The 280,922-nt window shown below is 35.9% G+C and overlaps 28 protein-coding genes, 4 non-coding genes and 1 pseudogene across 56 annotated transcripts in view; 11 read left to right on the forward strand and 22 right to left on the reverse strand.

The window, feature by feature from the left end:
- Positions 1-12,951: 12,951 nt before the first annotated feature.
- Positions 12,952-22,284, reverse strand: LOC147541999 (topoisomerase II-associated protein). Its single transcript, XM_086633047.1, has 5 exons — positions 21,204-22,284; positions 20,656-20,801; positions 19,943-19,999; positions 17,070-17,142; positions 12,952-15,981 (listed from the first exon to the last, which is right to left on the reverse strand). Exons 1-5 carry the CDS (start codon positions 21,277-21,279, stop codon positions 13,895-13,897), a joined length of 2,439 nt encoding a protein of 812 aa, XP_086489173.1. The 5' UTR covers positions 21,280-22,284; the 3' UTR covers positions 12,952-13,894.
- A 1,921-nt stretch (positions 22,285-24,205) lies between these two features.
- On the reverse strand, positions 24,206-24,673 carry LOC147542000 (non-specific lipid-transfer protein C, cotyledon-specific isoform-like). Its single transcript, XM_086632622.1, has 2 exons — positions 24,327-24,673; positions 24,206-24,224 (listed from the first exon to the last, which is right to left on the reverse strand). Exons 1-2 carry the CDS (start codon positions 24,671-24,673, stop codon positions 24,206-24,208), a joined length of 366 nt encoding a protein of 121 aa, XP_086488748.1.
- Positions 24,674-26,112: 1,439 nt separating this feature from the next.
- On the reverse strand, positions 26,113-32,504 carry LOC147542001 (U-box domain-containing protein 4-like). Its single transcript, XM_086633043.1, has 5 exons — positions 32,012-32,504; positions 30,376-30,656; positions 29,546-29,662; positions 27,132-29,195; positions 26,113-26,622 (listed from the first exon to the last, which is right to left on the reverse strand). Exons 2-5 carry the CDS (start codon positions 30,649-30,651, stop codon positions 26,563-26,565), a joined length of 2,517 nt encoding a protein of 838 aa, XP_086489169.1. The 5' UTR covers positions 30,652-30,656; positions 32,012-32,504; the 3' UTR covers positions 26,113-26,562.
- Positions 32,505-36,964: 4,460 nt separating this feature from the next.
- Positions 36,965-37,672, forward strand: LOC147542002 (SAUR-like auxin-responsive protein family). The gene has a single exon (XM_086637238.1). The coding sequence runs from the start codon at positions 37,037-37,039 to the stop codon at positions 37,466-37,468; it is 432 nt and encodes a 143-aa protein (XP_086493364.1). The 5' UTR covers positions 36,965-37,036; the 3' UTR covers positions 37,469-37,672.
- An 11,189-nt stretch (positions 37,673-48,861) lies between these two features.
- On the reverse strand, positions 48,862-52,261 carry LOC147542003 (putative WRKY transcription factor 14). The gene is made up of 3 exons (XM_086633052.1): positions 51,229-52,261; positions 50,124-50,264; positions 48,862-49,710 (listed from the first exon to the last, which is right to left on the reverse strand). Exons 1-3 carry the CDS (start codon positions 51,888-51,890, stop codon positions 49,122-49,124), a joined length of 1,392 nt encoding a protein of 463 aa, XP_086489178.1. The 5' UTR covers positions 51,891-52,261; the 3' UTR covers positions 48,862-49,121.
- A 6,502-nt stretch (positions 52,262-58,763) lies between these two features.
- Positions 58,764-66,046, reverse strand: LOC147542004 (uncharacterized). The gene is made up of 14 exons (XM_086673288.1): positions 65,900-66,046; positions 65,087-65,410; positions 64,566-64,740; positions 64,115-64,198; positions 63,663-63,904; positions 62,894-63,128; positions 62,360-62,439; positions 62,202-62,286; positions 61,725-61,856; positions 61,519-61,632; positions 60,364-60,411; positions 59,635-59,719; positions 59,454-59,510; positions 58,764-59,368 (listed from the first exon to the last, which is right to left on the reverse strand). The coding sequence occupies exons 2-14, from the start codon at positions 65,305-65,307 to the stop codon at positions 59,226-59,228; spliced, it is 1,701 nt and encodes a 566-aa protein (XP_086529414.1). The 5' UTR covers positions 65,308-65,410; positions 65,900-66,046; the 3' UTR covers positions 58,764-59,225.
- Positions 66,047-74,850: 8,804 nt separating this feature from the next.
- LOC147542005 (reticulon-like protein B8) lies at positions 74,851-78,592 on the reverse strand. Of its 4 annotated transcripts, none has more exons than XM_086633066.1 (6): positions 78,373-78,592; positions 76,875-77,064; positions 76,294-76,474; positions 76,033-76,174; positions 75,239-75,308; positions 74,851-75,122 (listed from the first exon to the last, which is right to left on the reverse strand). In XM_086633066.1, the coding sequence occupies exons 2-6, from the start codon at positions 77,056-77,058 to the stop codon at positions 74,953-74,955; spliced, it is 747 nt and encodes a 248-aa protein (XP_086489192.1). In that variant the 5' UTR covers positions 77,059-77,064; positions 78,373-78,592; the 3' UTR covers positions 74,851-74,952. The 4 variants fall into 4 exon arrangements, with proteins under 4 accessions (XP_086489192.1, XP_086489193.1, XP_086489190.1 ...); XM_086633067.1 differs by having other exon boundaries at positions 78,369-78,476; XM_086633064.1 differs by having other exon boundaries at positions 76,875-78,021; positions 78,060-78,458.
- A 6,332-nt stretch (positions 78,593-84,924) lies between these two features.
- LOC147542006 (Protein kinase superfamily protein) lies at positions 84,925-89,300 on the forward strand. Its single transcript, XM_086672766.1, has 7 exons — positions 84,925-85,275; positions 86,497-86,636; positions 86,730-86,845; positions 86,964-87,174; positions 87,254-87,491; positions 87,633-87,783; positions 88,704-89,300. The coding sequence occupies exons 2-7, from the start codon at positions 86,564-86,566 to the stop codon at positions 89,076-89,078; spliced, it is 1,164 nt and encodes a 387-aa protein (XP_086528892.1). The 5' UTR covers positions 84,925-85,275; positions 86,497-86,563; the 3' UTR covers positions 89,079-89,300.
- Positions 89,301-93,636: 4,336 nt separating this feature from the next.
- LOC147542007 (uncharacterized) lies at positions 93,637-95,718 on the reverse strand. The gene has a single exon (XM_086637004.1). It carries the CDS (start codon positions 95,395-95,397, stop codon positions 94,009-94,011), a length of 1,389 nt encoding a protein of 462 aa, XP_086493130.1. The 5' UTR covers positions 95,398-95,718; the 3' UTR covers positions 93,637-94,008.
- Positions 95,719-112,677: 16,959 nt separating this feature from the next.
- LOC147542008 (SNARE-associated protein-like protein) lies at positions 112,678-118,222 on the reverse strand. The gene is made up of 4 exons (XM_086672768.1): positions 117,530-118,222; positions 116,708-116,872; positions 115,422-115,475; positions 112,678-113,049 (listed from the first exon to the last, which is right to left on the reverse strand). Exons 1-3 carry the CDS (start codon positions 117,855-117,857, stop codon positions 115,441-115,443), a joined length of 528 nt encoding a protein of 175 aa, XP_086528894.1. The 5' UTR covers positions 117,858-118,222; the 3' UTR covers positions 112,678-113,049; positions 115,422-115,440.
- A 355-nt stretch (positions 118,223-118,577) lies between these two features.
- Positions 118,578-126,640, reverse strand: LOC147542009 (subtilisin-like protease SBT2.2). The gene is made up of 10 exons (XM_086672767.1): positions 125,688-126,640; positions 124,781-124,934; positions 123,669-124,066; positions 123,416-123,511; positions 122,964-123,036; positions 121,256-121,538; positions 120,457-120,788; positions 120,054-120,324; positions 119,280-119,561; positions 118,578-119,166 (listed from the first exon to the last, which is right to left on the reverse strand). The coding sequence occupies exons 1-10, from the start codon at positions 125,936-125,938 to the stop codon at positions 118,742-118,744; spliced, it is 2,565 nt and encodes an 854-aa protein (XP_086528893.1). The 5' UTR covers positions 125,939-126,640; the 3' UTR covers positions 118,578-118,741.
- A 3,659-nt stretch (positions 126,641-130,299) lies between these two features.
- Positions 130,300-144,946, forward strand: HIT1 (Membrane trafficking VPS53 family protein). 5 transcript variants are annotated; one of them, XR_015239611.1, is made up of 26 exons: positions 130,300-130,625; positions 130,864-130,956; positions 131,221-131,315; positions 134,029-134,085; positions 134,217-134,367; positions 134,659-134,729; positions 135,410-135,534; positions 135,987-136,147; positions 136,249-136,390; positions 137,760-137,823; positions 138,103-138,288; positions 138,371-138,415; positions 138,862-138,966; positions 139,072-139,131; positions 140,039-140,116; positions 140,238-140,345; positions 140,462-140,527; positions 140,790-140,867; positions 140,946-141,079; positions 141,182-141,275; positions 142,561-142,638; positions 143,016-143,078; positions 143,523-143,591; positions 143,678-143,773; positions 144,425-144,857; positions 144,899-144,946. XR_015239611.1 is itself a non-coding variant. In XM_086672770.1 (25 exons), exons 2-25 carry the CDS (start codon positions 130,908-130,910, stop codon positions 144,731-144,733), a joined length of 2,484 nt encoding a protein of 827 aa, XP_086528896.1. In that variant the 5' UTR covers positions 130,300-130,625; positions 130,864-130,907; the 3' UTR covers positions 144,734-144,946. The 5 variants fall into 5 exon arrangements, 3 of the variants coding, with proteins under 3 accessions (XP_086528896.1, XP_086528897.1, XP_086528898.1); XR_015239612.1 differs by having other exon boundaries at positions 138,374-138,415; XM_086672770.1 differs by having other exon boundaries at positions 144,425-144,946.
- Positions 144,947-147,760: 2,814 nt separating this feature from the next.
- On the reverse strand, positions 147,761-155,327 carry RECA1 (recA DNA recombination family protein). The gene is made up of 13 exons (XM_086672773.1): positions 154,861-155,327; positions 154,162-154,253; positions 153,827-153,902; positions 153,206-153,268; positions 152,975-153,104; positions 151,759-151,844; positions 151,554-151,679; positions 151,253-151,357; positions 151,057-151,113; positions 150,114-150,176; positions 149,952-150,028; positions 148,921-148,993; positions 147,761-148,251 (listed from the first exon to the last, which is right to left on the reverse strand). The coding sequence occupies exons 1-13, from the start codon at positions 155,062-155,064 to the stop codon at positions 148,144-148,146; spliced, it is 1,260 nt and encodes a 419-aa protein (XP_086528899.1). The 5' UTR covers positions 155,065-155,327; the 3' UTR covers positions 147,761-148,143.
- Positions 155,328-156,167: 840 nt separating this feature from the next.
- LSD1 (LSD1 zinc finger family protein) lies at positions 156,168-164,030 on the reverse strand. 2 transcript variants are annotated; one of them, XM_086672780.1, is made up of 8 exons: positions 163,868-164,030; positions 161,488-161,839; positions 159,717-159,838; positions 157,947-158,060; positions 157,186-157,298; positions 156,735-156,809; positions 156,531-156,602; positions 156,168-156,412 (listed from the first exon to the last, which is right to left on the reverse strand). In XM_086672780.1, exons 3-8 carry the CDS (start codon positions 159,826-159,828, stop codon positions 156,368-156,370), a joined length of 531 nt encoding a protein of 176 aa, XP_086528906.1. In that variant the 5' UTR covers positions 159,829-159,838; positions 161,488-161,839; positions 163,868-164,030; the 3' UTR covers positions 156,168-156,367. The 2 variants fall into 2 exon arrangements, with proteins under 2 accessions (XP_086528906.1, XP_086528907.1); XM_086672781.1 differs by lacking the exon at positions 163,868-164,030 and adding an exon at positions 162,271-162,295 and having other exon boundaries at positions 161,488-161,829.
- Positions 162,691-163,560, forward strand: LOC147542013 (heterogeneous nuclear ribonucleoprotein 1-like; annotated as a pseudogene). Its single transcript, XR_015223104.1, has 2 exons — positions 162,691-163,050; positions 163,178-163,560. The product of XR_015223104.1 is annotated as a heterogeneous nuclear ribonucleoprotein 1-like (transcript).
- Positions 164,031-165,535: 1,505 nt separating the features above from the next.
- LOC147542014 (Endoplasmic reticulum vesicle transporter protein) lies at positions 165,536-171,592 on the forward strand. Of its 4 annotated transcripts, none has more exons than XM_086672776.1 (12): positions 165,536-165,896; positions 166,334-166,429; positions 167,138-167,220; positions 167,353-167,428; positions 167,561-167,628; positions 168,505-168,586; positions 169,289-169,410; positions 169,484-169,567; positions 170,317-170,463; positions 170,680-170,788; positions 170,909-171,028; positions 171,224-171,592. In XM_086672776.1, exons 2-12 carry the CDS (start codon positions 166,342-166,344, stop codon positions 171,295-171,297), a joined length of 1,053 nt encoding a protein of 350 aa, XP_086528902.1. In that variant the 5' UTR covers positions 165,536-165,896; positions 166,334-166,341; the 3' UTR covers positions 171,298-171,592. The 4 variants fall into 4 exon arrangements, with proteins under 4 accessions (XP_086528902.1, XP_086528903.1, XP_086528904.1 ...); XM_086672777.1 differs by having other exon boundaries at positions 165,556-165,896; positions 166,327-166,429; XM_086672778.1 differs by having other exon boundaries at positions 165,639-165,875.
- Positions 171,593-172,163: 571 nt separating this feature from the next.
- RFNR2 (root FNR 2) lies at positions 172,164-175,587 on the reverse strand. 2 transcript variants are annotated; one of them, XM_086672774.1, is made up of 5 exons: positions 175,268-175,587; positions 175,098-175,157; positions 173,815-174,147; positions 173,498-173,717; positions 172,164-172,844 (listed from the first exon to the last, which is right to left on the reverse strand). In XM_086672774.1, the coding sequence occupies exons 1-5, from the start codon at positions 175,289-175,291 to the stop codon at positions 172,345-172,347; spliced, it is 1,137 nt and encodes a 378-aa protein (XP_086528900.1). In that variant the 5' UTR covers positions 175,292-175,587; the 3' UTR covers positions 172,164-172,344. The 2 variants fall into 2 exon arrangements, with proteins under 2 accessions (XP_086528900.1, XP_086528901.1); XM_086672775.1 differs by having other exon boundaries at positions 173,815-174,410; positions 174,577-175,157; positions 175,268-175,361.
- Positions 175,588-178,011: 2,424 nt separating this feature from the next.
- Positions 178,012-182,877, forward strand: LOC147542016 (ADP-ribosylation factor GTPase-activating protein AGD12-like). Of its 2 annotated transcripts, none has more exons than XM_086672783.1 (9): positions 178,012-178,263; positions 178,598-178,667; positions 179,674-179,758; positions 179,906-179,981; positions 180,439-180,602; positions 181,139-181,283; positions 181,412-181,528; positions 182,052-182,147; positions 182,477-182,877. In XM_086672783.1, the coding sequence occupies exons 2-9, from the start codon at positions 178,640-178,642 to the stop codon at positions 182,756-182,758; spliced, it is 993 nt and encodes a 330-aa protein (XP_086528909.1). In that variant the 5' UTR covers positions 178,012-178,263; positions 178,598-178,639; the 3' UTR covers positions 182,759-182,877. The 2 variants fall into 2 exon arrangements, with proteins under 2 accessions (XP_086528909.1, XP_086528910.1); XM_086672784.1 differs by having other exon boundaries at positions 178,174-178,263; positions 178,561-178,667.
- A 1,137-nt stretch (positions 182,878-184,014) lies between these two features.
- Positions 184,015-184,127, reverse strand: LOC147542017 (small nucleolar RNA Z152/R70/R12). The gene has a single exon (XR_015224429.1). It is a non-coding gene; the product is annotated as a small nucleolar RNA Z152/R70/R12 (small nucleolar RNA).
- A 109-nt stretch (positions 184,128-184,236) lies between these two features.
- On the reverse strand, positions 184,237-184,322 carry LOC147542018 (small nucleolar RNA R11/Z151). The gene has a single exon (XR_015224441.1). It is a non-coding gene; the product is annotated as a small nucleolar RNA R11/Z151 (small nucleolar RNA).
- A 4,388-nt stretch (positions 184,323-188,710) lies between these two features.
- On the forward strand, positions 188,711-195,063 carry LOC147542019 (Chaperone DnaJ-domain superfamily protein). Of its 4 annotated transcripts, none has more exons than XM_086672788.1 (10): positions 188,714-189,221; positions 189,323-190,116; positions 191,271-191,400; positions 192,038-192,531; positions 192,897-192,977; positions 193,086-193,184; positions 193,563-193,676; positions 193,773-193,856; positions 194,067-194,138; positions 194,430-195,063. In XM_086672788.1, the coding sequence occupies exons 2-10, from the start codon at positions 189,793-189,795 to the stop codon at positions 194,694-194,696; spliced, it is 1,665 nt and encodes a 554-aa protein (XP_086528914.1). In that variant the 5' UTR covers positions 188,714-189,221; positions 189,323-189,792; the 3' UTR covers positions 194,697-195,063. The 4 variants fall into 4 exon arrangements, with proteins under 4 accessions (XP_086528911.1, XP_086528912.1, XP_086528914.1 ...); XM_086672787.1 differs by having other exon boundaries at positions 188,960-189,221; positions 193,560-193,676; XM_086672785.1 differs by having other exon boundaries at positions 188,711-190,116; positions 193,560-193,676.
- Positions 195,064-196,878: 1,815 nt separating this feature from the next.
- On the reverse strand, positions 196,879-200,434 carry LOC147542020 (F-box only protein 13-like). Its single transcript, XM_086672789.1, has 3 exons — positions 200,180-200,434; positions 198,968-199,025; positions 196,879-198,126 (listed from the first exon to the last, which is right to left on the reverse strand). Exon 3 carries the CDS (start codon positions 198,124-198,126, stop codon positions 196,954-196,956), a length of 1,173 nt encoding a protein of 390 aa, XP_086528915.1. The 5' UTR covers positions 198,968-199,025; positions 200,180-200,434; the 3' UTR covers positions 196,879-196,953.
- TRNAF-GAA (transfer RNA phenylalanine (anticodon GAA)) lies at positions 200,376-200,448 on the reverse strand. The gene has a single exon. It is a non-coding gene; the product is annotated as a tRNA-Phe (tRNA).
- Positions 200,449-204,060: 3,612 nt separating this feature from the next.
- Positions 204,061-204,133, forward strand: TRNAF-GAA (transfer RNA phenylalanine (anticodon GAA)). Its single transcript has one exon. It is a non-coding gene; the product is annotated as a tRNA-Phe (tRNA).
- A 2,099-nt stretch (positions 204,134-206,232) lies between these two features.
- On the forward strand, positions 206,233-212,232 carry LOC147542023 (myosin heavy chain-like protein). The gene is made up of 6 exons (XM_086672790.1): positions 206,233-206,569; positions 206,754-209,221; positions 210,212-210,338; positions 210,652-210,753; positions 210,949-211,028; positions 211,664-212,232. The coding sequence occupies exons 2-5, from the start codon at positions 206,877-206,879 to the stop codon at positions 211,009-211,011; spliced, it is 2,637 nt and encodes an 878-aa protein (XP_086528916.1). The 5' UTR covers positions 206,233-206,569; positions 206,754-206,876; the 3' UTR covers positions 211,012-211,028; positions 211,664-212,232.
- Positions 212,233-212,649: 417 nt separating this feature from the next.
- On the reverse strand, positions 212,650-223,851 carry LOC147542024 (Actin-like ATPase superfamily protein). The gene is made up of 7 exons (XM_086672792.1): positions 223,406-223,851; positions 216,282-216,429; positions 215,281-215,472; positions 214,800-214,928; positions 214,251-214,420; positions 213,438-213,568; positions 212,650-213,090 (listed from the first exon to the last, which is right to left on the reverse strand). Exons 1-7 carry the CDS (start codon positions 223,620-223,622, stop codon positions 213,013-213,015), a joined length of 1,065 nt encoding a protein of 354 aa, XP_086528918.1. The 5' UTR covers positions 223,623-223,851; the 3' UTR covers positions 212,650-213,012.
- Positions 223,852-224,967: 1,116 nt separating this feature from the next.
- Positions 224,968-231,613, reverse strand: LOC147542025 (histone-binding protein MSI1-like). Of its 2 annotated transcripts, none has more exons than XR_015239615.1 (6): positions 230,301-231,018; positions 228,219-228,545; positions 227,852-228,001; positions 227,033-227,157; positions 226,148-226,917; positions 224,968-225,607 (listed from the first exon to the last, which is right to left on the reverse strand). XR_015239615.1 is itself a non-coding variant. In XM_086672793.1 (6 exons), the coding sequence occupies exons 1-6, from the start codon at positions 230,643-230,645 to the stop codon at positions 225,144-225,146; spliced, it is 1,266 nt and encodes a 421-aa protein (XP_086528919.1). In that variant the 5' UTR covers positions 230,646-231,613; the 3' UTR covers positions 224,968-225,143. The 2 variants fall into 2 exon arrangements, 1 of the variants encoding a protein (XP_086528919.1); XM_086672793.1 differs by having other exon boundaries at positions 224,968-225,366; positions 226,822-226,917; positions 230,301-231,613.
- Positions 231,614-233,097: 1,484 nt separating this feature from the next.
- On the reverse strand, positions 233,098-234,087 carry LOC147542026 (uncharacterized). The gene has a single exon (XM_086632624.1). It carries the CDS (start codon positions 234,085-234,087, stop codon positions 233,098-233,100), a length of 990 nt encoding a protein of 329 aa, XP_086488750.1.
- Positions 234,088-235,372: 1,285 nt separating this feature from the next.
- LOC147542027 (GDP-L-galactose phosphorylase 1-like) lies at positions 235,373-240,288 on the forward strand. Of its 4 annotated transcripts, none has more exons than XM_086672794.1 (8): positions 235,373-235,830; positions 236,202-236,720; positions 236,966-237,084; positions 237,164-237,223; positions 237,344-237,580; positions 237,952-238,131; positions 238,527-238,781; positions 239,879-240,288. In XM_086672794.1, exons 2-8 carry the CDS (start codon positions 236,627-236,629, stop codon positions 240,071-240,073), a joined length of 1,140 nt encoding a protein of 379 aa, XP_086528920.1. In that variant the 5' UTR covers positions 235,373-235,830; positions 236,202-236,626; the 3' UTR covers positions 240,074-240,288. The 4 variants fall into 4 exon arrangements, 2 of the variants coding, with proteins under 2 accessions (XP_086528920.1, XP_086528921.1); XR_015239616.1 differs by having other exon boundaries at positions 235,731-235,830; positions 238,527-238,981; positions 239,248-240,288; XM_086672795.1 differs by having other exon boundaries at positions 235,792-235,926.
- A 1,568-nt stretch (positions 240,289-241,856) lies between these two features.
- Positions 241,857-251,847, forward strand: LOC147542028 (GTP binding protein). Its single transcript, XM_086672796.1, has 12 exons — positions 241,857-242,284; positions 242,823-242,990; positions 244,665-244,788; positions 246,131-246,222; positions 246,418-246,516; positions 246,675-246,788; positions 247,140-247,204; positions 248,595-248,711; positions 249,354-249,429; positions 249,930-250,022; positions 251,041-251,091; positions 251,515-251,847. The coding sequence occupies exons 1-12, from the start codon at positions 242,198-242,200 to the stop codon at positions 251,611-251,613; spliced, it is 1,185 nt and encodes a 394-aa protein (XP_086528922.1). The 5' UTR covers positions 241,857-242,197; the 3' UTR covers positions 251,614-251,847.
- Positions 251,848-253,116: 1,269 nt separating this feature from the next.
- Positions 253,117-255,984, reverse strand: LOC147542029 (kxDL motif protein). 3 transcript variants are annotated; one of them, XR_015239619.1, is made up of 4 exons: positions 255,824-255,984; positions 254,967-255,119; positions 253,385-253,543; positions 253,117-253,313 (listed from the first exon to the last, which is right to left on the reverse strand). XR_015239619.1 is itself a non-coding variant. In XM_086672797.1 (3 exons), exons 1-3 carry the CDS (start codon positions 255,940-255,942, stop codon positions 253,441-253,443), a joined length of 375 nt encoding a protein of 124 aa, XP_086528923.1. In that variant the 5' UTR covers positions 255,943-255,977; the 3' UTR covers positions 253,117-253,440. The 3 variants fall into 3 exon arrangements, 1 of the variants encoding a protein (XP_086528923.1); XR_015239620.1 differs by having other exon boundaries at positions 253,364-253,543; positions 255,824-255,978; XM_086672797.1 differs by having other exon boundaries at positions 253,117-253,543; positions 255,824-255,977.
- Positions 255,985-263,134: 7,150 nt separating this feature from the next.
- On the reverse strand, positions 263,135-264,766 carry LOC147542030 (uncharacterized). The gene has a single exon (XM_086632629.1). The coding sequence runs from the start codon at positions 264,764-264,766 to the stop codon at positions 263,135-263,137; it is 1,632 nt and encodes a 543-aa protein (XP_086488755.1).
- Positions 264,767-274,525: 9,759 nt separating this feature from the next.
- The window catches only part of LOC147542031 (homeobox-leucine zipper protein HOX32-like), a 7,524-nt gene continuing 1,127 nt past the window's right edge, over positions 274,526-280,922 (reverse strand). For both annotated transcript variants that reach the window (XM_086672799.1, XM_086672798.1), the window contains 17 exons: positions 279,924-280,083; positions 279,326-279,438; positions 279,129-279,219; positions 278,935-279,030; positions 278,738-278,851; positions 278,568-278,651; positions 278,329-278,484; positions 278,140-278,214; positions 277,875-277,981; positions 277,421-277,613; positions 277,124-277,312; positions 276,758-276,838; positions 276,470-276,604; positions 276,062-276,387; positions 275,736-275,847; positions 275,359-275,508; positions 274,526-274,847 (listed from right to left, as the gene is read on the reverse strand). In XM_086672799.1, coding sequence (XP_086528925.1) covers positions 274,701-274,847; positions 275,359-275,508; positions 275,736-275,847; positions 276,062-276,387; positions 276,470-276,604; positions 276,758-276,838; positions 277,124-277,312; positions 277,421-277,613; positions 277,875-277,981; positions 278,140-278,214; positions 278,329-278,484; positions 278,568-278,651; positions 278,738-278,851; positions 278,935-279,030; positions 279,129-279,219; positions 279,326-279,438; positions 279,924-280,083 — 2,329 coding nt within the window. In that variant the 3' untranslated portion in view covers positions 274,526-274,700. The remainder of the gene's footprint in view (positions 274,848-275,358; positions 275,509-275,735; positions 275,848-276,061; positions 276,388-276,469; positions 276,605-276,757; positions 276,839-277,123; positions 277,313-277,420; positions 277,614-277,874; positions 277,982-278,139; positions 278,215-278,328; positions 278,485-278,567; positions 278,652-278,737; positions 278,852-278,934; positions 279,031-279,128; positions 279,220-279,325; positions 279,439-279,923; positions 280,084-280,922) is intronic.

The raw sequence follows: 280,922 nt of genomic DNA on the forward strand, positions 1-280,922 counted from the left end.
TCTCTTAAAACAGAATACGACAAAACATGCATATGATGGATCCTCTAAGAACATATGTTTTAAGAATTGTAGCCGGCCTTTTGAGTTTGATATTTACTAAGATAAGCCCTTGGGACTAATTGAGAAGGATCCCCATCAATAACATCAAATACCACCCTTAAATTTAAATGTACCAACACAACTTCACTAGGACTAATTGATTTGGATCCCTTTCAACAAAAAAAAAATTGATTTGGATCCCATTTCAACAAAAAAAAAATATTTGATTTGGATCCCCATAAATAACCTAAAGTACCACCCCTAAATATGACATGCCCACCCAGTCTGAGTAAAAAATGATTTGGAAAAAACAGAACACTAGAAATCAATAAACAAATAACAAATATGAACCTACATAAGAAAAAAATAGTATTGATCTGACCAGATTTAATTTTTAAAGAAGTAATAAATGGGGGGCTAAAGCAACCCTACAACAATAATATATATATATATATGTATATAATCAAAGAGAGAATTAAACCTGCTTGGGTAGGTAGAGTTCTCCAATTATAATGTCCATGCTTGTCAATAAAACTTTTGAGCTTTAGATCTTCTTCAGGAGTCCACTGTCCTTTATTCAATTCAACAGTCTTATCACAACATCCTCTTTTTTTAACCATTCTTGATGACTAACAATGGTGGATGGCTATTTTTTGAAATTGAGAAAAGGTTGTAGTAGTACTAGTGCCCCCTCCTCAATGAGCTTGCCTTCTGTTTATTATTGGCCATCTTAATATAGAACCCCCCTCTCTCACTTTGTCTCTCTCTTTCTCTCTCCTCACTCTCTCTTTCTCTCTCCTATCTTTCTTTATAGAAAAGTAACTTTTTCCAAAAATGCCAAGGAAATCAAATCATTACTAGGAGTTACTGAGAGTAATAGAGTAATGGTTTTTGTCTTATAATGAACCCATCATATTTATGGTATTTTATGACTTGCCAAATTTCATAAGTCTGTCTTCAGGTACATATCTTCTTCAACAAAAAAAAGAGAAAAAAAGGTACATGGAGATCTTACTAGCTACATTCACTTTTCATTCAACATGTGTTCATTTTTATTAGTTATTATCAACAAAAAAAACAAGCATCAAGTTAATAATCCAATATTTAAACAAAAAAAAGATTAATAATCCAATAACAACAATTTTAAATGGGTCCTTCTAATCAATATATCATCAATATGGACACATTGCCTCTAGGACCCTATTCAAAAATGGAATTAGAGTCAAGTCCGTAGTCAATACTTAATTTGATTTCATCCATAAGGTGAATTCTGAAACAGATCAACTAGGAGCAACGTAAAGTCTACAATAGAAAAAGATAAACTGTTGTTTTATACTTTTAATAAAGAATATACCAGAGACGCCGTAGTACGAATGAGGGTTTAATAGTTTAATAATCCACAAAGAGTTAATAATGAAAGTTCATATGTTTTTCACGTATACTTTGAAGTCATGTTCCACTCACTCTTACGTTTCCAAATTATTTTGAGGACAGGACAAGCACAAGTACTAGGTGATACAAGTTGATGCAGGGGCACCCGGCGTGGAGGCTGTTTCCATGACCAAACCGGGTCATAGGCCATCCGGCCATGAAGAGTAGTTTTTAAGAAGTCCCAATTTTAGTATGATTCTTAAGGAATTTAGGTTTAGGAATTTATGTTATTTTAGTATTTCCAATAATTGGAAAGGTCAGTCTAGCTATTTAGGAAGTTGCAGTCTTTTAATTATTTAGGAAAGTCTAATTCAAGTCTATCTAGGAAAGTCCAAAATCCTATAAAAGGATGTCTAGTTTGTCCATTATTCTCAGATTGAAGAAAAACCCCTTTGAAGTTTTAATAAAGTTGAGTATTTTAGAGTTATTTCGTCTTTATTTTATCGTTCTTATTTAGTTTATTCATCTTCTTTAATTCCGCTGCGTTTCCACATCACAAGTACTAGGTGATGAGTTTGGAACATAAACCAATTTTGACTAATTTTACCATAGAAAAGTAACGACATCAAATTACCATTAACGTTAGTTAACTCTTTGTAAAAATGTGAGAAGCCCCTAAATACTATCTTTCATAACTTTTGGTTCCAAACACTAGTGGTTGAACTTTTGATGTCACATACACTTATTTTCAATTTCAAATCCCTAATACTATTGATCATTAAAAAGTGGGGGCGAGACAATGACACATTCCCCCATTGAAGCCCTCAAAAAGCTAAACCGGCGGCTCGGTTTGGCGAAAAAGGCCCTTCACTCGCCAAACCTTGGGCCGGCTCAGCTGCAACAACTTTCTCTCATCAATCATATCCTTCAAAACCAAAGGAGAAATCCATATTCAGGGAAGGCTGACTTGACAACAACTAGGGGCTTTCGCGACACTTTGATTAGTTCAATTAACCCAGCCTCAAGGACAGAAAGGTAGGAGGGTAGGGATTGTTTTTCCTTGATGAACCAAAAGAGGCCTAAGCATTTTAAAAACCCATATCATTCATGGGTAAGCGTCTATTTCTCTTCTCTGACCACCACCATTTCCCTCTCTGTCTCTCTATCTCTCAAGGAAGAGAAGAATTTTCTTCGTCAGAAGGAAAGAGTTTAAAGTGAAATCTAAAGCTCTCTTTCTCCAAACTCTCTCACTTTCGCTCTCTCTTCTAATTTTTTTCGCGAAGGAAAAGGTTCCCTTTGTCTTCAACAAAGAAGAAAGGTTAGTTGAAACCTTCAAACCTCTATAAAGGTTTCCCCGAAGGAAAAGGCTCTCTTTGTCTTGGGCAAAGCAAAAGGGTTTCAGTTGAACCTTAAAACTCTCCATGAGGATTAAAGCAAAATGGACCCATGTTCTGTGAGAACAATGAGAGAGAGAGTTCATCTAAGATTTTTCTACCCAAAACTTGAATTATCTTGATAAAAAACTTATTCTCTATTTCATTGTCCTAACAAGTATAAGTTACTTAGAGTATTGGTAGATATTATTTTGTAACATTAAAATATTCTATTATTTATGAGTTGGTTTCTAGATCAATTTGTATGTTAATGAACCGATGAATACATACAATTAAATTTTGTGATCATAGTTTCTATAGTCCGTAGGTTCGAGCATAAAGTTTATGTATTTGTGTGATGAAAGTTTATGTGAATATCTTTTACAAGTGTAAATAAATTATTTTATTTTTATTTTAAATATTTCTCACAAAATTGTAAAACCTATGCTAATAGCATCTAAACTTAAAAGTTGGTGGTTGGGCATCTCACGTTTTTTTACCAACATTTATGGTTAGACGCCGTTTCTTTTTGGATATTTCAGATAGCCCATGTCCCAAACTAAAAATAACATCTTTATCATGACCTAGTACTTATGTTAAGATAACTATTTTTTTACAAAAAAAAAAAAAACCGGTGAAAAACTTAAACATTCTATAATGATTCTCATTAGAACCCTGAGAAAATAACTTTCTCTAATGATTCTCATTGGAGCAATGGAATTTCTACAAAACACTTGTACTTTGCTTTTGACAGGATATTGTGGAAATACAAAAATTTCTGAAGTACAAAATTTTCCTTTCGAAAAGTTTTTAACACGGAAGTCTAATTTTGTTCTCTAGAAAAAAATTTCATCTAGTACAAAGGTGAAAGATTTCACCAAAACCCTCACCAAAGATTACAGACCCCTCACTGAGGGGTACAAACCCGCAATTGAGGTTTTGTAACCCTCTAATCAAGAGTTTTTTAGTTCGTGGGGCCGCGAGATTTTTACCCAAAAGATTCCCACCCAATCTTAGATGCCCCAGAAACTCTCGATGACGCCTCAAGGACCCACTAAAAGGAATGAGGCGAGAGAGCCAAACAAATACCGTGAAGGACCAAAGCGACCATGAAGATTGATGGCATCCTAACCACACCTGTGTCCAAGACTCCAAGCAGCCCTAAGCCACTATGGCTGTTAGCCAGCTCACTCTTTGGCAGACAGAACCTGACTGACCCTTTGATTGCCGGGTAGGAGTAAACTGGCTTGCCACCTAAACTCGAGCTTGCTCCAGGCAGACATAAGGCCCAAACCAATTCATACCACTAAAAACTGATCAAAGCAGCAGATACACATGAACCACTGTTTTTTCAACTAATGGTGTGTTTGGTTGCAGGATTCCTCAGAGCCGTGGCTAGGAATTTGAGGGCCCCGGGCGAAGTTTGATTACGCCCTTTGATATGATAAAAAAAAATTACAAGTAAAAATTGAACCACACGCCAATTAAAGGCTTCTAATGAGCACGATTAACTTAAAATGATAAAACAAAATCTTTGTACAACGTATAGTTCAGAGTCTAAGCGATTTTTTTAATATGATATCTTTTGTATCATGATTTTCTCATAAGTATTTATGTATTGTTAGAATAAAAAAAACACTTAGATATCTTTTTCTTAAAAACACGCCTAAAGAAGAAAGATATGCACCCAAACAACAAAACAGTCTAAAGAAAAAGTGTGACGGAGCATAAATAAGAATTGATTTAACAATAATTCTCTCAACCTCACAATTTTAAGGAAAAGAAAAAAAAACGAGTGATGGGTTTCAAACTCGTGTCTCAGCTGTGGAAATCCACTAACATGACCACTAGAGCTGATGGAGCTTCAAATTTACGTGTTTAGCGTTATTTATATATAATCTAAGTGCGACCTCCATAAGAAGTGGGCCTCTTTGGGGGTGGGGGCCCAGGGCGGACGCCCTGCCCGCCCGCCCCCAAACACGGCTCTGCCTATGCCCTATGCCCATACCCCCTATGTACACTTGGTTAATGTACATGATTATATATTTTGTGAATAATGGTGATTTCATTGAAAAATGATGACGATGAGGGGTCCGGGAGACTAAAAAAGAAATTATCGCTAAAAGTTTGTCAATTAACAACCAAATCCAGAAAACTGAGTAGCCTTCTTTCAATCTAATGGAGAACTTCAGTAGAAATTTAATCCTTTAATGAAAACTAGTAACTGCTCGGGGAGATATTACTTCTCACTAAAGATCATGTCGTTCCTCTCCAACCAAAGTCATAAGGTCCCACAAGATAGCAAATGGAGAAAAATTAGTCAAAAATGATCTTCGGATTCTATTATTAACTATGTTGGCAACAACAATCATCTCTTCGACAGAAACACAAGAACTAAAATTTTGTGAGAAATGTTAGGAAAAATAACCTAATTAACTTGTTCATGAATATGAAGATAAAATGATATGAATGTAAAAGCAGAGACACCAAGATTATTTAACGTGACAAAAAACCCCTCCAAGATAGAAGATAAAAAACCACGGGACCTAGTCCAGAAATCTTCCACTATAATTGAATAATGGGTACAAAATTCTTCACCAAACCTATGGTGGATAAACCAATTATTGAAGATGTGTGGAAACACTCTTGGATAACAACTCTTCCCTAAACAAATAGTGGATTAACTAATTCATCACCAAACCTATGGTGGATAAACCAAACAAAGAAATAGAAATTTCCTACTCAGGATTTGAACAAATCCTAGATTGCCAAAGGTTAAAGAAGATAACCACAAACTAAATTGCTTCACAAGATTAATAATCTTCTTTTCTTCAAACCAATATTCTTTTCTTTCAATCTCTCTTGAAAGAACCACTTCAAAAATCTCTCTTTCTCTGACCTTTCTTTGTTCTCATCTCTCTTATACCTCTCTCTAATCTGAGAGGATATGATTCGAAAGGATTCCCTACTAACTCTCCCAATTGGGAGGACACTTTCTGACTTGAAAGCATGAATAATTTCTTCCCTTTCATTCCCGATTTATAATGATAAATAAGGAGGTATTCTAATACGATTCCTTTTTAAGCTAGAAATAGAAAATTTTATTTCTCCCTAAATAAGGAGTAAGGGAAATCCTATTCTAATTAGAAATCCTTTTTATATAAGGAGGGACCCCAACAAGAAGTTACTACAAAGATTGGACCAAATTATCTTTGCGTATGGGCATTCTAGAAACAAATGTAAGATTTTTCTTCCAACATACAAAATATACATATGTTTATTAAAATCATACCTCTTTTGAGAGAGAGTTTGTTTTAGGAACCGCTTGATGCCAAATAACCCAAAGAAAAATTTGTTGCTTTAAATATTTATACAACGAGTTAGAAGAGAAGAGATCATTGTTCGACACAGTTCATACTCTTTTGCTAGGCAAATTGGAAAGTTAAGTGTCGAAAGCATTAAAGGCGAAGAAGAAGATCCGAAGCTCAAATGGCTTGAGGGGATTCACTCCTATTTTTTTATCTGTTTGGCCTCCATCCTCCACCCCACATATTGGTAATTGAGGAGTAAAACCCAAAGAAATTGTAGACAAGGGTCAATCTGTAAATCACGTTATATCTCAAAGGCAAAACCTAAAAATCTTTCACTCCTAATTTTTTATTTGTTTGGCCTTCATCCTTCACCCCACATATTGGTAATTGAGGAGTGAAAACCAAAGAAATTGCAGACATGGGTCAATCTGTAAATCACGTTATATCTCAAAGGCAAAACCTATATATCTTTCATATAATTTTATTTTCCAACTATACGCGGTCAAAATGGCACTTCATTTTCCCCTAATAACATGACAATACAAAAATATTAGATTTGAATCAGACCCATAAACGTACATAAATATATCAAAACATCACGTTCTCTTAAAACAGAATACGACAAAACATGCATATGATGGATCCTCTAAGAACATATGTTTTAAGAATTGTAGCCGGCCTTTTGAGTTTGATGTTTACTAAGATAAGCCCTTGGGACTAATTGAGAAGGATCCCCATCAATAACATCAAATACCACCCTTAAATTTAAATGTACCAACACAACTTCACTAGGACTAATTGATTTGGATCCCTTTCAACAAAAAAAAAATTGATTTGGATCCCATTTCAACAAAAAAAAAATATTTGATTTGGATCCCCATAAATAACCTAAAGTACCACCCCTAAATATGACATGCCCACCCAGTCTGAGTAAAAAATGATTTGGAAAAAACAGAACACTAGAAATCAATAAACAAATAACAAATATGAACCTACATAAGAAAAAAATAGTATTGATCTGACCAGATTTAATTTTTAAAGAAGTAATAAATGGGGGGCTAAAGCAACCCTACAACAATAATATATATATATATGTATATAATCAAAGAGAGAATTAAACCTGCTTGGGTAGGTAGAGTTCTCCAATTATAATGTCCATGCTTGTCAATAAAACTTTTGAGCTTTAGATCTTCTTCAGGAGTCCACTGTCCTTTATTCAATTCAACAGTCTTATCACAACATCCTCTTTTTTTAACCATTCTTGATGACTAACAATGGTGGATGGCTATTTTTTGAAATTGAGAAAAGGTTGTAGTAGTACTAGTGCCCCCTCCTCAATGAGCTTGCCTTCTGTTTATTATTGGCCATCTTAATATAGAACCCCCCTCTCTCACTTTGTCTCTCTCTTTCTCTCTCCTCACTCTCTCTTTCTCTCTCCTATCTTTCTTTATAGAAAAGTAACTTTTTCCAAAAATGCCAAGGAAATCAAATCATTACTAGGAGTTACTGAGAGTAATAGAGTAATGGTTTTTGTCTTATAATGAACCCATCATATTTATGGTATTTTATGACTTGCCAAATTTCATAAGTCTGTCTTCAGGTACATATCTTCTTCAACAAAAAAAAGAGAAAAAAAGGTACATGGAGATCTTACTAGCTACATTCACTTTTCATTCAACATGTGTTCATTTTTATTAGTTATTATCAACAAAAAAAACAAGCATCAAGTTAATAATCCAATATTTAAACAAAAAAAAGATTAATAATCCAATAACAACAATTTTAAATGGGTCCTTCTAATCAATATATCATCAATATGGACACATTGCCTCTAGGACCCTATTCAAAAATGGAATTAGAGTCAAGTCCGTAGTCAATACTTAATTTGATTTCATCCATAAGGTGAATTCTGAAACAGATCAACTAGGAGCAACGTAAAGTCTACAATAGAAAAAGATAAACTGTTGTTTTATACTTTTAATAAAGAATATACCAGAGACGCCGTAGTACGAATGAGGGTTTAATAGTTTAATAATCCACAAAGAGTTAATAATGAAAGTTCATATGTTTTTCACGTATACTTTGAAGTCATGTTCCACTCACTCTTACGTTTCCAAATTATTTTGAGGACAGGACAAGCACAAGTACTAGGTGATACAAGTTGATGCAGGGGCACCCGGCGTGGAGGCTGTTTCCATGACCAAACCGGGTCATAGGCCATCCGGCCATGAAGAGTAGTTTTTAAGAAGTCCCAATTTTAGTATGATTCTTAAGGAATTTAGGTTTAGGAATTTATGTTATTTTAGTATTTCCAATAATTGGAAAGGTCAGTCTAGCTATTTAGGAAGTTGCAGTCTTTTAATTATTTAGGAAAGTCTAATTCAAGTCTATCTAGGAAAGTCCAAAATCCTATAAAAGGATGTCTAGTTTGTCCATTATTCTCAGATTGAAGAAAAACCCCTTTGAAGTTTTAATAAAGTTGAGTATTTTAGAGTTATTTCGTCTTTATTTTATCGTTCTTATTTAGTTTATTCATCTTCTTTAATTCCGCTGCGTTTCCACATCACAAGTACTAGGTGATGAGTTTGGAACATAAACCAATTTTGACTAATTTTACCATAGAAAAGTAACGACATCAAATTACCATTAACGTTAGTTAACTCTTTGTAAAAATGTGAGAAGCCCCTAAATACTATCTTTCATAACTTTTGGTTCCAAACACTAGTGGTTGAACTTTTGATGTCACATACACTTATTTTCAATTTCAAATCCCTAATACTATTGATCATTAAAAAGTGGGGGCTAGACAATGACACATTCCCCCATTGAAGCCCTCAAAAAGCTAAACCGGCGGCTCGGTTTGGCGAAAAAGGCCCTTCACTCGCCAAACCTTGGGCCGGCTCAGCTGCAACAACTTTCTCTCATCAATCATATCCTTCAAAACCAAAGGAGAAATCCATATTCAGGGAAGGCTGACTTGACAACAACTAGGGGCTTTCGCGACACTTTGATTAGTTCAATTAACCCAGCCTCAAGGACAGAAAGGTAGGAGGGTAGGGATTGTTTTTCCTTGATGAACCAAAAGAGGCCTAAGCATTTTAAAAACCCATATCATTCATGGGTAAGCGTCTATTTCTCTTCTCTGACCACCACCATTTCCCTCTCTGTCTCTCTATCTCTCAAGGAAGAGAAGAATTTTCTTCGTCAGAAGGAAAGAGTTTAAAGTGAAATCTAAAGCTCTCTTTCTCCAAACTCTCTCACTTTCGCTCTCTCTTCTAATTTTTTTCGCGAAGGAAAAGGTTCCCTTTGTCTTCAACAAAGAAGAAAGGTTAGTTGAAACCTTCAAACCTCTATAAAGGTTTCCCCGAAGGAAAAGGCTCTCTTTGTCTTGGGCAAAGCAAAAGGGTTTCAGTTGAACCTTAAAACTCTCCATGAGGATTAAAGCAAAATGGACCCATGTTCTGTGAGAACAATGAGAGAGAGAGTTCATCTAAGATTTTTCTACCCAAAACTTGAATTATCTTGATAAAAAACTTATTCTCTATTTCATTGTCCTAACAAGTATAAGTTACTTAGAGTATTGGTAGATATTATTTTGTAACATTAAAATATTCTATTATTTATGAGTTGGTTTCTAGATCAATTTGTATGTTAATGAACCGATGAATACATACAATTAAATTTTGTGATCATAGTTTCTATAGTCCGTAGGTTCGAGCATAAAGTTTATGTATTTGTGTGATGAAAGTTTATGTGAATATCTTTTACAAGTGTAAATAAATTATTTTATTTTTATTTTAAATATTTCTCACAAAATTGTAAAACCTATGCTAATAGCATCTAAACTTAAAAGTTGGTGGTTGGGCATCTCACGTTTTTTTACCAACATTTATGGTTAGACGCCGTTTCTTTTTGGATATTTCAGATAGCCCATGTCCCAAACTAAAAATAACATCTTTATCATGACCTAGTACTTATGTTAAGATAACTATTTTTTTACAAAAAAAAAAAAAACCGGTGAAAAACTTAAACATTCTATAATGATTCTCATTAGAACCCTGAGAAAATAACTTTCTCTAATGATTCTCATTGGAGCAATGGAATTTCTACAAAACACTTGTACTTTGCTTTTGACAGGATATTGTGGAAATACAAAAATTTCTGAAGTACAAAATTTTCCTTTCGAAAAGTTTTTAACACGGAAGTCTAATTTTGTTCTCTAGAAAAAAATTTCATCTAGTACAAAGGTGAAAGATTTCACCAAAACCCTCACCAAAGATTACAGACCCCTCACTGAGGGGTACAAACCCGCAATTGAGGTTTTGTAACCCTCTAATCAAGAGTTTTTTAGTTCGTGGGGCCGCGAGATTTTTACCCAAAAGATTCCCACCCAATCTTAGATGCCCCAGAAACTCTCGATGACGCCTCAAGGACCCACTAAAAGGAATGAGGCGAGAGAGCCAAACAAATACCGTGAAGGACCAAAGCGACCATGAAGATTGATGGCATCCTAACCACACCTGTGTCCAAGACTCCAAGCAGCCCTAAGCCACTATGGCTGTTAGCCAGCTCACTCTTTGGCAGACAGAACCTGACTGACCCTTTGATTGCCGGGTAGGAGTAAACTGGCTTGCCACCTAAACTCGAGCTTGCTCCAGGCAGACATAAGGCCCAAACCAATTCATACCACTAAAAACTGATCAAAGCAGCAGATACACATGAACCACTGTTTTTTCAACTAATGGTGTGTTTGGTTGCAGGATTCCTCAGAGCCGTGGCTAGGAATTTGAGGGCCCCGGGCGAAGTTTGATTACGCCCTTTGATATGATAAAAAAAAATTACAAGTAAAAATTGAACCACACGCCAATTAAAGGCTTCTAATGAGCACGATTAACTTAAAATGATAAAACAAAATCTTTGTACAACGTATAGTTCAGAGTCTAAGCGATTTTTTTAATATGATATCTTTTGTATCATGATTTTCTCATAAGTATTTATGTATTGTTAGAATAAAAAAAACACTTAGATATCTTTTTCTTAAAAACACGCCTAAAGAAGAAAGATATGCACCCAAACAACAAAACAGTCTAAAGAAAAAGTGTGACGGAGCATAAATAAGAATTGATTTAACAATAATTCTCTCAACCTCACAATTTTAAGGAAAAGAAAAAAAAACGAGTGATGGGTTTCAAACTCGTGTCTCAGCTGTGGAAATCCACTAACATGACCACTAGAGCTGATGGAGCTTCAAATTTACGTGTTTAGCGTTATTTATATATAATCTAAGTGCGACCTCCATAAGAAGTGGGCCTCTTTGGGGGTGGGGGCCCAGGGCGGACGCCCTGCCCGCCCGCCCCCAAACACGGCTCTGGGATTCCTAAGTAGGATTCCTATCAAAAGTGGGATTTGGTAGGAATCATGAATCCTTGGTCTGTTTGGCTACCAAGAATCCTAGGACTCTTGAATCCTAAGGATTCCTAATTCCAAAATTTGTATTGGACCAAAATCTCACCCTACCCCCTAGGATTTGCTAGGATTTTGGATTAATAAACCTAAATTTCAAACTTAAAATCAACAAAAATTTATTTCTCTTCTAAAAAATCATTATTTTTTCAAAAATCATTATTTTGTTTCAAAAATCATTATTTTTTGGGTAATTTCCCTAATGGCCCCCAACTTTGTGACCAGCTTCCCGCCTGGCCCCCTACTTTACAAGAAATACCCATATGACCCCCTTCCGTTATAACACCGTTACTCTCTCTCTTCCATTTCTTTTCTCTCTCCTCCAGCATGTTTTCTCTCTCTGCCACCTCGTTAAACCAGCCACATCATCATCTTCACCTCTCGTGAAGAAACAGACTAATTTCAGCCATTTCAACCGACTGGTCATCACGAGAGGTGAAGACGATGATGTGGCTGGTTTAACGAGGTGGCAGAGAGAGAAAACATGCTGGAGGAGAGAGAAAAGAAATGGAAGAGAGAGAGTAACGGTGTTATAACGGAAGGGGGTCATATGGGTATTTCTTGTAAAGTAGGGGGCCAGGCGGGAAGCTGGTCACAAAGTTGGGGGCCATTAGGGAAATAACCTTTATTTTTTTCAAAAATTATTATTTTACAAATCATTATGTTTTTTAAAAATAAATATTTTTTTAAAAATCATTATTTTTTCCAAATATCATTATTTTTTTTCAAAAATCAATATTCTTTTTAAAAATCATTATTTTTTCAAATATCATTATCATTATTTTTTGTCAAAAATCATTATTTTGTAGAAGGAATAACTATTTTTGAAGAATAATGTTTTTTGAAAAATATAATGATTTTTGAAAAAAAATAATGATTTTTGAAAAAAATAATGATTTTTGAAAAAAAAATAATGATTTTTGAAAAAAAATAATAATTTTTGAAAAAAAATAATGATTTTGAAAAAAATAATGATTTTTGCAAAAAAAAAATAATAATTTTTGAAAAAATAATGATTTTGAAAAAAATAATAATTTTCGCAAAAATAATTATTTTGAATAAAATAATTATTTTGTAGAAAGAAATATCTATTTTTGAAATTTTCGTGAAAACAATAGGTTTCATGAAATTTCAGTTACCTAGAGACAATATTTGAATGAGATTTGTTTTTGGGATATTATTCATGAATTTGAAGGATATTATTTTAATTAAAATCTTATTTTATAAGAATCCGAATATAATAGACAAACAAACCAAAGGATTTTAAATGAAGGAATCAAGAATCTTAGAATTTTTATTGGTTACCAAACAAACCAAAAGAAACCATTTGGATTCATGAATCCACGGATTCATGAGTCCTGCAACCAAACACACCATAAGTTTGAAACAACAAATAAACTGAAAAATACTTCGATCATTAAGAAAACAACCAGTTATTGACCGAGTACAAGAAGCATGTCCTTGCAACAAGAACCACATACGACATTGGTGCTCTCATAGCAAATACATGAACAAATTATCTATCAACCAACCGAAGTACATGAATTAAAACAAAGAAAATTCATAGTTTAAAATGTCACTGATAAACAAAAGTTCATTAACAATTATAAAGAAACCCTTTTGTACTCACTAGAATTAAGCATCCAAGGAGCACTGCCATCATAGAATTGTTCTCCTAAAAGTTATAAACCACCCTCTCTCTCTAAGAAATCCCATTACTAACCAAACACCCATCAACCTATTATGTCCCACAAAAGTAATATCAGGACTTGATTTTGACACTATTTATTACCTTATCACCACCATAAAGTAAGCACAGTTGTTTTCTCTCTCTACCATTGCCACCCAAATTTACAGACAAAATCCCTTTCTCCACCTTGAAAAAATAAGCTGAAAGGTAAAGAGAAAAAAGGGAACAAATGGAAGAAGGGCTCTGGGTATAACAGAAACTGTACATATTCTACTCTTTTCCCTCAGGCCACCCCCACCAAACTTCTGGAGTATCTAAAACTCCACCAGAAACATTGCAGTCATGGAATTCTAGAAACAGTTTCGCCAATACTACTGTCACAGGCATGACTACAGACACTATTTTACCAAGAAGAAGAAGAAATTGACAACATAATAAACCAACTAAAAAGAAAAACAAGTCCTCTAACTTAAAACTAAAAGTGATAAAACCTTCGGAGCAATAAAAGTTTCTCCTGCAGTAGGTTGCTTACCATTTCTCTTTGAAGCAAGAATAAAGAGAGGGAATTGATGGATGCTAGTGAGTACTGAAGATATGCTCTCTTTTTTTTTTTCAGTTTCTTGCTTCCTTATCTGTTTGTGTGTGTCTTAACCCATGACCGATTCAGAACTTAGATGATCTCCACTTCCACTCCCGTGGTTGTTAAATCCAGTTACGGGCATGGACCGCTGAGCAAAATCTAGCAGTAGTTTACGCTGCTGATCATTCGTGTGGGGAAGACTTGCACGGAGCAGATCTGTTGGCATCTCGTTGCTAATAGCTTTTGCTGCTTCTGCCCCAATAATACCGCTGTTTGGTTGGGCCTGCATTAGCAAAGACTGCACGATACTATCAAACTTACTAGTACAATATTTTGTGAGAAGGCCGAAGAATGCATCAAAAGACGCCTGCCATAAAGTCCGATTAGTCACACTGTAGTTGCTTGAGGCATGAGGATCGGTCAGGAGTTCAGTTGCCCTATCGAGAATTGACTTCAAGATTATAGTTGCTCCATCTCCAGAAGCGCTTCCCAGTGGTCGAAGTGGAGGCTGCTCTGAGGAACAAACAACAGCAGCAAGACAGGCACTAAGCGAGCCAAGGTCCATGCTAAAAACGCATCCAGAAACGACCTTTGCAAGCTTGCTTGTGGTCTCGGAGGCTCCCACATCAGTGGGAAGACCTCCAAATAAGAACCGAAGATGACGAAATATGGCCATACATACTATTCTTGTAAGGTCACTTCCAGGGAAGAGGAGTTGAAGGTACTTAGAGAGGAGCTTTCGACCCTTCGGAAGGGATACAAGGCGTAAGAATACGAGGTCATCTTTTGGGACAAGTCCAACTGTTTGATCATCTTTTCCAAGTGGGTCAACTAGCTGGAGCGAGGCAGCAAGACCTTCTAGAAGGGCCTGACGCCTACGCCTCAACTGAGTCCAGCCATCTTGTGATTGATTGAACTGTAGAAACCTGTCGATATCTTCTACATCCAGAAGAAGACAAAGACCATCCTCAATCGTGATTCTAGCTGCAAGCATCGGCTCTTGTTCAAGGGGCTTCTCAGAAATATTGTGGTCCACATTGCCATCAGTAGCTGCTGAGGGAGGATCAACTTCAAGAAGAGGACGAGGTCTTCTTATAGACGAGAAAGGAACTCTTCCAAGTGCATCAACCTGAAGATATGCATGTGGTTCGTTATTGGAACGTGACCGAGAAGACATGTCCCTCAAGTTAGTTGGGCAAAAGTGATGCTTCAACCTCAACCCAGACGACTTCTTCGCTAGACAAGCTTGATGATAATAATCATCAACATATGGGTCATTACTATGGGTTGCAGCATGCTGCATTCTCAGAATACTTTCAATCTCATCAGCACTCATATGCTTGGATCTGAACTGTGGCCATCCATTGTCGCTCCGATGGCTTATATCTGAGCCATGTTGAGGAAAGCGTACGTTCTGTCTGCCACGCTGTGATGACCTTGGCCTTTGATCTCTCATTTCATTCACCCCAAGCATTACTTGTGGGGAAGAAGAATGGGTATTAAGTAACTGCAATTGCATAGCTTGAATATGAGCCAATGACGGTTGCATAGAATGATGCATTCTCTGTTGTTGCTGCTGATGTGCCATAAGCTGTTGGGAGATCAACCCACCATTTGTATGAGGTAACTGCTGTATCATATTGTTCAAGAGACTGGAATGATCCCTGGGTAATAGGTTGGCCTGGTTGACTCCCCAGTTATTCTGAGCTCTCCCGAGTGGTAGACCTGGAGGAGTTAAGTGAGCCATATTTCCACCGTATTGCAATCCATGAGGTAATCCAGACAAATGGTGTTGTTGATTAGGAAAATGTGATAGGTTTGGCGCGGAAAAAGGCATCTGAGATCCTCCAGCAAGAGATGACATGTTCAAGTGGCTGGAATGATGATTTGGTGAACCTTGTTGCGACCGACCACCTGGTGGAGGGAAAGAAGTGAAAGCTGATTTTGGCACCATAATTGGTTCACTAGTGAAGTGCTGTTGTTGCTGTAATGGCTGTTCAGGGTAAGAAGAGGCTCTATATAAGGGTTTCGAATCAGGAAAGCGGGTAGTAGGCTGGGACGACCATTTCTTGGCTTCCTGACCACCTTCAAGTTCAAACCCATGTTGATCAAACCAATAATCTGCCTCTTGTGCCCATTCTGCAGCTGATGAACCTGAAACTTACTTCTGTTAGACATTGATTTTAAACTATAAACACATCGAAATGGATGAAAGATTGGTGGCTGAAATAAGAAGCCACATCACTAAAACAATGACAAACCACAAATTAAATAACAAAGTAAGCAACTAAGCAGAATGTATCACAAATTGTACGGCTAAGTAGTCCATTGCAAGCTATAACAACATACAGGTTCCTCACAAACTACTTTGACGTGACCGAGAAATCTTTTGAGATTGTCAATTACGAGTTTACGACCATCCTTATTCCTTACAGTCACTATCTGACCGCTGAAGTTCACAAGGAAGGTTTAATCTGCTATCTAAATTGACGACCAGAACACGGACTGAAACAATCAACCACATCCCAGACAAACATAGAAACCTTTGTGTTAGTGGTGTTACCGCAAAAGAAGATCAAAACATAGAAATTCGATCTCTCTACGAATCCAACAATTAACTAAGGTCACTAAATAATGCAGTGGCTAATTAAGGTTGTATAAGAACTCAGAAGACTTATTTTAAGTATAAGAATCACAGCCCAAAAGATCCTATCCTCGGCATGTACATGACCATGGTGATGACAGGCCCTACCGAAACTTATGTCAACTTCCACTAAAACGGAACAACAACTAATGATATAATTCAAATTATTTAATTGCAGAATTTGCAGTTACCGTTGGTCGGCGAACACACAGTTTCCATTTATGCACAGTTGCATCTGGAAACAATGATAGCTGCTAATATATATGTACCTACGTGACGAATATTATATGCATTCAACTTCCTTTGAAGCAAAACCTTGATTGCCAAATATAAAATTATTATATTACATTTACATTAACATGACACGCTCTGCTGAAGCAAGATATTCGAACAATGTCCTAGCATAATTAGTTGACACTAGTCCATATTAAGCTGGAGAGGGAAGTTAATAACCCCAACAACATGCAAAACAACGTACTCATTTTGCCGCCATAAAGATGTGTGTCGGGTCATTATGGATGTCATGAAATAAAGAATCTTGACGAAGTCCAAAAAGGAAACACGCTTCACCATCATCCATATAAAAGATTTTACTTACTTTCGCGAGAAAAAGATCCCCTATCACCAATAACTCCCGCTAATCTCCCTGGTTCACTGACAGTTCTGTTTAACTGAACACACGGAAAATAAATTATGAGACAACATATAAAAACCATCGTAAAGATATGTTCAGGAAGGTATAAATTTATCAGGAAGAAACAAAAGCGATCAAAGTACAGGTAAGAAACACAATTGCACAAGCAAGCAAAAAACGGGCATGTTCACCTAATGGCAACAAAAAGAGTATTTATCATCAGCCAACTAGACAAATATGTGGGCACAATTCGCACGCGGCACGACCACTGAAGCATAGAAAATAACGAAGTACCAGTCGAAGGATTAGTTCAGAATTCATTTCAAAATGACTGAAATTTCCATCAATCAGGCAACCAACAAAAGAAGTACACCTATAGATTTAACAGTTTGTATCCACATGCCATTTGGGACTCGAGCTCACTTACTAATTACCTTATGATGATCAAAATGATCTTTCAAAGGTCAAGAAACTTTGAGATAACGGAAACCGAAGAACTAATACAATTTCTACTATAAATTATAATCGAAATTTCATTTGGTTTAAGCCATGATAGCAGGAGTTCCTGAATTCAACTCTAAACCTATACTCATCGTAATGGATAAACCTCCTAAATGATCTAATTTTTGCTAATTAGAATCATTTTAAAGTAAGACTAGAATTTAACAATTTCCATTTTTATCAAGAGTAAGATGTCGTCTTGCACAAGTTAAGAAAGTCAATTAGCACTTTAGCATGGAACTATTTTCAATGTGAATTCTAATGAAGCCACGGTGTTGAGCTATACACGGAACAGGCATACGCTATATCTTTCATTACTGACACAAAAGTAGATGGTTTCTCAATAATCCGATCCGCAAAAAGTAACCGCATCTTTGCACATGTGTCACACACAAGAAGTTTATATGGCAGAGTATTCACAATGGTTTATTTTTGCCAATCAACTACATGTTTTTCATTTAACTGTTTTGTTGTGCAGTTTAATTGCACTACAAGAGATACTTTTCCAAAATAAGTTACAAGTAGTATAAATTAATTGTTTAAGCCTAATATACCGCTAACATTCCGACTTCTGAATCTTATAAACAATCTAGGACTTCTATAAAAATCAATACCAGACAAAGTAGGGAGTAAGACAAGCTAATACGTTATGTAACAGCTTGAAACCTTATCATAGTCAACAAGTACGAAGATAGAAGGAAGATACAGTGGCAAAGTAACAACTAACAACAGTAATAGTCCCTAAAACTTCTCGCTTTAGTAAGTACAATTATTAATATTGAGTAAATATATCAAGATATAGTCTATTAGACGTAGATTTTTTTATTGGCCATCGGTTGTAGGTCATAGAGAATCTGTAATAACTAATAAGAAAGTTGTTACAGCTGCCGATTTATTTCCGATCTAGATTGGCGAAACAAAATAAGTATTTCTTTATGAGTGCGAATGAAGGTTTTGGGAGGTTGAATCTGTCAATGACGCTTTTGCAGTCCCGGGGAGGGGGGACAATTATAATATATATGATATACCAAGATTCAAACTAATCAAATATGACGACATATTGGTAGGGCCTCACTTCTGCTGCTCCTTTTTCTTTTAATAAATGTTAAACATTCTACGGCTAGTAGAGATTTCCACTCCCTACTTGTTACAGATCAACGCTGACCTGCAACAATTAAAGGAACATGCTCGTAGTAGGGTAAGGACTAAGGATGTAGACTACTTCAATTGTTACAACATGTTCATTAGAAAAATTTATCCTCCGTCAAGACACCCTAGTGTAAACGCCTTAAACCCCTCCAAGAATGACTAGTAAACGGTAAAAACGCCAGCAAACTAATAGCATGAAGAAATTCTAGGCTACTCCACATTAATAACTTCGATAGAATTTAGGCTCAAAGTTTGGGTGCTCAAGGAGCTTTCCTAAAAAAAGATGGAATTCTTAATCAAGATCTTTGACTATTTAAACAAGATTCCATAACGGACATAGATGGGAAGCGTATAACACCATTGCTTAAATGATTGATTGCTTCTCTCTCTATAATGAACAACTAGCATGACAAACAAGACATCCAGAAAGAAGGAAAATAATTTAATAGAGGAAGTCTGGAGCACTTTTTTTTTTAAAATAGAGGAATCCAGAACACTTCGTGGTCTCAATGTGTTCATATGGATGGAACGGGTGACCCATTATTTCGATGAAGAATGTCTTCAAAAAGAAGATTACCAGAACCTATGAGACTTATCAGAATTTGCCATCTATTCAATTGTTCCTTTCCTTAACAACAAGAAAAAAAAAACATTTTTGGACTCTTTGACAGCACGGATACTGTTCAACTCTTGGACAACATGAAACACCAAAACCACTGGCGTCCAAAATAGTGATTAATGTTAGACACATTCCACAATTCCTCGCGATGTATAAGTGAAATGAAAACCTCATGCGCTCCATCACAGTTGATCCATCACAGTTTGTAAGAAATAATTTTTAGGAAATGTTATATCAACACCAATTCGCATAATAGAAAAGGTTGACATATCCAGACTGAGAAGCTCAGAATAGAACCAAACTAGTTTGACTAGACAAATTTTATTAATCAATAAAAATGTATTGTTTAAGCTTCTTGTAACAAAAATGAAGCTTTACAAGGAAAATTGAAGGGCATACCAATTAATTCTCGTACTAATCCTAAATGATCTTACTTGCATTTTTAAGTTATTTATAAATATCTACAGCTACATTAATCTGAAAACAAATCATGTAGAAGAACAAGGAAAATTAAACTGCCAATATTACATTGCCCACTCCCTGCATGTTCACATTTAAGAAAACTGACCTTTGAAAAAGTACTTGCAAGATCATCAATATCTGATACAGATCCTAAATGTTCACCCTGCAAAAGAAAAATAGAGGTTATTATTTGGATTAAACTATTGAAAGAGTCTTAGTAGACGAAAATATTATGGTAGACTCGTAAGAGTCTCACGACAGTTGTGTACCCCACAACTACAACTTTACTTTTATAAGCTTTCGGTAATCACTATTCCCTAGACCAATGAACAATAATATTGAAGTTAGAGCACATGAAACTGGAGAAGAATGTAGGACGATGAACCAAAACAATGCATGGGACCTTAAAAGCAGATTGTATATTCATTCCTTCAGTCTACGTATGTATAACACCTATGAAACGTCGATCTCCTCCATAAAAACACAACACGATGTGAGGTGGCAGGGGTCGGCCTTCCAAATTATACAGTGCATACTGATTTTGATGATAAAACACCGCCGTCAAAAAGACACTGTTACAAAGGCAACGTGTCGAACATAGAATAAAGTTCTCTTGAGAGCATTTGCATCTCGTAGAGTTGCAATACTCATTAGATCAACACACATGAAGCGATAGTTGTGTAATGAAGTTTTCCATAATATATCCAAGAAAATACTGAAAAATGAGAATCTCTATTGAAGGTTGACGACAAATATCTGCCTTTGATTTACAGAAGCACATAACTAAACTGAGTTCAAGAACAGTATATTCCAATTCACCTCTTCTCTATCAGATATTCGATATTCAGGATCATCAAAACCTACTAATAGTGCATCACCATCATCCTCTTCTAAGCCTCCCAATTCAACTTCCTCCAAAACCTCCTTACCAAAGAATGAATATTGTGATGCATCAAAGAGAGCTCCTGATTAAGAGAAAACATTAAAAAAAAAAAATAATAAATCAATCACAAATCCTAAATCAGATAAACAGATAACATGAAACAATATTAATCACTCATCCAAAACAGATATCATTACAGAACATGCAAAACAGATATCATTACAGTTTCCATTTCTATTGCATGAAAAATAGAATTGAAGAACTACTTCCAATTTTACAAACAATAATCAGGATATTTTCACCAAAGTCAAACTCAAGACCTACTCTTCCACAAGCCCTAACTCGATCGAACAGTGAAAATTAAAAAAACCCTAGAAAGAAATCAATTCGAATAGAACACAAGTAAATTCACGTATATCCGAACCAGATCTACGAAGTTATTATAAACACAAAGATCTAGTTAAGAAGAAGAAGAAGAAATCACCTGAGGAACTCTCTGCGAAATTGTTTGGATTAAGAGTTTCATGAATACCACCACCCTCTTTACCAAATCCTTCCATGTTTCTGTTCCTAAAACTAAGAATAATATAACCCTAATTCCCAAGGGGGAAAAAAAAGTAGGAAATCGAAATCCTAGGAAAAGAAGAACATCTAAGATAAGAAAGAAAGAAGAAAAGGAGGAGAAACCCTTGAAATTAAATTTCTAGGGGTTTCCCCAAAAGAAGAAAAATGGAAGAGAGATCTGAGATAACGAATGAGATAGTAGGAGGAGAAAAATTCATGAAAGAAGAGTTTATTCCCCCAGACCCAGAGTAGAGATATGCTAAAATAGAAAATAAGGGTTTTTCTTTTTGGCCCCGGAAAGTGAAGTCAATCAAGTAAGAGAAAGGTCCCAGATATAAAAACAAATAAACCGTTTCAAACCAATGTTCATAAAACGGTGTGATATAGCGGTTCGTGTAATTTGTCCTAATCAAAAAAGCGGACAGTACCTTTAACAACCCAGAAGGCTGGTCCAAACCATCCCACAATACGTTATCAACACGATTCATTTTACTGTGATATGGTCTTGTGTGTGTGTTGTAAAGCAATCTCACATCGGTAGTGAGAGGGAGTGCGGTGCTCCCCTTAAGAGGTTATGCACACTTACCTAGTGAGGCATTGTAGAACCGTGAAGTCCAGATGTGCCAAAGCGAACAGTGTCACTAGTAGCTCAGAAGACTGGTCCGCACCATTCAATAATATATCACGATTTTCTGTTTTTTTTTTTTTGCAAATAACAAGATTCCATTAACTTCAAAGCTCGTAACTAAGACTATTCACGATACAAGGGCAGCTCAATCTCGAGTCATACCCACGTAACTTTATTAATACTAGCAAAAGTAGCTAATTCATGAGTTGCTTCATTACAATCACGAGTACAAAACAAAAAACAAACTGAGTTGACCTCTCGAATGAGTGAAATGGTGTCTGATATGATATTGCAGATACGTCATGGTACTTCTCCTTCTGAATTTCAGAGATATCTCACTAGTTCCCGCGAGTCAATAACGTCTCGAAGTCCCATTGATATTGTTATTTTCATCCTCAACAAGAAGGCTTGAACTTCACTCTCTCTTGGTGATCAGAGTGTGTGATAATACTTTTTCCACTTCCCTCATGAATCGACCATTGGTGTCTCTTCTGGAAAAAAAACATCATGAAAATATTACAGTTTTACAACTAAACAACTATGTTATTTGTGTGTTTTGACACTTGGGTTGATGCCCTATATAAGTTTTTTTTTTTGATGAAGAATGCCCTATATAAGTTAGTTAGGGTTTGTGTTTGGTTAATAAAAAAAATGTCATTTAGAGTTAATAAAAAAAAATTGACGGACGATATTTTGTTTTCTTAAAGTAAGGGATGATGTTACGTGGACACAATTAACTTTTCACAAATCCTTCACATTTTTTATTTAATACACGCTATCGGCTCAATTAGTATACACACGTGTTAAAATAACCGGTAAACCAATCACCGTTACTACTGGTCATAATTACATTAACAAAAATCATTTTAATTGTGAAGTAAGTAACTAACAACCTCATAACTCAATAAAGAAACTTTTACTCTCCAAATCCACGAAAAGAGTTAAGTTAATGATTGAAACCAAATATCAAGTACAAATTTAGCATTATTTATATAAGTTAGTAAGTTTTAGAAGTCAGAAAACTATATATAGACAAAAAAAAGATGAAGGAGACTGGAAACAAAAACCATTTAAAATTTATGATAAAAATCGTAAATGTACAATCTCAATATTTAATGTATATTAAGAGAAACGATCTTTTATGACATATGTAATTCTATGGTAGTTGTCTAGGTTAAAAAATGGTAATAAAATTGAACAACATCCCAAAGATCATCTTGGCTAATGTGAAACATGGCATTTAATCATATTCAATTTTTTGTTTTTTTGGTAAAATTGCCTATTGAATGAAGTTTTAGTGAAATTTTGCTCCATAAATCTCTTCTTAGCACATAAATGGTTTAATAGATAATACTAATATAATTTTTTTTCTAATTTCAAAATTATTTAGTCATCAAGATCTCCAATGAGCAAGTGCAAGGGCAGTGATTCAAATTCAATATTGTAATTGAGATGGTGATCTTATATATATGACTTACAAGGGAGGGTACTAGGATATCCACAATTTTCATGTGGTGGAGGGTCACATTACTAAACACTATAACCATCCACACATTATGTTTACAAATTTTTTTCCTCAAGTTCAACCAAGAACTTCTTGATTTTATGTATTTTTCTTTTTATTGATTTTATGTGTTTGGTAAATTAGTAATGACACTTTCTTTCATCTAACAAGTTCCATGGAGCATGTGTAAGCCATATATGTATATATACAGGAACTAGTGAAGCAATGCTGATACTACGCCGGCCAAAATCCGACCAGATCTCAGTCGGATTTTGGCGGGCACAATGTCATTAATCTTTAAGGAAATATTATACCGGTGTGGTCGTTTGCAAAAAAGAAAATCATGTTATCTCTAACTTTTATAATAAAATAGTGAAGGAATCATTGACAAATTAAAAAAAGAAAAACAAGAAAATGAGCAATTCAAGTTATCTTTCCATTAGAAATCACTAGAAAAGATATTACACTTGAAATCCAAAATAACAAGAGCTTTCTAGTCCCCAACTAACAAGAGCTTCTAACTCAGGTCCTAAAACCTGCTTGAATTTATTTAACATCTCTAAGACCTACTGCATTAATTCCAAACATACAAGACTACTAATACTACTACCCTCCTGATTAATTATTCCAGCTCCAGATTTTTGTGCTTCAACGGATCCTGCAACACAAAATACACCAAGGGTTTTATAGTGAGAGAAGATAGTGAGAGGAAGAGGGTAGGCAAGAAGGAGGGTGGAGCGAGGTAACCGGTAATGAAAATGCTATAAGAACATAGAATTTTTACTTAATTTTAGGTATGCTGATTCATCCTGTACAAGAATGGTCGATATCGTAGTCAAACTTTCAAAAAACTTAATTTTTTTTGTGAAAGTAAGTCGGCATATCAAAGATTAAGGTAGAGAGAGACTTACGTGGCGCAGTTGGTGTTCAAAGAAACAGGGAACCCAACTTTGATTTGGCAAGAAGCAGGAATTTGAGTCAAGAACTTATCTTGAACACCAGCAAATGACTTAACAGCAGTCTTCAAACAATTACAAATAGCCTTCTTATCATCAACAGTTTTAACACTTTGAGCAAGCTCTTGGAGACCTTTACAACAAGCGGGTGCCGGCTTAGGAGCCTTTCCAGAGGCGAACATTACACACGAAGCTGCCTTCATGTCGACTTCAGGACATGTGATTGCAGCTTCAGTGAGAAAGAAACTAACACAGAGACTCAAAAGGATGATACCAGCAGCTAAAGAGGAGAAGTTCTTCATTTGTGAAGTGTTTGGAGAGAAAGAAGGAAAGAGTCAAGTAATTGGTTGATGTAGTAGTAGTTGTAGTAGTGATTATTAGGGGATTCAGGGTTTTATTTATATAGAGATATTGAGGAGGAAGTAGATGAATCTTGGGTATAGGGAAATGAATGAAAATTATTGATTATCTCAATGTTATCTATTAGGGATTACTATCTGAAGAAATGAAGAAGATGCAGAGTTTTGGCAGGTTTAATTTTCTTGGGAGGAAGAATGTACCTTATCTAATCTCCCCAACATGATAATAGTTCCATGTAAAATTCATTGTTTGAATTATGATAAAAACTGTTCTATGATGTCCATTATAACAAAAAAAAACAATAGTGTTTTCCTATAGCAGCAAATATCGGTATCAATGAAATATTTAGTCTCTTATTATCCGTGCGGCTAAAATTACAAGACATTTAGGTATTTTCTGAACGGGGCCTCGATACTGGCACACGATTGTAGTTAACTAGAGGGCAATGGACTGAGTTAAAAAAGAGAGATCTAAAATTAGAAACTTCACCGCAATTGTTCTAACTTGTTAGGTAGACAATTCGTAGTTGACATTCCCCTTCAAAGATGGACTTTTTGTTTCCTAAAACCTCAATTTATCGAGAAAAGATGAGACGACTAAGAGAACCAAGAGGAGAGAAACAATAGGAAAAATAAATGCGAAGGTGGGAAAATTGATAGAATTCTTAGTTAGAAAGGCCAAAAAGACGTACGGGACAATCTAGAAACATCATTCTCTCGACTGAGCCAAACTTTATATAAGAGGCATATAACTCAGACAGAAAGAAAGATGTTTTGGAAAAATATTCCGGAGAAGAAAGTTTTGGATGTAAACAAATATTTTTGTGTCCTCCAAACATTACCCACTCTTGATGTTTTTCTTTCTTCTTCCTCCATCTTCTTTTCCACCCTCATCAACTCCGGCAACCATTAAACCAGTGACAATGACTCCCTCATTTCTCTCTTCACCCCCCTCTCTCTTTGCTCTTCTCTCTCTTCTCTACTTCGTTACTTCTTTCTCTATCTCTCTTCTCTCTTTCTGTTTTCTCTTCAATAGCTCCGGCGCAAGGAGGCCCCTTCGCCTGGATCTGGAATCTAGACCCAGACGACCTTTGGAGAATTCAACTGCAAGTCCGCAACCCTCTCTAAAAAAATTTGACGGGATTATCCTTATGAAAACAAGTCAGATAATTTAGAACTTCCCCCAAAAACTTGAGAAAATGTGCTCCAAACTCAATTAATTGAAAAGTTCAACCTACCATTACTTAAGCTTACTCTACAATGACTTTAATCAAACCTAGATAAGGTTCCTAGAAACACTTTCAACAACAAAAAAAAAAGGTTCCTAGAAACAGGAATTGAAATTAGATGATAAAAACAGAGAGCCAAGGTAGCAAAACATATTTACAAACAGATAGTAGATACATAAATGAAAACTTTGAAAAAAAAAGATACCAAGTATACAAAAGTACCCTTTCAACAAAAAAAAAGTACACAAAAGTACAGTAAACCTACCAAAGACTAGCAGAATAATTTATGAAAACAAAAACAAAAAGTCACTCCTCTCTCTCTCTCTCTGCAATACTAGATGAAAGATCGCAATATCCGCAGTAGTCCCAAGTTTATAAAGTTTATATATTTGCAATCTTTTCAAGGGTGTGTATACTATAATGTTATGAAGGACCTTGAGTGTACCAATCTCCGAATATCAAAGTTTTATACAAAATGAGTAAACATCTCACAAAAAATTCTCACAGGAATAATCATTTCCGACATCAGAAACCCACACAATGTTTGTAAAATTTACCTCATAAAGTTCCATTATCATCAAGAACCGATTTGTTTGTTCAAGATCATCCCCTCCCAGCATTACCATGTCGCTGATTTCTGAAGTAGCTAAGAAGCGCCTGGGCCTGAAATTATTCAGGAAAGATCAAAACTTTAGGCACCCGAACTCATAGAATTATGATTCATCGAAGTAAGAAACCTACGCATATCAATCTGCTCATATATTCATATATAATTACATACATATATACGTAGGGCTTAGGATTTTAGAGTTCTTGGGTCCACATGAAATTGGAAACGGAAGTGAAGTGCGCTCCTGTGAGGGTGCTATCATGCAGAATATCAGGAGACGTTAAACACCAATGTGTTCCACAAAAAAAGGGCGGAATAGGAAAAGAAAGGAAGTTCACATCTTGTTGGATGATAAATGCGAAAACTATATGTAGAAACAGAATCCAACCCATCTAAATAATCCTTCTTCATAAACTATACTTCTTTTACTATCCAAGTCTTATATCTAGATTTAACGGTTCAGACCACCATCCATAAAGACATTTCATGCACCTCCCTTACAGTGATGTGTGCATTAGTCTACCAATTTAATGTGTCTATGTCAAAGTTGTAAATAGTGTACCTTTTCTTTTGCTCGAGGTGTGCCTGACTGAGATAAAGCAACCAATGGTGGGACAGCTCCTTCTTGAAGGACCATACTACAGAATCTATTGCTATTCGTGCAAAGTTGTAGCAAAGCAGCAGCTGCGTTCTCCTTCCCTCTAGCAGAGCCAAGTTCAACAACCTCAACCAGAACAGGAATTCCTCCTTCTTGACCGATTGCACTTCTTCCCTCAGGTAGTGTTGCAAGGTTAGACAAAACAGCTACCGCCTTATCAACCATCCCAGCTGCTGGGTCCATTAAATCCACAAGATACCTCACAGCACCAGCCTGCACAATCCGGGCCTTGTTTTCATGAAATATAGACAAATTAAACAAAGCGGTTGCCGCATCTTTCTTTCCTCGAGGGGTCCCATGTCCTAGTAGCTCCACCAATGGCCTGATTGCCCCCGACTGTCCGATTTTGATCTTGTTTTCTTCAATAACCGAAAGGCTAAAAAGAGTAGCAGCTGCGTTTTCCTTTGCCTCTGCGCTTCCTGTCTCAAGAACATGAATGAGAGGGTCAATAGCATCAGCATTTGCTATTGCATATTTGTTGTTATCATTAATTGATAAGTTGAGAAGTGCTGTGACAGCATTTTCTTGGATCTTTGAGTCAGTCGAGTGAAGTAGACCAACTAACAAGCTTATAGCTCCAAAGTTCGCAATAACGACCCGATTATCCATGTTGTGCTTGGCAAGAAGGCGAAGTTCTGCAGTGGCTTCTCTTTGCAAATCAACAGAAGGACTCTTCAAGTCTTCAACCAGCCTTTGAACTTGAGTCTCAATGCCTGAAAGATCAGTTCTTGTGTCTATAGTAGAGAGAGAAGAAGTCATCCTAGTGGAAAACCTTTCAGTTGGCCGGCGCCAGATTGTTTGGCTTCTAGACCGTGCCTCAAATCGAGTTTGGAACTCAGATTCTGCACGTGTGGTCGAGGAAACTGGAGCTAGAGGTTGAGAAGTAACTCCACCTAAGGCATCAGTGCTATATTGGGAGGCCCTTGAGACCTCATTTGGTACTTGTGTTCCTTCAGAATAACCTGCATTGGATATTGTACTGGAGACTGAAGCACTTCTACTGTGGCCCTGAAACTGTTCATCAGCCCCATTACCATCAGAAAGTTCTGAACTTGATGGAACAGAGCCTTGACCACCAGAACCCATACTTCTATCTTCTGTATTAGCCTCTCTATCCCCAGAACTCTCTAACAATATTCTACCAGCATCTAACCCGAAACAATTTTCGAGTCCAGTACCCAAGTTACCTGCTGACGCTGAACGAGGATGTGAAGGTGAAGCTCCTTCTCTTACAGGTCCACTGGCTGAAAATAAACCCCGAAGTGGTGAACTCATAGACCTGGTTGACTCAGGTGATCTCGGGTGGTTGATTCTACTTGAAGCATGGCCCAGGTGTGAAGGTATATGTGAGTCTCGCGCACCAGATTCTTTACGGGCGAGAAGAACAGCAGGCTGATTTAAGCTTACAGACCTAACTGGGTCAGGAATTTTCACATTGTTTGAGTCGCACCAGTTCGCAATCAATGCCTTCACAGTGTAATTAGGAATTAGATTCATGTGGGCTAATGCCTGACGGGTTTTAGGGCAAACTAAGAGACCAAGATCTAGCCACTTCCTGATGAATGCACGCTCATAAGTTTGTCCAGATGCCACTATCACTGGATCAGTCATCAACTCAAGGGAGAGAGGACAGCAAAAGTCGGCAGGTATAGGGACTCCATTGGTGCTCTGAGACTGTTTAATATTAACAAGGAGATTGTGCATGTGGGTGACTAGAGAAATCATGTGGTCAATATACTCAACCTCTTCGTCCGTTCCAACTTGCTCTTCTTGCAACTGCACCTTCACCTTATCAAGAGCGACAGCTTCTATTAGCAGTTCCTGATTTGATTTCAAGCTCAGGGAATCCGCAATTTTAACCAGCTTCTCAGAGCTGGGAGAGGCATTCTCTAGTAACTCTCTTACAGCATCTCTAATAATAGTTGATGTTTGCTCATACCCGACTCCTTGAATTTTTTGCATGCATAACTGCAGTAGATCATGAAAAAGGCTTTATCAAAACTTTATGTAAAATAATGCATCTTACAGAAGCTCTTCACACTGTCAAATCATCAATGGGTGTTATCAGCTTAATCAATTTTCAAGATTTTTAGGCGCCATATACCAAAAAGTATATCAATGGGACGATACACAAAAAATTTCACTCTTTAGCATCAGCTAATAAAAGGAGCTTGTAGAATATATATATGTGTATATATATATATATATATATCTGATTTTAACAATAATCAACCAAACTGAAGGGGAGGTAAACGGTTAAAAGAAGTTCACCACGTGTACATATCTGATGTGAATAATTATCAACCAAATCGAAGTACCTCAATTGATGTTGATGTCAGATCAGCAGACAGATGTTGATGAGAAGAGTTCAGTCTCTGGAGAATCTCTACGGAAGAAGCACGAATCCTCGGTATTAGTGACTCAGTTTGCATAACCTGGTCAGAATGTCAAAGTGTCAACTTTTTCAGAAGAAAGCTGCCTGCAGTAGGCGTACACGTATAGAAACCTATCTCTTAAACATCTCATTAAAACAAAAGGCATTGAAGAATGATAATTTGGTAACAACCATTTCATGGTTCTCATGTGGTATTTTTAATAAGGGAAACCTTGATTTCCTCTAAAGTTGGACAATGAATCTCCGTTGGAATGAGACAACTAAATTAGCTCACATACTGAACAACAATAGTAAGTCCCAGTGGATTAACATTGCTTAACTTTTTCAAGGATAGGTACATTAGAGTATTAGACAGCTAAAATTAATTTTTGTCCAATTAAGGATCTGAAATCCACAACAGTGAAAGCTACTTGACTAATATAAGAGTTCCCTTCTATCTTATCAGACAAATAAGAATATTGAATCAAACCAGCTCATGTGCAAAAGGCTTGCACAGAGTGACCAATACCAAACGGATCAAAATGAGAGACAATTGCTAATTACACCAAACCTGTCCCTGAAAAAGTTCAAGATAGTGAAGTAATTGCTCATTACTTAACACTTTATAACTACAAAACTATTTTCATATACCACATCCGTACTTTTTCTTAAAAAAACGTTTAGACACGCAAGTTCTCTAATAAATCAAGTAGCCAAAAATGCATCTTCTAGAGATTAGAATTTAACGCTGCAAATGTAAATGATGTAACATACAAAATAAACTTTACTCGACAATGAATGCCAGCTGTCAAAGAGAGCTCGGGTTTCATCAATAAGCTCATCCAGCTCTTTCAATGCCTTGATAAGTTGTTCATCTGAAGATATCTGTGAATCAACAACTAAGTCAAGTATCTTCCTCAACAACTTTAGTATCTCATTTATCTTTTCATAATATTTCTGAACAAGTTCAGATTTTATATCATCACTCGAAGACAAATGGTTGAACCGGGAAAGATTGTTGAGAAAATCCTTTAATAGTGATAATTCCATCACACCTGTTTCAAGAAAAACGATTTACATCAGAGAGATCTTGGTAAACGCCAAAAGTATTTCTTACATACAGCCACGGAATGTACGGCAACCCCCTATTTGGAAAATTCAGAGACATATAACAGAATACAAAATATTAAATTGGTCTTCTTTTAAGGAATCCAGGATTGAGGCAAACTTAACTTCCAAAAATTTTGGCATATTCTTCAAGAAGAAAGTTAATGCAAGATCTTATCTACAAAGTATTAACGTGTTCAGAACCTTAACGTGAAGCCGATTTCGGCGCACCATAATAACTAACGTTTACCACATAACACCACCAGCATTTATTGGAAACTTTGCACCTTCATGATTACAACCATGAAGCCAATTTTATTTGGTTTCTAGGTTTAACTTATTATTCATTTGGCATGTGCTTCTACAAATAGAAAGAAAGAGTTTCATTTGGTTGGGGTACAATTTAGAGTTCCCATGTGCTACTATCTTGATATGTTCTCAATGCGAGAATAGAATTGTTGATGAAGTGAATTAGTGGTTTAATTTTGCTTCTACCTAGATCCTACTGCCCTTACCAAAACAAGTTGAAGCTGGCTGAAGGATAGTCAATTGTAACTTTTTCTGGGTTTCCTATAGCCATTTGATGTATGCAAATAAAAAACGCCTACAATCAATTAGTTCAAACTCAAAAGAAAGAAACAAAAGTTGAATAAACATGTGCCCCGTCTCTCTTCTTCTCCCATACCTAATCTATATTCTTGCTTTAAAACGCAACATCTTTGGAGAATAATAACCACCCAAAACTTCTTATAATTCCAATTTAGACTAAGATCTCTACTTGGTTGTACGCACATACAAGGTTAAACATACCTTTCCTATTTCATCATGACCAGGAGCAAATACCTAGTAACGTATAAACGGAAAAAGCAATATTTGAACCTTTTCCAAATATTTCAGTTTCGCCACCTCTATATACATCATGAACTACAAAAATTGAATTTTTGTATAAATTGAAACCTCCCCAAAGCAATCCCAAGATCAGATTTTGGTTCTAAGACAATTCGACAGTGTTATCAACCTACCACAATTGGTAATAACATATCATTGATAAAACAATGTGTTAAATGCGATGTGCTAAGTCTTATTATTGGGCAAAATTAGGGCATATATTGATTACAAATTCATGGAAATTGCCAGATTAATTAGAAAGGAAAGCTCTTAATCAAAATAAACCCAAATGGCAATAGAATTTTGACCTAGTCGATATACATGTTTACATAAACGATGAACAAAAATCAAACATGAATTAATCAAGACACAATATTGAATAGAAAACAATCATGGTAGATCGGAACGAACGTACCGTCTTCAAAATAGAAAACCCTTTTCTCTCTCTACTTTCAGATGTCAAGACCAATCTTTGTCACAATTAAGCTCCCGCAAATAACCAAATTAGTCCATTTGAAACAATAAACAAAAAAAAAAAAAAAGTGAAACCCTAGAAGGGAACATTCCAGAAGATCGTCGAACCCATCGGGAAATTCACAAGAATCTTGAAATCATAGAATCATTTCAGGGGCAAAACACTTCCGTTCTCTTTCTCTCTCTAAGACACCTAAGAACCGATAATCAAAATAGAATAACTCGGAGGTGATTCCGGGAAGAAAGTTGAAATGAATTATGAAAGGAAAAGAAATGGATTCTCGAATACGAACACGAAGAAAGGATCCCTCTTCTCTTCTCTTTCTCTCTCTTCGGAATTCAATTTGGGTCGATGAATTGGCATTGTCGTACTCGCGTATAACTTAACTGTATAGAGCTCGCCGATAGGCCGAAAAACAATTGGGTTATTTCTCTTATAGCTAGCCCCCTACTTTTAAAGCAATACCCAGATAACCCCCTTTGTGAAAGCTTCCGTCATTGACCATCCATTGACTGTTTTCTTTTCTTGTGTTTTCTAAAATACCCTTGTCTAGCTTATTTTATTTCTCCAAATTTACTGTCTCTCTCTCTCTCACTCATTCATATTCTCCCTATCACTTTCTTCTTTCTTTCTCAACCTTAATTATTGATTTTCTGAGACTGTGTGTGTGATTTTGAGAAACAGGTATTGATATATATTATCTTTGTGCTAAAGAAATATCATGGAGGCAAAGACAATTAGATTTCAATGCTCAATTTCTCTGAGTTATGACATTTCATCTAATAAGCCTTCTTCTTTTCCTTGTTCTTCTAGTAAAAACAATAAATAAGTTGAGAATTCTTATCTCTTTTAGAAATCTTCAATTCCTCATTATCAACTAGATTTTAAATCAGGTCCAATAGAAACTTTCGTGTTGCTCTATTTTAAAGGGAACAAATCTCTGGTAGACCTAAAGATGAAGGTCGTAGTCTCCAATTTCAATCTCCTAATCGACCTCTATTAGCTCATAAACTTCCTCCAGGTAGGGTTTTATAAATTAAATAACTCTCCGGAGAAAGAAATCAACCTAAGGTAACTAGCCCTAATCTTGGTCTTGTGATATTTTATCGTCAATTTTTTCTTGTTTTGTGACGGTAATGGTACTAAATTGGAGTGTTTCAAGGAGGGGATGAAGGAAACAAAAGGTTCTGATTTAGAAGAAGATGGGGATAATGAGTTCATGGATTTACCTGATACATTATCAAAAACCAAATCTTTTTTATTTAATTGTAGTATTAGTGGTTTGAGTGGAGTGGATGGTCTGAATGGTAAATCTTCTCAGACGTTACGTTCATGCCCGGTCATCAAACTTGGGATTTCATGATGAGTCGATTCTTGCGTGTTGGCGTGTTGCTAAATGCCAAGCAATGGCTTTTGATCACCTCACTGTGCTCCGAGGAGGCAATCTTCAGAACATGTCTTTCGTGAACCTCCAAAACGAGCAACGAGAATGATGGATGTCGAGAGAACTTTTATACTTCAGTATACTCCTTATGTTGACCCTGAATACAATGACGTTCCGGGGGATGAAGATAGTGGAAATGAAGACGATGATTTAGAGTATATACCAACAAAAGCTTGTGGCATATTTCATAAATTTTGCTTATGGAATTCCTTTGGCCTTTCTAAATCCAGTTTTAGGAATGAAAACTTAGAGTCGAGCTCTCACGTATTCTATTTGTAAGTCTAAACAAAGACAATTTGGGCACATCCTGGAACAAATTTTTGGACCTCCCTTTATGGAAGTCCATTGGAAGAAGAAGGGTGAAAAGGAAAAGGATGATGTAGAAGAAATAGAACAAGTATAAACAAAATAGGGTTACTTAGACATTGACCCCAGCTATTTAGCAAAATTAGGACCACACCCCTAAAATGAAAATATATATCACGTTGACCCCGATTTTCGATTTTTCAGTTAAATATTGGTTTCGTGGTTCACGTGCCAACCACGTGTGTCACTTATGACAAAAATACTCTTCACGAAATATTTAGGTTTACTTAGATATGCACCCCAGTTGTTTCGTAATTTTAAGTCTACATCCGCAAAACAAGAATATGTATGGCGTTAACTTCCCTCTTTGATTTTTCCATCAAATATCAGTAAAGTGGGTGCGGTCAACCACATCCATGAGTTTTATAATCTTTTGTATATTATAAGTAACGAGTCTAAAACTGACTAAAGACTAGACTTAGGATATAATCTTAGATAGAGTCTCCGCCCACCATTATATATGTAATATAAATAATATATAATAATATATATAAAACATAATACATATAATATTTATACTAAATTGAGCTCCATTAGTCTAGTTTGGTTTGTACTGTTCCTAAAAAATAATCAAAAACCAATTGCCCAAAATAAGTGATGAATGAGTATACATAAAAATAATATATATCTATGGAGACGGACAATGAGATTATAGTGAAGAACTTCCATGCAATAAAACTCGTAAAGGTCAATTTTGAGTTATAAATTATAAAATATGAAATTTTTGTAAAATTTTAAGCTTAATAATTATCAATACAATATTGATTGTTTGCTTAAGGACAATGTATCTTAAATTTCCTGAACATAAATTCTGGATGCACCCCTGTAAGGACAATGGTAGATGTTTGTTTTGTATCTTCCATTAATCAATACTAACTTTAACAAAAACTGCATGGGTAGTTAGAGGTAACACATGCCCAAGTGGTGTCACAGCACAAGATTAATAATTTTAGGGTTTGATTGAGCCAGTTTAGGTCCCTCATGCATTATTAAGTCCCCATGGCCGGATTTGATCATGAGGATAGCCCCCTATGTGACAAACAAACATGACCTACCTTGCACGTGAAAACCATTATAACCACATCTTATGAAGGGGAAAGAGATTTAGTCAAACTACCATCACTTTGAAGCCCTAGACTCAGTACTATACTCTCTTCTCTGATAGATTTCATTGAGCCAACCTTTGTGGATCCTTGGGTTTTTCCATAAGTCTATTAAAGCCAATAATCTCTTAAAATTGTTCCCATAAAGGATATACGTATATGGTGATAGTCCCAAGCCTGAGAAATTTTCGGAGCCTAGACTATTAAGTATGTGCTCAAACTTAGTAAATATCGGTTTTTTAGATGGTCTTATTGAACTTTCGTTCGGAACAAAATTCCGTACTGGTTGGATTTGGTCGTTTAGAGGCAGTTGTCAAAATCAATGACATAGCAATAAATGTGATATTCATGTTTGTTTTAAAGGTCCCTCCCTAATAGTATGAGATTCTATAAATCTAACTGGCTTCCATACACATAACCTACCAACTTGGTTGGTGAAATATCTTTTTCTATGGCCTGCATAAACTTGCATAAATTAATAAAACCAAGTTGGTGATTACATAATAGGGTTATTATCTGGTTGGCCTCCTAGTTTTTATGTCTTCACATTTTATCTCCATTTTCTTCGTCTTTCTTTCTCTCTGTAAGAGGACCTTCTCGAACCAAAATCGGTTAATTGATATATGTCCTTCAAAAACTGTCATCATCCATCAATGGAGAACAAACCACCATTAGTGGAGTCTTTCTTAATTTTTTTTTTAAAAGAAACATACATAGAGAATATTCATTAATGAAGGTCCTACTAGAGAGAGAAAGAGAGAAAATGAAGGTTTATTAATATTTTTATAACATTAAATTTGAAAAAAAATTGAAGACCTTCGTTAATGGAGGTCTACGTAAAGAGAGAAATAAAGAAGAAAATGGAGATAAAATGTGAAGATAAAGACAAAAGAACCCAATAAACATAAATAAGGAAAGTCGAAAGAAAGTAATTTAAGAAAGAGAAAATCTGACTTTTTAGTCAATAAATTGAAAATTACAAAAGAGATCATCTTAGTGTTTTTGATAAATTAGGAGGTCACACAGAAAGCTGCTTATAAAACTAGGGGACCAAATGGTAGTAACCGTAAACAATATGAGTTAATTAATTCCATTTTGGCCCCTTAAAGATAACTAAATTGGTGATTTGGTCGTCTTTAGGGGGCATTTGGTGAGTTGGTCATCTTTAGAGAGCCAAATTAGAAATAGCCCTAAGATATCACCAAAGGATACTGTGATATCTTAAGGGTTCCCACAATGTAATTTAGCTTTTTATAAAATCCAACATGCTTCCAATATTTTTTTTTTGTTGAAGGAACATGCTTCCAATATAACGTAATCTTTTGGAACTTCTGTTGTAGGAATTTGCGTAAAAGCCAATGCTCTTGCTGACAAATTAACAAAAACCACTAGAAAGACTCTCCAGCCGAAAATGGACCAATGCTACTAGATCCTGTAAATAGCATTTGTGTAACTTACTGATTATCAATGTTCTTGCAATAAAAAGAATCATTTCTTCTTCGCGACTGGTATTTAAAGAGGTATGAAGAGCAATTCACAGAGTTGAATATTTAGAGATCAAACTAGTTGTACAATAAGCACAACGAAAGTTAGGAATACAACCAACACCCCTTGGTTGGAGTGGTAAGAGGTTTAGATTTCCCCTTCGGAGTCGGGATTCGAGGCACGCTGACAATTTAAAGAATAAAACAAAAAGAAAGTTACGAGTACAGTGAACTATTTATTGTGTGTGCCCATTGTTAAACTGGGTGTGCCCCTAACACTTCCACCATAGTATACTTCACAAAAGAGAATTTTATCTTGAGCATTGGTGTAGAGGTGGGCCCAAAAATTCACAAGAAAAAAGGGATAGGGTACCCACTTCCATCACCACCCAGTTAGGTTTACATGTCTGTCATTTGATTACATATTAAGGAATTAATATAAAACAATTCTTATGATACTTACAACTCATCTAAACTATCTCCAAATTCTCTAAATCTTTCTCTCTCTCTAAATCTTTCTCTCATTTTGTTTCTCTCTCTCTCTCTCTCTCTAAAATTACATCTTCTTATGGGTGTTATGCATGAGTTAATTAGAATGAAGAAAATTAATTCAGTACTTAAGAAATGTAAGAGTTTATCAATGCAGTTGGGTAGATCTTCATCTTATAGTAGTTTAAGATCATCAAAATCTAACAGAGAAGTTGAATTCTGGGTAGATGATGATTATCAAGATCAAGATTATAAGATTGTGTTTGTGGGTAGTTCAAGAAGGAAGTATATGATTAGTTCAAAGTATTTAAATCATCCATTATTGAATACCCTCATTGATAAATCATCTTCATCATCATCATTAGATCATAAAATTAGTAGAGAAGATGATCATAAATGTATTTATGTGAAATGTGAAGTTGTTCTTTTTGATCATCTTTTATGGATGATTGAAAATGCTGATCCAATATCTGAATCCTTTGAAGAATTAGCTGAGCTTTATGCCTTCTAATTCTCTCACTCTCTCTAGAGAACATTATCTCTCTACTATTGGATCATTTAGCAAATAATTACTCATTTCTCTGTATGTTTTTTCATTGGCAAATGATTGGTTAACCCATTGTATGAGTGTGGAAAAATTCCAATGAATTGGTTGAGTTGTATAAACAAAGTTTAATTGTATAAATAATAAGGAGATCATTTTCTTTTTTAATTATTATTGAATTTTTTTATAGAATTTTTAAATATATCATTTTATGGAATAAGCCATTTTAGAGGTTTGCTTACCTTAAGTACTAAGACAAACCCTTTAAAAAAAAAGTGCGGAGACAAACGGGGTGGGTGGGTGTTATAATCACTTAGGTCATGTTTGACACGCGAGAATGGAATGTGATTCCTGAGAATCGCATTCCTTTAGGCCAGCGCTTTGGGGTAAACTAAAAAGTTTCCGGGGTTTGAAATTTTAAAGGGAATATGCAAAATTTTGAAAAGTTTCCGGGGCAACATATTTTATGGGGAATATGGTTCAAAATAAAAAAACTCTCCACCTCACCTCCCTCCACCTCACCTCACCTCCCTCCACCTCACCTCTCTCTCTCTCCACCTCATCTTCTCTCTCCCTACCATTCTCTCTTTCTCTTCCCGATTAGGTCGCCGACCGGAAAAGTGGAATATTCTGAAGAATTCTTTTAGAGGAGTTGATAAAGTGGTGAAGGTTCGTCTTCAAATTTTTCGTGGTGAATTTAAAAGGTTGAGTATGAATGATGGAGAACCTGTCTCCGATTATGTTTCAAGAGTATTGTCTAATGTTAACGAAATGAAAAGGTGTGGTGAAAAATGTGACGATGTTCGGGTGATGGAGAAGATTTTGCGGTCTTTGACACCTAAATTTGATAATGTGGTTATAGTCGTTGAAGAATCAAAAGACTTGGAATCCATGACGGTAGATGAATTGATGGGAACATTGCAAATCCATGAACAAAGGATGAATAGAAATGTTGCAACCTCTTCAAATTGTTCGGTTGATCAAGTACTTCAAACAAAACTCACTTTAGAAGAAAAACAATATACACCCCAAAAAGAAAGAGGCTATGAGAGTTATGGGAGAGGTTATGATAATCGTAGAAGAGGCTTTGGAAGCCAAAAAGGAAGAAATTTTTGTTGGTAGAGGAAGAACAAATGAACCAAGAGGAAGAGGTAGAGGAAACTTTACTAGACCTTATAATAGCCAAGATGGAGATAAAAGGGATATTGAATGCTATGATAGAGGTTATGATAATCGTAGAAGAGGCTTTGGAAGCCAAAGAGGAAGAAATTTTTTTAATAGAGGAAGAACAATTGAACCAAGAGGAAGAGGTAGATGAAACTTTACTAGACCTTATAATAGCCAAGGTAGAGACAAAAGAGATATTGAATGCTATAATTGTCACAAGCTTGGGCATTATAGTAATGAATGTTGGCATAAAAATAAAGTTAAGGAAGAATCAAACCTTGTTGAAGATGAAGTAGAAGTTAATGTTGATCCTACATTGTTATTTTCTTATGATGGTCTTGATGAATCACAAACAAACACTTGGTATTTCGACACCGGTGCAAGTAATCATATTTGTGGGAAAAGGGAATTGTTTGTTGAAGTGAATGAAAGTGTGAAAGGGTGTGTAAAGTTCGGTGACTCCTCAAAGATACCGATGCTAGGGAAAAATAATATGCTCATTCAACTAAAAAATGGAAAACATAACTATATTTCCGATGTTTATTATGTTCCCGCAATGAAAAATGACATTTTGAGTTTGGGACAACTTTTAGAAAAAGGCTATGATATAAGATTGAAGGATCTTCATCTCACATTAAGAGATAGAAGTGGAACTCTAATTGCTAAGGTAAAGATGACAAAGAATAGATTATTTCCCTTATACATTCAACATGGTGATGCAAAATGCTTACACTCTCTTGTGAAAGATGAATCTTGGTTGTGGCACTTGAGACTTGGGCATCTAAACTTTGATGGGATGAAAACCTTGGCAAGCAAGAATATGGTAAGGGGTTTACCATGTATTGATCACCCCAAATAAAGTGTGTGAAGGGTGTATCTTTGGCAAGCATCATCGAACAAGTTTTTTTAAAGAAGGAAGGTGGAGAGCATCTAATACATTGGAGCTAGTGCATACCGATGTTTGTGCTCTATTAAAGCCAATGACAAATAGAGGTAACAATTACTTTCTCATTTTTATTGATGATTTTAGTAGAAAAACATGGGTTTATTTCTTAAAAAATAAATCCGAAGTATTTGAAGTATTCAAAGAGTTTAAGAACATGGTTGAGAAACAAAGTGGTTTTATGATAAAGAAACTAAGGTCCGATAGAGGTGGAGAATATACCTCAAGAGCATTTGATATGTTTTGTAGAGAACATGGGATTGTTCATGAACTTACTTCGTCATACACACCACAACTAAATGAAGTTGCCGAAACATATTAAACATGGCAAGAAGCATGTTAATAGAAAAAAGTTTGCCTAGAGAATTTTAGGGTGAAGCCGTTGCATGTGTCGTATACTTGTTAAATAGATGTCTCACTAAAAGTGTCTATATGAAGACCCCCCAAGAGGCATGGGGTTATTACAAGCCTAGTGTATCTCATTTAAAGATATTTGGATGTATTGCTTATGCAAAGATACCGGAAGCAAGAAGAAACTTGATGGCGAAGGTGAGAAATGTATCTTTCTTGGGTATAATGAGCAAACGAAATGTTACAAGTTGTTTAATCCAATTGTCAATAAAGTTCTCTTTAGTAGATAATAAAGTTCTCTTTAGTAGATATGTGGTATTTGAAGAAGATTTGGCATGGGAATGGAAAGGAAAAGAAGTTATTCAAGTTGAACTTAGACTTGAAAGGGAAGAAGAAGAAGATGCACCACCAAGAGAATTTCAAAGAGACCCACAAACACCATCATCCTCATCATCGGAGGAAAGTTCTAATGAAGGGCCAATGAAAACTAGAAGTTTGAGAGAGATTTATGAAGTCGTGGATAATGAAGAAGAATTGAACTTGTGTTGTTTTCTCATGGATTGTGATCCTATTAGTTATGAAGAGGCCATCCAAGAAAAAAATTGGAAAATGCAATGAATGAAGAAATTAATGCAATTGAAAAAAATGATACTTGAGAATTGACAAGTTTACTAAAGGGATATAAACCTATTGGTGTAAAGTGGGTGTATAAGACAAAGAAGAATGCAAGTGGAGAACTCCAAAGATATAAAGCAAGACTTGTAGCTAAAGGTTACAAGTAAATAGCCGGCATTGATTATAGTGAGGTATTTGCTCCCGTTGCTCGTATAGAAACAATCAGATAGTTAATCTCTATAGCGTCTCAATATGCATGGAAGATTTATACCCTTGATGTCAAGTCGGCATTTTTGAATGGTATCCTAGAGGAAGAGATATATGTTGAACAACCTTTGGGGTATGTTAGAAAGGGAAAAGAAGATAAAGTTTATAAGTTGAAGAAGGCCCTTTATGGGTTAAAACAAGCTCCACGTGCATGGAATGCAAGAATTGATAAGTATTTTCAAGAAAATGGGTTTGAAAAGTGTCCTCATGAGCACACTTTATATATGAAAATGAAAGAAGATGGAGGTATGTTATTTGTTTGTTTCTATGTTGATGATTTAATATTCACCGGTAATGATTCAAGACTATTTGAAGAGTTTAAGAAGAGAATGGTTAAGGAATTTGATATGACCGATATTGGGTTGATGAGTCATTTCCTTAGTATTGAAGTGAAGCAAATGGAAAATGGAATATTTATTTCTCAAAGTGGATATGCTAAGGAAGTACTTAAAAGATTTAAAATGGAGTCGTGTAATCCAGTAAACGCCCCTCTTGAAAGTGGAGTAGAATTGAGAAAATGCACAAGAAGTAGTGATGTGGATCCTACATATTTCAAAAGTTTGATTAGAAATCTACATTATCTTACATGTACAAGACCGGATATTCTCTACATTATCTTACATGGAAACACCGATGAATCTCATCTTAATGTCGCAAAGAGTCTCCTTCGATATATTAAAGGTACGCTCAATGATGGTTTATTTTTCTCTTGTGCACAAGATTTTAAGCTTATTAGTTATTCCGATAGTGATTGGGGTAGAGACTTAGATGAAAGAAAGAGTACATCGGGATTTATATTTTTATGGGTTATACGGCATTTACTTGGTCTTCCAAGAAAACAACCTATTATGACTTTATCTACTTGTGAAGCGGAATATGTAGCCGCTAGCTCTATGGTTTGTCATGCCATTTGGTTAAGAAATATGTTGAAGCATCTTCAATGTCCTCAAATCGGCCCAACCGAAGTAGTTCTTGACAACAAATCGGCTATTGCTTTAGCCAAAAATCCCGTTTGTCATGAAAGAAGTAAGCACATCGATACACGCTATCATTTTATTCGTGAACATGTTAAAGAAGGTGATATTGAAGTGATGTATTGCAAGTCTCAAGATCAAATAGCGGATATATTTACAAAGCCTTTGAAGCATAATGTCTTTGAAAGATTGAAGTGGATGTTAGGTATGAGAAGCTATGAAAATTTGGTTTAAGGGGGAATGTTGAAAAATGGGCTCTAAACTAAATTTTGGTTTGGGCCAATATGAAGTGTGAGGAAGTTTGAGCTTGAGTGGTGTTATCAAAATAGAAGGGGCAAAGAAGGAAAATGGCTCCTTGAAATTAATTAAAAGAAGTAGTAGAGTTCCTTATGTCTACAACTTGAGTAAGCTTACATAGAGAAAGAACTAGGGCTTTCTTTGGAGAAGATCCTTTCTGAAGAAATTTGAAGTGATTAATTGGTATGTATCTATGACTATTATCTAATATATTTAAATATCTTTTTCTTTGTTAATGAAAGGAACAACAACAATATTTGTGTTTATGATGATTGAAGATTTGTGATTAAATGATAGTTGGTTTGAGTATATAGTGTTAGATCCTTTATGTTATAGTTGTTATTTTTCTTAAATCTCCAACAGATGAAGGAACAAATATAAATCATGATGTCTGCAAGAAAAGCAATGGAGATGAGTTAAAACAGACAGGAGCTTGGGCTACTCTTAACCGAACTACTAACACCATTATTATTGTCGTCGTCGTCGTCTTCGTGTCGTCGTCGTCGTCTTCGTCGTCGTCATCTTCGTCTCGTGTCGTCGTCGTCATGTCGTCTTCTTCGCCGTCGTGTCGTCGTCGTCGTCGTGTTGTCGTCGTCGTGTTGTCGTGTCCTCGTCGTCGTGTCGTCGTCGTCGTGTCGTCCTCGTCGCGTCACCCTCGTCGTGTCACCCTCGTCGTGTCGTCGCGGTTGTCGTTGTCCTCGGTCGTCGTCGTCGTCGTCGTCGTGTCGTCGTCGTGAAAGAAATTAACTTTCTTACCCATTAGAAAAATTGGATTTTCTTACTCTAGCTTTCCGGCGTAATAAACAGACCCTTGATGATTTGTGATTTTCTTCTTGAGAAATTGACTGATTTGATTGTCATTATAAGTTAGAGTAATTTTTTTTACCTATAGAGATTTACTTTGATTATTATTGGTAGAGTCATTTGCTTCTTTAGGAATTGAACGATGGTATTTATAGGTTAGCTTGATTTTTAACTTAGAGAGATGTTAAAAAAAAACAAAAAGACAAAAACCAATTGACTAATTTTTCAAACATTGATGATTCTTCCATGTTTGATTTCCTTCTTTACCAATTGACTGATTTCCTTTACAGGAAAATGACTAAGAACAAGGCAGAAACCAAAAAGAAACCACAAGTGTCGTGGACATGCTTTAGTTGTGGATATGATTTTCCAACTCAGGAGGCATTAGGGAAGCACATAATTGTTCACAAGATCCTTCCGGGAAGAAGACGGGGTTTCATCAATATTCTGTTTATAAAACTTATATTACAAAACAAATTATAGGTGTATATCTACTTAGTGGAGAGGATGTGTGTAAGTGGAGAAGATGTGTGTATCAATTTAGGAACATGAATTAATCTTTATTCTACTTACGTTTTTTCATGGTCCTCTTCCTGCATTGCTCTATGAGTTGTTCTAGAGATATTGGACTACACAATTCATATCTGGAAGTTGCAATACAGTTTGTATGTACCCTTGGCAATGAATGAATATGTGCATGACTGATTCTCCATTTTGCTTGCACCTAATACATCTGTTTGGGATTTGCAAACAGTGTCTCAGTAGATTGTCTAATGTTAGTAGCTTGCCTATGATCGCTGCCCAGATAACAAACTCACACAAGGAGGTGTCTTGACAGACCAAAGACTAAGGTTGTCTCTCACTGCTTGACTGATATAGTGTATAATTTTTTTTTCAGTGCTTGTCGTAAGGGGTTTAAGAGCAAGTAAGCAATGCTGAGAAGGTAACTTTTTGAAGGTCACAAGTGACGGAAACAAAACTTTTATTTTCATGACAACTGAGGTTGTGTCGTCGTCGTCGCGGTCGTCGTCGGTCGTCGTTGTCGTCGTCGCGGTCGTCGTCGTTGTCGCGGTCGTCGTCGTCGTCGCGGTCGTCGTCGTCTTTGTCGTCGTCGCCGTGTCGTCGTCGTGTCGTCGTGAAAGAAATTAACTTTCTTACCTATTAGAAAAATTAGGTTTTCTTACTCAAGCTTTCCGGCGTAATAAACAGACCTTTGATGATTTGTGATTTTCTTCTTGAAGAATTGACTGATTTGATTGTCATTATAAGTTAGAGTAATTTTTTTTACCTACAGAGATTTACTTTGATTATTCTTGGTAGAGTCATTTTCTTCTTTAGGAATTGAACGATGGTATTTATAGGTTAGCTTGATTTTTAACCTAGAGAGATGTTAAAAATAAACCAAAAAGGCAGAAACCAATTGACTAATTTTTCAAACATTGATGATTCTTCTATGTTTGATTTCCTTAATTACCAATTGATTAATTTCCTTTACAGGAAAATGACTAAGAACAAGGCAGAAACCAAAAAGAAACCACAAGGGTCGTGGACATGTTTTAGTTGTGGATATGATTTTCCAACTCAGGAGGCATTAGGGAAGCACATAATTGTTCACAAGATCCTTCCGGGAAGAAGACGGGGTTTCATCTTGGTAAAAAAAGTTTCCCAAAATATGGAAGCCATTTGAGGACACTTGGAGACATTTCAGTAAAGAAGATAATAGAATAAATTTTATTATCAAATTAGATTGATAATAATATAATAAATGATATATAAGAATAAAATATTTATTATAGTAATATTTATAATATTTATAATATTATTATAAATATTATAAATATAATTATAATTATTATATTTATAATATTATTATAAATATTATTATAAATATTATAGTAATATTAATATTTATAATATTATATTTATAATATTATATTTATAATATTATATTTATTATAAATATAATAAATGTTTATTATATTATTATAAATATTTATAATAATAATTATAATATAATAATATTATAATATTATATTTATAATATTATATTTATTATAAATAATGTAATAATATAATAATAATTATAATATAATTATTATTATATTATTACATTATTATAATGTTATCTTATTATTATATTACGGTATTTTTGTATAATTATTATATTATTGCTATACTAGGGTATATCTCGTGCCCTAAGGCACGGACACATGTATCAATCAAATGTTACGAAATTTATTGTTATATTTTATTGAGAGAGAGAGATTTTTATTAGTTATTATTTTTTTGTTTCTTTTCTCTTAAATTAGTTATTATTTTATTGAGAGAGAGAGAGATTTTAATTTCTTTTTTATTAGTTATTATTTTTTATTTAATATTAGTTATTAGTTTTTTTGGTATTATTAGTTTCTTTTCTCTTAAATTAGTTATTATTTTATTGAGAGAGAGAGAAAGATTTTAATTTCTTTTTTTAGCCGTTGAAATTTATTTTGTTTCTTTTTTTTCTTAAATTAGTTATTTTATTTCTAAGAATGAAAGGATTATTGTTTTTTAAATAGGTAACTTTATTTCTACGAAGGACTATATTTTAAAATTTGAGAAGGGCTTCTAAACAATATGTATAATTAAAAAAGGATGTGTCACAGTCATCGTTTTCCCTTAAGTTAGTATCCCGTGCCCTAGGGCACAGACACTTGTATCAATCAAATGTTACGAAATTTATTTTATATTTTATTGAGAGAGAAAGATTTTTTATTAGTTATTATCTTTTTGTTTCTTTTCTCTTAAATTAGTTATTATTTTATTAAGAGAGAGAGAGAGAGAGAGAGATTTTAATTTCGTTTTTTAACTCTTGAAATTTATTTTGTCTTTTTTCTTAAATTAGTTATTTTATTTCTAAGAAGGAAAAGATTATTGTTTTTAAATAGGTAACTTTATTTCTACGAAGGACTATATTTTAAATTTTGAGAAGGGCTTCTAGACAATATTTTAAAAAAGGATGTGTCACAGTCATCGTTTTCCCTTAAGTTAGTATCCCGTGCCCTAGGGCACAGACACTTGTATCAATCAAATGTTACGAAATTTATTTTATATTTTATTGAGAGAGAAAGATATTTTATTAGTTATTATCTTTTTGTTTCTTTTCTCTTAAATTAGTTATTATTTTATTGAGAGAGAGAGAGAGAGAGAGATTTTAATTTCTTTCTTTAACCCTTGAAATTTATTTTGTTTCTTTTTTTCTTAAATTAGTTATTTTATTTCTAAGAAGGAAAGGATTATTGTTTTTTAAATAGGTAACTTTTATTCTACGAAGGACTATATTTTAAATATTGAGAAGGGCTTCTAGACAATATGCATAATTAAATAAGGATGTTTGTCCCAGTCATCGTTTTCCCTTCTGTTTTATATAATAGATTATTATAATATTATCTTATTATTATATTATTATATTATTGTATTATTATTATATTATATAATTATATTATACTATACTATATTATTGTTATACTAATATTATATTAATATATTATTATACTATATTAAATAAATATTTACCAATTGTCTATTAATGTCCACAAATATCTACGGATGTCTATGAAAATCGAAAAATATATATTTGGAATATTAATTAAATTTTTTTATTTCACGTGATTAGAGAGTAATAATATTAAAATAATAAACATCAACTAAATGGCTATAAACTACAGATATTCACGGATGTCTACGAAAGTCGAAAAATATATTTTCAAAATAGTAGTACAAATATATTGTTTCATATGATTAGACAATAACGATAATATTAAAATAATAAATATCCACCAGTTGTCTATCAATGTTCTCAGATATCCACAGATGTCCACAAAAGTGGAAAAATATATTCTGAAATATGAGTACAAATATATTATTTCATATGATTAGACAATAATGATAATATTAAAATAATAAATGTCTACCAATTTTCCTTCAATGATGAGATGATAATAATAATAATAATAATAATAATAATAATAATAATAATAATAATAAATGTTGAAATGTCTCCAAGACATTTTGTCCATGAACCAAATGTCTTGAAATGTCTCAAAGACATTTTGTCTATGAATCAAATGTCTTAAAATGTCCATAAGACATTTTGTCTACGGACAAATACCCCGAAATGTCCTAAAATGTCTTGAAATGTCTAAGGAACATTTGTCTCGGAGTGTCCCCTAATGTCCTGATCCACTACCACCCCCTAAAGCAATCGAAACCATATTTTATTCATAAGTGATTCAATCACAAGTTTACATGGATGATAATTGTTATTTCTTTCAGAACTACATGAGAGTTACGTACCTTCAAATGTAAAGTGTCTCATGAAAGGAAAGAAATTGACTAGACACAGACACGAAGATCCTATAGATCGAAAGTTAAAGATCCTAAAGGTCAACAAAAGGAGATCATGAAGATCATAGAATTAAAGACCCTAAATGTCAACAAAATGTAAATCATAATAAATAAAATTGACAATTAGAAGTAGTACTATGATGAAACAAGTATTAATAGCAATCCAATGAAGAGATAACTTCAAAAACTTGAAATTCATTTTTAGAGTGAGAAACTCTCATCAAATGCGTCTTTGAATCTTCTTTAAAACCGTCTTGATGTCGTAACGAAACCACCCAATGATTGAATTGTTGTTAATGGAGTCTTCATCTTCTTCTCTGTCTACTTCAGATTTTCTTATTATAGATCCATAAGATAATGCAAACTAAGAAAGAGGAAGATCCGAAGGAGGAATCCTCGTCTGGAAAACAACAAGATCTAGTTTTCTCTCTCTGAAAAAAATGGTTATTTCTCTCTCTAGTTATCTACAAGTTAGGATATTCGATAACGGATTGGTTTACCGCTTAATGAGTCTGGTAGACCCAACTTCTGTCTTAGGGTTTAGTTTTTTTCTTTGAAATGGAGCACGTTCCCCAGGCCCAGCCCAAAGATTCTCTGAGTAAGAACTGTTTTCAACTTAGTCAATACACGGCATTGACACATCTTCAAGATGTGATAAGCACGATAACTGCTGAAGTTAAACTATAAATGAAATAGGCCTAAAGCCCAACTACATATATAATAAAGAAGCCTAAACCCCAACAAACTTATTTATAGTTTTAAACCCAACTTCAATAACTATGGATTCCTCCTTCTGTCCAAACTTGGGACCTCTAGGTTTAGTTGGAACTCTAAGAAGGGGTGATCTATGGTGTTTTATCATCCATGTCTGATAACACCGGAAATCACTAATCTGTAATTTCTAAATGCATGTAATTGATGAGAGAGAAGAAAACCAAAAAAGAAGCCAACATAAAACTGTGCAACCCTAAATTAATGTACTATTCACATGCATTATCTCCATCTTCTTCAAAGAAGGAAGGTGGGTCTCTCTATTAGACAAGTCGAGCAATTTCTTTCTTTTCTTTCTCTCTTGTCATCTTTCAATTGATATATCTTCTCACAAAAAAAGCAAAACTAAAGCAATTGTGTTCCAGTTTGTCTTTTTAGAATAAAATTCACATCATCTAACATGGTTGAATTATTTTCCCCACTTTGAGTGATTTATAATCGAGAAAGTAGTGTTCATATATTTGATCAACTCAATAACTTCTTTCTTTTCTAGTGCTGGATTTTTAGGTCATGTCTTAAGATATGTACTTGCTCTTAAACAACTATTCAAACCTTCTGTTCCTTAGCTTTCTGTCCCATCCCACTCATATCCAAAGAATGTGGGTCTCATGGGTCTGTTTCCAATCAACCTAAATTTACCATTCACTCACCTTTTTCCTACTAGAAATTTTCTTTCCATCTCTTACTCAGAGTTTGACAGAAAACGTAACGTAACATCTTTGTGATCACATACTTTCATCAAATAATCTTTAAGAATCTCAATAACAATTAGGGTCTAATATAGATTGTGCCAACGATCCATGCATTGGGACTTTGAGTCAAACCTTAAGTGATTGTAGCACTTCTGTTTTCTTACAGTAAGCATGAGTACATTTCATTAAAAAAAAATAGTGCAAAAACAATAAGCGAAGGGTAAAACTTGTTCATATCTAATTAGTTCAAACTTGGGTTAAAAGGGTTTATCACCAGACCATGAACCAACATGCACCTCAAACAACCAAGCAAAAGTTGTATTTAATGGGTCTGTAATTATTTCAAGGTCTTGTTATAAACCCCTCCTAGCAGATTCTTCATCAAAAGAGTTGTTTCCGGTCCAATCGAATAGACTAAATGGATCCAAACCCTTTTGTTCTCTTTTCCCATCTGATTTTCCTTCATTGAATCCTTGTGAGAATAATAGGTTTAGTGGGTCAGCCTCCAATTCTCCTAAACCAGCGAAGAAATCGTAGGGATGATTCGAGAGTTCCATGTCGGGCAAAGATTGATAACTAGTCTCATGATGATCAAAACCATGACCAAAATCTCCATCACTCATGTCTATAGACTTCTCAGTGGTTTCTCCTATTTCCTCTTTGATAGATGAACTCACTACTGACCCACTGGGCATAATGACTGATGAAGAATTATCTTTATTGGTGTTTTCTTTATGTTCTTCTTTGAAGTTTGTAAGTTTTTGGACCATGTTCTTCGTCGGTTGAGATCTCGTTGAGCCCGCAAGTGCGTTTCGTTGTGTCGGCCATGGATGGTTATGTTCAGAGGTGTAGGTTATGACTAACATGTTTGGATCAGTTCTACTCCTCTCTACTTGTTTCCTAGCTGAACAACCTTTAGAGCTACTGCATCTGTAGTAACCCCTGTATATATAATTCAAAACTGATTAAAGAAAACACATATCATACTAACCCTAACTTACATTGGAAAGCATTAACTTTTTCTTCTAAAATGTATACATAAATTTGTCGTCTATTCGTACAAAGGATATGTTAGCCTTAACTGTTAAGTCAGTGGACATCCAACTGAAAACCAATTGTCTGCAACTTCTGGATAACACGTGGAACATGTGTGATAGTTGGGGCCTACCACATGTAGGTCTAGCCCACCACTCACAAGACTTTGTGTAGTTCATGTGGTACTATGTTATGATCTATTTTTCCTTCATATGCAAGCACCCTTCAAATTTATTTCTTGATTCATGCATGATGAGGGAAAGAACCAAAATATCAAAACCTAAAAGGATAGAAGAACTAGATTGATTGGAGTCACTTACCTAGGGTAAGGAGAACCTTTAATGGGTTTTTGACCATATTTTCTCCATGCCCATAGATCAGAAGGAACAACTTCTCCACTAGGCCTGCTATTTGCAGCTGCTGGTGCTGGAATACAAACCACCTTCTTTGCTTGAGTTTTTCTGCATACCAAATACAAATTAAGTTGGTTTCCATTCTTTCCTACTTAATAAACCAACAAATGTAAGAACTCAATAATACTAAGAATCATCATAATTATCACAATGAATCTCAATTAGTTAAATTTAGTACTATTTCATACCTAGAGACCAAACTATTACTTTTTCGTATTATGAATCGAGAACGAACAAAGAAACGACATGGAAAAAATCATATCCCCATAAAGAGAAAATAATTAAAGAAAAACTATTTTTGTTAGTATTACACTAATAACAAAGCAATTATAAGTCTAATTCGAAAATTTTATTTTTCTTTTTCAAGTAAATTATGATTTGATATCATCAATCTATAATTCAAATGAATTTACTATATTCAAGAAGTAAGTGATGAAAAAAGTAAGATAACTACATGAAAGCTAAGTCCATGATTTCAAGGGGTTTCTTTGATATACTCATTGAGGAGCTTAAATCAAGAAAGATTAATTATATCCAACAATATTGATGGTCATGAAGTAGTATCCCCATATTAAATGAAATAATGAAAAGAGCTTCCCAAAATCTTTCACTTGATATAAACTATGACTACATACATCTATCACCTTAATTAACTTCAATTCTAATATGATTCTCACATGGAGATTTTGGAAAACCAAGCTTCATAAATAGATAAAGAAACATAAAAATTGTTATTAATTTATTGATTCCCATGAGATCCATTAATTTGGTACTTTTGTATTGCTAAAAACTAGACCTCCTCTTCAAAACCCAAGAACCAAATCATTTTCATTTTTTTTTCTTTGGATTGAATGAATCAAAACTCAAAACTATCGAAAACAAAAAAAAAGTCAATCATATACTAAAATAAAGTAAAAAAATATCTCAAAATATTGATATAGTTCACTTTAATATTGGATCTACAAGAATTCTAGTTTTGATCATGAAGATTAATACTATTATCATCTCTTACCGACGTTTGATGCCAGGATTCCGTGGCGATGATATCTGTACCGAGTTATTATCGATCGAACAACAAGTACTAGGGTTAATTCCCTTAATCATATCATTAATAACTATCGAATTCGGAGGTGAAGAAGTCCCTTTCGGCGAAGCAAGGGAAACCGGTGATGGCAAGTCACAAGGTGATGCAGGCAAAGACATCTTTGAATTAGGTGAAATCTGAAGCATCCTTGAGAAAATATTAGAATTATTCTTATTCTTCATTTCTGCATCTAAAATCCTTTGAGCAAGAAGATTACTACATGAAACATGACTTGATTCATTTTCATGAACAATAACAGGAGACATATTACTCTTAGAGTTTTTAGGGTTTGAGATAGAGGAGGTATCAAAGAAAGTGGAATTTGAACCAGAAGGTAGCACAGAAAGTTGATCATGATGAAGTAAAGGATCTGGTATAGTCGAAAAAGGATCGCCGAAGTTATCAATTTGAATTTGTTCACCAATTATTCCAACTGAAGGAAATTTAATGAGTTCATCAACTGAAGAAGAAAATTTCCAATCAGATATTTTGTTGATATTTTCATTACTAGAACTACTAATTCCTCCTCCATTACTAGCTCTAATTATATCTTCTAATAAATCACCAGCTGCTTGATCATGATTCTCCATCTCTGCTTAGAAATAAGAAAATTCACAATAATATTTAAGCTACCCACAATCTAAAAAATGAAGAAATATATATATCTAAGATCTTGTTTGAATCATTTTCTTTTTTTTTTTTGGTACCCAAGAAAGAACTAAAAATATGAAATTTATTATGGGTTCTAGGGTTTGATTTTGGTAGAAATGAATTCTTGGGGAAAACCCATTGGGTGATTGCTGAAACTGATGATGATCTTCCCTCAAGACTCAAGAGAGAGAGAGAGGGAGAGTTGAAGAGAGAGAGAGAGAGAGAAAGAAAGAGGTAGGTTTTGATGAAGTCTAAGAGAGAGAAGAGAGAAGATTTACTTTTTTGTTAAATTTAATAATCAGAATATAATGATCTCTTTGGACGCTGACTTTTCATATAAAACAGCTATTCTTCACACGCAACCAGAGAGAGAAGAGATATTGATTAATAACCTAGCTAGGTGTTAAATCATCAACTGGTTTATGGGTTTATAAATGGTCAAATCCCTTCAACTAATCAAATTTTAGTAATTGTTTAATTGATTTCTAGTCTTATTTCATACCACCTTTTCAGACATTTAGAATCAAGGTTCAAATCAGTAAGTTGTCTTTCTCTCACGGGGGAATTAATAAGAAGAAGCCTTTCCAAAAGTTTATTTTTAAAAATGCTTATCTAGTAGTATGAAATGAATTTGGAAATCAAAAGAAAGAAGTTGGTCCAAATATATACTAAATAGTCTAGTGACTAACATATCATAAATGTCGTAGAAATCAAAAAAAATGAGTGTGAGTTTTAATTCCATTGTTGAATTCAGACTACTTTCTTTCTCTTGATGAAATAAGATGAGTGTAAGTCACTGAATTTCGATTCACATGACCAACTTTACCACAATATTTTCAGTTTTTTTTTTTGACAATATTTTCAGTTGTCCCACCAATATTATTGATATATTTTGAGTTAATTACTAGGGATATCATGATAGAATGGCACATAAATTTACAATTGCCAAGTTTAGAAAGCATTGTGAAGTTGATAGTTAGAGAATTTATACATTTATATTTTCAATTTCTACTTTGCACAATGGTGATGGGATGTAATAGTCATTATTCTATTTTCAATAGTAGATGAGGGACAGAAAATGGCAAAGATAAGGGAATTAAGTAATTTGATTATAGTTAAGGAGGAGGTTATTTTTAGATAACTAAATAAACTAATAATCTTATAACTGAAAGGATGTTCTCCTTTTAAAAAGATTTTCCATGAAATTTGACTTTTCCTATAATTTCTTCCAAAGGCTATTTTGTTGAGCAAATATTCCATTTTGTACAACAAAAGGCACCTCTAAAAATAAAAAAAAAACAAAAGTCACTCTTTTAGAGAAATAAGAAAGATATTTTTTTAGAGTATAAATTTTTAGCTAATTCTTTTTCTTTTATTTTCCCCAAGCCTCCCATTATTATTTATAATCCACGCTGATAAGAGTCGCTTGCGAACTGCAATCGACCTTTAATATTTTTCTAGATATTTCTCTCTCCTTTATTTTCCCATGACCACCAAAACCACCACTTTTCTCATCTCTGCCTCTTTCTAATATCAATGTTCCGACGACGGGAAGGGTTTTCAAGCGAAACCTTCATAACCCTAAACCCTCGAGGATGGTCACATCCAGATCTTTCTCTTTCCTCTATCCTCCTTGGACCACCACCTCTGACCACCAACACCACCACTTGTGTCCTCTTTTCTCTCTCAGCTTAATCTTTCTCAATCTCTATCTCTAATCTTCTGTTTCGGCAAAGTTTCAGGCAAAACCCTCGTAGAGCTCACGTGGATTTATGGTAAAACCCTACAACCTTGGAGGAGGATTTCCAATGAAACCCTCCTCGAGGGGGTTTCGGTCAATCTGAGAGACTGTCCATACACGAGCCACTCGATGTTTTGGGGTTGGTCTCGCGATCGACCGACCACAATATTTTTATGGTCGATCTCGTGGTTGATCGACCACGAAACTCTCGTATGAAAACCTGGAGGTGGGTTTCACTTGAAACCCTCCTCGAGGATTTTATGGTTTCAGACGAAACCATTCCCTTTCGTCAAAACAGTGCAAATTGAAAGAGAGGCGGAGGTAGTTAAAGTTGTAAGGAAAGAGAGGGGAAGTTAAAGTTTTAAAGAAGGAAATAGAAAGAAAATATGATTTAGCAGAGATAAGGTCAGAGATTATGGAAATAGAGAGAAAGACGTAGAGAGCGAAATGAGAGATTTGGTCGTGGTGATGTGTTCTTTCGATTCAATTGTTCCTCCTTGTCGTTGTTGACTTGATGGGAGTACACGCGAAGACACTCTAACGCTCAAGTTAGTTTGGTGTTGCAGGTTAACGGGAAACCAAAGGTTATGGACCAAATCCATTTTTACGACAGACAGTGTCGTTTATATAGGTTTGCATGGCGGTGGTAAATCACCATCTTAATTGAGGTCGTGCAAAGTCGTTAATGGAACCTTTTTTTATCATGATTGCGAGATCGTATCCTCTCGATATGTGAAGCGGATATTTGGCCATTTCTCTTAGGAGCGTGCAGCTATCTCTAAGTGCAGAGCTTACTTCTGCGGATCTCTCGTTCCAAAGTTGAAATTGCACCATATTGGTTTTTCAGTGAAGACAAAGTTCGAAGTTCTCAGGAAACTCGTTTCGGCCTTCCATTCTAAGGTTCATGACGTAAAACTCTTCCGGGTTCACTCCACTGTTGGTTCTGTTGAGGTCTCTCTCGTGCGTATTCATGGTTTGGGCACATGCCTCCTAAGTCAATCGATTAACTTCTTGACTGGTCAAGACTGACTAGTATGTGACTTAACACAAGTCACACCCATTCCTTAGCGAATACGGAGTACTTGCTGAGGAGTAGAAGCACTCGACACTTTTACCTATCATGGTTAGTTTTAGACGAAATTCATATTGTCAATAACTCTAATTTAAAGAGGTAAGTCATACCTTTGGTTGGGAGAGAGGCATTGCTCTGCAAATTTTTCTTATATTCACCTTAGGGGCAGAGCATTTGTGGTGCGCTATAGGGCATATGATTTTTAGTCAGTTTTGAAATTCAGTGCTTTGACTGCGAAAACACCCTACTGACTTGAATTTGAGTTTTTTACAGGTTTTGTTCTTCAAATTATCACAAGGAAAAGTTCATTATTTTCTTCGATGATTTTTCATTATCAGAGTACAATTTTAACCACTTTGAGACATTATTAATAATAACATGAGGTTGTCAGATCTGAAGGAAAGGGTGGTTGTGGAAGAAAAGATGAAGAAGATCGAAGGTTAATTTATTTTTTCCAAGTGAAGGTCGCTTACAATTGGTCGAGCGATGGTCTGTTGGCAATCGATACCGATGATGAAGATAGTAATAAAAAAACGTTACCGAAAAAGATACTTAAGATTTAAAGGGAAAATAAAAAAAGAAGTTGTTTAAGTTGTCTAGTAAAAATATTATTTTGTGGCTCTTTTGGAATTGGAATGTTGGAAAAATATAGATGTCAAAATTTTCACATAGTTATAAAATTGGGGGCTAGTTGAAACTAATTCTACAACCATGTGCACATACCTAGTCTTTATTTAAAATATATATGTTAGCAAGTTTATTTGAGCATAAAATTCATATCACATCAATTAAATTTCAAGTGCTATATTAGGGTTTTGTTTTGTTTGGTTTGGTGTAACAACTTGGGCAGTGATCTGTACATGTAAGTTTTGTTATTGAATTTAAGAATCATTTGATTGGTTTCTGACAACACTCATCCCATGTTCATGCATGAACAACCAATCAACTCAATCACAGAAACACTGGGATTCTCTCTCTGATGAGCAATACTTAAACCATAATGACTTTGCCTCCAAAACCCCTAACTTCCAAAGGTATCAGAAGCCTCTTTCCATGTGAAATGAATAATGCACAATTAATTTTTAATTTTTATAATTTTATTTTTAATTCACTAGATCATGATCCATAGATATATTACAGTAATGCTAGTTGGTTACTACCTACCCTTAACCATTGCCTACTTGATTTTATAATGACTTTATTAACTATATTGATCAGTATTTAAGCCTGATAACTAGAAAGACTAGTTTGAAAACTAAAGTTGTAGATTGGGTTGGTAAAAAGACGAGAAAAAAATATATGTTATGTTATTTAAAGAAATTGGGCAAAGCCCTCTCGTCGGTCCAATTTTCTGTTAAATAATATCAATCAATTCTATGTTTTATGTCTGGACGTCTGAGGTACGATTTGCGCTGACTTTCAGGATGTGAATTTGCATAAATTCACACATATGTTGTATATGTGTTGTCCGGACTGTACATACTCGCATTTGTTCCGTTTGCACAAGAATGCAAGTCTAAAAAGATATGTCATGTGGTTTTTTAATTGGTTCTTTCGCTTAATTTTCCGTTTTTCTTATTTGTATAAGTATTATTAAAATAAGAAACTTTAGAATATTAATTATTTTAGGAGAAGAAAAACTATTTTTTCTACTTACTAACAAACTATGAATGGAAGTATAAACTCCTATTATCATGGGCCGGATGACTTGATACTAATATTCACTAATTGCTAATGGAGTTTTTATATATATCTTGTATATAAAACCCTAAATGGGAGAAAAACAGGAAGGGTTCATTGGGAACAAAAATAATCCTAAATTTAATGTAGTTTATAAATATTAAATTCAACAATTTTATCTTATTGGGAAGTCAAAACCCAAGATATCTTTCTTTGGCCAACTTGATTTGTGATTAAATGTTGTGTTAATTTTGATAAAAATTAAAAAAGCCTAGGATTCCGTAGCATGTGACCCTTTTCCATGTGATCTGCATGCCTTTACTTCTAAATCTATAATACATTTTTATTTATAGAAATATGTGTAAAATTATATTTTGAAGAAACTTCAAAACACTCATTTTCTTTTTTCTTCCTTCAAATTGGGGTTATTTGCAGATCCAATGGCTTTTTTATGTATGCTCAAATTCAACCCACAACAAAAGTCACCCATGTCTTCTTCACTACTCTCTTTATTTTATTTTTTCTAATGAGTAAGGATTTGTAAATATTATTAAGAACTTAATTGTTGTGAAAACAAGACCAATTGCATTAGAGAAGAGAGAAAAACATAGACTAAAAAACTAAAATTCCCACTTCTATGATTATAATAAAATATTTCATAAATTGTTGTATTTATTCCATAGAGTTAGAACCAGTTTTACAAGAGGCAAGCAAAAAGGTGGGCTCGGATTTCCTCTGCCCCTGAATTGTCTACTTTGACCTTAAAACAAAGTAGGGAGGTTTGCAACAGTCAGCTCGACACCTTGAGCTCGTCTCTGCCTTGAGACAAGCGGAAAGGTGGATTCGAGTCAGCTCTACCCCAGAGCCCTGCTCTGACCTGAGAGGCAAAGTAGTGTGGTCAGTAGAAATCAGCTTGACACCTAAAGTTCGGGTCTACCCAAGAGAACGATAGGTGTGCGGAAAGCCAGACAATTCAAAAGATTTCTTTTTCATGCACGAACCGTTATTGTCAAAAGCATTGATCATTTCATAAGATACGCTCATGGTCGATGATTATTCTCCTAACAACCATCATCAAATAGGTGTCTTACCACCTCATCATCTCAGTCGGTGTTTTACCTCCACCAAAACATTTATAAGCATAATAGCTTTTCGAATCAAGGGGACGCAACTTTTTCTCACTAGATTACTTCCTTAACTTGCAATACTAAACTTACTTAAGCATCGTGTCTTTGCAGGCACCCACACTCCCCCTCTCCGGTCTCGAGCCATCAATGATTACAAGTTGGTTTTTTGGGACGTCCATGAACCAAAATCTGAGATGGCCACTTTGGCGTTAGAGGAAATGGATGTCACTTCAACATCCCCATTCCGACATTTCACGAATTTGACCCTTACATTCCATCCGACCACTTAAATTCAACATCATCACGTCTAGAGATGAAAATGTAGTTGTGAGAATCGCTCATTTGGAGGAAGAAAATAAACAAGACGTAGATGCTTTGTTTCTAATGCAATCCATCTTCTGAAATTACAAGAATAATTGGATCAGATGAAAAAACAGAGAGAAACTAAAGCAAAAAATGGAACCTCTTCAAACTCTTGAAAGAAATTTGTTTTCTATGCATGTTTGTCCCTTCATGGCTAAAGAGAAAGATTTAGAGGGCATAGGGAAACTCCTACAGAAGAGGGCAGAAAAACAAAGAAGAGGCCAGAGGAAAAACATACAGCACAGAAAAGTTACCGAAAAAACAAAGAAGGTCGTAGAACTCCACCACTTGGTTTCATGGATTTAGAACATGAATATGAGAAACGGTCATTAGGCTCTCTAATGGTGCAGCAGTTAGCAGCATAAATAGAAAGGTAGCAGAGTCGGAGACTCCAAAGATGGGTAAGCTAACTGCCCGCCCTTCAGCTAAGAAATAACAAGTTTCACTTCGAGACGTGCATTTCATTGAGTACATATTGACATTGTTACTCCTGGTGTTTTTCCCCTAACATTGGAGTAAAATAGTTTGTAATATTAGAATCCTTGTCTATCAAATAAAAAGATCTATAAAAGAGTTTGAGATATTCTAGCTTCCTCTATAATAGTATCAAGAAACCCTTGGCCTCCTTGCTTATCAAACTAATAACTAATTATCCAAAAAGACATTAGATGGAAAATTATACATTTTGACAAAACAAAAAGATAGTTCTACAAGGTAGAGAACGGTTGTTCAACAAAAAAAAAGGTAGAGAACGGTTACCGTTACATTTTTTTAGCGGAATTCAACAATATTATATGGGATCATATAAATAAAGAAAATCAAACAGACCTTGGTAGATAACCGAAATCTTCTAGCCTTTTCAACTTACAAATCCATGTCAAATACAACACAAAAAAAGAAATCTTCTGTTTTAGGGTTTAATCCTCCCTCTATTCAATTTTACACTTATTTTTATCAGCCCTTCACTCCTACAAATTAGAATATCAAATAAAAGTTAACCTCTTTGAGAAAGCAATTACCCTATAATGACAAGTACTTGAACAAATTTACATGGCCAAGATCAAACTTCAGTATATCATCACTTCCCTTGTTTTCTCACTCCCTTTCATCTATATATATGTCTATACTAGAAAGGGATGGATATATATATATATATATGTAGTATCTCCGGTTAGAACCTCAGAAGAACGCTAGAAATATTTTTAAAAAAGACTTACTTTTTTTTTTTCTTTTGGTTAATATAACTAGGGTTTTTCCCGCTATGCACAGTTGTTTGAGAAGCTTGTTTGTTCTATCTCGGTCGAGGCTTCTGCTGATACATTGGAGGTCTACTAGAGTTACGTGAAGGTTCTGGTTTCTCGAAAGCGTCAATTTGAGTAGGTGCTGGATCGGTAGAGTTTGATTGTGGCTCCTCATCAGGTGCATCATCAGTTTCTGTTAAATCATATGTAGAAAGGTCGGTTGTTCAAAAATGAGAACATAATATACTGAGGGAGTTTTAAGTGCTTCAATTGCATACCAAATAATGTCTTAATTGAAGGTCTTTTCGGCTTAGTACTCTTTTTCTTCAATTCCGCTGCATTCCAAGTAAAGAAAATATAGTTACGTTGTGTATGATAATGCTCAAACTACTAAACACAATCGAAAATGTTCAATAGGCTCTGTAATTCCATCGTTCCTATAGAGAGGGAGAGAGATACCTATGCCAGGCACATGATGCTCATTCACAATTTCAAAGTTTTTGTACGTATACCCAACAAAATTCAAATCTTTCGATGAAAGCATCTGCACAAAATGGGTAACTAAAAGTTAGGCGCAAAACACTTAAGCGTACATTGAGTAAAGAACGTCGAGTTTACTCAAGCGTTGAGGCAATAAAGATGGGAGAAGCCTGCTCTCAATATATAATTCCCTGAGTGGTTTTGTAGAAAAAAAATATAGTACTCTAATGTCTAAACTCGGATATGATGCTTGTGGACACAAAATTATGGAGACTAGACAGACAAGTCACCAAGCTTTGGGCACCTCAAATTGGTCAAGCGAAGCTTTAGATTGGACCTAGTAATAACTCATCTTCTCGAAAGCTTCAGCTTATAGCTGAATCGAATATTTTTTCTGGGTTCATATCCTTATACCTGCACCACCCATTTCCATGTTGTGTAGCTAACTGACAAGACCATGACACAATTCAGGTAGACTTGGCTGTAAAAATATGCAAGGACTCACAGTCCACGAACTACCAAGTTCAACCCTAGTTTCCTTTTACATATCCATTTTAGGTACCAGTTTTCCAAGACTTCTCAAAATCACTGTTATACAAGTCCTCGTTGTCACAACTAAAACCCTAGTCCACAACCTTGAGTTTTAATAATTTTGTTGCATGAGCAAAAATTTAAACATACAAATAGCGGGATATTCCTTATACTTACTTTTCTCCATGGACCTGCTTTTGATGTAGTCTGTGTTGTGGAACCCAACTGCATTAAGAAGCCCAAAAAACAAACAAAAAAGTAATCACTCCAAAAGGCCCAAGAAGTTGAACCATACAGTATGCACTATTAATAGTAATATAAACAAGAACCACAGAAAACATACTTCAAACGAAAACTTGAGGGTTTAGTTGTGTTAGTAGGCACATCACTGCTATGTTATCTCAGACACTAGGCTATGCAGACAATGGGCCAGCACCTCAGGCTTGGTCGACTAAATGACGCTTCAGTCATCACAAGCAATACGTAAACGTCTATCTTGTCTATGGATATTTTTTGTTTTCCCAAATTCACATAATGATTATATGTTGTGTACAAAAAAATTTGTTAGAAGTTGGAAAACGACAAATCTAAGCATATAAGGCATGTCACCAAGTCCTCATTATAATCCAAGTGTAAAAATAAAAGATAACGGCTTCCTCAAATGCCAGAACAAGAATGTAAGACAGTAAGAGGTTGTTACAGGAATATATCATAAGCAATTTATTATATTAGTTCAGAAATTAGTAGCACCTTGTTATCCCCATTAAAATATTCAAAATAAACTAAAAATGGTACAGCAATTTTTCATTCTCTCGACAATCTTGACTAAAATGAACATATTGATTTCCAGCAATATTTACATGTTTTCAAGCTTTTATAGAATTCTGGCGGCTACCAACAAATTAGTATGTTCTTTGCTTTTTTTTTGGAACTTCGAATAAATCTTTATTAAAAAAAAAAGAATTCACGAGAGCATTTGGGCAGCTATGTTAAAAATCATCATAACTTTCCAGTTGTGGTCATCGTCATAATGGTGAGGAATGCTGAACTTCGTTTAGGTACTACTGTACTACTGTGGTCATAAAAAACCGAATAGTTCGGTTATTTCAATGGAAACTCATTTCAAAATTTAATACCAGGGTGTATCCAACATCTTATACTGGTGGCGGTATTAATACCCGTACAGTGTCCATGGTACAGAGGTGGACATCAAAAAGAGGGTTATCTCATGAGAATAATATAATTCCCGATACATAATAATCTGAGTTTGTCACATATACGATAGGTTCAATGTATCCGGTATGGGTGAGAATGGAAAAATGCACCACATACCTCCTCGAAGTTCTCAAAATTCTGAGTATCTAACTCATCATTGACCTCTGGTATAAAAGCAGCCTCCATTTGATATAATCTGTCCCATTGAGTGCCTTTGAACCATGGATGGGCCTAAGACAGAAATCAGGGTCAACCTATGAGTTTGTTGAACTCATATAACTTGATAAATGTAAACATGAAGTAAGAATCAGAGATTGACTCACTTTTATTTCATGCGCTCCTTTAGTTCCAAGCCTTTGTTCTACATTACACAGCAGTTTCCTTATGAGATCCTTGGCCTCAGGAGACAACTTTGCTTCTTCAGGGAATTTCAAATGAGTCCTCCAGTTCACAATCTCCGTGAAAGAAAAACTTATAGTTAGTCGATTATATCGCTGAATCTGATTTTTATGATTACTTTTCTTTCCGTCTGTTATAAAAAGTTCAATTCCAAGTAACACTATGAATTTCTATACTGCCATCAGTAAATATTAGTTGTTTATTAGCATGTATATACAACATCTCAGCTGTTTATCTGAATGGTATGATTTCACCGAAGGAAACATTTCAATATACTTTCTTTTTTATGTGTAATCTGAACATAAAAGTGAATTAAATGTTATACCCAATTTTTCATAACATTTAAGAACCTTGAATTCCTCATGAGAGCCACATCCCGAAAAAGAAATATAGACATGTACCTTTCTGCATGTCAAGATTGCCTCTTCAGAATAGAAAGGTGGATAGCCCACAAGCATCTCATACATAATTGCTCCAAGTGACCACCTGTAAGAAACAAATCAGGAAAGAAGAAATAATAGCGACACCAAAAGAGAGTTATATAAAGAAAATAACTGACCAGTCACACTCCATTCCATATCCTTTCTTCAATAGAACTTCAGGAGCAATGTAATCAGGGGTACCAACAGTGGAGTAGGCCTGAGTTTGCAAGGAAAGATCTAATGTAACCAATACTTTCCAATTAAAGCAACAAGCTAACAAAGCAAGCAGCAAGATTCCTAGATACTAATATTTTGGTGTAATACTCCAATTAAAGCAAAAAAAGATAACAATGGCCTGCTTTTGGCTGCCAAAGAGCAAAGACCACCTTAACATTTGGAAACAGTACTAATATGTACTTGTTTTGTAGCAATCAAGCAAAGATCATCTTGTGACCCAATACTGCGAAATTCTCTACAAAAACCAGGCAATTTAACTCAACAGAAACTGCTAGATTCTACGAAAGCATATATTATCCAGCAATACACCATTTATTCGTCGAGTAAGGGTTATACAGACAATCAAAATTCTTAACTCCAACTACTTCATTCAAGAAGACGATCTGGCTCCATGCAAATTGGTATAAGAGAAGTATGCATAACAGGAAACTTACCAACATACGCCTGTTCTTTTGCCAATGTAGTAGTTGCTCCTGTTGGGTACGCCTTGGTGCATTATGTGAATTTAGATGTTTATCACTTTCCGCTGGACGTTTGACTACTGGATCAGCAATGTCGGTCACACTAAGTTGAGGAAAACTACTACAGTCTAAGGGTTTACACAATCCAAAATCTGAAAGCTTCATATGGCCTTGACGATCGAGCAATAAATTATCCGGCTTAATATCCCTGGGAAACAGAAATGATGTTAAGTTTCTACTCCCAATAACGAAATAAAACAAAGAATAAAAGAAGGAACTGCTTCCGCATGACAGTAGTGGTCTGTTAGTATCATATGGTACACGTAACAGAAGTCTGAAACATTCAATTTGCTGAAGATGGATATCATGTGGAGGAAAGTTGCCAGAAAAAAATATTCTAACAATCTCATATTATGACCTAACACAAGATGGAAGGGAGAACTTTATTCTGAAGTCTGAACTGTTTAGTCACCTAATTATTTACGACCAGGGATGGAAAAAAAAGCTGTGAACATTCTTATTTCTTTCTTTTTCTGATCTCCTATTTTCTTAGGTTTTGAATCTTGCGATCTAGAAATTCAATTAGTATCAAAAAGCACCCATATATGCTGAAAATCGTTGCCTTGAATTTCATTGTGGCTCACGTGTACCATTGCTTCATAAATTGTCAATACTCGATATGAACCAGATAATTTACCTCCAACTTACTGTAAACAGAGATGGTAAGCAGATAAGCAATAACCTGTGGATATAATTGTGCTTGTGAATAGATTCAATGGCGAGGACTGTCTGCCCTACATAAAATCTAGCCTCATCCTCGGTCAAGGTGTCTTTGCGCATAAGTAACGTCATCATGTCTCCACCAGGAAGATATTCCATTACCAGATACAGATATTCTGCATCTTGGAAGGAGCAGTACAGCTTCACAATGCAATTACTATCCACCTCGGCAAGGAGATTCCTTTCAGCTTTGACATGTTCAACCTAAAAAGGAAAACATAAATGAGAAAGCATGAATTTTTCAAGAAACAGGTAAGTTTGGATTCACAAACAGATCAAAGCGAATTACAGCAACAATAAAACATAGTATCTCATCAAGGATTGTTTGCTTCTAACTTGAAGCTAACCTTTCCAGAAATTCCTTATCTCTTGCCTGCCCTTAAAAAGGTAACAAAGAAGACTAGTTTGGCATACCTGTCCTCTCCGAAGCATCTCTGACTTCTTTAGTTTTTTCATAGCATAGACTTGCCCGGTGGACTTCTCTCTACAGATCCTCACCTGAAAAGTTACAACATCAAAATGTTATTGATCCATTATAAACTGATGAACATAATTGAGATTTGATATAATATGCGCATATGCTGAGTAAGTCCGCAGAGGAACTTCGCAAAACCGAAAGATACATTTTTAAACGCCAAGAGAAACTAAGACATATAATAAATTAAATGCCACTTCCTAAAACAAAGAAGAAATGAAATATATCACTAATTAGTAAGTAGTACCTACTTAGACATGTAACTAACACATATACCTTACCAAAGCTTGAATGAAATATATTTTTATTACTCCTACTTGAAGTCCAAATGAGAAACCAATTATTTAATTGAACAAAATGAAATGAAAAGAATAACCAAAGGACACGGACCTCCCCAAATGCACCGCGTCCTATAATAGTGAGGAGATCAAAATCGTCAACCCCCATCTTATGTCTTTGAAGTCGCATATACTCTGTTTCTTTCTTCTCTAAATATTTCAGGAGATTGTACTGATCTTCTTCGGAAACTTCGCCATCAGCAAGCTTCCTTTCCAATACCCAACGCCTGAAATAACGCAGCATGTAAGTAAAACGCAGTAACCATACGTTTTCAGTCAGCTGTAACAGCAATTCAGTAAATATAGCGTGAAATGCATTACTAATGAGTTGTAGTATCTAGTAGTTACTTTCCATATAATATTGTGTGGACCTATAAAAGTTTGCAGAAAAAAAAAATTGTGCCACAAAGTAGTAGTAGTGCACCACTATATTTCACTTTTGGACCTAATATGTAATTTCAATATCACCAAATAACAAACTTTAACAAGGTCAAAAGAACTCGAGAACTAAAAGCTATTGACTATAGTGGAAGAAATCACTCTTAAAAGAAGTTCATAGAATAAACAATATACCTCTCCTTTCTGTCTTGCAAACATTTCATTTGAGCCTTGTAATGATTCTCAATATACTGCTTCGCAGCAGCTACCTTCTGTTTCGTGGCAACGGAAGGCGCTTCGTCAACAGGAGGCTTCTGCGAGTCCTTCCCAGTTTCCGTTTCAGTCTTTTTTGCTTCCCCATGTTTTAATTTATCTGATCTAGGTTGAAACTTTTGAAACCAACTCCTTGCAGCCATTTTCAATTTCACAAACTAACCTCACTCAATTGACAAATTCTTCTCCTTGAGTTCACAACTCCGGAAATTGACAAATTTCACAACTTAGCATCATATCTCAATACTGCAATAGAAAAAAAAATGTAAAGTAGTGAGCATATCTTAAAGCTCTTTTTCATATCTAGATCAACCCAATAAAAGTCCAAGTAAAAATAAATAAATTCCTTCAATTTTCATAAAAGTTTTCATCTCATTTTTATAGTAAAATTTGTTTGTTCTCTTCTAGATCTAATTACTCCATAATTCTTCAACTTTTTAAAAGAATTATTAGTAAACTTAGGTTTCCATTAAGACCTGGATTCAGTTCTTGACCAAAACTGAACATTAAAGAGGCAAGAAAAGACTCAATAATTTCTTGCCTTATCAAATAAATTCTTCAAAAATTACAAGTGAATCAACAAAAACAACACCGAAATATTCTCAAAAATTAAACCTAAAGTACTTAAAAGGTCAAATAAGCTACTAAGAAAAACTAGATAAGCACTAGTTGTAGTTGATTCCTGAACTGAAAAATACTTCAGAAAAATCCAGATTGGAAGAAAAATAAACTTACCTCGTTATAAAGATCGAAAATTCGCATCAATGAAACCCTAATTCTTAATTTTCTAAAAGGACTCTTCAGGACTTCCTCCTTGACTCTCTCTCTCTCTCTCTCTCTCAGAAACGCTTTCAACCTACCTTCGTCTAACACAACATTAACTTTATAAAATTGCAATATCACTTAATTAATTCTTTGAAATTACACTTACCTCCTTCGTCTATTAAGTTGTTCCAAAACAATCCTCATCTTTTGTGAAGGTAGCCTCTATATTAAAAGCTATGTTTTTTCTTCTTTCTTTTCTTTTTTTTTTAAGGCCGCGACTTTGAGAAATAAAGAAAAATCTCTAATGCATAAATTGAGAAGACTTAACCTAAATTCCTTCGTCGAAATCCCCTTCACTTTCGAATAGGAAGTTCAAGTTTAAATTTTATGTTAGATCTAGTCTCAGTTTTTGGAGTAACAAAGAGTTGAAGAGAAAAGGAAATAGGAAGTTAACATGGGTACAAGTCCTTTGAGCTTGAAAAATCATCTCCGTCTTCACGAAGCAATGAAAACATCTTCAAGTGGTGTTGGGGATCCCCTATCTCTTTTAGGGTTACCAAGTCTAATGGTTTCTTCAAATTCACAGCCCTAGTAGTTTTTTATGTTGGGTTGGGAAAATTAAATGACTTAACGGAAATATGACATCAAGAAGAAAATATCGTATTCGAACAACAACTTCAATCCACGGCCTCATCAAATCTCTAAATTCTCCACTAATTGCTATGTTAGTATAATAAGTTTACGACCTTTAGGGTCGTCTCATCTGCGATCTTTAGGATCTTTTAATTCTGTGACCTTCAGAGTCTTTTCATTTTGTTTTTGGAATAATATACTCCTTTACCTTCATGTTGCCCTATACTTTTGTAAGTTCATGTTGTAATTTAATTTAGTAAATCCATGTTAGTACTTAAAAGAGTCAAATCTCTCTTAACCATGTAATGTATTGGATGCTTCAACAAAAAAAAATATGTAATGTATTGGATTAATTTCCATCATTTGAATGAAATTCTGGTTTATCAAAAAAAAAAAAACTTGACCTAAGAACATATTCATTTTAGGTCTAAAAATTAACTTTGTTACCTTTAGCCCCCCATTCTTTATCTCCTCATTTCTTTTCTCTCTCCTTCTATATACCCTCTCTCTTTTGTCGCTTTTTCTTTCTCGTTACCTCTCTCTCTATCTCTTTTCTTCTGCTTTCTAACTCTCTTTATCTCTCTATCTCTGTCTACGTCTATCCCTCTCTTTGATTCCAAAGTGAATTTCTTCAAATCTCCTTTCTCTGATGATCCAGGACGGTGAAAAGAGAGAGACAGTGAGATATAGCGAGAGAAACATAAAATATGATGGAACGAAAAAAAACAGGAAGAGAGAGAGAGATGACGATAGAAGGATAGAAAGAAAAGAAATGAGGAGATGAAGATTAGGGGCATAAGATAGCAAAATCAGTTTTTGGACCCAAAATAAATATACACCCTAAGTCAAATCTTGTTGAGCAAAGTCTTTTCTCAGAAGTTTTTATTTATGTCCCAAAGTCGCGACCTCGTTTAAAATTGAAATCCAAGAGTGATTACATTCATTACTGGTGTGGATACACCATTAAAGGTTCATATAAGATACATCATGATTTCAATTGGTCTTCTAACTGTCATCATTAAAAACACCTTAGGTTCTAAAAGTCGTACGAAGACCCGTAACAATACCATGTGGGGAGTCTAAAGCTTATCTATTCCTACATTTACTTTATTGATACCCTATTACCACAAGTTAATAAAGGATAGATTCCTAATTCAACTATGAATCGATGTGTGACCTTTGAGTTTCCGAAGTAGATGTACATTTATTTTGTCACAGTCATCAAACATCTGTTTTGTCTCGGTTAATAAAACAAGTTATATTTTGTTATATAGATGTGTTTAACTATCGTAGTGATGAACTTCTGATGTAAGATTGCATACTTCAGTAGAAGTTTTAACGATTTGAAAATGTTACAGTGATTCATCCGGTAGTTAGTATTATGGCATTAAAATGCATCAAAATTTAGATGTATGGCATATATATTTGATAAGTATTTGAAATGTTTCATTTATTAGGATGTGTTTTAAGAAAAATTAGGTATCTTACAATATGTGAAAGTTGAAAAAAATAGTATTACTAACCGTTTTTATTCCGTCAACATAAGATAGGTATTCAATAGGGAGCTTTTTCGACATTTTTTCCAAACAAAGTTGTATGTAATAATATTTTTACTGTATGACTTCATAAAACATTATGTGATTTTATCGGTATAAGTATTCTCTACGCCTCTAATGGCGACGACTACTACACCGTTGATAAATTTATTTATCGTCGAATTTTCCATTTTTGTGACAGTTTTAAATTGCCGGTAAAAGTCTCACATTTTGTAATGGGAAACGCATAGTGTGGTCATTTATATTGTCCTACATCAATTTTGGTAGCATGATTAGTTCAAGGCTCGTGTACTAAATTCGGCATCTAGACATTGAATTAGTACACTGGGACAAGTATTTGTACTTCTTTAAAGAAAGAGAATGTGTACGTCCACTATAGAGGGTTAACTTGAAATAGATACAACTCAAATCAATCAAGCCTTTCATATTATCACATTAAACATTATAAGAATTATTTTAATTTTTTACACTAAAATTATTACTAATCCACAAAAATGTGGACTAATGCTTATTTAATTCTCTCGTTGGTCTAAAGGCCCATTAGGTAACCGAAACGGATTTTATAACCATAACCAAATTGCACTTGTTTTAAGTAGTACACGGTACTTCAAATTTCTTTAATCTTTTTCACTTCGAATCACTAATTAATGCAAGCCTTGTCTTAGAATTATTGTTTTTGTAAACTTAAATCTTACTCAACATACACCTAACTTGCTATGTCCCATTTCATCAAAAAAAAACTTGCTATGTCCCATTTACCCTACCGAACCCTTTTTTTTTAGAGTCCTACCAAACCCCTTGAACCCTATAAGAGTTTTTTTTTTTTTTTTTGTTGAAAGCGAAATCAAAGCACAGGAAACCAATTACAACTTCAGATCCCACATCATTTTCTCCCTCGACTTCCATTCACGACTGACCTTGTGTTTCCTTCCCCACTTCGCCAAAGCGTCCGCCAGAGTATTTGTTTTCCTCGGGCAGTTTGAACCCTATAAGAGTTGAACCCAACAATCTACCTTCTTCATGAGTCTGGTCTAATAGGTTGATTTGAAGTAGATTAGTTTTATGCCTTACTTGTTACCAAGTTAATCTAAATTTTGTTTTAGTTAGATTTCACAAATTTTTGGTCTAAGGTTCAGAAAAATGAATTTTAAACTTAAAATTAGAAATTATGTAAGAAAAGCCCAACATTTGGGCCTAAATACGAAAAAAAAACCACTCGGGAATAATAATGTAAAAAAATCGAATTTTTAAATTGTTGTAACACTTTTGTAACTGTTGACAACACTTTTGAAACTGTTGGCAACATAGATAATTATGTTCTTTTTTTTTGTTGAAAGATATAATTATGTTCTTAACAAGACAACTCTATTTTTCTATAATCTCATTTTTACCATTCTATGTTGACAACATATACAATAACGTCATGACTTGTTATAAAATGTTGACAACATATAATTGTCGTGACTTGTTATAAAATGTTTACGACATATATCATTATGCTCTTAAGAACGTATATAATTGTCGTGACTTGTTATAAAATGTTTACGACATATATCATTATGCTCTTAAAGAATGTATATAATTGTCGTGACTTGTTATAAAATGTTTGCGACATATATCATTATATTCTTAACAACGTATATAATTGTCATTTCTTGTTATAAAATGTAAGTGTCGGTCAATGTTTTTGTCAAATGAAAAGAAGAGGCAAAATATTTTTGGAAAACAATTTCTGAACAAAAACAAATTTGTTCGCATATCTACAAAATTGTTGAGAGCAAACTGTGATTTGTTCAGAAATTTTCAAAAATGTTTTGGTAAAATTGTATTTTGACAAAATGGGTTTTTCTTACAATATTATTCAGATTTTGGTCTAATTTCTTTTTATTCCCAAATTTTGGGTTTTATAATTATCCTCTCTTAAAATTAACACAAAATCTATCAAAAACTCAAAATTTCACAATTTTTTATATTTAGCAAACAAATCATTTTTGTATGACAATGTATTGTGTGTTTGAGATTCACCAAACAAATCAATTCGACATCAATTTGACATTGTTATCTTACTGCAATAAATAAAACATAAATTATAACACCATGTTTTTTACTGTTTTACTTCATGCAACTTCTTTAGTGTTGAGTAAAAAACAAATTTGTTCTTACAAATATCTACACATTCTCTGAATAATTAACACATAGACACATAGTGATGCAGTTGTGTATTAACACAAGAAAAAAAAAATCAAAGATTCAAAAAGTAGGCTTATCGCCCACAACTCTAGACGTCCACCCCTTACCAAACAATAATTAATTAACTTGGTTCAAATTCAACTTAGTAAGCTATTTGGTACTTGTAGACGAGGTTCTTTCAATTTTTATCGCCTATGACACCGCAGTTAAAAATACTTTTATTTAAATGATTTTTATTTCAAGTTATTAAAATCAATGTGCATTTTCCATGCCAGAACAGAGGTATGTTGGTCTGCATTATAGTCTACAGTACAATCAGTTCTCTTTTAATAATAGGTTTTAGTAGCTATATTTTTTCTTTTCTAATTTATAATAATCAATTGAGCTAATTAATCTATCTATTACAATAACTCGTATAAAAAAGCTTCTAAGCATCTTAGTTATGGCCTTGTGCGCACTATGTATTACCTTGTCTATCGCTAGATAAAATTTAATGGTGTCTTAAACAAACCAAGCACCAGCACGTCCCAATTTGTAAATACTGTTTTGGTTTTATCATAAAAAAAAAACTTTTCCTATCCATTTGTAATTATTGTTTTGGGAGTCAAACTTTAAGGGTCCGTTCGATACACAGGAAACACAGACTGGAAAAGTCGATTTCCACGGAAAAATCGATTTTTCACTGTTTGATTTGCCAAAAATGACGGAAATATCGATTTTCGTAGTAAAATTAGGTGGGAAAAAGATTCAAAAAATTTACCACTCAAAAGTTGAGAAAACCCAATTCTCACCCACTCCTAGAGTCGTTCTCTCTCCTCCCATAACTTCTATCTTCTTTACTCCAACTTCCCAATTTCAACCTTTAGACAAAAAAGATACAGGGAAGATATTTAATCAAAATTAAAGAAGAGATAGAATTGAATTACTAATTAGCAAAGAGAACGAATTTTTTTCACCCTTTTTGGGCGTTATCTTTCTTTCTCTATCACTTCCATTAGCCAGTTTGTTTTGGGTGTTATATTCCTAAAGTTTGGCACGATAATTTTTATTCTCCTTAAATGTCTTACAAGAAAAGCTCCCCTTTTCCAGATCTGTGAATTTCTTCAATTTTGTTTCATCTCTAATGGGATAGGGTAATTGGTAGTAGTACACATTAGATTTACGATTTGAAGAGAAAAGGGGAGTAGGTTTTAAAGAGAAAGAATGGAGATTGTGATGGAAAAAAAAATCAAGAAATTTTAGAGAGAGAGAATCTAGGGATTTTGGATAGAGAAGGCAAATAAGTTTAGAGAAAAGTAACCTAAGGTATGGAGATTGAAGCAGTGATAACTTCATTAAAAACCAGTAGTTTATCGAAGAAGAAGAAGAAGAAAAAGAAGAAGAAGGATTAGGGCTTTAAAATTACTATTGGCGCTAAGGTCTATTGCAGCCAGCGCCCTTTTATGTGTAAAAAAAAGGTGTCGATAGTACTATCATTGGGTGCTTTTAGTTTCCCCTCTTTTATTTTCTCGAGGCCTACAAAACATGAGACAAAAATGGTTTTCTCACCATATATTTTTATACGTATCAAACAGACCCTGAGTTACAATTTTAAACATTGCCATTGAGGTTCAGGTCACCTTGACCTTGACCAATAAGAACCAAAACTTAGTGGCATTATGGTCATTTTTCGTACAACTTAGGTTGACCAGTATGCAAGACCTACCCAGGTCCCAGGATTTAAGCTTTTCCAATCCATTAGCCATCCGGTATCAAATCGTTTTCAGATGCTGGTAGTTGTGATTTAAGACTGACACGTGTTAGAAAATAATGGGTCCCATATTCTTATGTCCGATGCTTATAAAGCGTGAAAGCACGACTAAAGCGACGTAGGGCCACAGAGAGAAAAAAAAAGTGTCACAAAAAGGAAATGCGCTCAACGCGTTATTAAAAAATGACTATTCTTGCCTCTCCACGTGGATGTTAAATGGATTGTGATAACTCAAACTTCTTTTCTTTTTTAAATTAAGTGGGGGGACATTTCATTGACAATGGCAGTGACTTACATCGATTCTCTTTATCATTTTGATGACATTTCTATTAACATGTATAATATACTTCATGAATTCTCACTGACAATTTTCATTGACATTGTATAGATTTTGATGAATTTCATGTCTATGAAAGTGTAATATATTGTGATAAATAAATCAAAAATCAATATGATTTATTATATATATATCATATATCATATCATATAAAATATATTACTATAATATCATTTCTTATTTTTTTGACATGGACTCTAAAAATCATTACATCAACATGGTGTAGACACATCATGAATAAATACTTTGTTGTATCAATTATAAATTAAAGTAGTCACTAAAATGTCAATAAAAGTTCTTTATTTTTTTTTTGATAAATTTGATTCTCGTTTCACACTACAATCCAAAAAAGTCATTGAAAGTCTAAGTTACCAAAGTCTATGGATTTGCGAATGCAACTAACATTCGCGGATTTTGAAATGTCTATTATTGAATGGCACTGAAAATTGCGAATTTTAAAGTGTCTGTGATTGAATGCCACTAACAATCGGAGACTTTGAAATGTCCGTCCAAAGTAATCGGTTGACTACTCAACTCCCCCCTCTAAGGCTCTAACTGTGAATAGGATATTAGGATCTAGGCCCGCCTGGGACCCATTAGCTAAATCATTGGAGATATTTAGCTGCAAAAAAAGTTTTGCTTTTGACTATAAGGATCCGATTAGAGGGAGGGTCCATATGCGTCCCATAATTTTGTCATAGGCCGCTTCTTTCTTAGCACCCTATGTGGGCCTTGACTGGTCTACGATTTGGGTTATCGAAGCGTAATTAGGACCAGTCTGAGAGTCTGAGTTTCCTCGAACTATCATGTCTGAGCGGCGTATATAGATTGGTGTCTATGCCAAAAAGAAATTAGGAAGGGGGGAGCTTATATACCCTCCCTGACCTAATTATATTGCGTCATGGACAGCAATTACCCTTTTGAATGTACAACACTTCGGAGAGAGATTGTTTTTGTAAAGATTGAAAGTAAATAAATGAAAATTAAGAATAAAAATAATACAAATATATTAAAGTTCTATTTTATTTTCATGTTCTTCTACTTTAGATCTCATAAACTCTACTTCGAACTTTTTCTATAATAAACAACCACCCCCAATAAACATTACTAAAATGTTATGTACTCTTAAACTCTTATCATTTCTTCTTATCTAATGCATTTAATCATTAATGATTTCGACGATTCTGATTATTAAATAATTGAGCAACTGGGATATTCTTTGATCATTACAAGACAACCACTTGATTACAAACATCAACAGTTTTCATTCCCCATCTCATGGATAAAAAAAAATTCGCTCCGCTCAACCCAAACCCCATTTAGGCGTATTTTCGTGATAGGTATATAAAACAAGACGATCATACAATATTTGGTCAAATACCTAGAGACAAACCGGTCGTCTAGGGCATAAGGGGTATGATGACTTTTTTTTTTATGAGCAGGGTATGATGACTTGAAGTCATCCACACCTTATAAAGAGATGTTATCAAAGTCAATGGTGCATCCTACATTCAATTTTGGTGAGTGAATTACAGGCAACTGAAGGCTAGCATATTCAAGAGTTACAATTTACTGAAACCCTCCAGAAATTTTTCTATCCCTATTCTTCATTCATAATGAAAATTATCGCGTCACTGTTCATCGTATAGTAAGTCTTACAAACTGAACAATATTTAATATCATGTGTTTTGGGCGATTATTTACTTTTTTTTTTTATTTGTCGTTCGTCATAAGGGTTACCTCCGCCTGTACACCTTTTTAGGTGGAGCAACACTTCGAATTGAAAGAGCATAAGAAACTAATAGATTTAGAGAAAGAACGCCCAAGGAGATCCAGAGCAGGACATGTAATTGATTTTAGAATACTGGACACACTAGTCCATCCTCTTGTCCACCAAGGCCAAAGGCCAAAAAAATATAACTCCGGGAGGTCCTAAACCCTTTAGGACCTACCTTTAGATTTGAGTCCAGTCTCGTTTAAGTTGGATCACAATCAAAGGGTTCTTCGATTGGAGGACCGGCCGAAGAGTCACTCGGGCCACTTTGCTGACCTATCTTGAGAACAATGACATACATCGAGCCCATCTTGTTCGTTGGACCAAAGAATCGGTTGGGCTTTTGAAGGTATTTCCTCCTTATGGTAAGTTTCTCAGGGAAAACTTGTATACTTTGTTTGGGGTTGCGTCCACCACTCCCTGGCGAAGTGTTGGACACTACCTCTTCAGCTCATGAAGTTGTGGGATCAAATCTTGGCAGAAACTATAATTCAAGTTTGCCAAAACGGATAAAATGCTGTCACCACTACGATATTTACGGAGTTTTGGGGTCTGTTATTTCTGTGGTTCCACAGAAATCTCTCTCAAGTAATCCACAAATCTGTGGCGTACTTTTTGGCTGCTAATCATAAGAGAGAAAAACCCAACCATTTCGATAATTCAAAATTAAGGCTTCACATGTACAGGAATATATAGGTTTCATTTTCACCATCAAAATGAGTTGACAACATCAACAGATATCCGATTCAAATGCTTAGGAGAATTATTATGTCTATAGACTTTTCACTCACTTTTCTTTCTCTGTAACTTTCCTTTAGGAATTCTGCTTAGAACACTCGAATCCAGCTTACCGAATTGATGCTGAAGTTGCCCGAGAAGATTGTAAACGAAACTGTCAATTTGATCGTCATATCTCTCATAAATCACTGGAAAAGTATGCGCAGCCACGAATCCTTCATACCAAAAAAAATCTCTTTTTTAAATACCATTGGTCCAAATGCATACAGAAATTGAAGAGAAAAACGAATTAGATAACATATCGAACTATATATATTTGTTCATTACTTACCGATGTATATGACGGTTAAAAAGTTGACCCAGCTCCCAATCACAGCAGCAGCCCACAAGCTTAACACAACCTGATAAAAAAATTTCTTACTCTTTTAGAAGAACATTTACCATTTTCTCACTGGGATTCCCATATCACCTCATGGTGAAAAGTCTCGAAGTCGGTCCACAAGAGTGAAAAGAGTTGAAATTCTATATTAAATATCGCCTCAAGAGAAAAGGAACCGTGGAATCCAATCAGGAAATATGAAGTTATCTCGTGTTACAGATCAATTCAGCTAGTGATCACAAGCTGGAGAATCACTTGAAGGTTGACCATCTCAATAATATTAACCTACCCATAACTAGTATTTTGTGTTTCACTTAATATTAAATTGGGTTGGCCTTTATTTGCATTAGTAAATACGACTAACTATGTGAAGAATCCATGTGCAGTTCCTTCAATGGATATATTATGAGAACTTGGATGTGCATCTTGGGCGTACTTGAACATGACAACATTAGGACCATAAAATACAGTTCTGAGTTTTATGTCACGTGTGTGTAGTGATACTATATTTGATCCGTTAGTGAAAAGGGAATGACCTAATAACTAAGATAAGAAAATAGGTGTACAGTCATATCCAACAGTTCAGATACCAATACTTGGTTTCCATGTTTCGATGGTGGTTACTAGAGTCAAGCATTCAGAATCTCGAATTATATGGTTTTGGCCTATGAAATAAAAGAAAAGTAGATCAAGCATTATATTACCTACTCCGACAAGTAGATCAAGAAGCAAGTTGGCATACATACCACAAGAAATTGCTTTAAGTTTCCTCCAGATGCAACATCCTGAAGAAACCTCAAGAAATGGTTAACTTCAACACTAATTGTGTCTGCTAATTTTTCAAAGAACTCGTGCGGGATGACAAGCCGAGGTACTTTAGATGGGGACCTGTTGTAGGGAACACCGGAACAAATACCAGTATAAGCAGTGATAAATATATTTGTATAGAAATCCAATTAAAAGAATTAATAGAGATAAACATAAGAGTCACGATTTTTAGTAATTGCCTGTTCATTAAGCCAGATGCATTTGACCAAACAAACTGAGCCAGCATGCCAAGAGCTAAGGCCGTGCAGACAAGCGTCATAAGATGATAATTAAGCCATTCAAACAACACCCAGATGGCTGTTGCACTAGTTAAGACACTTGCAGAGATCTTCTTGTTCCTCCATAACAACACATCAGCAGCTACATACTCAAAGAACCAGAAGGTATGTAACCACTAATCCAGAGTAAAATAATAACATCACGATTATGACTCTTGCTTAATATAATACTCACTAAGTTTTATAGTAAATATTCACATGCCCAATTATGCATTGGTAGTGTTTATTCAAGTGCTAGCATATAAATCAGTTCATAGTCTCGATATGGCAAAATATGGTTCCAAGATTTGTAGTTATAGACGTCGTTGCAAATATTCAGCCAATTTTTACCAAATTCATTTGGACTAACTACAGATCAGTTATAAGCTTAATTTGAGAAGAGAAACACTAGAGGATAAATTCAACAGATCATAGTTCACGAAATATTCACATGACACCCAGCGGAGTCTGTCATGTGATTTTTTTTACAAAGAGGAGCTCACATTTTCCACCGCCCAATAGTCCATGTACTGGTTTCTGGCGTCCAAAGAGCCTATTAAATTGGCATGAGACTGAACTTGATTTCTCTTCTTCGAAGAAAGATACTGATTTATGCTTTGGAACACTATCTGCAAGTGTTTCCATAATGTTGCTCAAAAGATTCTCGGCTGTAATACGCTCCGACATATTTTCCTGCATTTTAAGAACCAAATGACTCACTCTCAGATACATAACCTATTACTCAAGTTAACATAACAAAATATTCATGAAACAGATCGAAGGAAAGCAGAAATTCGGTATGAGATGATGCATCTGCAGGTGTTCTTATAATAAAAAAAATTACAAGAGAAGGAAAAAAAGAATCAAAACGAAAAACATATAAAACGTATTCCTAGCCATAGGACGGTCAACAATGAAGACCCCGTAGTGCTAATCTTTTTAGGTTCTAAAAACATGCCCCTCAATCATAAGGCTGCTTATCGTGAAATATATCACATTCAGTCCTCCAAATGTTTCATTCAGTCAATGGTTTATTATCATGCTCAGAAATGTAATTATGGACGGTTCACACGGTACCATTGAAGTGCCGTATCTTACAATTAGGTATTTGAAGCATCAATTAGAAGCTAAATTGGCAAGTCAATGAACAGAGTCATTTCATCTATCAACCAGCTTAAATCAATAAATTAAAACACAGTTATTCAAATATCCTCAATCTTCTTCTTTTTTTATCTATTAAGTAAGTTTCTTCACCATTGAAACACAACACATCAATCTATTAGGGCATTTCTTTCAGAAATTGAACAATATTGGGTAATGCATCCATCAAACAACCCATGCAAAAAAATCAACCAGAAAAATATCAAGCAGATCAAAAGACTCAAATGAATAGCCGATTAGACTGAAAATTGGAAATATTGGTTTAAGCCGTCAAGTTTTAGCCTAAAATTAGGCATCAAAATGAAAACAAACCCAGATAAAATCCACCTAAAATTAGCTGAATAAAAACTCATGTGCAGATATCAAATATTGGTCTTCCTCAAGTCAAAAAGTAACAACAGAACTTCATAAACCCTAAAATAAAAACATGTTTGACCCTTAAAAAAGGTGGGGATGAAACATCAAGGTCGTTTCGTTGAATAAGATGAACTATCTCATCGAAGTAAAAAAAAAGGCAAATAGAATACAAAAGTAAATTACTAAAACCCTATTTGGATACTAATTTTGTAACAAAATCAAAATCAACCCAATTAAAATCCCAATTAAATAAACAAAATTTGAGGATTTCTTACTTTACAAATATTCTCTTTGGTTGCATGAAAATTAAGAGAAGGGAAGTAGATTGAAGAGGAAAATAAATTAGTACTAGATTTCATTAGTAATCAAATCAAATCCAACAAAAATGAGATTAAAAGAAAGAAATAAAAAAAATCTTGATTGAAGCTTCAAGATGAGAGAGAGAAAGAGAAAATAAGGGAGTGAAAAAACGATAATACCAACCAGTTGAGAGCTTGAGAGAGTTGAGAGAGGTGGGGGGAATCAGATTCTTGGAGCTGGAAAAAGAAAGTTTAGAGAGAGAAAGAGAGGGGGAAAGAGGGGGTGGGTCGAGTTGCGTGAAATTCTGTTGTTGTGTTTTAGAGAAAGTGACAGAATGCCTGCGCAGACGGATGACGACGCCTAACAATTTATTTTTCTCCTCATCCAATTGTCTAACTTTTTTTCCACCTCCAACGTGTATAAGTAAACTTTTTTATCCACGTGCTTTTAGTGTGGGGTTATTTCTCAAATGTTATGGTGGCTCACAAATTTTCTTTTTAACCTCTAAGGGCATTAGTTCAACAAAAAAGAAAACATCTAAGGGCATTCAACCTCTAATTTACTTTAAAATATCCACATGATTCTTTTGAAGTTTTCATCTATCTCACTGTTTTTTCTTTCTCATTCTTCAAATTTCACCTATTGACAAACTTTCCATCTCCACTCTAATAACTCATTTTTTCTTATTATGGATTCAAAGATTGAATTTTTAGCTTTTTAAAGAGGAAGAAGATTGGTAAAAATTGTTCCAACTACTACAATTAAATTTTATCTTTGTGTAGGGTCAGACCAGAATAAAAACACAAGTAGGAAATAATACATCCTTAGTCAAGTGCCTTAGAGGTCAAACTCTCATTTTCTTGCATTATTGACAAGCTCAAGCGCTTTCATATACTCATCAAATACATAGAGGGCACCGGAAGTTTTACTTCCACATTTTTCTTTTCATTGTTACTCCTTCCATGACATTACTAAAACCCTAATCTATCATTTCCACTTTAGTGATGTTTCCCTGCGAACAGGAAACACGGTAAAAGTTCTTGGAAACATAATTTTTTATTCAAAGATGTATTCTCACTAGTGAGCATCCAACAAACTTCACATGATACTTCAACTCCAAATCGACTACAAATAGGAACTGACGCATTCATGGACTGCCCAGTTATCTGTATTTTACGAGAAATTACTCCAACTTTTTTAATTTTCATTTCTTCAGTTCTTTGTTTGAGATGATGATTACTAGTTAGATGCTTAAGCTTGTATCTGGTTGCGACTCTGACCTAACTCGAATAACATCAAAAGATGTTTTAAAATAACTAGCCAAGTGTTTGGGATTTTGTAGTATTTGAGGAATGAGATATGCGAGAAAAGTGAGGAATTAGAAAACGGATTCAAAAAAAAAACGTAGAGAGGAAAAAGAGGATGCATGAATTAGATGGTTGTGATTTATAAAGAAGAAAGAGAAGCAATTGAAAAAGAAAACGATAAACATATTCTTAATGTATTTAAGACTCCAACAAGAAACTCTGAAAGTAAGAGGGGTTGCAAACTATTGGCTCGAAGGCGCATGCTCAAAAGGTTGTACGAATTAGAGTCATATTTTGTGTTTGGTTGTATTTTATAAAACATTATAGTTTTTCGAGTTCAGTAAATCATATTTATGTGAAATTCAAATGACCTTATCCGACTCCATAATAAAGTTTTATATAATGGGGACGCAAAAGAGCCATAAAAAATTGCCATCATTTCTTCTCCATTAACAATTTTTGACACTCTCTTTGGTAGTGGTTGGACCCTCCCGCTTGAGCCTATGAAGTCGTGGGATCGATTTTCAACGGAAGCAGTTTGTTATCAAGATTTATCCCATGTAATTTAGACAACAAATAATGTAAATAACGAAATAAATTTGTCGGTTTTATGTCTCTTTCATGTTGTCGGACTTTAGACCTCTTTCATTAATGGTTTAAATTAGACTGTTATCGTGTTCATCACATATGCATGATGTATCTATGCCTTGTAACGACTAACGTAGATCTCGGTCGATTACTAAACATAAAAAAACAATTTTTAACCAAAATCTCTTACTGATATTAACACGCAGCCTATATAAAAAATGTGTTATTCGGAGTTAAGTTATAAGTTATTTATTTCTTCTACATATTAATGTTTTTTTTTGTTGAAAGTTCTGCGTATCAATGTTGAACTTTCCTCAGTGTCATAATTTCCAAATATTCAACTAACATGTACCCTTGGTACACATGATTAAAACACCACATTCTAATAAATACTACATACACCGATTGAGTTATTAGTTTCTTTCAATCTTAATACGTAAATGTTCAACTCATTTAATTGAGCGTTGTTACTTGACCACTTCAAGCATACACTATCCATGGTTGATTATCGAGGTTAATTTTGCTACTGGAAGATCATTTGATTTTAGAAGAGGATATTGTTTTACTGATTTTAGACTAATATACTCGGATAATATAATTTACTTTTGACATGTATCAATTTTAATGTACTTGCACTCAGGTAAAAAGTACTCAACGCGTCTGTGCAGTGTTACTATAGACCAATGATGTTTGTAACCCCAATTTGCTGTAGATGTGAAGTGTCAATTTATGCATCTTTAGAACAACATTTAAAAATTGAAAGACAAAATCATACTCGACATAAAATGAATATGATGCAGGGGCACCCGGCGTGGAGGCTTTTTCCATGACTAAACCGGACCATGGGCCATCCGGCCATGGAGAGTAGCTTTAGGAAGTCCCAATTTTAGTATGATTATTAGAGAATTTAGGTTTAGGAAATTATGTTATTTTAGTATTTCCAATAATTGGAAAGGTCCAGATTTGGGTCTAGTTATTTAGGAAGTTGCAGTATTTTATTTATTTAGGAAAGTCTAATTCAAGTCTATCTAGGAAAGTCCAGAATCCTATAAAAGGATATCTTGTTTGTCCATTATTCCGATGTTGAAGAGAAAACTCAATCAAATTTAATCGAGTTTACAGTTATTTAATCGTTATTTAATCGTTATTCGGATTAGTTTATTTTATTCTTAAATTCCGCTGCGTTCTACATCAGAATATTATCTGAAATTATTAGTTTTTATCTCCAAATTGTGCTTTTAGTAAATTAAATCCAAATGGTAGAGCTCTAACCTAACAATTCCACACATAATGCTAAAAGTTTTCATACCTAATAGGAATGTTTAAGATCTGAAAAAAAAAAAATAATAATAATCTATTTGAGATGCTCAGAGCATCTCCAATGGGACACTCAATCTCTAACACTTAGAGTGCCACATAGATTTTTTGGAGTTTTTGTTAAAAAATCATCTCCAATGGAACACTTTATTAGACACTCTAATATGAGGTGGACACATTTATTATAAAGTGTCTAGAGAGAGAAACTCTAAAATGAGAGTGTCTACTTGAGACTCTCTAAATGTTACTTTTAATTTTCAACCAATAGAAAATCTTGTTTTTCAACTACTTTTTATCTATTGAATTGAAGAAGGACATGTGTATTAAGTATAGACACTTTAGAGATGTCCATTGGAGACCAACAACAATTAGAGTATCTCTATATTGACATTTAGGAAAGGAAAGAGAATCTCTATTAGCCCTTGACAACTAGGATTTTTAGAGTGTTTGTAAGAGTGTCCCATTGGAGATGCTCTAAAACTTTCTGATTCAATCTAAGCTTTACATGGGAGAAAGTTTATTAAAAAAAAAAATTCTAAAACTCATAGGTCACACTCAAAATATTTAAGACTGGAGGTTAGTGTAGAATGAAAATCTTAAGTGAGATTGGAACATAAACTAGTAGAAATATTCTGAGGTGTTGCATTGAATAGGTTCGAAGTTGTGTCCGTGCTCCTGCTAGTAAAAGTTGATCGAATCATCTTTGTTCTTGTGCTCACAATAATGTCAAAATATATGGTCAAACAATTGATTGTTTTGTTTGACTATTTGAAAAAAAGAAAAGAAAATGTTTGAAAATTGAAGACTAAAAAAACTCACAAAATCCGTGCGAACACCTCATAATCCGTACAATAATCAAATATGAAAGAGACTCCCTCAAATGGGAGGCTTTGTTGAAATCAAAAGGAATGCTAAAATGTTATGTAAATTCAAGAATTTATAGAAAAGAGATAAAATGTTCAAGACGTGTAAAGTGGTTGTGTGAACAGTAATAAGTTGAGTTTACGAAAAACTTTCAATGAATATTTTACATATGACTAAAATACTCTTAAATAAATCTAATTTGACAAATCTGACTTATTTTATCAAGTTGAACAAATGTCCTCGAGTTGAAAATCTTGCTCTCTTAAAGGTCATTAACTCCATGAATCATAAAATGACCATCTTCACATAAACTACCAATACAATTGAGAGCATGAATAACTAATGGGCAATTGAAATAAAGATTTTGATTGTTATAGTTTACCACAAATTTGAATGGCAAGCCCACATCAAGTTGATACAAGGCTAAAAAGTTATCCACGCCTGAAGCATAACTGCGATATAAAGGACATTGTCGATAAAGAAGCAATAATAGGTGAAATTCATGTTGATGGTTGTCTGACTTATTTCGTATTAATATGACAAACCAAATTTGCATATATGACTTGTCTGAATCTGAATGATCTGACTCAAATCAACAATATTTTTTCTGAAATGTTGCAATCAACTATTTAGATGAATCAAATGTACAAACATTATGAAATTGCACTGTAGACAATTAAATGCTCAAATAAGGTTTATCATTTGTTGTAGAAATAACAAGAGTTAATTCTTATTTGGCCCCCTACTTTGTGACCAGCTTCTTTTATGGCCCTTTATTTTCTATAAATTCAAATATGGTCCATTTTTTTATGTAAATGTCTTAACTACCCTTCCTATAAATATATTTTTCAAAATAAAATTAAAAAGAAAACATAAATTCCACATCACTTCCCTCTCCACCACTTATCTCTCTCCACGTCAACTCTCTCGCCAACTCACCACTCTCTTCTCCGACGAAGGTCGCTGACCAGAAATTTTCCGGCCGGTGACCTTCAAAAAAAAAAAAAGAATTATGTCATCTCTTTCTACAAGTCAGCTATCTCTTCTCCGACAAAGGTCACCGGCCGAAAAATTTTCCGACCGCCAACCTCCAAACTTAAAAAAAAAATAACCGATCTGGTCTCTTCTTCAACAGATCGGAACTCCGATGAAGGGAAACCCCTTCGCCGGAGTGGTTAGAGAGAGATGAGAGAATTTTTTTCTTTTTAAAAGTTTGGAGGTTGCCGGTTGGAAAAATTTTCGACTGGCGACCTTTGTCGGAGAAGAGATAGGTGACTTGGAGAGAGAGATGACATAAATTTTTTCTTTCTTTTTTAAGGTCACCGGTCAGAAATTTTCCGGCCTGCGACCTTCGTCGGAGAAGAGAGTGGTGAGTTGGAGAAAGAGAGAGAGAGAGGTGAGTTGGAGAGAGAGAGAGAGATAGAGAGAGAGGTGAGTTGGAGAGAGAGAGAGAGAGGTGAGTTGAAGAGAGAGGTGACGTGGAGAGAGAGAGAGAGAGAGAGAGGTGACGTGGAGAGAGATAAGTGGTGGAGAAAGAAGTGAGATGGAATTTATGTTCTTTTTTATTTTATTTTGAAAAAAATATTTAGAGGAGGGTAGTTAGGACATTTACATCAAAAAAGGAGGTCATATTTGAATTTACAGAAAATAGGGGGTCGTAAAGGAAGTTGGTCACAAAGTAGGGGCCAAATAGGAATTAACTCAAATAATAAACAAAAAAAAAAGATTAAAAGAAAACGGTTATTTCCCAAATAGCCCCCCAACTTTATGGTCGGTTTCCTGCCTAGCCTCATAATTTATAAAAAAATATCCAGATGGCCCCATTTTTTTGTTACTGTTATAACTCCGTTTACCAGTCATCATTTCTCTCTCCTCCATCTCATCACCTCATTTTCTCGCCACCTCATCGTCTTCACCGACGTAGGTCGTCGGCCAGAAAATTGGTCGGCCGACGACCTTCAAACATTAAAAAAAAAATCTCTCCTCTTTCTCTCTCTCTTAAATTTTTTTTTTTCTCTCTCTCTAAATGCTCTGGCGAAGGGAAACCCTTCGTCGGAGTTGTCTGTTCGAACAGATCTGTTCGGTCTGTTCCAAGAACAGGCCTACTCCGGCGAAGGGTTTCCCTTCGCCGGAGTATTTAGAGAGAGAGGAGAGAGAAAGGGTGAGAGATTTTTTTTTTAATGTTTGAAGGTCGCCGGTCGAAAATTGGTCAGGCGGCGACCTACGCCGGTGAAGACGATGAGGTGGCAGAGAGAGGTGATGAGATGGAGGAGAGAGAAATGACGACTGGTTAACGAAGTTATAACGCTAACTCAAAAGAGGGGCTATCTAGGTATTTTTTTAATAAAGTAGGGGACTAGGCAGGAAACCGATCATAAAGTTGGGAGCTATTTAGAAAATAACCCTAAAAAAATTTTAGACAAAATGACAAAAAGTATGCTCAACCCACCTCTTACAACTCGTACATAAACTGTCCATGAGAGAAAAAAAAATTCGTCTCTCGCATGTTCAGTCACGTGAAGAGAAAAATCTTTATTTATGTCACAGGTGGTTCAGGTGGGAGCCCTAGGAGACAAGTCGTCTAGCCTGATAACCTGATTGGATATATTAATTTTTTTTTTTGTTGTTGTTGAAATGGATATATTAATCCTTAATAACGCGGGCAGTTATTCAACAACAAAAAATAAAAAAATTAACGCGGGGAGTCCTCTCTATAATCTTAAATTAAAATTACCCGTCCAGTCTGGCGTCCTCTCTCTCTCTCTCTATTCGTCCTGTAGACTTTGTGGACTTTAGAGAGAGAGAGAAGACAACCATAGTCAAAGACTGCTCTCTCTCTCTCTCTACTTTCTGTAATCCATAAAATGTTGACGTACCCAGAGAAAGGTCTTTGATTTTTATCCAGCAACCCCCCGTCAGAGACGGTAACCAAACTTCATCAAACAACACTACTCTCATTCATTCTCTCAAAAAAAAAACTCCCCTTTCCTTCTTCAACTTTTCTCATCAGGTAAACTCTCAATTCTCTCTCTCTCTCTCTAATACTCTTATAATCACTCTACTTTAGCTTGAATTATGAAGTTTTGTGAGTGGGTTATGTTTGAATTTAGGTTATAATTAGTATGATACTTAAACCTCAATTACCTTCTTTACTTTTTTGGGGTTTTGTTCTTGAATTGGTTCTAGTTATGAAAAATGGTAGAGCATATGGAATAACAAAGACAGCTAATTAGAGTTGTTTCTTTATTCATCTACTTAAAAGAAGATAGGGTTTTCATGTGATTCTTGTCTTTTTAGAATAGATTTTATTCAGGTGCTTTAATTATCCCAAGTTTCTATCATTTTCAAACTAAATCTTAACCCCAAAATCAAAGGATAATTGTTCCCTTTTATAAAATCATAGAGACACTCTTTCAATGAAAATCCCCAAATTGAGAATTGATCCTAAGTTCCAAGGTTCAACACTTGGTTTGGTTTCAAGTACAAATTAAGCAAAACCCATTATGGGGATCTCAAAAATTGAGTAGTATAATTATAATCCTTTTCATAAGAATAAAATAAATTTGCTTAAGAGACAAAGGGTTTTGACTTTTATTTGGTGTCTCGAAGTTGAAGTTCTATCTATCTGTTAGTTCATTGGAAGTGATGAAGAAGAGCATATTGACACTTCCCTTTCTGTAGAATCACTTTCTTGGTTCAAATATTCATAATCCCATGTGTTCTTTTTCATTTTTATTGGTTAAATCACAATTGAAATGAAAGAGATAGGTCTAAAATTCAGTCAATATTGAAGTACAGAACATCAACGAAAAGAACTTTGTTTGTAGAATGTCGGCTGCGGTACCCTTTCCTTCTATATTGCTGATGAAATTAGGAGTTTATCTGTTGGACTTTTTTCTCCTACAAATAGTTCTAGATTCCTAAAGAACTTCAAAACGAGTAAGTATTAGTTAGTTTGGAGTTGATAAGATAGATTGTTGGATTATTAAATGAGTGATTTTAACCAAATTTGCATTATCTGAATTGGTTGCTATTAGTCCTTCCCGGAAGAGATACAATTCAAAACGACGTGTCTTAATGAGTAAATAATAGGATTCCATCTCCTAAGTTTACTTTTTCTTAGTTTGTTAAGGAAGGTATATCCATTGTGTTTGCAGCAGTAACTGTAGTTTTCCGAAGCAGCTAAAAGATTTATTTCTCCGTCATCTGAATATGATTTTATTTTGGGCAGGGTTTTCGTGTGATTTGGTTGAGGTTGCTATCAAAATCAAATAGCTGGTCAGTGATAATCAAAGATAATGAGTTGTTTCTCTTTTTTACACGGAAAGAGCTCAAGCAATAAATCTAGACGAACCGCCGAAGTTGAGGAAGGTAAACATACAAAGTCATTGATATATGAAATGAAATATCTTTTTTTTTTTTTTTACGTTTTACATTTTCCTAACTATATTTTGTTCAATACAGAGCTCTCAAGTGCCTATAATGTTCGTATTTACACACTCAAAGATTTGAAGCATGCAACTGATGATTTCAGCCCAGCTAATAAGATTGGGGAAGGAGGGTTTGGTTCTGTTTACAAGGTAAAATTCATTATGAATCACAGATCTCTTTAAATTAGAACTATCAATATCTAACTTAAAGTAATGGTATATGAATAATTTAGTACTCAAACTCTTCAAACTGCTTGTGGGTGAGCAGGGACGACTTAGAGGTGGTGTAATTGCTGCCCTAAAAGTACTATCAGAAACGTCACGACAAGGAGTGACAGAGTTCTTAACGGAGATTAATGTGATTTCAATGGTAGAACATGAAAACTTGGTTAAACTATACGGTTGTTGTGTGGAGGGGAACAGTAGAATTTTGGTTTACGGGTATCTTGAGAATAACAGCCTCTCGCAAAATCTTCTAGGTAAGAAGTTCGCTGATTTTACTTTTTATTTGGAAAATCCATTCAATCATCTTATACTGGTCTATTCTTTCTTATTTAGGTTCAGGCCACAGTAATATCCGGTTTAGTTGGAAAGCACGAACTAATATCTGCATAGGCATTGCTCGTGGGCTCGCTTTCCTCCATGAGGAAGTAAGTCCTCATATAATTCATAGAGATATCAAAGCAAGTAATATACTTCTCGATAAAGATCTCAACCCGAAAATAGCAGATTTTGGTCTGGCAAAGCTTCTCCCGCCTAATGAGACTCATGTCAGTACACGTGTTGCAGGAACTATGTAAGTTCAAGAGTTCCAATTCTTGTTCGAATCTCGTACATATTTGCACCTCAGCGATATTTGACTTTGGCTCCTTGACCTCTGAATATATTTTGACAAATGAATACTGATACAATTTTGAAATGTATTTTGTATTTTTAGAGGTTATTTGGCACCGGAATACGCAATAAGAGGACAGTTGACACGGAAAGCAGATATCTACAGTTTTGGTGTTCTCCTATTGGAAATAGTTAGTGGCAGATGCAACAGAAATACAAAATTACCTATTGGAGAACAAGATCTCCTTGAAAGGGTAAGTTTTCTTGTCCACACAGGTGTATTTATGGTTCTTCTGCATATAGTCCCCGGCAAGGACTGTTATCTCAATTCCGTAGAATTTTGTATCATTCGAAAAAGCTGTTACATTCTGGCTGATACTCTTTCGAAAATGATACATGCACACAGTACAATGTCTTATACTAATACTCTTTATGTTACTGCCTATATACTACAGAATATTTGAGTCATTCAACTGTAGAATTGGCATGTGAAATTACACAATAAGTTGGTAAATGCGACCCTGTCTGAGCACCTGTGCCCATATTCACATAAAGGGCCCTGCCCGATGAGGAACACGACCATTGACGCAAATGCCGTCCAACGTAGACCGTCCGACACGACATATTGTGGTGTCTATTGTTTTTTTAATTGCGTTACTGTTTAAGAAATAAAATAGTGAATAAAGCTTGCCAACACGGCATGACATCGCACCGTAAAATTCCACTCAGAGCAACCATTTCATGCCCACGAAAATGGTGGTTTTGACAATGGATGACACTGCTATTTGGTGCCTCTTGTGGGTGACGCGGCGTACTATCGTATCAGTGTGACTCATAATAACCTGGAGACACCTATTAGACTCAAGAGAACGGCGACGCGTGTTTGAGAATAAACCCACGTGAACCAAGGTTTACCTGGGAACTAAGTGACTATGATCTTAGGATTAACCATATGTTATTATGTAAGTGTGAAAGCTGAACCATTTGAAAAAAAAATCACGTCTTCATGTGACCTTTGTTTATGTGCTGGTTTGAACAAAAACGTAGTATTTGAGAGGAAAGAGCAAAACTTGTAAACGGAATTCTATCCAAATTGTCTTACTCTGTTTTACATTAGCCCGGTCAGAAAGCATTTCCTGAATCCGCCACTGATACTGACTTTATCTTATTGCAGGCCTGGGCATTATATGAGCGGAAAGAACTTCTTTCGCTTGTAGATTCTACCATGGGTGGAGATTTTGATGCAGAAGAAGCTTCCAGGTACATGAAAATTGCTTTACACTGCACCCAAGATTCACCAAAGCTCAGACCATACATGTCGAAAGTATTGAAGATGCTAACAGGCGAAATTGCTACAAATGATGATATCAATAAGCCTGGTCTAATCTCTGATTTCATGGAACTTAAAGTACGAAGCAACAACAAACCGGATACAAAAAATACTTCTTACACAATATCTTCGGGTTCAGACAAGAACTATCATTCGTCTTCGTCCGGTAATACAACTAATGCTACCATGACCTTCACTGCAGTTTCCGACCGGGATTAATTGCTTTCATCTTGGGTAGCAGTTTCTTACTCTTATTCTTTTCTTCTTCCACGGTTGGTGAGAATCCTTGTTTCTGTAAATTTTGTGTATCTATCTGTTTTCTTTGTTTGGTTTGGTTGATTATTTCTGAAAACTTCGTAGAAATTTTAAAAAGGTCGTGGCAAGAAAATTGTTTATGATAGAAACTGAGAGAAAGATATTCAGGTTAATTTTGTTCTGCCAGTTTTGTACCAACATAATTTAGTACCAACCAAGGAATGAAATTTCGGTTTCGGTGAAAATTTCGGTCGGCTCAAAAGTGGAAACGTTTCGTAGAAATGTTTCGGTCAGTGTGGAAATCTTACAAATCTACAGAAATGATAGAAATATGATGCAATTATGTATAACAAGATTATTAAACCATAATGAAGCATAAAAATGATGTTTAACATTATCTATTAGTTTGAGGGAGTATTAACGATTCCACAGTTACTTCCGGGAGTAAATTGAATAATTTTTTGGCTATAACACCCAAAAGATAACATTCTTACTGATAATAGTTAAGAAACTATGTTAGTTTGAGAAGGTATCGTCAATTATACAGTTATATTAGAGGTGTTACTAAGATAAAATCAATATAGGCTGTTAAGTCAAGGCGTAAATCATTCAAATAGATTTAAAAACCATATAAAACATAACATAAAAATCAAGAGAGATCTAAGAGAAATGAAGATGAAAAAGACGAAAAAATGGATATATTTCTAGTATTAGTTTCTCCGTTTTTTTCTGCTAGATTTCTACTATGTCGGTCGAAATTTCCATCATGTCGGTGGAAATTTCGATATTTCCAACAACTTCGGTGGAAATTTCGATCATGTCGGTGGAAACTATGCAGGAAATAGTTGTAAGTGTTATTTCGTGCACCTAATCTCATTTTAGGAAACGTTTCGCGAAATTTCGGTGAAATTTCGGGAAGTTTCATTCCTTGGTACCAACACTGTCTTCTTTGCATTCATATTTATCGGTTCGGGCATGGTAAATGCAAGTACTGCATATCATTTTCATCGAAATCCATTGTCTAGAGTCAAGTTTGCATATAATCAATGGGAGTGGCTATAGAATTATTAAGCTCAACTTCCATATAGCTTAATGTAAATATGCTAAAGCATAGGAAGTTGGAGTCCTGACACCCATTCCTTTTGACATTGGACACCAACATGCCATACATTTAGATGGAATTTGATACCCCATGAATGCAATGTGAAATAACATCGTGAATTGAATTAGACCCTTAAGGACGGCCATTCTACGAGGTCTGAAAGTCAATATGTTCTTACTTTTACTTCGGTACAGTTTCGATTACATGGGATAAATTTTGATGATAAATTGTTCCCACCAAGATTCGATTTGATCCTAAGACTTCATGAGCTTAAAGTAATTGTCATTCAAAGTACTGGTATTGGGGTGTGAATTGAAGCACTCACTAGGTTTTGTGTCAAGGTCATTACTTTTTCACTAAGAGAATATTAGAAAAAAAAAAACTAATTTTGCAAAAGGGTCACAACCATTTTTCCATGTTAAGTGTTAGAATCATTGACAGTTTAATTTAACCACCAACAAAATGATGAGTTTTTTCATGATGTTCCTTCACATATATAAACATTAAAAGATGGATTCATTTAAAGGCTATAAAACCTAACCCTAAAACTTTGAGACAATCCATGGAAAGGCAATGACCATAGACACATTGCTCTTGTTTTAAGCAATGCTAAGAATGTCATAGAGACCTTTAATAGTGGACCACTATCACCTTCCAACACCACCACCAAGGCAACAACCTCAACTCTTTCTCTCTCTCTCTCTCTATATCAAATTCACTTGAATCACTTCTCTTTCTCTCTATGATATTCACTTTCTCTCTCTCTCTCTAAAAAGTCTGAGCAAAACCCAACTCATAAACTGCCATAAAAGAACAGATAACCCTACCCATGTGAGAATGTGACCGACCCAACACCAAATAGACAACTAAGTTTTAAAAATGAAAAAACAGAAACGGAACACCAACAGCTATCTATCCACATTGGAAAACAGAATCAAAAGTAACTTTTTTCTATTTCTATTAGATTAAGACATAAAAGAGAAAGAGAAACCCTAGAGTCATATAGAGAGGTCCAAAACTTCAAATGTTGTTTTATATGAACTCAAATTAATTCCATTCTGGCCCCATGATGTAATCATCTTACCCATTTTGATCCTTTAGATTGTCTAATGTGTTATTTTGGCCCCCCTTAACTAGTGGTTCATATTCTTTGTGAGATGAAGGAGAAGGACCTCTTTGTACGCTTCCCATATTTGGAAACGCTATGCATCCCGTTCTCAGAAGATCTCTTCTACTATTCGAAGTGGACGAACCCTTCGCTCAGTTGCAAGGCGTTTTTACACGTCCGACATCTAGGAAGGGTTCTCTCCTTTGCAGAAGAATAGATCTAGGAAGGGTTCTCTCCTTTGCAGAAGAATAGATCTAGGAAGGGTTCTAATGAAAATTGAAGCTAAAGGAGGCCAAAATAGTAAGAGGGCTAGACGGGCATTTGGTCACATCTAGAGGGCCAACATGGAATTAGTCCTTATATGAATGACTCAATTGACACTATTTGATCACCCTAACCCAAGATTCTCCATCCCACCCCACTACCCTTATTTTCATTTTTAAATTTCATTCTAACCCAAAGTTTGTCTCCCACTCTTATCTGATGTTCATCATCATCATTCAGAATCCCTTAAAGCATCTCTGACTAAAATAAAAAGAAATGAAGATTGAAACCACTTTATTTAACTAACTCTATCTCAATAAGGTTAGTGAGGTTTATGATTGGAAAATTAAGAACATTGGGTGGGGCTTTTTTCTTCCCCCCAATTTTATATAAAAAGAGCAAAAGACAGACATAGAAAAGAAAAAGGGCAGTGGGGAGCTGCTAAACTGAACCCAAAGAAAGAGACTGAGAGAGGTTTTGGGTGGAGAAATGAGGTTGAAGGAGGGGGGAGTGGGGTGTATACAGACTTAAAAACTACTGAAGATTCCGAGGGCATAGCACGTTATATCACTGCCATTCTTCTCAGTCTGCATGTTTCTTTCTCTCTCCTCTCTCTTCTGTCTCACTCAGTCCAAAATCCCACACATTTTTATCTATTAAAAAAATTGTTCTCTCTCTCTCTCTATCTAGAGTATCTCTTCCCCCTAAATATTTCACAGTTGGGTCTTCTGTGTGTATAATGAGATCCATTGAAATCAAATTCAGACCTGTCAAATTTAAAAACTGAGTGAGTGAATGAGGGTACTTGTGATTTCATTAATATATGTATATACAGGTTTTGTATCCGTTGGATAACATTTTGAACCCCAAAGTTAACTGATCTGATTGACAGGAAAGCTGAATCCATCTGGCCAGATTAGTTGCTGGATGGACAGGGTATCAAGTTGACAACAGGACATAAAATGTAAGAGATTCATGTGGGGAGGGAGCTCGGAAGAGTGATAAAATGTGGGGAAGGAAATATTTCCAATTAATGTGGAACTCAAGTGATACTCATATGTTAGAAATCGTGACAAACATCTTAAAGAGTTTGATGGTGTTTATGGGAAGGAAAGATTCAAAGCTTGGTTTCAAAGTGTATTTATCGAAGGAGCTATTGAAGTAAGACAGCATAGTCTTCAGCGACCCCGTTTTTCTTCCCATTCCCCTCTCAAATTCAAATACTTACAACTTCTAAAAGCATTTTGTATCATATACTACTTCATTTAAATGATATACACACAAGAGAGTTCTTTAGAGACCCGCACAATTGTAAAACAGTGTAAAGTAAGGAGCGAATTGGTAGAATATTGGGAGCATTTGACAAAACACATACAATTGTTGTTCAATTTCTTATAGTTTTTAAACAATCAGATGGCATCCCTGGTACCCACACCGCATACACGAGGTCTCAAGCTCGATTTCTATAGAAGTGAAAATCCATGTCATGTGATGATGAAATGAGTCTTTAAGTTAGGCATCCACAATGAGGGAGTGCCCTAAACAAAGAGTTAGACCTTTTTTTGAGTTGCAAGTGCAAAGAATGGGACTTGCATCTCCAAACAGAGTTTGAAACTAAAAACTTGAACGTGGTCATGTCCCTAAACCCTAAACCTCATCAATCATTATCACTATACCTTCCCTATCTCTCTACCAATCATCCTCTGTTTTTTCTAGTGACTAAAAAAAGATAATTGATTAGGGGCTTATACCGCCAGGTGGGAGCCCTATGGGGAGGGCTCTTTTCCCTCAACCCTAAAACAACAAACAAACTGGCCCCCAAGGCCCCCACTTCCCTTTTACAGAAATTGAGAAAGAAAAAAGAAAAACACAATCAATTGATCATATGGAGGGGGGGTAGTTCTCATGGAGACAGACACTCATTCTTGTGATAAAGTAGAGAAAGTAGATAGAGAGATGGAAAGAACTGATTAGAATCCATAAGATTAAATTTGACTAATCAAATAAGAGAATAATAAAATCATGAATTGAAATAGAGAAATACTATAGAATTGAACTCCCAATTTCATTAAAACCCCAAGATTAAAATGTTATCATCCGTTGATTAAAACTTACAATCTCCTCATTCTCAAAACCCTAATGGATTAATTGATCCCAATGAAGACAAAAAAAAACACAAATTAGAACTGATTAACCTGCAAGAACAAAAAACCCCCCAAATCCCCTACAAGCCCTACTTGGATCTAATAGATTAGGGAAGAACAAAAAAAAAGATCCCAACTATATACAAATCTTAACCTAGAACTAAGATCAGAAAACAACAATAGCAAAAAGATAAAAGAAAGATCAACCAACTGGAATTTAAAATTTAAAAAAAAAAGGGGGTTAATAGTTTGAAGCTTTACCAGTAAGAATCTCTGTTAATTAATCCGATCAGTACGGTTTCTGTTGGTGGTGGTGGTGGTGGTGGTGGTGTGATTGTGGGTTCTAATGGCAGAAGATCCATCTCTTTTTGGTGGATTTGAAAATAGTTGACCAAATCCAAAAACAGAACCAGATTTTGAAGATCCTCTAAGTGAACAAACTGGAACATTCAAAACAGGAGTAACCCTAACAACATTAGCTGAGTAAGATCTTTCAACTCCTCTGTGTTTTAATCTTGGTCCACCATTAAAAGTGCTTGGACTACTAGAACTTCTTTCTAAGCTTTGAAACACAATTTTACCAGAAGAATTCATTCTTGGACTGTCTATTGTTAATCCTATGGCTGGAATTGGATTTGATTCAGGAACTCTGTGCATTGAACTACGTCCAACTCTACCATTTTCATTTGATCCTCCTCCTTGTCTTGATTTTGCTAATCTTGCTCTTGGTGGATTTCTGTTTAGATTAATTTGACTCATTAATTTTGGATCTGAATCTAATGAAAATCTTGATTGTTCTTCTAGATTAGGAACTGATAATGATGATGATGACGAAGATGAAGATGATGATATTGAAGAAGATGATGAAAGAGATGAAGAACCAGATGATGAGTTTGGAACGACGATCTCTGAATCTGAATCTTTAAGCAAAGGAAGATTCAGAGATGAATCAACCAAAGAAGAAGATGATGATTTAGGATGTCTGAATCTGAATCTTTCAGTAAGAGAACTTGAGTTGAGATTTTTTGAACTAGTAGAAGAAGAATTCTTCTGATGAAGATCGTTGTTTCTAGAGTTTTGAAGTTTCTTCAAACCTAAAAGTTCTTTCCATCTACTAGAACATCTAGGAGCTTTAGGAGAAAATAAATAAAGTTCAGCGTCAGAGATATAACCTCTCCGGTAAGCTTTTGCAGTTTCCGGCGGAGACTGGATCTCATCATTCGGCGTCGTTGATGTAATAATCTCCGTCGTCGTCATCGTTGTTACCGATGTTTCTAAAGTTGTACGGACATTACTGAGTTGAAGAGTAACTAGCTTTCCATCTGAGAAAAGTTCATCAGCTGGAAGCATTTTAACTGGATCTTCTTCCAATCTAAACTCAAAATCACCAAAACCAAATTCCTTTCCAGAAACTTGATCAGATTGATCATTTTCATTCTTCTCTTGTTTTTCACTAACATTTAAAGTTTTTTTGTTAACAACAGATGAAGAAACAGGAGGATTTGACAAGGAAGAAGAAGATGATGATTCTTCTTCCACAAAATCACGACTAAATGAAATTCTAGGGCTAAACCAACCGTAAGAAGGACAAGATGATGTAGTTGATGAACAATCAAGAAATGTTTCTGGTAACATACCGACATTGTTAACACAAGCAGAAGCCATGAGAGAAGATTATGATCAGAAGAAGTAATTAATATTTATCTTTTGATCAGATTTTACTGATGAAAGGAAGATATTGAAGAGACGGAAGTAACAGGTGAAGTTGATGAGAAAACCCTAGAAATGTTTCGTCAAAATCACATCTCCATAAAAGAAAAGAAGATGAAGAAATGAAGATCTCTTTTTCTTCTTGAAGAAAGAGCGCGAGAGATTCCCTCCGCTTTGGTTTTAGGGTTTTTTTGTAAATGCTTTGTCTGTGTGAAAAAAGTGTAAAAATATTTAGATTTTGCTTTCAATTTGGTCATCTCTTTACCTACTTAACCAAATAAACACTGTATTTGCTATGTTATGAACAGCATAAGTTTTGCTGTACCAACCTCTAGAAACGAGACACCTGGCGTTTCTCTTGGCACATGAAATGACCACGTTGCTCGCTTGGGTTCGTTAACAAAATGGCTCTCACCGGTTTTTGGTTGACTACCCGTCCAAAGACAAACAAAAAATCACGTTCCTATGGTAGGGTGGAGTTAATGTGGTGTGGGAGAGGGAGGTATCTCACTCAAAATCTGTTATTGCAGTGGTTGGACACTAATTCCGCAATCTGAAAGTATCAAATTAAATCTCTTAGGATTACAAATTAAGAATTTGATGAAATCAGACATTTATATGTTTATTCCATTCGTGAATCTTGATATATCTTTGTATTATATCTTTGTGATATATCAATGTCTGGTAATGACTTGTATGACAAACATATCTGATTCGAACTCTAAAAGTATTAAAGAATGATGATTACCCAGTCCTCTCACCCAACCCACTTGATTAGATGGACTGTCTTGGAGCAACACAATGAAAAATGCTTACCCGAGCATATATATGGTTCGTCTATTTGGCCTAGTTGATTAGAGTCATTATATAAGGTTATAAATAACGAGATTGATAATCCTTCGACTCTGCATACTCAGACAATTGAAGTATCAAATCCTCTTGTACTGCATGACAGATAATCGAATAAGATTGTCCTCTGGTAACAGATCTCCTCTCAACTCTCTCTACAAAGAACTTCAACAACAAACAATGGTGGGCCAAAGTATAATTCTCGCCCATGTATGAGATGATAATAGTAAGGTTTATCCCAACAACTGCTATCTTTGTAATTTGAATTGTGAATCTTCTTCTTCTTAGGCCAGTGTTTTGGGGAAATAAGTAAAGTTTTCGAGATAATAGGTTTTGGGTGGAAACAATTTTTTTTTCCTCCAAACACTACCCACTTCTTATGTTGCCTTTAATTTTCTTCTTCCACCATCTTCACCAACATCAACTCCGACAACCATTATTTCCGGCGACAACAACTCCGGTCATTCATCTCTCTCTCTTTCTTCATCTCTCTCTTTTATCTTCTCTCTCTTTCCTCTCTCTTCTCTCTTTTTCCTCTCATTTTTTTTCTTAAAATTCCGGCGAAGGGGAGTTCCCTTCGCCGGAACTCTCGTCTAGAAAACCAGACGAGTTGTCTAGTTCTACCAGACGAAGCTCCCCTGGATCTGGAGTCCAGATCTAGACGAAGGGTTCCGGCGAAGGGACCATTCCCTTTGCCGGAACTTAGAGAGAGAGAGGGAGAGGAAATGCAGATAAGGGAAAGAGGAAAAAGAGAGGAGAGAGAGACCGTCGGGCGGCCGCCAGTGGTCGGAGAGAAAGTTGGTCGGAGAAGAGAGAGTTTAGAGATAAGGTGCGTTTGGATCGTATTTTTTGGTTTTCCACCGTCTTCCCCGAAATTTTTTTTGCTTTCCCCAAAGTGGTGGCCTCTTCTTATCTTGTTCTTTTTTTCTTACTTTTCCCTTAAGAACTTAAGTATGAGATTCGATTCTGCTAATTAGCTTCTCTCCAATAATGTTTGTACCATTGCTCAGCTTCTTACTGAATGGAAAGTTAAGAAGACTATTGATAAAAACATTTTCATTCATCTGAGCACCCCCAACCATCATCTGGACAATCTGACTAGGGAGAAATCACAAAGTTTTAGAGAAAGAAGATGGCAGTGAACAGTCCGTGGAGCATACCATATTAAAGGTGCAAAGCTTGATTTGTATTCGGGCCTCAAATCGAAAATGGATAAGCAATACATATTTTAGTCACTTTGTTAGAGATTGGAAGGCCATTATCACGTTACAAGCCTTATTTTTTATTATTACTAGGTTTTCGTCGCGTCCGACAGATCCCTCTTAGCTAATGCCGTAACATTTTGAAATTCTTTCATGAAAATTAGTAAGTTCAATTATATTAGTAATCTTCATACATCAAATTCCAAATTAATAGAGCAAGTTGCAAAGAAGAGGATACCCGGAGCGAGAAATAAAACCATATTTAGTGGAGAAAAATATGTGTGGACGTGACGGTGACTGATTTATGTAGTTTAGGGATACTGTAACCTACTTTCTCCTCACTAGTTACTCTTCCTCCCACCATCTCCCATAATTGTTGGGAATGTAGTAGTAAATGCCAACAATAACCTTGCAGTTAATTTATTAGAAGCTGACTTATCTGATAATATCTAATACAAATGAGGGTATAAAAATCTAATGGTAGTTTCAAGAAGTTAGAACTTAATTATTGACACTAATACTCTTTTGTTTTGATTCGAAATACAAAAAGAGGATATTATATCGACCGTCAGATGCGATCTCTATCAAACTCTCAACGAAAATGAACAATCAGACTTATACCTCACGTAACCGATTGAGTTGTTTTAATATATAGGATTAATGAATCTACTTTGCCTTTTATACAAGAGAAAATATTATCCTCTAGCTACAAGGTCTTGTTTTTATTTTTAGATTTAGGTTAATTGACATTACGTTTTAGTCAAGTTACCCTAACCCCTCCCCCCTCTCAACAAAAATAAAATAAAATACCCTAACCCCAATGGCCGCGAAGTATTTTGAGGGTAAATGAGAGTAATTCTTAGTTGACTGCTTATAAATACTCATCTAATGTTACATCTGTAAGGGTTATAGAAATGATAAATACTTATGTTTTCTTCTATCGAAATAACTATTCTAAATTACTAGGCACTCCATTAGCCATTTATCCATTGTGAGCACTAACCGAATCTTAGAATCTTGTGACATTGCCCAAATTTATGCAAAGAGTACATTTTGCATGCATTTATACATTTTTCACACTCAAGAACGAACTTACTACTCTCTAGACAACTTATAGTCCTACCAATTGTGCAAAAAAAATGAAAAAATAGATGTTGAGTTCCATAGCCATATGACCTTCAAAACAGAATCGGTCCAAAGATGAGATTTTTTTTTTGTAAGATTTGATACATGTGTTAATAAGATGCAATGAATCCGGACCACATGGAAATATGGATGCATACATCCAATAACCATAAGTCCAAAAGGGCATTTCCTGATTATCTCATCAGGTTTGGCTTTTCCTTTGTCTATAGTTTTAGATGTCGTTACTCTGTCCTTAGAAAGCAACCTAAAAATAATATATGGTGAGAGACGCGGAAAGTTCAATTCTTTTTGTAGCAGTGAGGTATTTGGTACTCTCAACAAAAAAAAAAAAAAAGGTATTTGTCAATTTATGCCTTCTTTTTTGTTGCATATGTCAATTTATGTTGGTGAATGATGAAATTGGGTCATAGTGAACTTCGGCCAAACACAAGGTGGAACCTAATCTAACGCCTCGCATGTCTAGTAAATCAAGAATGTTAAATTTATGTCATCTCCACTCATAACGAACTAGTTTTGAATTTGATGACCCCAAACTTAATATGATTTCAGACCTAAGTTCATATATGATAGGCAGGGACTGATCAAAAACCAAACCATAGCCCCACTTAGCTGTAAGGGTGGGAATCGGTCTGGACAAGCGGGAAACATATAACTCAACCGGTTCGGACGAAACGGGAACAAGTCTTAAGTGTCTACTCGGACATCTGAACAAAGACGTGCAGACATTTCGGATTTTTCTCCAACAAAGTGCCAGTCCGTGACTGTTTTGACGGTCGGGCAAACCGGAAATCGATCGGTCGGGTGGCGGTCACTAATGGACAAATAAAGAATTTTTGTTTTGAAATAAAAACTGTTTAGTAGCTAAATACAACTTTTTTTTTACTCCCACTCCACAATTCCAAAAAGTAAATGAATACAAAATTAAAAGATAATCATTGAGATTTCTCATGGATTAGGATCGGTTCTATTCTTCTTCTCATGGAATACGATCGGTGTATTGTGGATTATAGGGTTACTGATGAGATATTTAAATTTTGGAGGAGAGAGAGAACAGAGAAGTAGAGAGGCGAATACAAGATTAAGAAAAGTCATTTTAAGATTATATGTTCTTACTCTCGAAATCTAACGGTTGTAATTAACCCTACAAATCTAAAGGCTTAAAGTCAAATCATATAGGCGGGCGAGTATAACGGGTATGATAAACAGACGAGTGTGAACGGATTCGGTTGGACGATCTATATAAGCGGACGTACTCGGTCGGATCACCGGATAAAGACTTATGCCCGTGTCCGTCCGCTTAAACTCTTTTTGTCGGGCGGGTAGAGACCGATTCAGGCATCGGACGGTAGTGGGCGGTTTTAATTTTCCGGACAAAAATCCCACCGCTACTTGGTTGGCTGCAAATGCCTTAAGAATTGCTCAGTCGGTGTATTAAATAAATAATTTGCAAGTCAAAACACTTGTGAGCATGAGGGACGTAAGTTTGAATCACATCACTTTGTTAATCGATGAAATTAATTAATTTTGTCTCATGAATCAATTCTAAAATAAATAAAAATTTATGTAAACACGAAAGATTTTCATATTTCGATTATATTTTCTTGATCTGGGGAAAAAGGTTAAAAGGCAAAATTTCTTTTCTTTTTTTTCTAGTTTTTTGAAAAGACAATTGAAATATAACAAGAAGTTATATTATATTTTACTTCATTAGAGTTATTGCACTTTTAAGGACAAAACAAGTTGTAGTTTTAGGGTAACCCTCGCCAGATCCGGCGAGGGTTACACCTCTCCTCCCTCTATTCCTCTCTCTCTTTGTTCCTCTTCTATCTTCTCTAGTTATCATACCCCTCTCTTTTACTCCGATTTTCAGTACACCATTTAAATCCCTTTCCCCCTCTCTCTTGATTTACTGTAAATCTGTTTGCGGTGGACTATTAGATCATGCAAGATCTAAGAGTGGTTGTTTCATTCACGAAGATCTAGTACCCTTTGTTTACCGTTGGCACCAGATCATCAATTACAACAACAAAACCCTTAAAAAATGGATTCAGTTAAGTTTCAATTTCGGTCAAATTCATCCTCCAAATCAAAACTCATCTCGGACTTCTTCTATAAATTGGTTCTCGAAATTTAACTTCTTCAAAGACGAGATTTTCGATTGTTATTGATGGTGGAAGTACTGGAACTCGAATTCACGTAAGTGAATTCTCGATTAATAATGTCGGGAAATTAGTTTTTCAATTTGGGAAGGAAGAAATCAAAAGTGGTGGTCATCCATGACGTGGTGTGGTGGTAATGTGATTTCTATGGTGGTGTGATGGCGAAGATTTTCCGGTGACGGAAGTGGTTTTCTGGCGGTAGCGGCGATTTTCCGGTGTCGGCGGCGGTTTTCCGGTGACGGCGACGGTTTTTCGGCAAGAAGGCGGTGGTTCTTGTATTTATTTTACTGTAATATTTTGTCGACCTTTAGGGTCTTTTCATTCACGATCTTTAGGATCTTTTGTCGGCCTTTAGGGTCTTTTGTTTTGAGTCAGTGTCTAGTCCCATTTCTTTCTCTTCATGAGGCACTTTGCATTTAAAGGTATGTAACTCTCATGAAGTTTTCAGAGGAGAGAAATAAATGATGTATCATCCATGTAAACAATGTGATTTTATCACTTATTAATGGAAATGGTTCCCTTGGCTTCAAAAAAAAAAAAAAAAAAGGTGTGAGTTAAATTATGTTTTAAAATTTAAATATGATTTATTATCCACCCTCATTGATTGCTAGTACTCGTTCCGTCCTGGTCACAAACCTTTTCTATTTTCTGCCCGTTAAGGTGAGAACTCAATTGACTATAAGCCGAGTTGTTCTCCATTCTTACCTTATTATTACGCTTATCACTAAAATTAATCTTTTTCATAGACAAATTATTATTATAATAAAAATTAAGATATTTTTATTATATCTGTAAAATATTCTTTCTTGCTTTGTCGTTTTCCAAACAGAGAAGAAAATTTGTCTCCATCCTCACCCGTGGATTTGACAGCCCTGACGTTGACCCGAGACTGTCGTTCAAGCACGTGACTTAAATGCTCCTCCCACTTCTCTTCCCCACCCTCGCCCCAACGGCCCCAACTTATGTGGGTCCCACATTTCTTTCTGCTACATAAATTCATCTGGACGGTACATTTTTCATTTCACAATCTACGGTCCATAACTTCTTTGTATCATTTCAACAAAAAAAAAAAAAAACTTCTTTGTATCGTTATCTCAACTTGACACATCGTCATCTACTTCGAACATATTAAATGAAGTTTGTTCTCATCTATTACTCGCCAAAGAATACACCTCTGGACAACAGTTGGTAGCCAAAGTGGTTCCAAGGTGTTGACATAAACTCCAGAAATCCCTAGAGGTCTTAGGTTCGAATCCCAGAGAAGGTGGAATCTTTGGTTATTTGATTTGGGATTATTAGGGTGTAAATAATGTAGTTGGGCTTTAGGCCATTGTCATGTTGGGCTATAGGCCCGGTTCTTGTGTTCAGTTTGAGTGGGCAGTTATTGAGCGTATCACATCTTTGATGTATCAATGCCAAATGTAACGACATACGTAGATCGTAGTCGACTTCCAAAAAAAAAAAAAAAAAAGAATACACCTCTGACACTTATCTCCAATAATTGAGATTACATTTCATAAATTTATTTCTAAAAGTTGAGATTCTACTACCAAAACTTATCTTCAGTGACTAAGATTAAAATTCTCAAATTTACCTCTAATGATTGAGATTGTAGAATAATTCGTGCATGCCAGACACGTTATACCCTCGTATACTTATAAACTATAACTATTTATGTAAACTTTTTGTGTGTTTGCTGAAGTTTTCAAAACCATATATATATTTGATATAGACTGAATAACCACTATACGGTATCGCCACATCACGAACACATTACATTGTGAATTAAATAATTTCAATAACTACCATCTAAAATACATCTTGGGTCTTAAGGGTCTTTATACATCATCTCAATGACATCTTTCCTAATGGCCATATAAAATCTCTTGAGGTCATCTTATGGGGCATGAAAGCGCATGCGGAGTAGGTGTCCAACTACTAAATCAAGTGGTGGTAAAGAAAAATCAATATCTTTTTGTAACATTTTTTTCACTTGACAAAGAAACTCCAAACAAAAGATTAAGTACTAAAAAAGATTTTTTAATTAAATTATACACTTTTTAAGCGCAATGTAATCGATTTTCTTTTAGATACAATCTTACTTTGTAGTAGAACATTTTAAAGTCGTGAGCCAGGAATTCCATATGAATCAATCACAATCCATATCATTATTATTATTATTATTATTATTATTATTATTATCACTCTAAATTGAATTTACAAAGTCTTCTTTTTGAAGATTACAAAATTTTGAAGGTCTAGGTAAAGAGGCGAAGGAAAGATAAAAAGAAAATCAAAGAGAAGAAAGAAAGAGAAATAAAAAGAAAGTGAAGGAGAAAAAAGGGGGAGAGGGAAAGCGCAAGAGAGATGAAAAAAAGAAAGACAAGGAGTCGGAGATAAGATGTGATTGTTGACCAGAAATAATGGTAATGGCGGGAAGTTGTGGTAGTGAAGGCGTTGTGAAGATGAAATTAGAGAGGAACACACAACCCAAGTAAAATTTTTCACTGAAAATAAAAGATGCCTCCAAGTAAAGCTTCCTTGACTAAGTCTTTACTCATCGACTAATTAGAGAGCAACAACATTATATGGTTGGGTCCAACACCCTTTGGTGTAACGGTTGGACACCCCTCTTAAGATCATGAGGTCGTGGGATCGAGTCTCGGTGGAAGCAGTTGCCATCAAGATTTATCCTATGCAATTTAAGCTATGAATAATGTAATTATTTGTCGGGCTTTAGGCCTCTTAGTTGTCGGACTTTAGGCCTCTTCGTTGTCGGGCTTTAGGCCTCTTCATTCTCAGTTTATTTTAGGCGGTTATCGTACTCGTTACATCTCCATGATACATCAATGTCTTGTAACGACTAACTTAGACCGTAGTCGAATTCTCAAAAAAAAAAACATTATATGGTTGGGTGAGTTGCCTGACATTTGGGGTGGGTGGGGTTGTGGTAGTGGACATTGGTTGACATGACTGTGTCCTTGGTAGATGAAATTTGAAATATCCCTAAATATATATGTTTTTCGTTTAAGGCATTTCAAACTATTCGAAATCGCTATGTCATTCGATTGACATATTTTTAATGTCTCTTAATCTCTATGTCATTCGTTTGAGACATTTCAAATGTTTTTCAATGTTTATTTTATCCGTTTGGAACATGAAATCATGAACATCCCAATATATTTTAATTTTACTAGTCAATTGTTTGTCAATATTCATAATTATATTCAGATATTCACGAAAGTTTTAAAATGTAGTATATTTTTTAAATATGAGTACAAATATATATGTTATACATTTACTGGATATGTTGACAGGAGTCTAGACTGTTTACTTATGGATGTCCACCCATCTCTCCAACACTCAATCACTAGCCCCTCATAATACCATGACTTTGTCATTCTCTGTTAGATGGCATTTTCGTAGATATGAAAGAAAAATAAGGTAATTGAATAAGTGGACAAGTATGAAAGGACGTAATAACTGTACGATCAGAGGACGACACAGGCCGGCATGTGTTGACAAAATGTGGCCAGACATATGTTACGACAAAATGACGCGGTCCCTACATTTTACCCTAGGGAGCGTCTTCTATGGGTAGTTCAACAAAAAAAAAAAAAAAAAAAAAGCGTCATCTATGGGTGCCCCATAAATTTCACTTTCTCTTGGTGCCCCGTACAAATTCGCGTGGCCTCCCTCTCTGTGTTTTTTTTTTCGTGGTTTATTGCCCGAAATTGTGCATTAGCCTCTAATTTTGTCTTCTTCTCTTCTTACGTTTACTTGTCTTTATTGTGTTGTTGGTGGTGAAGAAACCTTTGCAGTGATTTCCATTTATCTTCCAAGGCAAAATTATGCAATTTTTTTTATTGATCCTTTCAATGTGTTCGTTGTAGTGATTTATATGATGACAATGTTCATTTTGAGATGTTATTTTGGTGTTTATAGTCATTTTTTGCTATTAACAGACTGGATCAGGGAAATTCCTGTAAGGATTCGAACTCGTTCCAGACTGTTTGCTTATGGAGGAGTCAGTCTGTTTGTAAACAGGGACGGATCTACATGCAGGCCAAAGAGGGCCATGGCCTCCCTTGACTTGTTGCAAATTGATTTAGAAATGTTGATTGTCCTCTGGTTTATCACATATATAACGTTCAAGTCAAACTCATGACACACATGTAGCGTGGTTTGAGATGTTAGAGGTGGGAGTTGTGGACGTGAGAGACTCGAGTTCGAGCACTGGCATCATACTGACTCGTACGAAGTGCATGCCATCCACTAGGATTTGTCAGCCAGAATTCTGTCGGAGAGGACAGTCCGTGTTGGTTAATGATAGTTCAGTTTCGCTCTGGTTCGTGATCCGATCGCTACCGAGATGTATGATCAGAGTTGTTTGCCTTTGATTCTCACAGTGATTTCTCTTAATTCTCTTTTCTTTATCATCCTATGTTATATTCGAGTCATAGTTGGACATCTGTATCCTACCAGGAATGAAAGGGTTCATAGATTTCAAAGTTGAATGATGGGTGATGAAATTGAAACTAACACGGTTCCAAGCGAGTAACCAGTTGCCACACCACCATTAGACCTTCTCGTTATAGAGAAACACAAGGCCGAAGTTAGCCATAAAATGCATGATAAGAACGTCTCGATAAAAGGACCAGGAATCGCCTATTTTTGTAGATTTATGGGATCGTGGAACTTTTAGGATTTTCTGGAGTTTATGTCAACACCTTGGAACCACTTGGACTACCAACCGTTTTCCAAGTTAGTTGGATTTATAAAGTTACAAATGATATTTACAAAACCATTACAACAGCTGTACACCAAGCTTCTGTATGGATCGATTGGTGGCTCCATCAGATGAAGCTTTTTACTTGAAAGATAGGCATGAAATCAATTGGGTCCGATGAATCTTATGATCTCAACCTTGTAGATTTTAATGTTTTGCAAAGGCCTTTTCCAAATCTCTTACCATAGACATAAAAGGTGGACTATAACTCTAATGGTCAAGTAAGAAATTGATGTAGACACTGTTTAGATTGTGTGAGTTTTCCAAAAATAATTCATTAGATGAGGTCCCATACTAAGGGGGATATGATTTGATGTCCTTGTTTATTAGAAAGCAAGAATTTTGAAGACTTCACCCTCCTTTTTCTTGATCTCTGTTTTCTCACATTAAACTTTGAATGATATGGAGGACCCTATTGTACTTTGGGAGATTAATTAAGGTTACCATGACCAATGACCAATCCACTAAGACATGTTGACTGATTATAATATGAACAAATATGTTCCTCTGTGAGACTATTATAATTTAATAATGGTACTCCATAATATAACACAAGACCCTAGTCAAGGTTCATTGACTAATAGGTTTATCTTTATCTTTTACAAAAGTAAGGTGGAAAGGCTAAAATACTTTTGGTGAAAGAAACAACTTATCAGCCCCACACTCTACTAAGTCATATATTCTTTTCTAAGTAACATGTAGTGTTTTGTAAGTTAGATTTCTAATCTGTTTTTAGAAAGCTAAATTGATTAACGCCTAAATTTAATATTCCTACTATTCATAAGTTGCAGGATTAATTCACGATGGAGGTAAAATCCGTCATTTATTGTCTTATTTTGAAGAGTATAAATAAAATAAAAGTAGAATGGACTTTCATGACGACTCCATCTTGAATCTCCAATAATTTCTTTACTTACTTTTCAATAATAACATTAGAAGTCCTTGTCACTACTTATTCAAAATTTTAACTCAAGTAGATACAGACAGGGCCGGCCCAAGTATATCTGAGGCCCCAAGCGAAACTAAAAATTGGGGCCCCATACAATGGATACTAGAAAAAAATTAAATAAATTTTAAACAATGTAAAGGGCAGGAATAAAACCCATAACTTTTTATCCAAGATCTGAAATCTTTACCACTAAGCTACGCCTTGAATTTTATTTGAAATTGATTTAAAGTATAATTAATTTTTCGAAAGTTACATACAAAATAGGAAATATGAGGCCCTTGATTATTTGAGGCCCAAAGCGACCGCTTTGGTGGCTTTGGTCACGGGCCGCCCCTGGATACAGAAATTAGTTTGAGTGAGCTATTAAGACGAATCAAACATCCAAATCTGAGAGAAAAACAAACATTTTGAAATGGAAAGAGACGACACATTACATTTATATCTAACATCTTAAAATTGAAAAAAAAATACCTAATTAGATTTGTATATAATCCTTTTTGTGTATCAAATAGGCCACCAATATATGGACAAACAAAAATTTTACGTGGACAACCGTATCGGGTGTAAAAATAATTCTCTCCTTCATCATCTGTATCTTTGTCCATGGCAGCCTAATCGTTTCATGTTCTTTAATTTTCACCAAATTAGTTTTTTAAATCGGGAAAAGGTTTGGTTTCGATTTCCACTGATTTCTCTTCATCATTTCATTTTCTTCTCTACATACATAGTTTTTCTTCATCCCTTTCTGATCTTTCTTTTTTTGTTAAATCATCCCTTTCTGATCTTTTTTTTTTTTTGTTAAACCATCCCTTTCTGATCTCACAACCTAAAGTACTTTCTGTCTCTAGATCTATCCAACTCACCTATAACCCTAGATTAGTTAATCTAGTTCATCATCAATCGCTGCCATACTTAATTCAGTAACAATTCCTCGACTTTCCAGCATTAGATCAACTCTCTGCATCAACTACTCTGTCGCTGGTTTCTAATCTATCTCACAATTCGAGTTTTTTGTCGATTTATAGAGGTTTGAAGATTCAATTGTATTCTCTGATATATTCGGTACCCTCAGTGAAATTCAAAGATGTGAGGAATTGTTACCATGGTGGAAGAATTGTTTAGGAGGCATACGACCACTGTTAAAGGATATAGGGTTTTAATCATTTTAATCCCAATCATATCATATAATCGTTAGACTAGTTATAGAGATGGTTTTGTTCAGAAATTAGGTCAAGTTTGTCCGCATAAGAATTTCCGTTGTACACCCAATATCATTTGTCCATATAAGAATTTCGGTTGTCCACGTATTGGTCACCATCAAATAAAACAACAACTTAGTTCAACAAAAAAGTAAAATAAAACAACAACCCCTTTTGATTAGTTTATAGGAGATTCCAATAGTGAAACTCCCAGGAAGTTACATAAATTGAAACTAGAAAGAGAAAACATATTTTTAATACCTACTTTAAGATAAAGAGCACACAGAACTCAAGATAAATAGTTTTCAATCTGTCTCTTTAACAACACCCCCCTTCCTTTTGAGGTTTGATTATAAAATTCAAGAGAGATAGGCAAATCTAATTTTCAAAATATTTTAATGGAAATTTTGGTTTTTTACTTCTTTCAATGTAAAAGAAATCAATGGCACCCACTAATCAAATTGATTCAATTTAATTACAAATATTATTAGATCCAATCTCATCAACTTATATTTAAATTACCACTTAGGATTTCAAAACAAAATTATTTCAATTTATCAAAAACTAAAAATGAGATAAACATGGTGTATAATTTTGTTACCTCTGTCAGAATGTTTTTTCTCATCTCCTTATGACTTGATGAATTCTTTTAATTTACAATTTCCAAGTAGCATGGGAAGCAAAAAAGAAAGATTTTTCCATAAGAAAAAGATAGAATTTTCTCGGAACATTAAACTTATATTTGAAATAGAAAAAGCCAAAGAAACCTCTGCCATGATTTCTTTCATTTCAATGAGTTTTTCATTTATCATCTTTTGATAATTTCATTTTCTTCCATCTCTCTATTCATTTCCTTTTAGCCACATGGGTGATGTACTTATAAGTACCTAGGCTATGCTGCTATGCATAATCAACATTTTAAAGTAATTTACTTTTTTTCTCCTTCTGTATGTTGAAACATCGATTACAAACTGAGTTCCTGAGTTCAGAATAATCTTCTGAAACAGAGACCAATTTTGAATAATGTAGTTGTTACTTTTGCACAACTTAAAGCAACGTTATAATATCTACGATAGAGATGTGGAGATTATAGCTAAATTAAGTACCTTGAAGCTTATACGGCCCTTTCAAACAATATTTTTGAGATTCGAGTACAATAATCCAATTAAGCTTGGGGACCAAATGACAAGTTAATATTGTTAACATTGTGTGATGGCCTTGTGCCCCAAAATAGTACACTTAATGGGACCCCAAACAAGGGGATATGGTTTCATGTCCATGCATAGAAGAAAACAAGACATGGGAGATTTAACCACCCTCCTCTGTATTTGGTTTGAAACAATAGTGTACTTGGGGGAAAGAGTATGGACCCCTTCTTGTACTTTGGGAGATTAAATAAGGATATAAACTTGACCATTGACTAACCCACCAAGAAATGTTGAGTGTTGACTGATCATTATTAGAAAGAAAAATGGGCAGTCCTTTGTTAGACATAAAATTATAATAATGTCAACTATAAATTACTATGAGTCTAGAGCCCAAGACCATGTCAATTTCCATCGACTAATGACTTTTTTTTTTAATTATTTCGGAAAAGGATGAAAAATATCCTTGGAGAGAACAACTACTTTATTTTTGGATATCTTTTTCATTTATATACCATTCAAAATCAAAATTAAGTACTCCAAATATGTTCACCGGGTATATTAGTGTTGGGTAGTCTCAAGTCAAGTTGTTCTTAGCAGAAACCGTTCTATTGATTTACATCTCTAGAGACGGTCTATCTATGATATAACACATACTGCATGTGTATTGCATATAGATTGGGTGGTAAGAAAGGAACTCTTCCCCTCCCGACCCGTCGCGATGCCTTCTTCTATCACGAAGGGTAGACCAACCCCGTCCATGTCCCTTTTCTAGAACTTCTCTCGCCCAAAAAGACATACGACCACAACTTATGACAACCAATGCGAGATTATTCTGAAAGTATACATTTACTAAGAATTGGTAAGAGATGTATCGCAATCTATCCATATTAAGTTTTTCATTTATTACTCTATTTTGTGGGAGAAAATTCAAATTTGTTAGTTTTGCCTTAAACTATGTGAAACTAGTAAAATGTGTTTTCTTTACTGTGCAAATCATATAGTCTGAATCTTGTTGTATAAAAAATTATAAAAGATTTAATATTGCATTCAAATTCTTTGAATTCGTACCAGACTGATAGGATTGTAGATTAGTTGTAAACCACCGGCAAAATAATGTTAATTGCAATAACTAATTGCCTTTAAATAATAACTAGGGTATATCCCGTGCCCTAGGGCACGGACACTTGTATCAATCAAATGTTACGAAATTTATTGTTAATTATATTTTATTGAGAGAGAGGGAGATTTTTATTAGTTATTATTATTTTTGTTTATTTTCTCTTAAATTAGTTATTATTTTATTGAGAAAGAGATTTTAATTTCTTTTTTTAACCCTTGAAATTTATTTTGTTTCTTTTTTGGTTAAATTAGAATTTTTATTTCTAAGAAAGAAACTATTATTGTTTTTTAAATAGGTAACTTTATTTCTACGAAGGATTATATTTTAAATTTGAGAAGGGCTTCTAAACAATATGCATAATTAAAAAAGGATGTTTGTCCCAGTCATCGTTTTCCCTTCTGTTTTATATAATAGATTATAATTTTAAAACTTGCATAACAAAACAAAAATCATATAACCACCCTCTCTAATTTGGACACTCTTAAGGGGACAAGACTTTTGTTTCTATTTGCTTATTGGAAGTAGTAGCCTAACAACAACAACAACAACAATAAAACCCTTTTGATTAATCAAAAAGAAAATTCTATGAAAGAAACTCAAAGGAAACTTGAAACTAGAGAGAGAATTTGGAGAGAGAAAAAGTATGTATATATATATATATATATATATATATATATATATATATATATGTAAAATAATAGTATAACAACTTTAAGATAATAATATAAGAACACAGAAATCAAAGGAAATATTTTCTTTTGTCTTTAAGCCTACTCTCTCTTTTGAATTTAGATTATAGAATTCTAGAGAGAGATAAAGTTCTTTACCATAATTTTCAATTTATTTAATATATTTTGGACAGAAATTTTGGTCTTTACTTCTTTCAAATAATATATAAATAAGATGCAAATGGCTGTTGCTAAAAAAACATAGGCATGTGAGATTCTAGGTTTAGTTTAATTAAATTGATTTAATATAATAAAAAAAGATTGTATTAGATCTAATTTCATAAATTATAGCTAATGTGCAAAGTGGTACGCATATGACCCTAATTAAGCATGTGGATTAAAATTATTTGTGAAAGGTTGATGTGATTTCAAAAGGTAAGTAATCCTTAAGATGTCTTCAAAAATAATAGTAAACTATATGATAATTTTTTTTAGATATTATCTCTCCTTTTAATTATTTGATTCATAATTCATTTGTTGATTCGTACTGACTTCAGAATGTCTTACTTTTATCTCTAATTTATTTTGAATGTTATCTAAATTCAGCACTTAGTATTATCTAAAATAATCTAAAAGGACGATAGTATTATCATGCTTAATATATGGCCGGCTTAAACAATTTAGTTTAGCCAAGAGAAAATAAGACGAGCTAAATTCAGACAATAAAGCATGATGCGGAGAGATTATTTAAACTAGTAAGACAGTCGTACACCCAAATCAACATAAATCCGAAAAGGTAATAAAACTGTTTTGATAAATGGGAAAAAAAAAACAGTTTAAGATCAAGAACTAGTTCTTTCAATCAAATTTTCGTTTACACGTCTTTAGGATGAGTTTGGTTGGATACTTGGATATGAGGTATTTAAGGTTTTTCAAACGAGATTCAATTCATCAACATTAGGTGTACTTTAGGGTTTATCCTTCCCAAGAATTTGTCAGGACATTGGCATTTATATCCTCATGACTTGAATTTCTATTGTTTCCATTTTACAAGCAGTATGGGAAATTATTTCAACAAAAAAAAAAAAGCAGTATGGGAAATTTCAGTACCTCTTTATTTAGAAGAGTAAATAGCCAAAGAAACATTTGTCAGTACATCCATTCCTAAATCTTTCCTGACCTAATTTTTCAAATTCACCTTTCACTTTAAAATAAGATGCAATCAAATCCCATTTCAATCTCACTCTTAGGTTTCAATTCTTTTTACCTTCTCATGTGGTTTAGGGTTCTAAACATCTAATCAGAAGTAAAAATATAAATAAAAAACACCATTCTGGAGTCTCACTGTAAACTTTGTTACTTTAGTCCGACTCAACCTAGAGGTCCTAGACCAACGCCGTGCATATGGTGTCGCAGTTATACTATGCTTTTGTATATGCTCTTTCCATGTCAACACAACCCACCATGAACATATCTCCATAATGTTAGATAGTGGTGGCCAACGGGCCGTGTCGTGCCGGCACGGCCCGTTTGACAGCCGTGGCGTGTCAGACACGCCACGGCCACGCCAGGCACGGCTTGAGCCGTGCCGTTCCGTGCCGTGCCCAGACCACAAAGGTCTGGGCACAGAAACGGCCCACCCGTTCCCGTGGCGTTTCCGTTGCGTTTCTGGCCGTTTCCGTGGCGTTTTCGTAGTCGTTCCCGTGGCCGTTCCGTGGCGTTCCCGTAGTCGCTTCCGTGGCTCCGACTCAACTTTGCCGAATATAGACTGCTGCTAAAACAAAATTTCCTCGGGTAACAGCATGAAATAATAAGAGGACTCAAAAACAACTGCAATATTCAGGACTTTTGACAGGTCAAGGATGCTCTACCCCAATCGAAATCACCAGATTTAGGGTTCGGTTCAACAGGTCAGTTAGGGTTAAATAACATGGTACATAAAATAACCAATGGTATTGTCAGTAAAGTACTCCCCCAAGATGGACTGAAGAAGAGATACTGAAAGATGGCTCAAATGTTAAGCAATGTATAATTCTCAAATCACCCGATACAAAATCATACACAACAAATTGTAGAAGAAATGATTTCCAACGAACCAACAAACAATGAAAATGAAACACTACCAAATTTTTGATTGCTTGAGACAGTATTTCACAGTTTTTACATAGAAATGGAGGATCAAGTTACCTTCTCTGTAGACAGATTGATCGCCTATTTTTATGTTGCCGAGAAATGCTTGGTAATATGAAATTCGGAATTCGTGCAGTTAGTTCTCCTTTCAGAAGACAAAAATTTTCCTTTTTTGATATCCAACGCAGTCGTGCAGAAATGAATAATCCGAAATTCCGACATAACATGTTTGAGTTTGCTCTATCGACCTAGAAGTTCATCAATTCTTTAACATTAGATTACTGATAGTTTTAACCAAAGACTTGCACTACTTATATTGCAAAATACTAATCTATTAGCTAGAATCCATGGCCGCCGCAATAAGAAGCAAAATAAACTGACGATGTATGTCGCAAAACCCATAAGATAGATAAATAAATGACAGCAAAAAAAAAAAAAAAAAATTCAAATCCTTCAGAATGTTAATAAGAAAAAGAATACATGTACGAAACTATGATGTTTACGTTCTATTTTCTGACCTCTAATAAAGGAAGGCACAAGCAGTGTTGAATAAGAGGAAGGTAGTTTTTATTTCATGCCACATTCCTATATTTGGTTGTTGGTCCAGACATTGGAATTATGGGTTGTCACATTGACCAAATTCAAGGCTAAGAAGAGGAAATGTGGATGCCAGAACGAAATGAGGCTCATTATTCCATAAATGAGAAGGAAGGAGCTATCATAAACTACGTTTTGTATTAAATAGATTTTTTCTAACATTACTGGGACATAGAGAAATTTTGTATATTCTTTTAGGGGTGTATTAGTAATTTTTAGCACTTACGTTGCAAGCGCAATATATAATATTTTTTTTGAACTTCGACATCACTTTATAAGTGCATAACACTTATTAAGTGGTAAAACAAACATCTAAAATTTGATATTTTGCACTTTATAAGTTCCCAACACTTGTAAAGTGCAAGAAACCAATTTTGGGTTGTTTGTTTAATCACTTAGCAAGTGTTGGGTGCTTACAAAGTGATGGGAAAGTAAGTACTAAATATAAAGCCCCAAGTTGGAGCTTAGAGGGTGTTTGATTTTTTAGCACTTATAAGTGCTACCACTTACTAAGTGATAATCACTTAGTAAGTGATATCACTTGTAAGTGATATGACGTTTGTATTCTATCACTTCTAAGTGCTTGATTTTTGTTTTTATATTAATTCTAAATGTCACAAAAATGAGAAATTGTCTATTTTGACCTTAAAGTATTTACATATAAGCATTTCATACTAATTCATTATGCTCGCGAGTTCGGATACAAGAGAATTACGGTTTATGAATACTTTATGATGAAAATATTAACCTCCCGTAATTAAAAATTATGAAGGAGAAAGAACTTACGTCGCATCATGGAGTTTGGGTGGTTCCGTGATTAATGAGGGAAGAGAGGTGAAAAAAATGTAAGAGAAAAGCTTAGGTGAAGGATGGGTGAAGAAGGAAAAGGGTCATTGATAAAGTCATAAAAAGATTTTTTACTTATCAATTGTTTAAGATTTTCTTTTTAGTTATAATTATATTGGTAATTATTATACGGTAGGGATATAAATGTCTTTTTTAGCACTTAGAAAGTAAGTGCAAAAAAATAAGCTCCAAGTTGGAGCTTTCTTTTTTGCACTTACTTTGACCCCACTTACAAGTGATATTCACTTATTAAGTGAAAAAACAAACAGTCTAAAATTGTCGGCCCGCACTTATTAAGTGAAAATCACTTAATAAGTGCAAAAATCAAACACCCTCTTAGTAACTTGCACTTACAAAGTAAGTGCTAAAACAACATTTAAACCCTTAAAGAAATACCTAACATAACAATCTTGTCCATTTACAATCTCTGTTTATTACGGAACCCTAAGCGTGAAATACATGAAACCCTTAAAGCCTGAAAAACATGGGTATTTATGATTGTACCTAAAATCAGTTCTTCTATTTAGATCCGAAATCAGGCGAACTGGAAAAGTTGTTGTCACCTTGATAACCCAACCTCAAAGTAGAAAAGTTTCTTCAATCAAGATCCTAAACAAAAAGAGAGTATACCCGAGCCCTAAACGTGCTAAACGTTGGAAAGATAAAGAGTGGGAGATAACAAGGACGTTTAGAGAGAAGAGATACTCTCTCTAGGTTTTGATATACTAGAGTCTAGAGAGAATATTCCCTCACTTCTCTAAACTCGCCGAAGCACCGGTGTCGGAGTCCTTCCTCTCTTCTTTGTTTTCTCTCATCTCACCTTACAAAATCTAAAGACTCTATGTGAGGATAAATAGACAATTAATCATTTTCTGTAACACTTGTAAGTGATATAGGCAGTCAAAATAACAGAATCTAGAACTTGAAATCGTCTTCTTTACAGAGGGGGATTATTGCAAAAATGTTGAATACACAAGTAAAAAACATACAAAATAACAGAATCTAGACAATAGGTCGACTCTTTCATCACCTAGCTTCGCATCTAATGCTAGTATATGCCGCTGATACTACTTAATGAAATCTGAGACTTCATTTTCTTGGAAATATCTTATATACCATTACATATTTCAGACAAATTAGGATACAGAATATTACAGATATGACTGAGATGTTGTACCTTCATTACCCAATCAATGCTATGGTTGTCCAGAACTCTCTGCTATTGCTTTCTCTACAAAGTAGTTTATACTGTGTAAGGGCATTACTCGAGAATAAAGATTGTTTAAACAGCAAATTCAAGGATTTAAAAGCAGTTACAAGAGATCACAGCGAAGATGTATGACTGAGAGAGCCACAATTTTCAAATTTGTTAAATACTAAAGGAATTTAAATGAAATATTTTGCATAATGAATTCATATCTATTCAGATTAAAATTGTAGTACCTAAAAGATTTAGATCCGCATGCATAAGGAGTACGACATTGTTAATTATTATTATGGAATTTTAGGGGAATAAAGCACTATCATGGTGGTTTCAAATGTCAGGTGAGCACATCCAATTTTTTGAGTTAAATCTCTAAGAAATACAACTTCAACTTGATTGTTCAAAAATGCGTACATAAATCTCAATGGTATTATCCACTAGGGAGTAAATAAAGACCGAAAGAAACATAAATAGAGTTTATCAAACAAAGAACTTTCTATCTAAAGGTTCCACCTAGGTAAGACCGGCAGTAAGAGGTCAGCTCACTATGAATTCGGGAGAAGATACTACTTGGGTTTACACAGCTAAATGGTGTATTAGGTGCAGATACATACTCAATTGCCACCCTATCAAAGAAAAAGGGAAGACGGTTTCCTCTCAATCTCTAACAGACTAGAATAGTTCTTGAAATTCCTCACTATAATGGGTTTCCTAGCTTCTCTTCAATTTTCTATTCTCTAATTTTCTTTTGCAACCCCTTTTTTTAAATTCATTTTACGACGGATTTGATAGTTTTAAATGGTTAGTTTCATTATAATTGAAGTTCTCTCCCCAGTTCACAAGGTTATTAGTTTCTCTCCTATGTGTTCTAAAGCCAAAGAGAGTTATCATCTCCAACTCGTCCCAAGCCAAGGAAGATAGCAAAAGCTCGAGACACAACTTAAGTACAAAAATGCTCCATTGTTGTTTCTTGGTTTATTTTCCTAACTAAGGTGAACAGTTATACTACATCTTGCTGCTGAACTGATATGAGGCTCAGGCCTCAGTTTTGCGTAGAGTTGTTGTTCATAAGCTTTGGTTTATATCATAAAATAGGCTAAATCATTAAATAGGAAACAGAAGACAAGATTCCTGCAATTACCACGATGTTCCATAAAACACATCTTGAAAATCAAACAAAAATTTGAAGCATGATAAGAGCAGCAACAAAAATTTTAATGCACAAGAGATAGAAATATAATCTTTAAAGTGACAAATACCATGTGAAATGCCCGTAGATAACATCCGATCCATGTTATCAATACGGCGTTGTATTGATTTCAAGAGAGAATTCAATGATAAAACTCTCTTACGAACATTAGATAATTTGGATGCATTTTGCATAATGAACGGCAAAGGAGCATGTTCTAGCAGTTGATCCAGCTCTGCAAAAACAAGGAGGCCCAAAGTCAAAAAGGAAATTTTAATTTAAGCATTCATAAATAGAGAACAATCATTCGTAATGTCATGCGATATACGCGTGCTATAGATTTTATTTGCACTTACATTGGAACTTAAGAGACTTTTTTTTTTGTATAACTAGTGCGGAATAAAGAGAGAAATGTCAATCGGGGCACAAAACCACAAACCCATGAAGATTTTCGAAGGAACACCTCGTGAAATTAAAAGCCTAAAACACAAACCCAAATTCTGGTTTTCGCAAACATAGTAAAAAGTACTATCATTGTTGTTGGGTCAGTGGACTAAAGAAGAAGAGAGAAAATCTTGCCTCACTTGACTGCATTGGTAAACTCGACACCGAAACAGTGGAGAGACACTGATAAAGTTGGATTTGTGGTTCTACTACATACTACATAGGAATGTCAATCCAATTCGATGTTCTCGGTGAAACTAAAATTCAAGTTGAATAGACCAAACTATATAAAAAGGTTGTCAATTCTGTTATCTATTTCATTTATGTTAGGGCTATCAACCTAAAAGGATTGAACACACATTGAAGCTTGGTTGGAAACAATAAGGTAATCACATACAAAGATAAGAACAAGGAACAAATCAACAGAGAGAGAGAGAGAAACAATTACCTCCAGTTAGTCGATCAATGGCGAAAGAAAGATGATCCTGACTTTTAACAGCATTTTCAGCTTTGGAATCAAAATCCCTAATTACAGTACCAAGCATAGAAGAAATCCCTCTAGCCAAAGCATCAGAACTTTTCAAATTGAGTTCGTCTTCTTCTGGATTTAAAGAACCCAAATTTCTAGGTTCTGTATTATCATCATTATTAACTTGGGATGAAGAAGATGTCTCTGAAACTATAGTACGTTCTTCTAGGGTTTCTGAAGAAGGGGGAACAGAAGGATCTTCTTCTTCTTCTTTGGTAGTAGATGGAATGTCTCTTCCGTTGGTCATGGTTTAAAACTTTAAATTTGAAGGTATGGGTTTAAAGATTTAAAATTGAAGAGTATTTCAAGGTTAAGTAGAAAGATTTAGCTGAGAATTGAAGTATTCAATTGATGGTGGAGCTCGAGCAATAGATAGAGAAATAGGAGAAGGGAGAAAGGGGGAAATAGTGAGAGAGTTCGGAGGAATGAAAAACAGACAAGCTCGGTTGGAGAATACTTTTGATAGAGAAATACTTTTACAAAAAGTATACTCACCCATCCTCTTGTGGCTCCCATTTGAGAGCCGCATGTGAAAGAAACAAGAATTTCACCCTGCTCTCACATGTTCAGTCACGTGGAGAGAGAAACATTTGTTTCTCTCACAGTCGGTTCAGTCACGTGGAGAGAGAAACATTTGTTTCTCTCACAGTCGGTTCAAGTGAGAGTCGAAGAGGTGGGTGATGTAAACGTGTTGATACTTTTAAGTTGCTTATCTAGTTCATAGTTAAAGTCCTACTATTCGATTTCGAAAAAAAAAAAAAGTTCTAGTCCTGTGTGTCTCCATCAAAAGTCTCTCCTCTCATGTGGACTGAAATAACCTGTACCACTTGGTCTTGGCCTCTTGGGTGGCAAAAATGGCAGATAACATCTATTAAGGCTGGAATTAGTTTGTCACCTAGTCCGAGCCATATAGAGCCTAACCTTTATCTATTCTTTCACCACCTTATAAAACCCTTTTGCTAGCAACTAAAGAACTGCAAAGTACATGCAGATAGTATTACTTTCATAAAAGTTATTCCAAAAATCTACATTTTTTGTGACAAGTGTTTCCACATTTACACAACGAATTAAATAATGGGTAAACACAAATTTGCAAGTAAAAAATTATAACAAAAAGGAAAGAGGAGAAACTCAGTTGTTATTAGTAGTGCCCGACGAGATCTTCAAGATAACGGATAATGGGATGCCAACTTGGTGGCCTTTGTTACCGTAAAGCCCGATTCTTCCAAAGCTAGCTGTTGAACTATTCATGGTAGCATTGAAAGTAACAGTCAGCACTTGTTTTTGTCCGCTTTCGATGAAGAGACGGTCAGGTGTAACCGAAATGTTAACTCCATAAGGGGCAAAATAACCCACATTGTAATACTCGTTATCGGCAATATTAGTGACTACTCTTTGAACTATTCTTGATTGGTTTAGCTTTGCTATTGTGATTGAAGGTAAGTTCAAGTCAGAACCAGTCATGGTTGAATTTCCACAGTCCTGGCCTGTGTAGTTCAGAACAACAGGACTTGATCCATTAATGCCACAGAGGAAAGAGAAGAAGTCATCATAACCTAACAACAGAAAGAAGAAAAGAACGTTAGGAATCGACAAATCGTGTAGATAAAGAGATGATATATTGCTCAAGATGATGAGAAATTAAGAACTAACAATGTGTAGAACTTACTTGACTCGAAAATCAGACCGGGGTCTAACGCAGCAGTTGGCTCGACAGAACCACTTCCCATATCAAAGGGTGTTGCAGGAGTCTGATTTTGATCCGGATTTGCATAGGCCCGTTGGGCCATGATGGGCCCACCACTCTTGTCAAGAAATGAAGTTGTCGTGGAAAGCGCAGAGGCAATGGCCGAAGGACTAAATTGAGGAAACTTTTGTTTAACCAGTGCAGCAATACCAGCAACATGAGGAGCAGCCATGCTCGTACCAGACATCACTGCGAAGTTCTCACCTGCAAGTTGGTAAACTTTAATCCAAAAATGTTCGATTACAGAAGAAACATTGACCAGAAATTTAATTTCAGGTAACACCTATGTTAGTATTTTATTTTCTCTAAGAATATGTATATCCATTTGTATGTTATCTCTGTGAGAATAGTCCCACATGGACAAAGGTTATCCCATGACCAAGAATATAAGATCTCGGGCCTCTCCACTCATTGACAACTGGTTTTGAGTTGGACGCCGACAATAATATGGCATCATAGCCGAGCCCATCCGAAATTTACCCAAGCCCATACGTGCTCTTCTATGCCACTCAACAAAAAGACGTGTAGGCTCGAAGAAGGCCACAAATGCAAAGGTACTTGCATGACCAATAACTAATATCCAAGGGTTCTCCACTCGTTGCCAATTGGTATTGAGTTGCATGCCCTGCCCCCTTACCATCTCTCTACGGTTATCTATTTATTACCATGTTTCCATGCATGTTTGTAAGTACTTACCTTGGAATTCAACCGAGTCGGTTCCCACAGAACTCCAAGCACCCCATATGAAATTTCCAGGAGCAATCAAGTTGGGTTTCAATATATCAGCGTCATCAAGAAAATTGTCTTCTGGGTCTGGTCCTCTTGCCGAATAAAACATAACCTTTGGTGAAGAGTTGTTGTAGTTAGCCTTAAGCCCGCCTAAGATAGTTGCAGTGCCCCCAAATTTAACAACTTTCTTTGAAGAACCATCTATCTCCACGGAAGAGTTGTAATATTTAAGTAAAACCTGGCAAGAGATTACAGGAGAGATGGAAAAGAAGGCGACTTGAGATCTAAAGACTTGAAAGTAGAATAGTTGTCACTGCTTATAATTTTTTAAGTTCGAGAATATAAACATAAAGAAGATAAAAGATTGCACCTTGGAATCATCGGGTGATGCAATTATCACACCGGGCATGTCCATTGGGGTCGGGTTTAACTGAAACCCAATTACAAAAGGATCCATGTAGAATACAACACCCTCTGCACTGAGGTTCTTGGCTGTCTCCAAAGCAAGTCTAATGGTAGAGAGTCCAAGAACGAAGCGGATTGAGTAACTGCAAATCAAGAGTTTTCCGTTTACGATATCCTCATCCAGAATACTGGGGTCTTGGCATTCTCCCTCGTACATGTCATTCTCGTTCTTAGCGTCATCTTTCAAAGCATGAGGAGCAGAAACCAGTGTGTACATTTTATTTGTATCAGTTCCAGCTGAAGTTCAAAATACAAAAAGATCAAGACTTATACTTCCAACAACTGAACAATAAATAAAAAATTAAGCCTTGTATCCGCCTTAGTCAAATGTAAACGCAAAAAACCAACATTAACCTATGCTAACCCGTGCAAAATATGTGTGCATTTGTGCCAGTCCGTGCAAACTTTACGGCTGAAGCCAAAAAAAAATTGATGGATCCTTTTACGTCCCAACTGCAGCAATGAGAGTCCAAGAACCCAAAAAAAAATCCATAACACTGCATACTATCTTTTTTTACTTATGAAATATGATTTAAGGCCCGAATCAAGTCTGTCGAACAAGGCTGGGGATGGATATCCAGGTGAGTATACAACAAATTCTCCTTCAACATAATCTATTACTCACGAGGCAAGAATAACTAAGGAGGATTCAAACAACACTATTTTTTTATCTTGTGATTGTCTATTTCTTCTGTAGTACTTACGTGCGAGTCCAACTCCAGGGATGGTTACGTTATTTCCAAGTACTATAGAGTTACTATAGACCCTGTCATGAGCGGCGGCTCCAACAGTAAAAATCCAAGGACTGAAAGAAGAAATGCTCTTCGGCGAAGGTCCTGTATTGCCTGCTGCTTGTACAACAAAGATTCCAGCTTTTACTGCCGAAAGCAAAGCCATATCTATGGGATTAAAGAAAGTTGCAACCCCAGGGGGACGTCTGTTGGGGGTGATTGACAAACTTATTATGTCTACTCCATCCTGAGCAGCCTGTAAACAAAATATTGGGGAACTAAGTTTAAATATAGTATACCTGAAAATGAATTAAGTACATGACACCCCTGAATTAACACATGGATCATGACGATTTGCATGTGATAAAAAAATTAGTTCATCGTCATGTGAGTGAGTTACATGCTATAGAAATATCATATGTTTGTGGTTGGTCGGAATCTTGCTGGTATATGAAAAATCTCGACTGAACCCAAATCTACATGGAAGAGTTCAAAGACTAGATATTTGTACCATGACATGGTAAAAAATTTAGCATTACTGATAACTGTTGATATAGTATATAAAAATGAAATTATAAATAGAAGTGAAAGCCATTTTAGTTGGCTGGTAACATGTGTCCCTCCACTGTGAAGACCAAGGTTCGAATCTTCTTGTATCCAAAAACAAAACTATAAATAGAACGTCTGAGTCATATACGCATTCAAGCTTTGTTTTTCCAATATACTAGAGACCCTCTAGGTATACCATTGAAATTCTTGCAAATATTCATAACCTATGTTTTGTGTTGTCGCTTTATGGTGAACCATATGATCAATTATCCACATTTGGTAAAAGATTTGAATATTTGTCACTTCAGTGGGTACAACTTGAGCACTAGGACAACTGGTGAGATTTCTGATTTCATATGTTTTGAGATTCAAATAGCACAAGATGCAAAAACTTTGATAATGCAGAAGCAATTTCACAACCAGCAATGGAAAATCTGAACTGCACAACAGTCGGTTATATAATTGAAAAGCAACTCAATGCGCTCTACTTTTTATTGCGTGTCGGGTACTCGCATTAGAGACTTCAGTGGGTACAATGTGAGTTTACTTGACATATCATGAGATCTCATATCTGAATACGACCTTGCTCCATTTTTGGCTTTTTTTCACTCACTGTCTGGCTGACTTCTACACCTCATACGGGTTGTCAGACACCTTGACCCGTGCCAGTGACCTTATTACACATAGTATGCCTGAACCGGTAAAGAAAATAGAGTTCAAAACTTAGGTATCCTACATCTCAATCTAAACATCAACTGGTAAAGTAATGGTGCTAACAATCATTAAATTCTACTAGACAACCAACTAAAAGACCATGAACCTAATCAAGGGATCCTAAGAACTCCATTATCCATATATAGTGCTGAATTTCAAAGAAAAATTAACTGCAGATTGAATGTAACAATGGGAGAAACTGGTGGTAAATAAAAGAACTAAATATGGTTACGTTCAGAAGACCACAAAAATGTCAATCCTGATTAGACCGATCCCGTTGTGATAATGAAATCAACAGATAGATGGTTATGCGTGGTAACCAATAGATAGATCATAGATGGGCGTGCGGGAACCCACAGATAGATGGTCATGAGTGGTAACACATAGGACATCCTTAGCAAAACCAAAATCTATGTACCTGGTCTATTGCCGCAACAACATCTGCAGCAAAGCCTCCAAAACTCTTGTATAGTGCCTTGTAAATAGAAATGCTGAAAACAATCAAGAGAGTAATCAAAATCTCTAATATATAGGTCAATGTGCCTGATTAATAAAAACCAAAGTATGCAGACTAAAGATTTCTGAATATATATATATATATATATATATATATATATATATATATATATATATATATACCCATATTCCTAAGACATAACGTTTCTTAAAAGTTTTGGGCTGTTGATGGATGAGGTTGAGATTTGAAAAGTTGATTGAGGAACAGTTCGACAGTAGACCCAAGACCTCGTACAGGCATGAGCTCGAACAGAAAAACTTCCCATGAACAGCCCTACCTCTAACGGAATCTTTAGGAACTGTGTTGTTGCTACATGAGAGTAAATTATGATGGAAGCAATATGAGATCCTTACTGTGAGCGAGGAGCCATTCCACTAGCATTTCCAAAATTATGCCCAGCCACGACAACGGGAATTCCATAGTTCCCTGCTGCAATGGAAGCTGTATGCCTGTAATTTCGAGCATAACACGTTATCCTTTAAACCGTTCGGTGAAGGAGTGAAATATTATAAAGTTGTAAAAAAGGAATTATAATGATGATAAGAAATCTCGTAAGGGTAAAATTAGAAAGAAAAATATCGGAGGGAAAGTGGGAAAACAACTCACGTTCCGTGACCATCAGCATCGAAAGGTGAAGCATAATCCTGAGAAGCATTGAATATTCCCCTGGTTATAGCAGATGCAGCAAAATGACGGGCACCAATAAGCTTCCTATTGCAAGAGCCAGATGGGAAATCCCTAGTAACTTCACATATGCCGGAAAAGTGTGTCGGAACGGGAAAAGCAGTTTCATAGGATTTGTCTGAGAAGCTGGGATGTGTTGGATCAATTCCAGTATCAATAAACCCGATCACAACTCCTTCACCTGCACATTCAGGTCCACCTTCTTGGACCCATGCACCTTTAGGTAGGCCCAAGTATGCAGGAGTATGTGTGGTTTCAGTTCTAACTCTGAAGTCCAAAACCACATTTGCGACCTCTTCACTTCTCGAAACCTTCTCTGCCTTTGGAATTCGAAACGATTGAATCAATAATAAAGCAAAATTTATCTACTTTAAATGTCTATTACAAGTTCAAATTACTTTGATGTGGGCATGGTAACTAGCCCTTTTTGGACCCCACGACATGGTGGTAGTATGATAGTCAACCATAAAATTGATAATAGTGTTCGGGAGACGATTCTACAGTTGATAATAGAGTTATCTATTTAAAGAGGTGGTAGTATTTCAATAACTTAGGTTTCAGAGACCTCCGGAGGTAGGCAGAAGTAGATCGTGGACAGGTGTAAGCTGAGACAGGCCAGACTCGGATGTGTAAGGAAAAATAAGGCCTTGCTTGGGCGTAAGCTGAGACAGGTAGGGCTCGTCTTAGGCCGAGACAAGCAAGGCTCGGGTGTCGGGAGAATCAAATCGTGCTTGGGTGGAGGCTGAGACAGGTCAGGGTGCCAGGCTCATGTGTGGGCCAAGATGAGTTGGCCTCGGGTGTAGACTGAGACAAGTCGAACTCTGGTGTGGGATGAGACGTTTTGGGCTCAAGTGTAGGCTGAGTTGATCTTGGCCAATCCATAAGCCAACCTAATACCAAGAAACTACCGAGTGATATTGAGGGACCCATAAGTCGGGCATAGTATTTTTTTTAACAATACGAGAAAATGTTCGAACTCAACTAAGGTAGGTAAAACAAAATGACGCAAATTATAGGTCGTCTATACAACAAACCTGCTCAGGAGTAATAAGCACAGCAAACCCGTTAATCAAGTAATGATAGCTATATAGCTTCAGATAATTCTCTCCCTTCAAGACATTTTTCAACAACGAGTCATGAACCCGACTTATGTAATTACGGTAGCGCCGATCAGATCTAGATATGTTCCTGCATTTTGAAATGAATCATGTAAAACCATTCAATACAGACGATCATATCTTGAAAAATGGCAAGTACAAGGAACGAGAGGAGACTCATTTACGCGGAGAAAATTAAACCTACTAGCATTAGTTCCACTTAGAAATCAAGCGAGTTGAACCCGATGAATTTTAGAACAACTTAAGCTGAACAAATCAAGAAATAAGAAAGCAGAAGAACAAAAAGAGAATTTTGTGGCGATTTTGATTACATTTTAGACTTCCCAATTGATCTCTACCTAGTACCAGTAACTTTGTAATTAAAAACTGTCCAGATTGAAGCTTTTGTTTTTGAAGATTTAACATGAATTTAGGATAAAAAAAAAATATGGGTTAAGTAAAACAAAATGACTTTTAACCTTACAGTAGTCAATCAAAGCAAACCCTAAAAAACACTAGTAACAAATTGATCACCATAAAAAACAAAGCCCCAGAGATCAAATTGATGAAACCAAGTTTTACAATATAAGAACATAATCCATCAAAATTAGGGTTTACAAACTTTGTAAAACTCCATATGAATGGTATCAACCTAACAAAACACCCAATTTGGATTTACTACTGACATTTTTACAACTCAAATCCATCCATTAGGGTTCTACTGCAGTAAAACTTAAACAACAGAGCTCAAAACAAAAACCCTCAAATTTCACTACCCAAAACCAAAAACAAATAGATAAATACAGAGAGAGAGAGGGAGAGAGAGAGAGAGAGAGAGAGAGACCTTGGTTTGTGTAACCTATATAGTGTACCAGAAGCTCCTTTTCCATGTCTAGAACTGTGATGATTACTCTTCAAACTTACTTCATCATAGAAATTATGAACAGCAGGAGCTTGTTTAAGAGTAACAATATAAACAGATGAAGTTACTGAACCATCATCATCTTCATTCTGGCACAAACCCATTCTCATACATAAACCCAAACTCAAATAAATCACAACCATTAATTGCACAATCAAATTAAAACTCCCCATTTTATTTAAAAACAGAATCTGATAAAAGAAAAACACTAATTTGCTTCAACTTCTTTCAATTTTCTCCATTAAAGTTTCAACCTTTTTTCTTCAAAACTTCTCTTGGAAACTCAATAACTAGAAAAACCCTTAGCTTGTTTAGTTGAACTTGAGTGAGGTAGAAGAAGATTAAAGAAATGGGTACCTATCTATTCAACTAGTAGATAAAAGAAATAGAAATAGAAATAGAAAGAGTTAGAGAGAGAGAAATTGGGTTATGTGTGATGTGAGTCAGATGGTCGTCAATGGGGATAGAAAATGGTTAGTGATGAAGAAAGAATCTGCAACTTTCTTGGTTGGTGTGAGGAGATAGAGAGAGAGAGAGAGAGAGAATTTGTTAATGGGGTAGTGGATACTGGGAGTGAGAAAGGATTGATTGTATTATAAACAAAGAGAGAGAGAGAGCTAAAAAGGATAGAGAGGAGATTGAACTTTTTTTTGGTTTGCTTTTTAGTTTTTGTTTCCTTCTTTTTTCGAACGTTGGTTGTTCAGACCAGACTAACAAACAGTATGACAGAAAGAAAAAGTTAAAGAAAGGGAGAAGCAGAATGTGATTTTCTCTCCTTCAACTAATTTTCATGCCACTTTCAACAAAAATAAAATAAAAAAAATCATATCATATTTCTCCCTTTCCATAATACTCTACTCAAATTCACATTATACAAGATACTCAGCAATTTTAATTATGAGAAATACTACAACTACAAGAGACAAAACTATAGACGTATGGTCGATCTACAGTGATGTGTCATGTCATGTCATCTTAGATTCAAAATTTAACGGTCCATTTTTTTTAATGTGGCTAACGATGGCTAGCTGTCTGTCACCGACGATAACGACTTTTACGTGAGATCTTCTGCAGATATTTATGTTTTTTTCACTCGTAAATTTCGTATTTTATCAGAGTACACTTTTACCATTAATTTTTGATTGCTCATAATGCAATATGTCAATGCATTATGACAATTATATTTTATTATTCAACTTTGGATACAAAATTATTCTTCTTCCCAAACCTATTTTTTTCTTTTGACAAATATTTTGTTTCTATTGCAGTATGTTATGAACATGAAATAATATGTTATGAACAGACTCGTTACAATCCATAATACGTTATGAAAAAAATATGAATAAAGTAATCATTATGAAGCTTAAACATGCTAGTAAGAAGGATAAGATTAATGGAACTTTTCACAATGATAAAAATCGACTTGTGAGAGAGAAGTGATGAAAACGAAGTAATGCTTTGAGAGAAAGGTAGATGACTCCAGGGTAAACTAGAAAAGGGGGACAATAACGTCATTTCCTGGTTTTGGACTTCCAATTTATTTTGGTCGCGCCTGGATCATACACCCACTTCCATAACCGAGATGGATTCTATGCCCATCGTCCCTATACTGTAGAGCTCATTTGTGGGATTATAAATTATATTTCACTACTTTGATCATCTCGGGTATATATGTGATTCTTTTACGTAACTACATACTTTCTGAAATAACCTCTCCTACAACTTGTGATGCCTATATTCCACTACATGTCAATAGTGTACCCAGTTAGCCTTCAATGGGTGATCCAAGCTTTTGCTTGTAGTGTAACCTTTCCTAAGCCCACACAGAATGCATCAGGAGACACATTATTCGACCTATTAATAGAGTATGCACCCATCTCGTGCCCATCCACACATCAAGATATAGCCAACCGGCTGGGATTCGGACCGAGATATTTTCAACCCGGATTGAATAGGTCTTGCTCGCAACCGGACCAACCTATTTTCGGCCGGAAGTCGATCCAGTCTTTCAAACACCTTTACTTTGGATGTACAGAACCATGTGGTTCATGATGGAGTATGGACTCTTTTAGTTTGGGTAGTATTAGTATAAGGTGGGGCTGAAATATCAGTTCTTAATTGGAGGATAGATTGACAGACCAGGCCAGGCAATCTTTTGAGGTGGTATGACGTATGATGGGTGTCTCTCGATTTGCTCCAACGTTCTTATTTTTAAATATGACACGTGGCAGTATCCTTTTCAGCCAGGTGCGGTTTCGATATTGCCAGGCAGTGTATAGGCTTAGCAAGGGAGCCTGCTTATATCAAATCTATTTTCTAAATTGTTTCTTATTTGACCAAGGTTTCGCCCGTGACTCTGACACCTAAAATACACCAAATTTAGGAAAATATAAGTACTGCAGTTGACCTCCTATTTTTACTAATAACTCAAGCTGATTAAAAAAGGATTTTTTTAAGTTAGATTTGAGATCTTAGTGGAGTCTTAGATCAATTCGACTCAGATTTTAGGTTATTTCATTTCACTTCGATCGTTTTACTTGACTCGTCTTGGTTTGATCTGAACTAGGCAATTCAAATTCAGACGAGTCAGGTGACTCAGATTTCGACAACATAAAAACACCACCTATGGCTACAAAAGCTCGGTTTAGTTAACCAACCTCACAAGATCTCTCATAATTGTGTTTACATCCGCAGTGCAATTTAAATGTCAATTTTAAACCATCTTTATAGTATAATAACAATAACTTTTCAATAAATCATTTATGCTCTCGACCAACGACTGCCAATGACCAATCGTTTTGGCTCTAAATTGAAGAGATTGACGAGAAGAAAGCAATGGCATGTTGCGTTTCTAAGTTTGATGAGTCAGACTGAACAAACATCGGCTCTGGTTCTAACACCGATAATCCTTATCGAACAGAAATTTCACTCTCTAATTGTATTGTCGGCAAGTGATGGACATTGCACTCGTATAAATAGGGATGTGTGGCAAAGAATTGTCATAATTGTAATTTCTCGGCCTCTTTTAACACCCATCTCTGGGTGGACGTGGACGAGTGAAGGAAATTGGTTTTGCTATTAACAATTTTGAGCCTATCCTTTTATCACTTTACAACACATGGGTTGAAAACCTAATATGTGGGTGGAATGGATGACCCTCAACTCTAAAAGGGCCGAGAGGTATGGTACTGCGGGGCATGTGAAATATGAAGAAAAGAGAGGGTCTCTTTATAGATTTAATTGCACATGACAAAGTCACGAAAATCATTTGTAAAGATTAGAGAAATCAATTCTCTTCTCCTTTTCTCTTCTCTTTTGGAATCTATCTCACATTTTGTTCATTATTATTTCTTCACAAAAGTTCTCTTATAAGAGACAACGGTTCTACTCATTAGTGGGACAATGTTAATAATTTCACAAGCTTTTAGCCATAATTTTCTCTTTATAAGTTGCTTCACCCACAAGTCTAGCTTCTTGATTTCTAAACTTGAAATATAAAAGCTTTGTCAATAGAAAATATATATATATTTTTTTTCAGAAAAGCCACCGGCCACCACTATCTTATAGAAAATTTTATCTAAATGCCCATTGTTTTAATCACACACAAACCACATTCTTAATTTTTTATATGGACTCGATTGTTAATATATCTTTGCAAAAAAAAAGAAAAGAGTGTTACTATATCATTATATGACATTGATATATCAAGAACATATTAAATCATGAAATCGAATAAACTCTTTAACTACCATTTGAAAGACATTTTGCCCCTTGAAGGTCATATAAAGACTCAAAGCCATCCTATGAGATACGAGACCTCATTTATTTCTACCTCCATCTTGTTTATACACAAGTTCAACAAATCATTTTCATGGGAATATAATTTGGTACCTCTGGTATGCGGAGTTGGTGTCCAATCACTGCACCAAATGGTAGTGGACCTTGACTTGATCAATTGACTGCCGAACTCCACACACCAACATTCTTGACTAGGTTCGCAAGTCTATTCTTAGAAACGAAAAAAAAGATAAAAGTATCGGGAGTGCACCTATCACTCATAAACACTTATAGACGAGGAACGCGTACACAATGCCTTAGATTATTCTATTTCTAGGCACCTCTCCATGAACTAACTTAATGATAGTTAAGTATTATAAAGCTGAGCATAAGTAATTACACCTACCCTACAACTCTGTCTCCAAATGCCCTTTTGTGGCGAAGAACAAGAAAAGGAAAAAAGGGTCAACAGTTGGTAGCTCAAGTGGTTCCAAGGTGTTGATATAAACTCCAGAAAGTCCTGGAGGTCGCAGGTTCGAACAGAGAAGGTGGAATCTTTGGTTATTTGAATTGGGATTATTAGAGTATAAATAATATAGTTGAGCTTTAGGCCATTGTCTAGTTGGGCTATAGGCCCGGTCTTGTTTGAGTTTGAGTGGGCGGTTATCAAACTTATCACATCTATGATGTATCAATGCCAAATGTAACGACTAACATAGAGTAGTCGACTTCCAAAAAAAATGAAAAAAAAAAAAGAAAAGGAAAAAAGGACATCTGTGTGGGGTTGTAATAATGTGTATTTTGGGTGGTTTGCCTTTATCCATGTGCGGGCTTAGTAAAACTCATGGTATCCATAAAAACTTCTTCTTCAGAACCCACTGAGGATGTGAATTGGGCCCGGACTACCCGAGCCGATCTTGGCCAGTTGGATCGGTTAAATCGGGTCGTTACTAGATCCATGGGCAACTCTCTTCACCACCATTTTAGAAGTTCAGAACGAAGAGAGAGAGAGAGAGAAGAAGAAGTAGATCAAGCTGGTCTTTCAGTTTCGATTATCACTAGATCTCGATGAACAACAAGAAGGTTCGTTCAGATCTACATTATTTAATTCAATCCTTATTTTCAATTTCTTGTTTTCAGTTTCGATCTTAGAATTGAACAAGAAATCAACTTCTAAATTATGTTATTTTCGATTCAAAATCATTAGGTTTAGTATCTTTATCTAATATAGTTCAGAAATATTTCACTGAATTGTTGAAGTTATTGAGTTCACATCATTTCAATTTCGTGATCTTTTATTGTTTGGTGTTCATGTTTTTAGGAAATTAAGTAAAGAATTGATTCTAGGTTTCGATTCTACCAGCTATGGACAAGTCGAGTGCTTTGGAGTATATTAATCAGATGTTTCCTACAGGTTTATCAAATTCTTAACTTATTTTTAGCATTGATTTTGCTTTCTCTTTTTTTTTTCATCAAGTTTAAGATTGAATTTAGTCGCGTACGTTTAAGATTGTCACCAAAATTAGCTATAATTTTCTCCTTGTTATAGTTTAAGATAGTTTATTAGAGACTGAAGTTAGGAGTGTACGTTTCTGTTTCAATTATACATGGCATTGTGCATTGAGGGTTTTGATCGTTTTTTGGTGAATTGAAATTTGTGGAAAATCGTCAACTGCAGAAGCATCATTATCTGGTGTGGAGCCTCTTATGCAAAAGATACAGAGTGAGATTTGTCGCGTGGATGCTGGGATCTTAACGGCAGTTCGCCAACAGGTTATTTACTTTGCCTTTTACTTTTTGGTAGTCTCAAAGTTAATAGCCCAAGATGATAGTTAATAGCCTCTTATCCTGTTTGATAAAGTTCACTTTTTAGAACTTCTGAACTTTATCAAACAGGATGCAAACAAGGTACAACTAAATTTCTTCTAGGAAAGGGTATCCTAGCAACACTATCTAGGCACAACAAACAACTTATTTTGGCTTACAACAAAGATTTATTAATTAACATATGAGTGGTTTCCGAGGAAAATGATAATAATCCCATAAGTCTTTGCATACAGGAAAAGTTTGTCCAGCGAGGCCCAAATGAGAATTTAAAGTTATACTCTTTAGAATGATATATCCTTATCCGCAATATTTTAAAAAACTTTCGAGGCGTAAGCCTTAAGGCGCGCCTCGAGGCGAGGTGGTCAGTTGGTGCCTGCCCTTGAGGCACACACAATTGAACCTGAGAGCAAAATGTGTGTATTTGAAGTATATTAGAGTTGTTAGACAACATAAAACATATTAGTATTTTTGTTTATTAAACACTTCAAGTTTTTTCATTATGGTAGGCCGGTATTAGAGTCTATGCAGTACGACTCGGCCGAGTCAGCCGAGTGACTCGGGACTCGGCAGTACACCGAGTCAGCCGAGTCTAGGGTTAACCCGAGTGACTCGGGACTGACTCGGCTGACTCGGTAGAGGTTGTATTTCTATTTATTTTTATAGTAAGTCTACTAGTTTTTTATTCTAGTAATTAGTTATAACTATTAGAGTATGAGTCTACTAGAGTGATTATTTAGTTCTACTTGTTCCTAACTCTACTAATAATTTAATTTTGAAGTTTGAACTTGATTTTATTAAGTATTATCATGTTATTATTTTATATACATACACTACTAACAACTTCATAATATTCAGACTGACTCGGCTGACTCGGCCCTTGGCCGAGCCGAGTCCGAGTCGTAATGCTTAGAGTAGAGTAGATAAACTATGTTATATTATGTTTCTTTACATAATTGATGCCATCTTCCTTACAAAAAACAGTTTACGCGTTCTACGCATCGAGGCATATGCTTTGAGGTGCTACCTCGCCTTGTGAGAGAAAATTGCTTTCAGGCGTAAATACGTATTTAAAAACATTGTTAGCCGTCTCTGCCCTTTACTTTTTCTTAGTTCTTTCCGTAATCCTCATTGTCGGTCTTTTCAATGGGTATTTGATGACATAGGGCATTTCTAATTGGAGTTTCAAAGACTATATTGAACAATGTTAGGAATTCTCTTGATTTTCTACTTGCAGGGAGTTTTCTCGGATTTTGTGTTTAGACTTCCCAGTTCCTATATTATGAAACAAATACCCCTACTACTTTTTTCGCTAGAAGGATATGAAACTGAAAAGAAGATTAATATGTATTCGTGCATGTCGTCTCCCCTGTAATGTTTCCAATGTATGAACGAGTACGAATGTACAATTCTGACCATCCAAATTTGTTGCATTTTCCTTGAGTACTTAGAAAGTATGGAAAAAGTCTTGTAATTGAAATTCAAATATATTTGGGAGTTAATAAGACAGTCAATATGCTTTGCGATTATATATATATATATATATATATATATATATATGCGATGTTTAAAAGGCGCATGAAATGCGCATCGAGGCGTATGCCTCGAGGCAAAATATAGGTTTACCGCATCTGAACTTACGCCTCGGTGTTGTAGTAACTTCTTTGTTCTTATTTAACTTCTAAAGGTAGTCAAGAGGGTAGAATTGACTGAAAGCATTCATATCCCTGTGACTTTACTATTAAAAAGTTAAATTTTTGTAGTACTACTAACAAATTCAATAAAATATACTATTAATAGAATAAAATACTATTTGTTTTTTGAATAATTTGATTTAGTTAAGAAGAGAGGACAGAATATACATAGCCACAAAGGGCAAAAAGAAAAGAAACACACTAGAAGAATTACAAGAGGGAAATAAAGTGTCCGAAAACTCCACCATATTCGTAAAAGAAATGAACCTAGCCCAAACATGTTTTCTACTCCAGTGGTAAATGAGGCATTTAGTCGAGAAGAAGATATGCTCCCTCGAGATTGATTTATCCTTGAAAATGGCTTCATTCCTACACTTCCAAGTTGTCCAAAGGATGGCTTTAGGAATCATATTAAGAATGATCTTCTAATGATTCTTACCCTTCAGGCCATTCCAAGCCAGCATTAAATCTGAGATTGAATTAGGGATAACCCACGTGATACCTAAGCTTGACACGAACTGGTGCCAAACACTAATGGCCACTGAGCAAGAGATGAACAAATGAGGAACCGATTCTTCATCCTAACCACACAGAGGGTATCTATTAGGGGTGGTGAGCCTTCTTCTCCTTAAGAAGTCTATAGTTGGGAGTTTGGACTTTCTCCAAACTAGCTGCCCATAAGAATAAGCTAATCCCCAGAGGGATATTGTTCCTCCAAATGTCTGAAAATACAATAACTGTATTAAAATATATGAGATTGAAGGCGCTACGCCTCTTTGCCGCCTCGAGGCACCGCCTCACTTTGTCAAAGAAAACCGCATTGATGCGTAAAACGTTTTTTTAAACATTGTATATATGTATATATTAATTTACGTTCCGATGATTTTGGATGATATACTTCATAAATATATTCAGTTCATGGTAGTTTCAACTTCAAGTCTACTAATTTGTAGCATTCTTCATTACAGAGCAATTCGGGTACGAAAGCCAAAGAAGATCTTGCTGCAGCTACACATGCTGTTCAGGTATGTCAATGATATCGTAGTGGCAATAGTCTGATTTTATAATTAGATATTTGACCTACTTTTTTATATGTGGATGCGTGCTTGCCAGAATGGTCAAGTTCTTGGTTAATCTGTTTCACCTTTGCCAACAGGAACTCATGCACAAGATTCGGGAAATAAAGACCAAGGCTGAACAAAGTGAAACCATGGTTCAGGAAATTTGCCGTGACATTAAGAAGTTGGATTTTGCGAAGAAGCACATAACGACTACAATAACCGCACTTCATCGCCTTACAATGCTTGGTAAGGTTTTAGCCCTGTTATTTTCTAAAAGTCCATATGTCTATGAAGTTTTGCTATCTGACATATTATGATAGGATTTCTGAATATAATGTCGTGTCCATATGTAGAGGCCAAGGGTTTCTTCCCGTTCATAAAATTTTGACCACCAATAAGTAGCTACTATATCATCAAGATGACTCTGTAGTAAGAACTGCTCTTTGTGTAACTACTTACAGGTTACATACTTTATGTGCCATAAATGGATCATGGATGTCTTCTATGTGTTTCTGACTGTTACTCCTGTTTACTCAGTCTCAGCAGTCGAACAACTTCAGGTTATGGCGTCGAAGCGACAATATAAGGAGGCAGCCGCACAATTGGAGGTACCTTTAACTTATACATATATCACGTGCCTTGGTTCTCTTATTTCAGTCTTCTGGTTAACATGTTTACTGGTTACGTAACGTGTCAATTGTCAACGCTTATGTCAGAAATTAGTATCAGTAAAAGGATAGTGCTTGTCGAATGTCACGTTATGGTAGCTGGAGTAGTAAATTTAGTACCAATTAGTTAAAAAGAAATAGTTTAGTACCAATTATTTTCTTACCTTTGAATTGTTTAATGTTTCCAACACGGTCATACTTGGGGAATTCACAAACACCACACCATGTTAATTTTTAACTTGCTTACGGGTCATCCTGTCATGTCAACAGAACTCCTATGGTTTACTGTAATTGTAATTCTTGGACCTACTGCCTAGAATCTCCTACATCTGTAATGTAAAACTTAAAAATATAAACTTCAGTTGCTCAACAAGAAGTTTGCTCATTATAATTGAACCTTTAATTGTTAAATACCTAACAAAGTCTTAACACCTTCATTAAATTAGTGTAAAGTTGTAACTTTCTGTGCACCGGTGTTTATTGCCTGTATTTGATGTCATTGACACATTTCCATCTTCATTCCTCTTCTCTGTAATGTCTAAGCCTCTAAGGCACGATTAAGTACAAGATGCGGTTGTTACTTATGTTTTTGCTGATTGAAGAGTTTCCGTTGCTACCAGGCTGTTAATCAATTATGCAGTCATTTTGAGGCGTATAGAGATGTCCCCAAAATTACTGAACTTAGAGAGAAGTTCAAGAACATCAAACAAATACTCAAATCTCATGTATTTTCAGATTTCTCCAGGTATGCTGTTATATACATACATATATGTATAACTGATTTACTGTATAGTTTGGAATATCTATCATTTCAGTTATTTCATTTTATAAGTTATATGCAGAACAATGTCAGATAGATAAAACCTACTTTTATCATATACATAGTTTAGTGAATGCATCATATTCAGTTTAGGGCATTTAGTTTAGTTGGGATGGCTCTGTGTATAAAATTTTGACTTATGACTAGCTCTTGGGGTTTTTTTCTTTTTATGTTTTTGGATCTAAGATCATGTAAGCCATTTTTATCTCCTTTTATTTTTATCGGAGTGTGTGCATGTGGTGTAGCATTTCTTTTACGATGGTTTAATGCATATTTCTAGATAGCCAGATACTTGAAGGATAATGGTTGTGCAATTGTTTTCAAGAGAAAAACTAATTAAGCATTTCGAGAACTTGGCGTTCTATTTGTTTTGGCAGTTTAGGTACGGGAAAAGAGACAGAGGAATCCAATTTGCTGCAGCAGTTAACTGATGCATGCCTTGTTGTTGATGCTTTGGAGCCATCTGTCAGGGAAGAATTGGTCAAAAATTTTTGCAGCAGAGAACTTACTTCTTATAGACAAATTTTTGAAGGAGCTGGTTTGTGATCACTGTTTGTCGTTTTTTCCTCCACGAAGTTACATCAATCATGCATCTGATTGTTTCTAATTCCTTTTGTTATCTGTTTGCCGTTCTGTTAGAATTGGCAAAATTGGATAAAGCTGAACGAAGATATGCATGGATAAACCGACGTTTACGAACAAATGAGGAAATCTGGAAGATATTTCCTTCTTCATGGCATGTGGAGTATTTGCTTTGCATCCAGTTTTGTAAGCTGACAAGGTTTGTCTGAGCTTCCTGGTTTCATAATATTAAACACAGTATTAGCCTTAATTTTGATATTATAAGTTTTGCCTGTATTCACAGAATAGTCAATTTTTCAGTTTAGGTATCCATTCCAATATTTCTTGTCAAGTCCATGCATGACATATAATGTTTAACCCTTGTAACTCATAGTTCGAGAGGTGCACAAAATAAAAAGTCCATGCATGACATATAATGTTTAACCCTTGTAACTCATAGTTCGAGAGGTGCACAAAATAAAAAGCTCCAAATTTCCTCACATGACTAGATCCCGCGTCATTTTCATATGTTTTTCTTATAGTTTATGACAAATTCACGACATCTCGACCATATTGTATATCACCCTTGGTCTATATGGTTCAAAATCTAGGCCGTGGCTTTGGTGCATCCTAAAAAGTCTCAAGGGCATCCAAGATTTTTTCACCCAAAATCTTGGATCCCCCTAACCCCCACCACCACTTCTTCTCTTCACGCCGGCAAGGGTCTCCGACAGACTGCCATTGCTCACGACCCGTAAGAAACCTTCTTCTTCTTCTTTCTCCTTTCCTCTCCTCCGACCATCACCTCTCTCTCTCTCTCTCTCTCTCTCTCTCTCCCTCTTTCCTCAACTTTCTATCTCTATCCCCTTCGCTGGAATAGAGGGAGAGAGGAGAAAGAAGATTTTGTTAATGAAGGGTCGTCGACAATGACAGTCTGCCGACAACCCTTGTCCGACGTGAAGCGAAGAAGAGGTGGTGGGGGGCATCCAAGATTTCCCTTCCAAAATCTTGGATGTGCTGGAGACTTTTTAGGATGCTCCAAAGCAATGTCTTAAAATATGTTTTTATGCCTCAAGGCTGTTTGCTCTGACAAGGCAAGGCGGCGCCTTGAGTGGTACGCCTTGTTCTGTAAAATGCATAAACTATTTGTTTTTTTGAATGAAAATGGTACCAATTATGTAAAAACATAGCATAGTTTTTCTAGTTTACTACCGTAATATAAAGTCTTAATTGTTTAATAAACAAAATACTAATATTTTGTGTTGCCCAACAACTCAAAAATACTCGGTCACTTCAGATGCAAACGTTTTATCTCGAGTTCAATTACGTATGCCTCGTGGCATCATGTGACCACCTCGCCTCGATGCGTACGCCTTGAAAGGTTTTAAAAACATTGCTCCGAAGCTGCGGCCAAAACCTGACATCAACTATTTAGCTGTTCGATTAGTGGGAATGTGGGATGCAACTGCCTTTGTCTACGTGGAAGTGCATATTTTGGTGTTCCTGATCTGGCATAAAAAAAAAATTCTGTGACAGGGGCCAAGGATTAAGAACTATATAGTGAACACTTCTGTTTTCTCTGTCTTTAGGTCACAACTTTCAGACATTCTTGAGAATCTCAAAGAAAAGCCTGATGTTGGGACGTTGTTGCTGGTAAGGGTTTTACTTTTTGTAGTGTAAATGCATTTATGAATGACGTGGTGTTTAATTGAATTACTAATTATGCTCAATCTGTTATGAAGATTTTGAGTTTGTTTCTCTCAATTTCACTTGCTATCTTTGTTTTGCTTGCGCTTAGTAATGTTTTATTTGGTAATCTTGAATCAAGTTCTTTAGATTCCGTAAAACAAGCTTCCTTGCTTCTGATGCTTTACTTTCATAGTTGCACAACAAAATTTAATTCATACATCTCTTGTTTGCTACCGTTCACAGGCATTACAGAGGACTCTTGAGTTTGAAGAGGAGTTGGCAGAAAAATTCAGTGGAGGCTCCTCCAACAAGGATACTGGGATTGACATCGAAGATCTCAACAAAGGGGATAGGAATAGTCAAATTGTGTCAGATATTAGAAAGAAGTACGAAAAGAGGCTCGCTGGGCATAATGCTAGTGGGACTCAGGTACGATTGTTCGTTGCCTCAAAGCATGTCAAGTTCTTATGTTTAGTATGTAATTTTATTTGAATTGGATCTTATTTGTCAGCAGGAGAAGGATGGACACAAGGATTTGTCAGTACCTGGGGCTGGGGTATGTTATTTGCATTTGTCTGGCTGAGTTATTTTCCACAAACAGAGCCTAGTCATGTCTTTACTTAGCGATTGGAGGCTTTGCTCAGCCATCAACTCTAGGGCCTCTAGATAAGGAGCACGAGATGCGTAGAAGCCTATTTTCAAAAAATTGTAGATAGACTGTTTTGTAGTAATGCTATCTAATTTATCAGCAGATACCATATTGGCTGCCTATCTAATTGTGAATGAATTGTGGTCTACATGCACGACTCATATGCATTTAGTCAAGTCATGAATTAGGATAGCTCGTTTGGAAGGTTTGAAAGGAGAGCAATATGTAGTATCGAGTGTTGGGTGTCCCTTTAATAATCCATAACTCTAAAAGCACCAGTTGCATGGTTCCAACTTCATGTATAGCTATATTTAATGCTTTTGCTGGTGGTAATGTGTTCTCTGATCTGACAGTTCAACTTTCGCGGGATCATTTCATCTTGCTTTGAACCTCACATGACCGTGTATATAGAACTAGAGGAGAAAACTCTAATGGAGAATCTGGAAAAACTTGTTCAGGTACCTACCTATTGTGGATCTCAATACTTCTTCGTTGTATTAGTTCCTACTTGTGGTTATTTTTTGTGTGCATGCTCCAAATTGTAATGTTTCCCATTATTGTAGGAGGAAACCTGGGACACCGAGGAGGGAAGTCAGACTAATATTTTATCAAGTAGCATGCAAGTAAGTATAAAACCAAATGATCTTTACTTCAGTGTTTTTCTCATGTCATACTGAAGTGGGAAGTGTGTGTATGAAAGTACACAAGTTAACTATATCGGGCAGATATCTAGAAGTCCTTGATTATTCTATGGCTCCAAAAAGTACAACTTTATGTTAGAAGGATCCTGATCTGATGATTCTTATTCAACTTGTTACTCCTCTCTATGCAATTCATTGGAAAACAATGACTTAATTCAGTTTAGGTCGGAAGACAGAATTTCTTCGTGGGAGCTGCCTACTTAAGAATGGACGTGAAAGGATGAGAAGTGCACATACGTGCCTTCTTTTGCTTCCTCTTTAATGTGACCTGAGTGAAATATGACAATTATTTACATCTTTAAGTTCCAAGTCCTTAGGATGAAGTAACTAATTGATCTGTTTTCATTCACTTGAAGATCTTGGATCAGACACTTCACAGTTCAAACCATGCGACTACTGGGCACTAGCTACCTATTTTTCATCACCAGTGTTTGTATTCACCTGCTGATTACATCAGATGTATCGTGTATATTTATAATCTTAGGTGGTTTTCAGTTTGTTTTTCTCAAAAATAAGATCTGAAATCTGTTTACAGACCGAATGCACTCGAGTCAGATTTCAGAATGTCTTTTAAGTTTTATCTAACTCGCCGGAATGGCTGACCCGGGCTGATTTTGGATCTATCTAGGTCATACATAAAATAAAATATGATAAAAAATGATTATTGTTCTCCTGACTATAACAAGTCAGACTGGGATGACCCAGGCAAGTTAGGACTTAGACAATGAAAAACAAACACCACCTTTGTGTTTTGACTGTTATCAACTTCAAATGAGTTTTATCCATCGTTTCTCATACTTGTGCACTCATTGTTCATGTTTTAATGTAGGTGTTTCTGATAATCAGGAGGAGTTTGAAGAGATGCAGTGCTCTGACAAAGAGCCAGACATTATTTAATTTGTTTAAGGTACAAATGAAACTTAATCTTTAAACTTTAATGGATTTGCAGTAAATTCTTGAACTCCATACTTACTATTAAATTGCTAGATGGACCTGATGAATTTTGAGTGTCTCTGCTTTCTTATTAGGTGTTTCAAAGAATTCTCCAAGCATACGCGACAAAGTTGTTTGCAAGACTACCAAAAGGTGGAGTGGGGATAGTTGCAGCTGCAACTGGTACTGATGGGCAAATCAAGGTCTTCCTCAAGCATATGTTTCCATTCAATATCTTGAAGCTAGAAATACACTACTGTTTCAATTGGTCCACTATTTTCTGTAGAGTTACATCTTTGTATCTGACAATACCTAGCAGACATCTGACAGGGACGAAAGGGTCATTTGTTATATCGTGAATACAGCGGAATATTGCCATAAAACGGTCAGTTGATCTTCCTCTCCTATTTCTTAAGCAGTAACTGCATTTGTTGTAGTTTATTTATTTATTCGACTCCATTTAACGTGATGCAATAAAGATCGAGAAACCAATCAGATTGGTTTATTAGTTGATCTGATTTTCTGACAAATGTCTATTGGTATTATCTACCATTAATAAAAAGCTAAAGCAACTAATTAACTTTTCCTACTAAAAACTTCGAAAGGATTACTGTAATGTAGTTGAGTAATTTTTTGATCTTTGGCAGTCTGGTGAACTGGCTGAAAATGTGTCAAAAATCATTGATTCACAATTTGCAGATAAGGTGGATATGTCAGATGTGCAGGTAACTGAACCATCTCTGTTTTCAATCAGCTTTCCATAACATCACCGTAGTCCATATCCACGAGTTGTGTTTGTGCAGGGTGAGTTCTCAACAGTAATTACAAAAGCATTGCTGACCTTAGTACAAGGTTTAGAAACCAAATTTGATGCTGAAATGGCTGCAATGACTCGTGTTCCATGGGGTACACTTGAAAGTGTTGGCGACCAATCAGAGTACGTTTTACTTGGATTCTGTTACTTTCCAGTACTTGTACCTATGTTAATGGGCTCAGGCATCATAATTTGATTGAATAAACCAGTCAAATGTTTTTGCAGGTACGTCAATAGCATAAATTTGATTCTTACTAGCAGCATTCCTGTGCTCGGAAGTCTATTATCTCCCATTTACTTCCAGTTTTTCTTGGACAAGGTAATAAGCCGAAATTTGATGCATGCATTCACTTGATTATTTTTCTTGTGAAATGTTTTTAACAAAATAATATCCAAACAAGGCAAATTTTTCATTATATTAGCTCGATGGCAGAAAAATAATACCAATTCACAAAGATGCAGAGCTAAAGAGATGAGAATATACTGCTGCTAGTTAGCTCATTAGCCACAAGAAAAACTGTGTTAAGCTACTTGTACCAAATAATTAACTACTTAACCAGAGAACAGATACCCAGAAATATAAAAATTTGAAGCATCAAAATAGTTTATCTGCTGAGGCTCAAATAAACACGGAGGGTCTCATGTTTAAAATATCTTTCTAATGTTATTTTCCGGATCCAACCACTTCCTCGCGTTCACATAAAATTGCATTTGATGCGAAATAGTGTGTTTGTCAGGATGGTGATTGGGCAATTCTATGATATGCAGCACTGTTCTATACTTGTGCCAGTTCTCTGATTACCCATGTTGAATTGAATACATATGTGGAAATAAATCATTGAAAAATATGTGGCCACTTAATTGGTCTATTGTGAGACCAATTCATGGGGAATTAAATAGTTTTATATTAAGGGAAATTTGGCCAAAACTCCCTAAAAACTTTGGCCTTTGGTTAAAAAGGATTGGACAATTTTTTATGGGCTTCAGCTCCCTATGGCATTTTTGTAAATTATCTAATATAGGGAAAAGACAAAACTGATCTTATTGCAAACTAGTTTGCAAACCAGTTTGCAAACCAATTTGCAAAGCAGTGCAAACTAGTTTGCAAGGCAAACCAGATTGCAAACTAGTGCAAACCAGTTTGCAAAGCTTTGCAAGGCAAACCAGATTGCAAACCAGTTTGCAAATCAGTTTGCAAATCAGTTTGCAAAGCTCTGCAAGGCAAACCAGATTGCAAACCAATTTGCAAAGTAGTGCAAACCAGTTTGCAAATCAGTTTGCAAACTAGTTTGCAAAGCTTCGCAAAATCAAACCCTAACAAAATAAGTAACTAAGAAGTAAGATTATATAAAATGTGAGGGTTTTTGGAAAATCTGAGGGTGTTTCTAAAATTTTCCTTTATACAAAGGTCAATTCAGGTATACAAAATTAAGGGATTTTTAGAATTGTCCTTCAAGCCTATTTCCAAACTTTTCATGGTGCCTAGAAGGAAAAAAAGATAACTTGTCTTTTTGACAAAAAAAAAACAAAAAATTGGGTCTCCAGCCCAATTTCCTGTTATATTAATTTGGTCGAAGTTCTCATATAAGAGCAATTGTGTTCAGCTTGCAGCATCTCTTGGCCCTCGCTTCTACCTCAACATTTACAAGTGCAAGCAAATATCAGAAACTGGAGCCCAACAGGTTACAATTTTCCGTCATGTCTTTGATTCTGTAGTACAGTTGTAGGATCCATTAGCTATGAATCGTAATTCAAAGTTATGATGTTATATAGCAAAGTTGAATTTATGCTTAATCTGACTTTGTAATAAGATGCTGTTAACTTTGGAGTCAGCAACGCGAGATAGTAAGTTCCGGAATGTCGGAAATGATGTGAAATTTTTGGAAAGATATGAACACATTGTTATAGGAAACGGAGGTATGGGCGGAAAGAAAGTTATAGAAACTTACCACATAGAAATTAGGGAATAACAAAATGTAGGGAAACATTGACACTGTTTGCTTGTTATTAATTCGCTTAACATGAAGCTGATGCTCTGCTCCATAAACCACTACTGCAGATGCTGCTTGATACACAAGCCGTAAAGACAATCCTTTTGGACATTCCTTCTCTTGGAAAAAAGGTAAGCTCCATAAAAAATTCTCATGTTTCAAGATTTTACCGTATCTCTATGTTTAGATATTGAATAAATTCATGAGCTTGTAAAAACAAGCCACTGATCTAAGACGAAGGTACGATATGGATTTTGGAAGCCATGCAAGAGTTAACATATACATCAGTCGGTCTTTTACAAGGTCTAAAGTTTGTATCGTGCTTCTAATCAAGATGCGTATGATAAGCTTAGAAGGAGGTTCACTTCAACTGAAGTAAATGAATCCTCTCACCAGAATTTTAGCTTGCTGATACATTTTCCAACTTGGACGCTCTTAGACCCTAGTGAAATCAAAAATCAAACCATCACCAAATATATCCAGATATCCATCACTAAATTCTATTCCTATTAAACGTGAACTGGAAGTTGGGTTAAATGTCTCTAATGTGCAAGTGTTTACTATTTGTGTGACAGACATCAGGTGCCGCAAACTACTCGAAATTTGTCAGCCGTGAGATGAGCAAAGCTGAAGCGCTCTTGAAGGTTAGTTTCAAGTAAATGTCTGATGTTGATTGTTGAATTCGAAGAACTAAATACGAATATTTTAAATACATATTTTCCTACCGCAGGTTATTTTATCTCCCGTGGATTCTGTTGGGGATACATACAGAGCTCTCCTTCCTGAAGGAACACCTTCAGATTTCCAAAGAATACTTGAGCTAAAGGTTCTATTTTCTGTTGCATCAAACTCTTTTTTCTTACAGACCCTGTAGGTTTATATTTTGTTTAATGGCTTATGAATCAATTCGTCATCTAGAGCTCAAAATTTGGCAACTCAACAGAGATGGGCATAGTTCAGTGAAAAATAAAAATGTTCCATATACTGACATTTATTAGGACAACACATTGGATATCACAAAGAATGGCATGTACAATAGTAACAGAAATGGGCAAACATCGAAAGCCTTTCGGTCTTTTATCCTTCCATGTGTTGTCAAAGGCGATACCTTCGACTCCAACTCTCAAAAAAGCTTTGCTTTATTGACTGATTTCCGACCCTTCTGATATATTATGCCTTCTTGAGTGACATAACCAGTTTATTTGTTTGGCAGCCCATCCCTCTCCTCATCCCACTAATGAATTAAATCCTTCATCCTAGGCTTTAACTCCCAATAACCTTGATTTTTCTGTAAAATTTGGTTAGTCAGCTCCTAATTTGACCATAAATTGGTAATTTCTTTCAAAACAACTTGAAGGATTAACTTGGGTCAAAATCTGTACCACAAACCATGACCCATAGGGTAGAAATTTTGTTATATCCGCACGTTATCTTCAAAATCTTCTATTAAATTGATTGATTAAAAAAATATCTGCAGGGTCTGAAAAAAGCAGATCAGCAAAGTATACTGGACGATTTCAATAAGCACAGATCAGGAGTGAAGCAACATACAGTTGTTCAGTCAATTGTTGCACCGGCTGCACCAATATCACCTGCTGCTTCTGTTGTAGCTGCAGCTGGTAATGCAGTATCAGCCGTGGCTATTGCTTCCCGAGAAGATGTTTTAACTCGAGCAGCTGCACTTGGAAGAGGAGCTGCCACTACTGGATTCAAAAGATTTCTTGCACTAACAGAAGCAGCCAAAGATCGGAAAGACGGACCTTTCCGAAAGCTTTTCAGCCCATGAGAATATGGTATCCAGCTTTATGGAGCTAAAATATTGCAGTTTTGAGTATTCTCTTATTCATAAGTGACAAATTGCTCTCTCCTTGTTCAAACTTTGTAATGAGACCCTTTGATCCTCGTGTTCAGTATATCATCATCCTTAAATGGATATTACTCACTTTCATAGTTCGATCAAGTTTATAGATCTAAAAGCAGAATAGATTGGAGTACAAAACTTCATTCTCGTATTATTTTTGTACCTCTGGACTAGCCAAATATATTAAGAAAACGATATTGTGTCTCTTAACCTCTGACCCAGTTTAATATAACTCAGACTACTAATTCCGATATTAATAACAACATCCTATAAGTTATTCACGCTTACTATAACTAGTGAACAAAACATAATGCTTACTCAAATCCCTTCTATGGAAGAAGTCTATGAAGCTATTAAGAGCTTTAGGTTCGAAGCATCCCCTGGGCCCTGGCCCCAACGGTTATCCGCCTTATTTCTTCAACAGGATTGGGACACCATTAGCAATAGTATTATGCACATGGTTACTCACTTTTTTACTTATCTGGATATGCCCACTTACATAAAATAACATCTACATTTTCTTATTCCCTAAAACTAAAAATCCACATAACACCTGACAGACTACAGACTCATTAGCTTGCGCAATACAACTTACAAAACCCCCCAAAAAAAAAAAGTTGAACACTATTCACACAGCCTCTCAACTTGAATCTACTGTCGGAAACATCTCTGCCATATACAGGCTTTACCACGAATAACTATTTTCCAAAATGTTGTACTCCAGCCTATGAATGGTCGAATGTGTTATTTTCTACAATGCTCAAATCTTTATCCAGTTTATCATAAAGAAATCGAAACAAAATTACATTTATTTTTGTTTTGTGAATATTTGAGAAACATTTGGTTTTTCTTTGGCATAAAAACTGATTGTATTCAAGTAGATAGTATGAAATATCTTGGTTCTTTGACAAGCATTCTTCAGTCCATGTTGATAAAACTATACAATCTGCAATATTATAGCATTTGTGGAAGAGCAAGTGTACTAATGAGTTTGAGGGAACTCTTACTCCATCTCAAGGAACCATAACAATTAACAAATATCCAGCAGACTATTTCATTAAACCAAACCTATCTTTGTCCTCGCAAGGATATACTCGATCTTTAGACACTCAAGCCCTTTTTTTTGAAAATTTGATTCAATTAAAAAGGAAAGCAAACAGAGAAAGGAGAAAGGGTTGCTCAAGTTATGCTATATTACATAACCCAAGCCTCCCAATTCCTAACAACATCCAAATAGGTAGAACCATTAAATTTTGAGGAACCACTAATCCAGTAGTGAATTGTTCCTTTTACATCTTCTACATCAACCGATGAGAAGGAATTAGATTCCTTGAAAATTTTGTCATTCCTATCCTTCCAAAGGTTCCACACTATAGCAACCGGCACTAGATCCCATATTTCCTTCTTGGAACTCGGTTTAAAGATCCCGTCCCATTGCTCAAACATATCTGAAATGGTGTCGGGTCTGCACCATTGACTTTTAAGAGACCTCATGAAATAGTCCCATAAGTTCGATGCTATTCTACATCTTAGGAATAGATGATCCGCCGATTCCTCGGCCCCTTTGCAAAGAATACATCTATTCGCCAATTGAAACCCTCTGTGCCTTAATGAATCCATCGTGGGTATTCTACCTATAAAGGTAGCCCATATGAGGAACAGCACCCTCGGGGGTGTGTGCTTCCGGTGGAGAACTCTCACAAGGGCTTGACTCATAACCGTTGCACCAGGTGAGACCCTCTCATAACACTCTTTGACACACAGAGGTTTGTCAAACCCCTCTTTCCACACTCTTTTATCTCTCACAGAATTGATCCGAGCTTCGTTAAGAGAATCACAAAGCATAATGTACTGATCCAGTTCCCAGTCGTTGAGGTTTCTTCTCGTGCAAATGTTCCAGACCAGCCTGTCGCTATCGATCATAGAGGACACCAACGCATTTTGATCAGACGCAATATCAAAAATCAAAGGAAATCTCTCTTTTAACTTCGTTTGCCCGAGCCAAACATCATGCCAAAATAGGATGGATTCCCCATTTCCTAACTCCCATTGCGTTAGTGCTTGAAACTTTGTGGATAGACATTGTATTCCTTTCCACACTCCGCACCCATAGGATGAGTTCCTTACCCGATCTTCCCACTGCCTCGGATTATGACCGTATTTTGCAGAGATTACTTCCTTCCACAAAGCCCCATCCTCCTGATAGAATCTCCAAATCCACTTGATGAGTAGAGCTTCATTCATCGCCTTCAAATCTTTGACTCCCATTCCTCCTTTCAATTTCGGTGCTCTAACTACCTTCCACGCTGCCCAGTGCATTCTCTTTCGATCGGACTTTCCATTCCAAAGAAAATTGCACATCTTGCTATCTATAACCTTCAAAATTGTTTTCGGGATCGAGAACAAGGAAAGGAAGTACGACGGTAATGCTCTTAGATCAGACTGCAGCCATTGGATAAGTTATACCTGATCATTCTTCTAACTTTATTATAGCCAAAACAACATCAGTCTAATGCAGATCAAGTGAAGAATGAGAGTGCCGAGCCCTTTTGCTTGCCCTAGAATGGGGCCTTCAACTCTAGCTTTTGAAGATTATCATTGAAGCCGATTCCAGTGAAATGTTAGAGCAGTAAATCTAAAGAAGAACAACTACACCCGGATAACAAAAGCTTTGGGAGATTCAGGAGTTCAAAAGTTTGTTTGTACAGGTTTCCTTTTCTTAGATTGCTAGAACATACAATAGGGTGGCTGATGTATTAGCTCGAACAGCCGGATCAAATATGTTTAGGTGTACCTAGTTTTTTGAGTTCCTTCTACAGGAACAACACTTTTGTTATCCCTACTGTTTAATGCAATGAATTCTAGCTTTTCCATAAGAAAAAAAAAAATCTATTCGTGTATGTCTAAATGGCTAACAGGATTAGTTTTGGATTCATTTGAGTCCGGTAAAAATAAGGAGTAAATGATACATTAACGAAAACGCCGCCAAAACAAAGTTGTTATCTGAAGCTGATTACTTTGTTCTTCATCTTTAAGCATTGGAAGGGAAATTTACATGACAACTATAGTTTGAACAGATTACAGGCTGATGCTAGAACTCCTCTAGATGGCTCAGTTATACTGTGTGCCACCACTTCATGACTAGGTCAACCATACAACTTTGCGACGAGAAAACAATAACCAAGGAGTTCTCCACAAAGATCCGCTATGAACAGATTTTAAAATGGTTGATCAACAAAATCGCCCACTACATGAATGCTGGAATTACTTGCATTTTTCTGATAATTCGATAATGACCCCAGAAATCTTACTAATTGCATAAGGGTTTTGGTTGATCATTCCTCATCATCGATAATTTCATGTCCATCTGAAAGTACAGGAAACTGCCCTGCGCTGCCAAAACCTGCTTGTTCAGTTCCCTCGGCCATTTTGGATCGCACTACCTGTAATAGTTTGGGTCAGAAAAACAACAAGAGTACAAAATTGTAATCGACTTTTAATCTCGCTTTAAAGGATCAAACTTAAACAACAAAAAGAAGACCACCTGCAGAAATAAAATTTAAAATCACAATCTCAGGCAACATAAGCAGTAATCTAGTCTCAGCAATAGTGTCTTTGAAGTCAAAATCCAAACCGAGTAATTTGAAATCCTTGGGGACTGTGGTATCTATTCAGATTTTCGATTCCTTGAGCAATTTCTTTTGTTTTTGGCAGTTTGTCCTATTAATTTTAACGAGAATAATATGTTTCAACACGCCAAGGTTTCTAATTACCAATCACAACTAAAATTCAAGCTACTCCCACATACAGAGTTCAACCTGCCCCTATATCATTCATTTGGAATTTTACTAATCCTACCGTCCTACGATTATTTTAGTGGTCGCCAAACAGATGAATACCCGAAAACAAAGAAGAATGTTGAACATGAATCAGACTATTGAAATAACGTAACGAAGATAACTACTCCATAGTCTTGGACAGAAGGGTATGTGTGCGGCGGTGCTATAAAAATTGCATGGAGGGATTAAATTTTGTTGCCCTAAAATCTGGAGACCATTTAAACATGTTAAGATAGACATAAGTATCTCGAAATGAAAGGAATGAGTAAGGACCTTCTCTATTTCACTGCACATAAGAGGATTCTCTCTCAGATACTGTAAAGCTTTATCTCTACCTTGTCCCAGTCTGCAAGTAAACCATATTAGTCCATACCACCCGAATTGTTCAAAATGCATATCGTTGATATAATAAACATAAGTGCTATTGACTTCAGTCGATAACATAAAACAACTCACATCATACCAATGTGCATCACAAAGTTGACATTTCTTCCAAATGGAATAGTTTATGACAGATGAGAGCAAAAAGAGAAACCCGGATAACCGATACCTTCTTTAGATAAAAAGATTTAATTCCTAACTATTCTTTAATCATGTAGCAGTATATTTTTATGTCCATTGTGTAATTTCAAGCCAAGATGTTCAACAACAGGATTGTTTGTTTCTATTTCGCACATATATTTGGCAACTTCAGATTATAGTTTAATAATTCCAGAATATACCGAGGTTATGTTATATTTCACCAACTAAAGATTTAAATTCATAAGGAAGAAATGAAAGTACTAGTTGGAAATTTATTAGAAAATTGTCAGTTTTTACAAAATTTAAAAAAAAAAAAATCCACATCGAGCAATCAGATAACTACCCTAACAAAAAACATCAAACTTAACAAATGGAAATTAGGGTGAAGACCAAATTTGGCGTTGGTCTTGGTTATAAACACATGCCAATTCCTTTTTAGGCTTGCGCTCCACGTTCAATATTCTTTTACGCTCTTACAAACCTATGCAAACCAAGTCGGAAATATGTATGAATTTGTGTAAACCTTATTCGCCCATACCCATGCAAATCTCTGCAAACTCGTCCAAACCTTATTAGAGAGCTGAAGCCTAAAAGACAAATCCTTTTTGACAAAAATGTATTTGGTATAGGGAGTTTTGACAAGCTCTTCCGACAGGTTGTCCAGTTCAGTGAAGGGGGACAATGGTGAATTTAGATTAACGTCTAAAAGAAGGTGAAATTGTAAGTCATTACACTAGAGATATGTGAAATAGACATGATTGTGATTGAAGCAAAGAGCATACCTATGATCTCCGTAGCTATACCAAGAACCTTTTCTTAGTACAACATCCATCATCTCAGCACAATCTAAGACACAACCCTGCACACAAAATTGACAAGACGATGAATAAGAGTCCATTGAGTGTAAAACTAAATATAATAAATCGTTGTGGTGGCATACTAACCAGTTTACTGACTCCCTCTCCAAATATAATTTCAAATTCGGCTTGTTTGTAGGGCCTTGAGACCTAAAAGTAAACTCGTCAGCAACAAAAAAATGTACGCATTTACTTGAGGAACATACAGATAATAAAAGTAAATAAATGAATAAAAATTGTTGAGCATATCAGTCACCCTAAATACCTAATCATACGATTGTCGCTGTTTTCACTAGCATCATGATTTATTTATTTTAACTGCATCATGATTGCATTATGGCGGGAAGTAATAAATTTGGTGGTTTAGTACCTTCTTGTTTCTTTTCCAAATCAGTGACTAAAATTGATGGATGCATTTTCATTTGATAAACTACTTTAATTTCGAGAGACCCCCGGGGTGAGTTTATTTCCTTCTACTTATAATACAAGCTTACTTAGTCAAATTCAAACTTGAGTCTCGGGGTAAACACATACATATTTGTTAACATAACTTCCTGTGAGTATAAAAAAAGAGTTAATACATGGAATACGTTTTCAAAGTAATAGATCAAATTAGTTAGTTATCAAATGGCTTCGACCTGTGCCCCTCATCTGCCGAACCCCTCAGTCATGTCATGGGCGACACTTGACATTTAGTTACCAAGTGTCGTGAAAACAGAAGAACATATTAGAAAAATTAAGACCTTAAAAGCTTTCATTCGGCAACCTTCTTTTGTAAAAACTTAGATATCAAACCGCAAGATGAACCTTTATTAAAGCTTCAAAAGAAAATCGTAAATGCGAATTTCAAGAAAATATTGTATAGAGAGCAGTTGTAACTTGCAAAGTTTGATATGTTCTAAGATGTGCTGAACAGGGAGTTAGTAGTCACAAGTTACAGAGTTTTTTTTTGTATTGACAACTTACGGAGTTTAATCCATAAGGGAATGAAAATTGGCATCATTATAAACTATAAAGTGACTGCAATTACCTTGCTTTTCTGCACCCTCACTCGAGCCTTAAGCCCAATATCTTCATCTCCCTTTGCCTGAAATTTGTGGTAGCATCTATTAATATAATAAAATAAAATAATAATTAAAAGAAAATAGAACATATCACAAATGGAGAATCATATATCACATGCTTATCCACTTCTGACATTTCGAAGCAAGTTTATATGGGCTTACAGACTTTATCTTCCCCGTAGAACGTATCTCCAGGCGGACTGATGCAAAGAACTTCAAAGCAATTCCTCCACTCGTGACTTCAGGGTTCCCATAAAATACCCCAATCTTGCGAAGTTCAAAATGAAAAAAAAAATGTGGATCAAACAGGATTTAGGAGAAATGGTTGCTACTCGCATAATAAATTAAAAGCATAGAGAAGACATACAAACAAACCCCAAAAGACAGTGTTTGGCAGCGTGTTTTAGGTTGATTGAGTGACTATCCATAAGTCTACAGGATAGGCATAATGATAATCACATACCTTGTATCTTATTTGATTCAAGAAAATGAGAGTGCATCCAGCTTTGGAGGCATTGCCTGACATTTTACGTAATGCTTGGCTCATTAGGCGTGCCTGTAAACCCATTTGCTGCATTCCAATCTCCCCCTGTTTAAGAACACCGTAAGAAGAAGTTATCAGACACAAAAATTCTCTTCAACACAGGTAATGATATAGAAAGCCTTACTTCAATTTCAGCTCTTGGAGTCAGAGCTGAGACAGAATCGACACAAATTAGATCGATGGCACCAGATCTGCACATACGATCAGCAGCTGTCATAAAAGATAGTTAGTAAAACTACACAGGTCAAGCAATAATCAAACTGCAAATGCACCAAAACATTTGGGTAATTCAACGATTTACTATATCATTGGAGTAGTTAGTATGTCGTGTACGAGATCTTGCATCAAAATTTACTGTTGGTAGTGTGCCGTGTACGAGATCTTGCATCGAACATTTGGGTAATTCAAGGATTTACTATATCATTGGACTAGAGAGGACAAATGGGTGACATTTTGTTCTTTTTTGGACTTCACTTTGTCTTGGGAATGGGATGGCTTAATAGATACACCGTAATTCTGCTTTTTTTTCCATGCAGAAGCCCATTCTGCACTTGACACAAACACACACTCACACACACTTGTATGTGAGGTATTGTATATACTTTCTCTTTATCGATATTAATTCAAATTGTTCAAAAAAACGACAATGATCTATTATTCTAAATTTGAGTATCGTAATCGTCAACTTTAATTTACTGAATTGTTTTATAAAATCTGATATATCAACTAATTGTTGTTAACTAAATGATTTTTAGTTAACTAGTCTAGTTAAAATGTTGAAGATTCTAAGATACGAGCAAACCTAATTGTTTGCCTGTGAATGTGTCTATTGTAAAGTTTTTATAGTAAATATATATGATGTGTAGTAAGAGATATTCCCCTGCATCCAACTTGGATTAGCAAAGAGACATACCTACCACAAAATGAACATATTAATGTACCAGAGGGATGGGTTTTCTAAGTAAATTGATGAAGTGTTAACTAAAGTTCCTTTTCCACACTATAGCAGAAAGGAGAGGGTCACTTCCTTTTGCACAGAAAGAATGTTGACGGAAGATAAGCATGATCCCAAATTCAAAAATGAATCTAGAAGTTGAGCTTTATTTTAACTCATGAGTCAGAAGTACACTGAATTCGTCGTTAATCATAGAAAAACTAGAAGGTCTATTCTATACTTTCTATCTCAACAATAATGCAAAGAAGAAAAATTGGAATACAGCTAAGATTTATTAATTTATATACCAACCATACCATATCATATGCAATTCTTTTGTTATTTACCATCGTGAAAAGTTTATTTCTCATAAGCAAGAGTATTTAAATAAGAAAAGAACCATTACTTTCTAATGCCATCTCCCCGTGGTCAGGCTGGCATACAATTAGATTTTCTACATCCACACCCAACGCCCTTGAATAAGCAGGATCAAAAGCATGTTCTGCATCCACAAGCATCGCATTGCCTCCTAGTTTCTGCTTATTCACCAAGAAAGTACGAAGATCAATCTTTTGGGGCAGATACTTCGTTAGAATAAGCTAGAACTGAGTAGATGAGAGAATTGTAAAGTAAATACCTGTACTTCTGCAATTGCATGGAGTGCTAGAGTGGTCTTTCCACTACTCTCCGGACCATATATCTGAAATCTCAAAATAAGTGTCTTTTGTTAGCTTTTATGGTCCACAGAGTAGCTATCCGTATAAAAGAAAAATAAGTGTTCACATATGAAAGGCGAAGTAGTGAAGTGAATTTACAAAATATTAGGATTACTAAATCTAATTCTAACAGAAAATAGTACTGGCCAGTGGGCAGTGCTTAGCCAGTATTCATGGTGCAGACAAACACAAATTTTAGGAATCTAGTACTATCAAGGCAGAGTTGTTGCTGAAAGCCTGAAACAAAGACAAGAGAAGTAACAAGGTGCAATGCTTCAAGGTTTTGTCTAATACAAGGCATGTGCAGTGAGAGACACAATGTTTTGCCATTGAATATTCCTCAAATGTGGGCAGCAGGTGAATGAGTTTTCTCTCTCGTGTATTCGTGTAATTCATACTTTCATACTATACCAAATAAATACCCTATCTATCTTTACTGAACTATACTCAAAGCTTATTCTAAACAACTTTTGCCTGCATGACCTGAAATACAACGAAGTATAGCGTCAAAAGAAAAATCCTAAATTACACACAAATCTTACCTCTACAATTCTCCCTTTTGGAAGACCCCCACCAAGGGCAAAGTCTAATGTCAAGCAGCCACTTGGGAAAGTTTCACTGCAAAGTAGACAAGATTTTGTGAATTAAAATTATAGCTTCTTGGGAAATTCATGATGGGTTTCCATATGCCGTAGTGTCATTTTTGCCGGGGTGTGAGCCGTAGTAATTGGTAAGGCACCAAAGTAGAAAATTAGATCCAGCATATGTATCTTAATATTGTTCACAAAGTATGGATGCCTTCCTCCAAAAGCATATAATTCTAAGAAAGATGATGAGCTGACTGGAAAACTATTATACTAAGGAGAAAAAAACATACACTAGAGCTCCACCTGCACTGCCTAATCGTGTAACACTTCCTTTACCAAACGAGTTATTTATGTCATTCATCGCAGCTTCCAAAGCTTTTTGCTGGAAAAGAGAAAGGGAAAGAATAACATTACTTGACATTGAGAATCTAAGATAATGACATAAGGATATCTATGGTTGCTAGAACATTTTGAACTTATTGAATTAGATAAAGTTATCAAGGACACAAGGCAGAATCTAATTTAGCCATTTTAAGATATGATAGCGAGTGATAGTTCATATAGGTAGTGACTCATAATACTTAGCATCTTCCTAAAGACTCAAAGATAGGAAAAGTTTCAGCCTTTTAATCTGATTTCTCATGGGCAACAAAACTTGACTAGTTCCGATTTTTTTTTCTCGGGGTGACTCCTGATAAGCAAATACGGCTGAACTCAAAACTAGATTTAATCAAGCAAAACCCAAGTAAGGGAACTTCACATTTTGCAACTAATTTTTACCTAATTTTCATTTGGGTCATTTGGAAGAAAATCTTAGCTACCATTTCTCACACAAAAGAAACCACTTCAAATTTCTAACACAAATTGTCTAAGCAACAAACAAACAGACAAACAAACAGTTTGAAGGTTTAACTTGTTATAAGCAAAGATGGGTAGGGCAAAAAATATGAAATTTATGCATAAGAAATGGGATGTGTTAAAGAGTTTACCCGGTCGATGAAACGTTGGTCGATATCACCGGAAAAAGAACCATTACTTTTGAATTCGAACTCACAACGTGCTTTCTTGTGCTTCCCAGAGACCTTTGATGAGACCCTAAGACGTGAAACAGGAAATTGTAGAGGAGAGAGAAACACTGGATGAGCAGCTAGTGAATGGAATAAGTGGGGTTTTAGATGAGAAACTGATTCCATGTTTTAGATAGAGAGAGAGAGAGAACTGAAACTAATGATTTTTGTACTTGGGTTTGATAGGTGATTTCAGTCAAAGGAGCTATAGAGAGAGAAAGAGAGGAGGGACCGAGGAAGAAGAAAACCAGGGGAAGGACCGAAGGAGGCGGGAAGAAGAAAAGTAACTTTTAGAGAAGTGAAACGGGAAGGAGTACACCACCCTGGTTAGACACCCTCCTAAGTCCATGAGGTCCGGAGATTGAATATCTGTGAAGTAGTTTGCCATCAAGATTTATCCTATATAATTTAGACTATAAATAATGTAATAATTTGTCGCGGTTATCTTATTACATCTTCATGATGTATTAATGCCTTGTAACGACTAACGTAGATCGTAGTCGAAATCTCGGAAAAAAAAATTATAGGCAAAAGGTGATTCTGTCAAATTTTTCGGGTCAACAAACTTTCGTCTTCTTTCTCAACTCCCCTCATCCACGACCACCAATTCGGGGCACCACAACTTCAGGTTACCACCATCATTTCTCTCTCCTACTTCGACTCTTTCTTTCCTACATTATCTCTCTCTCTCTCCTTCCTCTACAGTTAGAGAGCGAGGGAGGAAGAGGATAGAATAGAAGAAGAAAGGGAGGAGATGAATGGTGGTCGGTGGTGGTTGGAAGAAGAAAAAAACATATCAAGAAAAAATATATTAGAAGGTTGCTTGAAATATCAATTTCTCAACAAATTTTGCCATAAACAAGAAATGGTGGTGGGTTTTGGAAGAAACAAAAAAAGATGGCGAAACTTTTTCGCCCAAAAAGTTGCATCAAAACCTTGTCACACTTGACGCTTGCTCGGAGACTACATGGTACTACAGTCTATTACTTGCATAAATGCATAGTCCCTATAAGTTTGATATCTTTTCATTGAAGCTCCTGGTAGCATATAAAGATTAAACTAAATTATACAACCATCAGAATAGGCTGCCTTTGTGGTAGTAGTCTGATCTGATCCCACTAGTTTTTTTTAGTTGGATGTAAAATACTTGATAAAACATCAGTTCCTTTACATTGGTAAATCAATAACATTGAATACTGTATTTTCTCACTCTAAAAAGAAAATAAGGATAAGCCACAACAACACTCTATATACCATTCCACCCCAAAGAAAGAAAAAAAAAAGTCCCAAATTATATTTCTTTTAACATTAACACTCCATTCTGGAATTCAATTTTTAACAGATGATATAGAATATCAATCTTCAACTCAGTACAACTTTTTTACCAACATGATTTGGATAATCAAACTGTACTGTGGACGCTTTTTTTTCATCGTTTCTTCTCTGAGGTGACTCCAACCACAACATTGCTCACCTAAACAACCCGGAATTGAATTAGAAGTTTTGCTTTTAAAGAACAGGAAGGATGCAACAAATATGAATCTTAATTATAGAACTGTTAACAGTGTTAAGTAACCACACGAAAGTATTACCAGTTTGCCGCTCTCGTCCACTGACATGGGATTCTCGACAACAACAGTTTGGTTATGAGTTTGTTGCAAAGGCTGTAGAACAAAAATGTGACTGTGCGTGAGAGAGAGAGAGAGAGAGAAGATAAAATGGCCTCTATTTCCTAGGGACCCCAAAAAATCTCCATGAAAATTAATAAAATACATGAAGAAGTTTTTAGTACTTACTGTCGATGTAGAAGGCATAGAAGTTTGGGGTGTGGCAGACCAATTGGGCCTACTCCCTGGAGTTGGCACGCTCATCTGCAAAAATATTTTCACACAAGTCAAATGTCAATATTTTTTTGGATTGGGCTCCCTGCGTAAACCTGTGCAGATATGTGCCACAATGTGGGAATTTGTAAACCCGTACAAACCTGAAGGAGTTGAAGCGTAAAAGAAGTTCGATAAATCCTTTTGTCATATAAAATTTGGGCTATGGAGTTTTGGCCAATTTCTCTTACGTCAATATAGAGAATAATCTAATGGTCATCAACATCTAGGTCATGCAACTCAAGCAAGGTCCCAACCATATCACTTCTGTGTGTGTGTGTGTATAGAGAGAGAGAGAGAGGGAGAGAGAGAGAGGTATTGTACAACATCAGATTACTAAAATACCATCTTATGAATCTATACATACCCCCGTATTAGTAACATAATGACACACTGCACATTTGACTGATGGTGCTCCATATGGATACATAAGAGTTGTGTGGCACTGGCCGCAGTTCACATGGGCGACTTGATTAGGTGCTGTACATGTATAATCAGAAAATAAAGAACGTTTAGCCCAAAAATGTCAATTGAAGGAAACAAGAACATCAAAGGAACAAAATTCAAAAGGATGGCGAGGTGTTATACTACATCTTACGTCATAAAATTTGGCGATTTTATATACATTTTAAATAACAAACGAGAGGTTCATAGGCCCCTTCTACCCATATATCCTTCACAAAATTGCCCCGTAGGAGGGCACCAAAAGTATTATAGTGGAGGACCTTTAGAATTCCCCATAACAAAATAATCATTTGAATCGGCAAACAAATTATCTACTAGTATACTATAAAGTACAGGTATTTGAAATTTTGAATAACCAAATTTCACTATGACCATTCAAAATAAGAAAACACCAGGCCGGGCATGCCGCATGCATCCATGCTCACAATACATAATATAACGCCTTCTAGACGAGCTTTTGCCACATAAGTTTATATAAATTTGTAGCGTAGGCAGATAGGAGCATTCCTTCCCAACTGGCAGATTATTTTGTGACAAACTTCGAATACTACAAGATGTTACAGACTCCAATACTTCATATAAAATGCTAATATAAGATACAAGGAAAAATATAAGTGAAGTACTTTAATTTCAAATATTTGCATAATTCCACCGAAAACAAACCTGGTCTTGCAAGGTTAATGGTGTGGCAGCAGGAGCATCTCACACTTGATGCCCCGCGTGTATACATTAGCAATGTCCTGCATCCTCCACACACAAGCTGCGACATATCCATTCCTGCATTGGTTATTGAAGCGCAACTCATTAACTGAACTTCACAAGATAAGAAAAACTCCAAATGAGCAAAAGGAAAAGAAAAGGGGAAGTTCTATAATATCATCGTAGTGCAATTCGTCTCAGTGAATTTTAAAAAGAGATTTATCATCTCTACAGGAGTAGCTCTAGAGTTATTCATCTCACTGGAGAAACATTATGGAAGTAAGATTCTCGTAGGTATTGTTGATGTACATTTTATTCTAGTGTCTGATTTGTAATAACTGAATTTCAATCTCTATCACGTCTTATTTGATATGCAAGATACATTTCACAATTCACACTTAAACTTAGATTAACTTTATTAGTCATACACTTAAAATGGTTGAGCTAACATAATCATAGTTTACAAGGAGCACTATCTCTGACTTTATCACTTGACTTGCTATCTTGTTCTAAACGGACCATCAAACCCATGGATGTGGACAGAAACAGAAAAGAAGACAAAACATCTTTTTCTTGTCAAGTATAGTTATGTAGACTATGCTTTGTGTGTGGGAGGGGAGCGTCTTATGTTACTTTGTTAGTACTTATGTGGTATTTAAGATGATATAGGCATGTTTAGAGAACTTAGAATGTGGGGGTTGTCCACATTATTTACCCAGGGACTGCAAAAAAGAAAATTGGGCAGCAAGTTTTTCTTCTACAGATACTACCTCAAGCTCCAAGAATGGGCAGATTACAATAGAAAATATGAGATCCTTTGAAGAAGAAAAACATCAATATCGAAACAAAGATCGATTCCAAAGTAAGTGTACCAAAAGTCAGTCAGTCAGACAGGTGTAGAATCGTTCCCTTCCCTTAGCAGACATGTGATACACACTACCTTATGCAACTACTAACTTTTGATTCTATTGCATAACCTCAGGTTATCAAATAGTATATGCAGTAAGCACTAAAGTGACAACCAAATTGATCTTGAAGCCTTGAAATAGTCATTCTATAATTGGAAATTTGGAATTCATCAAGTAATGGGTATCCCTTTGAAGACATTGTTCCTAGCTAAAAGTTGGTAGAAATCAACCATATGAAGACATCTTTTGTTAAATGTGCTTCTTTGATACCCAATAAATGTAATCCATGTATTACAGGTGATGCAAGAGGACGACACAGCATGTTTTGGACCTTTTGACAAGGGTTGGAGCAAAAGACATTTTATCTGAACCACTTAAAATTTTCTTGAGAAGATAAACTAGATAGCTATAATTCATTTTAGAAATCTTGTTCTTATCATATGCCACCACCCTGGGAACTGGTTTGATGGACTTCTGGCCACTAAAATTTGACACTCTGCAGATAGTCATTTAAATATTTGACTCAGTCGTCACATGAAACCATTCTAGATCCAGGATCTACACTTAGTCGAATAAAAATCAATGGCGCAAGGTTCAAATATTGATTATGATTGTCGTAACTTCTCTCAATAATGAAGTATCTATAACCAATGCATGAAAAAACTGATCGAAGGATAAACATTATAACATAAAATATTTTTTAACTCTACTATAGTTACCCTCCATATTCACAGTTTTAAGAACCTTTTATATTAGCTTTACCTCAACACAGACCAAGGTAAATAACGAATATAACGAGAGAGAGAAAACAGGTCAATAAAGGTACCAGGAGGAGGAACGGACGTAATTGTATTGCATACTGCACAGCAAACATTTGCAGCTCCTCTGGGATAGAGAAGAACGCTCCTACACCCACTGCAAACAATCTGGTTCTGCATTGCTGAAAGTCTGCGACATCAAAATGTTAATCAGTCATACTACAATAAGGGACAAAGAACTGATGTGGACATTATACGAGATCAAGTTGCTGATTAAACTTGGAAAGATATTCTATTTTGGTTATAAATTGATCGGAGATATGCGTGTTATGTGCATTGATACAGTCCTCAGATCAGGAAATAGCTTCTACAGACCTGACATAATGATCTTTTTTTCTGTAAAGAATTTAGATGAATATATAAGAGAAAAAGAAATAGTACAAAGATAAGGAAACTGATTCCCAAGAAAAGGAAACCACAAACCCAAGGTTGTAGGATCCCTCCAACCTTGACCCAGAAAAACAGTACTACATACTATCCAACCTAACCTCCCATTTAACTGTAAACATGTACTAGTGCAGATTTTTTTGGCCCATTCCTGCCCTATTATCCAATGAAAAATCGTTGCTTTCATCGCTTCAATAATGGCCTATGTTTTGGCCCATTCCTGCCCTATTATCCAAACTTTCAATGTGATTTTGCAGTGAATGGCAAGTCATCTACTGTCTCCCTATCTCCCTTTCTCCTTAAACAAATAACATATCTTTGCGCGGCATGACCCCTTTTCTTGAGCTCATCTACTGTAGGAAGCGTAAAATGCAAGCTGCCTGCTTCCAAGACAGTAAAGCTGATCCTAGCAGGGTTAGATTTTCTCCATTTATCTTATGTAGTAAGTCCCTCCGCTGCATTTTTCTTACTAATTATCTTCATCGGTTCATCCCAGTTAAACCCACCTTAAGGAGAAGGTCTAGGAGAGTAGCTAGTTAGTCCATTTTGCGGTCATTGATGTTGCGTTTAAAGTTCAGATTGCAAGCTCCTCCGACACTATTTCTTGTATAAAGTTCAGAAACCGACCCTTTCTGATTAAGTGAGGTCTCATAAATCATCGGAAAGGCAGTCTTCAGCCTAATACTCTGAACCCAAACACAGTCCAAGACGAAGTCCCAGAACTGTGATGTCTTATACAGATGCCTACCCAAACTGCAGTCTCGTGGGCTTCCTTCAGCTTTGATGATTCCCAACCTTCCCAAGCCTCCCCGTATTTTTCGTTTATCAATATTCTTGGCTTAGTGATTATGTACAAATTAGACTAGTAAGTAGAGTGATGTGACCTTTATTGCCTAAAAGACGCCTCATGAGTGACAACAACTAAGGGAAACCTAGACGAACCCCGATATTAGATAGAATATCTCGGTTTTCCTAATGTTCCAATATGTTTGGTGTGCCATGTGCTTCAATTGCAAATTACCCAATATCTAAAATTCTAAATACATCGACATTCTCGTATCATCCATTCTATTGATGGTTTTAGGTTTACAAGGACTAGCCTACAAATTTTAAGAAAAACTCCAAGTATAAACTAGGGCATAATTAAGGTACTGGTATCAATTTCAATTTCCACTTTCGATGTATTCCCAGGTTGATTTCCAATTAAACAACAAAAATAGCTAGATTCAGTAATTGATCGATTCCGTTAACATAACACATTAAGATACCAAAATACAAAATTGAATTCAAATCGTAAGAAAAAATTATTCAATCAAACTGTTCAACTGATTATAAGATAGATCTCAAATAAAACTCGTAATAACAAGAAAATTGAACAAATATTTGAATTACCTTAGGACTGATAAGAACTGATATGAAAACGGAAAGCCACGACCGGGACTCCCGATCGAAGCCCTAGCAAATTATTTGAATGAGGTGTTGGGATTTTGATTAGAGATTGCGTTCAAGCAAGTCCCTTCGAGTTTTCTGGTAGATTTTTGGGAGACAATTGAAACCCTAGATATGCGCGTTTGCAGTTGAGTAATATAACCACCGATGAATTTGTCAAAATAAAAAAAAAGAATGAAAGTGGAAGTTTTCCGTTCCACGAAATTTCTACATACGTATTCTCTATTTCTCTTCCTCGAAGCATATCCAATACAAAACTCTAAAAAACTCAAATAGTCCTGAGAACTTAGAGCATCTCCAATGCAAAACTTAAAAAAATCTCTATTCATCCTATGTGTCAAGTTCCAATTGAGATTCTCACTCCTACGTGGCGTCAATAGAGATCCTCAATTTTTTTGTGTCTCCAATGCAAAACTCGAAACTTATCTTATTTACTTATGTGTAATAGTTATTTTTATAAATAAATCATTAGTTATTTTAGAAAATATAGAAGACTCAATTTCTATTGGTTGAAAATCAAATATTGATGAAGTGGACAATTAGAGATATCTCAAGAGGACACTCTGTTTCTAGAGTGCCCTCTTGAGATATCTCTATTCCACCCTCGACACGTCATCTTAGAGATCCAAATAGAGTGTTGCATTGGAGATGGTTTTTAAGAAAAAAACTCTAATAATCCTAAGTGGCACTCAAAATTTCTAAGATTGAGTGTTGCATTGGAGATGCTCTTAAATGACGTACGTTTCATTTTGGCCGCGGCTTTGGGGAATAAAGAAAATTCTCCGGGGAATAAAGACTATTCTTAAAACTAGTCAAATAAGATTGACTTTTTATGTTTCTTTTTATTGCTAAGGGGCTTCTAATTTTAGAAGATGCTATAAAAAAGGCTCCTCCATCTCATCACCTCTCTCTGCCACTTCATCTTCTCGACACCTCATCATCTTCTCCGGCGAAAGTCGTCGGCCGGCCAATTATCCGACCGGAGACCTTCAAACATAAATTTTTTTTTTTTTCTCTCTCCTCTCTCTCTCTCTAAATTTTTTTTTTCTTTTCTCTCTCTCTAGAACAGATCTAGAGAGAGAGACGAACATACAACAAAGGGTTTGAAAGGTTTTGTTTATTTTTCTCTCTTTTATTGGTTATTGACTTTTACTATCTGGGGGTTTTCAACCAACCCTAATTTCATAACATATTAGGGTTTTAAGGGTTATAGATTTTAGGGTTTCGTTTGTTTATTTTTTCTATTTTCCTTTCTTTGATTTGAGAGTAGTGTTCAATTCATTCATGGATTCTGACCAAGGAAAGATCTTTGTTGGAGGAATTTCATGGGAAACAAATGAAGATACTTTGAAAGAACATTTCTCCAAGTTTGGGGAAGTTGTTCAAACTGTGATAATGAGAGACAAAATTACAGGAAATGCAAGAGGATTTGGGTTTGTTCTGTTTCCAGATCCAGCCATAGCTGATAAATCTTTTGAAGAAAAGCATGTTATACTAGGAAGAACGGTTAGTTAGTCTTAAACTAATCTATTAATTCTTCAATTCATTCAAAAATATGAACTTTAATCTCTTTTGTTTGTATTTTGTTTTGATTATTGTTTATGGGTTTTGTTTGATGTTCATACATTGATAGGTAGAAGTGAAAAAAGCAATACCAAGAGATGAACACCATAACCCTCACCGACAACAAAATAAAGGAAATCATAATACTAATAGTACTAATGGTGGTGGTAATTATAGTCAGTTTGGACTAAGAAGATTTTTGTAGGAGGTTTATCTGCTAGCTTAACTGATGAAGAATTTAAGGCATACTTTGAGAAGTTTGGTAGGATTACTGATGTTGTTGTTATGTATGATAGTGCTACACATAGACCTACGGGTTTTGGATTTATCACTTTTGATTCGGAGGAATCTGTGGAGAATGTGATGAAGAATAACTTCCATGAGTTGAATGATAAGGTTGTGGAAGTCAAGAGAGTTGTCCCTAAAGATGGAAATGGTGGTGGTAACCATTGAAGGTCTGTCTCTCTCTAGATCTGTTCTAGAGAGAGAGAGAAAAGAAAAAAGAAAATTTAGAGAGAGAGGGGGGAGGGAGAAAACTTTAATTTTTTTTTAATGTTTGAAGGTCGCCGGCCGGAAAATTGGCCGGCCGGCGACTTTCGCCGGAGAAGATGAAGTGGCAGAGAGAACAGATGAGATGGAGGAGAATTTTCAAAAAAAATGTATTCCCCATAAAAATTTATTCCCCGGAGAATTTTCAAAAAAATCTGGATTCCCTCGAGAATTTATTCCCCGGAGAATTTTCTTTATTCCCCAAAGTCGCGGCCTTCATTTTCTAGATAAATTGTTTGGTTAAGCTCAAACTTCTACGTTAATATGACAATCGAATAATCTAGAAAAGTATGGGTTATAAAGAACAACATCTCTATTATTAAATTCGTGACATCTGACTCGGCGGGGCATCCAACTCATGGACTTCAGTCTGTGAGCACACGACCATAATTACATCGACAGTATATGGGATATCCATCTTCACCTAAAGTTGTTTTATCGACAAATTTATGTGGGTAACCTTTTGAGCATTTCTCGTTAATCATACATGGTGAGGTACGTGCATGGACCGTGAACAATTTTTTTTTTTTTTTTTTTTGTTGAACTAGTGAACAATTCTTAATAGTCTCAAAAAGTAATGGATCCCCATTATCTGATGGAAATTTTGCGCAAATAATTTGAACTACCTGAGCAGCTATGTGAATCTTATCGAACTGTTGAAGAAATACAAGGGTGTGCATATGAGGTAAGCCACGTTTTTGAAACTCTATTGTGTAAACATATGCTACAGTTGTACCGAAAAGACAATCCTTATTGATAATTTGCATTAACTTTCTACGTCTCGATTTGAAAATCCGTGCAACCAAACACATATTAATGTAGGGGTGTACTCGAGCTGGACTGATGCGAGTAGTAAGATGTTCAAGCTCAGTTAGTATCTTTGACTGTTTGCTTAAGCTCGAGCTCGAACACGGTCAAAAAACTGTCCACTTTCTCGAACTCAACTCGTATATGTTTAGAGAGTTAGAACTCACATCGTTTTAAGCTCGTTTATGAAAATACTTCGAATTAAAACGATTAAACTCTATATGCTTCATCAATTGTTAAGAAAATTATTAATCACTATTCTTGATGATTCATATTCTAATAATCTTTTGTTGGTTTGTATTTTATGTACAAGTTTAAATACAAATACATAACTATGCGTAACACTATTACGGATAGTATCTTAAACGAGTTGTTCACGAGTTGTTCACGATACATTAAAGAATGATCAAACTCGACTCGTTTATATAAACGAGCATGATTTTAGGCTCGTGTTAAGCTCGTATTCGTTAATCTTCGAGTCGAGCACGAGCAATGATCGAGTCGAGCTCGAACAACTCATTATATGCTCGACTCAAGTACAATCCTAGTGCCTCGGATACTCATGCCGACCTCTCAACGTTCTTTTTGGTTAGAGATGGGCTTAGACGACGTAGTTTTGTTGGGTCCACCTTCTCAATAACTCTATCGTAGGTTTATTTGTTGGACACATGAGCATCGACGCATTCAATCTATTAACTTCTTGATTGGTTGAAGTTAACTAACATTTGACTCTGTATAACATATATCCGAAAATATTTTTGATCCATATTTTGTCAGCAGGCATGTGGGAAATACCACGTCAATTCATCCAACTCAGAACCACGTTTGGCACATGACATATTACCAAAAATAACAATATTGAAAAGTAATTCATCGCAATTGCAATATCCTACTATATTGTTCGGTTTGGTGAATTGAATGGTATAGACTGATTTTGTTTGTAGGCTACTTGACTGGTGATATTAACGGAAAGAAAGGCACAAACCTACCCACCTCCTTGGTTTCGAATTTTCTTCTTTAAAAAAAATCTAATTTTATCGGTAATGTGATTCTTGATGCAGTCTTGTATACCAAACACGGATATCCAGTTGTGAGCTCATTTAATTTTTTTCATGCCAAACATGCTCATTTTAATCCCATGAATCATGAGGAGAAAGAAAGACAGCTGAAAAACTGTAGAGAAATTGACATTGACTTTTGTATGGTCAAACGCTGACTACGGGTAAATCTCAAACTTCCGACACTATTATATCTACTCGCGGTCGCGGCGTTTATAATTTTCTATTTTTCGTCGGAAATATCGGTTCGCGAACTACTCGCAACCCCCGCAAACCTGCTCGATTTCAGAATTTAGGAACTTCGAAAGTTCCATTCTCTTTCTCTCTCTAGATCGGTTCAAGATTCTACAGGCGGTCAGTTTCTTGCCTTTTCCGGTGAGAATTATCATTCACGATTCTACTTTTTCTTCAAATCGGCCTTAGATCATATGGTGTTTATTGTTCTAGGGTTTTGCTTTATATGTGCACCACGATTTCTTAAGTTTGAGAAAAAAGAGAATTTGGGGCAAATTTCTTGATCTAGAACTAAGTATATTATGCTTATTGGATCTTGTATCTGTTTGTTGACATAATCTGAAAATTGTTTGTGGTCTTGCTAGCTAATTCTACGCCTTCATTATTCACTAGTCATTTTAATTTAATTTTGCAATTATTTCATCATTTATCTTATTGTTGAGGTTTTCTTCGAATCCAACTTCCAGAAATCATTTTGTGATATCCGAAAAGCATATCATGTTGGATCTATTTAGAGATTTTGTAATTATTTTGATTAGTAGTTTTAATTGAATTGTTGAATTGTTGTAAGGAATCAGTATAGGAGATGGGTGTGAAACAAGCAATAAAGAGTCTTGATGCCTTTCCTCGTGCAGAAGAGCACTTGTTGCAGAAGACTCAGTCTGGAGCAGTTGGTATGAACTCTTAGATTTTGTTAATTCCTTTTAGGTTGTTTCTCTTAAAAAGATAGCCTGCCCCACTCCTTGTACTGTTGATGGAAATCATGGAATTAGGATAGATATTGCGAGTTGCAACGGAATCCCATGATTCAACTTGTGATATAAATGACTAAATTGATTCTTTAGTGACTGGATTCCGATCATATTATTTAATTGGAAGTTGCACGACTTTTAACATCAGTGTTGATGGTTATAGCTAGATACTTTTTCATGAGAGGTAATTTGTCTCCAAGCCTTTGACAAGGCACTACTTCGTCACATGGACATCTCTCGTTTACCATCCACTATGTTCCTTTCCTACAATCTTAGAAACGTAGATGGCTAGTTTTTAAATTAATTTAGCAGAGTAGGATGTGATTTAACGGGATGGAATACTCTGATCATTTGATATGTAAATATATGGTCATAAATTAGAACAATAGAATGCACCTGATACCTATGTGAAGAAATAAGCAATTATGCGTGGTGGGTGCAGCTGATACTTATGTGATTGATACAGAAATGACTTTTGTGCTATTAAGGAGGAGTTTTAGTGCATGGTCTGCGTATTCCTTTTCTGTTTTCTCCCTTTTTTCTCATCCCTTTGGAATTTCAAAATTTTAAGTACTGAAGATAATTGATTTTCCTTTTCATTCTGCTTATCCACTCTTTATTTGTTTGTAGTCTCCACCATTGGTCTGTTCATAATGGCTACGTTGTTTTTGCACGAGCTGAAATATTATCTTACAACATATACTGTTCATCAGGTTAGTATTAAGTACCTGAGTTGAAATAACATCTCCATATTTTTCTGGTATTTGTTTTTGTTCTTTGTATGTTATTTATGCTAAAATGCGATTAATAGGGCTCTCTTGCCTTATCTAACATGTTCGGGACAGATGTCTGTAGATCTTAAACGTGGAGAAACTCTTCCAATTCATATAAATATGACCTTTCCTGCATTGCCATGTGATGGTTAGTGATGCTTCTTTTGCCTTCAATCCATGATATATCTTTCTTACTAATCGACTCCATCCTTGTAGTTCTCTTTGGAAATTGGGGATAAATTATGAGAGTTCATGTGTTCTTTTTCTTTTGTTTTTCCAGTTCTAAGTGTGGACGCAATCGATATGTCGGGCAAACATGAGGTGGACCTGGATACAAACATGTGGAAAGTAAGAAGCTGTGTTTGTAGTTTTCATGTAGCTTTCTATTAATTTCTGACTTGTTACTCCTTAATATGAAACCAGAACAAATGTGTTAACCTTCTTAGGTGTTATCTTTTAGAGAATGCGCAAAATCGGTATCCTAGTAATAGACTTCACTGTGGCGTAATTTGTAAATGATGCATTAAAACGGTATTTTGACCATCTGGAAAAAGGGAAACCATTGTTGATGAAAAAGAGTGCAGCTTAGGAGATAATTTAAGATCAAATCTTTACGTTTGGTTCTCAGGCACTTGATGCATGGGAATATGAGATTTCTTTTTCCTGGTTTTCTGATGAGGGGATTTTGTTTTCTTCTTGATGTCATTGGGTACTTCGGGTTAATCCAGTCTTGTTGTGACCTTGGATCTATCTTTTTGTATTTGTGTCTGAAAATTGATTCAGAAGGCATCCCTCAAGAACATGGTGAATATTTAGTATCATTTGATCATAAATCCAGTTCGAACACCCCCATTTGCCTTGAAACTTATTGTTTGTTATAAAACGCTGATTCTCCTGGAGACACTAGAGACTGAATTCTATCCTTATGAAATACTAGCTCATGAATTACAGCATCGTGACACACAAATACCCACAAAAATTAGAACGTCGACTCCCTGAGAACCATATGCCCACATAAAAAGGTAATTTTTAGAGATACACCACCAAACATACTACAAAGTGTGCACTCTTTGCTGTTCTTTTTTTTACTTTTCATATAATTTTTTGGTAAAGAACATGTATTTTCTTGCTCCACTGATTTTTGTTTGGTCCATGTGTCTTGTTTCCGTATTAATGGATTTTTATATCTTTCTCATTGCTAACCAATTGCAAGCTTTACTACAGCTTCGTTTGAGCAGAGATGGACATATAATTGGCACTGAATATTTATCTGATCTTGTTGAGAAGGGACACACTCATAAAGACGGTACTTTCTCCACTTCCCCTAGGTCTTCCGTTTAAATCAGAGAAGTTTTTTTTTTTTTTTTTGTGTAGGTAGTATTTGTAAGAAAAGGAGTTGCTTTCATGAAAGTATGGTTTGTTGCAGAGATAATAGTTTGATCTATGTTATATAAATGCTGGTATGGTTGTTGGTACTAGACACTGTTAGCATGTAAACTCTATGAGTAAGAAAAAATCAGAACTTGATCCAACCGTTTATCTAAATTGTCTTGCCTTAGATTAGTTTTATTACATTACACTTTTGCATCATGTGGAATAGCTTCCAAGATGTATGCCTTGTCTCACATACTGTATCTGGTAATATTTCCTGTAGTGATTGGTAATGTCCACCAAGTGTTTCCGAGGTACCACATGCGTATCCGAGTACCCAACACAACGACAAATAATATGTAAATGGAGTACCCATGTTACATGGATTTTGGTAGCTTAAGTTTGGGGTCATATATTATGGTGAATTATCTTCACGAAAATCATCCCATATATTGTCAGATTGTTGGTTGGTATCAACAGTAATATGAACCTCCTTGTTTGAGGTTAGAAGATCATTCTTACCCGCAATGTTAGTGTAATTAGACTGCGGATAGTAGCGTTTCAAAGCTTCCATGAACCTTAGTTGCACAATAATCTGGGAGTAATTATTATTGATCTATTTTTTATGTTCGACCAGGTGACAGTAAGGATCATGATGGTGATTCCTCCCACGCACATCATGCACATGGAATGGATCAAGATGCTGAGAAACTTATCAAGAATGTGAAACAAGCATTAGCGAATGGAGAGGGATGTCGGGTATGTCACTGATTTTGGGATCTTTTTTTATCTTGCAAGTACTTTGGACCAATTGACTTAACGTGTTCTCCAGGTTTTTGGAGCTCTAGATGTGCAAAGGGTTGCTGGGAATTTTCATATTTCAGTTCATGGGTTAAACATTTTCGTTGCACAACAGGTCAGATCTCACAGAAATTGCTTTGATTAGTCTAAGGAAATATGTTTGGACTGTTTAATTTACGTATCTGTTTCTTGATCCATTGGATAAGGATCCTTCTTTACTATGAAAAGTCTTGTTTGGTGTTGCAATTTTTGAACAAGTTTGCTGTTGTTCATAAACTTTCAAAAGCATTGCTTGTGCTGCTGCCTGGAATCTGCTTTGAGGACCAATTGCTAACGAGAAATGCACTATTTTATTTTTCTTGTTAACGAAAAAAGTTGTAGTTTGTATACTTTCGTCCATTAAATAAATAACCCCAATCTCAGCCTTAGATTAAGTTCCAAAACTACCAGCATAACATAAAAAAGTTATTAAGTAGAAATAGAGCAAGGATGTGACATTGGGCATATTTTAGTGCTGGTGAATCATGTGCTTATGCCAGTGTTAAGGTACTGGCTATTTCGTGGTTGCACTGCTGGTGGTCAGGTGGCCGTGAGTGATGATAGTGGTTATGTTGGTGGCATGGTGATTGGTGAGCGGAGGTGATTCCCAAGTAGCGGAGCGTCTAGGTCTGTGCATTAGGTATTAATGACATCGTAGTCTGTCGTATTCTGGAGTGTATTCACATTGTGGACGAATATTTAAATCCTTTAAGGATGATAGTAATATAAGACATCCCATTAATTTCATGTTAAACAAATCTCGTTTATCATATTTATGTCTAATCTTGACTCTTAACACATGCTGATTCTTATCCTTTTCTTCAGATATTTGGGGGATCTACTCATGTGAATGTTAGCCATATGATTCATGATTTGTCGTTCGGGCCCAAGTACCCAGGAATTCATAATCCACTTGATGATACTGTGAGGATTTTGCATGATGCAAGTGGAACATTCAAGTATTATATAAAGGTGTGAATCTGGTTCTCCCATAGTTTTCATGTGACGAAACTATAGTTTATCAGCTTCTGGTCCCTTCGTCTTTTCTCTTATCCTAATTTGGATGCCCGTTTCGTCGTATCATCTGGCTACAGCATGCGTTGCTCTCATTCAACCAAAACTATTTGAGGCTTCAGCATATGTTCATCCTATTTGATGTGTTCGTTCTAACTTCTAATGGTATTGTAGGTTGTTCCAACCGAATTCAGATATCTCTCGAAAGAAGTTCTACCAACTAATCAATTCTCTGTAACTGAGTATTTTGTTGCCCTAAATGAGTACGATAGGAACTGGCCAGGTTAGTCAGCGTGATTTATATCCTCCAAAGCTTAATTTTCATCTCCCGGCTGATTTGTTTCATTGCTCTGATATAACAATTAACTAACAATCGTCGTTTCCCGTTTGTTCTTTGGTGCAGCTGTTTATTTTCTGTATGATCTTTCACCAATCACTGTGACAATCAAAGAAGAACGCCGTAGTTTTCTACACTTCATTACTCGGCTATGTGCTGTTCTTGGTGGTACATTTGCTGTAACAGGTTTGCATTTCCCATCTCTTCAGAAATGGATTTTCTTATGACATATACAATGAGTCCATTACTTTGTCCCTGTAAGACTGTCATTAGAGTACAAATTTTGCCTGTTTCTAGTTTCTAAAAACCAGCTTGCTACAAAATTAAACCCGAAGTGTCATTTAACAATTCTTGTTCTTTTGACGTAAAAAAATTAATCAGGAATGCTCGATCGGTGGATGTATAGACTTCTAGAGGGGTTGACAAAGACAACAAGTAGAACCATTGTCCGATGATTACCAGGTGGGTCTGATCTACAAAAAGAGAGCTGATCGATGAATTGATCATTGCTTTGGAAGGACACCCAGGAAGCTAATCCACTTTGAATGTTCTCTCAGCCAATCATCGTCATCATATATATAACTAATTTAGAATGGGGGAATTGACTGTAGTTTATTTATTGAGAAACAACCCTGATTTCATGTTTCAAGTTTTACTCTGTTGTTTACATACCTTTTTTTTCCTTTCATAAAGGTAAAGGGTTATCTTATGCTATGCTTTTGAGAAATATAATCTACATATTGCTTTCCAGAAGCAGGTCTGTGTTTGTTTTTCTCGTGCTCCAAAATTAAAAGGAATACTAAAATGAATCCGAAACGAAAGCATTCTCAGATCCATAAGTCCCAATATTAACCCAATTCACCAAACAAATCACTTTATGCATGGTACGGTTAAGTTACTGCATATGCAACTTGATTTGTATCGCGAAAAAAAACAAACATGTTTCTACACATACCTACACCCTCACTAAACAATTAATACATTTGTGATGTCCTCTTGTATTTACATGAGTAAAAACATGGACTCCGAAAATAGGTTTTATTATTTTTATTAAATTTAGACCTTAAACTCGACATATAATTTTGCATTTTCAGTTTATCGCCCACGACCCATTACTGTATTCTCTACTAGTCTTTCTATTGATCTTCAAAAAATTGCTCTCTTTTTTGCTATCACCATACTAGAAATCGAAACTCCCTTATAAGCCAACGATCTTTGCATTGTAGGAGGTTTAGTCTTTCACTTTCTAGGTCACAGGGTCGAGGGAGTTGACAACAGAAAAAAAAAAAAATTCCCTTATAGGAAATATAAGCTCCTAAAGTTGGAAATCAAAATATTACTCCACCATGTTTAGTTTTAGCAGCAATAATCAAGATAAGGGGTGGAAACATCATTATTGAACTCACCAATACCACCCCCCTCAAGTACAAGGGATAAATTTAAGAAACAGAGATATCAAATAAGCAACCAAGATATTCAATCCGCCCAAGAACCAAGTAGTATTAATAGACCTCGACATGCCATTGCTTGTTCTTTTTGAGTTGCGAGAGCTTCTCGTCCCAGCTCTCACCTCTCTCCTCAGCTACCCTTTTTAGTGTGTCTTGGATTCCTGGCATCATACCTTTCAATCCGCAGAAATATATGTGAGCTCCTCTATCCAAGAGTTTGAAGATCTCATCGCTATACTCTTCGATCTTGTCTTGAACGTACATCTTTCCTCCATTCTTGTTCTTCTGCTCTCTACTGAGTGCTCGATCGTACCGAAAGTTGTCTGGGTAGTCGTTGAGGTACTTCGAGAATTCGTCGTCGTAGAGGAGACTGTCAGAGTTGGCTACTCCAAGGAAGAGCCAAGCAAGACCACCGAACTTATAGTTGGGGACAGATTCCATGAACATACGGCGGAGGTAACCTCTGTACGGTGCAACTCCAGTACCAGTGGCGATCATGATGTGGGTTGCGTTTGGATTGTCCTCGGGCAAAAGCATAATCTTGCCAGAGGGACCTGTCATGGGTTTTCAAGATAAGTTTAGAAGCTAGAAACAATAAGAATGTGTAACATGACTGAATCTCGGTGTTCCAAAAAAAAGCTAGGAATTGATATTTTCCCTTTCCAACACGAATTACAAATTAAACAAGCAATGATTACGATAATACATAATCGGATATAAGGGTAATAAAATTTGATAATTGATATAGTTGAACTAAATTAAAGAGCTCCAAGCATATGAATGAGGAATAGAGTCAATAAACACACGTGCGGACTTCCTTCTTTTGAGGCCTTGCTTCTAGTTATACTAACAGTTCATATAGTTTGTCAATCAGAAATAGCTAAAAATAATCAACCCGGGAATTTCTTAAACATATTTAGATAGTGGGTGAGATACTGCTTAAGCTATAATTTAAATTGTTATAATTTGAGACACCGCATTAGCAACAGTCCCCTGATAGTGTGCCCAAAAAGAAATATATGTACTATTGGTCCGGTGGCATCACATGTCAAGCGACTTATATATACACCTATGACGGCATCAAAATACTGATATTCAAACACCATAAGTCCAGTTTTTATCGTAAATTTTCTGAAGTTGAATTAAAATCATAACATGGTCTAAACTCTAAACATTTCCAATTGAAAGAAAATGTATTGGGTATTACCTGCCACCTTAACTTTATCTCCCGGCTTGGAGTTGCAAAGAAAGTTACTACAGATACCATTCTTGGATGGATCCTCCTTTCCTGTCTCAGGATCATAATAAACAGCTCGACGAACACATAAACTTGCTGTCTTTCCATCAAACGAATCTCCGTACCTGGTTGATGCTATTGAATAAAGGCGGACATTATGAGGACTCCCTGGTTTCTTTGGGTTTTCACCCTACAAAAATTATGAAAACAATTAATACGAAAAATAAGAAACAAAAAAAATTGAGAGTCAAAATGATAATCGGAAAATAAGTAAAAACACTACTTACAGGAGGAATAATACCATAACTCTGTCCTTCCCAGTAAGGAACATTACCACCATGATCAATGACAATGTGGCAAGTTTCTCCTGGAGCTTTTGGACCAACAATTCTTTCAACCGAAACTATAGTCGCCGTGTAAGGTTCTTTAGGTTTGTGAAGATTTAGTGGAGGTTCTTTAGCATCTTCTAGTTCCAAAGGTGTAACTTTAACCTTTTCGGCGCTTGCTTGTTTCACAGACATGCATACCTTGAATTGATTTCTTGATCTTTGGTTCTTGGTTTTTGAATTCCAAGATAAGATAGGACTCCATGATTTATCTTGAAACCTTATACTGTTTCTCTGAAAAGCTCACACAAAATTAGGCTTCAGAGTTAAAGACTATAATTACAAAAATACTTAGCAAGTTGTGGTTCAGATTTTCTTTTTACAAGCAGAAAAAACAGTAAAACTGCTTAAGCAAGCATAACGTCGAAAGTGACGCCATGGCTGTAAAAGTTTGCGTGTTTGTTTTAATGCTTCGCCTGTCTAATCTAGTAGCAGCGCCTTTGAGCGGCCATAGATCATAGTAAATTTTTTGTGTCTATTCATTCAAATAATACATTCTATAATCACATATATATGTGTGTGTGTGTGTGATTGAAGTCGACGCCCCCTCCCCTGGCTAGCTTGCTCCACCCCTCAACCCACTAACTTTAGACTCCTCAAACTCACCCACTTTTCGCCACTAACAACTTTGGAATTAAGTTGAAAGCTTCTCAAGCTTTTTACATTATGTCATGATAAATTGAAAATATAATCATATTACCTCAATAAGCCAGACACTGATTAACCATCATAACCAATCCTTCTTTGCTTTTGAACAAATAATCAATTTTTAACTTAACTCACAATAATGTATTTTTCATACTTCAAATTACACAAATCAAAATTTAGGTTAGAAAATCTGTTCGCGCTAGACCAGGCGGGCATGGATAGCATATACGGTCTTCTTGTTTTAAGAATCGATAGTTATTACTTATCGGTGACAACTTGCTCATAAAGGATTCTTATTTAGTAACTTCACTTAACTACTTACAAGTTATGATGATTTCCAAATTTTAAAACCAATATAGTATTTCAAATATGCAGTAATATAGGAGCCACAATCATGGGACCCAATCTCTTACCCTCACAGATCAAGACAAAGTAGATCACTTTCAACTAAATTTCAAAGTTCTATAAATCTAAATTTGATGATTTAAATCTACTATTAACAAAGGAGATAGTTTCAAAGTACAAATCAGAAGTACCTTAAACCCTAATATATTAGAAGATGAATCAGTTCCAACTGGAACATTAATGGTAGCAACCTGCAAGAAAACAAAAACAGATCATGATCAATGAACTTTTCAATGAAAACCCAAATTTCTAAACTACAAATAGATAAGAAATGAAGAAGGAATGGGATTTTGAAGCAAACCTGAGTTAAAGCTAATTGAGCCATGATTTGATCAAATTGAATCAAAGGGTTAAAGAATTAGAAGAAAGAAAATATGGGTTTTCAGAATTGGAGTGGATTTGTACTTGATGAGGAGAAGGTTATAAAGAAGTAGGAGAAGAAGAAATGAAGGTGGTGGAAATTGGGTGGTGGTCTCTTGGAGAGTGGCAAAGGGCGCTCAGAGTCTCCGACTGCCTTGTTTCTCCACTGCATTTAATTTTTTTTGGGTAGCCCCTTTAAGATGTTCCATATTCTTTATAACCTCCCTACCATAATCTTTATTTGGTCCACCAGCCATTGGTGCAGCGATGGTTTGGCACCCCTCGTAAGTCCATGAGGTCGTGGGATCGAGTCTCGGTGGAAGCAGTTTGCCAACAAGATTTATCCCATGTAATTTAGGCTATAAAATAAATTTATCGGGCTTTAGGCCTCTTTCATTCTTGGTTTAAATTATGCGGTTATCGTGCTCATCACATCTTCATGATTTATCAATATCTTGTAACGATTAAGTAGTCGAATTCTCAAAAAAAAAAAAAAAAATTATTTGGGAAATAAATCAAAATCTACCCATGAGCTTCCTATGTAAACTTTGTCTGTAGATACTAAACTTTGCATAAACTCATAGGTATCATGACAGATTTACACAGATGTTCACATAAAAGTCCAAACTTACTGAATATTTGTTTGTTTTTAAAGTATACCACACGAATTTAGGACTTTGTCTTAATTTCCTATTTCTTAAATTAGTTTTTAAGTTTTCAATTGGTTTTTTTAGGAGGATTTTATTCAATCACTCAATATTTGAACTTCTAATAAAACAAAGAGTTGATAACTGATTTCCACCTATGCATATTTCAAGTCAACGAAAATATTTGTAATTTTCTTCCAAGTTTTCTAATTTGACTTCTAGGTGATTTTCTCAATTGTATGTGTTTCTCTTGGTCTCTGTCACAAATATATTAACTTTCATATCTTTTTGTTGGATATCCATGTGAGGGTCTTATCATGTGTTATTAGGGACCTAACAATAATAATCATAATATATTAGGAGTGGTTTGTAGTGATTACATGCCCAAAAGCCAAAAAGGCATAACAAACACCCAAGTTACACTAAAATATTTAAACAAAAAAAGAAGTCATACTAAAATAAAAACTTTGTAATAAATTAATAAGATATTAAGTTGGATATAATAAAGAAAGAACTAGCTCAATTCAACTCCAAGAGGCACACCATAGAATACAAATGCATTTCAACCACTATTGATGTAATTTTCTTTTCTCTTCTTTTCTTTTTCTTTGAAGAGATGTAATTTTCTTTTGATAAAAGGAAGTCAGTTTTTTGGAGTTGAAATTAGTAGGAGACTATTTTTGTTAGTAAATTCGATTGGATTTGTTAAGTTTCTGGTCATCTAATTCAAAATCAATTGACAATAAGTGGAGTGGACGTAGACATTATATGTTTGGTTGCTAGATACCCCTTCCCTCGTTGGGATTATTCTCACACGCCTCCTTACGTGTGGCGTATTTCAGCCTAACACATGTTTTTCTTTCTTTTTTGCGTGGCGTGGACCACGTGTGCCTTTTAAACCAATCACGTGTGGGGTTAGCTTTGATACCCTGTTAAATTTGTAGTCATCCAACTTAAAATCAATTGGCAATGAGCAGAGAGGAATTAGACATTTTATGTTTAGTTGCTAGATACCCCTTTTTCCATGTGGAACTATTCTCACAGAATCCACTCGTTTTAACTGTTTCAATAGTGGCAGTAAGGTTTAGCCAATTTTGTGACTTAAAATTGTTTGAACTCACCATTTTTTTTTTGTTGAGTTAATTCTTATTTGGCCCCCTACTTTGTGACCAACTTTCTTTATGGCCCCTTATTTTTCGTAAATTCAAATATGACTCCTTTTTTTGATGTAAATGTCATAACTACCCTTCTTATAAATATTTTTTTCAAAATAAAATTAAAAAGAAAACATCAATTTACGGAAAACATGGTAGTTATGAACTTATGACATTTACAAGAAGGGTAGTGAGGTGGAATTCATGTTTTCCTCTTAATTTTATTTTAAAAAAATATTTATAGGAAGGGTAGTTATGACATTTACATCAAAAAAGGGAGTCATATTTGAATTTACGAAAAATAAGGGGTCATAAAGAAAGTTGGTCACAAAGTAGGGGGCCAAATAGGAATTAACTCTTTTTTGTTAACCAACTAAAGGTCGAAATCTAATCAACCAAACTATTTGGTGACGTAAGAAGGTGACTTTCAGGCTATCTTCTACAAAATTGTCATTTTACGTTCGATTCATTTGTTCTTATTTGTCGTTGATGACTTGATGGAGAGGAGGAGGGATGGTACCTGTAAAAGTACTTTGTCACTCAAATCAGTTCAGTGTTGCAGGTTAAGCATCAATAGAAATCAAAAGTCAGGATCATATTTCTTTTTCTTGACAAAGCTACTAATGAACAGAAAAACCTAATGTTTTGTTTCGGCGTCGACGCCGATTGTGATTTGTGTTGATTTCGACGACTAGGACGAGTAGGGGACACTGATACGCGAGTCCCTACGTGCTAAAGTTTTTTTGTTTTTTTTGAGAAATCGACTACAATCTAAATAACCGTCTAAGTTAAACCATTAATGTAGAGGCCTGAAGCCCAACAAATTCATTACATTACATTATTTATTTATATTTATTACCTAAATTTTATGAAATAAATTTTAATGGCAAACTGCTTCCACCAATACTCATCTCACGACCACATGGACTTAAGAGGCTGTATCCAAACCACTGCACCAAAGGTGGTGGACGGGTAAGTTAAACTTGTCTTGGGAGCATCACAAAAACTTTGAGATTCCCCATTGAAGCGGCACGTGAACGTTCGTCACGCTTATTTCATACGCAGCAATAACAACATAAAATCTCTGACTCTCTCTCTCTCTCTTCATTTTTGTTCCTTTGAAAAGCGAATTATAGGTATCTACTTTTACTTCATTCAATTGGAATTGTGAATCAAAATTTAGATCTTTAGATTCCTGTTTTGCTTTACCACAACATAAAGATTTCATTTGAATCATTTGATCGATCTAATTTTGTTATTAATTGCTGTTGAAATCATTGTTTGTTAATTGTGTTGTATGAAATTTTTCACTTGAAAGTTCATAATTCGGATGTTTAGGGCTTCATTTAGAAAAACGAGCAAAATAATGTAGTTTTCATGATTCGATTAAAAGAAAGTATCATAATCATATTTGGAGCTTCTTCTGTTTTCAGATTGGTGATTGGGTATTGTGTTTGTCTTGAATTGTAGCTAATTAGGGTTTTTGAGCAATTGGTAACTGTAAGTGGAGAAATGAGTAGCGGCCCAAGATCGTCCTCAGGTATGTAGAAAAGCTACATATCCATGTCTGTCAATGTTTTTGTACTCAGTTTAATTATTTTCGTACGCTAACTGTGGTAAGAACAATGTGAAAAAAGCTTATTACTACCTGGGCAAATGGCATTTGCCAGGGTAGTGATTTGATGCAAGTGAATGGGGGGAAAATAGAAGTAATTTGTTTATAAGATGCGAGCGCATTCATTTTCGTAAAATTTTGATTGGACGGAATATCCAACAAATTCAAGTAGGGGGTCAATGTGGCATTACTCTTGATGAGATTGTTGCAACAAATCATGGATATTAATTGACAATTAGCCACCTTAGTATACAATATCTTTTTTTGCGCATCCTTGTGATTGTTAGTTACTATCTACAAAATGAAATTGCTTGATTTACACCTCCCTGTGTCATGGCATGTCAAAGTGTAACGTTGTAGACTTGATGAAACATCAAGAATTGATTTACGAAGACTAGACATCCCAAATTTGATGTAAGATTATGGAACCTTGTGTTTATGATACAAGAGCAACTGTTGAATTGTTCAAACGGTACAAGTGACCTCTAATTCGATCAGAAACTACCTTTCGAAGCGTAAACATGTATCGAATTCACAAAAAAAAAAAAAATGCACCTACCATATAATGTGAGATAAGTAAGCTCGCAAACTGAAATGAGAAGGGTACAAAGATCAAAAGTTGATTAGGTTGAAGTTCCATTGATGCTAGGACTGTATAATGGATTTAGAATTGTAATTTGACTTTATTATGAGAACTTATTATATGAACTGCTGATGTAAAGACTAAAAGGCTTTTTGTTCGAGAGTACATTTTTATCCTTTCTTAGAATTGTTAGCATTTGATTTTCACCCTTATTTCTTACCTACGGTTTTGTTGTTTCCTTTCTGTTAAAGCTCCTTATTTCAGCCTTTGAACTTATATTATGTAGTTTGGCTGCAACCTAAAACCTGCTTCTTCTACCGAAATAAACTTGGCAGTCTCTTTCTACAGGTAATTCACGGAAATTGAAAGAACTTTTGCGCCAAAGCGATAACCGCACTTGTGCAGACTGTGGTGCACCCGATCCTAAGTGGGCGTAAGTTACTCTATTTTACACTTGAGATATTGAAGAGACGCATGGAGCCTTACTTCATTTGTTTAACTGGATAAATTAGTAAGAGTTGTATTGATAATAGTCATCCTCTATCTTAAGTTTGTTTATTTTGTTTTATACTATCTTCAGGTCCGCAAATATTGGAGTATTTTTGTGTCTAAAATGTTGTGGTGTGCACCGGAGTCTTGGTACACATATTTCGAAGGTAGCGTTGATGGAACTTTTATTCGCCTAAACATGATTAAGAGACATCATTTATTTTCCATGAGTTCTTTAAAAGGAACAGTTTGAGTATGAGATTCGAAAGGCTAGTTTCAGTAGTATAAATGGCACAGGGAGAAAACCCCAAGGAGGTCCACTAACCCAACTTGCAGCCGTCCTAAGTATTACTTCAATTTAGGTTTTTATAACTGAATGTGGGAACTGTTCAGAACAAAGTCTAGATCAACCGTACCTGGTGGTGATTCATTTTAAGCGACATTGATCACAACTGACTGTATAAAATTTATCGTCAACCCAACTGACGGTATTTAAAAGATTAATCCTTGAGTTCAAAACTCAGTTGGATAAATGTCCGAGTCTTTCGTTGTTACTCGATTTCCTTCCCTACCTCAGTGCTGTGGGTGTTCTATGGATGACTTTGTTTTACTTGTACTGTTCAGGTTTTGTCTGTCACATTAGATGATTGGTCAGATGAAGATATAGAAGCCATGATTGAAGTAGGTGGAAACACTTCAGCTAATTCAATATATGAGGCTTTTATACCTGATGGAGTCTCAAAGCCTGGACCAGATTCAAATCATGAGCAGCGTGCCAAGTTCATTAGGTGATCAATTCTGAGCGAAATTCTTCTGGGAAATAGTTTATGTTTTCGCATCCATGTCTTTGTGTTTGTGATTTCCCATGCCCATATCTTAGTGTGAATGTGACTGCATGCTATTGGAATCAGGTTTCCGTATTTATTTCTTTGTCAATAAAATGTCTCGTGAGATATTAGTGTATGTCCATGAAAACCACAAAAACAAATATTTCATGCATCGTTGTGCAATAGTAAATATAGGTATGTTTTGACTTGTGAAGCCAACTAGATATGTATAAAATTTTCTTTTCACCCTCTGCTGGTGTTTGTATTATCTTCTATTGTTGTCAATTACAATCATCTTTTTTAGAGTTTGTATGAGATTCTCCCTTCTGCCATTATTTCGATAGCCATATAGATTTTCGTATTGATTTAAAGTATGGTAGTATGATGTACTTAATTTTAGTAGAGTAGTTTCTACACGGTCCAAGGATGTCGGTTACGTGGTTCCTGTGAGTATTATTATAATGTTCTCGTGTCATTTAAATTTTGTTTGAATGTAGGTCTAAGTATGAGCTTCAAGAGTTTCTGAAACCAAGCTTGAGGATTGTCTCATTAAATAATGGAGCTGGAAAGGGCTCCCTCCAATCTAGTTTCTCGAGAAAGATTATGGATACCTTCCGAAGTTCAGATTCATCAAACAGAACAGTAAATCTTCTGCTTCCTTTTAATTCAAAAATTACTCATTTATCATGTGATGTGGAAACAAAATGTAATGACCAATATGGATTACTGACTGTTACTTTCAAATTCTTATGAATTCAAACTTGCAACAGGAAGGCATGGTAGAATTTATTGGATTAGTGAAAGTCACAGTGATAAAAGGCACAAACTTAGCTGTTAGAGATATGCTATCAAGTGATCCTTATGTCGTTCTATCTCTCGGTCAACAGGTCAGTCATACATGTTTTTATATGCATTTAGCCAACTTTTTTCTTGCTCTAATCACATTTTTTATGCATGGGATATAATGATATATATAGCCCTTAAAGGCCACCAATGTGGGGAAACAAGAAAAAATTTCGGGGTACAGAATTTTGGGTGGAATTTGTTTTGTTTCCCCCAAGTCCCCCCACCACTATTTCTTATTCACGCCGGTAAGGGTCACCGGTAAAACTGCCTTTGCTGGCGCCTGGCGACCTTTAGTTTTTTTTTTCTTCAGATCGTTCTCTCTCCTCTCTCTGCTAAATCTCTCTCTAAAACCTTGACTCTCTCTGTCTCTCTCTCCCTCTCCTCACTCTTCGGCGAGAGAGAGAGACCATGTAATTAGTTTTGATAATAGATCTGTCTGTGGTTCTTGTGTGGCGTGTATACTGCGAGACCATTGCCGACCTTGTGAGTGCCATCTCACTTGAGGACTAAAAACTCTATTTCGTTATCACATATTAATATTGTTATATATCTTTTTTGCTGTAGAAAGTCCAAACAAAAGTAGTACATAGCAACTTGAATCCTATCTGGAATGAGGAGCTCATGCTTTCAGTTCCTGAGCATTTTAGCGCCATAAAAGTGGTAAGCCTCGACTATTTCATGTTCTCACTTGCAAAATACATTTAAATATTTCATACTACAATTCAAGTTGTTTTAGAGTCAATCTTGGTTTACCATTCGAGATTCGCCGAAGTGCTCCTTCGTCACTTCTTAAAATTGACCTAATACCTCGATATAGCCTTGATGAAGAAGTTCATCATTTCTACATTCTTAATTGGTTGATTTTGCTTGTTTTGTACTCATCAGGAAGGGTTAGGAACTCTTTTAAGTGTAAAAGGACATCACCTTTTACCCTAAGATTATACTGATTATGGCACTAGATTTCTAACATATTTCATGACATGATACAGCAAGTGTTTGATTATGATACGTTTTCGGCTGATGACATAATGGGGGAAGCCGAGATTGACATTCAACCATTAATCACCTCTGCAACAGCTTACGGAGATGCAAGTATGTTTGCAAATATGCAGATTGGAAAATGGTTAAAATCACATGATAATGCTCTCATTAGTGACAGCATAATTAATATTGTCGATGGGAAGGTAAAACAGGACATATCACTCAAACTTCAGAATGTGGAGTCAGGTGAACTTGATCTAGTAGTAGAATGGATGCCATTAGACCAATAAATTCATCTTCTCATTTATTGTTTAGTAAAATTGTATACTGTGTTATTTAAATCAAATCCCATACTTGTTTGCCTGGGTTGTTTCTTATTGTTATTCATCATCAAACACAAAATTTGCTATCCTCTTTTTTTCTCAATGTTATGTCCTATAAAGATTGTGATTTCTAGTTATTTCTTGTTTCATTTGTTAACTCAATGTGACAGAGGGTTGAGTCAACCTAGCAAAATATGAAAACTACAAGTCGAAGTTGCAGAAATGAATTCCTAAAAAACATGGCCGGTCCTGAGATTTTAGAGGTCCCCAATTATAAAAATGTGGCCTACATTCTTTCACAAGAAGAAATGTTGAATTAAAAGATGAAACTTGTGTTCATAATTATGAAGCCGGGCACCTTGGTCGATTATTCGGGTATCGCCTCTAGCTGGAGAAGAGCATGAGTTGATCTCTGATGACTTGGAATGGTCTGAGGAGACTACGAGCTACTGATGATGAATAAACTCATGCTCTTCTCCAGCTAGAGGCAATACCCGAGCAACGCTCATGCTGTTGCATATGAATAGTCATCTTAGTCTCTCCAATTAAGCAACACTGACTATTCAGTGTCATGTTGTTGCATATAAATCTTACTTCAATCACAATGCCAAACATGCAATGCCATTACTTGGGATCTACCACTTAGTTTCAAAATTCAGTCATATAAGCATTGCGGGTGGTCAACCATAGCTAAGGAGTGGATAGAGTCATAGGCATCAGTGAGGCAATGAGGGTAGACCGGTACAGTCATATGCATATGTGACATCTTTCTTGGTGGAGGGTTTTAAAATAGATTATCAATGTGGAGTCCCATTAGAATTGCCCCAAGAATCCAAAAATATGCAAGCACAAAAGAGAGGCCAAGAAAACGTGGTTGTATTGTTTAAAGCCTCTGTCATTCCACCGCCAAGATATTGTTTGCAAATCTAACAATAGATTAGACTTGTGCTCGTATTGCAGCAGCAGTTTATTAGCAACACTCACACCAGGGCTCGCCTATGACACATGTACAATTACACAATAATATGCAACTATGTCATCTTGAAATCCAAATTGAAATCAGGAAAAAAAAAACATTCTTAAAAAAAATTGTCATAAAATTTGAATCTTACTGGGAAATATTATATTTGATTTTAATTAAATCTTATTAAATAAAGAGTTTATAAAATAAATTTCATTTATAAAAAACTAAAAAATGTGAAAAAAAAAAAGGAAGTTAATGTGATGCTCAGTGGAAGGAGAAGTCGTTTTGGTTATAAGACTCACGGTAGAGATTTTTTACGTCTCACCCACTGCCCTTTACACACTCCCGTGTGTTTTATCTCATCATTGCATCTTTCTCTCTCTAAATCCCTTCAAATTGAATCAACAAAAACCCTAATTTTATGATTAAAAACAAATCAGAAATACAATCTTAATAGAAGATGATTAACAGAAGAAGAAGAAGGCTTCAGTGTGTGTAACATTCAGATCATTGATTAAAATCTCACTGAAATCCGCTAAGATATATATAAGTTATCATCATTAGCCATTCTATTTATCTTATAAATCTACCCATTTGAGTTAAAAACTAAATTATAAATGATGAAATTGAAGATTTTATAAGACTAATTTGAAAAAGATGAATCAAGAAATTCAATAGAGAGAGATGAAATCAAAATACCCAAAATCGAATTGTGAAGATTTATTTACCAACTTGGAAGATGCCGTAAACCTAGAACTCTCTGTTATTTAGCTCAGTCGAGTGATTTGTATGTGCTAGTTCTCAGTGTATTTATAAAAGAAATTAGGGTTTAGACTTCAGAGTTCTAGGGTTTAATTGGAACGTTCAATATGATGGGCCGACAGCCGACTTAGATCTAGACCGGAATACACATCTCAAATTACTCCCCTTACAGCCCTACTCAGTTCTACTTTTTGGGGGCACCTCCAAAGTTTAGGAAAAAGGCTTTTGGTCAATACTTTGACCTAATTGACTTGATTAGGTCAATCAGCAACCCCAAAGTTACCGGTTTGGGGCCCAAATTCAAATTTTGGAAGCCCCCATCCCTAGACGCGTTGCTCCAACCGGGAGCACGAGGCTAGGTTGTCGACTATATTGTATTGCGGTGACCCCTAAAAAAGGGGATCCGCCCAATCTTTTTACTTTTTTTTGCACGGGTTCGTATAACCTTTGCCAAGAACAAAACATTGGACCTGAGGTGTCTAAATCGGAGACAATATCGACAATTGCTAAAGCTTAGGGCGTCACAAAATGGTATCAGAGTCGAGGACGACTCTTCGGTGAGGGTGGAGGATTCTGATAGTCCCATATCGCTCACGAAATTGTCTGGCCCCTGGACTATAGGTAAATGATCAAACTTAGTAAGTGTCGAAGTTTTTGGGGAGGGCTCGTAAAACCTTCTTCAACAACTGAATCCTGTACATGTGTGCTTGGGCCTAAGGTGTCTAAAACAAGGACAATATCGATCTTCTAATGCTTGAGGCGTCACAAAATATTGTGACAACCCCACATCGCTCACAAGAGTGTTCAGAGCTTGGGCTATAAGTGAACACTCAACCTTAATAAGTGTCCGGGCATCCTGGTGTGGAACAAAACCTCACACAACGGTGGGGGATGGCTAAGTGAGGATAAAATTGTACATGTGGGAGTCCACAATGTTGATACGTACTCTGATAGTCCCACATCACTCATAAGAGTGTCTGCAGTCTGGGCTATATGTGAACGGTCGAGCTTAATAACTGTCGAGGCCTCTCGATGTGGAACAAAACCTCACACCATAATGGGTGGTGGCTATGTAAAGATAAATTTGTATATGTGGGAAGTCCAAAGTGTAGTTGTCTACTCTGATTCAAACAAATGTCGAGGCTTTTAGGGTGGACTCATAGATAGGGGTGTACATGAGCCGAGCTGTTAACGAGCTACTCGAGCTCGCCTCGACTATTGCTCGTGCTCGACTCGAATATTAACGAGCGCGAGCTTAACACGAGCCCAAAATCATGCTTGTTTATGTAAACGAGCCGAGCTTGATCATTCTTTAGTGTATCACGAGCTACTCGTGAACAGCTCGTTTAATATACTCTTATAATATTGTAGTACATAATTACGTATTAGTATTGAAACTTGTACATGAAATATCAACCATTAAAACATTATCAGAACGAGCTAAAAAGAATGCGAGCTCGAGTTCGAGCTCTTTCAAACTTATACGAACCGAGCTTGAACAAATGGACAATTACTCGAACGAGCTCGAGCTCGACAGTCAAATACACGAACCGAGCTTGAACATCTTACTACTCGGCTCGACTCGAGTACACCCCTACTCAAGAGTCAAATACATCTTTAACTCGTTGTTACTGGCAACCTCTCGACGAGAGTGTTAATCGAGGGTCCCCGGGTCCTCTATGTCAGGTTGTTGATGAAATAGATTAGAGATGAGTGGGGATGTATGGTGGAGGTCAGAGGAAGTGGTTTGGGGACGATGGTAGAGAAGAAATACAGTGAAGATCAAAAGTGAGAAGAAATAAACTAATGCATCAAAACATAAAGAAGTGAAGAGTAAGACAAAATTCCAAAAATTAAATGTAATTTTTCAATCAATACATCAGAAATACAGAAGGAGCGTCGTTGGGTATTTCATATAAATTAGAAGGCTAGACAGAAAATTGGTCATAGACTAAGAGTCAAACAGAAAATAACGTAGACATTATTTTGTTAATTTTGGCATTCGATGGTTATACATGATGATCGTGCCCTTAGTTTTTCACACAGAAAAAGTGTTAATTAGGGTTTGTTTGATACGTGAGAAAATTAAGTGGGAAAATCAATTTTCGTAAGAAAGTCGATTTTCTGCTGTTTGATAAGACACAATCAATGAGAAAGTGGATTTCTTCTGAAGCAAAACTGAGATTTAATCTCCATTTTTCACGCCCAAACTCCAATTTTTATCGTAAGGTTGCGCTATCTCTCCTCCCGTATCTCTTTTTCACGCCTAAACTCCATTTTTCTTCTGAAGCAAAACTGAGATTTAATCTCCCTCTTTCACCTTACTCTCACGAATCTCCTATGTCTACATCTTGGATCTCTTTCAAGATGAAACAAGTTAAACCACATCAACACATGTAAAATTTGTAAATTTCTAGATGGAGAGAGAGAAAGAACACAAATATGACGATGTTGTGATGTTTCTGATTTTGATTTGTTGTGTTGGGTATCTTTGATTTCAATTTATTTTGTTGAATTAGGGTTGCTCCATCTAAAAATTTAAAGTTGAGTACGTTAATTTGTTGAATTTCTTCATCACTAATCCAGAAATTAAATGCAAAACTTATGCCTCTATCTCTTTTATCTTTATGAAAGAGATAGGATGTGTTCTCTCTCTATCTTTGTAACACGATTTAGAGAAGAACATGATTTGGGGAAGAAAAGAGAATATCAATGTCGATATGTTTGTCTCTCTCTCTCTATACTAGTATGCTCTCACTTTCTATATGTCAAGATGGGCCTCTAGGGCAGATAAGACAATATCAATGAAAAAAGTATAAAGACACCTCCTAGAAGCCTAAAGTAATATACTTTTTTTTTTTTCCTAAAGACACTTTTTTTCCTATGTTCCTATTAAACACTTTAAAGTTGATTTCATATCAGAAAAATTTGATTTTCTTTCCCATCAGAAAAATTTGATTTTCTTTCCCATCAGAAAATTTGATTTTCTTTCCCATCAGAAAATTTGATTTTCTTTCCCATCAGAAAAAGGTTGATTTTCTTACTCAAACATTTATACGTATCAAACGGGCCCTTAAGGTGGGGCTCATTAAACACTATTGCGAGGTTGATGTACGAAATGGGGAATATTAGCGGCTAACTCTCTTAGCTCGTGACACAAAATATATTACAAAACCCATCTCTATTTTAGGAATTTACGAATCTTGAAATACACAGAGTGACCTTAGTATTTATAAACCATTGTCATAATGTTATTCTTTACATTAGATATTGGGTGTTGTTATATGATGATGGGGGCTAGTGTTTTGGTTGTGTAATGGGCAAAGTTCCTATTAGTTCCTATTAGGTACACTTCGCCTAAGTGCCGACTATATCCAGTCTACTTTGCACAAGTGTCACTTGGATTCAACATACTCTTCTATTGTTTGCCACTCCCCAACGAGGAATCGAACCCACTAAAAGTCCAATGGCTCCAAAACCTGTGTGAACACTCATTTAGATGACCACTTATCTGTCGAAAGTGATAATAGTTCAAACACCCCTTGGTCACCCTTGACCGAGTTTTGGGGTTGTCGAGTCAACCTCAACTCCGAAGATTGCACCACATATCCCTCGACTATGTCACTCGAAGAGCACATCGCCTCAAATATCTCTAATCATCACCGACTACGAAGAGTCGTAGTCGAGACAGTGCAATCACACTGTCCAAACTACTCTAGGCGACAAATCGACAGCTCGAATGAGTTTCGCTTAGGATTCCTGGTCATCTTAGACCCCGAATATTCTAGATATGATAAAATTAAACACCTATACATAGAAGTTGACTTGGACTAAAATGGAGATGGAATGTCCTGCTAGAACCTCACACCTTAAAAATATCTTCTCAATCAATAGTGATCTAATCTTCTTTCTCAAACTTATTACTATCTTCTAATGTTCACTCAAGACGACGATACTTTACCTTAAAATTCTAGCACCTTCGAAACCCTGTTTAAATATGCGATCGAGTCGCCCCTCTTCACGAGACTAAAATGACAAAATACTCTGTAGAGTCAAAGTTCCGACTACTCTCCGAACCTAGTCACCCTCGGACGATACAACAAAGTGATATATCCTTTAGCTTTTTATTTGTGTGTTATAACGGCACGTTTATTACCACAGTACATTTATGCCGTTACTATGAAAATGGTATCAGTGCACGTGACAATTTCTTCTTCTAAATCCAATCTCACAAGAAGACGACTGACTGGCTCCCCATTCTTCCTTCCATTTTTACCAACTTCACTCCCCCAACCACTAACCTCTTCTTACTACTTCACTTCTCACCTTCTCGATCTCATTCTTACTCCACAGTAATTAATCTCTCCCTTTCTCTCTCTATACTTCTTTCTCTCTCTAAAATCCTCCATTTTTAGTTACTTTTCTGTTTTTTAGCTTTCTCTGGTCTAACCCTAGAAACCTTTTCCCCCCTCTCCTTTGGTTTCTTTTTCACGAGCAATAGCTGAAAAAAAGTGGGCTCGAGAGATAAGTAATGGGTTTCGTTTTCTAAATTCCATTAAAGACTATTTTCATTACTTCACCTTTTTCTTCTCTTCCATGTCTATAACAGAAATTTTGGTCTACTTCTTGTGAAAAATCCTATAAATTTGGATTCTATTTTAGGGTTACTTGTTGGAATCTCTCTCAATCGCCTGTCTCAAAAAGGTAAACACCAGATTGATTAGTTTCGTTTTCTTTCTTTTTTTCTTGATTTTGTGATTGTGAAAATCAATTATGTTGAAGTGATGATCATGAATGAATAACAGATTGGAATTGACAAGAAGTGAAATTTTTTAGGGTTTTTAGTGGAGATCAGTATCTTTAAAAGAAAAAGATGAAAAAAGAATTGATATAGTAGTTGCTTTATGGAGACTTACATGTGAAGCAAACGAGATTGAATTTGAAGGGAATCAATAACATCTCTTTCTCTCTCTTTTTGATGGATTTTGGTGGAAATTTACTAATTTCATGAGTTAAAGTGGATTTTTGTGTTAGAATTAGTTGGAATTCATTAATGAAGAAGACCTTATGAATATTGATACTATTGAGAATGGATCTTTTTTCTTTATCTTCTACTCCAAGATTTTATTTCCAAAATGATCACATTATACCCATTTTTGGTTGTTAGTTTTGGAGTTCATTAATGATTTCTTCACTTTTTCAATCATCTTCCCGGGATCGAAACTAGTTAAGAATGTTTGTTCAATAAAAGGGTTCTAGTGTTTCATTTTTTTGTATGATGGAGGATATTGGGTTGTTCAAGCAAGTATGGAGATGGCTCTACTCACAGAAACAAGTTTACTCCAGTACGAAAACCACTGTGAATTGTTTTAGAGATAAAATCATGTCTGTAATTGATCATCATTGGCCAGTAGTTTGTAGTGGGACTGTGAAGTTGGGGAAGTTTCTTTTGTTTTTATTGCTACAATGGAGGGACTGTTTCGTCCGGGGTTCAAAGTCACTGCTCGCTCTCAATTCCGCTGCCTTGCTTGTTATCATGTGGAGCTGCTTTCTTAGTTTGACATCAATATCTTGCCTTGTTTATGTGCTTCTAAGTCTGGTAATAATCTACTAAGCGTAACCACCTTATCCTTTTTGATGGTTTTGCATTATACACTAGTTTTCGTGATTTCTTTCCTCAGTTTCATGGTTCTGTGTCCAATATTAGTTTGTATTTACGTTTGCTTGGTGTTGATTTTTGGAGTTTTACTCAATTGCAATTGCTTAGTGTTAACTCCTTGCAAGGAAAAGGAGAAACTATACATCTATGAAGCAGATAAGGAGAAACAAGGAAACATAGTGGAGAGTCGGGGACAAGAGTTTTTCTTTGGCTAATTTAACACCTAATTTACAAACAAACGCATTTAAATTCACTTGGGTTTGAGTTATTTGGTGCATTAATGGTGAGGAACTCCTCACCATTCTCTGTTTTAGAAAACTCAATCTTGTCCTGCATTGCGTAAGGTCTATTCTCATCGCTGTCAATGCAGTCGTTGATTACAGATAGAGAGAAAAGTGGTACGATGGCTAGCTTCCCAATCACATTTCACGGACACGTGGAAGCCACCTGTACATGACTCAGTAGCTTCATTTTATGACAATTATTTTGTCAAGTTTTGTCCGCCAATGTCTCTTCTTGAAATTGATTCTTCTATAGTGCACACCTGATATTTTTCCTAAGTACTTGTATCGTGATCCAAAGAACCAACATTAGGGGATCAAGAGGGATATTACTAGTAATTTACTGAGGCAAGTGGTGGCTGGTTTACGAGAGATTGGAGTTTGTTTTGGACCAAATTGTGTACCTCTCAGTGACCGATCCAGTTTCCAGATGTAATTGGGTTTCTTTTTCTATCTGGTTTATTCTATGGGTATGTTAGTATAACCCGCAGTTTAAAGTTCCAGCTGATGGGTTTATCGGACAATAAAAGTAGCCAACTTTTATGTATTGAACATCTTGAAATGTGAAATGTTTTGTATCTTCGGAGGACTCTACATTTTTTTTTCCAATATTTGCTCCAACTTCTCAGTACGCTTTGACTTTGGAGGCTTTACAGATGATAGGCTAAATGACTAAAATCCTTCTGCTGTTTTAAAGTAACTATTAACTTCAAACTTCAATATATAAATTTTTCTACCCATCAGTTTGCTTCTTGCTTTGTGTTCCATGAATTAGCTTTGAGAACGAAACTAACAGTTTGACTTGTTCTTTAGGGAGCTGCCGGTGTTGCTCTTCATTACTTGGGTAACACTCCTGGATTCTTCATTGTTGGGTTCTTTGGTATTTTGACTTTGTGGATGTACGGTAACTTTTGGATAGCAGGAACATTGTTTATCGTTGGAGGTATGTTTATACTTTCTTCAGCTTCGTTTACTTTGAAATACTAGATAATATTTTAGCCCACTAATTAAGGTTAAAAAGAAATTCCTTAAAATTATTCTACCATGATTACATTTGGTGATACGGAGGTCCTAGATATTGTTAAACTACATGTCTTTTCTGTTTAATTTTGATGGTTCAAAAGCAAGATCATTTATAGGTCAAAGGAACAGAGTTTTGTAGATTTGTGATGCTCTTTGTTCAAATTTTTGGACAAAAGAATATTTACATTATTTAACTTCATTTAGAATTTATAAGTTTCTTCTACCAGTTTCTGACACTGAATTGAGGGCCATGAACTTAGAAAATAACGCGAGGTTGTATATAAACACTAAAATACACACATATCCTGAATCTTGTTTAGACTTGCTCCTTGGTTACATCAGTATCAAACATCTACACCTTACCTTGTCGAGGCGTGTAACATCTCACTCCAAACTTAATATTTCTCATGGAGAAATGTGTAAATATCGTGATTCCTTAAAATAAATGATATCTTTTTCTTCTTGTACAACTTGTCGTTTTCTTTGATATGGTGAAATGTAGCCAATCTTGTTCGTTAATTCTCTTTTAGACTGAAGTTGTGCTTGTTATATTGCAGGCTATTTGTTTTCCCTTAATCATGCACGGCTGGTAGTTTTAATGGCAACTGCATATGCCATTTATTGTGTTAAAGTCAGTGTTGGATGGCTAGGAATTTTCCTCTCTATAAACCTAGCATTTCTTTCAAATGACCTCCTCAACTACCTGCTTCAAGTATATGAAGATGCAAGTGAAGGTATACATGTAGAAGATAAAGAATCTGAACCAGTAACTGTAGATGACTTCCCAGAAGAAGGAGATTCTTCATATTCGGTTCCTACTGCCGAGGAATCTGAAACCTTGCACTCATGCAAATCCTCATGTAAATCATCAACCACACCATCTGTGGACGTGAAGACGGAAACTTCTACTACTAGCCCAGTTGTCAAACCAGATACGAGCTCGCTTGATGAGATGAATAGGATAATGAGTAGTTTAGATCACTACGAAGCACTAGGGCTTCCGCGTAATATCTTCAATGCTGCAATTCTGAAGAAGGAATATCGGAAGAAGGTACTTTTTCGTACAAATCTCGAGTCCAAGATTCTCTTTATTTTAAAATGCCAGCTTACATTAGTTTGTCCTATTGCACTGATTGTCCAAAAAAAGTGTCTTTAGGGGTTCAGAAAACGAGAAAACACCTTCTGATATGGGTTGGTGTGGTTATCCAATTAGGATATCTTGAGCTTGGCAGGATACATGGTTCTCTAGATTCAATGCATGTAATTCTGTTCTGATTTTGCGTTGACTCAATCCCCATCTGTCTATCAATACCTGAGTTGGTGTTTCTGTACGACAGGGACGGAAGTTCGTAAATTTATTTTTACTATTAGTTGTTTTCTCTTTCATCGCATTGATGGTTTCACTTTTATCTGTAGGCAATGCTTGTGCACCCGGATAAGAATATGGGGAGTCAACTAGCATGCGAATCATTTAAAAAGCTTCAATGTGCATATGAGGCTAGTATCTTTACCATTAATGTTTATCTAAATTGATAATTTTGCTGTTCTGAGTAAGTAAGTGGTTATGGCTGATCTCATCATTGTGTAACAGTGGATATTTTTCAGGTTCTTTCAGATTTCGAGAAGAAAAAGAACTATGATGAACAATTGAGGAAGGAAAGATCTAAAACTGTATGCCAGGGCTCCCACAGTGGTTCTGGACAGGTGTGTCATTTTTTTGTTTCCCAATTGTTTGTAGTTGGAGTCTGTTTGAAGCATGATAGTAATTTTTCTGTTGTCTAAGCAATAAAAATATTTCGGTCAATGTAGAAATAGTTACAAACTCACAGTGGAAATATTCCGTTAGATCTTTTCCTCCCTCTCTCTCTCTCTGACAAAATAACGTGTAAAATAATAGTAAAGGAGGATGGGTCGTAAAGAAATAGCTACCTTTTGAACTTCAATTCATTTTTCTAAGAAGCTACTTTTCCTTGTCTATGCATCAATATGTATCGTTTTGACCCAAGTACCACCATATGAAACTGTGAGTCCTCTCTACCAGATATCGGAATGTAATCATCTAACTGATCTCATAATCAGCAGGATGGTGCAGATTATCGTTCTGATGAATCAAGACGAATTCACTGTACGAAGTGTGGGAATTCACATATATGGATTTGCACCAATAGAACTAAGGCCAAAGCGCGTTGGTGTGAGGTTAGGCATACTTCATCATATTCTTCCATGATTTATTCTTAGATTTCTAAAGTCAAACTATCCCACATATGTGTTAACAGTGCGTTTTGGTTTCAGGATTGTTGTATACATCATCAAGCCAAGGATGGTGATGGATGGGTTGAGTATGGCTGCTCACTGGTCTTTGAGAGGCCCCCAAAGGTACTTTTCCTGCTAAGAGTACTTCTGTTTGTCTCTTGCTGTTCTAAGGCATGCTAACCTACAATTCTACAAAAACTAAAAGGTCTCCCTTGGGCATCTTTTGAAAGATGGCCCATATTTTCTTGTCTTTAAGTTGAGATCTTGGGGACATAAAAATTTGAGACGTTCATTTCTTTTTAATACTAGGGTCTCATTTGTGACTGTTTTCAGGTGGAAATACCACGTGCCTTTGTTTGTGCGGAGAGCAAGATCTTTGATGTGTCCGAGTGGGCTATTTGTCAGGTCGGTAATTCTGTTAATACTCGCATTCGTATTTTGTTGTCATTCTGGTCAATACACTTGACATCTGTGATCGTAGTACTGAGGCAACCTGAGCAGGACAAAGAATGCCTTGATATTGTTTTTCATAAACAAAATTGCATGTTGTTTTGCTAAGAAATGATGTACTTTTCTGTTTTTTGTTCGTGGTCTGTGTTTCATCCAGTTCTCCAAGATAGTGGTTTGATCTGTTTTTCTTGTTTATATAGGGCATTTTTTTTCTTGCACAATGTTAAATGTAATTCTATTGTGCAGGGAATGACTTGTCGACCAAATACTCACCGACCAAGTTTCCACGTCAACATGGTTGGTTTGGAGAAGATGACACAGAGGTCAAACTCGAGCAGGTTTCCATGGGATTTAGACGCTCAGATGATGGAAGAGAATGAAGAGGAATTCGAGTTGTGGCTTCAACAGGCATTGGCTTCAGGTCTCTTCACAGAGACATCAAAACGAAGTAAGAGTTGGAGTCCTTTCAAATTACAGAAGAAAGGTTCAAAATACTGGCGAAAATCAACATAGAAGGAATTAAAGAGATGCGTAGCGGAGATTTAGAACGAATATAAATGTTGAAGCTTCTGTGTCATCGATCTTCATCCCCTGAAAGAGAGAGAGATAGAGACGGAGATTCAGGAGACAGACGGACTAGGGAACATGAGGATGTTGGAGAAAGATCTTTGTTTACTCTTTGTAAAATCAAAAATACAAATCCAAAGGGAAGGGTATTGATTGGCTTGAAGAGCCGGTCGAAAAATGGGAGCAAGTTTGTATAATAATTTAGTTGATGGCTTCTGGTCTGTTAGTTAACTTGTTCATCATCATTATCATCAGTGTACTGTTTATGCAAAATTAAAACAGAAATATATAGAAAGGAGAACTGTTCCATCCATTCATCAATCTCTATTGAGAAATCAAATGTAAAAAGTGAAGACTGAACTGAACAAGTGAAAGAGATACAACCTTAAATGCAATGTGGTGGATGGACTATTATTTTTTCCTTCTCTCTCCTCTCTCTACATCATACTGTTTTGGGTTCTAAAAATTGGTTGGACTTTTTTTTTTTGTTAAGATAATTGCTTGGACTTTGGGCATCATGAGAATAAAGAATTGGTCAATCAAGACGACTTAGAGACATGTATTTTTAGTCTAAAAACAATCATTTCCAACCACTACCACCACTCTCTCTCTAACCCTATCCGAGTTAAAGAAGATGGCCAAGGGAAAATCCTCTTCGTCTTCTTTAATTGGAACCAGGATTGACTAAGTTTTATTTTCCACATCCTATTTTAGATGCTCCAAAGCGACCACCTTTGCTTACTCGTCTGAAGTTCTTTTTACCCATCGTAGGTCGGGTTGTATAGCTAGAATATGACTTTCTTTTTCCATCCATTTGAGTTTAAGTGGGGGTTAATCGTTCAGAACTTTTATCAAATCTTCAAAGTTCTTAAGACCTTTAAAGTTTGAGGTTATTAGTTTCAACCTTTTTTTAAGAGCTTCGAAAATAGGAAAATTTGACCAAAACTTCTTAAAAAATTTAGACTTTAGTTAAAGGAGATCAGTCAATTTTTGTTTTGTTTTTTAATATCAGCTCCCTAAGTACCTTTTTAATTTGCAACACCTTGCGACAATTTCACAACGCCTTACGATAGCTTTGCAGCGCCTTGCAACTTTGTAACGTCTTGCGACAACTTTGCAACGTCTTGCGACAACTTTGCAACAACTTGCGACAATTTTACAACAACTTTGCAATAGCTTTGGAGCACCTTGTAACACCTTACAACAGCTTTGTAACCCCTTGCAACACATTACAACAACTTTGCAACGCCTTACAACAACTTTGTAAAAACGTCTATAAACAAAATTGTTGTGAAAAATAAAAGAGGGAAGAAGAAAAATAAAGAAAATAGAACCTAAGAGATAATAGACAAAGAAGAACTAGATTGTATTAATATGTTTGTAGAGAATTCTCTACTTCGATATATTGTTACATTGGTAGATAGATACATTGATATATTGATTCATTGGTATATTAGCTAGAGACCTCTTTATATAGGCCTTTTGAAGAGATACATATCTAATTCAAGAGTTACATATAGTTAGTGGTGCTTGAATACAAACAATGGTGGAGAACTCATGGTGGTGGGAGTTACCGAAGTGTGGTGGTCATCCACCATAAATCACATATTTATAACAAAAGTACAAATATTCGAGTTTTTAACAAAAAAAAAAAAGAAATTGGGTTTTAACAAAAGAAAATATAACTTGTCTTTTTAACTAAAAAAAAGTTTAAAATCGAGTCTTCAGCCCAATTTCCTATTTAGAATATTCACACCCGAATGGCAGGCGTCTATAAAAATTTTCTTCCTACTCAGTAGAATAGTAGAGATCTTATGTCCAATTTATCACATGTTTTTGAAATAGGATTTTTCGCTACATATTTCGGCTTACAGTTGGAACATAATAGGATTTCTTTTGGCAAAGTTGAAATAGGAATTTTTTTTTTCTCGCGAAGTTGAAACCTGATCAAACTATAATTGTAACCACTTCTATATATGTCATAATTTCGTTGACGTATTTCTTTAAGGATCTCGAGATGATAGTCGTACATTAATCTATATAGACAGAGATAAATCAACCACAGTCACACACTAAAAAGAACTCCATTCTATTTTATATCAATAAATTGTGCAGAATAAAAGTTCTCTTGCTAAAACATAACTTTCATTTATTTCAGGGTAAGATTTTTAAATCTTACATGTGACAACAACAACAAAGTTCATCATACTTTAAGTTCGGGTTTTGGCTCAATACAGTAAGCCCATACAATCTTTCTAAAATCCTTACCTCCAAATTTGGGCGAAAAGTCAGCCCAAGTATTTTTGCTAACATTGAAAATAAGAACATGGTTGATGTAATCAAGACTTATGGAATTCACACATACCACTACCTGATCCCCATGACTAGAGCAATTGATATAAGGATCCACATCATAGTTTAGCAACAAATTCGCTGGCATAGCGGATATATGCTTCCACGCTGCATTCTTAATGTTGAACTCCCAAACATGCAATGTCGTTTGAAATGCAAGAGGCGGAACCGGTCCCATGATAGTTACGAAAAAGAGTCGTCCACGATACTCGACCACGTCTGAGGATGGGTGTTGTCGTCCGAGCAATTTAGGGTAGACGGTAAAAGTGGATTTTCGAGTATCAAAACAAACTAAAGTTCCACGGACCATAAGGAAGCATACCATTAGCCCTTCATTAGTCATAACTGTCACACCTTTCATCGCACCTGGATCGATGTCGTCAGCAGCATCCTCAATTTGCACTCTACATAGAGCGTTGAACTCATTGTTGTTGTCTGTATATCGCAGGGGTCTCCAAAATGCTTTGTTCTCTTCTAGTGAGAAAATTCTCATACCCGGATAAGGATGTTTACCATGAATGACGAAAACTTGGTAATTAGTTGCTGATGCATACATTGCTACCACTCTAGTAAATCTAATATCCTCAACTGCACACCATCGAGGTAAGATGCGGTAGCCTCCATTAAAAGGATTGAAGGTAATTAGGAATTGAGTTTGGGACTGAAAGTAACACACGAGTCCCGAATTTTTGACTAATGGATGGCAAGGTCTAACTCGTTCATCAGAGTCTGGTGGGCCTATATAACGCGCATGTACATAATCAAATCCCACCATATCATAAATCACATGAGATGAATGAACTGAATCGAATATGAAAATCCATGGACGTTGAATAAGAGCTTGTTTCAGAGCAGTTGTGAAAGTTCGGGATCCAATGATAGCATCCCATCTCTTGCAGACAAGTCGACAGTGAGAGAAAATGTTAAGTACGGGAAGTAGTACCAATATCGTCTCTACCATTCCATCGTTGAGCTTGCTCCATACACTAGTATCCACTTCACAGGATTCTTCCTCGATGATCATCTATAGTATATTTTCATGATTAACAGATTAATAAAGAAAATTCATAATACTTAGTTTATAGCTTATTAATAATTTCGTAGAAAAGGAAACATGATAGGTAATAGGAAAACAATAAACGAAGATTTAATTTTTAGGAAAGAAAAAGAGTATCTGTAACATTCAATAAACCCAAAAGGAATCGAAAAGAAAATAAAGACGGGGTAGAAGAAGTCATCGACCATCAAAACAAACAGACATCTCTTCACATCCAGCTTTATGAAAGTTACGGAGCTCTACTTTCCCGCTTTCATGACAAATCGCCAAATCGGGATCTTTTTTTACATTTGAATGGAAATCAAATCTCTTTTGAAAATAAAAACGTTAATCAGACACCAAAACGGTTCTTCATACATCATGTTAAAAAAATATCTTTAATTAGAAAATGAAAATGAAAAAGAACAGTTTAGCATCTCATGCATGAGGGGCTGGTTGGACGATTGTGGTCACTACCGATCGTATCACTGTCCATTATGACTTTGTTCAATAACATATCACAAATTTTCGAAAAAAAAGTAATAAAATAAAGTTATGCATGTACTAATCGGAACAAATACTTCATTATACACCTAATGCTCTATAAGAAGACATTCTCCCATCCCTTTCAACAAATTTTCGCCTTCAAGTGAAAAAACATTTTCCAACCAAAAAATAGAAGTTCTACCCTAACATGCATAAATCTAAAACTGGAATTTTTTGTCAAAGGTGAAACTGTCGTTTTAAACGGGCAATGAAAAAAATAAAAACTCGAACAATGTATAAAACTAAGGTATAAATATAACAAGTACTTGTGTTATGTATATACCTTGATGCTTGTTCCGGTGGTAGCTTCGATCCAATATCAATCTTTGGGAACTCTTCAACTGAAAAGAAAAACAATAGCAAGCAATTGAAAGTCAAGTTGAAGATAGGGATACTTATAAGGAGATAGAATTGATAACTCATACTTCAAAGATGCTTAAAAGATAAGGTTAATGAAGAAGAATCTTAAACGTTCAACACGAGTAACAAACTCTTGACCCACAATTAAGCTAGTAACGCGTGTAACGAACACTTCGTAATAGATGGTGGGTTGTCTCAAAACCGTCACTGACATGACCAACGTACACACCTACTGACAATTTTAAACAACTCATAAAGCTATTACCAATTTTCACCAGACTACAAAGATTGGTTTCAAAATCTAACGTTATTATATCAATTAAATAGATAATATTAGATTTAGGCAAGATTATCACGGAAAATAATGAGCGAGAGTTTCTTTTTGCGAAGCTATCGTTTAATTACAAGTACAACCAAGAACGTACGAGATACATTAAATTCCATCATCGACACAAAGGAGAAATTCCCATCTTTGTACATCATCGACCTTCAAATCAAAATTCAAGTTAAGTACATCACCGAGATTGACTTAGCATTATCACAAAAACTAAACTAAATCATATTTTTTTGTGGGTTATCGTCCAATTACAAGTACAAACATGAAAGTGACAAGATCTCCAGACGTACCACTAATTAATAAACAAAGGCATCCCTAATGAACCGGGAGACGCTCATGTTGGTACAAACAAGGAGCACAATTGCAACCTTGTAGGTTGCAATGAGCACCTTCGACTTTATGTTTAAATACTAGGTTGCTTTAGTATTGTGGTAAGAAGATATTATTTAAGTATGGGGTTAATAGATAAACAAATCTAGGGTTTGTGTTGATGATTTGAAGTAATCAATTGTGTCATCAACACTTCTTTATTGAAATTTAAATCCCTAAACTTGAATTTTTTTTTATTAAAATTTCTACTAAGATTTGAAAACCCTAGCTTAGATCCAAACATAAAAAAGAAAACCTAGAAATTAGTTAAAAAAAAAACAAACAAATGAAAAACAATAATAAAAACAATCAAATTGGTGGAAGAGATAGATCTGATTGAATAACAGAGTTGCAGTTTGATCAATCAAGAAATGATAAAAAAAAAAAAAAAAATTGGAAAAGTGAAGATAGGGGCGGCATGAAACTTACAGAGGTATCCAAAGAGCTTAGGGTTTGTGATTTGGTGTGAAAGAGAGGGGATTATATGCACCATTTGGGATTAGATAAGGAAGATAAGAAAGGAAAAAAAGTTAAAACACGATCAAAGAGACGATCTAAAAGAAAATCAAAAACAGAAATGGAAGAAAAATGATGAAGAAGATAAAAAGAAAATGGAATAAAAAATTGCGGTGAGCGTGGATCGAACACGCGACCTTCAGATCTTCAGTCTGACGCTCTCCCAACTGAGCTATCCCCGCTTAGTGTTGAAGTTTTAGCTAACCAAAAACTCATAAATGCACAAAGCACATGTCAAACTCTCACAACTTGCTCACTCCAGCAAGGCCTGTGTCAATGGGTAGCTGAATATCTGCATTTGTTCTGTTTCCAAAATAGTAATATTCAAAACATAATATATCTGATATGGTATTGATGTGGATGATTGACCGAAAAATACATGAAAGAAATCGATCCGGCAAAAGATAAAGGCGATCGACTGAAACAACTAAAAACGAAGCTATAAGTATCGGAAATAGACAAAATTTTGAGGCTTGGTCCGAGAAATCATTACACACATTGATTAGTCGGTCTAACTGATTCAAAGTAAGTACTTATTTTAAAATGAGTTTTATTTATTTATTTGTATGATTTATGTATGGATTTCATCACATATGGTACTAGGACGGTAGGACCAAGGGGTCAAAAATGGGTTTGTGCAGCAGGTGTTGCACGATCTACTCTGATCAGGTGTGGGTTTACATGGCTCATAAACCAATTCTTTCTTTCATCGATAGGCCCGGTTAATCACTTTTGTTGTCCAGAATCGAAAAGTTGAAGTCACAAGAAAGAAATGTTTTTGTTTACACTCAAATCAAGGGGAAGGGTGGCGTGTCAAGTTGAGTTATATGCACAACAACCACTGTACCAGGACGGGCACTCTAACTATGTGGAGAGCAAATAGAGGCGAGTTTGCTTATATGTTAGACGGACAAAAGCTGCAACTAAACGGGTGGATACTTGCATTGAGACCATGGTCCAGGGGTAGTGTTGCCAACCGATCCGTGCTGAAATAGTGTCGGATCGGGGTGACACTAGCCTGAACTCCAATCCGGTCTAAAACTGGGCCTGGTCATCGAAACTTCTTTCATTCTTTTCTCAATCCCAAGCTCATTTCGTACCGTTTCAGTGAGTTCAGTTCGTCCCAAACGTTAGGTTTCGAGACTAAGTGCAGCGAGGCTCGTTCTTCCATGATTCGTAGCACTCGTGTAAAGTATGGTTTAGGGAACAGGTCGGGCTAGGTCAACCCGTCACACTATACTGTAATTTAACATAAAAGATAATAAACATAAAAAAGATAACAAATTTAGAAGATATCAAACATAAAAGATAACAAATTTGAAAGATTTCAACAAAAGAAAAAACAAATTTGAAAGATAACAAATTTAAAATATAACAAAAACAAAAGATAACAAATTTAAAAGATAACAAGTGAAAGTATAAAAGATAACAAATAAATTACAAACTTATCCAAAATATATTACAAATTTAAAGAACAAATTTATGGGATATAAATTAGAAACTTATCCAAAAAGATTTAGGGTTATTTCCCTAATGGCCCCTACTTTGTGACCAGCTTCCCGCCTGGTTTCTCACTTTACGAGAAATACCCATATGGTCCCCTTCCGTTATAACACCGTCACTCTCTCTCCTTCATCATGTTTTCTCTCTTTGCCAAGTCACGCCACATCATCTGTTACGCCACCTCATCACCTTCTCCGGCAGAGGTCGCCGCCCGGCGACCTTCAAACTAAATTTTTTTTTCTCTCTTCCTCTCTCTCTCTGTAAAACTACTCTGGCGAAGGGAGACCTTCGTCGGAGTGGTTTGTTCAGTGAAGAACAGACCCAGGTCTGTTCAGTGAAGAACATACCACTCCGGCGAAGGTCTCCCTTCGCCGGAGTAGTTTTAGAGAGAGAGAGAGGAAGAGAGAAATTTTATTTTTATTTTTAGTTTGAAGGTCGCCGGCCGGAAATTTGGCCGACCGACGACCTCTGCCGGAGAAGGTGATGAGGTGGCATAACAGATCATGTGGCGTGACTTGGCAGAAAGAGAAACACATGATGGAGGAGAGAGAGTGACGGTGTTATAACGGAAGGGGACCATATGGGTATTTCTCGTAAAGTGGGAGGTCAGGCGGGAAGCTGGTCACAAAGTAGGGGGCCATTAGGAAAATAACCCAAAGATTTATAGGGTATAAGTTACAAAGTTATCGAAAAACAAATTAAATACCCAGTAAATTACATTCCTCGGTCCATTAGAATTTTATGGGACAGAAAAAATCTTATTAGATACAATTTATATCATATAAATCCGGTTGTTAGTCCTTAATAGGAATAAATACAAAGAAGAAATGGCTTGAGCAGGGACATGACGGGCCAACTAAAAAGAAATGTTGTTAATGCTTAGATACACTTGTAGCTTCGTTTTTTGTCGTTTCAGTTGATGGCAGGGACGGATCCAGAATTTTCACTTAGGGGTGCGGATTTATATACCTAAATAATTTTTTTTTACAAACACAATAATTAATAGAATACTTATATTCATTAAGTATATTAATACATTGACAATTACAAACGGAATTGACCTCTACGAGAATTCATATTTTGAAATGTTCGCATCATCATCTCATTGTTAGTTTCACTAAAAACTTCATATGTGGAGAGCATTATAATGTTGACTTTTCCTTTTGCCAACATGTTTTATTAACCAGTCTGGTTTTCTCCAACTATTTCAACCTCCATTAACGAAGGGTATCCCGACCGACTTTACCGTTTTCAGAAACATAACAAAACAAACAAAGTGCAACATCTTTTCCAACACTACATTCTAACCACTCTTGATGATCATTAAACCAAGACGGAATGAAACGCTTTTTATTATTGTCTTTAGAATTATAGTCCTTTGGTTGAATTGGACCACGTTGTAAATAGTGTTTACGAATTTCATCTATATATTTGGATTCATAACTTGAAATTGGTAGGCTAAACCCCGGATCAAATGGGATATATATAAATATATATGTAGAGGTAGAGAATTGATTTGATTTATGGTAGATGAATTGAAGTTTAAAGGATTTACGGTAGATGAATTGAAGTTTGAAGGGTTTACGGTAGATGAATTGTAATTTATAGGGTTTAGAGTCGTTGAATTGAATTTTATAGGAATTTAGGATAGTTGAAATATTAAAAGTTTATAAAAGAAAAATTGCTTATCAGGGGACTCGAACTTAGTACCTCATGCTCCCATGAGCCCAAAACTTACCGCCTCAACAACTGATCCAAGTTCTACTTGATGTCAAATATACACACGATATGGTATATATAGGCCCAAAAATATAACTGTAGTAAAAACACTGAAAGTGCTTGAGGGGAAATTCAACCTCACGAACTCATGATTTCAGAACCATTCCAACCCCCACTTTGACCACTAGGCCGAAACTTCTTTGTGTCGTATAGTTAGATCAGAACATATATATTTAGATGTACCTATATATAAATACTTAAAAAAAATGTACTACTATATCTTTTTTTTCCAGGAGGATCCATGGGGTGCGGCCGCACCACCTCGCACCTCCATGGATCCGCCCCTGGTTGATGGCCTTTATCTTTTGCTTATTTCATGTATTTTCGATCAATCATTCACATCAATACCATATCAGATGTATTATGTTTTGAGTATTACTATTTCGAAACATAGCAAATGCAAATATTCAGCTACCCATTGACAGGCCAGGCAGGAGTGAGCAAGTTGTGAGAGTTGAAAATGTGCTTTGTGTACTGTATGAGTGATGGGTTAGCTAAAAGTTCAACACCAAGCGGGGATAGCTCAGTTGGGAGAGCGTCAGACTGAAGATCTGAAGGTCGCGTGTTCGATCCACGCTCACCGCAATTTTAATCTTATTTCTTTTTTATCTTCTTCTTGTTCATTCTTTTTAATTTGTTTTTCGAAATTGTGCTTTTGTTTTTCTTCCTTTATCCACTCACTACCCAATTGGTATCTTTCATTATCTGTTTTACTATATATACTGCATATTATTGGAATCTGTTCTTCAATCAGATTCAAAGAGAAATATCTGGGGAGAAAATAAGTATCTTGAAATGCCCAAACTCATCACTCAAAATTCCTTCATTACCTGTTTGAGAAACATGAGTATTATTGCCTAATCAAAGTTGGCCCCCCTCATTGGGATTATAAGTTTAGGGGACAAAGAGTGAAGACAAATTCTAGTTTTGGTGGAGTGGTGGTGGAAGTTGGGAAGTGATTGTGATGGAGGTAGAGTGTGTGTGATGAAGGTAAATGTTTATTGACGCCTTGACGAAAGAAAGCAAATTGTTTTCACAATCTAGCTTGTTAAAAATGAACTATAAAAACACTACGCAATTGTGGCTCCTGCTTTTTAAAAAAGATTTCTAGTTCAAAATGAGCTGCAACTTTCTTGAACCAAGTACACAAGAATACAAGATTCAATAAGCGCTAAAAACTAGTTTTAGCTTAACTTAACTGAGCCTAAGTGTGTGTATCCCAGAATCGTTTTTTTTTTTACTTACGAGTTGAGGGGTCATATGTATGAACAAGCAAGATAACATTTAAAATTCGACCAAGAAAATAAGAGTATTAAATATCTTATTTTAGAAATTGTAAGATTCGAAAATTATTATCAACATACCAAAATAGAGCTTCAAAAAGAACATTATGAATTTTGTTTTGATAATTCTAATAGAAAACAAAGAGGTAAATTATCACCTTCTTCCCACTAATTAAATTATTTAACTAAGTAAAGAATAAAGTGGTTCCATCTGCACTAAATAAAACAAATTATTTATGTTTGTTGCTTTGATTAAATAAAAAAAGAAAAAGAAAAGAGGGAGAAGGATAGTAGGTTTACTTACTCATTTCTTAATTAGGCCACTTGTGGATTTTGTAGTTATGCTTAGGGCTAGAAAAAAAAGTAGGAGAACCCTGAAGTTCATGGTGACCTCCAAGTGGGTATATATGGATGCCCCAAGGTGAGTGGGTTGGGCCTATTTGACATCTGTGGACTTGGTTGGTGCATAAGCCCATTTCCCGTAGATTTTGTAAGGCTCTCTGGAGAACGGATTTTGGACCATACAACGTGAAAGGCACCAACTTGTAACCCCGGGTTGATGTTCGCTAAGATGATAACTTTCCATGATTGTGTATCTTATGACACTGACATATTCAACATTGATCTGCAAATCGTGTACAAAAAGTGAATTTTTGGTGTGCATGAGCTTTCCCCGTTCATGTGTGGTTTAGGCTGAGTAATCTAGGCGTGCTTCCACTGTCCCTACTCGTTCGGCAAGACATGACTTTAAGGTGTTGGCCCGACTCCCGCGTACCTCCCTACTGTTTTGTGTTTTGAGATGCAGGGGTAAAACTCTTGCCAGGGCTGACCTGGTTAAGTTTAGAGTCAAAACAGAACTTAAGACATCTAGGAAACTCATATCGACCTCCTAGTTGTGAGCTAAGGTGGCAGAACTCTTTCATATTCGCCTCCCTTATGACTTGAATAGGGACAACCCATTTGTTTCTTGGTCATTCTGATTACTTCTTAACTTTGTCAAAGCTGATCATTTATTTAGCTCAGCATTTGCATTCTTCTATGATTTTATCATAGAAGACTTTCTAATTTTTTTGTATTATCTTTTCAAAAGTGTGTCATATAAAGATTATTTTTTTTTGTTAAACTATATAAGATTGTTGTTCTTCAACAAAAAAAAATATAAGATTGTTGTTTATCTATATATTAATCCTATATTGCTTAACTAAACTTGTATATATCTTGATAAAATAGACTAAAATTTGTATTTTATAATATAAAATAAGAAGTGTAGACCACAAGCAAAAGTCAAGGAAACAAATATTTTCTTTAATGATTGGGAGACCATTTTGAGTGAACTTTTTTTTCTGGTTAATTTTTTTTGGGCTGCCCTACCAGTGCCGTATTCATAAATGAAATATTGAGTAACACATAAAGGGCAATTCACGTAATTAAGTCTGTTATGAGGTCTAGTTATATATGTCTATACTCCCGCTCACTCGCTCAGTATATATCAAATACTCTTGTCTTGTGTACACTTACTTTTTCCTCTTCTCAGAAACCCTAGAAATTGACGAGTTCAGAGAGAGAGAGAATAGAATCGAAAAAGGAAACGAAAACAGAGGGATTTTTAGTTCAAAGAGCTCCTTTTGGTAGAAAGTTCAAACTCTTGTCGTTAATTTAACCTTCGTTTCTTCAAGTACAAATTTTTCTACTGAAGTTGCTCAGTTCTTTAATTATGGGTTATGCTTCTTCTTTACTAGTAAGTTTATTGAGTTTCTAAATTACCATTTTTAGTCATTTCTTTTCTTTATTAAACATTCTTTTGATTTGGGTTGAAATTGGAAATTGAAGTTTGTTTAGTAATATATATTATGTTCATGGTATTGGTATGAACTATGAAGTTTGTTTGCTAATTCTGGGTATCTGTTAATTTTTTATTGTAGGTATTCCGTTGAATTTGAGGTGAGTTCAAACTGTTCGTATAGGCTCCCCAATGCTTCTTATTGATTAGGGTACTCTCTCCTTCTCATTTGTTTGAGTTGAATTAGAGTTTGAGCCAAATCTATATGGAGGTATCAGGAGTTTCTGAAAGTTCAGGGGGTTCTGATGTTGGGGTTGCATCATATGGTCATGGGTCAATTCAACCTAGAAATAGTTTAGATGGGTGTGAGAATCTTGGTGATGACCTTCTCGATGATTTAGATTCTTATTTGGAAGATATTAATGATCGTTTGACTATATCGAGGATGGTAAGTGATTCTATCATCAAGGGAATGGTGAATGCTGTTACTGAAGAGGCTACTGAGAGAATTCGTAAGAAAGAAGAAGAGGTGGCGTTGTTGAAGGAACGATTACAATTTTACGAAACGGGGTCGGGTAGATTTAAAGATTTAAGCGTCTCGAGTGTTTCAGACACTTCAGTACTGAAGGATGGTAAAGATGAGTGCTTGGGCAATCTTAAAATTGAAGTAGAAGAGAAGTTTCAAAAACTCAGTAAAGATATTGAGGACATAAAGGGAGTTCATTCGATTGGAAGATTGAGTTCCGACTCTAAATTGCGGGGATCTGATAAATGGTTAGAGATAGATGAGAGCCTTTCTGATTTGAAGAATACAGTTATGAACGTCTATGAACATGCTAATAATATGGTGTACTTATCTAATACATCAATCTGTGAATGGAAACAAGAGAGAGAATTTCAAGAAGAACTTGAAACAATAGTGCTTCAGAGTTCCATAAGGAGTCTCCAGGATCAGTTTGAAGCGAAGCTGTGGGAACAGAAATCTCATATTCATAGAAGCCAAAGTGAAAACCGCCTGCCAAAAATCATCGAACTCTCAAGTCTACGCCAAGAATTAGATGCCATTTCTAAGTCTTTGTCCAGCTCTGAAACAGGTCTGCTACTCTCCCACGGGTCTATCGAGGGTAGTGAAGAAAAGAGTAATATGAAGAGAAAAGATCATTTCCAGAGGAACGTTTTAAGCACTCACGTTTCACCTTCAAATTCTCTTACTGAAGGAAATGGTAAACATGAGGATCCTAATGGCAACACAATTGAGACAATGGATTCTGCCCATCTAAAGCGCATGTCAACTGATGAGTTGATAAACTATTTCAAGGCTGAAATGACCAAGATGAAAAGAAATAACGAGTCTGTCGTCCACGAACTCACGGAAAAATATTACAGCCTGAGACGGGAATTCCTGAAAGAAAGAGATCCTTATTCACCACTGAAGAAGGAGAAGGAGTTCGAGTCGTTGAGGAAAAAGATTCCCCAAGTCATTTTTAAGTTGGACAACATCCTTATGGAGAGCGGGAAAGTTCCGGTGGTTTACGACGACAATGAAAAAGTAAGAAATTTGAACGACAGAGTTGACAAACTCCTTTCCGAGAACCGCCAACTTCAGGACTCACTTGCGAGAAAGAAAAAGGAGGTTAAGTACCTATCTTCTCGAGTTTCTGATGCTGCAAATAGAATACGGCACCACTCTTTGACAGAGGAAAACTTATTTAAACAGGTAAGGAAGCTTAAATGTGATATAGAAGATACAAAAATAGAATTCTTGGTTAGGGAAGAGGTTTATAAATGTGTTCTCATGGACTGTATTGGGAAGATTAGATTGTTTGTTGAGAGTTCACATTTGGAGTCTGTAACTACGAAGGAGATTTGTGAAACTGTTACAAGTGAAGCGGTATCAAACTCGAAGGTGACAGTCGAATGTGGAGTTGAAGATTCAGATATTGAGTCTATTAGCACACAAGAAATGGTCGGAATTATTTTTATGGGAGCCATTAAAGATGCTGAAGCTTCAATTAGTCTCATGCAGAAGGAATATGAAAAAGACAAGGAAAAGAGAGTCTTTCTGGAAGCATCACTATTGAATAGTCAAAAAGAATTAAGCTTGGAGATCGAGGAAAATGGACGTTTGAAGCAAGAGCTGCTTTTCTTCTCAGCTTCAATAGAAGAGAAGGAAAAGTTTGCTCTCGAAGCAGCTTCCACCTTATCGAAAGAGAAGGAGCGTTTTGATCTAACTCTTCAGGAGCTTAACAGGCTAAGAGATCAAGTAATGCAGAAAGATAGATTAATTTCGGAGAGTATGACGGACTCAAATTTGTTAAGGAGTAAACTCGATGGGATTTTGCATAAAATGCATTTATACGAGGAACAGATAAGCAAACTAGATCAGAAGCTCAAAAGTTCAATGAAAGACTTAAACGACTTAAATGAAGAAAAAAGGATGCTTCGTAACACTTTACAAGAGAAGGAAGATAATGTTTTGTTGCTTATGGAAAAAGAAACAGAGCACAACAAGCAAATTAAAGCCATTATTACGACGGTTCAAAAATTATCATATGAAGCTGCTAATTTTGAAAGTAGGACGCTGGAGAATGTCAGAAATAATACTTTGAGGTACTCACTACATTTTGCTTGTATTGCTTACTTGTAGTAGTTTGTTCTGAGAAAACTATTAGGGACCATTTCAATCAAAAAATATATTTCTGCTCTTTCTAGCCTGGTCGTGGAGTATAAGCATTTCAGTTTGGATGTAATACCTCCACGGCTCCACCTAAGTCTATCCTTGCTTGAAGTGTCATACAAAAAAAACCAGGTTAACATGATTTGCCATGCGAAGGTGGTTGTTTGGATCAACTTTAGTATAGCTATGTTTGTGCACGCCTCTTTCTTGATCATTGACGTTTTTCAGAGATAAAATGCGATGGATCAAATAGTTTAGGCAGGGTTTAAAAGGAAATGTTTTGTATCGTGAAGGAAGCTTCAACATGTTTTTTATGGGATAGTTGAATCAGGGCCAACAATGATGGTTGATATGGTTTCAAATGTTCTCTTATTTTTAGGATTGTTATTTGACAACAAGTTAGTCAAGGCAAAAAGTGGGCCAAGGCATTTATTTAGCATAAGTTTTGCACTACTAATTAGTCATTAACTCGCTCAAATCAACAAACAAACAATAAAATACTATTAAATGCATCCATCCCTACCAAAATTTTCATCCAAACCAAAATTTAACTAAGTTTCTCTTGACAATGCCTTGTCAAGGTAAGAAACTTCAAAATATTTTGGTTGAAATGACTGAAATATTCCATTTCCATGTCTACCGAAATTTCATTCCTTGATACTATATAAGAAAACACGATTTATTTTAAATTGGCACAATATTAGGGGACCGAAAACCTCGATAACCAAGAGCCTTTTGGGGCCATGGGGTAGCTGGGACAGAACCTTTTACAACACATATCTTTAACTCTTCCCGAGCACGTTGATATAGTACATGAGCCATTCCAATCCATAATGGTCAGTTACGAGTTCACTATTTACTTTAGGTTGGGGTAAATATACCTGCAATGTTTCTCTAATTGAAGGATTATTTTTTTTTTTCAGGTTGGAAAACTTAAATTTGCGTTGTAGCCCACTTCTCCAAAAGGTTAACTTATTTAGTAGAATGGAGTTGGTGTATAAACAGAAACTTGATAGAAAATATTCTGATCTTCAGAAGGCCGAAGCAGAGGTATATGAACTACCACTTGTTTGTTTTTTGTCTCGTATTACGTGTAGGCGACCGAAACAGTATTCTACTGATGGGCCCGAGTAATTTTCCATAAAGTTGTGCCAGTATATTGTTATATCTTGGCATATGCAGCCATGCAGGTCTTCAGATATCAAGTTAGGATCTACCAGAAATGAAATGGCATTAATGTATTTGAATACGTAAAAAAGAAAATATGATGTATTTCCTTTTTAGAGACAATCTAAGGGGTTTCCTACTGCTATTCTATATCTGTTTTCAGCATTTCCTTATGGAATTTCTACTTGGTGAACAGGTTGATTTATTAGGAGATGAAGTGGATGCCCTTCTAAGCCTTCTAGAAAAGATATATGTTGCACTGGAGCATTATTCTCCAATCTTGCAGCATTATCCTGGAGTAAGTAAATTTCTATTATTACTGTTTCTCTATTTACAAGTCACAAACGGTTTTTTTGTTTGTCCTTTTCTTTTTTGCAACTTGTATGGTAATTGACTTACAAATGTTTCAAGTTGTTTCTTTATTTCCTTTCCGTTTCACTATTTTTGTGACCAAATGCTAAGCGAGTAGTAATTCCTCTTATTTGATATGTAGATAATGGAGCTTTTGAAATTAGTCAGAAGGGAATTAAGTGGAGAAACTACTAAACCTGTTTAATGCCTCATTCTCATCAGGTAAAAGTCACTTATAAGTTCTAAGTCAATCTTTATTAACTGTGCAACACTTGCACTTAGTACAACAAATATTCGTCGATAATATCAGTTGTATAGAAATACTCAGATCATCTGCTCTCTCCCCTAAAACCACTTAGTACAACTTATCACCTAAGACCACTTAGTACAACTTATATAGCTCTCTCTGATCTAAAACAAAAAGTTACATATGATATACACTAAAGCCGCCCAAATTACATACAGAGCTTATATACGATTTTGCTCTTGGCCAAGTATGTTATCCAAAGAAAATGGATATAATTAAGGCTTCCATAGACGAAGGTTTTATCCTTGAAAATTTTGTTGTTGCGCACTCGTTATCCTTCTAGATGCACCAGATGATTGCAATGTAGACCATTTTCGAGGTCTCAATTCCTGTCTTTGGCAAGTTGAGACCTTCCCATTGCTTTAGGGCTCTAAGCACTCTATAACATTCAAGTCTTTTGTCGAGATTTGATGAACTTCCACTCTTTAAACGAGAATTGATGAACCAACTCTTTAATCAAAGATGAACCATAACTTTTACTTCAAATGTTGTTTTACATCCATATATTGAATGTGAGGGCTTGTTTCATTCTTTTCTTCTGTCTGAACAGATAAACCGAAATCTTTGCTTTCCAGTCAGAACCCTGAAGATGTATGCTTGAGTATCACCATTTTTTTTAATGAAGAAGAGGCAGTATTTTCCTTCATCATCATTTGTTAATGTACTGGTCAGAAAGCAGACGATCATTCTTTTGTGGTATGAGTTCATTCAGATAATGCGATGATCGCTCAGGATACATTCCCCCTCACTCCCTCTCATTTCCACCGACTCGTTCATCCCAACAAGGTACAAGTGAAAGGATAATTGGCTCGTCGATTGGATGATCTTGCCGCTTCATTTTTTGGAGAGATTTTTTGTTATACGCGTAGTTGGTGAGGTTGTGTCCCCTTCAGTAAGTTTGAACTGTTAAAACTTACCGATATATTACACGGTATTTTTGTACTGTTTTCCTTTCACAAGATTGTATATTTGTAGAGAAAGTTGCATAGATATCGAAAAACTCTCACAGGAGGGTTTTATCTGTCTTTTCTTCTCTATCTTGTCGTGGTGATGTTCTTATTGCTCATTGATCTGCAGAATATCTGATGAAATATACTAGGGTTTAGCTTTGTTGGTGCAGACTAAGCCAATCCTTCATTTTCTTTAACCAGTTAACTGTTTGAATGAGTCCCAAGTTTTTAGCATTTTTCAACCCCACTCGTGTCCAAAGATTCTGACCACAATCTAGCGGCTACCGTTTTAACCACTACTAATTAGCGGTTTGACAGATTGATCCAGCTATGGTTAACTTTTTACAATTTAATCCTTTAAGTGTATTGATGTATTTCTGTGTAAGGTCGAACATTGTAACCCTTTTGGTCTATGCTATGTTACTGTTCTAAAAAAAGTTATTGTTCTAAAAAAAAATAAAAAAAAAATGAAAGGCGTATAGAAAAAAGCCCTTACACTAGCCCCACTAATGATCTGGCCGTCATAAATTTCTCCAATATTCGACTTTTCTAGTCATTGAAGTTTGTAGTATGTTATAAACCAACATTAACAGCGACGATAAAGTTTTATATCAAGACCTTATAGATTTGCACAGTATAGATGTATGCTCATTAGAGACAACAAAATATGCACAAATTCTGGAAAGAAAAACTCGTCAACAAAAAAAAAAGTGATTCGGACTTTCAACATTATCATCTCTTCCTATAAATCTTGTAAGAAAAAGTAATTCCAACAAAATCCAACACCGAACTTCTTAAGAATATACCAATTAGGAACTTGAAATCTTTCATTCCAAGGGAGAATCACTTTTACTTCCTTCTGCTCTATAAAATTCACACTTTTCCGCTTACATTGATAAATGGTAATGTACATCTATAACCCGTGTAGCATAAGAATGGACGTATATGATCAATTTTTGTGATTGGCTTCCGACTCTTTCATGCAGGAAGTCCAAGCAAGCAATGCTGCGCCAACTGCAGGTTCCACCTAAACATAATCACGACAGAAAATAAAGCATGACGCTTATTTGTCGATAACTTGGAACAAAATAAACAGCACTTCATTAAAAAAAACAGGAAAAAGAACTCATCATTCATGACTTGAATACGTGAGAGTGTTAGTAAGGATATTTCTGTCTTTCCATGCCTCCATTGGGTTTATATCTCAATTATATTCTTAGTCTTCTCTAACTCAGTATCGTTTGGAAGATTATCAGGGTGGGTGATTTTTGTTTTCAAACTAAAAGATGAAAAGATTCGATCAAACAAACAAAACTAAAAGATGAAAAGAGCATAAGATATATGAAAATTAGAGATAGTAAGCAGTAAGCAAACCTTGGGTCTAACTGGATGAACCCCTGGATAGTCTTTACAGAGGCAGTTTATGACTTCATTTCCTATATCCCAGCTCCTATTAGCGGCAAGGACACCCCCTACCAAAACAAGTGGAAAAGGGTCTTTTCCATCTACAACAGAAAAGATGACGATAATCAAAAAGAAGTTTTGAATATCATTCTTGAGTCCTCGACAATAGACATACCTATGTACAAAATATAAACCGGACTTAAGGGCCAAATTTTGAAGAATATCATATAGGTAATTAAAGATAGACAAGTGCAGTAACAAGTTAAGAAAAGGTGAACAAGAATAAGATAGAACTTGAGAAAGGCCAATAAATATGAAAACGAAACCATGAATTAGACTATATCACAGAGTTTGCGGCTTCTCTGCATTCAATGTCCATCTATAAATACTTCGCCTATTTCGAAATAATCTATTTAATGAAGAAGTATGGATATTCGATTTTTTTCCCTTCCCTTCTAATTATATACGGCCATGTCTGTATTAGCTTATAGAAGCTCTAAGCTAGATTCTAGCTCGGCCCCAACTATTTAGATAAATAGTTAACTAAACATCAGCCCAAATGTGGAAAAATAGTGATTTCATGTGTGGCTACAACGGTTCTTCCTTTATCCAGTTTCTTTTTCTTCTTTGTTTCTCCTTTTTTTTTTCGGATGCCTAGTTTTAAAGTATATCACATTGAAACTTGATTTTTTTAATGTATCAGTTTGCAAGTTACAGAACAAAGACAGAGCAGAGCGAGTATCCACTAGAATAATTGATAGTTCTAGTTTGATGAGGACAGACCTTCACCACATAAGCCAAGCCTCCGAACAACTGCTTTAACGCTTTCAGCCAAATCTTTAACTGATTCTAGTAAGATTTTATGAGCAACTTGGTCTCCTGCTTCTGCACATGATACTACCAATGGAACAAGAGCAGCAATCCGAGCCCAAGATGGATCCGCATAGGTCCACCTAAATCACAATCTAAGAACTTCAAGATCTTATTGGATGCAATGATAGTTTAACAAATCAATATATAATGCAAAATATAATGATAATGGACGAGTAACTCCTTTTTGAAGGGACAAAATGCAAATAACAAGGTTCTTAGTGGACCACCTTATCTCGTGATAAATGAATTACCAACAGTCAAAACAAACAAATTGTAGACACTTGGGAGGAAACAGAGGTGATCAATATCAGTAGATAAGTTTTTCAGCCAACCCACTCAAAGAGGTGGCACAACAAGATGCTAAAACATTAAAGTAATCACCAGGGAATAGACAAAGTAATGGGTAATTGAAGTATTGAACTCAAATATAATTAGAGGTGATCATAAGTTCATATGTACCCGATAAGTTCATCAGCTGACGAAAGGCCAAGTTTGTCAAGAATACTACACGTAAGCATGGTTGCTGGGCCACGGCCATCATGGGCCTTCACGACTGCTGTTAATGCCTGAGCCGCAATACCGTAGCCGCTGCAGATAGAATTCTTTTCATTGAAGTTGAAAAAGAGAAGAAACATAATACTATACTAACAGAATGATTGCATGGTTTGACAAAATATTATTGAATTCATCATAACAAAAAATGCTTCCAACACCTATTAGAACAAACGGCATGGATAAAGAGATAATTGTGGTAATCCTAAACAGAAAGTATTAACTAGAGTGAGAATTCTACAATGAGAATGTGCCTCTTCAGAAATTCGCACATTATCATAATCATCAATCATTAGTGGGTTTTACTGGAAATTGCCACAAAAAGGGAAGATCTTCTGCAATATGAGAACTTCCACATCCTATTTGGTATAGCAATTATAACTTGTACCTGCCCCAGTCACCTAAAACAGGTCCAGCACCAGCAGCTCTTGCTTCTCTTCCATCTTCTGTAAACCCATAAGAGATGGTACCAGTACCTGCGATTAGAACACATCCATGAAGCTTTCCCATTGTCCCACTAGCTAGAGCTGCCACAGCATCATTCTGAACAAATAGTTTTACATTGGTTGGAAAGATATCCCTGAGAAGAACAGCAGTTCAGATATGAAGGAACTCTAACTCAATTCTCTTTGAAAACAAAGTTACTCAACTAAATATATTTATTTATATAAGTATAATTGAGTGTCTAAAGCTACAGAAATTGACCCCTATTTATACGTGGCCAACCCTCGTCCAAAAGGAATATTGATGATAAAGTATTTCTACTTTCTAGAAATAGGAAATAAATAAAACAGAGAGCAAATAAACAATGAGGCCTTCCTTTGGAATTGGATCCAAGAATTTTACAAATTATATATGATGTGAAGCTATACATTTCGTCTAAAGTCTCTTCATCAACAGTCTTGAGCAGTAAAAAGAGTAATATACTACTGGAAATAAAGGCACAAAGACACATGAATGAATTTTCAATTATAATCAATCTATCACTTCCATTCTGCTCCTTCCATGGAGTACTTATATGAGCTTAGGGTAAAGAATACTTTCCTCTCTGTTGATAATAGTAAATGTAATTATCTTCATCTCGTAGTATATAATATGAGATGTAATACGTGACCTCGAATATCTCTATAATGTGGGCACCACCCTGCCTTCCCTCACTAAATTTTTAGTGTCTTCCTTCTCCATCCCAATTATTGCACCTGGCAACCTTGAATTTAATGACAAACATGCTAATTTACCTTCTCTATGCTACTTGAGGATCACAGACCCGTGAGCCTGCAAATATATGAATTCACAACTATCTACAATCGAAGATTGATGCTTAGCTTAATTGTACATTATGAATTCATGTGAAGTAAAATAATCAAAAAGAGAATATAAAGAGCAGACCTAAGCCAATTTAATATCCTCTGTTGATCTGTAGGATGGTTAACACCGGATACAGCTAAACAAACAGCTCGAACGGCTGATCGGTTTGAACCAGATTTAGCAAGGACTTCGGCCATAACATGTTCCAATGTTTCTCTAGCTGCTGTTTCTGTATATTCCGAACCACCCAAAAGAAAACCAGAGAAACGTAAAAAGTTGTGCTACTTTCGTTGTGTTAAAATACCTTTTGGTATAACCAATTTTCACTTTCTTAAAGTAAATACTGGATACATAGTAATTGAACATGAAACCTAATTATAGTGAGAATTAGTAAATCTTTCTAAATTGCACTAACCACTCCCACAAAGGAATCAAGAATTTAAGTTGAGTTGAAGAGAAAGATCAAGAAAACTATATTTGAGAATGACTAAATCTTAAACCTCTTTACCGAATTTTAAGAGGAGAGAGAAGCTCTGACTCAGGCGACTTTTCCGGTGACCGCCGGACACACCCAAACCTAAAGATCGCAGCCAAACCACTCCATCGCTAACGCCATTGCACTGAATATTCATTCAGGTATAGCGCCGACTGGTTTTGCTGAGTGCATCAATAGGATACTGTGTGTCGGGTTTCTAGTCGGAGAAGGGTGGGTTGTAGTTAAGCTCCGGTAGCAACTCCTACCCTCGAGATCGCAGGAAACCAAGTCACCGCTACTGCCATTGCACGGAACAATAGTTCCGGTATAGCGCCGCTTGGTGACCTGAGTTGCATCAAGAGGGGGTACCGTCTCACCGGTCTTAGTTGCAGACCACCATGAACGGCAAAACTATAAGTTTAGAACAGAAGCGATATCTTCTCTCTCGCTCTAGGAATGGCAGATATAGTATTTCTGAGTTGGGTTTCTTTAGGGAATGGTGTATTGATCTCCCGTCCCCTGGGGTGGTAAGCTTATACACCTTCCTGTTGGGTATGGCTAGAGACAGAGATATGAAGGTTCTTGATAGAAAGATGTCTCGTTTTAGAGATGGGTCGTCTCTGTGGCTGTGGGAGAGTATGGTGAATCAAAGGGGTGAGTTCATCTGGGCTCATAAAGTTGGTGAGGGGAATAATAGTAAGAAATCGGTTTGTATCCCAAGAGGGGTTGAAACCGGCGGGTGGAGGCTTATGGCGGCTGAACTAAAGTTGCTGGTGGAACCCAATACTCAGGCCAAGAGGGTAGATCAGATAGGCCTAGGGAAGAGGGTTAATCCTTCTATTCCATTCTCTAGGATTCACATGGGGAATGAGAAAACATCCAATCAAGTTACCTCCGGTAACAGGTTCGAGGTTTTAGGGTCTACCGAGGCGGCAGCTCAACCGATGACGGCATACTCAGTAGGTGAGGTAAGGCGTGCTTCAACGGGTGGGAATTTGAAAAGACCTGAGAGGTCAGCAGCCTATAAAGCACCCAGCCTGAGAAGAGGTAAGCACCATAACCTTTCTACTTCTTCTACTCCTCCCTCTTCTCTTAAACCCTCCTCTGTCTCTTCTCTCCCTCCCTCCTCCTCTAACCCCCAAATGGCTTCGTCTGAGATTCATTTGGTGGATTGGTCTAAGACTATGGTATGCTCGGTCGAATGTCCTGAAAGTTCGTGGAAAGATGTTCATGAGGTGGTTAAGAACATCATTGGGTCGACGGACTTTGTCGTTCGACCGTTCTCTGATAGCGATGCTATCATATGGTCCAAAGCCTCGTTAGAGGTTCTTAAGGAAGTGAGGTCGGTGTTACACCCATTTGCTAGGGGTTCTATATACTTCCGACCATGGTCACCGGACTGTAACTCGGTCAAAATCACTCAACTACTGGTGGAGGTCCGTATGTACGGAATCCCGTTCAACCTCTGGAATGGTAGTATCTTTTCGGACTTGGTGGCTGACCTTGGAGAAGTGGTGGAAATAGGGGAGGATACCCTGTTTCTCAAGAACCTTAAATACGCTTCAGTTAATGTGGAAGTGAAGCCCGGAGGTAAGTTGGCCGAACGAAAGGTGTTATTGGTGGACGGAGTTGGTTACAACATTGATTTTAAGTCGGTTACCATTGCTGAAAAGCACGAGAGCTTGAGACCTCATAGGGACACGGCGACACTATCGGAGGTTCTACCTCAGGCGACTGTAAGTCCGGTCATGGAAAAGGTCATGGATAAGGTCATGGAAAAGGAGGTTGGTAGCGACAGGAACTGTTCTGAAGGACGGCTGGTTGGTGAAAGTGGCAGTGTTAGTGGGGAACAAGCTGACACGCAGGCGGGTACGGCTGCAGAGGAGTTATTTCCACCCCTCATCCGGGACCCTAGAAAAGGCAAGGGTGTGATTACCCGTTTGGACCCAGAAGACATTTCAAATAAATTGGCGGGAATGAAGGAAATGATAGGGATTGAAATTCGTCAAGAGATGGTCAAGGCCATGACTGACTTGATCAATAGTGCCAATAAGTGGGCTAAGGGTATTACCTATGTCAGGAAAAGGAAGGGTGCGAACCGATCGCCACCTAGTTTCAAGGATGGGCCCAAAAAGAAGGTAGTGCGTAAACCCTCTGGCATCAAGATAGGCAGCAAGAATGTGGAGTCTAATGTTGAGAGTCCGGAAGGTAGGTCTGCCAAAAAGTTCGTGGATATGAATGAGGTTGAGCGTATGGCACACCTTCTTCAGACAGGTGCTGGACTGGGTTTTTCAGGAGTTGAAGAGTATGAGAGGATGATTAATATCCTTAAGGCGGAGAACATTGAGTTGGGTGGTACAGAGGTTCTTGCAGGGGAAGAAGAAGCCATGATTATCGAACCACTCTCGGTCATTGCTCCTCCACCGAGCCAGGCGCAGGAATGCAGAGAGATAGTGCCGTTTGTGGGGAAGACAGTGCAGGATGTAGCTGAGGGTTCGAAGGGTAAGAAAGGAAAAAAGAAGAAGGCTAGAAGTGAGGGGAAGAAGACCCACAAGGGTTTGGAAGTTAAGAAGAAGAAGTTCAAGAAGGCCAAGACAAGAGCAGGGGCAGGGGACGATGAAGATCAATGCCCTTAAACATTCTTAGTTGGAATGTTAGGGGGCTTGGTAAGCCAGGAAAGAAGTTAGCTGTTCGTAACTTAGTTAGGAAGTATGATATTTCTGTTTTATGTATTCAGGAGACGAAAGTTAGTGACTTTCCTCCTTCTTTGTTTAGAAGCTTATGGGGTTCTGAGTTATGTGGGTGGGATGGGATTCCTTCTGAGGGGGCCTCAGGAGGCATTTTGTGTCTCTGGGATTCACTAGCTGTCTCAGTGTGTGATGTTCTAAAAGGCAAATTTAGCTTATCTGTTTTGTTCAAGAATCTTAATGATAATTTTGAATGGGTTTTTACTGGTGTGTATGGACCTTGTGTTAATTCCTTGAGGACTGATATGTGGAATGAATTGGACCTAGTGGCAGCTAAGTGGGATAAGCCATGGTGCCTAGGGGGAGATTTCAACGTTATTAGATTCATTCATGAGAAAAGAGGAAACTGCACTGTTACACCTGCTATGAGGGACTTTGGTGATTGGATTGATAGAAATAGCCTGTTGGATTTACCTAAGCAAGGCTTAGAGTTCACATGGTCGAACAATCAAGATGATCCAGTGATGTGTGTGTTAGATAGATTCCTTATAAATGGGATGTGGGAGGACAAATTTCCTGGGGTAGAACAGATTGTCTTACCTAGGCCAACATCAGATCACACTCCAATTATTCTTAGAACTGAACAGGAGCAATCTAATCCCCCTCCTTTTCGGATGGAAGAGGCATGGATGTTAGATAAGGACTTTAAGCTTAACATCGCCACTTGGTGGGAGGAAGCCCCAGTAGGTAGCACAGCCGGGCATACTTTATGGGTTAAGTTTCAGTTCCTGAAGGATAAGCTAAAGATTTGGTCGAGGGAGAAATTCAAATGTTTCTCTAAGAACTTCAACGACCTTCAGATAGAAATTCAAGCGCTGGATGATAAGGAAGCTACTAGGAATCTGTCCCAGCAAGAATTGTTATCCAAAAAATGCTTGAGAGCTGAAATGGATAAACTTTTAAGTCTTGAGGAAATTAGCATGCGACAGAAGTCGAGAACCCAGTGGTTGGAGGCAGGAGATAGAAACACTGCTTACTTCCACAAAATTATTAAGTGCAGAAAGAGACAAAACCGGATTGGTGTCATCATGAAGGATGATGAGGTAATCTCTGATGAAGGGGAGATCAGTAAAGAGGCCATATCTTATTTTAGCCACTTGTATGAAGAACCTCGTCTATGGAGACCAGGGATAAACAATATGCACCTTCCTTCCTTGTCTGGTATAGAGGCTGAGTCCTTAGAAGCTGATATAACAGAGGAGGAAGTGTCGATTGCTATTAAGGAGATGGCTAAAGACAAGGCACCAGGGCCGGATGGTTTCCCTATATCCTTCTTTGTCAGGGTATGGGACATCATTAAGCCACTGTTTATGGAAATGATTGCTGAATTCTCGGAAGGGGCCCTATTCCATTGGAGGCTTAACCATACCTTCATAGTCCTGATTCCTAAGACCCAAAATAGTTCGAGATTCCAGGAGTACAGACCCATCAGCCTAGTTGGGGGAGCATACAAGATTATTGCTAAAGTTTTGGCTATGAGGCTGGCAGGGGTTATAGGAAGTCTAATCTCTCCCTTCCAAGGGGCTTTTGTGAGTGGTAGACAGATTTTGGATGGAGTTCTTATAGCCAATGAACTAATTGATTCAAGAAGGAAAGGAAAGAAAAAAGGTCTAGTTGTGAAAGCAGACTTAGAGAAGGCTTATGACAGGATCAGTTGGGACTTCCTGTATCAGACTATGGAGCGGATGGGATTCGGATATAAATGGAGGAGCTGGATATACTCGTGCATATCCACAGCCTCATTCTCGGTTCTGATTAATGGTAGACCATCGGAGGTGTTCCAAAGCTCCAGAGGCATCAGACAAGGGGACCCCCTCTCCCCCCTAATATTCCTTTTGGTCGCAGAAGTCTTGAGCCAATGTCTTCAAGAGGCAGGAAAAAGGAACTGGATTAAAGGATTCAGAGCAGCTGAGAATGGGGATGAGATCAATCATCTTCAGTTTGCAGATGACACATTATTCTTCATTGAAGAGGATGCTAACCAGCTGAGGAGACTGAGGGACATTCTAATTTGGTATGAACTAGCGTCGGGTCTCAAGGTTAACATGAACAAATCCTTCATCTACAGTGCTACCAAGGTAGATGAGGATAATATGAGCCAAGACATGATTAAAGAGTTTGGGTGCCAGGTGGGCTCCCTCCCCACTACCTACCTGGGACTGCCTTTGGGTGAAAGCTACAAATCAAAGAAGCTGTGGGATCCCATAATAGAGAGGATAAACAAAAGGCTAGCTGCCTGGAAGGGTCAACTATTATCAAAAGGGGGGAAAATAACCTTGTTGAAGTCAGTCCTCCAGGCATTACCCACATACTACTTATCCCTCTTCTCTATTCCAAAAGGAGTGCTGAAGGTTATTGATAGTAAAATGTGTTCCTTTTTATGGAACAAATCTACTGGTGGAAAGAGTATGCATTGGGTGAATTGGAACCAGGTTCGCACTAGTAGAAGCAAGGGGGGCATGGGAGTGAAAAACCTAAATTACATGAATCAAGCATTACTCACCAAATGGCTTTGGAGGATGGATCAGGAGAGTAACCAGCTATGGCAAAAGGTCATTTGTAATAAGTATGGCTTGAGTTGCGACCTGTGGGTCAGAAATTGCAAGAACACATCTTTTGGATGTGGAGTCTGGAAAGGAATAGTGGCTCATTTGAAGGACTTTCATACTATCACTAAATGGGTCCTGGGGGATGGAAGAAAAATAAAATTTTGGAAGGATAAGTGGATTGGGTCGAACAGCTTAAGTTTAAGCTTTCCGGATATCTTTAGAGTGGCAGTCAGGCCCTTGGCTTCTGTGGCAGAGATGTATAATAGAGACAGCCATTCCTGGGATATTATACTCAGGAGAAATCTTAACGATTGGGAGCTGCAGCAATATGTCCACCTGATGCAAATCCTTCAAGAAACAAACTTTTCAAATGAGCCGGACTCTAGAGTGTGGTGCAATGGGGAGAGTGATCCTTTGACAGTTGCCAACTGCTATAGAAGGTTGGATTTAGATGGTACCATTCTAGAGCCTTGCGTTTCCAAATCTGCTTGGATCAAGGCTATTCCACCAAGAGTGGGGTTTTTCATTTGGGCCATTCTAGTTCAGAAAGTCCCCACTGTGGATGCGCTGAAAAGAAGAGGCTTCCAAGTTCCTAACAGATGCATCCTCTGTAAGGAAGAGGAGGAATCGGCTGATCACCTATTCCTCCACTGTAGGGTGGCAGCTGGTATCTGGAACTATTTTGCTAGGTTGCTGGAAACCCAATGGTGTCACCCGGTTTCCATTCATTCTATGATAACTCAGTGGGATGGTCTGGCTAAAAGGAAGAATAGAAAGGAGGTTTGGCAGCTAATCCCAGCTGCTATTGTTTGGAGTATTTGGCATGACAGGAATAGTAAAATCTTTAAGGAAAAGAATCTGAACTCTTTGGTTGACATTGAAGATGTTAAGGGTGTTATCTATTCCTGGATTAGGAGAATTGATAAGTTTAAGTATGTTACCTATTTGGATGTAGTAGTTAATTGGGAGGCTTGGATGTCGTGAAAGATCATCTATAGCCTCCCCTCCCTATGTACATAGCTATTTCATTTCAATAATATATTCATTCTAAGTTTTCAAAAAAAAAATGACTAAATCTTTCTAAACAACATGACTAGTAAAAATCTAAAGAAATCCGAAAGCCTACTTCCAAATTCCAATTTATCCCATAAATTAGCCAGAGAAATGGGTACTTTCAAATATCATAAGGAAAATCAATTTCAACATCAAATAAAAGAAAGAGAAAAATACAAGAAAATGACTGCCCAAACTCCCACAACCTGGGATGATCATTTCAGACAACAAATAGAAACAACTACCAATAACCTTTTCCCATCATAAGATCTTTATTAACCCAGAAAATGAAATCATATCAAAGGGAAAGTAATAAATAAAAAATCATAACACCAATTAGATGAAGAAACAGAACCACAAAGTATAAAAAAGGGGAAATACCTCCAACACTATTGTGGTTAGAACAACCAGAGACAGCCCTAGCAAGAATAGGAAGAGGATCAGGAAGTTGAGTATCAAAAGGAATCATGGACATGCAAATACAAACGGTAGAAGTTGTTCCACCGTCTAATCCAAGAATTACATCAGAAGACCCATCTCTAGTTACACTCATTTCTTCCTCAAATTCCCAAATTTCTCCATTTCTGTATCTCTTCATCACATACAAATTCCTTAATAAGGAAAGTCTTCCTTCAAGAAGAAGAAAAATCAAAACTTTTTTTGGGTTTGGAGAAGAGAAGGGGGTAGTTGTACTCGTTAGAGAGAGAAAGTTGAATGAGAGAGAGAGAGAAAAAGAATGTCTTTTTCACATGTCCGTCCCTCAATGAATTTGTAAGAGAGAGAGAGATTGCAGAGGATTATAGATAAACAATAATTGTAAAGAAAATTTGTTTATAATATTCTTTTTCATTTTTGAAGTGGTATAGTTTTTTTTGCATTAAATTTTAAGTGGTATAGTTGTCCACCAGTCTTTGGTAGAGTGGTTGGACACCCCTCTTATGTCCATGAGGTCGTCGGATCGAATCTCGGTGGAAGCAGTTGTCATCAAGATTTATCCCATTTAGTTGAGATTATAAATAACGTAATAATTTGTCGGGCTTTAAACCTCTTTGCTGTAGGATGTTAGGCCTCTTTCATTCATGGTTTAAAATTAAGCGGTTATTGTGTTTATTATATCTTCATGATATATCAATGCTTTGTAACGACTGACGTAGATCGTAGTCGAATTTTGAAAAAAAAATGGTGCAGTTGTAGGCTTGCACATGTGCACTAATTTTCCCTTCAACTTGTGGGCTAGGGACTAGATTGAGCACAAATTACAAAAAATAAAAGTAATAATAGTATCATGGGTTGGGCCATTGGAGAATATAAAAAAAAAACGTCCTCAAATTTTTAATTATGTTTAACGCAGGCGGCCGTATTTGAAAAATATAAAATTCTTTTGGGTACAAAGACTTTTTGGTGAGAAGACTTCACCACCGATTCGAACAAGACCGAACAAGACCGAACAAGACTGAGGAGTAGAATTCACTCAAATCCAACTCTTTGTTTGTTTGTTTTGTTGTAGCTAAGTTCAAAGTAGGGAGAAGACTCCAATAAATCACTTACAATCTCTTTGGTTAGAGTAGATCAAGTAGTAACAATATTATCAAAGGGAACAAAGGTAGAAATCAATTGCTAGAATTGATTCTAAAGGCAGTGAGTGGTATGGGCTATTATTTATTTATTTTTTTGTTGAAATGGTATGGGCTATTAGGAAGGCAATAAACAATATTATCTTTAGTGAGAAAAAGGTCAATGTGGGATTATAGGTACAATACTCTTGGATTCAAAATGCCACATTTATCATTGGAGCTCTGAGAGTATTATCAATGGGCCAAGCATAAAACTTTTACAGACATGGTTGAAGATTGGGACACCTTTGTTTATATGGGGTGTCCCTCTGTATTACTGTATATAATTTTATCTCCTCTTCAATTAATTCAAATTATTTCATAACAAAATAATAAAGAGTTTTCGATGTATTAAACCATAAAACCCGTCAGAAAAGGTACACGAAAAACACATAGTTCGAGTACAACAATAAAGATATAAATTACCCAACTCGGGTCTTGCTTTTGTTTCGTTTTTTCCTCTCTCATCTTTCAGTTTTACACCGGTATATAGAGGATAAGTAGGATTATGAAGAATTTTCCTCACCGAGTAGGTCGTCTTCAGTATGGTAGATGTTTTCCGCCATCTGCCAGATTTGAAGTATGTTATCTTCTGCTACACTAGCAAGAACCCAATCTTCACAAGGATTCCATGAGATATCTGAGATTTTATTCGTGTGTCCTCCATGAACGAAGAGAAGCTCTGGTGGACCATCCTTTGCCTCCTCAGGTGTTTGTTCTTCACCAATCCTGCAACAAGAAGTTAAGAGTCATTCTGATTGACCAGATATAACACAGTTTGAATAACTCGACAAGATTGCACCAATGTGATCAGTGGGGGCTTAACGAGCAACCGTCTCTGATCACAAAGTGGCATCTTCTCGTCTCCATGTAGAAGTCTGAACAAGATAGAAAACACGGAAATGAAGAGATGACCCTAAGATCGGTATCTCGGAACTCTGAGTAGATTACAAAACATGCACTGAACTAGCTGATAATATCAAGGTTTGAAAATACGATTTTACGCCTTGAGGCGGTTTGCTCTCACAAGGCGAGGCGGTGCCTCGAGGCACGCCTCGATGCGTAAAATACGAAAAAAGAAATTGGCTGATAATGACATCAACTATGTAAAAATATATTATAATAAGTTTTTGTACCATAAAATATATTAAAACTTGAAAATAGTAAAACTAGAAAGTATTCATTGTAAAAGTAGAAGAAGAGATGGAAGATGGCACACGTAGCAGGCTAGCAGCAGTAGCATGCTAATAGCAGTAAAAGTAGAAGTCACGGACTCAAAATTGTAGAGAGAGAAACACTTGCCAAAAAGTAGAAGAGATGGAAAATGACTAAAGAAGTAGAGAGTCTGACTTGTAGCAGCAAGTCATGAACCAACAAGAAAAGTAGAAGAAGATGACTAAAACTAATGCCTTTTTTTTCTGACCTAAAAAAACGTACGCCTTGAGGCGCCACAGGACCGCCTCGCCTCGATGCGCGCCTCGAGGCGTATGATACGGCAGTTTTTTAAAACCTTGGATAATATAAATGTAGATACTAAGATCTCTACTCTGTTTGTTCATTGTGAAATTCGTTTTCAAACACGGGTTAAACAGAAAGATCAATTTAAGGTGGATATATTGATAATCGAAAGGGAAAACAGAGAAATACGCAAATAATATGCTTAGTTATCAAAAAAAGATATACCATTTAACACGAGCAACCCAAGGATTATAACTTTCAACATCAGCAGTTCTGCACTTGGTTTTTCGTAGGTTTTCGAAGTATATTTGACTCAGATCATTATCCACTTCTTATGATAGTTTTGTATTATCACCTAAAATTACAGCCCCAACTTTTGGTATAAATAGAAGTTGAAGCCAAATTCGAAGCCAAGCTTGTTAATATAGATGTCAATTGAGTTTAAGAAATGTTCGGAATCCTAAGAAGTGTGGTTTCAGCATCCAATTTTGACGAAACATGGCTTCCCTTATTGAGTCTTTACTTTTGTATTGAAAAACTTTCGTTCACTTTTACTATTTTATCGTAGTAATTCAGAGTCTGCATCTCTCAAACATCACATCTATCGAGTGACAAAAGAACCTTATCATGTTCAAAGTAAAAGGACCAAATCATTATTTAAACCAATAAGTGCCCCTCGATCGCGACATTTGGAAAATTAAGCAACAGGACAATTCAAGCAAGTACCTGCTGAGATCCCAGATCATCACTCTTCTACTAAGACAACAAGAAGCCAATATCGTCTCATTCTTTGGGTTCCATCCAATTTGAACAACCTCGTCCCTGTTATGGTCCAGAGTCCAGGGCCACAAAAGTGCAATTCTTTAGTGATCATATTGACAAACTATAAAGGAAAAGGGAGAACAAGTAAATATCATAAACTGATGAAAGTGCTTACTTGTGGCAGATCAAGGTGTGGAGAGGATCACTGAATCTGCGAAGGTCAAATAGCTTAATAGTCTTGTCAGTCGAACCTGTAGCAACAATCCACTCATTGAACGGATTGAAGGCCAAGCAGTTCACCTATAATCAAAAGATGATAGCAACACTGAATCAGCTAGTCGCATAACTTTTATAACTTCAACGAGATTTAATGTTTACATGTAAAACAGAATGTCAGCAAAACCCTTAACCTATAACAAATCTTCATTTCATCAAAATGAATATTGTACGCGCAAGTCGTCACTTAAAAAGGCCATTGGTGGATAGCTATTTTATTGTTTTCACTTACAATTTATAGTTCATGTCCTAATATCATTTTCTGCAAATAGACTCTATAGCCAAGATTGTAAATATAAAAATCCAAACGTATTTTCCCGTGACTGCAAGTATCTGACAGCGTCCGAGGGACCGAGGCTCCAAGAATTCGCTCCTGACTCGAGAAAAAATACTGACAAAGGAGTATCCTCGTTACATAGGCTTTAGTAGGGTATATTTTACTTCCATTGCAAACACTAGCTCGAACCCCAAGTTAGGTAGCAAGAGTATCCCAAAACTGAACAAAAAATCAGTGTCTTTCGAAAAACTTCGAGCAAGAGACAAATGTAACTCTTCAACTCAATTCTCTTCTAGTACAATCCATTTCATCTGTCACACTGATGACAAGCTCCGAGGAAATCTAATATATGAACTCCTTGAGAGAAAGCAATTGCAAACAGAACGAGATTCAGGTAGATTTATGGGCACAAGTTTGAAGTCTTTTAATCTTGAATCTCACCTCGCTTTGATGAGCAACCACAGAATCGATTGGCTTGTTAGCAGATGAACGAAGATCCCATATAAGCAGGCGTTGATCATCTCCAACCGAACCAAAGAGATATTCATGCCTCAGATGCCAAGCAACGTCTTCAACAACTCCTTCATGGCTCTGATACCAAAGAATTCACAGCAGAATCAATACTTAAAGATAACGATCTGTTAGTAGTTTGTACGTAAAACCATAAAGATATCTTCTTCATATTGAAGAAAAAAAATGGTGGTTTTCTTACTACGTAAAAGAAGGCGTACCTATGCCAACTAGAGGAAAGGGAATGCTCGGATCAAATCAACATATAAACGAACTACTTAACCAATATAAATCCTACCTTGAAAATCTGTTGGGGCTCAAGAACTTTATTCTTAGGAGTTGCATTGATATCCCATAGGCAGATTTGAGCATCATCAGAACCACTTATTAGATGACCGTGCTTGAACTGACTCCAAGAAAGTCCATATCCTTCACTATTGTGACCCCTCAACCTCAAATCCGGGTTGCATGGACCATCTATAGGAGGCTTTGATGGATGTTTACTATAATCAAAAACACATACTTCTGCACTTACTGTCTTTGTTGCAATGATAAAAGGATTTTGGGGCATATAGCGAGCTCTGTTGACCTCTCCCTCATGACGAATTTGTTGAATTACTTGTATCTACAAATAAAAGCCAAAGTAACAATATAAAAAAAAAAATCATAGCATAAAGAAAATCAACAAATCTAGTTTCATAGGCCAAGATAATGATATAATATCAACTAACCAAATGTATCAAAATGATATGCACAACAAGGTATTATCATGCTTACATAAATATTTGTCGATATTTATAAAATGGTTTTGTTTATAATTAATAGTTCTAGGTGAATGTTTGATATTTTAGCGTTCATCACCAAAACGGTATGCTTTCCCTTCGCTTTTGGAAATCAAACAACACAGTTTTAACTGAAAACAGGAAGTTTCCTTTCCAACTTAAGTAGAATGAGCTTTAGATTCGTCCTAAAACAGTAGAGAGATAGATATGTAAAATGAAGTTTCATTTGCAAGGCACTTAGTCCCGCATTGCTTAGGAAGCCCGTCCAGACTTGAGTAATTACAGAACACCTAGTCTTGCATACCGGCTGCATTTTTTTTGGGGGTGGGGGGGGGGGGGGTGTGGGGGGCTGGCGCTTATATTGGTCAGGTGGAGAAGCCTCGGGTGGTCTAGAGTTTAGATCAGACACATGCCAAAGAAAGAGTTTGTACCATGTGAAACTAGGCCAGTGGGTCTGGGTCGTGCTCATATCAGGGACAATATGACTGATATTGAGACTTGTGTTACATCAAGACACTGAACTGAGGCAGTAAGAACAAAAGCTTTTACAGCTATAAGGAAACTGAAGATTAAACACAAATTTTGTCCCCGATACTTGCAGTAAGTATTTTGCTACAAATTTTTCACGCTGTCCAGAACAGAACATTGCTAGATGGATAAGAGTTCCCATTCGTTTAATAACAATCATTTAATTTGTGCACATTCCTCTTCTTTCTTGTTAATAGGGCGTAAGGCAAAGATTGTGAACAAGAACAATCAGAGTAGAAAAATAGAAAACGGATAATCCCTTTCGTAATGACTTCCCCACTCCTCGAGTCCTCGCATCATGAAGGCGTCTCAATGTGTCCCCATTCCTTCCCCCATAACATAACAAAAAGCAGAGGCAAAACCCTAATATGAACTATAAAGAAACAAATCCTCGAAGTAAACCAATCTCTAGATATTAACCAAGATAGGGTCCCAAATTTGTTAATTTCATGCCAACTCCTCAGTTTGGAGTCGCAGAGATCAATCTTCATTGTGCATCAGTGGATTCTTAGTCTCTTTCACATACAAAATGAACATGGAAAAATTCAAACCCTAAAATCCCATAAACCCACAAGCAAAAAATATGCCTTTTTTCAATAGTACTAACACCCAATTTGGACGAAAAAAATCAAGACAAGAAAAAACTCCTTCAATAACCATTAGATACTCTCCTCCAAATTATTGAAACTTGGCAACTTAAAATCTCATGAAAGTAAACCAAACAAAATGAGGTGCTCAAAAAAATAGCGTCTTCCACTCGTTAGTAACACCCAATTAAAGCAGAAAAACCCCTAAACCAGAGAAACCACATGAATCTCCTTGGAAACAGAAAAGAGGAAATCCCCTAACCCAATGAGTAATTCAACTTACATTTTCATACTGTCTAATTAACCGGAAAAATCAACAAGAGAATTTCCCCAGAAAAATCAAGCTAACCCCATAAAGAAAGAGAAAAAAGTTTCACAAATTTCCAAGAGAGACGAAATCAAACCCTAAACCTAAACAACCCAGTGCCCCAAATCGAAAGAGAAAAAACAAAAAAAACTGGAATTTTGATCAAAAAATGATACCTTTGCATTAGAACATCCATATCCACCGATCTCACCACGATCTTCATCATATTGACGAGCATCATTTTCAGCATCTTCCAAAGGCAACTGAATTTGTGCTAACATCAAATAATTAGGTTCATTTTCAGAAGTATGAGTTCCAATAATCAATTTTTGAACGGAGTAATCTTTCCCAGGAGGTTCTTCTCTGTCTGGAAGCCATTGTACGGTCAAAGAAGGCCATTCAAGAGCATGGGTAAGTACTAGATCGTATAAAAATGGTGTATTTTTCTTCCATATTTTGTACTCTTCGTTGATCAATCTTTCTTCGATCTCACTCTTGAATTCTAACTCGTCTTTTGCCATTCTTTCTCTCTCTATCCTCTCTCTCTCTGATCTTTGTAGTTTTTAGGTTTGAGAGGATTTAGAATTTCAGAGATTTTTCTCGGACCAAAATTTGGAGGGAAATAATTGAGAGAGATTTAAGACAAAGGGTAGAACGGTGGTAGAAGCTGGTGTTTTCATTGTCGGGTTCGGGCAAAACTGCGGGTAGGACTTAGGCTCTGTTTGTTTTTCTTTTCTTTTTTTATTGTTCCAATTTGATTCTTCTAATAAGCTTCATAGAAAATGGTTCGACTCAGATGTACTTAAAATCAATCCAAGTCAGTAATGCAAACAAATGGGATGTATTGAATGAAATTAAAAAAAAATATTTCAAAATCCGATTTAGAATTTGAGTAACTTTTCAAATCTATGGTATCTATGGTTCGTAAAATCTATCGAACTTGATGGTTTTAGGGTTTTTGGCTTTTTGACATGTCTCGCACTCTTGAATGTACTTCATATGATTTTCTAAAATAATAAAACTTATATAATGTTTAGTTTTAAGATTTTCCTGTCATATGTTTTAAAGACAAATATTAAGTGATAAATTCTTTCTATTTTTAAATATCAATATTTCAAATTGTGTAGTTATGGTAATGACTTTAAGCAGGCAAGTAAAAAGGAAATAGTATTATGTCTTATGTTGGAGCACATGATAAAAAAAACTCTTTAATTCTAAATTGCTTGTAAATTTTATAAGAGATTTCCGGAAATTCTCATAAAAAAAAAAGAGATCTCCCGAAATGATTGCAATTGCCTTTATTTTTAAAAAATTTATTATCAATGACTAGTTTTCCATTTTTTACTATCTCAATAGAGTTGAATCCTTCTTACAAATAAAATTTCCCACAGAACACAATCATGTTAAGTTAAAATCTTTCCACAAAACACAATTATATTAAATCTAAATTTTGACAACTACGGGAGAAAATAAGATTACATCTTTTAAGTTTCGGGATCATTGATTGAGATTTAAGCACCAATGTCAAAAGCATCCACTATTATCAAAGATATGATTTATTTTAGTATCTATTTTATTTTTCACGATCTAGTTGAAGATTCTAATTGAAGCTGAAGATATTACAATACATTACATTATATACAAAATACAAAACCATTTATCCTCGTTATACAACATAGTGTAGCTCAAATCCCATGAAAATAGAAATTTCGAAACAATTTCAAGAAAACATTTAACCTTCATTACTTCTCAATTGCTATCAAGACAAAACCTATCTCTTGTGTATATATGCAACACTAAAATAAATACCACAAATCTCACATGTCTCTCTCTAGTAAATCTCTCCCATAAAATAAATAACTCGCGGCATAACTTCAAGATTCTTTTATAATTAAATCCATCTGAGTCATTTAAAGTTAATGAATTGGTTAAAGAATCTCAGCGGTGTTTTTTCTTGCATTCGCTATGTGACCCAAATAATATTTAAAATACGTAAAGGAAAAAATAACAACAACATAATTCTTATAAGCCAAATATTGGTCAGTTTTAACCGAGTCAAGAAGTCAATGAATCGACCGAAGTGCACACATGGCAACCATCGCTAAAGTTATCAGACGGACAGAGCCTTGCGACCTGAGCCTGACATAGGAGGTCGCCACGAGTTTTTTGGCGCCTTGAGCCTTAGTCCGACTTATAGATAAGTCAATAAAAGAAACCATGTCAACTCTGGCTAGAATTTTGTTATGGGTCTTAAAACAGTACAGTAGATCTGCAGAAGTCAGCTTGACACCTTGCGCAATTGAGTCTTGTCTTGCCTTAAGGCACATGATGGTGCATCCGAGCTAAGACTTACCTCGCCTGGTCCTTGACCTGATCTGTAGTCTGGAGCAGAGATGATCTGCTAAAACAAGCTCAATCGACCAAAGCTCTAGAATAACTTGAATATAGTAATATGGCATAGAAGACCAGAGCACACTAAAAATCTACTCCAATACACAAACCCTTAACTATCAAAGGGTATGTTAGTGTGAGAAGATACACTCACGAGGTATTGTTCTCCTAACTGTCATCAAAAAGTAACTTTCATCTAAGTCGGTGTCTTAATTACCACCGCATCATCTTAGCCCCAGATTTGTGACTAACTTGCTACTTTGACCCCTATAAATGTCTGGTAGTTCGATTTGGTCGCCAAAGACAAAAAATAATTTTTTTCGAAAATATCCTCATAGGCCTAAATGAAATTAATTCACAAAAAATTTTAAAACATTAAAAGCTACATCATCTATTTTTCTTTCCTCCACTTCATCACATCTCACCTCTATCCCATGTCTCCCTCTCTCCATCTAACATGTCTTCTCCAACGGATGGTCGTCGATCGGTAGGTAATCTACGATTGGTGACCTTCAACCAAATTTTTCCTTTTATTATATTTTTCTTCTTTGATATTTTTTTTTTGAGGTAATCATCAATCTATTAAATAACATTAATGTTCATTACAACTTGATGATTATCAGGATGTATCTCATCCACATGGATAGATTGACCTGTTTTCCTAGCTAATTTAACTAACCTATCCGTTCTTTTGTTTGCATGTCTTCCTATGAGGTTAAATTGCAACTCGTGAAAATATTTTCGACTGTTCATCAATTGGTCTATTGGAAACTTCGCTGTCCAATGGTGTTCTGAGTTTCTTCCTTTCAGAGCTTCTATAATTTTCTTTGAGTCTCCTTCTAAAATGACTTTGGTGAGGTTTCTCTCCCTTGCCCATTGGATTCCAGCGAGCGCTGCTCTAGCTTTTCCTTCGTCCACTGTTCTTATTCTCAGTACTTGAGCGTTTCTGACGAGGCAATCTCCTGAAGAGTTATATGCTGCGTATCCTATAGCTTCTTGCTTCATAACGTTTGTAAAGGAGACATCGAAGTATATCTTAATATAGTTTGCAGGTGGTGGTTTCCATTGGTCTTTAACCTGTTGTTTGCTCATATTTGGCGTGCTCTGAGTTTGGATAATTTGAATGAACGCCAAGATTCTTTGTATGAGAGATGTAATGTTCAGTTTCTGCCTTTGGAACACTATTTCGCATCGTACCTTCCATATAAACCATAATGTTATGAAGATTATATCCATGAAACTAGGGTTTTGCTGACCTGATTTTGCTGATTGAGTCTGTATTTCATGATACCATTCTGCGAATGATGTAGTTGGTAGTGTCTCATACCTGATTGTATAGGGTAGAGCAAACATGATCCTGTGAATTACCTGACAATGAAATATCATGTGAGTTCTGCTTTCCTGATCGATATTGCATAGTGGGCATTGGATTTTTTGGATATCCATGTATTTGCATATCACTGTTCTGAAAGGAATTATATCATGTGCTAGCTTCCACGTAAACAACTGGACTCTTGGATGAGTTTTTGAATTCCAAATGCTCTTCCATATTGTTTCATCTATGTTCTCCATTGATCTGTTTTGGCAAATGTAATTGTACATAGAAGATACATTGTATTTCCCTGTTGTTGTTCCTTCCCAGTGAGGTATGTCTTGCCCTTCTGTTATTGGGATAATTAGGATGCAGTTGATTATATCTGTGGTGAACAACTGAGCTAATTGAGTAGTGTTCCATTGGTTTTGTTCGTCTATTAGTTGGTGTACCCATTGTATTGTTGTCTCTTGTGTTGGTTGCCCAAGTTTTTTGTATCCTGGTATCCACTGATGCTCCCATATGTTTATCCTTGTTCCGTTTCCTACTTCCCATCTGGTGTGCGATTCGATGTTTGGCACATGCTTTGTTAATGTTTTCCAAATGCCCGAACAGTTGTTTGTGCGAGATTGATTTAGTTCCCTATCTTGATAATATTTCGCTTTAAGAAACTTCACACAGATATTGGTGTGTTCTGTTTCTTCTTTGATTCTTGCTTCTTCTTCTTTTCTTCTTCTTCTCTTTGTTCTCCTTCTAAAATCCATACCTCCGACAAAGAAGCTTCTTCCCTTTTGTCGGATATAAGAGGAGGAGGAGAAGAAGCGACGACTTTTTGCCAGAGAAAACACGTGAGGTGGAGAAAGTTTGACGCCTAGGTTATTTATAAGATAGTAGTGGGAAAAGAATACATGTTTGACCCCTCACTCTTTAGCCGGTTCCTCGTTCACTTAGATGTTTGAAGCCTAAATTTTCAGTGTCGCCACATGTCGACATTCTAACCATGTGATTTTCTGCTTTCGCGGTTAAAAATTGAGAACTTCGTTTGTGTTAATAATTACATTCTATTTTGGCGTGTTAGACACACTCCAATATTTTCCTCATGGATAACATTTTATTAAGGGCGAGACAGTGGGTAAAAGATACATGGTATAAATTGTGTGTGCTCTTTATTTCTTGGAACCCCCATGCACCCACCCCACCCCCTATCACTGAATATTCATTTTGTCTGAGGAAGAGGATGGGAACCCTTTCAGCAGAATGTCAATACGTCATCTGGTAAGACTAGATGGAGACGATGATATCTTCATGTGATTTTACTAGACGAAGGTTCGCCTAACAACTCCTCGTGTGATTTTGCCAGAAGGAATACTGACGAAAGGGTTCATATCCCTTTCACCGGAAAGGGAGAGAGGAGAGAAAGGGGAACAAGGAAAGACAAAGAGAAGAAGGTTCGCCTAACAACTCCTCGTGTGATTTTGCCAGAAGGAATACTGACGAAAGGGTTCCTATCCCTTTCACCGTAAAGGGAGAGAGGAGAGAAAGGGGAACAAGGAAAGACAAAGAGAAGAAGGACGAGAGAGAGAATGAAAAAATAATAGAAAGTGGTGGTCACCAGGCAGAAGTGGTGGAAGGTAATACGAAGAAATTGTGTATAATTTTCTAAACGATATTATACATGGGAAAATGTCACAACTAACATGGATCCTAATCTTGTACAAATGAGTACAAAATAGAGGTGAAACTCATGTCATCCGAGCTCATTCATGTTCATCGAATCAGGACCTATTTCAGAAGTCAAACAGACATCTCATCAAGTCAACAAGTTCCTCCCAAGATATAGATTGGAGAGTCATCCTTTTCTTTTCATCAATTATCACCCATTTATCTCTAGTACACGTGGCCAAATAGCTAGGTTTTGCAATCTGGCCCATTATAAAGAAGAGAAGAAAATCCCGCCAGTAGGCGATCAGGAATATTTTCTTCTACCCACAACAAAATCCAAGGTAATAATATCTCTTCTTCTTCTTCGCTCTCGATTAAATTAGGGTTTCCATTTTACTGATCTTGAAGAAATTTGAAGAATCTGATGTCCTAAATAAGTATTTCATGTTGAAAAGTTAATTTAACTTATTTTGTCAACGTCAATTGCGTTTCAATTGGGGATATTTTGTGTGGTTACTTTGATTACTTGTTTAAGTTTAATTTGAACTTTCTTACGGTTAATTTTGTTATTCCTTCTTGAATTTATGTTATTCTCCTAATTTTATAGTTAGAATTGCTCTTAATAATTAGGGTTACTATAGAGTTTATAGGATTTGTTCAGCTCTATCATTGGAGATTTTGGTTAGTGAATGAATGAAGTTATTTGATGCAGATCGAAGGAAAGATTTTGGTATTCTTTCATCTAGTGAAGTTTATTTGGTGATTTAGGAGAGATTGAAAGAATTTGTTTCCAATTTTGTTGGAGTTAGTTATAAATTTCTGGGTAGGAAAGATTATTTGCAGCAAGAGAAAAGCTGCTGCTGGTCCTAGTCGGGCTGGCTTCTACAACTTCATCACGGCTCTAAGAGGAGAAGCACGTGTCGACGTTAGAAGGGAGAAACAATGTTGCCAAGCTTGTCCTAAGTTTTTGATTGCATCCCCTTCATTTCACGGCGGTCGGGGTGCCCTACCCTCTGCAGGCGGGCATCCAGCAGATTTAACGTTCCTTGCTGGTGGTGGTTGCTGAAAGAACTCAATATTTATTTTTCAAAGGTGAATCTAAAATTTAATATTGGACTTCCAACTCTTCTTATAAGCATGGGGATAGTCAATCCTTTTGAAGATGATTGTTGCTCGTTGAAGTATGGTGCTGCTTCTGAACAGTCTATGTGCCGCTATCTACACTTGCAAGGTTTGCTAAAACTGTCTAATCTGAGCCTTTCCTTTACTTCCCTGTGGGGTATTATGCCATAGTGCATAACTTATCATTGCTAATCAGGTAAAAAGTGTAGGATCGAGGTTGTAAATGTCCTTACAATTTTTCTTAACAACGATAAATTTATAGATGAAATCATGAAACGCTCCTTCTACTGCATAAAAAATGCATAAAATAGTGTCGTAATTGCCATTGATTTTTGTAATTGCAAAATATTTCAGGTTTCGAAGTTCCTCTCTATCGGGTTAGTAACCATTCTGCCTTGGACGATGGTGCCCATGATATGTCTTGCTTCGCCGCTGAGGAGCAAAGTTTGCTGGATTCTCTTCTCCTTGCTCAGGTACACCGTACACCACTTATCTTGCATCTCATGAAGTTAGTTAGAAAATATATTCTTACGCGCTATTGTTATTTTGTAGTGGGAAGACCGAGCTTGGAAAGGGCTTCTAAGATACGATGTGACAACATGTGAAATAAAGGTACCCCTTTTGGGTCTTAAAGTTGTAATAGCTTCTTAGGTTTCTGTCGTCAAGTAGGAAATAAGCTCTGCTCTTGATATTTACTTTAGAATCTCAAATTTGCATGTTTCCTTTATGCAGATAGTTGGTGAAAGGAGAAAGCTTGTTTGTCAGTTGAATGAAGAATGGAGTATGAGCTTTCCTCATGAAATTGAGAAGAAAAAAGTTATTCAGCAATGGGAAAGTTTCAGGCCTAGCTGTGTGAAAATCCAAATGCATGAGCTACTTTTAAGTGTTGCTAATGGAGAGAAAGCAATTCCTGAGCTCATTCATTCAACCACAGCGCCTAGTGATGCCAGCTTGATTTTTATTATCAGTGTAAATTTGAGAACTCTATCGTAAATTGGATACCTACACTTAATACTGTTTCTTATGACAAACAGGGTCAATCAAATACTACAAAAAAGAAAGTGGTTAAAAGGCCAATTTTGGCTAAGATTAAAACTTTCTATCTTTTATGTGTTTATTTGTTCCCCTAGACTATTTAAACCACAAGAATGATTAAATATTAAGAGGCTCCAATTCGGTTTCTATCAACCTTTCGCCCTGTAAATGATTAATGCTGCTGAATTGGCCACTCTTTTCTTGTGTAGATATGTGGTAGTATTTACTGAAAGAAAACAAACATCGATATTTTATTTCATCAACTCCACATTTGATATTATTAAATATCCGTTAATATTTTGCAGGGTAATCCTGTCGAGTACGGCCATGTATTCTTGGTACCACGTGGCTTCTATGGTCGTCCACAGTTCATGGATGCAAGAGTACTAAAAATGGTCACTACGGTTGCTATGGAAATAAACAACTTTTCTTTCCGCGTGTTCTATGAATCCCATGCATCTGACACCAATCATCTATATTTCCAGGTGAATAATGCTCAAGCTTTAATCTTTGATTCTTGTTCTATCAGCTACTTCTTGCTTACTATTTAATGTCGTAACAAATCAACAACCTCAACACTCCTTGCAGTGCAGATGGGTTTATGAAATGTTTATGTTATCTTTCTGTACATCGTGGTTATCCTCTCTCTTCTCCACGAAGACTATATAGTATCTCAATGAACTTTAAAGAAAATCGTAACACTTTGATACTGTATTTCATTAACGTCTTATATATGATGTCACCAACTCTGGATACTTACCAGAGCAGATGTACTTTTCTTGTGTTTTTTCTTATATCCGCAAATGCCAAACCTTCATTCTAGTCTTATGTGCTTACGAAGAAACTACGGAAATTGATTTTTTTTTCCTTTATGTTATAGGCGATGTACTTTGCAAACCCTTTACCTGTGGAGCTCATGCCAATCGTGACTGTATTTGGTAATTCTCAGAAAAAAGGAATACAAATTTTTGAGGTTGCAGAATACCCAATTAAAGCTCTTGCAATCAAGGGCAATGGAAACTTAAAGTTGCTGGTTGAGGTCGTTGCGAAAATATGTTCCTGCCTACAGAACCAGGATATCCCATTTTGTTTGCTGATATCTGATTGCGGCACAAAGATGTTCTTATTTCCCCAGGTAACTCTTCTCAGTCTGTTGATTTCATGATTGAGATCCACTGTCTTATTTTTTACAAGGCTGGAAAGGGATTATGGCTTCTTTGCTCAGAAGTACTAATTTAATCTACTAATTTCTCAAAGCTACTTTGACTTTGCGGCTATGGCGTAGTAAAACTGATAAATGAGAATGGTTTCTAAGTTGATATCTTTATTATGGAAGCATCCTAGGGATAATCCATAATGAGAATGGTTTCTAGATCCGAGAATGGTTTCTCTGGTCTAGATGTAGAAGACGTGAAAGGGATAATCCATAATTGGATTGGAACTAACCCAAAATTTAAATTTTCGTCTTTTACGGATGTAGTAATGAACTGGGAGGCGTGGGTTTTGTGAGATATCGTCTCGATAAAACTCGGGCAAACCATTGTACAGTTTTTCTCCTTTCTTTATTAATTCAAATCTATTTTCAAGAAAATAAATGGAAGCATCCTAGGAGAGCTGGGGGTTGGGATTTGATTAACAATGTATCATATAATCATACTACTAACACTGATATACCTTTTTTTTTATTGTGTTGATGTGTTCACCGTATCTCCTAGTTACTTGTATCCGAGTATCAGATACTCGCAGTCACTTCGATGGGTATACGTGAGATTTGTATATACATCTGTGTACTTGTACGAAATATTAATGCCCACAAAACTCCACTCTAGTTCAACGACATTCATGTATAATTTGACAATGATTGATTCAAAGTAAAATGAAATTGGAAGTACAATCCCTCCATAAATACTGCATAAAGGCGTCAAACAAACATTAACAATCTGAGCCGGCGAAATTGAATAGAAACATTTGTAGAAGTCGAACTCTGAATAATGTTTCAAGCTGCTCTTTTATTGATAATGATGTATACTTGGTTCCATAAGGGTGGGTAGAGCGGCTGACACCACATAGGATCTTGGAGATGTGATTTTTGTATTGTTTATTTGGTTTGAGAAAACGTTTGGTTTAGACTCGAACTCTTGCTTTACATTTTATTCACTTTTCTCCTTTTTTATTCTGACATAAAAGGTTTTCTGATTCTGACTTTGTTTGAATGACGAATCAAAATTGCAGAAATCGGCATCCACAACTTGCGCCCTGTCTGCTTGGGAGTGCAGTGGCTACTTCGTGCTCAAGGAAAGGCAAGACTTCGACCATGCTAGTGAGGATCTTCTAATGAATCGAATGTCTGCTGTATCCCTTGATGATGAAGCTTTCCAGACTGTGAAGCAGCTCTGTTGCAGTGTTGCAGGTAAGCTCACTTCTTGAAACTGAAGCTTACTACCATTTTATGTAAACACTCTAAGAAATCTTTCTCATGGCCGAGCCTGATATATATATATATACTTGTTTGCGGTTAGTCAATATTTGTAATAAGACTCATGGCTGAGCCTGAACAACTGCATCTGTTGGGTTTGCTTATTTTGTCTGAAGACTCGGAAAATTGATGGTATTGTGGTGTATAAAAATAAAATTTGGACAAACTATTCCTGATTTATGTGTCTTTCAATTCTGCTACATGTGTGGTAAAATTAGACTCCGAGTATATTCATTATGTTAGCTGTGTTTGTGCCTTTGTGGGGATTAAAACTTGTTTCTTTCCTTCGAACGGAGGGACAGAAAACACGGGGAGAAACCTTAGGCTGCGCTTGTTGCGCGGTAAAACATTTGGGTGTGAAAACTAATTCAGATGTGAAATCAAATTCAGATGTGATATCAAATGTGATTTTATGGAAAGAAAACTGTCATTTTCAAATGTGAAATCAAATTCAGATGTTCGATTAAGAATTTAAGAAAGGGATGTAGTAACTGGATTCTATGGATGCCTTTGATATTGTTTTTTTTCTTCTCTTTTCTTCCTCAAATCAAAATGGAGACTTTAGGGTGTTTTATCCAAATCCTAGATTCAGGTGAGAGGGAGTCCAATTTCAGGGTGTTTTGTTTTTGTTCAACAATGGAGGAGAAAAGCTGCTGGTAGGAAATACTTTACGGATGCGGGTGTTGGTCACTATTGAGATCTTACCGTTAACTTTTCCCATGATCAAATTTGAAAAAGAATTATCAGAAGTTTTGTTTGCTCTACTGAATAACGTTAGTGGTTTGCTTTAGCCTTTTATTCTCTGTGATGTTCTATTCAAATCTAGCTCAAGAATCCAACTTCGTCGACTCTATATATTTGAATGGTCAAGAGTAGATGGAATTTTTGAGTTTGTGTGGATGATGTTCTTATATTTCAAACTGTCTTGTGTTCTCATCTTTCTTCAACTTGAAGGAAACTAGTAGCTACTTCTGTGCAAGATGGCAGTAATAACCTATGAAATTGGTGGGGGTGTTGGTCGATGATGATATTATGGAACAAAGAGTTCCAAAATCGAGAGGGAGAAACTAAGTAGGGGGGAGTCTGTGAGCAGTGTGGATTTAGAATGAGAGAAAGAGGGGGAGGGGAGGAGAGAGAGTGCAAGCACAAGTGTGATGGTGATTTTTTCAAGTGTTTTAGATTGTAAAAATTTTCATTCAATTTTCCAACTTTTTTTTTTTCTTACGGGAAGTCGGGTTTTCTGGGGTTGAAGGAAATCCACTATTTTCCCAACACGTTGTTCCTATCAAAGAGTTGAAATCCACTTTCATTCGGAAATCAGTTTTTTCACAATATTTTCCCACGTATCAAACATAACCTTAAATCAATTATCCGGTAGTAACGTTCAAGTGGATGTTGAACATCTTGCCCTTCAAGTTTTCTATGCTTTGCATCGATTCAAGATGGACATTACAAGGTTGAATTGTTTTTATTTATTTTTACCGCCACAACAAAACCTCCACCACAACGAGATTTCAGCAACCACCACACTTTAACAACCATGCCACCACCCTCAGCTACCACATATTTCCACCACCATTAGTACTGCTTACATTATCATACGAACCACAACCAACCGATACTGTACTTTCACCACCATTGATACAAAACTATCGTCTTTTAACTGTGGCCTCACGATCGTGTCCCCTACCGCCACCACCGTTATACCACCACCACTCTAATCTTCACCAAAATGAAAAATTAATTATAATTAATGGGAGGATGTAGGTTTTGCTTTTCTTCCAAACTGTTTGACCCCAAGCTTGGTTCCACACTTCCACTTCCACATCAGTATAATCGAGTGTAAAGGGAGTGTAAAACCCTAGTGCAACTTTACACAGCTACACTCTCACAAGTCACCAAGTGAGGCAGCGTTCAGCTGACGCGGGAATTGTTCGTTTTAGGGTTAAATATATATAGATAGACAGACAAGCCATCTTCTCTCTCTCGCTCCTCGTTTTCTCTATCTATCTATTTAGAAACAAAAGAACCAGGAGATCCCGGTAGAAACTTAAAAAACCCTAGAAACTTCAATAATGCCTCCAAAGGGTGCTAAATCGAAAGATGTACCAGCTGAAAGACCCATTATGGGTCGTTTCTCATCTCATTTGAAGATTGGAATCGTAAGCTTCAAATCTTCTTCTTCCTTCCAGTTTCCTATCATTTCTATCTGATATATTAGCGTGTTCTTTTGTAGATAACTTAATTCGTTTTCTTTTTCTTCGGATTACTTTTGCGTAGTTATTGGAGTCATAAATTAGCCATTTTTCTAATTGATAAATTTACTGAAGAGGAGTGTCGATGAAGTAGGGTTTGCGTGATTGATTTCCCCCCCTCCAGTGAAAAATCAATTATTGTTATAACTGATGAAAATCACTAAACGTTTATTAAGAGCTACGTTCTTTTAAGCATTGAATGCATCAAAAACTCAAATATTAGAGTTGAGAACTTGAGATTTATGATGTAAATGTGAGAGTGTTAGTAGTGTTTACTGGTTATATGGATTAAGGTAAGCCACTAAAGGATCCTATGATTCTTATTGTGCCCTTTTCTTATTCTTTGTCAGTAGTTGCCATGTATGTTGGGTCTATTTAGTTCGATCTCGTAGTCAATTTAGTTGGCTTATGTTCTATTCTGAATCATTTACATTTTTATTTGCAGGTTGGGTTACCAAATGTTGGCAAGTCTACTCTATTTAACACCCTTACAAAGTTATCTATACCTGCTGAGAACTTTCCCTTTTGTACCATTGAACCCAATGAGGCCAGAGTCAACATTCCTGATGAGAGGTTTGAATGGCTTTGCCAAACGTTCAAGCCAAAGAGTGAGGTTTGTGTGGTTACTTTCCTCAAAACTATGGGCAACTTTTATTTTGAAAATGCATGTTATGTAGAATAGTGTCTCTTGCTTCTGTGTTTTTCTTTCCATAAAAATTATATTACCCAAGTGGTGTGTAGTTGTCTTGATCGATTCTCTCCTATCACATGATTATAGGTGTTCTTGATAAATTAAATAAACGATATTGTAAAGATTTGTAAGCTCTTTCTTAGTTTCCGTTGACCCAGTCTCCTCTTGCATACTTCGTACCTGATTCCCATGTAGCCTTCTGGATGAATTTGCGATCCAGTTCTCCAAATTTCGCATACCGGAATCTTCAGCGTAATCGACCTAAATTCTTTTTTAAAATTTATAAGCTCAATTAATTTAGTAGTTAACTACAAGAATTTTCGCAGTTAACTAGTTTAAATATTAAGTTTTATGAAGATAATATGTCTGAGAGTAGTTCCGTATCTATTACGCATGCATCATAGAGAGGATGAGTTGTGTAGAAAAATAGTCCGAAACAAACCGTCACTAAAAATATCGTACCGAAGAGGTATACCCCTAGTGTACTTGATAGTCACATTATAGCGTACTTGATACTCACATTATAGCGTATCACATACCGGTACCCGACCCATACCACATATCAGAGCTATCTGTGTTCCAAGTAAGATTGGACCTGCCAGTTTCTTTCCAGCAACCACTTTTTGATCTGTATTATACTTCCTATAATTGTTCTTTCCATTGTAAGAATCACGGGTAATTGTACTAATCTATTTTCCTTGTTTACTTTAATTTTTCAAACGTAATTGGAAGTGATTATAATTTTTCTTTTTGAAGATTTTAATTAAATTAAAGGAAAAAAAGAAAATATACAAAGATGTTGGGCCGTATAAAAGGCGGACCATGATCAGGCACTGAATCTGTTTAGAATTTTAGGGTGCTGTGATTTCCTCTTGAGTGTGGTCACGTGGTGGCTAGGTCATCCTTTTTGGAATCAGCCCTGATGATGTGAATCGAGATACCTTAAGGGTCTTCTAGGTCTTCTGTAATTCTTGTAAGGGCACCAATATAATTTTGGAAGTTATTTTTTTATTCACTTGTAATTGTAATATTTAAGTGTAGAATGATATGATGAGGATACTAGTGTTTGAGCAAGTTAACCCTTTAGAATTTAGATACATCAGTGGCAGAGAATGTGCACCCATTCTGATTTATGAATATTTGTAGTATAAAACAGCTCCATTTAAATCATAGTTTAGTTGGGAAACAAACACTTCATATGTGATCGGTGCTCCTGTTGACTAATACTTCCTTAAATTTCAAAATCCGATGAAACATGAGATGGTATGAAATGTGGATTGGAATCCACAAAATAATGGAGTAGGAAGTAAGGAGAGAAAGTTATGTTTTTTTTTTTTTTTTTTCTAAAAAAGAGGTCTAATGCTGTCATCAATCTAAGCATATGCAAAAATTATCTTCATCTGGATTCGCAGAGAATGAGTTTCTGCACCGGGAACCAGCTGTTTCCTGGTCCTGTTTTCTCTAACGGTCTAACCTAAGTTGCCCATGCTCATATATGTAATCAGCGAAAATAGATTGTATATTCTCATACTTGCTGCTTCGGATATAGTAATATTAATGTGTTCAATAACCATCATATGCTGTGATCTTGTACAGGTACCAGCTTTCTTGGAAATCCATGATATAGCTGGACTTGTTCGAGGAGCTCACGAAGGACAGGGGTTAGGGAATAATTTCTTATCACACATTCGTGCAGTTGATGGAATTTTTCATGTGCTAAGTAAGTTTTTGCAGCTTACAGCTTACTACGATATGAAGGCTGAATTCATGAATTTTTTAAGGATGTGCTTAAATGTTTTATAATTGATGTCAACCAAACTATTAAGTGGAGATATGTGATAGGTGGACGAGTCTTAATGCGATGAAAAATGTAATAGTTTGTTTGTCTACTCTAACTCATCCTTTGTTCGTTAGTAATATTCTGCACTATTGTGAAAACTGATTTAGTTAAATCACTTATAGTTAGCTATGTTGAAAAAGTTGAGACTAGTCCTCCATCGCCACTTGGCGACTCGACTAGGGTTGAAAACCGTAGTCAGGACTAATTTTGAATAAACCCCGACTCGGCCGGACTAGGGTCGAGTTGACTAGTCGGGACTAGGGTCGGTTTTTTTCCTTTTCCCTATTTCCCAAACCGAGAAAGGCTAATCTAGGGTTCCAAGCTTTGGCTCCTTCACTCATTTTCTCTTCTCTAAACATCAATGAAACACGATTGAAATATTTTGAAGTCATCTTCTTTACCAAACTTGATTTCTAGTACGTTTCTCTCTATCTTCTTCATTTTTCTTCTAAGTTCTAACAACTCTTTCTCTCTCTAGAAATCATAGGTTGATTTTTTTTCTAGAGAAACACAAATTAATGTTAAGTTTTAGTTGTTTATACTTCATTAATGTTGTAGAACTTGTTGACAAGTAGATTTGGCTCGTTAAGGTTAAACTTTTAGTGTTTTATATTCATTATGAACTGATTTTAGGGTTTAGGGTCTGATTTTTGGTGATTTTATACTCATAATGGACTGATTTTGTTCCTTTTTAGGTTGATTTGAAACAATAAAGTCCTTTTCTGACTGATTTCTTTGTCTTTTAATGTTGAAAGCATGTTTATAAGTAGAATATAGTTATTAGGGTTTGATTTCTCAGTCTTTTTTGACCGATTTCATAGTGTTTCATCTAGTATGATTTTAAAATTGGTTGGTCTAAACTTATTGATATTTGCTTTAATTTGATCCCAAATGTTTATATTTATTTATGCCTATATATAATTATATATACAAAATAAATTATATATTTATATTATGCGACTAGTCCCGTGTAAATACGACTAATCCTAGTCCCGGGTCTGCGGACTAATCTCCGTTGCCGCCTTTTTTGACATAGATAGTTAGTCACTGAAATAGTAAAAAATCGCAGTTTTAGACATAGCAAGCCGTGAATGAGCTGAACCGTTTGAGTTTCTATAGTACTCTAGCAGCACTTAGTCGTGTTCAACTTGTTATTCTTTTACACTAAGAAAATAAAATAAGTAGTTACAAGCAAGCTGACTTTTGTTTATGTACTCTTCAGGGGCATTTGATGATCCAGACATTATCCATGTTGATGATATTGTGGATCCTGTGAGGGATTTGGAGGTTATCTCTGAGGAGTTACGCCTCAAGGTACATCGTGCTGATATACTTCTAAACCATTGATTAATTTGTGACTTTCTGAAGAAAAGGCCATATAGGACTTTTCTTTGATTTTGGGAGTCTGTTATAGGACTTTGTATCCCTTTTCATTATTTAGTGGTAAAGATTCATTTTCTTGCTATCAGTTTCTTGGCTTACAACCTGTGTTTATATTTATAATCATAGGATATCGAGTTTATGTTGAGGAAAGTGGACGATCTCGAGAAGAGCATGAAGAGGAGCAACGACAAGCAGTTAAAAATCGAACTTGAGTGTTGTGAGAAGGTACGAGTCTCACTCTCTTTAGAAGATTTAGTTTATAAGATGTATATGCAGCCAGCAGCCCGTTTTCTATCCTTAACTTTGTTTCTTGTTCTTGCTCATGTACTGGTTATTAGTTAACTTATGCTATATGATATGACACTCTTTATGGTGTGCTGCAGGTTAAAGCATGGCTTCAGGAGGGAAAAGATGTTCGTTTAGGAGACTGGAAAGCTTCTGAGATTGAAATACTGAACTCCCTGCAACTGCTTACAGCCAAGCCTGTTGTATACTTGGTATGTAGGTCGTTGATAAACAATGAATACTTTTATGCAGTCATAATAAACATAGGTTCACTGATAATTTATAGTATGAACATCGAGACAGTTACTATCTAATATTTACTGCATAGACTATAAAGAATAATATGGAGCCTGGCAGAAGATGTCTAGGACCTCTGTATATTATCTGGGTCAGGTAAAAATGGGATTTACAAAAGAAAATGGGTACCAGGCCAAAAGAATTCTGGACAACCAATCAAAATCTTTTAATGCTCGACTTTGTTTTCTTTACTTACAAAACCAAACTCTGTTCCCTTGAAGCAGCTAGTATATATTATACGAGCTTGATGTTGCTATCTTAAACAGGTTAATATGAACGAGAAAGATTATCAAAGAAAGAAGAACAAATTTCTCCCCAAGATTCATGCTTGGTATGTTCATTGTGTCCTGTTATTTTCTCTTAATGGACCATTTTCTACAGTCTGCTATTTCTGCATCCACCTTTGATATATGATTAGAGAGGTGGTGATTTTGTTGAGACCTAGTTAGTTTCATGGATTAAGAATACCTGTAAAATCTACTATAGAAGTATGTCGCTGTACTCTATGCTACCGTCTTTATGGTCTGTTTGGTTTGTGATTTTGTGATGCAAATTTAGGATGTGAAATTAATTCTCTCCTCATCTCCTGTGAAAGAAAATAATTTTTTTCTTATCAGAAATTTAAATGTTATTGTTTCTTAAGGTTTCATTTAGGGAAGAAAGAAACCGCAAATCTTCATTTTTAAGGTTTTACCCGTATTCAATTTGCGATGAAAAATACCCCCAAAATCTTATATTAAGATTCAATTGAATCAATCTAGAGTTTGGATTCTTGAGTGATTCAATCAGTTTAGGGTTTTAGTGTTTGCATGCAACATCAATTGAATCAATTTAGGGTTTGGATTCTTTGCTGGATTAAATTGAATCAATTTAGATTCTTACTTGACTCAATTGAATCTATTCAATCCTTATTGAGTGGATTCAATCAATGTAGGGTTTTGACATGACATCGTTTGAATCAATTGAAATTGGCAGTCGTTTCTTCGACTTGCAAATGTAACAACCAACATTTTTGAGCTTGTTTATGCAGTTGAAATTACCAGGAAAAGCATTTGAAGACTTTTTGGTTACATCTTAATCCAAGAAGTCCAGGAATGTTCACCAATGAGTGGCCATTTCTAGTGTTAAAAACGGGCCCTTGAAGACATTGATACAAGTCCAAATCCATGGCCTAGTAAATTCTTCGTTCACATTAATTAATTAATTATAGTACAATGTTGGTAGCGTGGGCAGGTCCTCGAATACAATTGTAGTCTGCCTGAGTGCCTATAAAAGAACAAAATGTGATTCTTGGAGTTGGATAAGTACCACTTTAAAATTGAGTAAGATTCGAATGTGAAAATGGGTTAACTGCACTTTTGCTTTATTTTATAAGTTGTTTGTTGAAGGTAGCATGGTTGTTTCAAGGATGACAATATATGCATTTTGAGATGAAGTTATCTTGAAAGTCTTTTGAAGTGACGTGGTAGTTCTGTGAAACTGCTGACTTCTGCAAATATTTACATTACTTCATACTTCACACTTGCACAACTAGTTTGACTTTTGATGTGTTGGGTTGATTAAACAACTACCTGTGTCATGCTTTATTTAAGCTGTGGTTCCTTGAAATAAATATATAACATCATCAGGTTCAAGAAAGTAGCTTTGGGGACTTATATGTTAACATACAGTCATGCACAATACTAAAATTCCATTTTTGTATTTGACTGGACACGTTTCAGGGTCCAAGAGCATGGAGGTGAGACAATAATTCCTTTCAGCTGTATTTTGGAGAAGACTCTAGCAGATATGCCAGAGGATGAAGCTGCCAAGTATTGCGAGGAGAACAAGCTACAGAGGTAAGTCCAATCTCAATTAATCAGCACTCGATATAAGAATGAATGACCTCTGAAAGGAATCAAACTGAAGTACTTTGTAGGCATAAAGCCGTCTCTGTACCAGCCATATAGTTCTTGATTTAGGCTCTGCCCAGGCTCACTAGCCTACTTTCACAATAGTACATCGCCTGATTAGTCTAGGCACTGATCACACATTCACACCCACAAGTCCTAGCCCTTATGTAAGACAAGGTGTTATCTTATAATCAGGCTATGGAAGGTCTTCCTATGGGCTGTGCAATCCACATAAGATTAAGGTTCACACCAGTATAACCTGGAATATAACTTCTAAAAGAATAATTCTGAAATGGTGTGACCTTTAAACCCCTAGTTTCAAGCAAACTGTTTGAAACTATGCACGAGCAGATGGTTACGCATGGGCACAAACCAATGTGACCAAAACAAAACATCTGAAATTTTTCTATGGTAGGACCTCGTGTCTCTGTCCAATTCCTTGTACTACTGTACTTTGCAGGGACATGTTAATATAAATAACATAGATAGTTTTCAAAATATAATGATAACATAGATAAGTTCATATGAATCTATGTTTGTATTCATCTGTAAATTTATTTTGAATTTTCTTGGGTGGTTTGGCTGCAGCAACCTTTCAAAAATCATAAAGACTGGATTTGCTGCAATTAATCTCATTTACTTTTTTACAGCAGGCCCTGATGAGGTAACAATTATACTAATCTATCATGTGATATTTCTTTTGGCATTCATCTTTTTAATGTTTTCCCACCATCACATAAGAAATGGTCCTTCACTTGCAAACCTAAATAATTGTATGATGTAGAACTCTCATGAAAACTGATTATCATCCCCTGAATCCTAGTGCAAAAAGAGGCAAAGCAGTGGAATTCTAAACCCGCATTGTTCTACCTATTTAGCATACGGCAAAAACAAACACTAAACCATATTTAGAGTTTAAACTTAAATAATTCCAATTAATTGTTTGTCTCGAGTTTGGAAAATACTTGCCTCATTGACAATGTGGGGGGTGATATCTTTTTTCTGCTTGGTGAAGTTCTGTAAGTAGGAAAGAGAAACTTGAAAATTAGCTTGTCATTGTCGTAGGTTGCTTGCGGGATGTTTGTTTTTGAGTTGGTCTGCTGTAGGATATATCTTGTAGCATAATCCATTTGTATGTTGACTTGACAAGCTACGTTCTTACAGGTAAAGTGCTGGCAGATTAGACGCCAATCAAAAGCTCCTCAAGCAGCAGGTGCCATCCATACCGATTTTGAGAGGGGGTTCATTTGTGCCGAGGTATTTCTTCTTTTACACCACCCCTACGTAAACATTTAGAATACCACTAAATCAAAGGGATTGATATAGGGTTGCAAAGGATATTCAGGTCAAGAACACGGTTGAATCAGCCACTAAATCAGGAAAGATGAGTGACCATAGATGGATAAATTAAAGTACCTAGAATTCATGGGAGAGAAGGAAATGGAAAACTTCACATAATTAGTGGATAAGAGAAAGAAATCTAGGAAATAACTTGAACGACAACAATCATCTTCATTGATCGTAACCAAACATCAAAACAATATAATAGTGCTATGGCCTTCACACCAAAAACTTTTCGGCTTTACTTTTGGTACCTATTAATTGATCTGTTACCATATTAATCTCACCGTTTAGAGAGAAATTCTGAAAGCTGCATCTTCAGCATGTTAACTACATTTCAGTAAACATCCTCCTTACAAGTCATGACCTTTCTTGTAATCTCAATTTGGTGGAGCTCTATAAAAAATCAAAGGGAAAGCGGGAGAATCGTTATATTTGAAGTTTTGCTTGATAAAACTTTTAGACCTTGCTTGGTTTTCTGGTAGTATTTCCTGGATGTTAGGACTTAGGAGTGCTTCAACTCTTACAGGATCTTGGTGGAGATGTCTAGTATTTTCACTTTAAAAGTTAAGGCAATCCTTATATTTGACTTTGCACAAATGAAAACGAAAGATCAATTAGAATTCTTAATCCCTCCAAAGCTTTTGGCCTTGAAATATATACCTTCTCATTTACGATAGCTCTCTCTATAAGTAACAGGGCATGGTGTTAATATATCATTTCTATGATCATTTTATATATTTTCTCTGCCAGAAATACACAAGCTCAAGGGCTAGAATCCCAACTATTGATGCCTTTGACTAGCAAATATCTACAATAAATATCATCTATAATATTTTGTGCTGGATTTGGAATACATATATTTTGTGTAAAGTTGCATACAATGTGCCTCGATTACTATAATGACTAACAAGCATAACCTTCACCTTTCCAGGTAATGAAATTTGAGGATTTAAAGGAGCTTGGCAATGAATCAGCTGTGAAGGTACGCCAATCTCAACTTCATGTCTTTCAGCATTCTTTTATATGTTCTGGCAAAAATTTGGAAATTCGGTACCACTTGGTATCCTGTCATTTTTCGCAAACATTTAGTAGTTTAAACATTTGGAAGTTCTGTGGCCTACCTATCCACTGGTTCATATACCTGCAAAAGTTCACTCTGTATCAAGCAGAACCCCAGTTTTGTAGTGTAGTAACTACTTTTTAAATACTTGCGGAGGACCAACTTAATTTTATATTGAGGAAGTCTGACATGAGAAGTTACACTTTCCACTCACGATGTGTTTCTAAGCAAGTTATAGATAAATACTTTCTTTACGTGACTTGTTTTACATCCTCAACATTTATGTGTCTTTTAAGAGGTTCGGTATAGAAAGTGTTGATTATAATCGATGTTATATAAATACAGGCAGCTGGAAAGTATAGGCAAGAAGGGAAGACATATGTGGTCCAAGATGGAGACATCATATTTTTCAAGTTCAATGTTTCCGGGGGAGGTAAGAAGTGAGGAAGCCTCCTCATCTTCATCCTCGCTTATTCTAAAATATAAGATACACGCCGTTTAGGTTTATCACTTGAATTTGTCGTGTCTGAAATTCGCCATCCGATAAGACCTTTTAACATCTAGAATGTCATTCATGAGATGTGTTTCCTTGTGCTTGTGTTTTCTGCACTAGATCTAAAATTTTCACTTCTTTTAAGTTCATTTTTTAATAGCTAAAACCCTAATCACCTTCTGTCATTGATTTTCCTTTGTTGAGGTTTCCCTTTTTTGTCGTTTTCTTTTATTTCCATTTTATATGGAGTATTATTTGAAAACACTTGCAAGATTTTTCTTACAAGGAGGGTGTTTCATGCTTTTAGATTAGGGGTTATTTGTTAACTTTCTTGGAAGTGTTCAAGAAAAGGAAAAAGGCAAGGATAAAGAAGCTCTGCCACTGAGGAACTTTTTCGGCGTCACCGTGGGAGTTTGGGTTCACACTTGAATGACTTAGTTACCCTTACGATTGTATTGCCATTGCAAGGCCCAGTTTCTGGCAGTGTCTGTGGTATATATCGTTAGTTAATCAAGTGGGATATCGTCTCCGTCCGGAAATTATTGGAATGAAATATGCATCATGTTCGACAATAGAACTTTCACTTGCCTTAGAGGTTCAGGTTTTGCATTAAAGAAGTCGGTTACTTGATGGAATGTTGGCGTGTGCGCCTGGAGCATGAGAAAGAGAATAGAAAATGATAGATCTGCTTCCTTGTGAGAATAAACTCTAGTGCTTGGAGCTTTCTGGCAACCATCTACCTCCGGTTTCTTCAACTGGCCTTTTGCGCGTAAAAAGACCCAAATTTTCCCGGTCTACTCAAATCCCAAGAGGTGTATAAATATCAATCCGGACTCCGAAGTCCCTCTTAACTTCTCTCCTCGCAGTTTCATGTCTTTTACGGAGTCGGATGCATCAACTAGAAAGAATTAGTATGATCTAACTTGGACCTAATAAGGATATTACCATTCAGGAAAAGCTTCTGTATTCTTAGAACTACTGTGAGGAAATACATGTAGTCTGTACTCCATAGGATCCACTGGATTACCTCCGGAAGGTTTTTTGTTTTTCCTCAGAAGATGGTGAAACTATCGGAAGTGATCAACTTGTGGACAAAGCAGATTTTCACTTCACTTGTCCATGGAATGGCCAACCTTTTGGAGATACCAGAGGAAAGATAAACAACTTAAACTATGCCACTAAACGTACTAGATCGTGTCGAACATGGGTAGTTAGGTTTCTGAATGTCTGATGTTAAGGGGGGTTCAATGCCAGGAAGGCATGTTGGCCAACAGAAAGCTAGTGCACGCGCAAAAACCTTGTTTTTTCTGTATTCGGCAGACTAAAATAGTGCGCACTCCGGTTTCGGGATAAAGGGACGTAAGGGTGGGATTCTAGCTTGAGAGTCTGCTATCTGGCCCGGAATGCATATGTACTGTGCAACTATTAACCGATCAACAAAAAGAAGTAGCTTATTCCTCAAAAATAATGATCACTGATCACAATAAACAGTTAAAAGATAAATTACAGAATTGATGTATGTGCTTAGACCAAGTCAGTGTAAGACATATCAACAACTTTCTCCATCTACCCTCTTTTTGCAGAGGCAGAAAATCATCTCCTCAAGGCTTGAGGTTTCCCTACAGACCATTACCAACAACTATTCTACAGACTGCATTTCTTTTAGCAAGGGTAGTGTAAATCAATCAAGAACGATCGCACGTTTCCTCTGCGGGTACTTACTTCCATTAACACGCTCAAGACAATTGGTCCTTCACACTGTTTCCAGAAAGTGATGGTCATTGAGGTCTTTCAAGGTCCGGTCTTTGATCGAGTTCCTTTGTCGTTGAATGATCTGGGAATGCATCTGGATACGTAGCCACAAGTTTCCCTTTCGTGCTTCTGTATTAAACAAACATAATCTTTAGTTCAAGGACGTGAAAATCTGAAGCAATAATAAACTTTTATAAGGAAATATGGCACTAGTACTTATAAAGATTAAACAGTTGCATTGGTGCAAATTTAGGGTCTAACTAAGTTAGTGGAAATCTAAATATGAGGAGAATTGTTGTAATGAAAACATCATGCCTTGAGAAATATTAGAGCTCTTGGTAGAGGTCTAAGAAAAATTTAGAGCCGATGTTATTGTTCCGACATAGTTGGATAAAAATAAAATGCAGAAGATAGTACATGACAGGATTACACAATAACCATCTACTCAATCGATATTGATTGTTTGGTTCAAAACAATTCAAACACAACTATTTCCCCAAATATTGAGAGAGCCAACGGCTTTAAAAAAATATTAACGCCCATTTGCAGTCTCTTGGTTCAAATTTGATTTAATAATGATCCCTGTATCTGCAAGTTTTCCTTCCCATTTTAACATGGTCATTGTGAAAGCTCAGTCCTAAGTCCTAATCGAATAATTTATTAACAGTACAAAGAAACATTTCAGGCCAGGCAAACCAAGGACATCCATCATATCCTAAACCTGTAGTATTGCTAAGATAGCATCCCAACTATTGGGAAGCCTGGATAAGAGTGTTGTATCTCATGCACTCCCTTCAATAAGTATCACATAGTTTGGGCCGATATTTTTGTCAGTTGCTTGATTCCTTGCCCTCTAAATGGCCAATGATCACAGAAGCTTTCGGACATTCTTACAGATCTTAAAGTCTTAACTAAGTGCCTCCAGAAAGTGTGCCTTCCTCCAAAACTGGAAGGCACAATTATATCTTGAGCTTGTCACAGAAAATAGAGCAAATATTGAAGTCGATTTCTCGGCTTATGTAAGTGGCCAGACTAGTTACTACAATTGCTGGTAAACACTTCCTACACTAAATGTAGCTTCTCTGAGTGTATGGTTGAGCATGGAAGGAGTACATAAGTTACATAACCTTGCCATCAAAATAGTAGTATTTGCAATTTTAACTCAAAATAGAAGCTGACTAACTGAGAATTCACTAGCTATGCTTCTTTTAGTTTCACTTGATTTCTAATTGATAATTTAATCGGTGTCTTCATATTATGGCTTGGTTTCATATGCCGTAAAAATTAAGTAATAAAAAGAAATGGCGATTCCGTGTGTTCTTAATTGGTCAACAGAAGACATCCACAAAATATCAAATGTTCCTTTTCCCTTCTTCTAACTTCTAGGAAGATAACTAACATATGCAAGAAATGGTGAATTTTCAAACTTGCAAGTATGTACCGTAGAACGGAACCACATTGCAGTTACCGACGAAAGATAAAAGGAATAGTTTCTCATGGTGAAAAAAGACCACTACATATTCGACATAAAGTTATGGAGTTGACGTCATACCTCAGCTTCTGAAAAATGTAATCAAGATCAGCCTTCATAGACCTCAAGAGGCGTGTATTCCTTGAGAAATCACTAGAGACTTCGGCAAAGCATCGCTCTGAATAATCATTGAAATGAGACAAGATCGCATTGCTATCTTGCAGTCTTCCCAATCTGAAAATTTGAGACCAGGACATCAAGGCATTCAATAAAAGTAGTCATGAACATTACCTATTACTATTAAGATTCCCGGCGACGCGGAGCAAGTGTGGCTTTGAAGCCTATCACGTGTGGGTCTAGCTCTGATACCAAGTTAAGTTTGTAGAGATGACCTAGACATTATATTCTTGGTTGCTAGATCACCCTTCTCCCATATGGGACTATTCGCACAATTACAGTATAAAGTAATAGGTGAATATCGATCTTTTCTAAAAGAGAAAAAAAGGGCTTAGTAAACTGTAACTTCGAAAAAAAAATATAAAAGCAAACTCCTGAAACCAAAGAGAACCCTAATTAACACTTCTTCCAAAATGTACTTTAAGTAAGAGATTATGATATAAACAGAGTTTTGACAAATAACTGAAGTGTTAGAACTATCAAAGCTTCCTCCTTTCCTCAGTTTTCTGTCCTAGTAAACAAAACCTAATTCCAATTTCACAAGAGAGATTCATTCAACATGATCTTTCCTTTAAGATGAATCCCCCAACTCATTTATTTCTTTCATCAATCCAAACCAAAAACAGAGCCCAGGTCAACTGAATATCAACAAATTTGAAAATCAATGACAAAACAGTTTCTCAAGAACAAACCCTAAAATTGAAGTATTAAGAACAAAACCCAAATAAACAGTAAATTCAGCATCAACCCCTCTTTCTTACATGAGGTTTTGAGATTGTTTGAGGGAGTCAATGTCATCGTTGTTAATTAGGGTTTTGCACTGCCGGGAAACCTCTTCCGACGCAACCCTGATAGCTTGCTTTTCGTTTTCCTCTTCCATCACCACTCCCCCAATTTTCAGCAGAAATCGTTTTCATCAATAAAACCACCAAATTACGCCATGGGCTCAGTTTAATTAATGGGCCGGGCACACATTCTTCTTTCCGTCCGGCTTCACTCTACGCCTCTAAACACCATCAAATGGGCTGGGCCGGGCCGGGCCAGCTTTAACAAACTCTTCTGTGTTTTTTTTTTGTTTTTGAGAAAACCGAAAATGGAAGAGGAGGATAAATCTTGATGGCAACTGCTTCTACCGAGACTCGATCTCACGACTTCATAGGCTTAAGATGCATATCCAACCTTTACACCAAAGGGGTGGTGGATGTGTTTCACCTTTTCATAATCTATATTTCAAGTTAACTTTCAATGAAAGTGGTGTTTTAGCTGGAAAGTGAATTACTTCGTTAAGCTAATATATTGGACTTACTAGTCAGATAGGTACACAACCCCATCGACCTGAAGACTCTTGTGGTTAGAGAACATATCTGTGAGGTAATCTATTGGACTTAATTAGACATTTCATTAACTAAACATAGTAATATAGTCAAACAAAATACAAACATTAATCATAAATTCAATAATAGACTAGAGAGTATTAAAAGTAAAGAAGAACAAACATTATATAAGGTTATTGGGGGTTACATTTTCATTTTCTACAACTACCTCAGCCTTTTACCTTAACCACTATATTTTTCCAACTCACAACCCACCCAACACTAACCACACACTTTTACTTCACTCTCTTGGTTTGCTTTTACATAATCAGTAAAGAAGAAAATAAGTTGTGGAGCGTGAGAGATTGGAGAGAGATAGATTAGTTAGAGAGAGAGAGAGAGAGAGAGATTAGTTAGATAGAGAGAACAAGAGAGAAGAGAGAGGAAGAACAGGAGAGAGAAGAGATGATTTGGGAAATGGGAAAATCTGGGTTAATATATTTACATATGATCTGGACCGTAGACATCCTCAACATCATATTTGAGAGGAAGGGTCTAAGTCTAAACACGGTGAAGTTGAGGACTTAAGTATAATTCTGCTTTAATACGAGAAAATCATGTGATTCCAACCCATTTGGCCACGCGTCATCGTCCCATTGGTTCGCGTTTCTCTTCGCTTTTACAAGTCGCTCCAAACAACATTTCAATGCTGTTTAGAGTGAATTCCAAAAGCGATTCTAAAAGCGAACCAATCAGACATCGGCACGTGGTAAAATAGTCGGAATCACGTGAATCTCTGAAAATTGTATCTAACGGTAAAAAAAAATAACGTTAAGTAGGGGTTATTCACTCGGAACTTTTATCAGATCTATAAAATTGTTAAGACCTTTGAAATTTTTAAGTAAATATAAACTTTTATTTTAATTATTTAAAGTTTTGATCTTAAAAGTTTTAAAATTTAAAGTTTTAATCTTCAAACTTTAAATATTAAAGCTTTAAATGTTAAAACTTTAAATATTAAAACTTTTAAGATTAAAATTTTAAACATTAAAACTTTTAAGATTAAAACTTTTTAAACATTAAAACTTTAAATATTAAAACTTTTAAGATTAAAACTTTAAATATTAAAACGTTTAAGATTAAAACTTTAAATTTTAAAACGTTTAAGATTAAAACTTTAAATAATTAAAATAAAAGTTTATATTTACTTAAAAACTTCAAAGGTCTTGACAATTTTATCTTAAAAACTTTTAAGGTTATCATCCTTATGCGTTTGGTTGTGGACATCTTCCACAGAGGAAGAGAGTAAACAAGCTTGGGAGGAACCAAGGTAGGAACTTTTACGGATGTGGCGCATATAGTCCTGAAGGCGTCCCCAGATGCGGCATCCTCAACATCATATTTGAGAGGAAGGGTCTAAGTCTAAACACGGTGAACTTGAGGACTTAAGTGTAATTCTGCTATAATACGAGAAAATCATGTGATTCCAACCCATTTGGCCACGCGTCGTCGTCCCATTGGTTCGCGTTTCTCTTCGCTTTTACAAGTCCCTCCAAACAACATTTCAATGCTGTTTAGAGTGAATTCCAAAAGCGATTCTAAAAGTAAACCAATCAGACATCGGCACGTGGTAAAATAGTCGGAATCACGTGAATCTCTGAAAATTGTATCTAACGGTAAAAAAAATAACGTTAAGAAGGGGTTATTCACTCGGAACTTTTATCAGATCTATAAAATTGTTAAGACCTTTAAAGTTTTTAAGTAAATATAAACTTTTATTTTAATTATTTAAAGTTTTGATCTTAAAAGTTTTAAAATTTAAAGTTTTAAAGTTTTAAATATTAAAACTTTAAATATTAAAACTTTTAAGATTAAAATTTTAAATATTAAAATTTAAACATTATAACTTTTAAGATTAAAACTTTTTAAACATTAAAACTTTAAATATTAAAACTTTTAAGATTAAAACTTTAAATATTAAAACTTTTAAGATTAAAACTTTAAATAATTAAAATAAAAGTTTATATTTACTTAAAAACTTCAAAGGTCTTGACAATTTTATCTTAAAAACTTTTAAGGTTATCATCCTTATGCGTGTGGTTGTGGCGCATATAGTCCTGAAGGCGTCCCTAGATGCGGCCATTTCAGGTGGGCAGATTAAGTTTGTTCAGACAATGTTTTACCTGGTGCAACAGGAGCATCAAAACATAACAATTTTAGTTTTAACTTATGTGCCTTCCACAGGAGAAAGCTAATATGTATACATCATTGCTTTTATATATTGCTTGCCCTAGAGTTGATGGTTGAGCAAAGTCTCCCGTGAAGACCTGAATAGGCTCTGTTTGTGTAAAATAACTCAGCCAGACAAATACAAATAACACACCCCAGTCCCCATCCCAACATCATTAAAAGTCTGACCAGACATTTGATCAGATTGCTTCAAAGCAGATAGTACTTCCCCTGGTTCTGTTTTCCTTCCAGCTTCTTCCCTATACTCACTCCCTTTCACCTTCATTTCTTCCATCTTTAGTGTCGTCTGTCTCTGTCATCTTCTCCTGTATAACAAGTTCAGAATTCAAATCATTAGATTCATGGAGCATAAATCACATACCAATTGATATCTTCCCATATATGTGTGTGTGTGTGTGTGTATATACCTTGGTTGTTTGACCAGTTTCAGCAGTCTTTTGTTTAGCTTCTTCCTTCTTCCCAGTAGTAATATAATCCATAGCTCTATGATCTGAATCTTTTGTTTAGCTTCTTCCTGAGTTTTCTCAGTAATATAATCTTTCCCCTCTTCAGCTTTCTTCATTGTTACATCCTTCCCTTCCTTAGCTTTCGCAGCTGCATAATCTTTATACTCTCCCATCTTCTCCCACGTCTCCTTCACCTTTTGGGTAGCACTATCTACATACTCTTTAGCCTTCTCAGTAGTATAATCTTTAGTGTCTTTCGCCTTCTGAGTAGCACTATCTCCATACTCTTTAGCCTTCTCTTTTTTTTTTAAGGATAAATATATTAAGAGCTAAAGCAGTCAGAGTGACATTACAATACATTTGTAAAAGAAAATAGATAATACAACTCCACATTTTTTTATCTCTCCTTCCTTCGAGCCCATTTAACGAGTTTGTCCGCATGAGAATTTGCATTTCTATTTGTGTGACTAAATTTAACCTGTTGGATATCACGCTTGGTGTTTCTAATACTGCGAACAGGGACGGAACCAGAATTTATTTTGGCCGGGGGCCGAACTAGGTCATAAATGAATTTGCGAGACATACACAAATAAGTCATAAAAAGATTCCATTCTATCCAAAATTACCACTTAAACATCAATTCCATCCAAAATTACCACTTAAAAAAATCAATTAAGTTATAAACATTAAACACATATAAGAAAAATAATCTGAGATTACTACACCCAGGGGCGTGTTTGAGGGGGTGCGACCGGTGCCGTCGCACCGGGCCCTCTCAAACCACATAATTTTTTATAGAGATAGGGGACCCTAAATTCTGATTAGTTATATTAATTTAGCAGTACACAATGAAACAAGATGGTGATGTAGCTGAATTGGTAAACCATTTGAATGTTATAGTAGAGGTCTAAGGTTCAATACTTATTGTTATATCTTTTCGTGGAAGGAGTGTTGTCAAATGTGTAAGGTTTTTGCATAGAAGTATTTGGAATGAAAAAATACACAACTTAGAATAAGTATTCAACTTCACGGAAGGAGATAAAATTTTTTTCTTATCGAACTTAGTTTCTTTAGAGATAATTACTAAACATATAATGTGTGAAAAGAGTTTACGTTTTGATATCACTTTTTTGTTTATTTTATGAACTCGTTATTATCTCCAACTATTTCTAACATCAACTATTTTCTTCACAAAAAAATAACAACTATTAGTTATGGTTTTAAGTTATGGATAAAGTGATAAACTATTAGTTTAGTTTGTATGTTTATGAAGTCGAATACTTATTGTTCTATCTTTTCGTGGAAAGAGTGTTGTCAAATGTGTAAGGTTTTTGCATAAAAGTATTTGGAATGAAAAAATACACAACTTAGAATAAGTATTCAACTTCACGGAAGGAGATAAATTTTTTTTCTTATCGAACTTAGTTTCTTTAGAGATAATTACTAAACATATAATGTGTGAAAAGAGTTTACGTTTTGATATCACTTTTTTTGTTTATTTTATGAACTCGTTATTATCTCCAACTATTTCTAACATCAACTATTTTCTTCACAAAAAAATAACAACTATTAGTTATGGTTTTAAGTTTTTTTTTTTGAAAGCCAATAATATATATGAAATAAAGTTACAAAGTTAGACCAAAGACTACAAACATTACAAGTTCGGGGACTAACTAGTAATATGTTAACATCCAGTGGCTAGAACATAAACTTAATTTCTAGAAGGGAGGACTGACTGAGCCAGGTCATGTGCCGCCCGATTCGAGTCACGTGGACAGTATTGTAGATCCAGCTGTTCATCACGCGCTTTCTTCCTGAGACCGTTGATATTGTGTGATAATCTCCATGGTATGTCCGGATCAACGGCTGTCATCCATTCCACCAAAACCCTAGCATCCCCCTCTATTATAAGAGGTCGGCTGCTCCACTTCTCAGCTAGGGTTATCGCCTCTTCTAGAGCGGCGATTTCGGTGATCAGAGGGGACTCCGGTTGGATCTGCTTCGTTCGTATACCTAGTATCTCTCCTTTATCGTTTCTGGCTATTGCAGCGCAGGAAGCTTCTGATTCTTTGAAAGATCTATCGAAATTAATCTTAATCTTACCTTCTTGAGGTGGTATCCAGTTAACCTGCAACGAGTGGTTAGTATTCAAATCAGAAGGGGAGATTGATATATACCTGAGGGAGTCCTTCACACTCCACCAACATCGTTCCAAATTTGGGATCTGATTCTGAAAATGGAGGGTATTTCGCACTTTCCACCATTCCCAGTAAAGATAAGTTACTCGATACCAAATCTCCTTTGAAATATTTGTGTTATTAAGTATATAGGTCATGGTTTTGATTGGATCTTCCTTCATAAATGGCAGCTCCTGTAGACCTGCATAGTTTATTAATCGATGGACTACTTCACATTCTGCAAATAGGTGGTTTGTTGATTCCACTTCTCCTGTCGAACAGAGCCTACAATCCTGATCTATATGAGGGATTCTCATACCTATGTTGGATAAAAGAGGTAATCATTCATGAACTAATCGCCATATAAATTGTTGAATTTTAGGAGTCATCTGTTTCTGTTTCCAAAAATGTTTCCATGGAAATTGATATGCTTGATCTCCTATTATTGGGTTCTGTTTGATTTGGGTATAGAATGATTTACTGGAAAATTTACCATTTGAAGCTGGGCACCATATTAGTTTATCTTCCATATTGTTGGCATGTATTGGAATATCTAAGATTGTTCTGGCATCATCTTGATTAAAATGCTCTGTTATGACATTTGAATTCCACCTCCCTGTTTCCTGTTCAATTAGATCAGAAACTTTAACGAAATTGTTAGGTAATGTATTGATAAAAGTAAGCATATGATTAGGAGTCGATGGGATCCAAGGGTCCGATCTAATATCAATGTTGTTACCAAACCTTATCTGCCACAGTATGTTACCTTCCATGAGATTCTAAATTTGGTGAAAACTGTTCCAAATATGTGAGCTACCTTGTTTACTGTTGGTATCCCAAAAGTTTTTATCCTTGAGATACTTTGCTTTTAGTAATTGGACCCAAATATCATCTGGATTGGTTAGGAATTTCCAAACGAGTTTAGCAATGAGGGAAAGGTTAGCCTCTTTTATCGACCTAATACCCAGACCACCTCTATGTTTAGGACTACATATGATATCCCAGTTAACAAAATGTAACTTTTTTTCATCCATATTATGTCCCCACCAAAAACATCTCTCTATCTTCTCTAGCTTGTTAATGATACCCGCAGGCATAATTTGAAAGCTTTTAGCATAAGTACAGTATGATGCTAGAATGGACTTAATTAATGTGGTTCTGCCAGCTTGTGTTATGAACTTTTGCTTCCATCCTGAAAGACTCTGATTGAACTTTTCAACTAACCAATTGTGGCTGTCTATTCTGTTTTCCTTCTTGAGTATGAGGGCTCCTAGATACTTTTCTTTATCAAGCATTAATGGAGCATTGAGGTGATGAACAAAAGCATTTACCATCTGCTGGGGAACACCTCTACTAAAATAGAGAGAAGATTTAAAGAAATTTACCTTCTGTCCAGAGAAGTAGCTATAGTGATTCATGATTTGTATTACTGCATTTAAGTTTTGTTGATTTGCTTTACCAAAGATTATGAGATCATCAGCAAACAGTAGATGGGTAACACTAGGAGCTGCTGCATTGATCTTAAATCCTGTAAATGTACCTTGATTCTCATAATAATTGAAAAGGAGTGAGAGAGACTGTGAGGATAGTATAAACAGATAGGGCGATAAAGGACAGCCCTGTCTGAGGCCTCTAGTGGCCGTGAAATCTCCAACATTAGTCCCATTCAACTGAATGCTAAATCTAGCAGTGGTAATACATGACATGATTAAACGAAGGATGAGGCCATCAAGGCCCGTAGCTCTCAAGACAGTTTCAAGAAAATCCCAATTAACCCTATCATAAGCTTTGGCCATATCCATTTTCAGAGAGAAATGGCCTTTCTTAGCTTTAGATGAGTTCATAGAGTGCAAGAGTTCCTTAGTTACAATAATATTATCTAATATTTAGCGGGAAGGAACAAAAGCATTTTGAGTCCACATAATGCTATCTTCTAAGTAAGGTCGGATTCTGTTTGCAATCAATTTAGTGATGAATTTATACACCGAATTACATAAGGAGATAGGTCTAAACTCCGAGGCTGAACTCGGATTCCTAATCTTAGGGATGAGGGCAATGGTAGTCAAATTCAACTGAGGGTCAATCATACCTGAAACAAACGTCTGTTGGATGTATTGGATGAGTTCTGTCCCAATTATGTCCCAGTGATGTTGAAAAAAGTAACAAGGTAACCCATCTGGGCCGGGACTTTTAATAGAGCCCATCTCCATCACCACTGCCTTTATTTCCTCAGGAGACGGAATCCTAGAGATATTGGTCAGTTGTTCAGCTGAAAAAACCTTATAGTTATTAATAACTTCGGTGGGTGGGGGCCCAACTGGTTCTGCCTTGAATAAATTCTGAAAATACTGAATAAATTCCTCTGATATTGTATCCACATCTCTAGCTACCTCCCCATTTGCAAGTGTAATCTGATGAATTTTATTCTTTTGACGCCTGGTTGACATTGCTACATGAAAGGCTTTAGTGTTCATGTCCCCATTTTGAACCCATTTGGTGCGTGCTCTTTGTTCAGCTTTTGTACGTAGAAGTTCTTCCAAAAAAATGATTTCCTCTTGAATTCTACTCTCTACTTGCAGCGTATCTTCTGTCGGATTTATTGATTGTATATTTTGGAGTCGCTTCCTTAGGCTATTTAAGCGATTCTGTATGACTCCAAACGCTCTTTTGCTCCATTGATGGAGTGAGTCTTTTACCTTATCAGTCTTCTCCAAGAAGTTACCCGTCGACATCTCCCATTTTTCTGCAAATATATTATTATAGTTAGCATGTCGAGTCCAAAATGTTTCAAATTTTGATATGGTTTTGACTGGGTTTCCGTCCACCCTTAGTTTAAGTAGAATAGGGGCATGATCACTATTATAGCGAGGCAAATGGAAAACTCCTGCATCTGGGAATTTCATCAGCCAATTAGGGTCGCAAAGGGCTATATCCAATCTTTCCTTTGTAAGATGGTGCATAGCCTTATTATTGGTCCAAGTATAGGCCGGACCATTAAAACCAAGATCAATCAAATTAGCATCATAAATAAATTTCTGAAAATTATTCAAGAATGGGATGCTTGAACTGCCTCCCCATTTTTCGTTAGGATTGCATAGAGCATTAAGGTCCCCCAAACAACAGTACGGGTTATTGGTACTACGAATACGAACAAGTAAATTATTCCAAAAAGTTGCCCTATGTTGAACATTGGGGGGACCATAAATGCAGAAAATGTCCCACTTATCATCCAAAGAGGAAGTAATAGTTGCATGGATCAAATTATGAGAAGAAAAATGAACATCTAAAATAATATCATCAGACCAGTGGAGAATTAAACCCCCACTGCGACCAAGAGAGGGAACAAACATATAATGTGAAAGATTAAACTGCTGAAAACAAGCAAGAGGGATATAGTTAACAATCTTCGATTCAGAGAGAAAAACCAATGACGGTTTAATTGCTCCCAGGAACTGTTTTAACGTCTCCTTTGTCGGGGTGTTCCCAAGCCCACGACAATTCCACGCGAATATCTTCATGGAGAATTCGGCATTTGGGTTGCCGGCACCCTTTCTTTATCTAACACGATCTGATTAGGAGATCTTCTATAATACTTCAATGAACGTCCTTCAGCGAATTGCCCCTCTGTTTCCATTCTATCGTCTGTTGAGGATAGAATGACTACCATTCCTGGACGTGATTGTTCACCATGGTACTGTCTATCAGAGTACAAACCTGTGGCTGCATAAGACAAATCAATGCCCCTTTTTCTGGTTTTACATAAATTAGACAGTAAATCTCCAAAATTAGAGTGAATAGAAAAATCATTATTAATACAAGCTTCACTAGACTCTTCATTATCTTGGCCGAAAGAGTCAATTTCTTTCAATTTATTTCTAGAATTGAAGGGAACCTTATACTCCTCACTATAATTCGGAGTCATGGCTTTTAAAACCTTAGCTCTTTGTTCTTCCGTAAGATTTTGTTTAAGAAGATCATTAAAAGCCAGCATGGTTGGACAAAATTTAATTGTATGGCCTGTGAATCCACATGAAATACAGAATCTAGGCAACTTTTCTATTCGGATATGGACTGCCACCATCTTATAATTAGTTAGTTTCAGATAAACAATGGCCGGGAACTTGCTTGTCAAACTTAATTCTACTCTAACTCGGCCAAACAGATTTCACTTTTTGGCCTCCTCCACAGTAGTAGGGATAAAGTTCCCTAATGGGGCTGCCAATCTATTAATAGTTTCTGCAGTCAATCTAGTAGGTGGTATGCCGTGCATTTGCACCCAAAACCAGGCCGACTCAAACTTCTGGTCTGCCGGTAACACATCGGGAATACATCTTTGTAGGACTATGAGTTCGTCCTGTATGACCCAAGGAGCACTCTCCATAGCAATATCTAACTCAGTGCCTGTAGCAAACTTGATGAGATAAACATTATCTTTAACCTCTGCCAAATGAAATTTGTGAGGACCGTGTATGACCCGAGAAAACGAGATAAAGCTTGAAGAATGTCAACCAATTTTGTACTTTGAAACCAAACTACTCCTTGCTTTTCAATATCTACCGATTGGGATTGCATATCTTCCCCATCGACCGTAATCGGAGGTTGTTCCTCGGTAGACAAGGCGGCAAATTGTTCTAGAAATGATGCACTTGGTTCTCCCATCGTAAACGAGAAATGATGACTAGTAATTCGAACTTGAAAACTAAGACTGATCTCCTAAAGAGCGACTGATATTGGAATTATAGGTTGAAGACAACCTAAATTCGAGAAAAGATATGGCAATTAGAGGGAATAACTTCCAATAACCGCCCGATTTAAAATTCAAACTACAAAAAGGGGAAAATAACTGCCAGAGTAACCGAATCACCACCCAAACTGGTGGCTAACTGCCAAGAAAAAAATACCTCCGCCCGAGAGCAAATTTATCACTTTTTGGTGTGTTTCTAAAAGAGACAATTTAGGGAAGTAGTTATGGTTTTAAGTTATGGATAAAGTGATAAACTATTAGTTTAGTTTGTATGTTTATGAAGTCGAATACTTATTGTTCTATCTTTTCGTGGAAAGAGTGTTGTCAAATGTGTAAGGTTTTTGCATAAAAGTATTAGGAATGAAAAAATACACAACTTAGAATAAGTATTCAACTTCACGGAAGGAGATAAAATTTTTTTCTTATCGAACTTAGTTTCTTTAGAGATAATTACTAAACGTATAATGTGTGAAAAGAGTTTACGTTTTGATATCATTGGAGAAAGGGCCTCAAATATTTTTTTGGCACCGGGCCCACAAATTCTCGGCCACGCCACTGACTACACCTGATAGTTTTTTTCTTTTTAATCTATCAAAATGGAACCCGTCGTTCCTTCAAATCTCTAAAATCATCTATGATGAATTTTGTGTTAAACTTCTGAGCAATTTTCTCTTTAATGTACAAAACTAAAGAATCTGAGAGAAAATTGTCATCCATTTTGTTGGCGTAGCTTTGTTTTAATTATGCGCATAAATAAAAGATCGTTCTACTGTTGCAGTAAAAACAGGAAGAGTTAGCACACGCTCGATTAACCGATAAACATTGGGTTACCTTATTGATTTTCTTGTCTTCACCATCCATAAGCTGAATGTTTACTTATAAAAATATATACAATTGTGTAATTAACTTGTAACTGCAGAGAAGAGAAGAGAGAGAGAGAGAGGAAAAAAAAAAAGACTATTTCTCTAATAAAACATATCTGTTCTCGAATTACATCTATAAGAGACAATCGATTTTGGTTAATGAGAACTAAAAATATGGATGACTCGAAATTATTTATCTTTACAATTAGGATTAATATAAAATTAAAAAAAAATTAAAAAAAATTAATAATTAAAAAGACACTTGGAATAGAAACTTTGCATTGGGTTATTTGAGTCATCATGTGGAAGTTAGTTGGTGGTGGTGATGACTTGGAAACTTAAAATAGTAGAGATAATGGCAGTTAAGGCCATCAAATTAGATCATTGGCGGCCGTGAATTGTGGGCGGTGCACTTTAGGTTAAGTCTTGGGCTGGGTTTACATTTGGTTTGGGTTAAAGAGGAGGGGCCAATAAACTTTAGGTTTGGATATTTTAATAATTTTATATGACAAACAGTGGGGATGATTAAGGGTCAGGGGGGCCATGGCCCCTCCTGGCCCTAACATACCTACGTCCCTGACTGCGAATATGCGCCAAAGATTGCCATTGCACTTTATGCCTGAGGTTATTAAGGTGTTTGATCAAGTTGATGTTGTCGCTTTCAATTAGTATGACCTGCATGTGGTTATTTTCTTTTGCCCAAATAAGACTGTTGAGAATGGCTAATGCCACATTTTCCTCACTATTTCTGGCTCTAGCCGTATGTACGCTAGCAAATACAAATTTTGATTGAGAGTCATATACTATGAAACTGGTACCTATGAGTTGTTCAACATTCACAAAAGATGCATCAACGTTTATTTTAATAAAAGGATGGGGAGGGGGTTGCCATTTGGCTACAGTTGCAGGGCGAGCCTTTAACTGAGCAGGATTAATCCAGGGAAAAGTTTTAATAAGATCTAAAATAGTGTTAACATTGTATAAGGTTTGCTGAAAGCAGTGATCACACATGGTTTTCCATATGTACCATAAAATTGTAACAAAATGTGTATTATCCGCGGTACAACTAAGTTGATCCGGATTCTGCCACGAAAGTATCCATTCAGATAGAGAAGGGATATTAGTCGAGATAATTTTAAAGTGAAACCAAATATTTTTCGCAAGGGGCAGTACAAAAAAGCATGTTCAGTAGTTTCAATTTCTAAACAGTTTGGACAATTTTATGGTGGGGAGTTGAATGCGAGGGATGGTGGGAATAGACCAAATAAAATTCCAGTTCATTTCCTCAGGATGAGTAGAATGGTTAATCGAACTCAGGTGCTGATACGTGGATCGGACGGAGTGATTCTGTATAATCTTTAGTTTGCTTTGTTTTATCAACAACAGTATCTAAAGCTGTTTGATCAGTAGAATAAGAATCATGGGGTTTGCCCTAATTTAAACATGACCAACTATTCCCTGAACACTCTCATCAAAAAAAAAACTATTCCCTGAACAAAAAAAATAAAAAATGTTCCCTGAACAGCTTTAAACATGGAACCAGTTATACCTGATTTTTGTTGTTGCTGCTCCTGATGACTACTTTCATATGTGGATTCATGCATTCTATCTCTATTTGCATCTTTCAGTTCAGCAGCTGCCTCACTAGCTAGGTGGTATTCTGCTTTCTCTTCTTTAGATTGTCTTGATGCCATTTCTTTTTTCTTATGATCAGAATTGAAATTTTTTCTCACAGTTTCAAACTACAGTATTTGGTGTAGAAACCGGATCTGTTTTTGGTCAATTTGGGCAACCAAACGTTGTCCAAATCAAGATCAGGATGGACCATTGGATTCGTCTCGTCGAGCTCTTGAATTTAGACATAAAGTTTGTCAAAATCCGATTTCATATGAATGAGTTATCATTGATTTACTTGGGAAAAATATACGGAAAACTAAACGTGTTGTTTTAGTATTAGTACCGTATTGGAAAAATAAGGAAAGTTTTACTTCCTTATATAGACTTTTCCTTATGTTACTAACAATAGATTGGTTGGGATGATGGGATGCTTGGCGTGGTTTGCACCACGCAAACCACGCATCGCGCACGCGCGGCGTGGGCGAATGGGCGTTTAGGGCGCATTGGGCGCTTTAGAGATTTAATCAATAAATCTGATATATCAGTGGGGATCTAACGGTAGGCGTTTGTGGCGCTGGATCTAAATAGATCCGTTGAGATCTGACGGTCGAAATTAAATCTGTAACCCAACAGTCAAAGGAAACATCCATTCGTCTATAGGCACCCATACGAAGTGGTGCCAATACCCCTATAAATACCATGAGAATTCAGCAAACAAGATATCAATTATTTTAGCATTTCCTGGGCATTCATCTTCATCTTCAAGCATTAGAGTTTAAGAGATCATTGTTCAGAAGTTCATATTACTTACAAAGTTCGTCAGACTATCATAACTAAGAGGTACCATCTTTACTTTGATAGGTAATCCGTTTTATCCTGGGAGACATACACCATTACTGTTGGTACTGATATACAGGTGTAAATTGTCTTAAGGACAGAGGTATCCTCGACTCGGATATTTTACATTTGATTTTTATTTTATTTTATTTTTCACTGTTGTTATCTTAATTATTAGAAGATAACTCTCTCTCTGATTTATCAGATAGAAAGATAAACAGAAAAGTAAGTGTACTCTGTTTTGTGAAATAGAAAGATTAAGAACTATTCTCTCTAAAAGAGAACCAGGGAAACAACATTTGGAAATATTTATGAATTAAAATACAAGGAATATGGGTTTATATGAAGAGAAAGAAATGTTGATGTTGGCAATTGCCACGTGGTTGTATAAAGACACGTAGTACTAGGAGTGATGCCAGGTAAGAAACACCAAAATAGGCATTTCCATGCAGACAAAGGCAATTGCATCCCACATTCCCTCTAATCGATTTTTTGTGATCATCTGGCACACACAATTTTTGTAGTGGTTCGGCACGGTTCAGTTAGTCGATCCGACCTATCCAAATATATTACTTACTTATTTTATGCTCTTTATCTAAAAAGATATGATCATTCTGAGAATAATATAACCGTAAAATGCATAAAAGATTTATGTATTTAACAAAAATTCAGTTTCATCGCTGCGTAAAAATAAAATAAACTAACATAGTGTCGGCTGGTTTGAGCAGTGCCAGACCCAGAGAATCTTTTTTGTTGGGTACATTTGATTATGTTAAATAGTAAAAAATAAATAGATACCATCACCAATGTCGAATTGTCGAGCATCATTAAGGACCTTTATCGACATTAATTATAAATAAATAATTATAAAAAATATGTGTCGTTCAAACTAATGATTTCATGTATGTCATACCAACACTCTTGACTGATTAGATTACGGAATTTAAATAAAAATAATTGGTGTTAAATTGTATAAAAACAAATAAATATCAATTATTTGTTATGTAAGAACAATTTATCTTTAAAAATTATCATAATCCATATTCTGTAAAAATAAAGGAAGGAAGGAAAGAGAGATAACATTGAATTTTAAGAGAATATAGCAAGAAATATACATAAAAAGGAAGTTTTTTTTTTTGTTGAAAATACATAAAAAGGTAGTTGAAGAAAGCATATTAGTATATGATTCAAATAACAAAGAAATTGTTGGTGTCAAAGTGATACTGGGAAAACGTAGGGGCACAAACAAATAAGTAATTATGAAGGTGTTGCCCAAAGTGTTTTTGGTGCCCCATTTCTTCATACTTGGTTTCTAAAGTTTGCCCTGTCTATATAACAAATGACATAGGTTTTGATGTCATGTCATAACTTTGGTTTATAAATCTCGGTCGTTTAATTTTCTTTTGTAAATTATGACACTTCTTTTTAAAGAGTTTTTTAAAAAATAGATATTTAATCGTGAGAATAACTAACCACTCCCTATAAACTTTCTAACTATAATTTTGTATAATCATAAATATAGAAATTTCTGTGCCCTACGGGCAGGGGTTATATCCAAGTAGACGAACAAATATGCTTGTCCCCCATCGAACCAAGTACATAATCTTGTTTAAGAAGTGAAATTATGTTATTTTAACGAGTACATCTTGAAAAATTTGGAGATATGACCATTTTTGTCTAGGGATCACGGGGGCACGCACCCCCCATAGGCCCCAACGAAATTGAACCCTGGATTTGAGTGGTTTCAAATAGTCAAACATAAGGCAAACAAAATCGGTGAATTTTGGTTTGGTTCGGCTGGAAAAACGTTTGGTTTTGGTAAATTTGGTTTGATCCATTGGACCCATTTTACTAACCCCTATTTCATTTGTTATTTTTAAATTTCATTTCTTTCAGGTTTCATGATGAAATGATCTCATTGTCTGCAGATTCCAGAGGAAAAACAGGAAGCCAGGCAAAGGCAGAGGAGATATAGGCGGAAAAACAGAAATAGAAGAGGTGATGGAAGGACAAATGAGTATGATGGTTGCGGACAAAGGGCACTCGATAGCCGACCCTATATTTGGTGGCGGCAAAGGAGAGAAAAAGAGATATAAGCTTATCTCATAAGCACTATAATTAGTGAGTATTATATTTTGAGAATATCATTACACTAACTATTCAAAAGTAATTTATCAACTGATAATATTCAATTTTTTTTGGAAGTCAGGATCGTGGCTGACAATTGAGGGGCTCCGCGTCAAACTTTAGTTGGAGTCTATTTGTACGAAAATATGCAGAGATTTTTTTTACACACTAAAAGATTTTTTTATGAGAGATCCAACGTTAGTCTTTCGTAAATTGTTTGGAATATAAACTTTTTATGTGGCACAATACTATCCAAATTTAGCGTTGGTATTCCTGCATGATTTGTTTCAAGATAGTGAAGTTTGAACCTCACTATCTTCATTAGAGACATGAGATACAAGGCTTTCACAATTTATTAATAAGTAAAAGGACATGGATAGATGATACAATAAGGTGGGTGATTTGGGAAATAAGAAAAGTATCTGAGTTAAGTTTTTTTGGGAAAACAAATTTTGTTTGTTTTTCCAAAACATCACTCTGAATTATTTTTCAAACTTTTATTCGTTTTTCTTCTACTCTCACCTCCACCAGAACTCTGACAACCTCTACCATATCTCCGCGACCTCCCCCATTAATACCGACGACCTCCACCCTTAGCAAAAGCTCAAAGCTCTATCATTTATCACTTCCACTAGCTTCAACTCTTCATCTCTCTTTTTATTGTCAACAAGACTTGTGAATTAAGGTCGAGGAAATTCATGATGATTTGTCGGTGAAAGATGGGAGAAGAATTTAATTTAGATGAAAGATTAGTTTGGATTTTTCGTACCATCTATTAAATTTAATCTTGTTTGATTTCATCATATACCTCGGCCTTTTATAATGGTTGGGTTCAGCTTTGCATTGATAATTCCTCAGAGCTTCAGCAGATATACACGTATATATATTGGCGTGAGACAATCGGGAGAGGTTATTTAGTCTGTTGTCGTTTATAACATAGATAGTGATGTTATAAAGTCCGGATCGAGCCTAACCAAGCCGAGTTGAAATGTTCTCGAACCGAGCCTTAACGCGAGTTAGTTATACAAGGCCCAATCCGAGACTGAGACCGATAATTGACCCTGATTTGACCGGTAATTTTCTCATTAAAAATCATCAAGCTTTTTAATGAGAAAATTACCAATCTTTTTTCCAATTTTTCTTACCACGAGAAATCTAATTTTCCACATTTGTCACAGTAGTTTTGATTGCGCCAAATAACAAATGGATCCTAAAATATTTACCTCTACGAAATTATAATGTCTTTGGATTAGTTGTGATTTCACGAACAAATAACAAAACATCCAAAAAATATTTAAAATGTTTTAAATTACAAAGGTACTGATAATATTGCTAAAAAAAATTGTTAGATACACTCATACACATATACAGGTATTTTGAATCTAACAAGATTAAATTTAATAGATAGTACGAAAAATTCAAACTTCAAAATTAAATTCTTCACCTGTCTTTCACCAACAAAATCATCATGAATTTCCTCAAACACCTTAATTCACAAGTCTTCAACTAAAAAAGCAAACAGATTTCTTCCCTAAAACCATACCCTAAAATGGAAATGTCATTTCAATACTACTACTACAAATTTACCTCAATTTATTATGCCCAACTAATCAAAACTACCCTACCCATTATAGCCTAGCTTCTATTTTCACCTATTTCTCTCTCTTTCTCTATCTCCACTGTGATTTTCATATCTACCACTTTCTCTCTCTAGCATTTAAAATCTCTAGAGATATCCCCATTGCATAGCTTTATTTCCTAATTTTAGCCTTTTAGGGGGGTAAATGCGAGAGACTTAGAATTTGGACCCATCTATAAGTTTCTCTTTTATGTATGAAGTCTCAAAACTGTCCAATTTTATAGTTTAGCCCTCAAATATAGTTAACTGGTTTGGAATAAAAGTAATTTATCAAAAAACAATTTTTTATCTTAACCAAACTTCATTGATTTTGTTTGCCTTCGGCCTGACTACTTGAAACCGCTCAAACCGGCCTTTACGTTATTTTATTTTATTTTGACGTAACGAAAAAATTGAAATTTTGTTAAATAGATAAATCTTTTATCTATTTTATGATTATATATTCTTAAAATGATAATATCTTTTTAGATAAGAGTGTAAAATAAGTAATTAGGTGAAATTTATGTGAGCAATCATACCAATTTTGAGAAGAACTTACCAGGGAGTAAAATGGCGAAATGATCATAAATTGGAGGCTAAATGGAATCTAACCCTAAAATATAGAGTAATGATGTGTCTCTTTGGAGTTGTTTAAAAATAGGAAATAAAGCTGAAAGAAGATCCAACAGTATCTCTCTCTCTCTCTAAAGAAAGACAGTAGAGAGAGAGAGAGAGAGAGAAAGTAAAAGAAAACAGCTGTTAATCAAACACGCGGATCAGTTTATTTATTTATCTTTTTCATATCTGTAAAAAGAAAAATATTTCAGGTTTCAGAATCAGAACAAGAAAGAGCCCCCCAGATTATATAATCTGCTACTGTATTTCTCTCTCTCTTCTCTCTAAAACCTCGAAATTCAGAACTTCTTTTTGCAGTTCAAACTTTATTGTCTCGTTTAATTCAAGGGCTCTTGAAAAGAAGTTTAAACTAGATAATGAAGAACCCTAATTCTAAACCTAGACTAGCTTTGATTGCTGTTTTACCGCCCCATTCCCATATGTATACAGGATGGTGAGCACATAAAGTTCGTTTGAATGCATTAAAGAGATAAACTCTCAAGCGTTTATGGAACAAACATAAGCTAAACGTTAAACTCAAATAAACCCAAAATCTACCTGAATTGTCGTTTAGACAAGTCAGACAACAACAAATATTTTCAGAAGTTAGTGTGAGAATAGTCCCGCATGGGAGAATCGGTAACTAGCAACCAAGAATATAAAGTATAAGTCCTCTCCACTCATTGCCAATTGGTTTTGAGTTGGATGGCCACAAACTTAACAGTTGGAAGAGTCAAATTTCAAATCCGACAACGATAAAAAAAAGAAGAAAACACTGCATGTCAATCCTGCTAAGTGACCTATCATAAAACTTGCATTCATAGGCCAGAGACAGAGAGAGAGAGAGGGCACCAAATACAAAAGATGGATTAAGATTAAGATATTCAAACATAGATTACTTTCATAAGTTAAGTTTTAAGATGTTTTGAAGCAAAAGTAGAACATAAAACAGAAAGGTACTGCTACTACTACTAATAATTAAAGTTTACTAGGAGGTTTATTTTCCTTGTACTTCTTTAAGACTTTTTCTATCAAACAAAAGACCAGTTCATGAACATAAAAGCCAAGCAATGATTCATATCTTCTTCATTTAATACCTTCCACGCTATCGCCTGATCATAAGAAACTGGTCTTCCCATACTTGACATACATACCCCGCCCGGTAGTTGAGAATACCCCTGCATTATGATAAATTCAAGTACATTTCTCAGATCCTTCCCGATTATATTATTCTAATAAAATCAATACTATCATATTTGATCGATACAAGAAAGTTGCGTTGCGAGCTTGTTATTGTTCATCGGCATTTGAAATGAGCGGAGAAACAATCAACCTACTAGTTTGGGGAGTATGAGGGTAGGTAGTTAGGCCAAGGACTCTGACCTTGACCGGGCAAGCAGAGTGACCGCCTCACTTTTCAGTTCTACTTTATCATAGTAATAATAATACTACATGTTTCGAGTTAACGAAACTCGGACCGGGCTACCTCATGGCCAACTAGGGGGACCCACTACTGTTTGTGGTCGAAACGACATTATACATGCGTGACTCATCCCACACCTAATACTTCGAAGGCTTGTAACCATCTAATCTAAAACCAAACCGAAGAACAGAACTCCTCAACTAAGTAATTAACACTGAATCAAGTCGAGTTTTTAACTTGCTACAAATGATACAGTTAATACATACCTGCTGCATAATCTTCGAGAACTCAGAGCACAACAACTTTCGGCCAGCTTCATCAAGAACTTTATCAAGACTTATATCCTGAAGGGCTACGAGTGTCGTTTCTAGCATGTCTAGCCCTGCCTGATTTGCAAAGGTAAAGACCGGAGAAGCCTGAAAAAGTAACCTCTACATGTTAGTTCTCGCCGGTAAATTACATGAATTGGCCAATTCTGAAAGAGATTTGTTAGTGCAACATTTCTACCAAACCAATCTGTTGATGGACTTTAAAATCCACCAGTACTAGTTACAAATATTTAACCGTTGGATGGAGGTGGGATTGGTTGGTAGAGATCAATGATACAAATAGCAAGAAATGAGGAGTTGAAAAATGTAATTACATTTGCCTTCAGTGAACAACACATAATCGCATCAGAATGTTGCCACAACGATTTCAGCAAGCAATCGCCAGCTTGGGAATCGATCTGAAGGAGGTCGACTCCAGTGTGGAACCTGGAAAACAAGAAACAAATTACTGAAGGGAACGTCATTAAGCCGAGTAAAAATGACACCCTTATAAATATTATTCAAATTTGTATTCTAATACTCTATTCTAAACCTGGCCTGCTTCAATGATACTAAACAATAAAAAGGCCTAATCTAGGAACCTAATATCTCCTTTAAGGAAATCAAAGTGTGGTATAATAGACTAGAAAAATCGACGAACCTGTAACTGCGAGAAATCCATTGGGCAAGAGTCAGAGCCTCGGGAGAGCCCGGTGGTGTCCGCTGGCCCACCTGAGAGTTCAGCCGAGATGGGGCGATAGCCATAGCGACCCTCTGAACAGACCCAACAACACTTCGTACATACTGCCTAGCCATTGCTATCACATTCTCTCTATAGTGGTTTTCATATGTAAACTGGAAGGCAATTGTCAGAACGGATCTCAATTCATAATTGTTGGATGCACTTTCACTAGCCGGACGAGATCCACCCGGCCCCACTTCCATTGTGGATGCTAAATCACGGGTTCGAGTTGATATACGACCATCCTGAAACATCGAATGTTTATTTTAATATATCGGTAGAGAGATGCAGTGAAAATGAGAAATAGAATCACAGAAGTCACCCAACTGTTTTAGGTTCTAATGGAATGACGCGAAAACCAGATGGTAGTAATGGAGCATCGTCGGCAAAGGACTCGTCGATTGGCGCAAATACCAGCTGTGCACAGGAACCATCTGCATTTTCGTCAACTCCACTACAAAGCTGAAATCGAAAACATGAAAGAGAACGGAAAAAAGGTCAGGGAAAGTGTCAAAAAGGTCGGAGATCATATTTGGTAATATTTAGGCATGTAAAATATTTTTTGAAGAAAAATATAATATAGAATTAACTGTAATGACGGCTGAAAGACTAAACCTGTAATAAGTACATATCTCGTGACAAAACTCCATCATCATGGGAGAATCCATGGCCTTCAAGACGAATCACTTCCAAAAACTACAATATTAGAACAAGTAATCACCAATTTATATCAGACTTTGATATTTATATTCATGGCTCGATAGATGAAGCATGCATAATGCCTCAATCAAGTGCTAAGTCTAAGTAGTTGGACATGCGAATAACTTGCGAGGCCTTAGGAGTTGTCCGGGCGGAGCTTAGGGGAACTCGGCTGAGTTCCAAACACGCCTAAGTCCCAAGTACAACTGCTTTGCTCCATATACCACTACTTTGAAGCTTGAAGAATCCTATACGAGTAGTTGAGTTTCACGTATACATTACCTCTTCATGTTCCACTGTATGAGCAAGTGGTAAAATGACCTGACTCGTAGGGAAATTGCCTGCTCTTGCACCAGGAACAGAATAAGGACCAGCTCTCATTGATGCAGCAGAATAAGCGTCCATACTATGATCAGCCCACTCCGAACGATGCTCCCTTAGAAATCGAACAAGCAATGCTGGGGGAACATTCTACATCAATATCCAACAAAGAATTAGTAAGTCAACTACGTTTCTTGGGCTTATAAATTGATGGATTAAACGTGAATTTACAAGGTCATGAATCAACTAGAAACATACATGAAGAAGCATTGATGCCTTGGCACAAACTACTCCACCTCCTAATGTAGATAGCATAGTCGCAGTGTTTCCTTGGCAACCAAGAAGTTTGCTTGGGGTGGAGTTTATAGCAATGGTGACGTCCTCCACACCATCGTTACCCATCAGCGACCATCCATCGTCAGCAAATCCATTAACAGCATCATTAAACCCCCTGTGAATGATATATCAGAAACAGTCAATTTTTGAAGCGTAACATATTGCTTGAAAGAAAACATCAAAGAACATTCCAATATATCCAAGAATCCATGATTATCCAAAAACTTAAGAGAAATGAAACAGAAATGCCAGATATATATATGAGAAAGAAATTGTAAGTAGAGTGGCGGTAATGGGATTCAATCGTATGTCTGGTAATATTGAAATATAATTGTATGAGGAGTGAGAAATATGATAAGCTATTGGTGGCTCTTACCTGCATAATCTCTGACTAAATGTTCGTAATACAGCAGGCTGACGGCCTCCACCACACCGAACTTCACCACTCATCTCCTGTGAAATCTGCCTTATGTATCGCAATGCCTACATAAAATAACGAATTAATTGCATTAGCCTAAGCCCTAAAGATCTTTCTTTTTTTGCAAAACCTGTACATAGATTGAACGTACAATTGATGATTGCTTTATACAAGGAACTGCATTAGAACATGATAAAATGATACTTTTTGACATAGAACTTACAGCTAATGTCATCTTCTGAGCAAGAATTTTTGGCGATTCATATAGTGGTCTGAGAACCTCGGGCACACTCCAGGCCTACAACCAGATATGAAACCAGATTAAATTTGGCAGAATAACAAGAAAATAAGAATCCAATGTAAACTTCTTATAGGGATAAAGAAAATTTATTTAATGTATGAGCACACTTACATCCAAATTAACATGATCAACAATGTGAATTATGGAACCACCACCTTCACAAGGTCGAATAAGATAACCACTAGGAAGCATCTCAGCTCTTACGAAATTTGGAGCAGATGGCCCAGCTGAGCCACCATTAGTGGGTGACAATGACCTCTCACAGATCTACAAAATACACGATCCTCGTTAGAGTACCAACTATTAGTGTCTTTTAAAGTCCATAAATGAAGTTTGTCTCGTTGAATTACCACAAGACTACCATCTTCCAAACCCGTAGTGTATCTCAGCGTCCAAAAGTCACGTGCCGCTACCAATGTTGTAGGTGCATACGTCTAAGAAGAAATGAACAAGGGTATTAAGATATAACGAGCAAGTAAAACATTTTCAAACTTGGATTATCAACCAGCAAAAAATAAACCTGCATATATATAAGCTCAATGGTTCCTCCACTTCCTGTGGGAACTGCAGACAAGATCTCAAGGCGTCGACAATCACGGAACCAAGATGGACGATCTTTGAGAATTTCAGCGACCTATAAAGAAATTAAATAAATATTTACACCGTGATGTAACCCACAAAACAGTTGAAATTTGAAGTTAAGTAAATGTAAATTACCTTCATGGGTTCCAAACTCACGAGACCGCAGGCTCGTGCTGCTACCCCACTACAATTGTGGGAAACAGCAACGATTCCAATAGAATCCGGACCAGGCTAAATATTAACGCAGAAGGTATAATTAGTTGAACAAACTACTTCCATGTATATAAATCAGTTAAAATGGAAACAAGAGATTATAATGGTAATCATACCTTCATCCCAAGCATCTGGACCCAGTCGACAGCAGTTCCAGTGGCCTTCGCAAGGAACTCTGTCAGGGTCTCCTCAGCAATAGCGAGGAGACTAAAAAAATTCAAGATACTTTATTTAGCAAAAAAAGAATCAAATAATAACCAATATCGTTGATTAAATGTACATGAAACTCCTCTCAGAATCAAGAATTGTTTACCCGGCTGGGTTGTTGGCATCCCTAGGAGGACGCAGTGTTGGGTTTTGCTGCTGTTGGTGCTGACCACTTGTGACCACAGACTCGCAGCTCCCATCTGTGGCCACCGCAGAAGCCTGCTCGAATTCAAAAACAAATATTTGACATGTTACTCTAATATCCTCAAATCTAGCTTAGAAACCCAAAGAAGAGCTTAACTAAATGTCAAATAAAATCATCCTACGTTTCTATGAGAATCAAAGACACATTAATGAATACATTTTCCCGATTGCGGAAAGCAATATTCTCCAGACTAATCTTATAACAAGATATGTACAATCTAAGATGTAAATTATTTTCTACAAATGTACAAAAAATACTATAACGAATTATTGATAACTTTAATTACTGTATACGCAAGCCTAAACTTTCTAAACATCCCACACGGCCACACGTGTGCAAGCACATAACTACATAAGACGAAACGCAAAGAAACATAGGTTTCGCTACAACACCATTCGAGTTTGTGCCCACAAATAAAGTTTATAACAATGCAAAGAGCATGACCATAAACAGAAAAAAAACCATAAGTTTTATGGTAAAGTAAGAATGTAAGCCTTACGCTCTGCAGTTGTTGTTTCATGTATCCATTCTCATAAACAAACTGCGAAACCTGCTTCTGCAGCCGATCATTCTCCTCCATTAAAAGCTTGTTCATGGCATTCAGCTTCCGGTTTACCGTTTGAAGACGAGATGATTCAGTCCTCTGCTTTTCACGGCATCTAAAAAGAGAATGTTTTGAATATTAATCCTCAATTTGCATAAACAATTATGTCTTAAAGCATAAAACCACAGACTTCCTAGACACCTATCATTACTACTCCAATGACGATCAAAATTACAAGACAAAACAGACATTCTAAAAAGAGACGATGAAGAAAATAGAAAATCCTTCAAGAAAACAAATAAAAAAGAAAACCCTCAATTAAAAAAATGATTAGATTTGTGAAAGATCAACAAAATCTGTTTTTGCCCTTTTATACTTGTTTTGGTAAGTTGAGATTGAACCCCACAACCTTATGGGTAGAATATGTCAGAAATTTCTGATAAGAATAAACCTAATTTGTATCATCATTTCTCTACTTAAAAATTAGATTTTTTTTCTAACAAATCTAATGAACCAAATAGGGAAAAAATTGAAATCATCAGAGACCCTCATTTTCTAAAAATGATTTCAAAACTCAAAAAACAGATCACAAGAAAATCCAAGTTGTGATGACTAAATTCTGTGTTATTCCAAATCTAGGGTTTTAGCAAGAAGAGATTTGAAAGCAATAGTATGCATTTAACCTTTTAACTAATTTTCAAACATGCAAAGAAGAACTGATCATAAAAAACATTATTTGAAGAAAAGAAAAGAATCAAATCAGTAAAAGCCCTTAAATTGTTACTAGGTTTCTATCTATAGATAGAAACACAAAAGGTTCAACTTGCATGTAAGAAGAAGAGACAGAACATTGAAAATCTCACAGAAAACAAGTTGTAATTGACCAGATCCATTAAGTACAGAAACCCAAATACAACATTTTGATTGAAAGTAGAAAGATAGTTCATCACCCCA

Source organism: Eschscholzia californica, unplaced genomic scaffold, assembly GCF_041429995.1.
Source record: "Eschscholzia californica isolate CP2 unplaced genomic scaffold, dmEscCali1.0.p SCAF_4, whole genome shotgun sequence".
NCBI classification, from domain to species: Eukaryota; Viridiplantae; Streptophyta; class Magnoliopsida; order Ranunculales; family Papaveraceae; genus Eschscholzia; species Eschscholzia californica.

Coding starts and splice junctions, on each gene's coding strand:
- LOC147541999 (XM_086633047.1), bottom strand. CDS start 21,279: ATGGAAGGATTTGGTAAAGAGGGTGGTGGTATTCATGAAACTCTTAAT. Junction 20,802..21,203: donor TTTCGCAGAGAGTTCCTCAG/GTGATTTCTTCT, acceptor TCTCTTAATCAG/GAGCTCTCTTTGATGCATCA. Junction 20,000..20,655: donor GAATATCTGATAGAGAAGAG/GTGAATTGGAAT, acceptor TTTCTTTTGCAG/GGTGAACATTTAGGATCTGT.
- LOC147542000 (XM_086632622.1), bottom strand. CDS start 24,673: ATGAAGAACTTCTCCTCTTTAGCTGCTGGTATCATCCTTTTGAGTCTC.
- LOC147542001 (XM_086633043.1), bottom strand. CDS start 30,651: ATGGAATTATCACTATTAAAGGATTTTCTCAACAATCTTTCCCGGTTC. Junction 29,663..30,375: donor TGTCGAGTAAAGTTTATTTT/GTATGTTACATC, acceptor CATTCTGACCAG/GTTATGCAAACTGAGTCACT. Junction 26,623..27,131: donor CACCTCGAGCAAAAGAAAAG/GTACACTATTTA, acceptor GAATAATTTCAG/GCCCAGGCGCTTCTTAGCTA.
- LOC147542002 (XM_086637238.1), top strand. CDS start 37,037: ATGGGTGTTATGCATGAGTTAATTAGAATGAAGAAAATTAATTCAGTA.
- LOC147542003 (XM_086633052.1), bottom strand. CDS start 51,890: ATGGAGAATCATGATCAAGCAGCTGGTGATTTATTAGAAGATATAATT. Junction 50,265..51,228: donor AATCCTGGCATCAAACGTCG/GTAAGAGATGAT, acceptor TTTGGTATGCAG/AAAAACTCAAGCAAAGAAGG. Junction 49,711..50,123: donor AAAGGTTCTCCTTACCCTAG/GTAAGTGACTCC, acceptor TTATATATACAG/GGGTTACTACAGATGCAGTA.
- LOC147542004 (XM_086673288.1), bottom strand. CDS start 65,307: ATGGCTGCAAGGAGTTGGTTTCAAAAGTTTCAACCTAGATCAGATAAA. Junction 64,741..65,086: donor TTGCAAGACAGAAAGGAGAG/GTATATTGTTTA, acceptor GCGTTATTTCAG/GCGTTGGGTATTGGAAAGGA. Junction 59,511..59,634: donor GCATCATGTGCCTGGCATAG/GTATCTCTCTCC, acceptor CTTGGAATGCAG/CGGAATTGAAGAAAAAGAGT.
- LOC147542005 (XM_086633064.1), bottom strand. CDS start 77,103: ATGTATCTGAGAGTGAGTCATTTGGTTCTTAAAATGCAGGAAAATATG. Junction 76,475..76,874: donor ACTATTGGGCGGTGGAAAAT/GTGAGCTCCTCT, acceptor TTGAGTATGTAG/CTGCTGATGTGTTGTTATGG. Junction 76,175..76,293: donor GCATCTGGCTTAATGAACAG/GCAATTACTAAA, acceptor TCCCTACAACAG/GTCCCCATCTAAAGTACCTC.
- LOC147542006 (XM_086672766.1), top strand. CDS start 86,564: ATGAGTTGTTTCTCTTTTTTACACGGAAAGAGCTCAAGCAATAAATCT. Junction 86,637..86,729: donor AACCGCCGAAGTTGAGGAAG/GTAAACATACAA, acceptor TGTTCAATACAG/AGCTCTCAAGTGCCTATAAT. Junction 86,846..86,963: donor GGTTTGGTTCTGTTTACAAG/GTAAAATTCATT, acceptor GTGGGTGAGCAG/GGACGACTTAGAGGTGGTGT.
- LOC147542007 (XM_086637004.1), bottom strand. CDS start 95,397: ATGGCTTCTGCTTGTGTTAACAATGTCGGTATGTTACCAGAAACATTT.
- LOC147542008 (XM_086672768.1), bottom strand. CDS start 117,857: ATGACCAACGGAAGAGACATTCCATCTACTACCAAAGAAGAAGAAGAA. Junction 116,873..117,529: donor CATTGATCGACTAACTGGAG/GTAATTGTTTCT, acceptor TTGTTTTTGCAG/AGCTGGATCAACTGCTAGAA. Junction 115,476..116,707: donor ATCTACGGGCATTTCACATG/GTATTTGTCACT, acceptor ACTACTTTGTAG/AGAAAGCAATAGCAGAGAGT.
- LOC147542009 (XM_086672767.1), bottom strand. CDS start 125,938: ATGGGGAGTTTTAATTTGATTGTGCAATTAATGGTTGTGATTTATTTG. Junction 124,935..125,687: donor TATAGGTTACACAAACCAAG/GTCTCTCTCTCT, acceptor TTCAAAATGCAG/GAACATATCTAGATCTGATC. Junction 119,562..120,053: donor CGACTCGGTTGAATTCCAAG/GTAAGTACTTAC, acceptor ACCAACTTGCAG/GTGAGAACTTCGCAGTGATG.
- HIT1 (XM_086672770.1), top strand. CDS start 130,908: ATGGACAAGTCGAGTGCTTTGGAGTATATTAATCAGATGTTTCCTACA. Junction 134,086..134,216: donor CAGCTACACATGCTGTTCAG/GTATGTCAATGA, acceptor CTTTGCCAACAG/GAACTCATGCACAAGATTCG. Junction 136,148..136,248: donor ACAAATTTTTGAAGGAGCTG/GTTTGTGATCAC, acceptor CCGTTCTGTTAG/AATTGGCAAAATTGGATAAA.
- RECA1 (XM_086672773.1), bottom strand. CDS start 155,064: ATGGAATCAGTTTCTCATCTAAAACCCCACTTATTCCATTCACTAGCT. Junction 154,254..154,860: donor ACCAACGTTTCATCGACCGG/GTAAACTCTTTA, acceptor TCTCTTTTCCAG/CAAAAAGCTTTGGAAGCTGC. Junction 148,252..148,920: donor TGTGCAGTGAAATAGAGAAG/GTCCTTACTCAT, acceptor AAACTATTACAG/GTAGTGCGATCCAAAATGGC.
- LSD1 (XM_086672780.1), bottom strand. CDS start 159,828: ATGCAGAACCAGATTGTTTGCAGTGGGTGTAGGAGCGTTCTTCTCTAT. Junction 158,061..159,716: donor TACGTCCGTTCCTCCTCCTG/GTACCTTTATTG, acceptor TAACCAATGCAG/GAATGGATATGTCGCAGCTT. Junction 156,810..157,185: donor ATTATGTTACTAATACGGGG/GTATGTATAGAT, acceptor ATATTTTTGCAG/ATGAGCGTGCCAACTCCAGG.
- LOC147542014 (XM_086672776.1), top strand. CDS start 166,342: ATGGGTGTGAAACAAGCAATAAAGAGTCTTGATGCCTTTCCTCGTGCA. Junction 169,568..170,316: donor ACATTTTCGTTGCACAACAG/GTCAGATCTCAC, acceptor CCTTTTCTTCAG/ATATTTGGGGGATCTACTCA. Junction 170,789..170,908: donor GTACGATAGGAACTGGCCAG/GTTAGTCAGCGT, acceptor TCTTTGGTGCAG/CTGTTTATTTTCTGTATGAT.
- RFNR2 (XM_086672774.1), bottom strand. CDS start 175,291: ATGGCTCAATTAGCTTTAACTCAG. Junction 174,148..175,097: donor CTAATATATTAGGGTTTAAG/GTACTTCTGATT, acceptor TGAGCTTTTCAG/AGAAACAGTATAAGGTTTCA. Junction 172,845..173,497: donor AGATAAAGTTAAGGTGGCAG/GTAATACCCAAT, acceptor AACCCATGACAG/GTCCCTCTGGCAAGATTATG.
- LOC147542016 (XM_086672783.1), top strand. CDS start 178,640: ATGAGTAGCGGCCCAAGATCGTCCTCAG. Junction 179,982..180,438: donor TTGGTACACATATTTCGAAG/GTAGCGTTGATG, acceptor TGTACTGTTCAG/GTTTTGTCTGTCACATTAGA. Junction 181,284..181,411: donor CAGATTCATCAAACAGAACA/GTAAATCTTCTG, acceptor AACTTGCAACAG/GAAGGCATGGTAGAATTTAT.
- LOC147542019 (XM_086672785.1), top strand. CDS start 189,793: ATGATGGAGGATATTGGGTTGTTCAAGCAAGTATGGAGATGGCTCTAC. Junction 190,117..191,270: donor TTTATGTGCTTCTAAGTCTG/GTAATAATCTAC, acceptor CTTGTTCTTTAG/GGAGCTGCCGGTGTTGCTCT. Junction 192,978..193,085: donor AGCTTCAATGTGCATATGAG/GCTAGTATCTTT, acceptor GATATTTTTCAG/GTTCTTTCAGATTTCGAGAA.
- LOC147542020 (XM_086672789.1), bottom strand. CDS start 198,126: ATGATCATCGAGGAAGAATCCTGTGAAGTGGATACTAGTGTATGGAGC.
- LOC147542023 (XM_086672790.1), top strand. CDS start 206,877: ATGGAGGTATCAGGAGTTTCTGAAAGTTCAGGGGGTTCTGATGTTGGG. Junction 210,339..210,651: donor TTCAGAAGGCCGAAGCAGAG/GTATATGAACTA, acceptor CTTGGTGAACAG/GTTGATTTATTAGGAGATGA. Junction 210,754..210,948: donor TCTTGCAGCATTATCCTGGA/GTAAGTAAATTT, acceptor TTTGATATGTAG/ATAATGGAGCTTTTGAAATT.
- LOC147542024 (XM_086672792.1), bottom strand. CDS start 223,622: ATGAAGAGATACAGAAATGGAGAAATTTGGGAATTTGAGGAAGAAATG. Junction 213,569..214,250: donor GCTTGGCTTATGTGGTGAAG/GTCTGTCCTCAT, acceptor TTTCTGTTGTAG/ATGGAAAAGACCCTTTTCCA. Junction 213,091..213,437: donor TTCATCCAGTTAGACCCAAG/GTTTGCTTACTG, acceptor GATTATGTTTAG/GTGGAACCTGCAGTTGGCGC.
- LOC147542025 (XM_086672793.1), bottom strand. CDS start 230,645: ATGGCAAAAGACGAGTTAGAATTCAAGAGTGAGATCGAAGAAAGATTG. Junction 228,002..228,218: donor AGCCCCAACAGATTTTCAAG/GTAGGATTTATA, acceptor CTTTGGTATCAG/AGCCATGAAGGAGTTGTTGA. Junction 225,367..226,821: donor ATGATCTGGGATCTCAGCAG/GTACTTGCTTGA, acceptor TTCTTGTTGCAG/GATTGGTGAAGAACAAACAC.
- LOC147542026 (XM_086632624.1), bottom strand. CDS start 234,087: ATGGAGAACATAGATGAAACAATATGGAAGAGCATTTGGAATTCAAAA.
- LOC147542027 (XM_086672794.1), top strand. CDS start 236,627: ATGGGGATAGTCAATCCTTTTGAAGATGATTGTTGCTCGTTGAAGTAT. Junction 237,581..237,951: donor GCTTGATTTTTATTATCAGT/GTAAATTTGAGA, acceptor AATATTTTGCAG/GGTAATCCTGTCGAGTACGG. Junction 238,132..238,526: donor CCAATCATCTATATTTCCAG/GTGAATAATGCT, acceptor TTTATGTTATAG/GCGATGTACTTTGCAAACCC.
- LOC147542028 (XM_086672796.1), top strand. CDS start 242,198: ATGCCTCCAAAGGGTGCTAAATCGAAAGATGTACCAGCTGAAAGACCC. Junction 246,223..246,417: donor CTGAGGAGTTACGCCTCAAG/GTACATCGTGCT, acceptor TTATAATCATAG/GATATCGAGTTTATGTTGAG. Junction 250,023..251,040: donor GGGGGTTCATTTGTGCCGAG/GTATTTCTTCTT, acceptor TCACCTTTCCAG/GTAATGAAATTTGAGGATTT.
- LOC147542029 (XM_086672797.1), bottom strand. CDS start 255,942: ATGGAAGAGGAAAACGAAAAGCAAGCTATCAGGGTTGCGTCGGAAGAG. Junction 255,120..255,823: donor AAACAATCTCAAAACCTCAT/GTAAGAAAGAGG, acceptor TCAAATTTTCAG/ATTGGGAAGACTGCAAGATA. Junction 253,544..254,966: donor TACATTTTTCAGAAGCTGAG/GTATGACGTCAA, acceptor TGTTTAATACAG/AAGCACGAAAGGGAAACTTG.
- LOC147542030 (XM_086632629.1), bottom strand. CDS start 264,766: ATGAAGATATTCGCGTGGAATTGTCGTGGGCTTGGGAACACCCCGACA.